General features: G+C 38.3%; 1 protein-coding gene and 1 pseudogene across 2 annotated transcripts; one reads left to right on the plus strand and one right to left on the minus strand.

The window, feature by feature from the left end:
* The first annotated feature begins 39650 nt into the window (after window positions 1-39650).
* CPNE8 (copine 8) lies at window positions 39651-232927 on the plus strand. Its single transcript, XM_081083691.1, has 20 exons — window positions 39651-40662; window positions 68994-69034; window positions 71922-71968; window positions 89010-89113; window positions 93497-93536; window positions 111593-111669; window positions 126067-126130; window positions 131763-131866; window positions 139053-139157; window positions 140598-140639; window positions 165347-165422; window positions 168463-168516; window positions 169857-169918; window positions 187778-187824; window positions 193914-194095; window positions 200644-200771; window positions 215040-215142; window positions 217500-217557; window positions 222967-223040; window positions 231051-232927. Exons 1-20 carry the CDS (start codon window positions 40565-40567, stop codon window positions 231237-231239), a joined length of 1695 nt encoding a protein of 564 aa, XP_080939817.1. The 5' UTR covers window positions 39651-40564; the 3' UTR covers window positions 231240-232927.
* A 25395-nt stretch (window positions 232928-258322) lies between these two features.
* On the minus strand, window positions 258323-269238 carry LOC308513948 (tumor susceptibility gene 101 protein-like; annotated as a pseudogene). Its single transcript has 2 exons — window positions 269235-269238; window positions 258323-259107 (listed from the first exon to the last, which is right to left on the minus strand). The product of its transcript is annotated as a tumor susceptibility gene 101 protein-like (transcript).
* Window positions 269239-288358: the final 19120 nt, after the last annotated feature.

Below are 288358 nucleotides of genomic sequence, written 5' to 3' on the forward strand. Positions count from 1 at the left end.
ATGCACTACATGGATCAGTCTGATTTTCTATAGTAGTGAACAGTGCATGTCCTAGGCCTGTGTAAAGATCCATATCTATATTGGAAGAAGTCGTGAGATCTTCAGGAGGAGGAAGATGAGGAAAGGGGATGAATAATGGCACTATTGGTACCAAACGGAGATGTAATTGAGATGATAGAGTGCCCAGGATTCAGCATGAACTGTCTATTACCAGCATTCTTTGATAGCATCACAAAACAAAAGACGGAAAAGCAGGTGTGGCCTCATGTCATAGCCCCTCTTCAGCACATCCAGTCCTGTCTTTCTGGCACTATAAATCCCCCCAGTAGCAAATCAGAGATGTTTTCTGGGCATCACTTGAACCAAATCCCCCTTAAAACTCAGCCTGAGAGCCAAAAACATCCGCACTAACACACCATTCACAGCACAAAATTCATAAAATGTGTACAATGGCAGAGAAACAGACTGTCCTTTAGGAGGACAAGTGAGAGCCTGACTCCCTCCAGTAAAAAAATCCAGGGAAGTGTTGGGGTTTGAGGGAGAAAGAAATGAGAGCGAGGCCAGTGGAATCATTCATTCTTTAGTGAAGAGTATCTTGTTGCAAGTTAGAGAATAGAAAAGGGATGAGAATGAGTAGAAACAAAGATTTATGTTTAAAGTGTTTTCAGATAGTGTGCCCTTTCTTTTACTATTGACTATGATTATTATTTTACTCATCTTTAAAATTCTTAGATGAACCAGTTTATCCAGCTGAACTATCTCATTTCATTGATTGATCTACTTCAGGGAATCTCTCTGTTAATAAATCTATTTACTGGCGTGTCTCCATGTTAGTAATATGTCAGTAAAAATTAGACTTTTTTTTGTGAGAACACTAACCAAGAGCCCCATGACCTCTATTTCAAAAGATGAAAATTACAGAATTAAACTAAAACCCAGTAAATATATATGAATAGCATACTAACATTTTAGGATCTACAGTGTTTTAAACACAGCTTCCTGATCACCAGTGATTTTGTAAAAAAAAAAAAAAAAAACACACACACACACATAACAACTGCTTTTTAAGCAGTAGCATATAGAATTTGCATGAAATGCCATGATAGCTACACAGAAAAAAGACCAACCCAGCAATAAATACATTTGTTATAAATAAGATATACAAAAATAATAATTATAAACAAGGAAATTTCTTGTAATACACTTTAGTTACTAAATAAAGTGGAGACTTAAAACTTGAAAATTGTGAATAAAGAGTTTAAATGTACTTTCACTTAGTATGGTTTTCAAAATGTCTAACACATGATTCTGGCAATCTACCCACTTGTACATGGAATGCAAATTTTTTTGCACATTCTTTTAAAAATATGTTGTATTGAGTTTAGAGGAAATTAATACTTTTCCATATAAACATGGCCCAATAAAACGTGAATTAATAAGTACTTGCATTCTATACATTTTGGTACTAAAAACTAAGAATCATGTAAAAACAGATGAAATATGGTTATGATATGTAGTTGAGTTAATAGTATTGTATCAGTATTAATTTCCTGGTTTGGAGTATGTATTATCCTAATATACAAAAACCCTGGCTCCCACTGAAGCTCCACCAGTCAGTCCTGCAGTCAGCTGCTTTTGCTGTAGGCCAGGTGCCCTGCTGACTGCCGAGGGGGCTGCGAATCAGGGCCAGAAAGAGGCCTAAAGAGAGAATCAGGGACTGATCTGTTGCCTCTGTGGCAGCTGTTGATCAGCACTTGCCTCTCTCATTCTCTCCCAGCCTGGCCAGCAGCCCCGCCTCCATTTCTCTCCAGGGCTCCACTGGGGCTGCTGATCAGCCCCACCTTTCTGACCAGGCCCCACTGATAGGCCCAGAGATGCTGACTGGCATAGGAACCAACCAATCAGAACCAAATGTTGTTGTGAAGAACCAATGGCTACCTAGGAGGCAGAACTTTTGACGCTGACTGGCATAGAAACCAACCAATCAGAACCAAATCTGGGTACTGTGGGGAGCCAATGGCTGCCTAGGAGGTGGAGCTTTTGACGTTGACTGGCATAGAAACCATCCAATCAGAACCAAATTGGCAAGCAGAGGAGGGCAGTTGGGGGTGAGATCAGGCCAGCAGGGGAGGATAGTTGGGGGCAACCAGGCTGGAGTGGTGGGCAGTTGGGGGTGATCAGGCCAGCAGGGGAGGGCAGTTAGGGGCGATCAGGCAGGCAGGCAGAGGCAGTTAGGGGTGATCAGGCAGGCAGGCAGGTGAGCAGTTAGGAGCCAGCAGTCCCAGATTGCGAGAGGAATGTCTGACTGCCGAAAGCAGTCGGACATCCCCCAAAGGGTCCCCAATTGGAGAGGGTGCAGGCTGGGCTAAGGGAACCCCCCTGCATGCACAAATAACCTCTAGTGGTTATATGTTTTCAGTGGGGAAGCAGGGTGAAGGATAGATAAGATATTTACTTGTTTTTCTTTTTGTTTTTTTATAACTTCTTGTGAATCTTAACTATCTATAATAATAAAAGTGTAATATGCTAAATCAGTGGTTCTCAACCTTGGCTGCACATTAGAATCACCTGGGAATCTTTTTAAAATCCTGATTTCTGGGCCTCGTCCTCTGGAAATTCTTTTTCTTTGTTTCTTTGTTATGGAGTGAGGCCACAACATTAGTAACAAAGAAACAGAATTTCCGGAGGATGAGGCCCAGAAATCAGGATTTTAAAAAGATTCCCAGGTGATTCTAATGTGCAGCCAAGGTTGAGAACCACTGTGCTAATTAGACCAGACAGCCAAATGACCTTTCAGACATCATTCCAAATGTCCTTCTGGACAAAGCCGTGGTGGCAGGGGCCAAGGCAAAGGTGGTTAGGGGGTGATCAGGCAGGCAGGCGAGCAATTAGGGACCATCAGGCAGGCTTGCAGAGTGGTTAGGGGCTATCAGGCAGGCTGTTAGAGTGGTTAGGGGTGATCAAACAAGCAGGCGAGTGGTTGTTGGGGGAGATCAGGCAGGCTGTTAGAGTGCTTAGGGGTGAACAGACAGGCAGGCAAGTGGTTGGGGGCGATCAGGCAGGCAGGCAAGAGGTTAGGGGTGATCAGGCAGGCAGGTGAGGGGTTGGGGCAATCAGGCAAGCAGGCAGAGTGTTTAGGGGTGATCAGGCAGCAGGCAGAGTGGTTAGGGGCAATTAGGCAGGCAGGCAAGCAGTTAAGGGTGATCAGGAAGTCAAGCAGAATGGTTAGAGGCAATCAGGCAGTCAGGCAGGCAGAGTGGTTAGGGGTGATCAGGCAGGTAGGCGAGCAGTTAGGGGTGATCAGGCAGGCAGGCAGGTGAGCTGTTAGGAGCCAGCAGTCCCGGATTGCGAGAGGGATGTCTGACTGCCTGTTTAGGCATTGGCTCGATCCCACAGGAATTCCTGTGGAATTGGGCCTAAACTGGCAGTCTGACATCTCCCGAGGGGTCCAGGATTGAGAGAGGGTGCCGGCCGGGCTGAAGGCCTCCCCCCGGCATGAATTTCATGCACCAGCCTCTAGTCTATAATAGTAAAAGCATAATAAGCTAATTAGACCAGATGTCCTTCCAGACAACATTCTGGATGAGCCAGGGCTGGGAGGGAGGCCCAGGTCCTGGGTGCCAGAGGGAAGCCAGTGCCAGCAGCCAGGGGAAGAAAGGCCGACTCTTGCAAGAATTTCGTGCATCAGGCCTCTAATTTCAAAATAAAAAAGTATCTTAAAAAGCACTATCAGGGAAGGCATTGTGTGGAGCACGCCTGGGTTTTCTTGGTGTTACTGACTTAATATTGGGCTTAAATTAGGTTCACAAAGTAAGTTACAACTCTTCTTAGAATATATTAAAGGTACTTTGCCTTCAAGTTGGTTAGAATGTATGGATTATCATGATCTGATCACATTACTGAGATTAGGAACTAAACTATTTGTGTAAAAAAAGGAATCTTCAATAGAATTGATATAACTTGTAGATCAATCTGAATTGGTACAGTGAATGTATTAACAATTTTTAGCTTTTCAGCTAAAATATTTTCATATTTCTGTGTTCTGTAAAATGTGGTGAATTCATTCTAGGTCTTTAAAGTCAAACCTCATACTGCAATAATTAGAATTTGTGTTTCTATAAAATGAATTATAGAATTATAGAAACATTTTATAAGAGCCTTACTATTGCTAACTACATGTCAAATTTAGACTGGCCTTCTAGTGAGCACAGGAGAATGAGGTAAAACAATTCATATTTATAGAACCCCTATTGTGCATCAAACACACAAGTCAGGCACTTCCATTTTCTTATTAAATCCATCTAATCACTGACTGCAAGTCAAGTATTATTATTCCCACTTGAAAGATGGGAAAATTGATGAAAAGAGACTAAGCAATTTTTCAAATGTTTCACAGCTAGTGACTATTTCAGATCATAATTTAAACTCAGACCTGCATCTCTCATTTAGCCCTCACTCTTCACTGATTTAGCATGGTGACTGACATTGATTTTGATGCTAGCTTAGTAATTGCATTTGCCAATAGTCAGTAAATCTTGACTGAACATGGCCAGTGTGGCTCAGTTGGTTGAGCATCATCCCATGCACCAAGAGATCAGTCCCAAAAGGGGTCTTGTAGGAGGCAGCCGATCTCTTCAATATTTCCATCTCTCTCCCCTACTCTCTCTCTAAAATCAACAAAAACATATTGAAATATATTTGATCTTTCCTAGTCTGGGAAAGTACTCTGTATTTTATTGATCATTTTGCCCTTCTAATCTTCCTGTACTTATGGGGGAATACTTGTAGAGATAAGGACTAATTTCCACTTTAAGTTTTCCTGGGCCACTTGTAGTATCCTACTGTGTTATATATAAGGGTTAACTCAGTGTTTTGTTTCCAAACACAATCTATTCCCACCACTTCCACAGAGAAAGGATCTATTTAAAAGATACTGGGTAGGTCACAGAATCTTCTAGTGAGTCAGAGAAGCAAAGCTGCCAGAAACAATGTCCAACCATATTGTAAAGGACTTTTCTAGCTAAACTATCACCACCGTTGCTGCTTGGTTTCTATGACACTCAGAACTGGACGTTAGAACCTCCAATATCGGTTCCTCTAACAAACCAATGCCTGCATCACACCAGCCAGAAGGTAAATTTTTCTGACTGTAATTGCATGTATGTAATGCACATTTCCACATGCAAGTCTTGTGCAGGTGTGTTTGATTTGTAAAGTCTAGAATTCAGTGTCGTCATCTTGCATAACTAGAAGGCCAGGTCCACTTGAGGAAGCAGCTTTCAACAAGTGGCAACAGCACACTTCTTCCTAGTCTTCACTGGAAACATTATAGTCACTCATCAGTGTGACTGTGCCTTGCAGAAGGAGAAACGCCAAGGAATTTCAACGATAACAGAGCCCTGGCCCTGAACTGACATGAACCTGGAATATCTGAAATGCCTTCGTGCTCCATCGGTGAGAGCAGGGACTGTGGAGGCCAGGAGGTAAATGGAGTTTTGGCTCAAGTTCCTGCTGAAGTGGACCCCTAGATCTATGACCCTAGAGTTATTTACCAGGTTTCTGAATTCATAATTGGAATAGGTAACTCAGCACTTGCTGAATAACATATTTGTTAGCAGCAAAGACCTGCACTGACTATCTGATATGGCACCTATTCCCACAGAATCATCTAATCATCTTTCTTTTCATTATGGAAAGGGCAGCGATTTGATTTCAGTGGAGCAGACACTAAAAGTATGGATTTGTTTTCTCTGCCCACAATGTTTTGGCCAGTATTATAATCTAAAGGCCTAGTAAATGTTTTATTCAACGTCATCATTTCCAATAACATTGATCTGATCAAAGAACTCCTTGGACAGCAAAATGATATCCATGAAGAAACACAAGTCTTATCACCTACGCTATCAACAGAAGGAGACATGATAGGACTGTGCAATGATATATTAAAGACTAACTTAGGTTGCATATTTAATAACCAACTACGAGGAATTGATATGCTTCTCCAAAAGATTTACCAGGATACGTTTATGATGCTTTTGTCTCCCATATTCAGAATATATGGATCAGATAACTAAAAGTAGAAAAGTGATTGACCCTAAGCAAAAAAATAAAATAAAATTGTTTTTTGCTTCTAATACCCTCAAGTCTGAACTCTATTAGTTTAGAAGTCTTATATCTGAAGAATGCAACAAAAGGAAGAGAGTCATTTTACTGGATAAAGTAACTGGTTCCAATTATCAATGAAAAAGAAAGCTTTTGTCACACAGTGGGGATCAGAGGAAGTGTAGAGCTCAGAGGATTCTCTGGAGCACCTATTTTTTTGTTTCTTTGTTTTGTTAATCCTCACGCAAGGATATTTTTTTTTCCATTGATTTTAAGAGGGTGGAAAGGGAGGGGAGGAAGGGGAGAAGTAGAGAGGAAGAGGAAAAGGTAGAGAAACATCCACATGAGAGGGACACATTGATTGGTTGCCTCCTGCAAGGCTAAGGTACACGCCCTTGACCAGGAATCAAACCTGTGACCCATAGGTCCACAAGCCAATGCTCTAATCACTGAGCTACCAGCCAGGGCTGGGGCACCTTTTAATATTTCCTTTTACAGTGATAGAAAAAATAGATGGCTACATCTACTCTTGCCGTTAAGAACACTAATGATTTAGATCTTTCAGAAATAGAGGTTTGGGTAAACAAACAAAACAAACTTACAACTAATTGAAGAACCATATAATAAGTATTAGAAAAAGAAAATGAAGAATATCAAAATGGCTTCATGACTGGTTACAGACATAAGGACCATATTATCTATGCATATTTTCTTCCTTGCTTTGTTATATATATGTTTGCATATGTTATTTTCCTCTCCACTCTCTCAATTTTATGTAGGATCTGTTAGTGACTTTTTAAAAAACCTTATTAATTCTTGGAAATGTGCACTTCCTTTGCTGTAGGACTGTGCTTAGATCACATGATGAGAGGCAATTATGAGAAATTCTTAAGGAGAGAAGGACAAACAATTATTCTCTAGCAGCAGCTGCAAGCATTCTCATGGACATCAACGGACAGCAGTATTGGGAGCTGTGGAAATGTAACCCTGCTTGCATCACTCTATCCAACCACCGTTTCATAAATACTGGCAGGAGACATGAGACCCCTGGGTCGGAGGAAAAGAACTGTATTACTCATGGCATCGCAGGCAGCACAAGCTTCATGTTCACACCAGCTCCCCTGGAATAAATAAAGAGAAATATAGAGCTCTTATGTGATAAAACTTCACGATTAAATATTTAAGTGCTTTCTGAATTATATTAAAATTTAAATACAATGTTTATAAAAATTCCAACAGCATGAACAATGGCTCAGAACAATGAAGAGGGAAACTATAGGTGAGGAGAAGTAAACCATCAAAGCATCCAGGAAGAGAGGAAACCTTGGTCTAGATGCACTAGAGAGGCATTAGAGCAGAGATGAAAAACAGATCTCATGATTCAAAGTGCTTTTAGTTCTTCCATTCAAAGTCCATTTATTCTATCATACTAAAAGTTTAAATTTGTATACATTTTTTATCACAGAAAAAGATTAAGGATTACTTTCTTTGACCAACAGAGTTTCTTCCATTTAATCCTGATATTTTAAATGTAAGGAATTCAAAGGTAGCATGTTAAATGTACTTTTTTTTATATACTAGAGGCCCAGCGCAAGAATTCGTGCACAGGTGGGGTCCCTCTGGGTCGCCTGCAAGGATCGGGCTGAAACCCGCAGTCCAATGCTGCCTGCAGCTCTTACCTGCCACTCCTGCTCATCTGGGCCTCACTGCGCCTGCCACAAGCTTGTGCTCAATCAGTCCCCATCAGGAGAGGCTCACGCCACCACCACAGCGCTCACCAGCCATGAACCGAGTGCTGCGTCTGGTGCCCTCCAGAGGGAAGTGGCCTGCAAGATCAGCCGAAACTGGCTCTCTAACATCCTCCAAGGGGCCCCAGGTTGCGGGAGGACACAGGCCAGGCCAAGGGACCCCCACCAGTGCACAATCAGGGCTGGGGAGGGACCGCGGGAGGGCCCCAGGGCGTGTCTGGCCCCATCTCGCTCAGTCCCGATCAGGGCCGATTGGGGCCAGCTGGCTGGGGAGGGACGTGGGAGGTTGGCCAGTGGGGAGGGACCACGGGAGGGCTCCAGGGCTGCCGATTGGCCGGACCGATCGGTCAGACCCCAGCAGCAAGCTAACCTACCAGTTGGAGCGTCTGCCCCTGGTGGTCAGTGCACATGATAGCGAGTGGTTGAGTGGCCTTAGCATATCATTAGCATATTACACTTTGATTGGTTGAACAGTCAACTGGTCACTGGACGACCAGACACTTAGCATATTAGGCTTTTATTATATAGGATGAATTTGATATCTGCGACTAAAATCATGTTTGGAAGCCTTTCTAATGGGCTGTAGTTTTTGTTACTTGGCATCCACTCTTGGTTTGGCTTCTGGTTACAGCGCTGCTATTTTCCTTCAGGGAGCTACCTCACCTCCATTCTCATTCCTTGTGTTTTGATGCATTGACTCTTCTCAGCCCCAGCAATGTGCCTTGTTGTGGGGAGTGGGGAGTGGGGTGTGGGGTTGGCTAACCAATCAGGGTATCACAGCTCCCCAGTCCTGTGACTGAATTGAGATTCTGCATGGGTTCCAACCAGACCTAATGAAATGTAATCAGTTAGCTTTTTACCAGTTATCACCAAGAGAAGCAAGTTTTCTTCTCCAGTGTGACTGTTGGCATTCTTAATGAGAGACTGGAGCTGACTGGGAGTATGATAATGAAGACAACCGAGGGGGAGGAGTGAACAATGTGAACTCCTGGGTCAAGCCCTGCTTCTAAAATGTTATTTAAAATATTATTACTAATATTTTTCAGTTTTTGATTTAATAAATTTTCCTTCTGTTTAAACCAACTGATCGAGTATTCTGTTACTGCAATCAAAAAAGAGTCCTGATTCAACCAACTATTTAAAGGTGAATAGAGTGAATACATTTTTTAGAAAGAAAGTGGAAAGATTGTATATGTTAATGTAATACACAAAATATGAATGTAATACCAGACAACTTCAGTGGCAGCAATGTTTAAAGGCTTTTAAATCCTATCTGCATTATACCCTATAGCTTTTTTTTTTTCAGACAAACAGTCCTTTCAAGAGACAGTTGCTTTTATATGCAAATTTCCTTAATAATTAAAAACTCATTTGAAGAACTCCATTTGAAGATGTATAATAACTCATACTCAAGATAAATATGTATTCACACTTATTAACTCTGAACAAAAGCCTGACTCATTTGTAAGAGGAATATACAAAGTGGATGAGAGTTGACACAATTTACTGAGCTACGAACCAATAACATATCCTATCTAATAATAGACAACCATGGTAATTAACCATACCTTTGCTACCATCGCCATTGGCTGATCAGCATGCTATGCAAATTAACTGCCAACAAAGATGGCGGCCAATTTGCATACTGCAGGCAGGGCAGGACACCGGGAGCTGCCATCCAGGCCCCTGTGTGCGACCCCAGGAGCTGCCGGAAAGCCAGGCCGCAGACAAGGTGGTCCCCCAGGAACCAGGAGCCACCTTGCCTGCAGCCCATCATCATGATCATGATCATGATCGGAAAGCCGGGCCACAAGCAAGGCGGCCCCCTGGGACTTAGGAGCCCATCAGCGAGGTCTGCAGGCGAAGCAGTGATCAAGCTATGAGGGGGACGGTGGGGGGCGGAAGGAGCTACAGGAGCAGCTCTGGCCGGAGACTGAAGACTCTGGCCGGAGCGAGGAGCAAAGACTGAAGGCTCCAGCCACAGCGAAGACTGTGTCCAGAGCGAAGATGGAAGGCGGTGGCCAGAGTGAAGGTCTTGGTCCCAGGTGCCAGAGGAAACTGGTGCTGGCAGCCAGGGGAAAGAAGGCCTATTGCACAAATCTTTGTGCAATGGGCCTCTAGTCCTATATAATAAAAGGCTAATATGCAAATAGACCAAACAGCAGAACAACTGGTTGCTATGACGTGCACTGACCACCAGGGGACGCGTGCAGAACATGGTGGGCGTCAGCAGTAGGTGGCAGAGTGTGGAGCATGGTGGGCGTTGGCCACAGCAGGATGGTGGAGCAGGTGAACGGGGACGCCAGACCAAGGCGGGTGTCAGTTGCTGTCATTGGGGCAAACCTCTGGTGGTTACTGAAAATTATTTGCTCCCGTGCCCCATGGTCCCACCCGGGTGCTCACACCCGCTGCCGGTACCAGCCCACTCACACCCGCTGCCGGCACTGGAGCCACCACTTGCACCTGTTGCCAGCACTGGAGCCACTGCTTACACTAACTGCCGGCACCGGTCCCGCTCGCATTTGCTGCCAGTGCCCAGTGCCAGTCCCGATCACTCAGTGCCATCAGCGGGTGTGAGCGATGGCTGCTGGCCCTGATCTCCCCTGAGGACTTCTCCACCTTCCCCTGCTCCTGAAGAGCAATGGGGGCAGCAGCTGCTGCTTGCACTCGCTGAGAGCGCTGGCCCCGCTTGCATCCACTGCTGGCGCCAGCCCTAATTGCTCCATGCCATCAGCAGGTGCAAAAAGGGCCGGCACCATCAGCACATGGGAGCAGCATCAGCGGGGGAGGGGCTTCTGGCAGACAGTGGACCTGGGGCCATGGCAGGAGGGGCCAAGTGGGAGCGTGGAGGATGGGCCAAGACCTGCCCCAGTGCCCACCTCAGCCTTGCGGCCCATAGTTCCTTTTAAGGTGCATGAATTCGTGCACTGGGCCCCTAGTGTAGATATAAAACTCTTCTTCCCTTCCCAATTGCTGTCTTTTTATACTAGTAGTTCCCTGTCACTATCCACATTTCTGATCATTTTTGTCCAGCATGGGGACCTCATCATCACTGTGATTACCCATTTGAAACCTGGCTGCTCACTTCCTGATCTGATTTCCTACTTATAATGATATACAATGAACATTTATCAAGATTCTGGGCTTCATTTGCAGTGACCTAGCTGCCCTCAAAGACTGAATGTTCCACTGGAAAAGGCTTGAAAATAATAAAAATAATAAATAACTTTATAATATGTTGTCAGGTAGTTAAGTGAGGTGAAATGAAATATAAAGATATAGGGAACACTTAGAGTGGTCAAGAGAGGACTCTGGGAACTGACATTTAAGTAAAGATGTCAATGGTCTAAGGCAGTGGTCGGCAAACTCATTAGTCAACAGACAAATATCAACAGTACAATGATTGAAATTTCTTTTGAGAGCCAAATTTTTTAAACTTAAACTATATAGGTAGGTACATTGTTATTAACTTAATTAGGGTACTCCTAAGGCTTAGGAAGTGCCACACTCAAGGGGCCAAAGAGCCGCATGTGGCTCGCGAGCCGCAGTTTGCTGACCATGGGTCTAAGGGATGGTCCATGCAATATTTTGGGAGGGAACTAATGGGACAGCAAGAGTGTAGGGAAGCATGGGACTTGGTTGGAATGTCTGTAAGGAGGATTTTCCAAAAGGTCGGGGGTCTCTGTGGGACCTTACTAAAGGTGGCAGCCCCCACCTTGACTTTTCCAAACAATTCCAATCCCCCGGGCGTTTTACTAAAATCTCTACATTTAGTCTTTAAAGACCCAACTGCCGGGGTCCAACCCCAGCAGGTCCAGGGGTTCCCAAAGGCGTAGACGGAGTCGGCGAAGAAGGAATGACACGGAGACAGCGTTCAGTTGATCAGCAGCCTAGCCAGGATCTCCAGCCAAGTTCTGGTCTCGATCTCCAGAGAGGTTCTGCTTAGGATCTCCAGCCAGGTTCTGTCCAGGTTCTCCAGCCAGGTTCAGTCACCAGGTTCTAGTCAGGTTCTCTTGCCAATTTCTGTAGTCAGGTTCAGTCCAGGATCTTTGGCCATGTTCTCTCGCTAGGTTCTGTCTCTAGGTTCTGAGGCCAGTTTCTGTCCAGGATCTTTTGCCATGTTCTCTCCAGCGAAGTTCTTCTGTCTCTAGAGAACGTTCTGTGTAGGTTCTGTGCCAATTTCTGTCTCTCTCTGTCTTGTTACAGCTGTATTTATACCAGTTGATTCCAATCCTATCAATCTCTATTACAAAGGTTAGGGCGTTTCTTATCTCCATTCCAGGGAGTAAAGATTATGTAGCTTAAGCATGATTGTTCATAGTTAAAGTGATTAATTACCCGCCTGGCACTTAGTTAAGAGGTTTTATTCCCTCCCTAACTTCAGGGGAAAATCCCTACCTGGGGAAACAATCTTTCTCAGAGAGGAGACCTTGGTTAAAACACATAGTGCCAAGAAGGTGAGCAAACATTTTAAGAACAGTATGCCATATATGCCAGGTCCTTTGAAACAGCAAGGATGGACCGGCTCCCGGCACCCAACCTTGTAGAAGTAGACACTTTCTCAAAGATACTTACCCTGCTGGTTGTATCTAGAGGTTAATTTTAGTTCAAGCTGTTGTAAAAGCCTAAGAAGGCAGGTGAACAGGACTGCTTTTTACTTCTAAAGTAAAAGAGTCCCTTAGCCCTCTCTTTCACAGAAAACTGTGTCGGAGCAATCTGTTCATCCATCCCTCAGGGTCTGCCGGTCAGCCCCGGCACAAGAGTATTGTATCAGGGGCAGAGCTTGGGTGCTATGTTGGAGACAGAAGCCTGCTTTTAGAGGAGAAGAAACGAGTGATGGAAAACGAATTTGGAGAGGTAGCCAGAAGCCAGATACACATGGCCTTATATGTGGAAACAATTTTGAATTTAATTCTAAAAGCCTTTGGAGGGTTTTGAACCAAGGGAGATATAAGATGGTTTACAATGAAAAAGGATTACTGTGGTTGAAGTGCAGAAAATACTAATAGGAGGAATAAAAATGATATGAGTGGAAGCAAGGGGCAGTCTTCGGGATTGCCTTAGGCAAGGAGAGAAATGGTGGAGTCTTAGATCAGAATGAAAAAGTGGCGGCATTTGTCACCTTGGTCACACACTCCTAAGGTTACACACAACCTTGTCATTAATCTACTTAAAAATTCTGCTCTACAACCAAAAGTTCATATCATTTCAGCTGGCTTCATCAATTTGTCCAAGGATGATCTTTCTTTGGCTTTACTAGGGCCTCCAGGCCATTGATCGCTGTGCTCATTCCTGATCCATCACTCTTCTCCCCATTTTGCTATCCACTTTATCCAGCTTAGATTGTATGGTTTCTTATTAGTTAACATTGCTGCTAGCATCTCTAACACCCTGTATTTTAGTTTTTCCATCTCACCAATCTGTTAAAAAAGGCCAACCTAAATTACCCCATTATTTGTTTTCTCTATTTTTTGTACCACAACTTTGTACCGCCACCCAACACACACCACAGAAAAACCTGGCTATCATCCTTAATATTCCTTCTCCTTTATCTCTGATACCCATATACAATATATCACCAAGTTCTTTCCATGTAGTATCCTCAATATCTTTACAATTGATTTACTCGTGATCTGCTCCTCTTCCATCTCCTCCTCCTCTTATTTCTACTTCTCCAATTTCTCTCTCTCTGCCTCTCTCACTTTATAATGAGGAAATGCACGCTAGAAGATTTTAAGTGACTCATCCAAGACATTAACTTTCAAACTAGCAATTTCTGGAATGGAGATTATTAAATTCATATACTTGCAAGAAATATCTGTGAGAGTGTGTGTGTGTGTGTGTCCTTGTGTATGTTTCTCCCAGGAAACAGATCCTTTCCTTTCTTTGCACTCTCAAAAGAATCTGATAAGGATGCAGATCTCTTTGAGAATAAATATGGATGCAGAATCTGATGAGAACATAGACTCAATGGCCTATTTTTTTAATTTTAATTTTCATTAAGTGGTTAATTTTGTACATTTAGATATTTTCATTTGATTAACTATAAACAATAAGGTATATACCTTCTTCTACCTTTAGACCTGGCTAAATTGCAGCTGTAAAATAATTAAAAGCTTTATTTCAGAGCATTTTATAATGAAGAATGGAAAGTTTTTCCCCTAATCACTCAAGAAATAGATGAATACTGATTGTAAACACACACACACACACACACACTCAGTAACTACAAATAGCTAAACAGGAAATCCTACTGCTCCACAAATTATTCTCCTTGGAAGCACCCACTCTTTACAGTTCAGTGTCTATCCCAGTGACGGCGAACCTTTTGAGCTCGGCGAGTCAGCATTTTGAAAAACCCTAACTTAACTCTGGTGCCGTGTCACATATAGAAATTTTTTGATATTAGCAACCATAGTAAAACAAAGATTTATATTTTTGATATTTATCTTATATATTAAATGCCATTTAACAAAGAAAAATCAGCCAAAAAAATGAGTTCGTGTGCCACCTCTGACATGCGTGTCATAGGTTCGCCATCACTGGTATATCCATTCAGACTTTTCTACGGATTTACATCTATATGTATGTTTAATAATATTTATTTTTTTAAATACATAAATGAAAGCATTCTATATATTTTTTTCTTGTGGCTTACTTTTTCTCCCTAAAAAAAAAAAAAATCATTAACATACAATTCTGTGCAAGTTTGTATTCTCTGTAACCACTTTATTTTAATAAATAGTATGAATGCACTATAATTTAACTCATCTCATGCTGATAAATAAGTAAATTGTTTCCAGTGTTTGTATTGCAAATAGTATTGTGGTGCACGTCTTGTACATGTAACATTGTAAGATAAATGCCTGTTTCTGCAGGATGAATTCCAAAAAGTGAAATTATTGGGTCAGTGGTTCTCCTTAAAATTGTATTCAGTACTACTAAATTACCCTTCCAAAGGCTATATAGATTACTCACCCACCAGCAGTGAGTTTCAGGGCCCATTTCCCCACACAGATGGTAGTAATAGTTATTATTAATCCAATTCAGTTTTATGTACAAAAGTATATTTTTCTGATTTCTAGTCAGTTTGAATGTCATTTACAGATCTATGGACCATTTCTACTTCTTTTTTGAAATTTTATCCCTATTCTGTCTATTAAAATAATTTTTTGTAGACATCCTTTATACAGATCTTATTTTTTTATCCTATTAGTTTCAGATATTCTCTTTCAGTTTTTTGCTTGTCTTTAATTTTGATTGTATCCTTTGATATAGAGAAGTTTTAATTTTGTGTATTTTTTATTTTTTCAATTATATTTATTGAGGTGACATTGGTTAATAAAATTATACAGGTTTCAAATATACAATTCTATGATACATCATATGTATATTGCATTATGTGTTATAGTGTTGTTTCTTGCTAAGAAACTTCTCCTGCTCATCAAAATTTAAGAAGTACATGTATATTTTGATATCTTGAATGTTTCCTTTTAATAGTATTATAAGCTTGTTTTATATATTTTTATTTATAATCTATTTAAAACATTTTTAATAGACTGTGAGGTAAGAATTAGTTTTTAACATCTTTGTTAAATTTTTAATAGCATTTATTAGATAAACTATCATTTTGCTATTGATCTGAATTGCCAATTTTGTCATAAACTATATTTCCATTAAACCAGGGCTTTTTAAAAATTTAACAATTCTTTTGACAACATAGTGGTATTTTTTGTTTGTTTTAATTAACATAACCTTTCATATATTTTAACATATATTATGGTATATGTCAAAGATATAATACAAATGTTATAATATAATAATTCTATATATTAAAGAGGTAATATGCAAATTGACCATCACTACAACACACAAGATGGCTGCCCCCATGTGGACACAAGATGGCCAGTAGGGGAGGGCAGTTGGGGGCAACCAGGCCAGCAGGGGAAGGCAGTTAGGGGTGCCAGGCTGGCAGGGGAGGGCAGTTGGGGGTGACCAGGTCTTCAGGGGAGGGCAGTTAGGGAGGACCAGGCCTGCAGGGTAGAGCAGTTAGGGGGGACCAGGCCTGCAAGGAAGGGCAGTTGGGGGCAACTGGGCTGGCAGGGGAGCAGTTAGGCGTCAATCAGGCTGGCAAAGGAGTGGTTTGGGGGTGATCAGATTGGCAGGCAGAAGCGGTTAGGGGCAATCAGGCAGACAGGCAGGCGAGCGGTTGGGAGCCAAGGGTCCTGGATTGTGAGAGGGATGTCCAACTGCCCATTTAGGCCCAATCCCTGTGGGCCTCTAGTATAATAATATAAATAATATAAATTATATAAATTTTTATGAACAATTTTCAAAGATTTGATTATTCATGCACATTTTTGATTCTTTTAAAATTTAGAACTCCCAAACCCTGATGGTATTTTACCATAATTGGATTTACTTTTTAGAATAATTTCAGCAAATGGGTTTTAATTTATTGGCAAAAGTAAAATATATCCAGGTAGTTGATATATTTGCCTTGCAATCCAATGTCATAGTTTTATTCCCAGGACTATTACATAGCTCTTATCATATGTATTCCAATTCTGGGACAAGAAAATATATAAGATGAACCTAAAACATCTTTTTATACCACAAAGCATGAAGCTCTCAAAGACTACTAGGGTCATAGCAAAAAAGACTCAGGAACCAACTTAAATGGATTCCCAGGGCAAAGATGAGAAAAAATGATAACCAATATAAGCAGTATCTGGAATGGCTTCTAACAAGAATATATTTTAATCCATATGCTCACAATGGCACTAAAAATGTTGTTTGTTAACTTGGGAAATTGCTAAGAAACTCATTATTTGGAAAACTGGAAAAATTGATTCCTATGCCTTTCCTATATAAACAGTGCTTTAAGGTAAAGTACCTGAGTAATTAGGGAGCTGTTTCTTTTATAGAAGAATTCCAGATAATAATCAAAGAGTAATTACCAGTCTGAAATATCTAATTAATTAAGTGCACAGCAATGATTATAATCAATGGTTGCTGACATTACATAAGAACATACCTTATGTATATTCTAGCCAAAGTCTACATCATCACTTATCAAGTATTCTTGTCCTGATTTAAAAGAAAACTGAATCTACAGTAGTCCCTCCATCAGTATTTTTATTTTCCATGGTTTTAGTTACCTGTGATCAGCCATGGTCTAAAGATATTACATGGAAAATTCTAGAAATTAGCAATTCATAAGTTATAAATTGCAAACTATTCTGAGTAACATGATGAAATCTCTCCAATCTTGCTCTGTCTTACCTAGGACATGACTCATCCCTTTGTCCAGAGTCTCCACACAATGACACTACCCACCTGTTAATTGCTTAGTAGCTGTTTCAGGTTATCAGATGACTGTCCTGGGATCACAGTGCTTGTGTTCAGGAAACTCCTATTATACTTAACAATGGCCCTAAATCACAAGAGTAGTGATGCTGGTAATTCAGATATGCCAGAAAAGAAGCCCATAAAGTGCCTTTTATACATGAAAGGTGAAAGTTCTTGACTTAATGAGAGAAAAAATATCATATGCTAAGGTTGCTAAGATACCCAGTAAGAACAAATTTTCTATTTGTGAAATTGTGAAGAAGAAAAAAAGAAACTAAAAGTAGTTTTGTTGTTGCACCTCAAACTGCAAAAATTATGGCCATAGTGCATGATTAATGCTTAGCCAAGATGGAAAATACATTAGATTTGTGCATGGAAGACACAACATCATCATGGCTCAATGAACTTCCTTCTGACTATTGTCATGTCAATGGAATTCTAATGCTACGTCACAATGTCTATGTCACTCAACTCACTTTTCTCATCATATAGGCATTGTACCACCTCACATTATCATAAAAAGATGGTTGACTATAGTACAATGAGATATTTTGAGAGAAAGCACATTCATATAACTTTTATTATAGTATCTTGTTATAATTGTTCTATTTTTATTATTGTTAAATTCTTACTGTGCCTAATTTATAAATTAAACTTTATCATGGCTATGTGTGTGTAGGAAAAAAGTAGTGCATATAGGGTTTGGTACTATCTGCAGTTTCAGGAATCCACTGGGGTCTTGGAACATATCCCCCATATATAAGAGGGACTAGTGTAATTAAGCCATTACATCTAACCTCCAATTTCTAAGACATACAGGGGGCAGAAGAACAGATTAATAGCTAAAGAAAAGGTGTAGCCAGAAAAACAAAGACTTTGACAAACTCCAGCCAATTCTTTAAAATATAACACCTCTAAAAAAATCACACGAAAAAATATGGTGGGAAAAATAGAGAATACAACATAACTAAAATGTATACATGTTTTGATTCCTGATCCAATAAACTAGAGAAAATACTAAAAGACAATGGTTACATGTGAACTAACCAGATATATTATGATATAAGGACATTATTATGTTTTAAATGATATAATGAAAATGCAGTTGTTTTCAACTACATTCTGGGAAATTGCTTCAATGTTCAGCTCAATAATATAATTTTTAGCCACATTTATATAGCAATTAAGCTTACTTGTTGAATTTTTTATATTTTAGTAATTGCTTTTTACATTTCCACAAACTCTTTCCTAAAAATTCATTAATGTTTTATTGAATGTAATGGCTTTTTTAGTTTCTTTTAAGACATTATTTTAATTTGAATGTGTTCTCATGTAGTATTCTGCTCACTCTATTCCCCCCTTTCAGATGTTGGTTGTTTTGTTGACTGAATTCAGTTGACTCTTTCACAATGTTGATTTTTCCTAAGTTTTTACAACTTTTTTTTATATCTTCACATTTATGAATAAGTGTGATGTCTAAGGTAAGACCTGGCATGTAGATGAGAATTAGCTAGAAAAGACAAGGAGTGTAGCAGAAAAAGTGATAAAAGTGGGAGAAAAAAACAGGGCTAGTATGAAAATGCACATTAATTAGTATGGCTGAAATAAACTTGCTGAAGGGGTGTGATTATGATAGCATGGATCAGAGAGGTTTTTTTTAAATAAAGAAATCACAAAAGGCTGTATTCTACTATCAATGAAGAGTAATAATTGTGGTTTATAAAAAGTACTTTAAGTGATTTTCAAGAAATATAAAGTATTCCTTTAAAAGATGAGCTTTGGTGATATAGGATTGGTTTGATAGTTGGTTTCACAACTTACATGCTTTGTGTGTTAGGTCAAGTTCTATCACCACCCCTCCTAAATGTCAGGGTCTTTCAAAAAGTTGCATCAAATAATACCCACCTCATGAGTTGTGTAAGAATTTAGTCTTGCACTGTACTTACCACAGTAATCTAGTAAATGCTCACGGAATAATAGCTCTCATGATTATTATCATGCTGGTAGATCTTCTTTTGGTCATAGTGAGTTGGAATTGCTGTAGGATATTATTAAAAGCCAAGCAATTGACATTTTAATTTGGGCTGAGAGTCTTAGTATATGCATAATATCCTATAGCTCCTCACCTCCCTTGCAGTTAAGTTTGGGGCCATATAATTAGTTCTAGCTACTGAAATCTGTGAAGTGATATATATGTTCATACCATAAAGAGATTGTAGGTCATATGTTTCATATGACATGGCTAAAATATAGAGATGGAATACCTGATTTGCACAGATATATGTTATCAAGAAAAAATAAAACTTAGATCATAAGGAACATATTGGAAGGGCAGAGTCCAAGGCTCCACCATGGATCTTCTGATTCAGAATTTGTGTGAGTAACAATGTGAATCTTTTACAATTGACTCAGGTGATACTTAATCCATGCTGTAAAGTTGGAGAACCCCTGATCTGGAAGAAGGCTTTAAGACATTATCCAAATAGCTAAAGTAGAAGACAGAAGGAATGATAATTATCATGTAAGATAGAAAAGTGAAGTGTTAGAGATCTGAGAGTATATTTCTACTCTGACTGAGAGTGTCTTTTGTCTAGGTCTGTAGTAGGGACTGGAGAAGACATGGATGAGGTTGCATTTGATATGGGACATAAAAGGATGATAAGATTTTGGCAGATGGGCATAAGCAATTCAGATGAAGGAAATAGTACAAAGGAAAGAGGAGGTAAATTTTAGAAATAATCATAATATTCAATTTAATTATAGGCCCTCTATAAATAGCTAATATTTATAGAGGGCCTATAAGCTTAGACACAGGATTCCTAAATATGGATCTCCAGTTTTAACCTCTCAGGATCCTGTCATAACAAATATTAGAATTTTTGGTTCTATGTAGATACTCCCACACTATAATATGTTAGAAATACATTTGAAAATGGCAATTGTATGATTAGAGATGTAACAATTTTATGCTAATATTGTAGACTGATTTTTGTCATAAATTTAGGATGCTCTGATGGCAAGACTTAAGTTTATTAGTTGCTTAGATTCCCCACCCCCCCCCACCCCCCCATAAATGGATGGATTACTAACCCTTCTTGCCATGACAATTGTTGGATTTTCCTAGCCTTTTCACCAAATAATAGTTTTTAGGTCTCTCCTTAGATTCTGAGTCATAAAAAGATCTCTAAGATGTGTTAATTAATGACTTCCAATGGAAACAAAGCAGGAGGTTGTGGGGGAGTGATTGATACTTACATCCTGTGGCACTTGAGTTCAATTATACCATTGAAATCTAGAACAATGCCATGCAGTAAAGACCAACTTCTCATAGGGTGGGTTGCTTACAGGCTGGGGAGGGGGAGGCCTTTTATGTTTTTTTGGTAGGTGAGAACTCAGCATTTTGAGTCTATTATTTGTGATGATACCTTGTCATCTACAGCTACCACTATGGTACTTACATAATATTTACCTAACCTCTGTTTAATGTGTTACTATAGAAACAAATGTTCATGTAAAAAATACCTCGTTTGGTTCAAAAATTAAATTTGGCTCAATTTCCTCTTCAATTTCCCCTTTGTTATGTTCTTTAAGTCAGTTGCATAGGGTCCTCTGGAGCAAGTGTCATAACATGGTACATAGTAGAAAATATATTTTTCCAAAGACATATTCTCCATGTAAACCCTTTCCGGCCTTTCAAAATAGAGATAATGACTGTGCTATTTCCTACAATTACTTGGTAGGAACTATATAAAAGGGTACAGTAAATAAAACTTGTCAAGTCACCATCTTTCAATAAAAGCAAATCTTGGAATAAGGCTCCTTATTTTCACCAACTTTTAGGCATGATTATGTAGTGGTACTAATGCCAAAAATCAAAGTTGGAAACAAGAAATTGCATTTAATCTTGTAAGGAAGATATGTAGAGGGTGTTCTCTGGATTCAGCGTCTTTAGGTCATTTGGCTACCATTTAAGAACACTGGACTTGTGATACTGCCTTTTTCTGCCAACTGGCCTGTATGGGTTACATTTTCTAGTCTAAATTCCAGACTTATTAACAATGAGTGACTTAGGAACTGGGGAGAAAGGGATTCTACTGATTTTTAGTTAAATTTTAAAAATAATCATAATATTCAATTTAATTTTCACTGAGAATAAATTTTCGTTATGTGTGTATGATAATGGGGTGGGTGGAACCGTTCATTACTGTTGATGTTATACAACTAACAGAATCATCCTGCTAATGTGTTACTTCCCTACTTTATTCATTCATTCATTAAACACTTTTGAGTATTTATTCTATGCTAAGAGTACTATCAAAGGTGCTGAGGGTAGATAAAGAAGTGGTTAAGACATGGTCCTCGATCTCCAGAAATTAATACAGTATAGTGAGTGTTAAATATTACCTTCAGTATAGGAGGAGACTTTCAATGGTTGTTTATTTAAATTTGGTGTTGTCACTGACTATGTATACCTGTTTGGGGGAATTTTGTCTGTTAAGAAGGTATCATACATTCAACTGCTTATATAGAGAAAGGAAATTCTTATTTTACAAAACTCAGTCTCCCAAAACAAATTTATTTTTTCTAAAACTGAACTTACTCTCAGTCTCAAGTCTCTATTCTAGCCTGTAATAGAAGCCTAATCCTGCAAATTTAGGCTAACCTCAATCACTGTATGGTATTCTCTTCCTGTCCTCTCTCCCTAGGTTAGCAATTAATTTCTAGAGTCTTATATAGCATCATGAAAGCATCTGTCCACGATCCAAAAGATTGAATGTCTCCGAGTAATATTAAAACTAAGAATCTATTCATGTCTGATTCCTATTCTTGTATCTCTGGCTTCTACTTCATTATTTATTTTCCTGTAACTTAAGTTCCTTGGACAGAAGCGTGTTACATGGTATTCCATGACAGTAATTAAGGTTTGGATGTATTAACACTCAAGGCAGGAATGCTTTCAACTTATCAACACAGTAATGGTTCTGCTGAATCAGAAGCTGTTACTCCCAGTTAGACAGATGCTTCTTGCCTGGCTTTTTGAGCCTATTCAGAAGATACAGATTTGTGGTACAAAGAGGGTTTACCATATACCCTAAGGCTGAGCAGCAGTTTGTCTTATAAAAGAGGAGAAGACTCAGTTACCGTGCCAGCTGGGAGACAAAGTCTTGTGAGGCTGTGCTGCTCTTCTACAGGATGGCTTATATGCTCTGAATTCATGAATGGCACATTTTCTCTCATAGTCATAGCATTCGTTTCTCATGTATACAACTCTGCATTCTTCTTGTACAGGTTTGCATATATCTAAAGAGGAATGTTTTCCCTGGAGCTACTATAACAGTTCTATTGAGTTGAAGCTGAGATAGCTGCCTGGCAATTTTAGGCTACTATTCCCACTACCTGAGAGGCAAAAACACTCAAGTGGCTTAGGTGATGTAGCCTAACTCTCCAAAGGAAACACATTTGCTACTGCATAGTGGGGACACAGAGAAGTATAGATAGAACCCAGGATGGGTTCTGGTCCGTCCATGTCCATTAAATGGAATAAAATGCAATATGATCGAGACAGGATTTCCAGAGTGTGGTTTCTATGAAATGAAGGTTTAGGCCAAAAGCTTAGGCAAAGAAATCAGGCCAGACAAAGTGTTGGCTGAAGGAAAAAAAGAATGCGGAAATGGGATAATTAATGAGATGTGAAGGTCATAAATACCAACTATTACCTTATAACCAGTTGTTGATTCAAAGAGGGATATACCCACATTTTTCTCCTTGCAGAGTCATGTATATAACACACATTACAAACTAATTTCCATTTTCTTTCCTCCTCCTCCCTTCTATGTTTCCCCCCTCTCTATATATTATTTTATTAGTTAGTCCATACTTTAAAAGTTATTGAAGCAGAATTATCTTGGAATAGGAAAAGAAATAGGCATACTCTAGAAATCTTGAAATGGGATGTGGTAACTAATAAATCTTTGTGGAAGGAATGAGTGAGTATTTTATGTGCAAAGCATACTTATGTTTTGTTATATGTAACCATACATGTAGATGTATGCATCCCAATACCTATTTAGAAATTATAATAGGATAAGAACCTCACTGGGTATTTTTTGGCTGTTCACTGCCATTATCCTGTTCTACATTTATATTATTCTCAGCTTGTGAATTTTAGTGGGAGATATAGGCGATTTCTCCCTAGCATCTGGAAAATGGGCTCTTCTTTGTCTTGGCCTAGTGTCTCTAAGGAAAAGAAACTGGAATATTCTTTCTTTGCTAGTGCTGGCAGTGGTATCAATGGTGTAGGTGGTGATGGCAATGGTGAAAATATGGCAGTAGACGTGGAAGACCTGTGAACAATGGTAGCAAGATAGCAGTTGGGGCTATCGTGTTTCATGCAGGTCAATTTTCCAGAGACAATAATCAAGTGGTTCTAGGGGCAGTATTTTATAGCCTATGTTATCATAGCAACAATACCAAGACAATATCTAATACTTGTTTAGAGAAGTTATGATGTGCTCATTAGACTCTTTTTAAGGTGTGATTTTTAGGCATTGTTTCTTTTTCTTTATTTTTTCTTTTTAACTCTTTATTGTTGAAAGCATTACATATCCCCCCCCCTTTATTTTCTTTTATTAACCTCTTCTAGTTATGGGCATTGCTTCTAACTTCATTGCCTTTGAGACTGATTCTCTTGAGTTCTTAGTGATTCTGGGAGCTATTCAATATCCAGTTAATTAATTGATTTTCTGCTTCAGTCAATCAGAGCGTTAGTTGCTTATAATTAAATAACTTGACCAATGAGACCTGTTGATTTAAAACCTTCCTCTGAGAGAGAAAGGTATGTGGAGTCAGAAGGAGAGGTTTTGCCAATTCTTCTGACAACAAGGATTTTTTCATTCTTCCCTGATTACATTCCTTTTCTGAATATGAGCCTTGGAATTTCCATCCCACATCTAGATTAAACTTATAAGAACCTGTCTCCTATAACATTTAAAAAATCATTTATGGGTATTCTAAGTTCTTTAAAATGAGATTGGCTTTTCCTATATTAATACATTTTTTTCTTATATATTATTTTGGGGGTTTCTTATAAGGGGAATACTCTCAATTTCTTTTTCTGTTCTAGTGGTTTACCAAATATTATTTTTATGAGACTGACGCGCTACCTACTGCGCTAACGAGGCACCTAAATATTATTTTTAATGAAGATTTTGGGTCAGTGTGAGAAAGCAAAAAAGCAAAAGACTAAGTACAACTGGCAGAGGACCTTTAATTAATTGCTTTGGGCTTGAAAATTCAGAGATGGCTAAATATAACACCAGTCAAATAAAGCTAAAACTGCTATATATTTGTTACAGGAAGTATTAATACCCAAGGTTAGAAAATATTGAATACTTTAGGGTTCTTGAAATTGACTTGGTGCTAAAATAAAATAATTTAGTGAAATATTTTTTTTTTTAAAAAAAGCCCAAAGATTTTAGAGGCACTAGACATGTACAAGAGAGAATAACAAAAATGTCCAAGTTATTTATATTGATATAAGAATTTACAGTAATTTAAAGAAATTAGGTCTACTAATAGCAGTGGGCAAAAGCAGGTTTACAGTTGTGAGTACAAAAACAGTATATTCTTGTATTATTATTTATTGAGTATTGTATTATTTATTTGTATTACAGCTGTAAACCTACTTTTAGCCATTCCTGTATATATAGTTTGTGTTCTCTGTGTCCCAGAGAGCTTACTAATAAAAGCTATATGTATCTCTTTAGGAAAAGCATTTCTCCAAGCAATATTTTATACATAATTTTATAATGTTTATTGACTCCTTAAAGCCTACCTATTAATTCTTTCTTAGAGTCTTTGGCTAGCATATTAAAAATCTTTGTTCTACTGTAAATAATCTACAAAAAGAAATCCAACCAACTTTTCTGCCAATTTATTTGTAAATTTACATTATTACATCATAAGTTTAATCAGTTCTTTAGAATTTAAAATTAACTTGATCCAAGCAACTTAACCTTATTATATGTAACTAGAGGCCCAATGCATGGATTCGTGCACCAGTGGGGTCTCTCAGCCTGGCCTGTGGAATCGAGCCAAAACCAGCTCTCCGACACTCCCTGAGGGGTCCTGGATTGTGAGAGGGTGGTTCTCGATGACACATCCCAGAATTGGGCTCCCTCCTCTCTGGTTCTGGATGCGTCGCCCGAGATCCACAGCAGCCAAGTCACTGCAGCTTGGCAGCTCCTGCGTTGAGTGTCTGCCCCCTAGTGGTCAGTGTGCATCATAGCTACTGGTGGACGGTTGGATGGTCCCTTAGGCTTTTATATATATAGATAGTTTATGTATAGAGTTTGAGGAAACATTATACATTAAAAATATCATTAATTATTTTAAAAACAGATTCTTATTTCTATTTGACTTAAGGGGAAAAGGAAAAAATCTTTAGGAAAACAATAGTAATTAAAAAATTGAAGTCTGATTAGTCACAACAGTCGCAGCTGCTCACAACAGCAGGAAGAAAGGACACTGGAAGATAATTTGGTTACTGATTATTTGTGCTCACTAGCAGGTAGGCATGTGCCACCTGCTGGTCAGACAGTGTGAGCTGTGAGTATTCTTATTATGCTACAAGCATGAGTCAGAGTCTGAAGAGTGGAGATCTATTTTCACAAAGCAAAACCTCTTGGGAGTAGCCTTTTTTTATTTTGTCCTGTTCTAAAAGGAGGTATTATATTGCAGCATAATCCTCAAATTAGACTTTCAATGTCTTGTTGATTGAATTTATGAAGCAATTCATAAATTGAAATAGAATTGAAATCCACTTTCTGCACAAATATAAACTCTACTTTGATGTTATTATTGTTTTTCCTATTTTACTGAATCTCCTTTCCTCTAAGGCAGTGGTTCTCAACCTTCCTAATGCCGTGACCTTTTAATACAGTTCCTCCTGTTGTGGTGACCCCCGACCATAAAATTATTTTCGTTGCTACTTCATAACTGAAATTTTGCTACTGTTATGAATCGTAATGTAAATATCTGATATGCAGGATGTATTTTCATTGTTACAAATTGAACATAATGAAAGCATAGTGATTGATCACAAAAACAATATGTAATTATATATGTGTTTTCTGATGGTCTTAGGCGACCCCTGTGAAAGGGTCGTTTGACCCCCAAAGGGGTCGCGACCCACAGGTTGAGAACCACTGCTCTAAGGCATATATAAGAGAATGTTCAACTGAATTATAGAAATAATCCCTGGGAGAAGACTCTTCTATCTTTCCATAATGGCCGGAGGTGGGATACATAATAGGTGGCTTGTCAAGTCTTCCCATGGTGATATTCAAAGATTTATGGACATTTCTCAAAATGATCATATACAAAGTCATAAATGAAGTCTTTGACAAATTCTAAACTGTTATCACATAATCCATATTATCTCACAATATTGCAACTAAATTATTAAGCAAAAATAAAAAGGTAAAAAAAACTCTTTGGAAAAAAGATAGATTCTTAAATAATCAATTGTTTATAGATGGATTCAAAATGAAATCTATATATATAAAAGGCTAATATGCTAAGTGTCTGACAATCTGACTGGTCGCTATGATGCACACTGACCACCACAGGGCAGACGCTCAACACAGGAGCTGCCATGACATGCACTGGCCATTTAAATAGAAATAGCACCACAAACCTGGCACCTACAAAGCAACACTTGGCTTCACCCAAGTGGGACACAGGTCCCACCACCACCTGGAGTGACAGTCCACCAAATCGCAGCCAACACTGCTGAGACCCCATGGTGCAAAATGAGGCCCACTGCCCAACCCAGCCTAAAAATGGTCGCTGTGGGCAAGGAGTAATGACAACACTCAGCTTCCTCTCCCTAGCGACTAGCCTCTTGCAGTTTCTTCATCCCAGGAACACAACTTGCTTTATAGCCAGATGCAAACATTTTACACTTTAACCATGCTCTAAAATGCCATTCAGTAGCCAATAACGCATATGTACTTGCTATTTGTATATCTGCTTTGGGGAACTTGTTAGCTTTCTTATTGAGTTTTGAGTGTTCTTCATATATTCTGAATACAAGTCCTTGATCAGATATATGTTTTATAAATTATTTCCACTTTGGTGCTTTGTCTTTTTATTTTCTTCACAATATCTTTCAAAGAATAGAAAATTTTACCTTTGATGAAGTCCAATGCATCAATTTGTTGTTTTATGCTTTTGGTGTCACATCTATGTAATATTTGCCTAACTCAAGATCATAAAAATTTCCTCCTAGTTTTATAATTTTAGGTTTTACATTGAGGTCTATGATGCATTTGGGGTACATTTTTGTATATGGTATAAGGTACATGTTAAAGTACATTCTTTTTTCAAATGAATATCCAATGCACTATTTTTAACTTTTACATTTCCACCAGCCATTTATGAGAATGTCTCTCACAGTTTCACAAACTCTTATTTACCTGGAAAAATAGTATCTTCATCTATTGTTAAATTTTCTCTTTTAAAATTATAAGTGAGTTGAGCAACATTTCATATATTTTAGAGCTATTTGCATTTCTTTTCTCTGTGTACTATTTCTGTCTTTTGCTCATTAATTTATTGGGACTTTGGTCATTTTCATTCTGTTTTAGTAAATTAATTAAAAAATTTTAAATCTATTTGAATGCTTTTTAAAAAAATAAACAAAGATCAGAGTGTAACACATGTATACTAAGTTTGGAAAAAGCATTTAAAGTTTAAAAACAAAAATGATGAAAACTATTGCTGAGTTAAATATGGCACTTTAAGAGTCAATTCTAATTCGCCAAGTTAATTTTCAATGGCATGGCTGACTAGACCAGCATTTGAAAAGTCCAGAGGCATAGTCAGGCCATGAGCATAGTTACTTTGACTTAAATAGACTAAATGTTTTACTTTCATTTACTTTCTGTATTTGCAAAACAAGATCAAATAATACAAAAACTTGGCTCCAGTCAACAAAATATGTGTGGGGCTTCAACAGAAGGATTTCTGACTGTCACTCCCCTTAACAGCATCATCAGTGTTTTTTAGCACAAGTATCATTTATGGAGATTTGGTCCCTCAACATCAACAGGCAAAAACCGGCAGATTTTATGATGTAAACTTAAAAATAATTGTTCTGTGGGTAGCTCTTCATAGATAAATTTTAAATAAAAAGATCTTAATAAATGCCATAAATTATCCTTTTGTTAAAGCAGAAACTAAACCTCAACATATTCTTTTAGAATAAGTAACTCAAGTCCTTCCTTTTAAAGCAGTTACCACTCCAGTGACTGCGAAAACTTTTCCTCAACATCTAAAAGACTAACAAAAACAATTTATTTCTATAAACCATACAATAAGGGACTCACCTTGGAAACACAATAACTAAATGATCTGAACTTGAATAGAAAACACGCCATCTACTGTGACAACTCATGGTAAATTTAACAGCAATTATCATGGTTATGAAAAACGCTTTTGTAAATTGTAAAGTTCTGGCCAAATCTCTTGGACAGCTAGAGAAAGGTCTTACAAAATGTTAGCATTTTTGCATTAAAATAACTATTTTCAAATAAAATGAAAGGCTGGGCTATCCTAGAAGAATGTTAATTTTACCAAGGTATTAAATAGATTCATATTTTTGTGTGTGTCTCTCTCTATTTCCAATAAAACTTTTGTTCTTTTGCATGGTTACACATTCTAATTGTCCAAGCTGGAAAGAAACCAGAGTAGACTCTGACCACACACTAGTTAACATGTATCTGCCCTGCTCTAGAAGGAATCTAAATCAGATTTGAAAATTAGGCATTCATTCCTCACACATCATGGCCATAAAATGCCAGAGGGGTTGTTCCTGTGTGAGTTCTTCAGCAAGCAATTTCTTTTTTTTTAAAAAAAAAAATCTTTATTGTTCAGATTATTACAGTTGTTCCTCTTTTTTCCCCCCAAAGCTCCCTTCCACCCGGTTCCCACTCCACTCTCTGCCCTTACCCCCCCACCCCCACTGTCCTCATCCATAGGTGTATGATTTTTGTCCAGTCTCTTCCCACACCCCACACCCCTTTCCCCCAAGAATTGTCAGTCCACTCGCTTTCTATGCCCCTGATTCTATTATATTCACTAGTTTATTCTGTTCATCAGATTTTTTATTCACTTGATTTCTAGATTTACTTGTTGATAGATATGTATTTGTTGTTCATAATTTTTATCTTTACCTTTTTCTTCTTCTTCCTCTTCTTAAAGAATACCTTTCAGCATTTCATATAATACTGGTTTGGTGGTGAACTCCTTTAGCTTTTTCTAATCTGTGAAGCTCTTTATATGACCTTCAATTCTGAATGATAGCTTTGCTGGGTAAAGTAATCTTGGTTGTAGGTTCTTGGCATTCATCACTTTGAATATTTCTTACCACTCCCTTCTGGCCTGCATAGTTTCTGTTGAGAAATCAGCTGACAATCATATGGGTACTCCCTTGTAGGTAACTAACTGTTTTTCTCTTGCTGCTTTTAAGATTCTCTCTTTGTCTTTTGCTCTTGGCATTTTAATGATGATGTGTCTTGGTGTGGTCCTCTTTGGATTCCTTTTGTTTGGGATTCTCTGTGCTTCCTGGACTTGTAAGTCTATTTCTTTCACCAGGTAGGGGAAGTTTTCTGTTATTATTTCTTCAAATAGGTTTTCAATATCTTACTCTCTCTCTTCTTCTGGCACCCCCATAATTTGGATGTTGGTTCACTTGAAGTTGTCCCAGAGGCTCCTTACACTATCTTCATATTTTTGGATTCTTTTTTCTTTTTGCTTTTCTGGTTGGGTGTTTTTTACTTCTTTGTACTTCAAATATTTGACTTGATTCTTGCGATCCTCTAGTCTGCAGTTGGATCTCTGTATATTATTCTTTATTTCAGTCAGTGTATGCTTAATTTCTAGTTGGTCCTTTTTCATATCCTCAAGGATCTCACTAGACTTATTAAGGGTCTTACTAAATTTATCGGCAGTTTCTAGAAAATTATTGAAAAACCTTATAACTGTGGTTTTGAACTCTATATCCATTAGTTTGTTTTCCTCCATTTCTGTCATTTGTGACCTGTTTCTTTGTCTCTGCATTTTTTATACTTCCCTGTGTTGATAGAGTGGCTTTCTGTGCTAGGTGTCCTATAGGGCCCAGTGGCTCAGCCTCCCCAGTTACCTGAGGTGGACACTCTTGGTGCACCCCTTTGTGGGCTGTATGCACAGTCTTGTTGTAGTTAAGCCTTGATTGTAGTTGGTATCACTGGGAGGAATTGACCTCCAGGCCAATTGGCTATGAGAATCAGCTGTGTCTACAGCAGAAGGACTTCTGTGCTAGAGACACCCTTATGGGGCAAGACTTGCTTCAGTGAGGCTTTGGTGCTCACTGAGTCTGCTCCCTGAGTGTGTCCCTTATGGATCTGAGGAGTTGTAGTCTGGATGGTCCCACACTGACCACTGGGTACACTGGCTCTTGGATCTCTAAGGAGGTGCTAATTTAGCCTCTGCCTGAGGCTACCCAGCAGGAGCTACGAAGAGATCTGCAGATTCCTCTTCTTTGTTTGGGTTTCGGAGGTGCCCAGATGAGGCCCAGCTGTGAAGCAATGCAAGCTGCTGTGGGGCCTTGGGCCTTCTTTTGGATGTTCTGGGTCACTCTGATTCAGCTACAGTTTGTTAGGTAATTTTAGATTGCAAAGGGCCAGGTCATTCATATGCAAAAGCCTCAGCACACAGTTTGGGTGGGGCGGGGTCTCAGGGAATCAACAGGGCGGAGCAAACAGCTATGGCTGATCCTCAGCCCTGCCCTAAGAGGCCCCAGGTCTCAGTGCCCCGTGGTAATCGTGGTAATCGCTGCAAGCACCTCTGAGAGAAAGCCGCCCTTGAGTTCCGCCCACTGCCAGACAGTCCAGTTTCTCCCATATGAGTCTGAGTCCCCAGAGACTTGCTCGGAACTGGAGTTCAGAGCAGTCAGGAGCTTGTGACTCCCTCCCAATTGAAAAAGACAACCATGTCCTCAGTTCCAGCCCTTTCCGCGAGCACCTCCGTACCTCTATACTTTACTCCCTCACCTCCTCTGACTCTCAGTGTGCTTTTCTCTTTCCTTCTAGTTGTAGAATTTCCACTCAGCCAGCTTTCCTGTGGTTCTGGATGATGTCCGTTTTTTCTTTTAGTTGTAGTTTTGAAGTGGTTGTTTGAGGCAGCAATTTCAGGTGTTTACCTATGCCGCCATCTTGGTTTCTCTCCTAGCGACCAGTTTAAGGTGGTATCTTCTTCAGGGTAAAGGATTGATAACATAAAGAGATTTTATCATTTATTTTCTGTCAACAGCTACAGCTGGCTTGGTGCATCCATTACATCAAGTTTCATTAACTTGACTATTTCTGCCATAGGCATTGAGTCAGCGCCGGGAGATGCTGGACACGGAGCTCTGGGTCCACACAGCCAGGGGAATGCATTTTCAGGCCCACACCACCCTCTACTTCAGCATGCAATTTCTTACTGGAGATCTATTTTCTGTACTGAAGACTTCTGGTATAGGGTGGGCTTCATGCTCAAGGAAGTGAAGCAGGGCTAGAGGTGAGCCAGGGGCATCTACACTAATAAAAGAGAAAAATGGTAATTGGCGTACGACGATACCCTTTTCATTGCTAATCAGGGCTATATGCAAATTAACTGCCAACTAAGATTGGCAGTTAACTGCCAACTAAGATTGGCCGTTTACTGCCAACAAGATGGCGGCTAATTTGCATATGTAGGCACAATGCAGGGAGGCGAAAGGGAAAGCAGGAAGAAGTCCCCTGCCACTGACAGTGATCGGAAACCCAGGGGGGAGCTAAGAGCTGGGGGGCAGGGCAAAGGTGGCCCTGGGGCCGCCTTTGCCCTGCCCCCCAGCCATGATCGGAGAATCAGGTGCCTTTTCGGCCCTGGCCAGTGACAGCAGGAAGTAGGGGTGGAGCCAGCGATGGGAGCTGGGCACGGTCGAAGCTGGAAGTCCCAGGAGCTAGGGGTCCCTTGCCTGGGCCTAAAGCGAAGCCCACGATCTCGGGGCCGCTGCAGCTGTGGGTCCCCACTGCCCGGGCCGGATGCCTCAGCCAGAGGCATCCTGCAGAGGCAGGGGTGGAGCCCACGCGATCGCGCCCCCCCCCCACACCCCCCCACAACTGCCACTGCAGGTCCCCGCTGCCCGGGCCGGACACCTAGGCCAGAGGCGTCAGGCCTGGGCAAGGGGCCGATCCTGTGATTGGAGGGTGATGGGGGTCAATGCCTGAGGGCTCCCAGTATGTGAGAGGGGGCAGGCTGGGCTGAGGGACACTCCCCCCCCCCCCCACACACACAGTGCACGAATTTCGTGCACCGGCCCCTAGTTTAAGTATAAGAATCTGAAAGACAGATCTGGAGTGATAACTGAAACATTTTAGAGGATTCTATAACACTGGAAACTTCCTGAGAGAGAATTTGGCAATCTGCAGTGGCAACGAAACAAGGCAATAATATGACTTCTGTAGCTTCTGCTGTCATGATCCTACTGGCCCCCTCTTAAAAGCATCTTCTTCCTTGTCCTTAGTGTCCCCGTCCTGGAGTTTTTCTCCCCTGTTTTTTCCAGTTCTTCTCCCCACCCATTTCTTCAGTGGGACCCTTGTTTGTCCTCCTCTCCCCAGGGAAGTTACTCATCAGATTTTATTTTTATTCCTCTTTCCTTTTCCCTGGAGTGTTCACCGAAATTCTTGGCTTCTACTACTAACTCTAAGTTATTTACTCCAATCTAGACAATCCTGTTCCCTCAGCCTAGCCCTAAATGCCTGTTGGACATTCCACTTGTGGGCTCAGCTCTCTCCTGAACTCAGTATATCAAAGCAACTTTCAATAGTTGCTAGCCACCCAACACCTGACTCATATCAGTCGATATGCTGGGCACAGGAGAGAGCCAGTGAAAAAGACACTGGTCCTGATGCTCTTGAAGCTCCACGTCTAGCAGGGGAAGTTGTCACACAATACTTATTCTAATAATATATTTAAAGGTAAAAGGTGCTTATTTGGGGCATTTAGGAAGGCCCCCGCAGGAACGAAATAATTTAGACTTCATATCCTACTCTAAGAATGTTTTCTTTCCTATATTCTTTTGATAAGTTTCAGAATTTTTTAGGCCTGCTCTTTCTGACTTAGTCTTACAGATGGATTTCTTCTGGCAGCCTTGAAAAAGCAAACTCTCTGAATTAGCAGTTTCTACTTGGAAGAAACTTTAGATAAGTTTGAAGGCTGAAAACATTCATCAAAAGTAAGAACTATTTTGTGTTTAGTAACCATGAAAATATATCCTTAAAATTCTTACAATAGGCCCCTTTTAAAGACACCTGGATTTCAAGACGTATACGGTTTATTCTAGGAAAGTTCTTAATGTTAACTGATTATCATTAGATAATCATAGTCAAATGAATGACTATACCTCTATAAGAAATGTAAACTGCCATTGTCCCTTAATAAATATAAGAATCTTAAAATTTAATCTCTATCTCTTCTCTGCATGTAAAGTAACTTATTCTGTTAGATTAGCTATGCGACTGAGTTATAGTATATGTCATATGAGCTTTGTAAGTCATTTTAAATGATTACTTGACAGATTGGTGGCACTTCTTAGGATGCAACTTTGGGTAGGTACATGAGAAAATAGAGCTAGAGAATTTAAACTATCATCACAAAATTATTATTCTCAACATAAGCGTTAACACTCCTCTCATTTTAAATGCTAAGCATTCACTGAGTTACATTCATTATCATTAATTTTCACCAACTGTGTATCATAGGTGATAGCATCATTTTAAAGATAAGAATAGTGAAGATCAGAGATATTTGAGAAGATTCTGTCAAGGAAGTGGCATCTAACTTGGGTCCTGAAGAATAAGTGTTAGTTAAGGAAAGAAGCACAGAAGAATATTCCTGGCAAAGAATGACATGAGTAATTTCAGCAGGAATTTGAGAAGACCAGATGAATGTTTTATAAAGTGCATTCTAGCTGCAGAACGGGGAGCAGATTGGAGAAAAGCATGACTGGAAACGGAGATAGGTAGGGGAGTGTTGCATAACCCAAGTGAAACTCATAAGTAAACTGAACTAAGGGGAGTGGCAGAGGGGAAGTGAAAGGTGAATAGATTTCAGAAATATTGGGAAGTAGAATAGATTGTCAGTACTGTCTAATAAACCTCTAGCGTGTGAAGGAAATATTCTGTAATATGTACTATCCAATGAAGTAGCCACTAGCCATATGGGGCTATTGAGCATTTGACATCTAACTAATGTAATGGAGGAACTTCATTTTTAATTTTATTTAATATTAATGTAAACTTAAATAGCCACTTGTGACCACTCTACTGGACAGAGAGATAACTTTAGCTTACCCTCCTTTTACATATTTTCTCTGAAATTACAAAGTCTTTTAAGATAACTTCTCTCTATCCAAATTTACAGCCTTCCTCTTTGGAGACTTTGCTCTTCTCACTACTGTACAAACATATGCAGTACTTATTTTTACCTCTATATTTGCTCATATTTCCTTACCTATGTTGTTCTGTCCTCTCCTTTTACTATTTAAAAATATTAAGTCCCATTTTCCAAGGAATGCTTTAACGATTATTCTCTCAATATGCCTTTCCTTGAGCATTAGTCACATTGGTCTATACCACATGATCTCATGACAAAACATAGCTTATTTATTGCTCTTTCTTAAGCTGATTTTAAGCACATTAAACTGATGCTTAAAAGCAGGGAACATAGTCTTCATGTTTTCTATTTATTCCTTCTTTGTTCACATGTAGATAGCAAAGCCATTCTTGAAGACAAATCCTTGCTTACTACTATGATCCTACTCATTACAATGTATGCTATAAGACTTCTGATTCCTTATATAGATTTTTTTTTCTTCAAATAGAACAAATTAAAAGTAGTGGAAAAATTAGATCAGTGTGTGTGGTTTTTTTTTTTTAAATGAGGGACATGTAATTATTTTAGCCTTAATTAAATTGACTATTTTTAGTGGGTAGTCCCCAAAGATGACTGCTATCAATTCCTTCCCTTACAATATGTGTATGCTGCTCTACCCTTTAAGTCACCTCAGCCACCACTCCTGCCCTGCATGTGGGCTGGCTAGCCTTATCATTTGCTTTGACAAATGGAAACAGTGGAAGTGACATTGAGCTGGTTCCAGGTCTAGCTTTTCAGAGGCTTGGCAGCCTCCACTTTGGCTGTAGGAAAGCCAGTCACCATGATGTGAAGTTCTGGCTAAACAACTGAATGAAGAGAAAAGAGGAAAGCCACATGGAAGAAGAGCATTGAGCTGCCAGACATGGTAAAGAAGATTTCTTAGATTTTCCAGGCCAACCAGCCTCTAGCTGAAGGCAACCATGTTCATGATGCCAACTGACACAACATAGAGCACAACTTCCTGTCCAAGCCCTCCCATAATTGCTCCCTCAAAGAATCATGAAAAGGAGTAAAACTATTGTTATTTGAGTGCTTAAGTTTTGGACTCGCTTATTACACACCAATAGATAACTGAAATACTATCATTAAACAACAACAACAAAGTTTCAGTCATAGTAAGACAGCTATCCTCAGTTTGATCACCTTCCTGATCTACCCCTTCCCCAATCCTCACAAGTTCATGGCGTCTCTTTATTGAATATTTAGTGGTTGAGCCAAATGACTCTGTGATAGTGGAAAACTAAATATTACCTAAACCAACCCAAGACTTTCAAAATGTAATTTGAAATATGTTCTTCTGTATGCTTATATATATATATATATGAAGTTCTGAAACTGAAAGCATTATGTATTCTAAATGGTCTCTTGAATATAAAATTTATTTATCAAACAAAAAAAAAAGTGCTTGAGACTAGGCCTACCTAAAGAACCACCCAAGATCCCTTAGAAAAGTGTCACTTGATTAAAATATTGGATTTAATGTTCCTGGACACTTATTCACAACATATCTTAATCTTGCTATTATTTGTATAACTTAAAAAGTGATATTATTATTCTGACTGCCTTAACCATTGGAAAGGTAGTATTCAAATACTGGTTAATACTTTATTTAGTCACAAAGGTAACTTCAAGCTATTTTATTGTCTGAAATTATTGAATTATGTGCAGACTTGATTCACTTGGGGTAAATCATCTCCAAATGGTTAGCAGGTCAGAAAAAAGGCAGGTGCTCAGCGAACATGTTTTGGACACTCATTCAAATGTCTTCTGTCAGCTGCAATTTTCCTCTAATTAAACAGCCAGTCCTTTGCTATTACAAACATTTATTTTATAAGCTGTGCCTACATAGAGCAGGTTATGTGGCTAAATTGATGTAGCCATCCATAGAGGTTAAGCAATGCTGCAGCTCCCTATTTTCTTCAATTTCCTGAGGACATTTTGAAGGTGAGCATATGGCAATGCTGGCACTTCTGACTTATCTTGGGGCGGAAGAGTTAGGCCCAACCGAGCGAATTTTCCACTGATGTAGCTACAGCCTGAAGAACTGCTCAGTGCAATTTGTTTGGGATTTCTGTGTGAGCTGATACAGCACCTGCGCGATGAGGTAAATGGACTTTGTCCTTATAAGGATATATGCTCTTTCAGACAAGCTGATTCTTTTTGACCATGCTATTTTGTAAATAAATGCTTTTGAAATAAAATGGACAATAACAATTTAACTTACAAACTGAGGTCTTCTTGAATCTTGTGGAATAATAAAATCTCAGAGATAAAAACTCAACGATTGCCCTGGCCGGTTTGGCTCACTGGATAGAGCGTCGGCCAGGGGACTGAAAGGTCCCAGGTTCGATTTCGGTCAAGGATATGTACCTTGGTTGCATTCCTAGTAGGGGTGTGCAGGAGGCAGCTGATCGATGCTTCTCTCTCCTCGATGTTGCTAGCTCTCCATCCCTCTCCCTTCCTCTCTGTAAAAAATCAATAAAATATATACATATATTTAAAAACACACACACACACACACAAAAAAAAAACCCCAAAAACTCAATGATTCATTCAGTATAATCTCTACCCAGTCATCCATCTCCTTGCCAGCAAAGAGCATTACCTCCCAGGTCTAGCACAGTGTCTAAGCACACAGTCAACATTCAAATAATTTTTACTGGATCACAGACTTGGTGAATAATGGCTGCTTATACACTTTAGTAAATGAATTTCATCTTTAATTTTTAACACATTCCAAAGTTATTTATATTATCTCAATACATTTTAATACATATAAATTTTTATTAAAAATTCTTTAAAATAAAAGCTTAAAGAAATAGACATGTCATGATGCATGGTATTTATTAAGCTATTAAAAGTTACTTTTAAACATTGCAATTCTTTATTGTGCTGACTACATTAACAGAGTTTGAATATACTTTAAAAGTTTTGTCACCTAAAGCTTACGTCAACATGATGAACTTATGAGTGCTGAATATATAGGGAACTCTCAAGACTCAAGAATAATAAAACAATTCAGTAAAAATTAGTAAAAGATTTGAACTGACACTTCATGAATGAAGATCTACAGATAGCAAATAAGCTCATGAAAATATGCTTTCCATTAGTTATTAACCCACAGTGGGACCCATATGACAACATCATTAGTCATTAACCTATTTTACACACCTATTAGATTGGCTAAAATTTATTTACCTATTTCCCCTTGTATTGAATTTATTGGGGTGATACTGATTAACAAAATTATACAGATTTCAGATGCACAATTGAACAGTACATCATCTGTACACTCTTTTGTGTGTTCACCAACCTAAGTCAGGTCTTTTCATCACCATTTATCCCCCCCCCCCCCCCAATCCTCCATTGGCTAAAATTTAAACAAGTAATATGATAAGTGTTAGTATGGATGTAAAACAACTAGAACTCATATAATGTTGTGGGAATGGAAAGTAGTACAACTATTTTGGTGCAATTTAGTAGTTTCTTAAAAAGTTAAATATTCATATTTCATATGACCCAGCTATTCCACTCCTAGATAGTTACCCAAAAGTAATGAAAGCATATGTCCACATAAAAAGTCTACATAAATGTTCATAGCTATTTTATTTGTAGTAGCCCACACCTGGAAAAAACTTAATGTCCAGCAATGCAGGAATGGATAAAAAATTCGTGACACATCTGTACAACGGAATACTAGCAGGCAATGAAAAGGAAATAACTACTGATGAACTCAACAGCATGGGAGAATCTCAAAAGAATTTTGCTCAGAAGAAGCTACAGAAAAAAATAGTACATGCTGTAGGATTCCATATGCAATATATATATATATATATATATATATATATATATATATATATATATATTAGAAATGCAAACTTATCTACAGTTATATAAAGAATATCAATGGTTGCCTGGAGGGATTTTTTAGTGGTAAAGGGAGGACAGATTACAGAAGGAACATGAGAAAACTTTTGGGCTGATGGAATGGGTTATTATCTTGATTGAGATAGCTCCACAGGAGAATATAGGCATCAAAATTTATCAAATGGTACAACTGAATTATGGGCAGATTATTATATATCAGTTACAAATGAATAAAGTGGAAAAACTTAAGTAAAGGTCTTATGGGTTGAATATTATTTTCAAGTCCTCAACTTTTATTTCTTCAGTAGGCTTCTATAAAATAAAAGTCTGGTGAGCTTAAGGAAATACAGTAGGTCTCTTCTCCCAATTTAATTTTGGGCAAAATAATAGAAATGTATGGAGTTTTAGGACATTCCCAAATAGTAATAAACTACAGTTTAATCTGTAATAGGGAAAGAGGAGGAGAAACAGAGAACTTCTGGACTTCAGGTGTGACAAGTGGTGGGTGGGAAGAGCAGGAAAGGAAACCAAGAATAAAATCTGAAAGGACACCTGGCCAGGGGTGATGACAAAACTGTGCCATCACATCTTGACCCACACGTCTATAGATTCGCTAAGGCAAGTGGCTCCAAGTGGGTTAAAATGTTACAACTTATGGCAGGTCCTCACTCAGGAAAATTGTTCCTCCCTGAGTTAGTCCTACCAGCTGCACACTCCGTGGTGGGCGCACTAAATGAAGGCGGACAGGGTACCTCCCTCTACTCCCCTAATTTGCAGTAGGGTGCATCCCTTCCCGTTCTCGGTCGCCCCTGGTGGCCAGCACCCGGGACCTGCGGGCGCACGGGCGAGGCTGGCGGAAAGGTGCGGGCAATAAAGGTCCCTGACATGGAGGTGAGCGGCTGGTACCTCCCGGTGCTTTCGCAGCTTCTGTGTCCTGGCACCAGCCTGGCAGCCCCGGAACCCGGTTACCCACACGCAGCGCTCACTCTGGCTCCTCCGCTTCTATCCGTCCTGTTCCGTTCAGGTGTTGCCGCCGGGATTCTGGGTGACCTCCGGATTTCAGGACAGAACTTACATGCATTTGGAAAGGAGGGGGCGCAGAAGAGCTCTGACTGGAGAAGAACTGTCACCATTAGACCTCCACGTTCCGAAGAAATGGGGGAAGAATTCGGAAACTAGGTGGGTCCCTTAAATCCCCACCACCCCCCACCCCTTAGAGTCCAACCGGCTCCCACCGTGTCCCACATATCGATCTGTCACTTTCCCACCTCTTCCAGAAGGTCGGAGATCGGCCTCACGTCCCATCGTCACCCAACCCTCAAGTGGCAGAGGGTGGGCAGTCCCGCCGCGGACCCGGTTCCTCTGCAGAGGGCAGCGTGGGAGGGACCTCGGAGGCTCGGGGAGACCTGAGGGCCAGCGCGGGGTGGGGAGGGGTGGACTTGTGATAGAGGCGTTCGGCACCCGCAGGGGCGCCCACACCTCCAGCTTCCATCCCAGGCGAGGAAACTGCGTGACATTCCCGTCCACACCTGATTGACAGGAGGGAGTCACGGCCCAGGAAGCGGGTGTGGGTGTGTAGAGGCGGAGACAAAACCTCCACCGCACGCGCAGCGGGCCGGGGCTGGCGCTCCTAGACGGTCTGGAGCCGGGGCCACTCTCCCCCCAGGTGCCCGGAGGCTTCGCGGAGCCAGAAGAGGCTGACGGAGTGTCCCCCCGCGGGGGCTGCTGCCTGAAAGAAGGGGGCAGGGACGCCGGCGGCCCCGGGCGTCACTTGCCGGGCAGCTTCGCCCTCCGCCGGGACTAACTCGCGGTTCCCTCGGGGCAGCGCGCGGAGATCGGCCAGCCTCCTCCCTCCTACTTGCAGCGAGCTGCCTCCGCCTCCCGCTGCCTCCACCCTCCACCTCTATCCCCGTCTGTCTGGAGCTGAGCTCGGAGACCTCAGTCGCCTCGAGCTCTGGAAGTGGGCGCCGGACAAGTCCACGGCGCCTCCCCGCAAGATGGACAGCCGCTACACCAGCACCGCGGGCATCGGGGACTTGAACCAGCTGAGCGCGGCCATCCCGGCGACGCGGGTGGAGGTGTCCGTCTCCTGCAGGTGAGCACGCAGCCTCTCCCCTCCCCCCTTCACCCCCTCCTCCTGCCCTCCCCGCGCCCGGCTGGGAGCGCTTGGCAAGCGCCCGGGATACTCCGAGGCTTGGAGCGGGTGAGAAGTTGTACGATGAGTGGCCAGCAGCCCAATTGTGGGTCTGGAGTCACCCCTGGGTCGAGCGGCCCCGGGCGGATAGCGGGAACTAGAAGCGAGCGGGGGGCTACGGGACGGAGACTTCTTGTTTTCTTCCTGGGGAAATGCTGTAAAAGTTGGCTGGGCTGTGACTCAGCGGGGAAAACTCCTGCCGCCGCCCACTTTGCAAGCCCTTTTTACGTCCCAAACCCGAGCGGTACGGCTGGGTGATGACGGGAATCGAAGGGGACAGCGTTGCCAAAAGCGCTCGTGACCGCGGCGCGCGGCGACCCGGGACTCCCCCAGCTAGGCGTCTGCAGCCCTGCTGTTGACCCGGCTGGCTCCAACCTCTGCGGCTTCCTCCCCACCCACTTCCTGGAGCCCTCGGGTTCGCCTGTCCCTCCTCCTCCCCTCCCCTTCCCTCAGCACACCCGCACACACACTTTTCCGGGCTCTGCGCCTGCCTCATGCCTGATAGGTAGAGATTTCGGCTCCAGCCCAGTGGTTGCAGAAGAATCTGTGCCTTACTTAAAAGCTGGGAAGTCACGATTTTCTACCAGCAAATAGACACATTGTGCTTATAACAATCGACACCCTTGCCCAAGGTTCTGTAAATTTCAAATTCCTTTGCCTTGTGTTCTTTGGGCCAGTTTCCCCGTAAACAAAGCAGCCCAGTGGCTCTATCGCCGATTTTGAGGAAATGGGCGGGGTAAGACTAAACTGATTTTAGCAAAAGGAGGGGGAGGATTTGCCAGTTATAATTCACTGTCTTGTTGGCACATTTTGATCTCGTTGGAAAACTCTCTTCTCACGTGTCCACCTGCCTCCCCAAGATTGTTTTTCATGCCTTGAAATCCTCCCCTTCCTTTCCTGGGTAAAACTCGCCTTAAAGAAATCTAATAAACCTGGGGGATCTCCCACGTAAATAAGACCTGGAGCTTAAAGTGCTGTCAACCTAGTGGTACTTGATTTTGCATTTTTACAAGACAAAGTCTAAAGCCAAAGGAATGATTTTTCTTGCGGATGGGGGTAGATTGGGGGTGGGGGGTGTGTGGAGGGGGAAAGGAATTTCAAGCACCAACCCAGGACTGAGTTGTTAATCAGCTATCTCTGAAACGATGTATAATCCTTGATTGCTTGATTCCTCTCACTGCTGACCTCAAACTGTGGAAACAATAATGCTGCTAATGATAGCTAAGCATTAGCCTCTTGTCTTATGGTGTGGCCACAGTTTTAAGTGCTTCCACACATTTCTTTCTGTCAATTGAACAGGTGAAACTTTATGGAAAACCCTTTTTAAATATTAATTTCTAAGCCTTTATTTTTCTCTCTGAAGTTGGTTTTGGATGCTAGAGGGAGGTTATTAATACATACAGATACTGCAGAGTCAAAAGTCCTACATTAACAGCATTTTCTAGAGCTCGTACCCTCTGCCGAACATCCTATAAAATCTGAATGCCATATGGCCTGTACATGGAATGGATATAAACATATTGTAAATTAAATCTGAATTTCCCATAAGCTCTTTAGGGTGATTATACCTGTAGAGAAATTATACCTTAACTGGTCTCTCTGCCAATAGGGTCCATGTTTAACCACTCTGGATTATTATTATTATTATTGTTGTGTTTTTCCCCGTGGATACTTCTTTGCTGTGAGTGTGCTGGGAATCCTGAAGTCTGTTAGCTTTAAGGCAGTTTGCTTCAGCTTGCTACCTCAGACCCGGAAATGCCCTTGTTCCAGCCTTTTTTCAGATCACTGATTTGGTGTCTTGTTTTTAATTTTTCAAACAGAAGAAAAAAAGTTCTGAACGAGACCCAAGTACTTACATTGTTAAGAATTGAATCTTGTAATCATAGATGGTGGTGTCCTTTGGGCTTCGGCATAAGAAACCTAGTTACACATTCTGGCTTTGTGACTTTCTTATGTTCTTAACTTGGAGCAAGATCTTACCTCATCTGCTAGTAAGCTTCCTCGTCTTTAAAATGAGGATAAATTATGGTATTTATCTTATATATTAGTAGACTGTTGTCAGGAGTTTTTAATAAGATGATGACTGAAAAGTGCTTACACATTATGGCACTAAGAAAGTGCTAAAATGTTAAGTTGTTATGATACTGGCAATAGTATTTATTGAGTAAGTGTATTATATGATTCACCTGTAATTAGTCCTCTTTCGAAGTTCAATAAATTGGTTAAAGAAGACAAGGATAGAAACAGCTTTGAGATACCTGTTCCTTCTTTTTCTTTGTTCTTTGGTGTGCATAAAAAGCATATATCCTAGAATGCTTGTGGGGATTTCAGGGCACAGTTGTAGGCCCCGAAGCCTTACCATGTGCAAGCAGAGCAAAACATTCCCTTACCCTTTTCATCAGAGCCCTCTGGTGACTTGCTGACACTTAAGCAACTCAATAAAACCCCTTTTGATAACCTCTTTTCACTGTCTCCAATCCAAGACTTTTAAAAACTTGATAATATTTTCATCTTCATTTTGGGGGAGGTGAGAAAATCAATTGAAGCTAAATATAATTCCTGGAAATCATTTTGTGTGTTCACTGTCCAAGTATTTGAGTGTCTTTTATGTGTCTGGCATTACGCCATGCTCCATGAGGTGTGCAAGAGAAGTTTTCTGAAAATGTAAAATCAAATCCAGTGATGAGGTTCATGCACAGGGAGGGGACAGGACATTGTGGAATGGAGTGTTTGGAATATACTACAAAGAGGAGATGGGACTTGAGGGGAGACAAGACAGATGGGCATCGTTTGCTTTAGAGAAGAGACTGTATCCATGGCGGTTTTGTAGGGCTACACAATTTGTGCGTTAGGATGACAAGCATACCTTTCTTGCTGGGTTTATGTAGAAATAAGCTCCTGCTCTTTTGACATTCTTTCTACCCATCATTTAGCTCTTGGATTCATTTTTCTTCATGATGTTAATTCATAGATTTTTATGTTAATTGGGTTACCTAATTAAAATGTCTGTAGCTGTAATGATACAACATCAGAAACAGAAAATAACGTCTATAATATTCCCATTTTATTCTGAAAACAGGTGAATTAGAATGAGATAAAGCAGAAGCAAAAAATGTCTACATATATATAAAAGCCTAAGCAACTGGTCGACCGATCCCCGCAGTGCCAAAACCAGCAGTCTGACATCTCCCAAGGGGTCCTGGATTGCGAGAGGGCGCAGACCAGGCTGAGGGACCCCACCAGTGCACGAATCCGGGCACCAGGCCTCTAGTACAGTAATGTTTTCCCTGGGACTTTTGTTTGTTGCACATTTCTAACACATCCTTTTGGTGATTTTTGTCACTTTCTCTGATTGAGAAGTTAGCAATTACAAAAGCATTGAGAGAATTCTGTATTTGTAGGCTTTGTAGGTTAGCTATCCTATGTAAATCCTTTCTCTGCAATAATCCTAGAACGGTGGTAAAATTAATTTTAAACATTAATGTCTAAGGAAGGGTATAAAGTGGGACTTTATTGAGCACTTACTTTGTGCTAGGCATTCTAAAAAGTCCTTCTTGACCTGGTCATAACTCTTTTGTCTAATCTCCCAGCACTCCGCTTATGTACTCTGACTGAACATAGTCTAACAAATATGTGTCAAAATGTGTTCCAGCCCTAGCCTGTTCGGCTCAGTGGATAGAGTGTAGGCCTGTGGACCTAAGGGTCCTGGATTTGATTCCAGGCAAGGGCACATACTGCGCAGTTGCAGGCTCCTGCCCAGCCGGGGTGCATGTAGGAGGCAACCAATCGATGCGTTTCTCTCACATCGATATTTCTCTGCCTTTCCCTCTCTCTTCCACTCTCTCTAAAAACCAATGAAAAAAATATCCTTGAGTGAGGATTAAAAAAAAAAAATGTGTTCCAGATAAATGTGGCTGCAAAACACAAATAAGAGGTACAGTCCCAAAGCATGTGCTGTTAACCTAGTGGACCAAATTCTTTTGCCTACCTGGCCATGGACATGCTGCTCTCTCAGCCCTGAATGTCCCTGACTCCCTTCCTATTCTTTTCTTGATTAGCTTGTCCTCTTTCAAGACTCAGGTCAAACATCATTTTCTCTTATGACTCCCAAGCTGGATTTTGCTGTCTTCCCACAGCAGCTGGTATGTAGCAATATCATAGTGTTGGTGGAGGAAAAATTTCCCTCTACCCTTCAAGGTTCTTCTGGCTGGTGTACATCGTTTTCAGAACTTTTCCCAAAGCTGCTGTTTCTTAAAATTAACCAGCCTAAAATCATCAATATCCCGAAAGAGGTATATTTTGGAGTGGCCAACTTATCTCCGCTTCAGTAGTTGCATCATAATTCTTAGCCTTTGTATTCTTCTTAAGGACAAGTTTTCTCTCTTTTGTGTCCATGTTGTTGAGGTAAGAACATCCAAACCTGTAAAGAATTTTTATAAGAATTTACTTGAGCCAAACAGAGGCTATGCCTGGAAGCAAGAACTCAACAGAATGAGAAAAATGTCTCTCAGAATGGCAGTCCGCAGTTTCTTTTATGCATTTGGAATTAAGGAAGGGACATAAGGAAGATTACATGAAAGTGGGGGAAAGCCAGGGGAGACTGGATGACAGGATAGCTAAGATTCTGTGCTCTCTCTTGAGGATGGTTATATTTCCTAGGGGTCCGAAAAAGGCATTTCGAAGGTGTGTCAAGCCAGATGCACAGAAACAATGGACAGGGCTTGTTTAAGGAAACGATAAACCTTTTAGTAGAGAATTTGTATTTATTCCTGGGGCGTGACTCTACACCGTGACCTACCTAGTTAGGAATCTATGATTGGATTACTCTGTAAGGTTACTTTCTATCACTGGACTTGTCAGTTTTATTACAGAACCTGTTTTTCATCCATAATATGTCTATTCTGAGTTTGGCACAGCATATTTAGTCAATGAGTGCTGAATTCTGTAATTCTTTGGATGAATCATCTGGCACGAGAAAGGCATTTTGCCTATTAAAATACAGACTCCAAGGCCCCCACACCAGCTTTACTGAATCAAAATCTCTAGGCTCACCATGTACTAGTTTTTCACATTAAAATTTTTAATCAACCAGTTTGATGAGCAAATGACTGTAGTCACTTGATGTAGATTAGCAATACCTACCCTACTAAGGTATTAGGATGATACTTTTCAATGGTGTGTTGGAGCTGGTTTAAATGGGATTCAGACAGGAATTTGTGTCAGTTGTTAAATAAAGAAATTATTAAATATGTAAACCTAAAATAAATAAATTCCATTTTAAAAGAAAGTTAAGACATACTCCAAACTTCCCACATCTAGTTATTTTACTATATGTTAGTATTATCTGTACTCCTTACTATCATCTATGCTCAATCTTTTTCATCTATGTGGTGAAAATATGCAGTTGTATGCTATTGTTCACCTCTTCTCAATCCGTGTTCAGTGACATCACATTAGTAGCTTGAAATTGGCCATAGTGGGAATATTTACACCATGGAAACTGGCAAACACTGCAAATTAGAGCTTGATTATTGTTCTGTTATTGTCTGCACTTAAGACATTCCATGAGAATCAATTAGTCCTATGAAATTTACAATTATAAATGTTCTAGATATATTACTGTTATTTGTAACTTGTGTGCTCAGCTACACATACTTTATATCAGTAAAATTTGTAATAAATTATCGAAACACACACATACATACACACATTTAGCTTTTTTTTTTGAGAGTCTCTTGTTAAACACCTACTTTCACATTACTGTTTATAGGCCTTTTGTCAAAGATAAAGCATTATACAAAGGAAGGAAATTGCTGCTCTTAGACTGTCACTATTAGAAATGATAGTGTCGGATTCAGCACTGTCTCTGATCTTGCTTCTCTACTGGAATAAGTGGGTTGTGTAATTTTTCTTTAAATTAATCTTTATTCTTCAAAGTATTTCAGATGTCCCCTACCTCCCCCCTGCACCACCCCAGAAGACCCCCTCCTCCCTTATCCCTTCCCCTCCTCAGGCCTTCCCAGCACTAGTATCTGTCCATGGCTTCTGCATATATGCATATACATTCATGGGGTAATCTCTTCCTGCTTCCCACCCCTTCTCTCTGAAATACATCAGTCTGTTGCATGATTTTATAATCCATGAAAGGTTGTGACAGCCTGCCAGTGTACTGTCACCGGAAGTACAATGCAACAGGAAGACTGAAATTGTGTGTGCTTTTTACTTTCTTCTCCTTTTCATGTCCTCTCCACATGTTCTTTATTCTCTTACTTCTAGGTCTTTTTTTGTTTGTTTGTTTCTCCACTCACTGTTGGCATATGCCATGCACGTTTATGTGTCACAGCTCCAGTTACACGGTGATTAACTGGCCACCTGGGAAAGCACATTCAGATTCCAAAGGGGAGAATCTGATGAGCCCAGTGGGAATCGGCCCATTTGGAAGCAGATGCCTCTACTGTTTTGATTATCTGTGGTGAATGAGAATCCGTGTTCAAATACAGTTGGGGGCTCCACCCCAATCCACATGGTTTTATCTCTTAGACACACTTTACCCTTCTTTAGTCAAAGAGTTTGAAGTTAGTGTGCAAGTAGGTTTCCAAGTGATGTTAGCTGATAAATTATGTTACTGTAAGCTAGGGAAATTAGAATTCTGTTAGCCCATTAATGAGGCATATGATAGGCAAATTGAGGGTCAAGCTGTGATAGGGAGTTCACATCTATTCTTATGGCTCTGCAGTTCCTGAGGTCTTGTTCAAAAACGTAGTCACAGTGCTTTTTGGGGGGCCATGCTGGGGTGTTCTTCTTTTTTAGCTTCCAAGTTTTAGGAAAATTGGTTGTAGTGATATTTCTGGGCAGTGGTTTTGAACTCTAAGTATGGGAGTTGCCCAGGTATATCTTAGGAGAGAAAAGTCTTACTCATGTTGTTTCACCAGTATTTTGGCCCACCCTGCATTTGTTAGCATTTGGGGCTTGGAGTGTTCCAAAAATGCCCTAGGATGTGGAGAATGGAGTCTAGAAGTAATTCACAAAGCAAGACCCCACAGAATAGGTTGGTTATTCACGGTTGTGCTGTCTTAGGTACATTATTTGTGGCCTGACAGGCAACAGCCTGCATTCGTTCCCTATTTGAGTTTATTCAAGGCAGGGAAGAAAACCAGTTCCTCTCACAGAAGTTTTATTCAGTTGTTAGCCTGGTTTATAATAGTAACACTTGCTTATTAGAGCCAGTTTTGTTTTGCCTTGAAGAGCATAGGTGTGAAACTAGACCAGCTTTACTAAAACTGGCTGTGAAATCGGGGAGAGTTACTTAATCTCTGTTCTTCAATTTGCTCATCTGTAAAGTGGGGATAATAGCAGCCTCTACCTCTTATATTTGTTTTGAAGGTTAAATAAGTTAATACCTGAGTTAAAGCACTACTTGTCACATGAGGTAAGTACTCAGTAATTAAATGGATATAAACACAAAACAAAAGCCACTCGCTATTCCATCATACTATGAGCATGTAGTTCACTTCTCTCATTTATAACATCACATTTATCGTCTCTCTCTTGTGTGTCCATGCTCACATACATTGTATAATGAAACCATACTATATTCTATACAATTTTTCTTCTCTACTTTTCTGTTAGTATTATATCATGTAAATGTTGCTGTCATTAGTTTTTGAAAACATAACCTTACATGACTGTGTAATAGTCTATTACATGGTTATACTATATTTATTTTCCAAAATGTATTCAAAAAGTTAACATTCAAAATGATGCTACAGATTACGGATGAGCATTGTTATTCACCAACAATTGACAACTCCTATGATTTCCCCCACCCCCACCCCAGGATAGTTTTTTAGAGCTAAAGAAATTCATAAGTATCTTTTGAAAGAGATTGAATACCTTGTTTTGGTTATTTCCTCCCTATTCCTCTTTAAGCAGAGTCAAGTCTAAACTACTGGCTGCACCTCTCTAAATACTTTTATTTCCCTGAGAAACTTGCATGTGAAGATTGATGAGAATGTGGGGCAGCAGAGTGTAGCAGCAAGAAAATGGAATTAGGAGCCAGACAGATGTCTTTAAATCCCTTTTTTATACCTTTTTGAAATGTTATTTTGGGTAACTTATCTCAGCTTTTGGAACTTCATATCCTAATCAGTAATATGGAAATGATTAAAAAAAATTGATAAGATTTTTGGAGAAGTGAGTGAAATCAAGTCTATAAAATGCCCCACACCATGCTTATCACAAGAAAAGCACCTAATAGCTGTTAGTCTTATCTCATTTTTGGGGGGGTATATTATTGTGTGGCACATAGCAACACAGAAGAGAGTTACCTATAGTTTGGACAGAAACATGAACTGCAGGGTGACAATTACTAGTATAAAGCTGCATGTTAAGGGTCATATGTCCTAGCCCAGGCTGTCTAAATGCAGAATCAAACAGTGGCCAGAAAGTATAGATTTGGAAATGCATGCACAATTTCTACAGATTCCCCTGCATGGCTCCCCACACCAAAACACACAGATATGTGGCCTTAATGAGATTTGATAGGTAGGAGGTAGAGCTTAACAACAAAGTTTGGAATGAAAGCACTTTCTAGCATATTCATACATGTGATCAATAAAAGCTATCGGCTGATATTTCGATTGCTCTTTCCTGTTGGACATATGATAAAACAGGTATCACAGTAGATGACAACACTGGCCAAGGGACAGCAAGAATATACTGCCGGTAATAAAATAAGTGTATTGCCGATAATAAAATAAAGTATTTAAAGGGTGTCTTGCAATGGTCAGTGTTCCCTGCCTGACATACAGTACCTTAATTTTTTTAAAAAAATATATTTTATTGATTTTTTTTACAGAGAGGAAGGTAGAGGGATAGAGAGTTAGAAACATCCGTGAGAGAGAAACATCGATCAGCTGCCTCCTGCACACCCCCTACTGGGGATGTGCCTGCAACCCAGGTACATGCCCCTGACCAGAATTGAACCCGGGACCCTTCAGTCCGCAAGCCGACGCTCTATCCACTGAGCCAAACCAGTTAGGGCAGTACCTTAATATTTTTAACCTTATGACAACCATCAATGTTAATGCCTCTCCAGCCAGGGATATTAGCTGTCAGACATTCTTTTTCAAATTGTGAGGTATTTTGTCAAGTTTATTTTATAAAGAATAATACTCCAAACATCCTGAGGAAGTTATCAGTTATCTTTTTGAAACTCTGAAGAAACAAAATATCATTGATGTTCGCCGAGGAATATTTGTATTTATCAGTCAGTGAAGCTATTCAAATATAAAAGCTGGCTTGGCCAGCATGGCTCAGTGGTTTAGCATTGACCTATGAACCAAAAGGGCACAAGTTTAATTCCATGTCAGGGCATATGCCTGGGTTGTGGGCTCGATCCCCAGTAGAGGGGCATGTAGGAAGCAATCTATCAATGATTCTCTCTCATCATTGTTTATATCTCTCTCTTTTTCTTCCTTCCTCTCTGAAATCGATAAAAATATATTTTTAAAAAAACTCTTTAAAAGTTGTTCTATGAGCCCAAGAAACATGAAACCTTTGGACATTTGCTATATATTTTATTTAAATTAATGCCAAAGTCTAAATCTATGAAGACAATGTGTAAAGCACTTATATGCCAATACACTCATCCTTCCAACAATTCTGTAACCCAGGTGATGTTATGGCCTGTTTTGCAGGTGAAAAGATTGGGATTCAGAGGGAGTGTAAGTCATTTGGCCTAAGTCTCACATCTAGGAAGAGAAAGGATTGAGATCCTAATCCATAAACAGTGTCTAGTTCTAAGATGTATGCTTCTGACAACTGGCCATCTTCTGTCACTCTTCTACAAGTTCTTTATTTTAGGCTTTAAGGGTAGGGCTCATTCCTATCTGTGTCTATGTGTTGGTGACTGAAGAAAAATTACAAAGCTGGGAGACACAGTTATAATAGATGATATTAATATTATTACTAAGGGGAATATGAAATTCATGTGTGTGTGTGTGTGTGTGTGTGTGTGTGTGTGTGTGAGGGGGGTTTCTGTCCCCAATTGGTAAGAGCTGTGAATAACACAGTTCAGATGAGTGGCATACATGTTAACCATTTGATGTCTAATTTCCAAGTATTGATTCTATTCTTTTTTCTGCTGCTGGGTTACCTAATGAAGCTGTGGGAAATTAAGTAATGAGGAGACTATTTCACTAGAAATCAGCAGGCAGGATAAGATGAAAGCTAAATGCTGGAGAAAGGTAATGGACCGGGCAAATGAAAAATAGAGGAAAATTAATTGAATTGACTCTGACATTCATATTTGTCGTTAAGATTTGAAAATTGGCCTCAAGTCCTATTATTTCAATCCACCGTTTTCTTAATAATGAGGAAGTCACCATTTAAACATGCTAGCTTGTTAATAATAAATTCCAAGGTTTCCTTTCAAGTATGTTCAAATACATTCCTATGACAAATGTGTTCTTCAGAATTCCATGTAAATAAAGTAGTTACTTTGGTAGTGAAATATCACTACAGTACTCTATGTGAATTGTGACATGAATTTGTTAAAGTCAATATTTTCTACTTTGCTAATTAGCTGCTCTCTTGATCTCTCTAAATGTAATAAATGACATTAATTTTATTAAAAATGATCACAAATGTCAGTGTAATGGACCAGATATGATTATAATCAACCATAACTAGTTGAAACCAACACATTTCTCAGCTTTACTTAGCACAGTAGTGCTTTTAAAATCATTTTGAGAAATTGGCTTCTCATTGCCCACAGATCCTTGTTAGTGCATCATCTCAATGTGCATAACTCTGTGTGCATTCTTACAAACCTTTTCTTAAAAAAACCTTAATGTATTCCTAAACGGAGCATCATATTCTTTGTGGTTCTCTCCATAATTAAAATCTCAATCATTCTTCTTTGATGTCTTCAATAGATTTTTATGTTTTCCAGCTATAAAGCAAAGACTTAGTGGAGTAAAAGCAAATGAGTGAGATTAAGTGATATCTGAGAACATACAGAATAATAACTTTATTTGCTAATCCCATTAAATTACATATTTTATTTTTCCTTTTAAAAATATTTATTGTTGAAAGTATTGCATATAACCCCTTTTTTTCTCTCATTGACCCTTTATAACCTGCTAAGTTACCTATTTTAGAGACAGCTCACTGTCTGGCTTATCTTGATATCTCAACTTTCAAATTAATTGCAGAAGCGGCAATATTAGAAGTTAGACTGCAGTTGATTTCCATGCCATTGGTTTCATCCAAAGCCTCTTTGTAGGCATTGGGAAAAGGAGACATATATTAGGTTGTTAGTGAATGTTGGTCTTAATTGATAATTTAAATTAGTGAATTTAGAGACTATTTTTGGAGAGAAGTTTAAAATATACTAGCTAAAAGATGATTGATTTTTTTTTAACTCAAAATTTGTCTCACAATTTAAATTAAATGGTTTTAAATTCTTTGTTTCACTTAAATCATTTTGTCCTTTGAATGGCATTTATTTGACTTCTTGCTTCCTTATGGAACATGCCAGCAAAGCACAGTGGAAACCCCACGGTTTCATTCTGTTTCTGACACTGGCTCTGTAACCATTGACGATCCCTCCACTTCTCTGAGCATGAGTTCTTATGAAAGGTTGAGTCCCTGGTCTAGAGGACCTGGGAGGTTACTTAGAGCTTATTAGAACCTTGAAATAAATTGAAAAGATGTTCTGATTTAAGGAAAATTTGTGATTGTCAATACATTGAAAACTTAGGCCCTAATTCTAATGTCTAGGTTTTTGTTTTTTTTAAAATTTTTTAAAATTTGTTTTTTTATTGATTTTTGGAGAGAGAGGAAGTGATAGGGAGAGAGAGATAGAAGCAACAATGAGAAAGAATCATCCATTGGCCACCTCCATGGGGATCAGCCTCTTGGTTCATGGGTGGATGCTCAACCACTGAGTCACACTGACCAGGCTGGTGTCTCAGTTTTTTAAAAAAATATGTTTTTATTGATTTCAGAGAGAGGAAGGGAGAGGGAGAGACGGATAGAAACATCAAGGGATATTAAGGTACATTATTCCTAATGTCAACCACTTCCTACTTCAAAGTTCTCATTTCACTTAATATTCTCCCAAAGGGATATCAGAGGTGTTCTGCTGTTGCTGCTCTAGTTTTTCCTCTCAATAGGGATCTATAGCTAGCTTTCTTCACCCTGTAAACAAACTTTTGATATTATTAGATATCTGTGTCTTACTTACAATTTACTCTTGTACTGTGTTTACTATGTTTTCACAATTTATATCTCTATGACATCCTATATAATAAAAGGCTAATATGCAAATCGCACAAGTGGTGGAACGACCAGTCGCTATGACGTGCACTGACCACCAGGGGGCAGACGCTTAATGCAGGAACTGCCCCAGGTGGTCAATGTGCTCCCACAGGGGGAGCGCCACTCAGCCAGAAGCCAGGCTCACGGCTGGCGAGCACAGCGGTGGTGGCAGGACCCTCTCCCACCTCTGCTGCAGGCGGGTGGTAAGGAACGAGGGGTCCCGGATTACAAGAGCCCCAGACTGTGAGTGGGATGTCTGACTGCCGGCAGGTGGACATCCCCCAAGGGGTCCCGGACTGTGAGAGGGTGCAGGCTGGGCTGAGGGACCCCGCAGTCCAGTGCAAGAATTTTGTGCACCGGGCCTCTAGTATAGTTTATAATAGAGATGGCAAATGGGCCCAATCTTGTGTTAAATGATTAGCTGTCACTAAATGCCGGCTCCTAAAGTAGTACCTGGAAGAATTCTTAGGAGACATTTGGCCTTTGTGGGAAAGAGTAGTATAGGTGACGTCTATGTTTATTTTTTATTTTTTTAAAGGTGCTATTTATTTATTTATGTATTTATTTAAATCCTCACCTGAGGATATTTTTCCATTGATTTTCAGAGAGAGTGGAAGAGAGAGAAAGACAGACAGAATATCAATGTGAGAGAAACACATCAATTGGTTGCCTCCTGCACACACCCTGGCCAGCACCTGGGCCTGGGAGGAGTCTGCAACCAAAGTACGTGCCCTTGACTGGAATAGAACCCGGGACCCTTTGGTCCGCAGGCCGGGGCTTTATACAGTGAGCCCAACCCGCGAGGGCCAGTGGACTTTTAAAATAAAGCAAACTAATACGATGTGGCATGTATGCTGTTATTTTAATAGTTGCAATCTTTAACTTACAGTGACTGATGAGGCCCTGAACCTTATACTCATGTCTCCAACGTGTTTGTTGCTTCCTTTCCATTCCTGCTGCCATCCTTCTTATTCAGGAAGTTGTTCCTTTCCCCTGGACTACTAGAATATTTTCCATGACTCCAGAATTCACTTCTTTGGTCTGTTTTTCACATATTGTGTAGTTATTTTCCTAGACAAAGGTTGAATTGTGTAATTTTTCCTTTTGCAGAAACTTTCAATGTTTCGCCTCACCAAGGTGTTCAGCAATATGATGTTCAGGGTCTTTCCTCTCCCGCCCACGCAGCCTCCTCCAGGCTCCTCTCGGACGTGGAGTACTTTGCTAATCTCCAAGTGTCTTGTGTGGACTCTCACTTTCTACTATTGTTGATGCTTTCTTGAAGTGGAATGGATTGTTCCTTTTTTTGAGTTCCTACACCACAATTCTTATCCTTTTATTTTATTCTGCTTATAATTATTTTGGTTTCTGCATTTCTGTCTCTCCCACCAACTCTAAGAATGCATACTTGCTTTATCATTGATTTTCACAAAAATTGTGTGCTTTGCACATAGAAGTTTTTGATAAATGTTTGCTGCCTGATGGACAGATTGGTAGAAAGAATCTAGACATCCATGAATCTGTGTATGTCTATAACCTTAAAAATATTAGTTTACATACACAGAGCATTAAAATGACTCACTTTCTAGTTCAATTTAGTAAAACATAATATTTTGATCTTCGTTTATAAACTAAGATTTATTAAACTACTTTATACAAAATTTTGTTTTAGATTTTTAGAAAGTGAAAAGGAGGAGGGAGGGAGGGAAGAGGAGAGAGAGAGAGAGAGAGAGAGAGAGAGAGAGAGAGAGAGAAGAGAGACATATCAGTTGGTTGTATCCATGCTCGCCCTGACCTGGGCAGGGGATCCAACCTGCAACCCTTGACCAGAAATTGAACCTATGACCCCCTTTGATGCTGGGGCCAATGCGCTAACCACTGAGAACACTGCCAGGGCTATATACATTTTTATTTGAAGAAATGAGAAACAAATAATTTCAAATTCACTTTGTCGTCAAGCATAGCAAAGACACTTAGAATTTTCTTATTACTGAAAATTTATTTAATTTTGGATGAATACTATGCAAAAAGAGAGAGAAGTAATAGAATTTATATGTATGATATCATAAATAACATTTCTAAGTAGGGAAATAAATGAATATATCTGTAACCGAATGAAGATTTTTGTCTTTGGGAAAGATGTTTGTAATAAATTAGTTGGTGGGCTGAACTCATATAGGGCAACAGGACATTATGCTTTCATTTGGGCATAATCTAGGATAAGAAGAGCTGTTTGGTGGCCTGGGCTCTTTAAGAAGTAATAGGTATTTATTTGCTAATGTGCTTTCCCTCTGTATTTGTTTCACCAATTTTAACTTGGAGCTACACAGTGTTAAATTTTAGAAAAGCTGAAATTCAACTAAAAAAAACACACACAAAACAAACAACAAAAAACAACTGTGGAGAAAGGGAAGATGGAAGAGGAAACTGCTTTCTGTAGAAAAAGGGGGGAGGGGGAGCCAGAACTTGTTTTCTGTGCACAAGTAACATATGAGCATGTTTATTTAAGTTAAGTCACTATCCATCACACATCATTTCTTACATTGGTCTGGTTATGCTAATTTGTTGGATTGCCGAAATAATTTCTCAAGTGCTTGAAAGACAGCGAAAGTACCTCCGTGCTCAGTTGATTATATTTAACCTAAAATGTCCCCCTGCCTGATTACATCAGATCTTTCAAGAGACTGACCTCAATAGTGGTTTAACAATAAAATGAGAAAAAAAACCAAAATTATAAAACCACTTCGTTTCAGTGAAGACAATGAATGGGTGAATTAGTGTAACACAGGCTGCTGCTAATGATGTTTGGTGAACATTTCCAGCACACATAGAATAGGCTGTAATTTAAAAAATGAAATGATTATGTGGTTGTGTCACGTTCATTTTAGGGTCACGGTCTAAACCAGCTATTCTAAACGCGGATTATCATCGTCTCAGAACTGCATCAGAGATTTTTCAAACCACATATGGGCACTCCTGAAATTCCAGTTTGCTTCCCGACCAGGGAATAAGTAAGCCCTCTCCACCATTTTCTCTACCCAAACAGACTTTCTGCCAGTTAAGTCTCAATCCCTGATCTCCCACTTTCACTTCTCCATCGTCTCTTTAACGTAGTGGACCACTCTGCTTCTGACTGGGTCCGGCCTGTCTGACTCCGGCAGAGACCATCGCACGTGATTATTGGACCTTTCAACCTCACACTTGCTCTGGGCAAACCTTCTTCCTGCCATGAATCCTATACAGTGGTCTATCTGTTCAAAAAAAGCAAATATTGGCATACTCTCTCTCTCTTTTTAATTTTTATTGATTTCAGAGAGAAAGGGAGCGGGAGAGAGAGATAGAAACATCAATGATGAGAGAGAATCATTGATCGGCTGCCTCCTGCACACCCCCTTCTGGGGATCGAGCCCACAACCCAGGCATGTGCCTTTGACTGGAGTTGAACCTGGGATCCTTCAGTCCGTAGGCAGATGCTCTATCCACTGAGCCAAACCGGCTAGGGCAAAAAAGGGTAAATGCTGTCATACTTTTACCTTCGTTACAAATCCTTTTATTGCCTCTGTAATAAGTCTGCGAGAATCTTCCAAACCCTGACCTGGCTTTTCAAGCCTGTTCTCTTTCATTCTGTCCATGTCATGCCACCCTCTCTCTCCCTACTGTCCTCTCCAAGCTGTGTCCTGAACACTAAGCCATTCCGTCCATCCGCATTTCCTGAGGGAACCATGATGCTCACGCCTTGGTTCCTGTGGGAATCATTTTGCTTTCCTTTGTTATCTGACTCGATAGACTTTACTGATAGTTCAAGCATCATTCTCACTGTGAAGACTTTGCCTGATTCTTCAGATGGAATTGCCTCTCCCTCCTTTCCTGTAATCTGTGATGAATTTATTATACACATTTCCTATTTTGCTGCACATATTTGTTTACAAATCTGTCCCGTTAACGGAATATAAATAATCTGGGGCCAGAGCCCATGTGTATATATCACAGTTTTCAACACCACTCCTTTTTTTCTGTCACTTAGTAGCTTAGTGCTTGTTGAATAAACATTTGAAAGAGTATTAGATAATTATTAAATGATAAATTCCCATAGGGCAGGACCTGGGTCTTGTTCACCTGTTTCAGCTTTGTACCTAATCCAATGTTTTGCATGTAGGAAGTGCTTAACAATTATTAATTCAATGTATAGTTGTAAAAAGGAAAGTCGAACATCTTAGAAAGTTGAACATGACTGAAGGCATAAATACAGGAAAGAGTGTAATATCAAATGTCTTGAAAAAATAAACAATTGTATAAAGGCAGGATGAAGGTGACATGGCTAAACAATGGCCTATGCCTATTTCACCCTGCTATTTTATTATTACTTTTTATTTTTGGACCTAGGTGAGTATTTTTGAGTCAGGGACAAATTCCTGGTCTAATCGTTTGTAACAAGGATAGCAGATGCATGTTAGAAAACTGTTTTCAATCTCTCCATCTCAGCTGGTTGGTCATTTGTGCTTGCCTTTTCAGATTAATTCCTTCTCTTTAAATTCTGTTGTTGATCCTGCAAAGCTCAGAGGGCTCTTACAGATATTTGAATTATTCAGTGGTTAGTGATCTAAAGAAATTACAGAAGGTATTACTTAAAACATGGAGGACAAAACCAAACCAAACCCTGCCAACCTAGCCAACCTAGCCTTATCTTTATAGGCATAGTGTTTTTCTCACTGGTATAGCCTGTGTATTGATTGATAAATCTTAAAGGAAGCTGATTCCAGACAACCCTGCATATAGATAAAGATTTTCTTTACAGATATTGAGCCTGGAGACCTATGACTTTTTCCCCATATTGAAGCAATATATTGCTCAACAGTTATAGGGTGTCCCAAAATTCACTCCAGAAGTAATTTTGATAGAAAACACAGGTTTATAATTAAAAATTATAAATTTTTTTATTGATTCGTAAAGTATACAGTATAGGGTTATGTATGGAATAGCACATTGGGTAAATGGCCTCCACGGCTTTGCTGGCACATACACAAAGCCGTGGTCTTCATTGGCCTTCATTGTCCCTGCTCCTGGGCCATAATTGGTATTTGGTAATGCTTATCACATTGAAGGGATTGAAATCAAAGGGCAACAGATATTAGAACCTGATTCAATAAACCAAGTAAAATTAGGCTTTTATTTTTGTTGTTGTTGTTAATGCTCACGCAAAATTCAAATCTTGTGTGAATTTTGGGATACCCTATAGTAGAGAAGCAGAAAACCTAGTCATATGATCAACATGTTTTGGGAGTGGTGCTTGGAAGACATCTGAGCTGATGTTGAGCAGAGTAGTCAGCCTTCAGTTTTTTACCTTGGGGTAGATCCATCACAGTCATCAACTCTTGGTTTTTGGTCAGTGATTGTCACCTACAAATATGCATTGACTCTGGGAGAAGTAATAAATTCTGAAAGACTGCTAATAGGGCTAATCGTTTGAAATAGGTGCAAGCTTATTGCCCACTTTGCTGTTAGCAAGTGAGCTAAAAGTGGTTACTTTTAGAGTAGGCAGGAGGAGGGACTGAGGAAAATAATGATTCACAATCTCAAGAATTGTAACTTAATTAGTGTAATGGTGTAATGTATTAAGGAGCAGAGCACAAATTCAGAGATGGAAACATCTGGATTTAAACTGCAGCTCCATATATTACCAACAGTGAGCATTCAGCTGAGAGTTAATCTCTCTGTGCTTTGGTTTATAAATGAAGATAGAAATTCCTTCTCATATAGTTGCTATGGGGATTGTATGCTATGATATCATAAAGTGTGAAGAAAGTTCCTATCACTTAGCAAGGAACTCTTTTTTTTTTTTAAAAAAATATATTTGATTGATTTTTTTTACGGAGAGGAAGGGAGAGGGATAGAGAGTTAGAAACATCGATGAGAGAGAAACATCGATCAGTTGCCTCCTGCACACTCCCCACTGGGGATGTGCCCGCAACTAAGGTACATGCCCTTGACTGGAATCGAACCCGGGACCCTTGAGTCCTCAGGCCGATGCTCTATCCACTGAGCCAAACCAGTTAGGGCAGGAACTCTTATTTTTATACTGGCATTCAACAGAAATAGTTGAAAAATAATGGATCCACATCCTGAAGATAGTGAAGGCTCTCTAATAAAAATCTTATAATAATTGTTACAAAAGTGCTACATGCTCATTGTAAAAACACACAAAGAAACAAGCCAAACAATGTTGAAAAGGAGAAAGGAGACCATTCAAATCATCCCAAATTCAACCCAGTGATGGATCATACCAATTAGATACCTCTCTGTGCATTTATGTAGGCATATATAAAAAGCAGGTATCGTTTATTCCCTTTTTATCCATTTATCCATTTGTATCATTTATATCCATGTTTTGATGACTAGAGAAGATGGGCACAGGTTTTTCCAGATAGTAATACTGGAACCTGGCTTCCTCTCTGCAAGTCTGGCGCCCCCTGCCTTGAGGGCAGGAACTGCAGTGCTCCTCTCTGAGCGAATGACCTCAGCTGCCATCCGGGAAATCCCTCCTCCTGTCTCTGCTGCACCCACAGAGCCCTCACTGCTGTTGTTCAAATGCCCGTGTTGAGTGCCACTGGGGAATTGCAGTAATGCCTTTTTGCTGCAGGGCCTGCCCCATGGACTAGCTGCCTGCTGTCCCTGCAGCCCTGCTCATTGCCTCACAGTGTGGTCTCTCGTTGATTTACTGGGTCTTTGTGGTTCTGTTCTTGTTTAGTTCTTCCCATAAGGTCATTTATGTTCCTGACTCTGGGCTCCATAAAACATCTCCATATTTTCATCATGAATTTCCTTCTTTGATGTCACCAGAATATTGTGGCATCTGCCTATAGGTGCTGTTTCTGAAAGCAAAGAGAGCTGGGGCTTGATTAAATTCGTAGAGCTTATTGCATGACTGTTTTGAGTTCCAGTTGGCAGAGTTTGGTCTGAGACTTGCTTTCATGGCATCATATAGGATTCGGGAGTGAGGTTGTTGTGAAAGAGAGCTGCGTAGCCCTCACATACTTCAGCAGTCGAAGGCAACAGAGAACTGCCCAGAAGTATGAATTGGATAGGACAGTTAGTAACTGTTGATACACCCCAGATTATAGACTCTTCTATTCATCATGCCACCAATCACTTTACTGAATTATCTTACTAATTTTGAAAGATTTTATTAGTTAAGTCTATTATTTTTTTCTACATACAAAATTAAATCTTCTGCAAGTAAAAATTTAATTTTTCTCTTTACAATGCTTTCATTTTTATTTTATATTTTAAATGATGCTGAAGGATGACATTATTTGCAGCTCATTTCATTTTGTTCTCAATAATGTAGTCAATATAACAGATACAAAAATAAAAATTAATAGTCAATGAAAAATTTACAAAAATGCACTGTGACCATTTACTATTCTTGTGTCTTTGGCCAATTTCTTTAACCCCTCTGAATTTTAATACCTCATCTGCAAAATGGATTCTGATAACAATTGCTACCTGCTAGGATTATGTGAGGGTTCCATGGAATGATTTGTTTAAAGTGCTCAGCCCAGCACCTGGCACCTGGCTCAGTACATGATTAGTAGGTGCAGAATTTGTGATAGGGGTTCCCGTTGGGCATGGAGGGAGTAATTAGTTCTACCTGTCTGGGATACAGCAGTGGGGAGACAGTGAAAAAGGTTCACATTTCCCAGCAGGAATGAGGTTGGCGAGCAAATTTCAGAGTGAGGGAATGCTATGGGTAAAATGCTATGGGTAAAATTGCCTCAGGACTGTGAGGCAATGTTAGTTTAAGGGACTGCAAAAACTCTGACATGTCTAGAGCAGAGTGTAGATGATATGGAATATGGATAGAGGTGCAGCTGGAGATAAAGCCAGGGTGAGAATATGGCAGGTATTTGGTGCTATATTAAAGAATTTGGAGTTTCTGAAGGTAATGGGTTTTTATTCAAGGGAGCCATTTGGTCAGGTTTTACTGTTGGAGGCATCTTGGTGAGACCAAGGGGAGACCAGTTAAGAGCTCTAAGGTCTGGGAAGTAGTTGGGACTTGGAATCAGAAGCCAAAGTGGGGAGACGCATTAGGGAAGAGGGAGAGAGAAAAAGGGAGGGTGACTCTGGGGTCTCCCTTGGGAGACAGGTGGGATGGACAGTGTTGCTGTGTTAGTTTCCTGTGGTTGTTGTAAGAAATTATCACGAATTGGTTGGCTTAAAACAACAGAACCTACTCTCTCACTATGCTGGAGGCCAGAAGTCTGAAATCTGTGCCACTTGGCAGAAACCACGGTGTTGGTAGGGCCATTCCCCCTTTGGAAGCTCTAGTGGAGAATTCATCCATTTCTTGCCTTTTACAGCTTCTGGTGCCTGCGGGCATACCTTGGCTTGTGGCCACATCACTTCAGTCTTCAGGGCAGAGACCTGAAATCTCATTCTGCTCTGCTCACACTGTCTTCTCCTCTGTCTGTGTCAAAGCTCCCTCTGTCTTTTTTTTTTTTTTTTAATGTATATTTTATTGATTTTTTACAGAGAGGAAGGGTGAGGAATAGAGAGTTAGAAACATCGATGAGAGGGAAACATCCATCAGCTGCCTCCTTCACACCCCCTACTGGGGATGTTCCCGCAACCAAGGTCCATTCCCTTGACCGGAATTGAACCTGGGACCTTTCAGTCCGTGTCGGGGTCCAATCCCAGCAGGTCTAGGGGTCCCCAAAGGTGTGGACGGAGTTGGCAAAGAAGGAATGACACGGAGACAGTGTTCAGTTGATCAGCAGCCTAGCCAGGATCTCTACCAGGATCTCCAGCCAAGTTCTGTCTTTTATTGTCTTGTTACATCTGTATTTATACCAGTTGATTTTAATCCTGTCAATTTCTATTCCAAAGGTTAAGGCATTTCTTATCTCCATTCCAGGGAGTAAAGATTATGTAGCTTAAGGGTGATTGTTCATAGTTAAAGTGATTACCCACCTGGCATTTAGTTAAGGGGTTTTATTCCCTCCCTCACTTCAGGGAAATCCCTACCTGGGGAAACAACCTTTCTCAGAGAGGTGACCTTGGTTAAAACGCATAGCGCCAAGCTAAGAGGGTGAGCAAACATATTAAGAACAGTATGCCATATATGCTAGGTCCCTTGAAACATATGCTGTGCAGATGTTTCTTCCCTGCAGCGACTGTGCCAAGCAGCAAGGATGGACCGGCTTCCAGCAAGTCCGCAGGCTGATGCTCTATCCACTGAGCCAAACCAGTTAGGGCATCCCTCTGTCTTTTTAAAAGGATATATATCATTGCATTTAAGGCCCACTCAGATAATCCTGGATAATCTAATTTCTCATCTGTGGGTTCGTTATTTAATCACATCTGCAGAGACTCCTCCTCCTCCAAATAAGGTCATATTTATAGGTTTGAGGGATTAGAACCTGATATGTTTGGGGTGTGGGGGTGTTATTCTGCCGGTCACAGTTGCCATTTCACTGAGCTAGGAATAGAGGGGCCACAACGTGGAGGAAAAGATAGTAAGGTTAGTTTTGTATGCGTGTTTCAGGTTTTTAAGGAGACCCATATTCTGTTCTCATTTTCTTTTTATCCTGCCCAGTTTTGTTAACATAAATGTTGTGTTTCTCCAGCAGAAATCAGGGACTGATTCGGTACCTTTTTTTAATCTAAAAATAATGAAACCAATGGGTTCTATTTATTTTAGCTCAGGCAAACCAGCACTCTGACATGTCAGATTTTGCAAAATACCTGGGTTTCCTTTGAAGCAATTTTCAAGAATATCAATCATAGGTGAAGACCGCAAGAAAATCATAAATATTTTATCTATTAATTATCTTCCCCTCAAATTTTCTTAGGATCTAAACCAAATTCAACCCACGCCAACGTTGAAACTGTTATTTTTATCACTGACCTTTTTAGCTCACTAGTACTAATTAAGAAATACTTTAAATATCCTATTTCAGCAAAATCTGAGAATATCTTAGTTTATTTCATCCTCAGTTTTTTGTGGGGTAATATGTATTATGTCTGGTAAAGTTCTGTTTGCATGTTCAGGCTATGAGAGGAAGCTGTTGAACTGAATTTTTAGTTTATTTGTACAATTTCACATCTGAAAGTCTATTATTTTCTTGAAAGCCAGATAATCTTGTTAAGTACTTTCCAATGACCCCATCCATCAGAATTACTTGGTATCTGAGATTCTAGCTGACTTTGACTTTGCAGTGAGCTTCAGTTTCAAAATACTTCATTTTTTTTTTTTTTTCATTTCTAAGGCTTGATTTTTTGCCTGTACACAATCTGTTTCCTCTTGTCATACAAATTGTAGTTTCAGCCGGAACCGGTTTGGCTCAGTGGATAGAGTGTCGGCCTGCGGACTGAAAGGTCCCGGGTTCTATTCCAGTCAAGGGCATGTACCTGGGTTGCGGGCACATCCCCAGTGGGAGATGTGCAGGAGGCAGCTGATCGATGTTTCTCTCTCATCGATGTTTCTAACTCTCTATCTCTTTCCCTTCCTCTCTGTAAAAAATCAATAAAATATATTAAAAAAAAATTGTAGTTTCAGGAAAAATATTTTTTCCTTAAATTTGTATGCTAAGTTTCCAGAGATAATGTTTATTTAATGAATAAGATCAAGAATAAATAAATGAGGGGATTAAGTTTTGCATTCAAATCACTTCCACATTTGGTCATTTTCCTTTCAGTTGGTTAAAAAAAAGTTTTGATTTCATTGTTTTTATTTAAAAAAACACACACATCCCTGAAAATCATTTTGTGTGTATGTGTATTTAAAAATGCGTATCCCTCCCCTCCCCCCAAGAACTCTCAGATTCCAATCCATGAAACAATATAATGCCCAAAGTAAGGGCCCTGGGCAGGGTGGCTCAGTGACACAGGGCTTGTTTCCAATCCCAGGAACGCGGCCACTCTCAGGTATTCTCAGTTAATGGGTTACTTATTAGGGCAAAGGCTCTAAATGCCACCTCCCTAATCATACACGTCACTATATTTCACGTGTAAAAAGCTGATGCTTTTGCTTGGATACTGAAACCCGTTCATTCATTCAGGAGGTGCTTGTTGAGCCCTTCTTGCTCATGTGCAAGCCTGTGCTAGGTTCCACGGTTGCCAAGTGAGACTTGGTCAACACCTTGCCCGTAGTCAGTGGTCCTGAGACTACACTGAATAACATGTAAACAAAAGGCCCCTAATCATTTCCTAAATTTTGATTTAACCCAGAATCATTTTGCTTGTAGATACAGAACCATTATCAGGGGAAATTGTATGATGCAGAGGTGTGGTTCTCTGTTCACATGTGGGAAGTTTATGCTGGACAATGTTTGTAAAGTGATTAAGCATATTTTGACTCTATTTATAGGCTATGTTTTTGCTCCTGTGGAATATTAAATAGAACAATTTTTGTTTGGCTCTATTTATAACCCATGTCTTTTTTCTTATTAAAAGAATAAATAGAACTATTCCACCCAGGTGCAGCCGTAGGCCCTTTACGTGTTCTCTCAGCTTGCTTTCTGGAACTCACATCATACCTTCAATTTGGGGACTTATTCCCTAAAACAAGTATAGTGTAGGTTTTGTTAAATTAGCACTTTAAAAGGTCACAAGTAATAGGGTTGCCTTTCATCTGAAATTATTCAGTTTAAGATTCATAATATATACCAAGTATATTTTCTTTTTCAAATTGCATCTGTTAGCATAATGATATTTGCTTTCTCTTTAAAGCATTTTTTTTATAATTATATTTATTTCCTTTTTTTATTTTATTTATTTATTTATTTATTTTTTAAATATATTTTATTGATTTTTTACAGAGAGGAAGGGAGAGATATAGAGAGTTAGAAACATCGATGAGAGAGAAACATCGATCAGCTGCCTCCTGCACATCCCCCACTGGGGAAGTGCCTGCAACCCAGGTACATGCCCTTGACCGGAATCGAACCTGGGACCCTTCAGTCCGCAGGCCGACGCTCTATCCGCTGAGCCAAACCGGCTTTGGCTCTTTAAAGCATTTTTAAAAACTTCTATATTTACCACATTATCAAAGAATGATATTTATTAGGTGATGTTATTTGCTAAGTAGGGAGGAGTAAGCAGCAGGCCTGCAACGTTAGTTTAACTGACAAATCACGTTTACCTTAATAGACCATGTTGTTATGCTCATTTTACGTAAGAATTAGACATTTTAATTTTCTACCAATAAAGCCTTGTTATATTTAAATATAGAAGAAAAGGATACTTGAGCTAGATCCCTGTTTAAATTATTTTAATCATATAGACATACCTATAAAATGTGTGATCTTGGTATATTTTTGAAAATGGTTGGAATAAGAGTTAACTATTGTACCTATTTTTTTTTTTTAAATTGTAGCTGAATCAATTTGCATTTGTTTTTAGGTTATTGTTCCTTCTTCCCATAATAAACTGTTTTCTTATATACGATCTGATATTGCTATTTAATTATTTCTGTGAGTTTGTCTTCCTAGTAAAATCTATGTTTCTTGAAATAAGGGGCCTTGTCTTTAATATTAATGGTGTCTTCGGAAGTGCTCAGTTAGATCTTAGGCCTAGACTATTTGCTTGAAAATCACTTGCAAAATTGCACTGAAGTTTAAAGAGAACGGCTAGCTTCCAGGTAGAGGAAGACAACCTGAGATATCATTTCAAGATCTAACTTGCTACTCCAGTGTGGGTCTTGGAATGCCAATTGAGAATAAAAATAGAATTGTCGAGACAACTCTGATATTCATTGTTGGCCACTTAGCGCAGTTCTGTGCTAAGAACTGTATGAGAAACTATTTTAAAATTGAAAGGTGATTTGAGCATAAAACCAGAGCAGGAAGGGTTATTGGATGCGCGAGCTGACTGTTGTGCTCAGAGAGGGTGCCTGGTGCATTGGTCTCTGTCATAAGGGACTAAATACCTGTGAGCATTGATAGGAAAGGTGGGAACTCGGGGAAGCCTTTCTATTGGATGGTCCTAGAGAGATGTTACTAAATTCTTGCTTCTCTACTCCTATTCCAGGCTTCATACAAGACACGCCGTGTCCGTTAACCGAGTATTTCCTCATGCAGGTTAGAGTTGAATTGATGGAGCCTTAGCTAGTTCAGTTGAACTTGTTTAAGTCCACCGTCCAGGCATTTTAATTGGCATTTGAGGGTAAGTGGTTACTAGAACAACCCAGGCAATTCACAGATCATAGTTTTCCAACTCATACACTGTAAATTTCTTCAGGTGAATTTTCTAACTTATACGCTGTATTTTTTTCATAATATCTTTTCGGGAATTTCTTCTCTTCTTTTTTTGGGCTGTATTTAGATTTACAGCCTAGAAAGACAGTTAGGATTTTTCACCTAGTGAAGTTTGACATGTTATAAAATTATAGGCATAAAGCTATAGGCATCCTAGCTCAATCAGATGACCCACTGGAGGGAAGTAGTCTCCCTACATAAAAGCTGATAGGGAATGTGTGTGTGTGTGCGCGCGCGCGCGCTATTGAGCGCTACTTTTTTAAAGTGCCTCAAATGGAAAACAACAATATTTTTCTATTGAAAACAGTTATGTTTGGCCAACCTAGTTCTTTCTCTTCATTCTGTAGGCAGCTTCTCTACTTCAGATCAGTCCATGAACTAGAATGTATTTTATTTTACACTCTGGTAGCTCATATTTTTGAGGCCTTCTGCATGTCTAACATTCACAGGAAAATAAGTTGTTTCTTCTGGACGTCTCCAGACTGTGTGGAATTTTGCAAAGAACAGGGCAATCAGATTCAGAAGGCGCTGGCTGCACTGGATTATCCCGTCCGGGGCTGTGTGCTCTTATTCATTTACTCAGTGTCTCTGAGCCTCAGCGTACTTTGTTTTCTGATGAAACGGCCTTTGCAACAATACCTATCTCGTTTTACTTCGTGTGAGTGTGCTTTGTTGCTAATAGAATTTGGGAAGGTAAAAATCTTGTATTCCTTTTATAAATCCAACCTGAATGACATATGTTGACAATCACTGGCGTTTTGCAGTAAATAAATATTATTTAAGAATACTTGCCTTTCCCAAACTTTTCAAATTGTATATGTTTGGGTAAGTAGTCTTTGGAAATTAAATATAGTCAGAGATCCTGTTACCTTCATATGACTAAAGAATAGATCACATTTATCATCAGACAGCAATGGGATATTTAAATTGTACATTTCAGGGACTACGTGATGAAGAGTTTTATTTCTCTTCATATAAAAGAGCTAAGATTTTTTGTTTCTTTGTTTTTGACTTTACCATTATGTTTTATGGATCATAATGACTGGAAGAAACAACGTGACCAGTAAAGTCTCCGATTAAGACTGTTTATCTTTTTGTTGCTAGAAGCCCATTATTTTGCATTTGTGGTTAAAATCAAATTGTTTTCTTTTAAATAAGCATGTAAGATGGTTTTTGAGTCCCAACCACTCTGCAATGTTTTCCTTTGTCATGCTCCTTGGTATTTATGAACTCTGAGAGAAAGCTGAATTACGTTTTCTGAGGACACTTAATTAGCAAACACTGGAAGCACAGGAAGGGCTGGAGAAGTTCTCCGTAAGTGGAGAGCTGGTTTCTGTAAATATGTCACAGTAATTTCTCAAATGGAAATGTTTTAATTTACTATTTACCAACTATTTCTGAGTCATGGTGTCTGCTTCTAGGGGACAGAAGTATTATTTTAATTTGATTTCTGACTAGTGATTTTTGAATCTGACTTAATTCCAAATATAGATATGGCAGACATTTTCTCTTCTTTCTAGGAATAGAAACAACTAAAAGGATATCAGATTGATATGAAAACAGGAGGCCTTTCAAATACCAAGGGCAGACAGATAAATGCACACAAGTAATAGTCCTTTTGGAGGAATAAGACAGCTTAAACATGGGATTCTTATAAGTATTAAGTATAGAAATATACTTTATGAATTATAAATTAGTACTAATTAGTGAAGGATGAGTATGGAGTACAAATTTAACTTCTGGAACCTTCAAGTCATCCTTTTGGACAGCCAAGTTTTTTAGACAAGGTTATAGCTTCAAATGATGACTTTTTAGAAAAAAAAAAAAAGTTTTAGATATTTTTTTCTAATAATTATCTGCCTTATTAATCAGAGCATAGTGAACTTAACTTTTTTATATTCCTCAGCGTTATTATGAGCATAAAGGGCTGCATTACTACTCATTGAGTTTAAGAGGATATTCCAGTACCAGAGAAATCCAGATAGCGACATTTTCTGAATACCCATTTTTATTGTAGAGGTGGAAATATCTGTAAAAAAAGAATAAGTGGGTTCTAGTAATGGCCTTGTCTACCTTTTTAAGCTTTTCCTCTACTGGGAAGAATCTTCAAGCAAGATCTGTGCATACCCATCTTAAATTTCCAAACTGTAATGGCGACATAAAGCTCATCAGGTTTGATGTCAGGCACGACAGTAGATGGTGCTTCACTGTTGCCTTCTAATGGCGGGGACTAATGTGATCACATGCTCTGAATCCCAAACACTTTTGCATTAGTAACAACTCACGATTCAATTCAGGAAACATTTTTGAGTATCTATGTACTCATTAGTGAAGGACGAAAAGGAAACCTAAAAGTTAATTCTCTCAAAGGATTTTAATCTTAGACTGTGGCAAGTCTTGTTATCAGCTAACTTCAGTGCAAAGGCTGAACAAATAAACCCCCCTGGCTTCCCAAACTCCAGTGATGTCTTTTGAATAAATACAGGCAGGTCTGTGGCGAGTTTTTATTTGGTTGTGTGTGTGTACTATATATACATATGCAATACATTATATGCAATATATATATATGTATATATATATGCATTAGGTGTATATGTATATATTTATATAAATATTTTGGCCTTATATTCATCTAACATTTTCTGTTTTATTCAACAGAAATCTTCTTGACAGAGACACATTTTCTAAATCTGATCCAAGTAAGTATCTGTTTACTTGCTTTTGATATTCTATTTATTTTACTTTCTGATTTTGCAACAATTGTATGGAACTCATAATTTTTGTTTAAATATTTGTTTTAAAGCCTGGAAAGAAAGAAGGGGGATGGACTCAAGCCCTGTGTGCTCATCTCCCTGGGCAGTACTTATCTAAAGAGGGAGTTGCTCAGCTTTTTGAAAGTAGGATGGAAGTGCAGATGACTCCAATGCAGGACAGTTCACCTTTGAACTACAGTCTCATGCTATGGCCATGTGGCAGAAATCATATTTGAAAAACAATCATATGTGTTTAAGTGTTTTAGTCACAGAGTAATACTCTTACTTTTTTTTTTTTTGTAAATAAAAGCAGTGTATGAGGCATATATAACTACATGAAATATATAACATCTTATATGAGCTGAATTTTTTGATGCCTAAATAGAGATTTTGAAAATCAGAGATAATTTGTAAAATAAAAAAAGATAGTTTGAATTAGAAAACAGCCAAATTAATGTATAAATCAGTTAGTACAAATTGTGCACTATTTAAAGTTGATAGCTAACTGCTCTCCATATCCACAAATGTATGAAAAAATGTGGATTAATTATAGGGGAAAGGTTTTGTCAGATGTTAGAATTCTTGAGGTACTCATTGGGAAATGGTATAATTTGTGGGTGTTAAAGTTTTTTATAGCTCATTTGATAAGTAAGTGGGACTTTTTTGTAATTCCTTAATCTTTACCCCAAATCCTTAATCTACCATTTGCATCTTCTCTTTATGGTTGACAGTCAGAAATCAAATTAAAATAATACTTCTGTCCCCTAAAAGCAGACACCATGACTCAGAAATAGTTGGTAAATAGTAAATTAAAACATTTAAGTAGGGGTAGATTCCATCTCAAGAAACCACTTTCTTTGCTCATCCATGAGAAGCAACTCCTCATCTGTTAAAGTTTTATGATGCGATCACAGCAATTCAGTCACATCTTCAGACTCTACTTCTAATGCTAGCCCTCTGGCTATTTCCACCCCATCTGCAGTTACTTCCTCCGCTGAAGTCACGCTCCTCAAAGTCATCCGTGAGGATTGGAGTCAACTTCTTCCAAACTCCTGTTAATGTTGATATTTTGCCCTTGCCCCATGAATCAAAGAAGTTCTTAATGGCATCTAGACGGTGAATCCTTTTCAGGAGGATTTCCATTTGTTTCACCCAGATACAACAGAGGAATCGCTCTCTATGGCAGCTATAGCCTTATGAACTATATTTCTTAAATAATAAGACCTGAAAGTTGAAATTACCCCTTAATATGTGGGCTGAAGAATGGCTGTTGTGTTAGCAGGCATGAAAACAACAACCTCATCGTATATCTCCAGCAGAGCTCTTGGATGACCACGTGTAGTGTGGATGAGCAGTAATATTTTGAAAGGAATGTTTTCTTGTCTGAGCAGTAGGTCTCAACAGTGGGCTTAAAATATTCAGTAAATCATATTGTAACCAGATGTACTGTCATCTAGGTTTTGTTGTAGACTTAGCATAGTTCCTAAGGGCCCTAGGATTTTCCGAATGGTAAATGAGCATTGGCTTGAACTTTAAATCACCCACTACTTTAGCCCCTAACAAGAGAATTAGCCTGTCTTTTGAAGCCTTAAAGCCAGGCGTTCATTTTCTTTCCTGAAACCTCATGAATCAAGCTCTGCTAGCTCAGACTTCTCTTCTGCAGCTTCCTCACCTCCCTCAGGCTTCAGAGAACTGAAGCGAGTTAGGGCCTTGCTCTGGATTAGGCTTTGGCTTAAGGGAATGCTGGGGTTGATTTGATCTGTCCAGACCACTAGAACTTTCTCCATGTCAGCAATAAGGCTGTTTTGCTTTCTTATCACTTGTGTGTTCACTGGAATAGCACTTTTAATTTCCTTCAGTAACTTTTCCTTTTGCATTTACAACTTGGCTAACTGGCAGAAGAGGCTTAGGGCCTGTCTTGGCTTTTGATAGACCTTCCTCACTCAGCTTTATCCTTTTTAGCTTTTGATTAAAGTGAGAGTCGTACAACTCTTTCTTTCACTTGAATATTTAGGGGCCATTGTATGGTATGGCTTAACTTCACTCTGGTTGTGTCTCAGGGAAGAGGGAGGCCCAAGGAGAGGAAGGAAGGCCCGGGAACGACTGGTCAGCGGAACAGTCAGAACACACACAACATTTATCAACTAAGTTTGCCATCTGATATTGGCACCCCAAAGCAATTATAATAGCATCATCCAAGATCACTGATCACAGATCACCAAAATCAAAATAACAATAATGAAAATATTTGCAGTATTGAGAGAATTACCTAAATGTGACACAGAGGCACGAAGTGAGCAAATGCTGTTAGAGAAATGGTACCGATTGTCTTGCTTAACACAGGGTTGTCACAAACCTTTTATTGTAAAAAAAAAATACAATATCTACAAAGTACAATAAAATGAGGTATGACTCTATTGAGGATGGCAGTATAATTTGTTCTAGGTTGTTCTTCCGGTGATGGCTTTGAATACAATAGGTATTTAGGAAAAACTTCTGACATGTCTAGTAGCATACTGAAATGTCTCAAACCATAGTTTTAAAAGTTATCTACATCTGTAGCATAATGTAGAGACATTAGTAAATTATCATTATATTTTTTTATGTGCCAAGCTCTTTATCTAATTAAGTTTTAAAGATCTGATATAGTTTGTTCTTTGTTTCTTTACACAAAAAATTCAGCCATTTAATGATTTACTAGCAATTTTCTGGCAAGAGGAGGGCCGGGAATTAGGAATTAATTTTGGTGTTGTTTTTGAACAGTAGAAAAATAAATGATTTATTCATATCTGATTTTTATAAATGACATATATATGTTTTTCATCTTTTGTAGTTTGTGTCTTATATATACAAGGAGTTGGAAATAAAGAATGGAGAGAGGTAAGAATTAAAATTTTTAAAAAATCACTGTGCTGGAAGGCAGGGTATAAGTTACAATTTGAGGATGATACTTTACTGGTTTTAGTTATTTTAAGTCTTTTTAAATCCAAAATGAATTTCTGCTTCATTTTGTGAAAGTAACCGTTGTGTTTTATTTTTAATAATCCTGAATATTTGGCTCATTGATGACTTTCCTGTGGAATATTCTAGTCTTGAAACTTGTATTTTCCTCAGTCAAAAGTAAATTTAATGTGTTTCAGTTCTTATGTAACTGAAGTCTTACTTTTGCAGGTCAACTGCTGATTTTCTAAAATACCATTTTAAAGGGGGTGGTTTTAAGTGTGCTGCGTGATATCAACTATCACCTGCTTATTGCCAACTTATTATTTGAAAATAAAGTAGAAACTTAGTTTCCTAATACAAATATACTTTGTTTAGTAAAGCAAAAGCAATGAGGCAGAATTTCTATTTTAGTCCATTTACTTTCTAATGCATGTCTAGGTTCCAATGCAAACATGGATCCTGGAGGGGAGGGGAGCATATTCAAATAAAAGGCCTTTCCATCTGCTTGTAGCTGCTGGTTACCCCAGGAATTTAGTGCATTGTTTTAATGAGGTTACAGTTTCTGGTGAGATTTCCCTGGTGAGATCTGTGCTCTCTGTCACCACAGATTGCTTCTCAGCCAGCCATTTTACCCATGTGTCTCAATCGTGAGAGAGAGGGCAAGAGCAGATCATTATAATTTATCCTCGAAACTGAGAGAGCAAACCAATTCAAAAAATGTCTCTACTGATAATGGGTAGGTGGTATACTGAGCACCAGTTTCTCTTACTTAATTGCTTCCGGTGATTCGATCTTTATGTCAAACTCTGCGTATACAAGTGTCAGCTCACCAGGCTTGCTTCTCCCCTCCAAAATGTAGCTGATGACATCACCAGCCAAAATACCCAACTGCAGTTTTTGCAGCCATCCTTGACTTTCTTCCTACACCTCCTTCATTTAATCGGTTATTGAGTGTTATGAATTCTTTTTCATAAAAAAAATCTCAGATAAGCTGTCTCCTTTATTCAGACCCATGTTATCTTTTGTTTTCTTATGAGTCTCTGTCCCTCTCTCTTGTTCCTCTAGTTATTCCTTTGATTATTTTCCTGAGGGATATGCTTTCCTTTTGTTATTTGCTCTACAGTTCATTTTCTCAAAGGCCTGGGACATTGCGGTGGAACTGCTAACTGACCATAGGTCAGGAGTGTTTAGAAAATAGCATTACTTTACCAGGGGTGTTTAGAAAATAGCATTACTTGAGGGGCCAATAAAGAACTGAGATAAGGTCCATAGGTACAGGAATAGGCATCTGGACCAAAGCAAATGCCTAACGCTGAGACTTTCCTGATGCTTAAGCAATGAGATCCTTAATTTACAAAGTCTTTTGTAATAATAATGGCTAATGTTGTAAGCCCTTTAGATATATTGACTAATTTAATTTGCACAACAGCCCTAAGGGGTAGATATTATTTTCGTCCTTATTTTACCCCCGAGGAAACGGAAGCGGGCAGGAAGCTTAGGTGATTTGACAAGAATTACCCAGTGGTAAAACACTGAGTAGAGATTTCAACCCAGACCATCAGGCTTCAGAGCCTCTGCTCTTAGACCACCTTGCTTTCCAGAACCCTTTTCTAATCCCAACTTATATGTTTTGGTTTTATTAATGGAAGGACATTCTATAAATTGGTCTTTGGAGCTTTATACTTACTCTTTAAGGTTTGACTCTGAAGGAAAGACAATACGAGAGGGAGGCCTACTATTTAAGGGAAAATTGTGTAATTAAAAACAATAGTGTGGTGACTGGTGTGAGGGGAGGTGGGTGGAGGTGGAAGAGAGTCTATGGGGGATACATGGTGATGGGATAAAATAAATAAATAAAAATAAAAACAGGAAACGATATTGCCTGTTTATTTTTTCTCTTTGAAGGAATAGAAAGTACTAGTAAGAGGCAATAACATTCAAATGGGGTTATACAAACAAAGTAGAAATTGAGAAAGTGACAAGAAATAGGACGCAGAATCATAGAGTGAGTGGAAGGCAGGTGGACAATATGGGGAAATGCCAGTTAAGAGACAATTTCAGTAGAATTGCAAAAGAAGTAAAAGTGTTAAGAACTAGAGAATGATCTGCAAGAATAGAAAGGAAATGCCAGATGCAAGAGACAAGCATTTTGTAGCTAAAATCTCTTGCGTTTAGCAGCTAATTGATCATGCTGGATAAAGGAAAGAGATGGAAAAATGAAATACGCTATGTATGTTATTCAATTATCCCAAACCACTTGAGAAAGACAGTTCCTTATTGTGAGCGCCGGTGTAATAGAGCGATTAAGAGAGTGCACCTGTCCTCTCAGTGTTTCTGTTTTTCCCTCTGTAACGTGGGGAATGAGATAATGATTCTAGCTCGTGTGGTTGCTCTGAGGATGAAATGTGAACCACCCATAATGACTACGTGTCTGGCATATAGTCAGCACTATATGATTTCGGATACATTGGAACTCTAAGAGATCAAAAAAATTTCATAAGCATAATAAAACTAGTAAGTGGCAGGTAAGTAAATTCCTGCATTATACATTCCGTAAAATTCATTGCACAAGTTGATGGGAAAATGACCTGAGGGATTTACTTGGCCTCAAACCTAATATAAAGCTGTGATGTTATACAGCTGCTAAAAAGCTAATGCAATCTGAGGATTCATTGATGGATGTGCAGTGCTTACATCAAGGAAGATAATGCTGTTAATGTCGAGCTATATGAAATTGTCATTTTTGTAGGTCAAAAATGGTTGTATTGGCAATTTCATGTCATTGAATCAAACACTATTGTATTTTGCTTTGGCGTAAGCAAACCTAGAATGTTATTTTTCAACCATTCAAATGCCAAGTGTGTATTTAAGGAGGGCTACCATCTTGAAGAAAGGTATGGAAGTTATGCCATTATCAATGAATGAATGTGTAATCTGAAAAATACAAAGATTCTGAATAGAATAGTCATAATTATTATCCTCAAACTCTTATTTTCATTTAGAAATGGGGCTATACTTGACATTCAAACAAACAAACAAAGAGGGAAACAAAAAATTTGGCCCAAAGGATGGAAGGACAAAGAGGCTTTATATAGGCCACTGTGAAGAAGACATTGGTAACATTTATTTATTTATTTTTATTTTTTAAAAAATATATTTCTTTATTGATTTCAGAGAGGAAGGGAGAGGAGGAGGAGAGAGAGAAACATCAATGATGAGAGAGAATCATTGATCGGCTGCCTCCTGCATGCCCCCCACTGGGGATCGAGCCCACAACCCAGGCATGTGCCCTTGGCCGGAATCGAACTTGGGACCCTTCAGTCCGCAGGCCGATGATCTATCCACTGAGCCAAGCCGGCTAGGGCAACATTGGTAACATTTAGAGTATCCCACAGTAGAACAGGTTTTTAGAACTGTACCCTGGACTCTAGTGGTTGTCCTGCATTCAAACAGGTGTTAGACTGATTCACCAGGTAAGAAGTTGCACTTGATCGGCTCTAATTTCCTCCCAAGTCTATGATTTTATGGTGGGTACTCATCAGTTCACCCAAGTATCTTTTAAGTATTGTACATTTTTTAAAAATATAATAGCAAAAATCAGTATAATAAAGTGTGTGTGTGTGTGGGGGGGGGGGGGCGGGCGCGAAGGAGGGGCGGGGAGCTTTCCTCCACCCTTCTAGCTTCTTCTGGTTGGTCTAATAATAAAATAGACAAGAGGCAAATTAACAAAAGAAAATGTCCAAATTTAATTACAAATGTGCATATGGGAGCCCCACATGCATGAGAGAGTTACAGACCCAACATACCCAAGGGGTTCAACTACACAAAGGTAAAATGAGGCATATATGGCATTCTGAGCTAAGGATGAGGTGAGGCACCTTGGTGCTTCAGAGGTGAGGAAGGTCATTGCAGGATGATAAGAAGCACACCTGGCCAATAATTAAAAGTTTGCCCTGTCCTGTAGACAGGTCATAAAAAGTTATTTCTGGTGATAATTCTTTTTATGGGCTGGGGCCGTTATTTAAATTCTTTAAAGGAGAGGGAAAAGGTTCTCTTGAGCCCTTAGGGTCTCGATTGCTTTCAGCTTAAAATAATTCATATGCCTAAGTGCCTCACCCTGAGGAGGACTGGTTTGAACAGCCTTGATAATTATTCTCAGGATATTTGGCATCAGACAAGTGAAAGGATATTATAGATGCTTGATTAATAATTTTAAATATATCCATCCACTTATCAATTTAACCTATATTTACTGGGTGGCTCTCAGCGGTAGTGATGTGTAAAAATGTAAATTAGACAATATTTCTACCTCAAGGAGCATGCAATATCATTGGAGAATTTTATCAGGAATGTCAGTATGTTTATGCAATCAAGTTACTGATTTAGGTGTCAGCACTGTGTCAGTAATATAGTGGTTGTGTTTGTGTTTGAATTTAGATGTGTTCTTGAAAAATATGTAGTAACTAGCCACATGATTTTATGTTCTGGGATGAACTTTTAGATATTAAAAAGGAATAAAAAAATAAAAAGGGGCCTCACATGTTGAAACAAATCCTCCAAATAAAGTGATAGAAAAATTATTTTAAGTTATTCTATAGCTGAAATCTGCAATTTTAAAATTGTGTCTGACACTTTTAGAATTACATGAATATCAGTAAATTCTATTTAATGATTGTGAATTATCAAAAGCTCTCAAAGTAATGGATCTTTTAAAACAAAAATTATATTTTAGTGCATAATAATTTTGGAGCTAGAAATGATACTTAAGTGCCATGAATTACGAAAATATGAAAACCTCTTAGTGGCAAGTGGAACTAGCAAAGTAACATCCCTAAGGATGCACACTTGACTTGAAAGCTTCTGAAAATGTTGCAATTAGCTCCTTTGCATTAAATTTTAGTTATCCATTAGTAATCTGTTTTGTGAATTACTTTTAAACATATAAAATTATAGAGTTGGTTCCAGACTTCCTAAGTTAGTATGCGATGAAAGTTGCTTGTAACCCACAGTGTTTGTAGTTTGGAGGCAAATCTACTGCCACGTGCTGATTGTAATAGTAGGCACTGTCTCTGCTTCATTCCATTGACATTGAGCTGTTTTCACATTTCCTCATCTCCATGCTGAATAATATCTGCCTGATATATAAACACGCATATAAACACGCAAAGATGAGAAAATTCTTCATAGCTCAGTTTACATGTTACTTTACCTATTGGTCTTTCCTGACCTTCACAACTAGAATTTTCTCCTTGCACCTTTGAAATGCCATAACTTCCGTATCTTTCTTCAGGTCCTTGTCACCTTCTACTTTATATCATTCAACAAACAACATTTTCTCCTATGTTTTATCTTCACTTTTTAACTCCGTGTTCCTGAAAGGTCAAGCTCCTGTGCTACCGCTTTTGGGATGGGGCTGTAATCTGAGAGGGTGCTCAGTTAATATTTGTTGAAAGGATACATTTGAGGATAGCCTCAGACATGGGCACACACTGCTCATGGCTTCAGAATTTATGAGTTGGAAGAGTCCCTTCAGAATCATTTTGGTACAAAGGTCACAGTTTTCATGTGAGGACATTTATGTGGGATGCTAATTACTTCTGAGAAACAAATGCTTATTGTACTGCTTTTTATCTTTAAAATATATATATATATATATATATATATATATTTATTATTTTTTTATTTTTTTATTTTTTTTAGAGAAGGAGAGGGAGAAAGAGAGAGAAATAGAAACATCGATGATGAGAGCGTATTATTGATCGGCTGCCTCCTGTACACCCCCTACTGGGGATCGAGCCCTCACCCAGGCATGTGCCCTGACCAGGAACTGAACCGTGATCTACTGGTTCATAGGTCAATGCTCAACCACTGAGCTGTGTCAGCTGGGCTGGGCTGCTTTTTATCTTAACGTTAAAGCGTATTTTAAAATTTGAATGATAGCATCTGTTGAGAACATTCTATTTACCTCTTAGAGCTGAGGGGGTATTCATTTTCTCCGTTTTGTTCTGTAGAAATATTGTAGTGAAACGTCTCAAGTTATTGATATAGGAGAGAGGAAACTCCCCACGGTCTTTGGGCAACACTGTGGCTAAAGCACTGAGGGCCCGGTTGCAGGACAAGGACGTATTTTTGCTTGGTTAGATTTTCTTTTCTTTTTTTTAAAACAACGTTTAAACTACACTATACTGCTGAGCATGTATTTTCTCCGCATGGGTCATATTACTTTAGACATTTGAAGGGTTCTCACTGTAGGTATCATGACTTCTCCACTGTGACTGATCGAGGGGATTGTAGCAGAAGACATTTGGTGTTCTCTTGCAAGCACAGTTGTGCAGCATGTGGTTGAAAAAACTTTGTAAAACCAATATATCCTATGGTGTGCATAGTCAGTCTTAAGGCATTGCTGGTTTAGCAGAAATAGATTTTGTGTCCCTAAGGAAAATACTATGTACATTCATTTGGATTTCCATGTCAGCCATACTAGTCTTGGAAAGAGTGCTGTAGATTTGTCTTGAATTTTTTTTTTTTTTTAGATTTTGCCCAATTTTCTCAAGGTATAATTGACAAATTTGTAGTAATCACTGAATACTGAATAAGACAAATTAGAGATAACTTGAGGCTTTGGTTGATTTTATATTTTTCCAGAGTGGGTTTACTTTTGCTTCTGGGGAGATAGCTAAGCTAGGAAAAGTTATAGGAATGATTAATTTGGAAGATTTCTGAGAAATTTATTAAATTTTAATTTTGAGTATTTTAAATACATGATTGCCTACATTTTAATGACTATCAGGCAACAACCTTTATTGTGTATGTGTGAAGAACTGTTTTTAAATATTCAAAAATAACAGGGTTGGTGTGACATTTTTAAAGTTTATTTTCAATTGAATTTAGATAACCATCTAAATAAAATAACCTAATTTAAAATAATTGGGCAATCTAATTTAATTTAAAATAATTAAAATAATAATCTGCCAAATTTATTTAAAAATATTTTGAATCACATAAATGATAAGCTAACAGGTCTGTGATAAAATTAACCCATAATCACCAGTAAGAACCTCATGGATAAATTGATTCCATTTTTTTCCTCCTTTTTCTGATGTTAAAACATGTCACTAATCATAGAATTAACAGCAAGCAATGACATGGTAAAAACAATTCCTTAATATATTATAAAGGTATAATTTAATGTTAAAATGTTTTAAATAAGGTTTTAACATTAAATCATCTAATTTTAAAAATGGATGGAGTTTAGTCCTTTCTATATTTTACGTGTAACAATTATAGTGAAATGATCAAGGTGTCTTTTTTTGATGGTTAATAAGTCAGGTTCATTCCTAAAAATAGAAGATCCTAAAAAAGGAAAATAATCCCTTATGTGAGATGTTCTTTCTTAACCAAGAATGTTAGAAGGAAGTCACTTCTCATTCTCTCTCTCCCCCCCCCCTCTGTGTATGTGTGTGTGTACATATATATCTACTTCTATAGCTACATCTACACTAATAAAAGAGAAACATGGTAATTAGTGTCACTCCGCTACCCTTCCCATTGGCTAATCCCCCTGTCACTCACAGAGTAGGGCTGAGATATGCAAATTAACTGGCAGCCAAGATGGCGGCCGGCAGCCAGGCAGCCAGGCAGCTGATGCCAACAGGAAGGCTTGCTTGCTTCAGTGACGGAGAACTCCAACCTTCCCCGCCTGACTTGCCGGCCTCTCAGCTGCAACTCTAAGCAACTATGTTGCGAATAAAGAAGCTAAAAAAACCCCAGAAACCTGCTTTACTCAGAGGAGCTTCAACCAGCCGGACCGCAACATTGTATCAAATATAGACGGTAAACAAAGGCCAGAAACCTGTTTTCAGCACCCGAAAAAAAAGAAAAAAGAAAAAAAGAAAAAAAGGAGCGGTTGGGAGCTTCAGTCCCAACCTGAAAACAGCCCTCAGCCCCTCACCCAGACTGGCCAGGCACCCCAGTGGGGACCCCCACCCTGAAGGGTGTGTGACCAGCTGCAAACTGCCATCATCCCCTCACCCAGACTGGCCAGGCACCCCAGTGGGGACCCCCACCCTGAAGGGTGTGTGACCAGCTGCAAACAGCCATCATCCCCTCATCCAGGCTGGCCAGTCACCCCAGTGGGTACCCCCACCCTGATCCAGGACACCCTTCAGGGCAAACCAGCCAGCCCCCACCCATGCACCAGGCCTCTATTCTATATAGTAAAAGGGTAATATGCCTCCCAGCACTGGGATCAGCGGAGCCGAGAGGCCTCCTGGCACCAGGATCAGCGTGACAGGGGGCAGCGCCCAAACCCCCTGATCGCCCTGCGGCTCTGTGAGTGACAGGGGGGGAGCTCCTCAACCCCCTGATCGGCCCTGCTCTGTGCATGACAGGGGGGAGCTCCCCAACCCCCTGATTGACCCTGCTCTGTGCATGACAGGGTATGGAGCCCCAACCCCCCTGATGGGCCCTGCTCTGTGCGTGATAGGGGGTGGCGCCGCAACCTCCTCATCGACCCTGCCTTGAGTGTGACAGGGGGCGGTGCCCCAACCCCCCAATCGGCCCTACCCTGAGCGTGACTGAGGGTGGCATCGCAACCTCCCAATCTGCCCTGCTCTGTGCATGACAGGGGAAGGCGCCCCAACTCCCCAATCAGCCCTGCCCTGAGCCCGACTAGGGGCTGCACCTAGGGACTGGGCCTGCCCTCTGCCACCCGGGAGCAGGCCTAAGCCAGCAGGTCGTTATCTCCCGAGGGATCCCAGACTGCAAGAGGGCACAGGCCGGTCTGAAGGACCCCCGTTCCCCCGAGTGCACATATTTTTGTGCACCGGGCCTCTAGTCTATACTAATAATAGAGGAATATGCAAATTGTCTGGGACACCGTCACAGTAACATTAACGATCAGCAGGCTGCAAGGGGTGACAAGGCTGGCAGGGGGGTAGGTGAAGGATGACCAAACGACTGAACAGCAAGCTGCGTGGGGCGACCAGGTCAGCAGGGGGGTTAATGAGGGATGACCAAATGACTGAACAGCAGGTTGTGTGGTGCGACCACACTGGTGGAGGAGGGGGGCTAGTAAGGGGCAACCAGGCCAGCGGTGGGGGGGACAGTTAGGGGCAACCAGGCTAGCAGGGGGCGGGGCAGTTAGGGGTGATCAGGTCGGCAGGCAGAGGCAGTTATGGGTGATCAGGCTGGCAGGGGGAAATTAGGGGTGACTACGAAAGCAGGTAGGTGAGCAGTTAGGAGCCAGCGGTCCCAGATTGTGAGAGTGATGTCCAATTGAGGTCCGGTTGGGTCTAAACTGGCAGTCGGACATCCACTGAGGAGTCTTGATTTGGAGAGGGTACAGGCTGGGCTAAGGAGACACCCTCCGACCATGCACAATTTTTTTGCACCAGGCCTCTAGTTGATCTATAATAATGTAAGATCTGGATAAAGCCTTCAGATTTTATTTTTGTGTTCCTTTTTTTTTAAATTTTCTTTATTGATTAAGGTGTTACTAGTACATATGTGTCCTTATCCCCCTTATGCCCCCCACCCCCCTGCTCATGCCCCCACCCCCCTGGTGTCTGTGTCCATTGGTTATGCTTATATGCATGCATATAAGTCCTTTGGTTGATCTCTCTCCCTTACCCCCACTCTCCCCTGCCTTTCCTCTGAGGTTTGACAGTCTGATCCATGCTTCTCTGTCTCTAGTTCTGTTTTTGTTCATCAGTTTATGTTGTTCATTATATTTTAAAAATGAGTGAGATCATGTGATATTTATCTTTATCCAACTGACTTATTTCACTTAGCATAATGCTCTCCAGGTTCATCCATGCTATTGCAAATGGTAGGAGTTCCTTCCTTTTTACAGCAACATAGTATTCCATTGTGTAGATGTACCACAGTTTTTTAATCCACTCACCTGCTGATGGGCACTTAGGCTGTTTCCAAATCTTAGCTATTATAAATTGTGCTGCTATGAATATAGGGATGCATATATCCTTTCTGATTGGTGTTTCTGGTATCTTGGGATATATTCCTAGAAGTGGGATCACTGGGTCAAATGGGAGTTCCATTTTTAGTTTTTTGAGGAAACTCCATACTATTCTCCACAGTGGCTGCATCAGTCTGCATTCCCATCAGCAGTACATGAGGGTTCCTTTTTCTTTGCATCCTTGCCAGCATTTGTCATTTGTTGATGATAGCCATTCTGACAGGTGTGAGATGGTACCTCACTGTCGTTTTGATTTGCATCTCAAGGATGATTAGTGACTTTGAGCATGTTTTTATATGTCTCTTGCCTTCTGTATGTCCTCTTTTGAAAAGTATTTAGGTCCATTGCCCATTTTTTGATTAGGTTGTTTATCTTCCTTTTGTTGAGTTGTATGAGTTCTCTGTAAATTTTGGAGATTAAACCCTTATCAGAGATAACATTGGCAAATATGTTCTCCCATGCAGTGGCCTTTCTTGTTGTTTTCTTGATGGTTTCTTTTGCTGTGCAGAAGCTTTTTATTTTGATTTAGTCCCATTTGTTTATTTTCTCTTTAGTTTCCATTTCTCTAGGAGCTATATCGGTTAAGATAGTGCTTCAACAGATGTCTGAGATTTTACTGTCTGTGGATTCCTCTAAGATTTTTATGGTTTCCCGTCTTACGTTTAAGTTCTTCATCCATTTTGAGTTTATTTTTGTGTATGTGGTAAGTTGGTGGTATAGTTTCATTTTTTTGCATGTATTTGTCCAGTTTTCCCAACACCATTTATTTAAGAGACTGTCTTGACTCCATTGTATGCTCTTGCTTCCTTTGTCAAATATTAATTGAGCATAGTGGTTTGGGTCGATTTATGGGTTCTCTATTCTATTCAGTTGGTCTATATGTCTGTTCTTGTGCCAGTACCAGACAGTTTTGAGAACAGTGGCTTTGTAATACAGCTTGATATCTGGTATTGAGATCCCTCCTACTTTGTTCTTTCTCAGGATTGCTGCATCTATTTGGGGTCTTTTTTTATTCCAGATGATTTTTTGGAGAGTTCATTCTAGATCTGTGAAATATGCCATTGGTATTTTAATGGGAAGTGCATTGAATCTATAGATTGCTTTGGGTAGTATGGACATTTTAATGATGTTGATTCTACCAATCCATAAACACGATATGTTCTTCCTTCTGTTTATGTCTTCCTCTATCTCTTTTTTCAGTATTCTATAGTTTTCCTAGTATAGGTCTTTTACATCCTTAGTTAAGTTTATTCCTAGGTATCTTAATTTTTTGGTGCAATGGTAAATGGGATTTTTTTTTTAATCTCTCTTTTTGTAAATTCACTATTGGTGTTTAAGAATGCCATAGATTTCTGGGCATTAATTTTGTATCCTGCTACATTGCTGAATTCATTTATTAAGTCTAATAATTTTTTGATGAAGTCTTTAGGGTTTTCTATGTACAGTATCATGTCATCTGTGAATAATGACAGTTTTACGGTTTCTTTTCCAATTTGGATACCTTTTATTTCTTCTTCTTGTCTAATTGCTATGGCTAGCACTTCTAGTGCTATGTCAAGCAGGAGTGATGCAAGTAGGCATCCCTGTCTTGTTCCTGTTCTTAGGGGAAATGATTTTAGTTTTTGACCATTGAGTATGATGTTGGCTGTGGGTTTGTTATATATGGCTTTTATTATGTTTAGATGTGATCCCTCTATTCCCACTTTGCTGAGGGTTTTTATCAAGAAAGGGTGTTGGATTTTGTCAAATGCTTTTTCTGTATCAATTTATGTGATTTTTTATCTCTCAGTTTGTTTATGTGATGCATCATGTTTATTGATTTGCGGATATTGTACCATCCTTGCATCCCTGGGATAAATCCTACTTGGTCGTGGTGTATCATCTTTCTGATATAATGCTGGATCCAATTTGCTAGAATTGTGTTGAGGATTTTGGCATCTATGTTCATGAGGGACATTGGTCTGTAATTCTCCTTCTTTTTTGTTGTCTTTATCTAGTTTTGGTATTAGGGTAATGCTGGCTTCATAAAATGAGGTTGGGAGTGTTCCTTCCTCTTAAATTCTTATAATTGAGTTTAAGATGATTAATTTATGCCAAAAAAAGGTCTTGGATAATGAGTTACATGACAAAACTATATTTCTTTCCCTTAGAAAAAAAGGTTCATGGATTCTCTGGTAATCCCGGTGTTTAACATTCAAGAGGAATTGTATAAGAATGTAAATCTTCAATTTCTGGTTTGTGTTCATACACTAGTACATGCACTTCCACTTGGTATCTTTTATGCAGGTTAAATATGTATAGTCCTAAACTGAGGTTCTTTTTCTTGAATTTATCTCAATAATATGTCTGCACTACTCAATTTATCTAATCCTCTAGTCTAATCTCTGGCGACTGTCCTCTCTATCACCACTACTAAGATTTAATTCTAATGTAACAACTGAATTAAAGATGTGTGCTGGTCCAGGTGACCTTTTAACTTCATCATTTTTACTTTAGTTGAAAAATGAATATGATATCGGGTGGTTGTTCTGGGCCTTCACAATATGTTAAACATTTCTGAACATTTTTCTCAAAACAAGAGTTCATCTGCTTTGTGCCATAAATAGATGAATGTTCTTTCCAGTACTGCTCCTCTGAAACAGTCTAACAATTAGTTCATTTAAAAATCAGGAATATTTCTATTCCATCATTTTCTACACGATTTGTTCCTAAATTGGAAAAGTACATATTTATCCAATTAGCTCAAGCACAAAACAAAGGAAAATTTTCAGTCTTGATTGTGAATTGTTTTTTAATTTTGCTTATAGTTTTACAAGAAACAGTGTTTTGTGTTCTCAAAAATAACAGTGTATATACTTTTTTTTTTTCAAATGACTGAAAACTTTCACTCTTGGTGACCAAAAGAACATTTCTCTAACAATTGTTTGAATTGTGAGATGATGAAACTTGCTACTGTACAATTATGTTAAAGTGCTTGACTGTCCACATATTTGGATAAGGTCATTGTGCCAGAGATTATTATAATCAGGCTTGCAGGTACCTCTGACAATCCAGTATTATTGATATTCAGAAAAAGACTTTTGAGGATATAACTTACAATTCTTTCAAGTGTAGCTGTTTTTAGAGGTGTGCCATCATAAATATTATTAATAATTGTCTTTCTGCAAAATTCTAACCCCCCTCGGAACTGCATAGCATTGTATGTAACTACATTTTTCTAGCAATTAGAAAAGTTTTATTTAGTAATATAAGGCATTAGCTAAGACAAATTTTATTTCAAGTCATAAGGATTAATCACTTGGTGGGTAGCTAATATAATTCCAGCCTCTGGGAAGGAACCAACATATTTCCCATGAGCTGAACTAATCATAATATATCTGAGGAACAGGAGCAGTGCTTAAAAGGTTTATGTTTCTGATTTTAAAAGTAAATCATACTCACTGTAAGACATTAGGAAAACCCAGAAATACATAATAAAAAATAATTCGAAGGTAATATCTACATTCTAGTATACCTTCTCTTTTTATCTGTATACATATAAACTTATATTTTTATAAAAATTGATATACTATACATTGATTTTTTTTCTCTGAACAATAGGTTGCATATTTCCTTTAGTTAAACATTTGTTCAATTTTGTACAGGTGTAAATCAGATATGTGCACGTTCTGTGTCTTCATGGAACTCAATTGTCTGGTGAGGGAAATATAAAACAAGCAAACAAATAAAACTATAATTCCAAAGTATAAGTTTTATGGAAGAAAAAAAACAGGTTCCATAGGAGAATAAGTTCAGAGGAAGGGACCAACTTTAAAGTGGGTGTCATATAGGGCCAGAATGCCGACATTTAAACAGAGGCTTACAGGATGAAAAAAAAGTCCGCAGTGCAAGAGTGGGGTTAAGAGAATCCTAGGAAGAAGACAGAGCAGGTGCAAAGGCCATAAGATGGAAAGGATTTGGTGTGCAAGGGGACCTAGAGGAAGACCAGCCGGCTGGGCAAAGAGACAAGAGGGGATACTGGCCCATGACGAAGGTCAAGAGGTAGATGGGCCCAGGCCCTGTAGACAAAAGAAAATATTTATGTCAAGTACCATGGGAAGCCAATAAAGACTTTTAGAGTGATGAAATTGCATTTCTGTGTTTTCATTTTTTAGAAGATTACTCTGGATGTTATACGGAGGATGAGTTGGAGAGAGAAAAAGAATAAATAGAGATGTGAGTTAGGAGGCCCTTGAAGTGATCATGAGAAAGATGAAAGCTTGAATTAATCTAATGACAGGAGCTATGGAGAGAAGTAAAGAGCTCGAAGATGTGTTTTAGAGTTGGAATTGACAATTTCTGAGATTGTGATGAAGAGGAGTTGAGGAGGATGACTCCCATTTGGCTGTGGAATCAAGTAGATAGTGGTGTCATTTATTGACAAAGGGTAGATTTGGTAAGCACCAGCATTGGAGTGGTGGTTGTGGTTTACAATAAAAGTTTAAGTTTAGATGATAATTCTGAAGGGCCTGTAAGACAGCTGAATGTGTAAGTTAAGAAGACAGTTGAATGCATAAGTCTACTACACTCAGGTTGAGTCTGGGCTAATGATACACATTTGGAAGTTATCATGTAGATGGGATTTAAAGTCAATGGAGCAGATAAAATAACCTAATTGAAGAGAGAAGAAAGAGAGATGAAGAGGTCCAAGAACTGTGCTTTGACAAGGAGAGATTGCACTGAGAATCTAAGAGGGGGAAAACAGGGTAGTGTGCTGTCAAAAAGCCGGAAAAGCTGGCTTCAGAAAGGAAGGAGTGGACAGCTGTGTCAAATGCTGCTGAGCCGTCTAGTGGGAGGAGGCCCCAAAAGTGACCACTGGATTTAGCAATATGAAGGTTATTGGTGATACCATCAAAAGCAATTTCAGAGCTATGTGTTAGAGGCTTATAGTAATAGATGTTAATAATTTATAGGAGATTAGCTAAAATTTTAATGGCTACATATTAATCTTCACTTGAGATAGTAGAATATGCTCAGTCACCCATATTGCTGACAAGCCAATGTTCCCTAAGAAACAGGCTGGTGGATGTTTTAATGGTTCAGTGGCCCTTGGGAATCGCTGGCTTGCAATTCAATGGGGTTTACCCTTTGGAACTGTACGTTATCTTCTTACCACTGAGTGCGGGTGTGGGTTGAAATCCACAAGAAGGATTTGGGCGCTGGGGAATATGAATACTGGCTGAGTGTCTCTTTGAGACTATTGTGTATTTGCCCATTTGATGCTCTGGCCTGGAATCCATTTTGCCCTCAGTCGGTAGGAAGGCTGGGAGGGCTCAGGCTGTCTCTGGTTCAGATTTGCACTCCTTGACCCCTGCACTGCCTGCCTGGGGCTATTAGGTACCCGTTCTTGTTCCCATTCCCTGAAAGTGGGGACCATGGATAAGCTCACTGTGGAAGCTTTTCAGGTAGCATGTTCTATGCTGAAATAGAGGAGAGACCTAGAGAGAATGTCGATTTAGTAGCCACAGTGACTTAGGTCTGGACCCTCTGCTTGAATTCTGTAATCTTTAAAGTGGGACAAACATTACTCACTATTCAGGGTTATGATAAAAATTTAAAGTAATGTGTGAAAAGTGCTTAGAACCAAGTAAGTACTCAGTAGTGGCTGTCATCATTATTATTGTTCAAAGTAAATGCTCAGTATTTTGGAAATGTTGAATTAGTTACCTTGGTTATGGTTTATATATATGATATTTATCCATGATTTAAAACATTGCCCAGTGCATAAGCCTCTGCAAACTAGTTCTTATTTGGATAATTAGCAATAGCCATGGTAAGTCCTTTGTCATTGGTATTTTGTACCATCGTTTCATTATCAAAATTTATGTTAGCTCATGACCTTCACTTTTTAGTGGATTAGCACAGTTCTTTTGTTCCTATTAAAAGGATAGTTTTTCCTTGAACTTGAATAAAAGTTGGTTCTCTGATAAGACAGCATGCATAATGCTGTTCAGAACCAGAGGTTCAAATTCCCTCATTAGAATTCCATGACAACAGGAGGGTAAGAATGTGAGCCTAATACAAAAAAGAGATAAAAAGTTTCTGCTTGATCTTAGGAGGCAGTGCCTGGTGGCCTTCCTTCACATTGAAAGGAAAGGAAGTCTAGATGTGGAGTTTTCTTTCTTGGTTTCACATCCCCTAAGTTGGGGAAACTTATTTTTTCTGAGTAAAAATGCAATGTACTAGCTTAAAATGTGTAAAGAATCATAGATTCAGTGTTGGCTGTCTAGGTACCATAAGAATGAAAACAAAACAAAAACCAAGTGATTAAAGTGTATAATAGAGTATAAAAAACTTCTGCCCAAAACATGGCTAATCACTGTATTGTGTAGAGCAGCGGTTGCCAACCGGCGGTCCGCGGACCACTAGTGCTCTCTGGGCCAGTCCTACATATCCTGGCTATACCCTCACCTCCTCTCTCACACCTACATCCCATTGGCTCTACCTCCAGGTATAAGAATCCAATCACTTCTCTCCCCCCACTCCTTCTCATCGGCTGGGGCTGAGCTGTTGTCACCTCTGTGAGGTCCGAAGGTTGGCGACCACTAGTGTAGAGGACTGCTTGATTATGAATACTTTGACTCCTCCAAGTGTAAGAATATGTGTTGCTTAGATGAGTTATGCACTAGGTTAGGCAAAATATATGTGGTGAATTTAAATTAAGATAGAAATAACTTTTTTTGATTAGAAAGGGATTTGGCGTTCAGATGGGGAGCAAAGGGGAAGCCTTTTATATGAATTTTCAGAAGCTGCTTTTCTAGTAATTTGAATGAACTCAGTGCTCATGTTCTGATTCCCATAAATAAGAGGGAATGATTTGATCTCTAAAAACTTTCTGCAGGACTTTATTTTATAAAATCACTTGGATATTTGTTGTTTATATTTTCAAGGAACTATGTTAATACTAAGTTGATCCTATAAAAGTAACGCAAGGCTTGATTTAACCTCTCTCTCCCTCAACAGTTTGGAAGGACTGAAGTAATTGATAATACACTCAACCCGGATTTTGTAAGAAAATTTATTCTGGACTACTTTTTTGAAGAAAGAGAGAATCTTCGTTTTGACTTGTAAGTTCTACTAAAACTTGCATTTGAAAGAATTAATATTTAAAGGCAATTTTAATAACCTAAGGCTGGGTCCTATGGTTGCACTGAATACTAGATTATATTGTCAGGAAACTAGATTAATTTTATTTAGCATGTGAGCTGAGCATTGCCATAGTACTGCTGTGCATTTTACAGGTTTTTGGTTGTATGTCTCTTGAAATAGTAAGTGAGCAATTTAACCATGCAGAAATGCTGAGCAGTATATATGGACATTCTTTCAAACTGTCCTATGCCTTAATCTTGCAAGTTCTGCCTGTACTCCACAATGATCTCATCTACCCATGGGGGATGTCTCTCAGATCTTTAAGTTTCTTTCAGCTGCCTCTTTATATAGTACATGCATCCCTGCCTAACTATGGTTTCTTTTTATCACATCATGCCTTATATTTCCAAGGCCCGGGATGCTTGATAATTTTGGCATTTTCAATATTCCTGTGATTTTTGATACTGTATCAGCCATATTAAAATACTATTGTTAACATCAACTCCCTGTTCACAGAGAATCTGGAGTCAGTCTGCTTGTAAGATAGTATCATTGAGTTTTTGTTCCACAGAGATAAACTGTGGTGATTGTTGAACTTCCTGGATTTTGTTAAAAGGAAATCTATTGAGAAGGAAAAGTATGTTATATTATAATATGTGCTTAAAATATTGAAATAATTAAAGAGAGTTTATGAACATCATGTGTATTTAAAGAGGCCAACCTTATTTTGAATAACTTAAAACAATGAAGTATACTTAGTGGAATGTCATGATTTCCTGACCATGTTTATCATGGAGATTGCATATAGTGTTGTTATTTAAAAAACATATAAATCAGGTTGAATGCAGTTTGATTTTCCCATTGTTCAGGGCCTTCAGAGTAATTTTAAAAATCTATTTTCCTTTTTTCTTACATCAGCATGGTACCCCCTTAATTTTCCCCTCTATTTTAGACTTAACTTTATCCAAAAACCAGCCACTATTTCATGATTCTTTGTTTCTTTTTATTTCCCTTTCTCTCTTTCTTCTTTCTCATTCATCTGTATTGTTTTCTCTCATTTAGAAGTTAAACATATTTATTATAAACTTTAAATAATATTGGCATTGAAAAAGTGAAAGTTTCTTGTTACACCAATACCAAAAAATTGTTTTAAGTTTTCCAATAACTGTCCCAAATCTGTCAATTCCAGTTTTCCCTATTGGTTAATGGGTCCTTTATTTAATATTCTAAATTCATGACTTTTGAGTGACTTTTTTTTATTAGAACCATCTTACTTTTAAAAAAAAAAATATATATTTTATTGATTTTTTACAGAGAGGAAGGGGGAGGGATAGAGAGTTAGAAACATTGATGAGAGAGAAACATCGATCAGCCACCTCCTGCACATCTCCTACTGGGGATGTGCCCACAGCCAAGGTACATGCCCTTGACCGGAATGGAACCTGGGACCCTTGAGCCAAATCGGTTAGGGCAAGAACCATCTTACTTTGAATCGTTATGCACTCTTTACTTTAAAACTTTCATCTCAAACTTAATTCACAACCTCTCTTCTCCATTGGAGCTACCCTCTCAGCTACTTGTAGGAGAAAAGGGAGGTGGACGAGCAGAAAGGTAGGGGAGTGGGAGGCAAAGATGTGGCTCTCCTACCTCCTGAAAAATCTCCAGGGGTGGGCAAACTTTTTGACTGGAGGGCCACAATGGGTTCTTAAACTAGACCGGAGGGCCGGAACAAAAGCATGGATGGAGTGTTTGTGTGAACTAATATAAATTCAAAGTAAACATCATTACATAAAAGGGTATGGTATTTTTTTTTTTAGTTTTATTCATTTCAAAAGGGCCGTAGTTTGCCCACGGCTGATTCTAGAGTAGACAGTAGAGGGTACCAACCTCCAGGGACCTGTGTTAAGCACTTGTCTTCCTCATCGTGGAGGAGGAACTAAATAGACCATTGTTCCTTGTTCCTCAGCTCTCAGCAGGCATTTCCTGGGGCTGAACTGACATTCTCTTCCCCTGGCAGCTGCAGGGTAGACCTGCAGGCAGGTTCAATCTCTAGCTGTCCAGGGATCCAGATGCTGTCCTCCCCTTCTGAGGAGCAGCCCAGGTTTTGGAGCGTCCCTTCCCTTGGCTTTGGGCAGTGAATGAAGCGCCTCCTGCCCTCCCTTTATGGGAATAGGCTGTCACTTTATGAGCAAGCTTCCTGGAGAAGGGTCTGACTCATCCAGTGGCAGCTCCGAGCTAACTATGATACTTGGCTTCTTTTGTTTTCAGCTTTGGACCTTAGTAGGAATTTTAGAATACAGGAATCATTCCAGTCCACATCTGCCACAGTGTAATAGAAAACAGCCCTTAGGATCCATCCAAAGCAGTTACTGCCAATCAGGTACTCTAATAATAGGATTTCGGTAGCTAGATGAAGTTGCTTACAAAATTCCCCTTAGTAAATTTAGGCACAGCGGGGTGCACAGTCCTCAGGGTAAACTACGGAGCTTCCTGCTTTGCAATGTATCCTCTCTTAAGCAGAGTATGGCATTCATAACCCCCTACCACCACCACCACGACCACACACACACTCTGTAACCATTAGGATGTAGTGTTATGTTCTGACTTGTGAGGGTGAGGACCACAGTTAGTCTTGATACTTTTAGAAATGTTAGAAGGAAAATTCCATTGATGGAAAAATCACTGTCATTTAGAATGCATTATAATTCAACATATCTGAAGCCTTTAGAGATATGCTATCAATTACCCATTTTGAGATAATAGCATTTAAAAAGCTTTGCTGAAGACAATGGGAGAGGGTTGTATTTGAAGGTAAATCTTTGTCATGAAAACCTAAACGCCTTTCTTTTTGCTTCCTGTAACAGATCACACCATGTAGTGTCTCCCCAGTCCACACTAAAGCCTTTATAGAAACCAGTTTCAAGGACTGAGTCTTGGGAAGGAGCCAGTGTAGTTATGTTTCACCTTTGATGTTACTACAGTTGCTAATTTCAGTCTTAGCCTTAAAAAAAAAAAAAAAAAGCCTTGAATAAGAACAATGTCTTGAGTAAGAAGTACTTTTTGTACTAACATCTGCTGGTCTTCAATAGATGCTGGCCATTTGCTGATATAAAATTCTAGGTTCCAGCTGTTGCGAGTGCCCAACACACCCTGTTTGGGAGGACAGTGATGTGTAATTCTTCTGAGGCTGGTATTTCCATCACGTCATTGTAAAGCCAGTCTGTGGTAACCGGTCTCGACTAGGGGTTAAGTGCACCTCTGTCCTGCATCAGTGCACTCGGTGAACTCCCATTCTTGGCCTTTCATTGATTGAGATGCTTTGTTTCTTTGTGAGAACATTCTTGCTTTGTGTGAGGGAAGACTTTAATTAACCTTAAAAAAAGGCAGTTAATTTTTTGTAGGAAGTTATGCATAAGGGATGTGCAAGGAATATGATTTGGGAGGAAGACTGGAACGAGTACAAATATTTTCCTATTCAAGAATTTGGCAAATTCTGGTTGTTTTGACTATCAGTGATTTTACCATTTCTACAAATTCTTTAAGAAGAGGAGCCAAAGTGGTAGTGAATGATGTCTTCCCGGTATCTCTTCAAGAAATCATTTATTTCAGTACAACTAGTCTAAACAGGACATATAGTAATCCTGTAGAAACACATTTTTCTTATTATAACATACATGTTTTCTCCAAGTTCTGTGATTGGGGAAAAATAATGTCTCCTTACTTTAGCCAACTTTCCAATTTAACAACAGCATTTAAGATATTAAATAAGAATTAAAATGCATGCAAATGACAGCCTGTGCCCTACCCGGTTTGGCTCAGTAGATAGAGCATTGGACTGTGGAGTGAAGGGTCCTGGGTTCGACTCCTGTCAAGGGCACATGCCTTGGTTGCGGGCTTGATCCCCAGTAGTGGGTGTGCAAGAGGCAGCCAGTCAATGATTCTCTCTGATCTTGATGTTTCTATCTCTCTCTCCCTGTCCAAATCTATAAAAATATATTTAAAAAAATAAAACAAAAAACAAACAAAACCCCCCAAAAACAAGTGGCACCCTGTTATCAGCCTCTCTGCTTCTTTTTTAATGATCCAGAGAAGAGGAATTGCAGTTTTGGGGGAATTTTGAAGAGTATTAGAACACTATTTGCTTTGCAGGAAAGAGAAGTTTTAAACTTGTATTTTCAAGCAGCAAAATTGATGACTGAAATATTAGGACTCCTACTTAGGTTGTAGAAGTAAAAATTTCTCTCCCCACTGATATAATTTTGAATGCTTTCTATATTATTTATGTTTTTAAAAAAATGCTGATATTTTTCTCTAGTTGTGTGTTATGGAAATAATTGGAGTTTCCCATTTTAATCTTTTAGGTACGATGTTGATTCAAAGAGCCCCAACTTGTCCAAACATGTAAGTTCATATTTTATGTTTTTTATGATGATTTAATAACATAAACCATAATATCATGATTTATGATGGATATTGATGTTGATTTATTAACATTAAACTGACATGCCTATAACCTTCCTGTAAGAATTGTCATAGAAAATAAATGACAATTTTAAAGAACCCTAGAATAACATTTAGAAGAGCTTTTTACAGAAAGATACCTCAGTATGTGAAATGGATTAGTCTCATCTACTTTTTATTTTTTAAAGAAATGATGTCAGTTTCCTGTAATGTTTGAAGCTGGGTGAGGTTTAGAGTGATGAAATAGCGAGTCTGTGTCCTTTTGGGAGGCTTCACTTCTGAGAGAATGGGAAGTACGTACTTGGGTGTAGGCAGAGTGACTACTATCCCGCCGTCCTTGTAGCTCATTTGTTCATCAGTATTTTCTAAGTACGTCCTCATGCTGTCTCCCAGCCCAGCTTCTGAGGGGACAGTATGAGCAACACAGACATAGAGTCTGTCCTCAAGTCACTTACAGTCTCTTTTTTCCTGTTCTTTCCATTCCTCTATTGTTAAGAGCTGCTCTGCTCACCTGGGGAATTTACAGGTTCAGGGCATCAGAGGGAGGCAGATAAAGAGGCAGAGATAGGAAGGGAGGGATGAGAGTGGGGCTCTCTGGCTAGTCATCGGTGGCCCAGATCAGCTTGTTTGTTGACCTGTGGGATTGGAATTAGGCCAGGCCTAGCAGGAAGGGCTGAAGAGGGTTGAAAAGAGCATCCTGAAAGGGACTTAACTGGGTGTCACATGAAATCTGAGTACAGAGAGAGAATTGGCAGCTGCACCAGGGCTGAGAGGCCAGCGGGACCACTGTCCAGGCCCGGAGGCTCAGGAGGGTCAGATTGTCCACCTTCCATGGTTGTAGGCTATTACCTAGGCTCGAATATATATGAGATATGATTACATGTGTTATCTGATATATCTGATTTCCAGTGCAGTTTGGAGAGGAGGAATGTTTTCTTTAGAGAATTGAGGTGACATAAGGGGTGAGCCCAAGCTCAGAGACTGATTTGGGGAAATTGGGAGGCTGGGTATGGTGGTAAAAATAATAATTGACTGATCCTTTCTTTCATGGAAGGAATATTTATTTTTGTTATGAAGCATAGAACAGAAGCATTTGAAGAAAAATTCAAAGAACCGTCTGTTTTAGTTACTTTTCCACAGATTGAAGAAAAGTACTGTAATAAGCTCATCCTTTTCCATAAGTAAAATTCAGTGCATTTGCCATGTCACCTTCCTTCTCCTCATGATAAGATTGATAGCATTGTAGCTGGACATTTAAATTATCCATAGCTTTGTATTGGAAGTTTTCTAAATTTCACTGGAAGGATCAGAAAAGGAGCCATGTTTTTTAGGCAAAATTACTTAGTTGCTAGGAAAGAAAATGCATTCACTTATCTCACATGCAGGTGGTTTATTAAAGGGATTTAGGAGCATTTCGTGTGGTGTGTAACTTGCCTTTATGGGAATAAACTGCAGTAGAAACAGGCACAGTGGATTGGGACTGAGGCAGCTATTCATTCTCTCTCTCTCTCTCTCTCTCTCTCTCTCTCTCTCTCTCTCTCTCTCTCTCTCTCTCTCTCTCTTCTTTCTCTCTCTCCCCTCTTTTTTTGATCCCTTTCAGGCCACATATTCTTTGCACTGACTTTTCTCTGAGCTTCTGTTTCTCTCTGAAGATCACAGTTCTCTGTTTATTATTGTGTATATAGGGAAAATGACCTCCTTAACCCTGAGCGGACCTACTCTCCCTGATGTGGTTTCTGCATTTCTTGTTCAAACTAATCTTCAGAGGGAATGATAGCTGGGCAGTGAAGGACACTCCCATGGGGATGGATATTTTGAGGGTGAGTGTGAAGGTGGTAACATGTGGTCCTAACCTGCTTAGTTGCCTTGAGTTCAGGGCAGGGAGTAGTAGTGGGATAGGAAGGTACCTCATATCTGATTAACTCTATCTTTCTTCAATAGTCAGTAATGTCTAAATATTATTATGCAAGAGATGTTTCTTTTTGAGTAGTCTCATTCTTTTATTTTTTTAAATTTATTTTTCAATTGCAATTGACATATAATAGTATATTAGTTTCAGGTGTACAACATAGTGATTAGACATTTATATTAATTTATAGTAATATAAATTACAGAGTGATCACCTTATGAAGTGATCACCCCAATAAATCTAGGATCCATCTGATACCATACAGAATTGTTACAGTCTTATTAACTATATTCCCTATGTTGTACATTACATCCCTGTGACTTTTTTTTTCTGTGACTATTTTTACAATTGGCAATTTGTACTTCTTTTTTGTTGTTGTTGTTATCTTCACCCAAGGATATTTTTCCATTGACTTTTAGGGAGTGTGGAAGAGAGAGGGAAAGACAGAGAGAAACATCGATGTGAGAGAAACACATCGATTGGATGCTTCCTGCATGGGCCCCTACCAGGACCAGGGCCGGGGAGCAGCCTGCAACCAAGGGACTTGCCCTTGACCGGAATCAAACCCGACACCCTTTGGTCCACAGGCCGATGCTCTATCCACTGAGCCATACTGGCTAGGGCCAATTTGAACTTCTTACTCCCTTTCACCTTTTCCACCAGTTCTCCTACCCCCAACCCCCATATCGTGATCATCAGCCTGTTCTCTGTATCTAGGAGTTTGTTTCTGTTTTGTTTGTTCATTTATGTTGTATTTCAGATTCCACGTATAAGTGATATAATAAGATATTTGTCTTTCTCTGATTCATTTCACTTATCATAATATTATATGAATCCATCTATGTTGCCACAAATGGCAAGATTATATTCTCTTTTTAGCTGAGTAATATGCCATTGTATGTATCCACCATAACTTCTTTATCGATTCATTTATCAATGGACACTTAGGTTGCTTTCATATCTTGGCTATTGTAAATAATGCTGCAGTGAACATAGAGGTACATATATCTTTTCAAATTAGTGTTTTGAATTTCTTTAGATAAATACCCAGAAGTTGAATTGCTGGGTCATATGGTAATTCTGTTTTTAATTTTTTGAGGAACCTCCATATAGTTTTCTATAGCACCAGTTTACAATCCCATTAATAGTGCATGCGAGTTTCCTTTTCTCTACATCCTCACCAACACTTGTTTTTTATTGCTTTATTGATGATAGGCATTTTAACAAGTGTGAGGTGATATCTCATTGTGTTTTTTATTTCCAGTTCTCTAATGATTAGTGATCTTGAGTATCTTTTCAAATGTCTGATGGTCATCTGTATGTCCTCTTGGGAGAAATGTCTATCCAGGTCCTCTGCCCATTTTTTAATTTGATTATTTGGGATTTTTTTTTTTTTTTTTTTGGTGTTAAGTTATATGAGTTCCTTATCTATAATAATAATAAAAGCATAATATCCTAATTAGACCAGACATCCAAACAACCTTCTGGACGTCCTCCCTGACGACCTTCCGGATAAGGCCAGGGGTGCAAAACCCAAGGCAAGCCCTGGCAGCTGTGAGGGCCGAGCCCCTTGTATGAATTTTGTGTATTGGGCCTCTAGTATATTTTGAATTTTAACCCATCATATGTATCATTGGGGAGTGTCTTCTACCATTCAGTAAGTTGTTTTTGTTTTGTTGATGGTGAGTTATGTCTTGTAGAAGTCATGAACGTACATATCTTTTCAAATATATATGTTTTGTAAAATAGCTTTTTTATTCCCATAAGAAAAGTTTTATGTCTTTCTCATGGTAATCATTCTTGACTGCTTTATCCACATGATATCGCCTTTACTATGTTCTCATCAGCATCCTTCTTTACAGAACAGCCTGGGTTTCTGTCAGAACTTCTTTTTCATTCTCCAACTTACTTTACTGCATTCTGGTTTCCATTTCTGCTTAAACTATCTGAATAGGTTACATTAAAATCTAGTGGCCTCTATTCATTCTTTATTTGAAATACTCCTTTGCCTTCCATGAAAATATCTCCCTTGCTTTTCCTATCTCTCTGCTTACTCGTTATCTACCATGGTTTAGTTTCTCCTTAATCTCCTATCTTTTACTATTACTGTTTCTTATGACTTTATTTTTAATTTTTATCTCATCTTCCTATACAAGCTCTTCTTTTGAGAACACAACCATTTCCATGATGTATCCTGATGACTCCCAAATGTCTAATCCCCCTGTAACCTCAGCAAAGCCAAGTTCCAACTGCTTGTTAAGTATTTCCTGTTAGATATTTTGTAGAAGATTAAAACCTATACATATATAAAATGTATAATCTTTTCCATCCCAAGTTTGTTTCTCTGCCTATATTATTTATCCAGCTTGAGAATTATCGCTAATATAGTAATACTTACTTGGTGGAATTACGCAGTGGAGTTCTCAAGTGCAGTTGTTTAACATTTCCCTCCCCTGTGTCTCAGGGTCTGTTTTCCTTAACCTTTCTCATTTAGAAAAAAAAGCTGTTAGGTTGAAATTTGGATGCATTGTCAACCCCTTATTTATTCATTTGATTGTTGGTTGGTTTGTTTATTCATTTATTCATTCATAGTAGTGAGGATGGATGCTATTGACCCACACAAGTCTTTATTATGACAAACACATTTCAAATTTCTGAAATGATTCCTTAAAAAATGATACATCTAGCTCTTGAACAACCAAGAATAAAAATAAATAATCAACAACACAGGCAATATTGGCTCATTGAACACCATAACACAGTGTTCTAGGATTCTTTCAAAAGGAACTGCGAACCAAATTGAGTTTGACTGAAAACACATTAAATCCACCTCTATCAAAGTCAGGGACTCCGGGATATTATGTCTGGGCCTTTCCACCCAAGGCTGGAGTGCTGCCTTTAGAGAACCGTGGTAGTCCCACCCCAGGGGAGATTTTGGAAATCTCTGGCAGCCCTGAGTCAATTGCAGAAAGTCATCTCTTTGGAAGTCATGTATGGAGGGGTCTCTCTTTTCCGCGTCCAACGGGGCTAGAGAGTGGTCCGGTTCTTTGAGTAGGGGCTGCTGGGGATTGAGAAAATGAAAGAAAGAGACAGAACACAAAGATGGAAGAAAAAAGCTGGTACCGGGTGGTACCGCTGTCCTCTTCTGATGGAGAGATGGAGACCCAGCACCAAACAGTGTTTATTTTATACCCCTAATACCAGGAAGTTGCACCAAAGGTCAAGACAAAGGAGATTATTTGCATTCTTGTAATGTCAGTTCTGGGTGGGCCTGAGTCCTATTCATTCCTGGTGATTGGCTGGATTTACATAATAAAATCCACTCCTCAGCACCTGAGCAAAAGTGAAGGTCAAGCTGAGAACACTTCTGCTTTTTTGGCAAAATGCGTATCCAGGACATGATTCTGCCCTGGATTCAGCTGACAATTTATTAAAGAAATGCCCATGTGCCTTCTCAGGGGCCCTCTACAGTCATGTTTCTCATTCAGTTATCTTTTTTTTTTTTATGAATCTTATTCCATTTCCTTGCCTGAATGGAAACTGAGCACTAACTCTTAACATCTTCCTTCCCCTGTATTTCAGGGTCAGTCTTCCTTAACTTCTTTTTGTCTCACACACAGTATCTAGTGAGGCAACAGGTTCTATTCATTCTAACAAAGACTTGTTTCTCTTCTGTCTTCTATACCTTCTGCTGTTACTGCTTTAGTTCAGATTCTCATCACCTTTGTCCTGGAATATTACATAGCCTCCTATGGTCCCTGTGGTTTATTTATCCTATATTTCAATGTTTTCTGTGCATTTTTCTCTGTTTTCTTAAATGTATTTAGTAAGCCATACAAATTAGTTGATAGGAACCTGAGTTTGTAAGTGGATGAATCATGTCAAAAGAGGAAAGAAAAGTGTTTTTGGGTTACTACAAGAATATTGTTAGAAATTAACATCAAAAGTCCTTCTTTATTTGAACACATCTGAGTACAGATTTTAGGCATAAGAGCACAGAACTCATTCAGCTCAAATGACTCAGGAAGCATTTGGAAGATCAGAGGAACCAATAAACAAGCTAAGTCTATTTCCTGAGAATACAGTTCTTTAAAAGCGCGGCTGTCTACCTGCCAATTTTGCAAAGTGAAATGAAAAGTGGAACCTTTTAGGAAATATTTCTAACTGCCTGGGCCTGCATGTGGAGCGCAGGCACTCAGCTTTTACAAAAGGAATTTAATAGCAAGAGAAACTCCTTAATAATAAAATAGTTTTCTTTTTCATTCTCATTTCTGATAATTTTGAAAGAAACCCCTCTGAGAGTGACTTTATTTGGTTTCTAGAACTTAAAGATCTTGGGTCTTAAATTTGGGGTACTATTAGGGAAAATGGAAATATAGGGCTGTACCTTAGATTTCTGACATTGTAAATGAACAGTTGGTAAGTTGATAAAGGATCAGTATAAATTTAATTGATACTATTGATGATGCAGAAGTTTTTAGTAGAGAAACAGTATGATCCAGGCTGACTTGTGAAATCTGGAACATATTCCTTTAGAGGATTTATCCATTTTATGATTCTCTGAGGAAATTACTTCACTAAAATATTATCCCCCCAAAGTGTTATATACTGTGAACAAAATCTGACATTTTGTTCAGCAGCTTTGTTCTCTAGTTGCTGTTCAACCCACTCATCTTAATGCCATTAGCAGAACTACATGGCATACTTTCATTTGCATAATTGCATCAGCCAAATTATTAATGAAAAGTTTAATAACAGGCCCATAATTGGTGTATCTAAGATTCTGCTTGGTGTTCTGAATCAGATGACAATGCAACTGTACTTGGTGCACTAAATTTTCATACCCATGAGGCAATCCAAAATGCATTTATCCATTTGGTTAACCTCTGAAGGTACCCACTAAAATTTTTGTTTTAAATGTGTTTATGGCTCACTGGATCATTGTGGCCACAAAACAACAACCTTCAGTTAAGGTGGGTATGGTCTTTACTATATTTTCTAAATGTTATCTATATAAACCCTCACATGCAGATCAGTTATATCTGAAAATTTTATTTGAAAGTTAATTGTTTGGGTCATGAACTGCATTTTCTCATAGGAGCAAGATTTTTTCATTAGAATAAAAGACCTCTTAAATAATAAATAATTGAACTGAATTCCAATGTATAATCATACAATCTGGCAAACAATCATATATTCTAGACAGCATTCTAGTGCTGAGGAATATAGCAATCAATAAGAAAAACATGTCCATGTTCTAAAATAGCTTACATTTTTGGAATTGGGTAGGTGGAGTGGGCAGATTTATTCAATAGAAATAAATGTAAATTAATGGTTAATATAACTTACTTTTTATAGCACTTATATTAATAAGATAGTGATACTGAGAGAGAATGACTGATGAAACCCATTAACTAGAAGCTTAGGTTTCTCTCAACCAGGCAGCATGATTCTGCATCAGTTCTCACCCTAGGACCATATAAAAGAGAAGTAGGAAACTATTGAAAGTCGAGGGGGAAAGTATTCCAGGCAGAAGAAGCAGCAGTGCAAAGACCTTGATTCAGGAAAAAGTTTGGAATATTGGAGTGACTGAAAGATAGCCACCGTCTATAGAGTATTGTGAGTGATGAGGAGAGCTGAATAAAGTAGTTTGGAAAGGTACACAGGATTCCGATGATGTGGAGATTTGTAGGCCATGGTTAAAAACAAGTTTGGTATTTTTTTCATGGATTTCACTGGAGGAGGATGAGATCTTATGGATACATTTAAATAATGACTGGAAGCTGAAGTGAGAATGGGGTAAGGAAGCCAGACTGGAGTTAAGGAGACTATTGGTGGAGGTCTGAGAAGATGTGATTGCTGATTGGCCCACAAGCTGGACCCAGGCAATCAGAGGCTCCCCTCCCACCCCCTCCCTGCCCCTGGCCTTCAAATGTTTGTTCTGCCCCATAGCTGGAGCCATTTCAAGAACACATTCTTGAGAGAGTAATGTGTTGTTAGACTGTTTGGACTGAATACATGACAGAACCCCATTAAGGCCTCTATATAAACTTTTGAGATTTTGGAGGGCGGAGGTAGTAACCAACTTGTTTTTCGGCTCCCCAAGATAAGTCTGGTGTGTAAGTTCCCTGGCTTATTAAAACTGTCACTACCAGTATGGAGTGGTCTGCCTCTTTCTTTGGTCTCGTCTTGCTTTTTGTGTTAGGGGGCAGTTTTCGATTTCACCCAGGGAACTCCCATAATTGGGAACCAACAGAGACCAGTTAAAGACTGTTGCAGGTTGGCTAGGTGCGCATGTGGTGGTTATAGCCCTTTTCGTGGTAAGAAGTGATCAGATATGCCCTGACCAGTTTGGCTCAGTGGCTAGAGCGTTGGCCTGCGGACTGAGGGGTCCCAGGTTCGATTCCGGTCAGGGGCATGTGCCTTGGTTCTGGGCACATCCCCAGTGGAGGGTGTGTGGGGGGCAGCTGATCGATGTTTCTCTCTCATCGATGCTTCTAGCTCTCTGTCCCTCTCCCTTCCTCTCTGCAAAAAAAATCAATAAAACAAAAAGTGATCAGATTTGGAATATATTTTGTTGTTGTGTTTTCTGATGAATTAGATAGCAGGTGTGAAGATAAGAGAAGTAAGAATGACTACTAGGTTAATGGTGAGAGCACCTGGATAAATGGTGATACAGTTTTTTTGCAGTGGGGTCCATTGGGAAGAGATTGAGAAGATGGAAGTGAGGATAGTGAAATCAGTGGTTAGGGCAGATTTATATTGTTTGAGACTCCAATAGAATCCAACTGGAGATACTGATGAGGCCATGACTGGAGACTAGAGATATAGACCTGGTAGCCATCAACCTATAAACTTGAACTCAATAAAGTTATTGAATAAAATTATAAATGGAGAAGAGGGGAGGATAGAGCCTAGACCCTAGGGGGAACTTCAGCACTTAGAACTTTGGTGGAAGATTACCAAAATTATCAACTTAAAAGGCGGGGGAGGACATGTCACTTTCCAGTTCAAACTCTCCAATGGTTTTCCTCCACACCTATGAGGGAATTCATGGTCTATCATGGGCCCTCAGTTCCCTCCTCTCCTTCCATTCTCTTTTTTGCTCATTCTCCGCTAGACCCACTGTCTCTCCTGCTTTTCCTTGAACACCCCAAGTATATTCTTATCTCTGGGCATTTGTTCTTGCTTTTTCTCCTACCTGGAATGATTTTATCCCCAATATTCACCTGGTTCTCTCCCTCCCATTGTTCAGATTTCTATTAAATTGTTAACCGAGAGCATTGTCTGACTGCCTAGTGTCCTCTGATGACTCTTCAATAGTAACTTTCTTTTTCTATGTAGCATGTTGTCTGGCCCTTATTAGATGATGAGAGCTAGCCTTATAAGCTATATTCAAGCTAAAGAATTGATGACTGGTACTCTATTAGTGGATTATGTTTCCATTTGCATTTTCAGTAGGGCCTTGTAGATCTCTCTTAGACTTTGAGACAGAGATAGGGACAATGCCTGAGGTATGTTTGATGATAGTATTTTCAGCACTTATTAAGTTATATTAGGTAGGATTGTTTATATGTAAAACTGGCCCTTACTCAGGACTTAGTATTTAATAATGATATTGTTCTATAGTTGTTATATTTAATATTATTATTTAATAATGATTTAATATGTTTCATAGTATTTAATAATAATATTTAGTAAGTTTTTCTAGTTGTTTGGCCTATTGATTTGTCTTGCCATGTTTATATAGTGAGAATATTTACTTATTTTCTGTTAGCATGTTACATTTCTCATTTATTTACTAATGAGTATCAGTATTCTACAAAAGTGATGTGCCTCCTTAAAGTAAATATTTTCTATAAATTTGTTATATTTTTGGATTATATAGTTTTATTTTAAAATCTATTCATATTATATAGTTAGCAAGTGTTAAATATATATGTTGTCGATAATTTTTAAAAAATTGCTTAATTTAGATCAATGACCACTTACTCATTGTTGAAAGCTTAAATTTCATTCAACTGCCTTACTTAACTGCCTTAATTTGGACTCTTAGCAAACAAAAAATATTTTGAAAATTAACAATTATCCTGGGGGAAAATAAATTAAGCTTTAGAAAATAATTTTGAAATTGTATTTATAATTTAACTACTGATGTCTGAGTGTAGAAATTTTTATGAATCTTGAATGTAGAGTTAGCATTTTGATTTGTAGACCAATCTATTCATTAAAAAGAAAATTCTTGCTGAAAACAAAAGCTTTTATAGTAATGCTAAAGTGTGACATCTTTTTTCTACTAAAATATTGAATCCAATTGTTTCATATTAAGGTTGCCTTATTCTCCCAACAATATATACATGTGCTAACAACCATTAAGTTAGTATGAGTCATTACTAAACCGAAGAAGCACTTTTTTTGATTATTAGGAGTTGCTGCTATATTAGTACATAGTGCATAATATAACAAAGTCACATCTTGATCTTTATAGTTGATATGATTTATATTAATTAATTAAATAACAAAGTAAGTCAGCAATATTAGCAGGGAGTGCCAATAATGAAATAGTAGTAGATAATAACAGTAAAATTTAAAAGGCAATAGAAACTTTCCTCACCAATGTTTTTTTTTTTCTTACTTGGTTAAAATATTGTAAAAGCAAGACATTTTGTATAACTTGTTCTCTCTTGCTCTTACTGGCATAGTGTGACTGTGTTTAGAATCAGTATAATGAACACAAGGTAGAAGGAATTAATGGAAGCAAATCATGACTCTATCTTATCAAGAAATTGATTAACTCCTGGATAGTTGACTGCACCCAATTACTGTGCTGCATTAAAACTAGCTATCAATAGTCTAGTCAATGCCTCTTAATTTAAATTATTTATTAATTAGAGATATTATATTTCAGGTGTTCATTGGACCACTTTATAAAACAAGAAAGCCATTTAAAGATTAGCATTGTAGACATTTTAGGAGAAAGATACCATGCTATTGAATACTTATGAAATTATTAATGATGATGCAAGTGATAAACTGCAGGCATTAGTTTGCTTTCTAATAGTATAGAAATCATAAATTTCACTTTCCATTATTGCCTCCTGGTTTATTATACCAGTGGTTTGATTTGAAAAACTGTTCTTTTTTCATATATATATATATATATATATATATATATATATATATATATATATATATATATTAGAGGTCTGGTGCACAAAATTTGTCCACGGGTTGCTAGGCCTGGCTGGCGATCAGGGCTGATCGGGGCCAGGCCAATCAAAATTTGTCCATGGGTCGCTAGGCCTGGCTGGCGATCAGGGCTGATCGGGGCCAGGCCAATCAGGGCCGGGCCAGAGAGGAGGCGACGGTCACTGGGCCGGGCGTTGAAGGAGCAGACAGCCAACGCCAACTCTGCCATTGTTGGCACCCCGCCACTGTGCAGTTCCCCCCTTCCCCCACTTCTCCTTCCCTTGTTGCCAGCAGCTGGGCAGCAAACCGATTGGGGCCTGCTGGCCGGGGGGAGGGATGGGGTACAGGAGGTTGGCCACCAGCCCCGAGGAGGGAGCGGCCCTTGGCCCCCCTGGGAAAGGAGCCGCATCTGCTGCCACCCACCCCTGGTTCCCTGTCCCAGCCCGGGGGCCAGGGGAGGGACTGGGAGGTTGGCTGGCTGGGGGAGGTTGGCTGTGGGAATTCACTGACCATCAGGGAGCAGTTCCTGCATTGAGCGTCTGCCCCCTGGTGGTCAGTGCATGTCATAGCGACTGATTGTTCTGGTCATTTAGGCTTTTATATATATAGACTAGTGGTCTGGTGCACGAAATTCCTGCATGGGGGTGGTTCCCTCAGCCCAGCCTGCACCCTCTCCAAGTGGGGACCCCTTGGGGGATGTCCGACTGCCTGCAGTTGGACATCCCTCTCGCAATCTGGGACCGCTGGCTCCTAACTGCCTCTGCCTGCCTGCCTGCCTGATCACCACTAACCTCTCTGTCTGCCTGCCTGATTGCCCCTACCTGCCTCTGCCTGCCTGCCTGATTGCCCCTAACTGCCCCTGCCTGCCTGCCTGATTGCCCCCAACTGCCCTCCCCTGCCAGCCTGGTTGCCCCCAACTTCCCTTCTCTGCTGGCCTGATCTCGCCCCCAACAGCCCTGCCCTGCTGGCCTGATCTTGCTCCCAACAACCCTCCCCTGCCAGCCTGGTCGCCCCTAACTGCCATGCTGCCAGCCTGGTCTCCCTTCACTGCCCCCCTGCCGCCCTGGTCACCCCCAACTGCCCTCCTGCCGGCCTGCTCGCCCCCAACTGCACCCCCTGCCAGCCTGATCACCCCACACAGCCTGCTGTTCAGTCGTTTTGTTGTCCCTCACTAACCACCCTGCTGGCCTGGTCACTCCACGCAGCCTGCAGTTTGGTCATCCGTCCAGTTGTTTTGGTCGTGATGGCCCCTGGCTTTTTATATAGTAGAATATTAGTTAAGATATTAGATAAAGTTGGTGTATAAGACACATTCGGATTTTATTATTTATTTATTTATTTATTTATATTTTTATTAATTTCAGAGAGGAAGGGCGAGGGAGAGAGAGTTAGAAACATCAATGATGAGAGAGAGAGAGAGAGAGAGAGAGAGAGAGAGAGAGAGAGAGAGAGAAAGAGAGAGAGTCATTGATCAGCTGCCTCCTGCAATGGGGGATCTGGCCGCAACCCAGGATGTGCCCTGACTGGAAATTGAACTGTGACATCTTGGCCCATAGGTCGATGCTCAACCACCGAGCTATGCCCCCCGGGCCGGGTTTTATAATTACACTCACTCCAAATAAGCATTTATATTGACCATGAATGTAAAGTAGTTTTAGAAAAGAAATATATTTTTTAATTCAGATAATTGTAGTGTATCTCGAGTACTGGCATCTAGTAGTGATACATTTTGAGTATATGGTAATATTCTTTTAACACCAGGGAAGTAGAGAGGAGAAGAGGGGAATATATTTCTTAGACACTTACCATGTTCCAAGTCTCTTTTCTAAGTGCTTTACATATATTATCTTATTAAGTCCTCTCAAGAATATAATATGTAGGTATTATTATCTTTTTAAAAATATATTTTATTGATTTTTTACAGTGAGGAAGGGAGAGGGATAGAGAGTTAGAAACATTGATGAGAGAGAAACATCGATCAGCTGCCTCCTGCACACTCCCTACTGGGGATGTGCCTGCAACCAAGGTACATGCCCTTGACCGAAATCGAACCTGGGACCCTTGAGTCCGCAGGCTGATGCTCTATCCACTGAGCCAAACCGGTTAGTCTAGGTATTATTTATTATGTCTATTTTATAGAGTAGGATACTGATGCATAGAGACATTAATAAATGGTCAGCCAGAATATAAACACAGGTAATACAGTATAGATCCTCATAATTTTCACTGTCAAGGAATATGTTATACTGCTTTGGTATGTAAAAAAATAAATGTATGTAAAAGATCTTTTTAAAAGAACATATAGGAGTCATTAAAACTGGTAACTAGCAAGTGAGCAAAGAGACCAATAAACAATACCAGTTTATTTAAAAGGCAAAGTGTATTACCTTTTAATATGTGCAGAATTATTAATAAATACAATACATTATTAATTATTAATAAATAAAATACATAGAATTAATGTAATTATTATGAACATAGAGAAGTAGCTACATTATATAAAATGTAAATGCATAGAATTGATCAGTAACTATTGGTACAAAGGAAATAATAAAGTAATAATTTTGAAGAAATTAGAATATTATGCTCCTTTATACAGTTATGCAGTTAAAGTAGATATTCCCCTGAATATTAACAGGGAAGAGAAAAGAAACATAAATCCTATACTAATAAAAGAGAAAAATGGTAATTGGCGTACGAACGATACCTTTTTCATTGGCTAATCAGTGAGATATGCAAATTAACTGCCAACTAAGATTGGCAGTTAACCGCCAAAAAAGATGGCGGCTAATTTGCATATTGCAGGCAGGATGGTACAGCGCCATCAGAGAGCGGGTAGGGGGTGTGAGTGCCAGCGGTTGCCCGGACCCGATCCGGCTGGCAGATCCGGATGCGGGCCGGCGGGGCGGCTGCGGTGTCTGCCCGCACTCACGCCGCCAACCCGCGTTTGGGGCGTGAGTGCTGGCGGTCCCCGGGGACCAGATCCTGCTGGCTGACCAGGACACAGGCCGGCGGGGCGGCTGCGGTGTCGCCCTACTCACGCCCCCAACCAGAGCGGGTTGGGGGCGTGAGTGCCAGCGGTTGCCCGGACCCGATCTGGCCGGCAGACCTGGACGCGAGCCGGCGGGGCGGCTGCGGTGTCCGCCCCACTCACGCCGCCAACCCTGGGCAAGGGGCTGATCAGGCGATCGGAGGGTGATGGGGGTCTACGCCTCTGGCCAAGGCATCAGGCCTGGGAAAGGGGCAGAGCCAGCAATCGGAGGGGTTTGGGGGTCCCCTGCCCAGGCCTGACGCCTGGGCCAGAGGCATCAGGCCTGGGCTGGGGGCAGAACCAGTGATGGGGGGAAATGAGGGTCCCCTGCCCGGGCCTGACGCCTCTGTCAGAGGCATCAGGCCTGGGCAAGGGGCCGATCCTGCGATTGGAGGGTGATGGGGGTCAACGCCTGAGGGCTCCCAGTATGTGAGGGGGGCAGGCTGGGCTGAGGGACACTCCCCCCCCCCCCACCCAGTGCACGAATTTCGTGCACCGGGCCCCTAGTGTATGTAATAATTAGCTGGAATCTGATGCTATAGCAATGCTTCCCTGGATTTTGAGCTGTGGTACCTATAATAATAAAAGCATATATGCTAATTAGACCAGACATCCTTCGGGACGACCTTCTGGATGAAGCCAGGGCTGCGAGGGAAGCCCGGGTCCCGGGTGCCAGAGGGAAGCTGGTGCCAGCAGCCGGGGGAAGGAAGGCCTACTATTGCACGAATTTCATGCATTGGGCCTCTAATAATAATAAAACTAGATTATATTGGTATTGGAATAATCCAAACACTCCCTCTGATTTGCTAATATTGTTAACTACCTGTGCAATGCACAGCTCATGTTATTGTTGTCATGCTTTGCATTGCTGTGCTGTATGCCTCTTGTCTCTGCTTCTCACAGCTGGGCCTTTCCGTTTTAACTAGCAGATGCGGTTCAGGGCAACATGTGGATGCTTTTCACAGAGTGATATAATGCATCCAATAGGTAATAGCAGTATGGTTTATGTACGTCTACACTAATTTCAGAATTAAGTTCTGTGTATTATTTAGATTATAACGTAAAAATTAACTCAGCAAATATTTATTGACCTCACGGTCAGTTTGGGAAAAGCCCAAGAGTTAATAGGATTAAATACTTTGAAGTTTTTCTCAACTGACAGCCACCCCAGACTACATTTGGTCTATGTGTGTGAGCTGGGGAAAGGTTCCTAGATTTATTACTGGAAATACTAATATGACTATAGTATAATGACTCATAAACTGGAAAAAAAACACCACAGTAAGAGATAATAAAGCAGTTCATGTTATATACCTAGATTTTATTTTTATATTTATCTAACTACAGACTGTCTAAGAATATCCATTATAGGACACTAATTATATTACTAATATTGTGTAAATGCATAGGACATGTGAGCCATTGAGATGACCAAAGAATGGGTTCAGTGTTGACAAATATTATATTCTGATCTTTGCATTTTGAGTAGTAAATCTGTTCCTTGATAGGGAATACGCTAGCAGAGACAGTGTAAAACAACTACAGAAATGCCATAAGTATTTAAGGACAAAGTGTGCAATAACTATGGAGATAATGTGTGTAGGTGCATTCTATATCTTTTTGTTGCACATTTTATTCATTTTATTATTTTAATTTCCGTTTTGTGTCCAGCAATGGTGATATTTGTCTGTTCATTGTTTGATAGTAGTATGTGAATCCTCGGATATTGATAATATGCTCAAGACTTTCGTTTTATTTTCTTTGATAACTACAGCACAGAATAACTTTTACTCAGACATGTTAGTCCATTGTCCAGAACCCTTTAATATGTAGCATGTGCAGCTTCCCATCAATATCAGTATCTCTGGAAAAGAATTCTGGATCCCTCATATATGATTTTTGCTGCTCATTCAGAAGAGCAATGATAGATTCCAAATCTTTAGTATTTAGCCCTAACTATATGCAGTGAGTCTTAGAAAAATTTAGGGTTGCTTAAAAAACCCAGAAACATTTTTGAAGTCTAGTTTGAAAATGGAAAAGACATAGAATTACTAAGAATATTTAATTTAAATATGTGACAGCTTTACCTTTAGTACTTTTTCCCTATTTGAAAGCAAAATTTTAGATGATTTGCAACTTTATGAAAGTATTGTCATTCCGTCAGCCATCACGTTCCAGGTCCAGATTATTTTCTGTCTCTCTCTCCCTCTCAATACTGTACCCCCTCCCCACAATGTGCAAGTACAGTTTACACCAAATCCCGTCACTTTTCTGTGCACTGTTCCCTACTATTTTCTGCAACTTCAGTTTGATCCTTAACACTATGCTTCTTCTTAATTGCTATCGCCTTCTGATTGATCTGGCTTCCAGAGTTTTCCTCCCTCCTCAGTCCATTCTGCAAGCTGGTACCTAAGTAATCTTCAGAATGCTTCTGATTTTCCTAAGGCAAACTTCTTTTTTTTTTTTTTTTTTTGCCTGGCCAAGGGACCCTCCACAGTCTTGCTCTTCATCTTCATTTCTGCCTTTTAATTTGGACCCAGTCTTTCCTCATTATGGATGTGCCTATAGCTCTGATCTGTTCTCTAGGACTAGAGTGGCCAGCTTTCTCCTCTCCATGATCTTATTCCTACCTGGCTCTCAAGTCTTACTTCCTTTGGGAAAATAGCTCCCTGACTAGCCTAGCCTACAGTGGTCTTTTTCTCTCTCATGGGCCTTAGAGCACCCTTCCTTCACTTCCCTACTTTTTTTTTTTTTAACTGAATTACATTGTTTTTACTTTTGTGGCTTTTTAGTCATTTCAAATTTTTAGTAAAACTTAAAACAACATTTTGTTCGCTGTCATTCTTTTTCCCTTCTTTCTGGAGCTTTGTCTGGCCCCATTCACTGCACAAATTTGGGGAGATCGCCCACTTTTTTCTTTAGGGCAGATCGCAGTTACATACGGGCTCAACTAGAAAGTGGCTCTGCCTAAACCATCTCCATATTTCTTGCCCGAAATATCCAGATGATGTTGGAGCCCTTATTTTGTTGGCATGTGAAGCTGCATTGCATTTATGATATTTAACTTCTTAGGCAGCATATCCACGTAGAATATGAGTTAGCTCTGACTTTGCTGCTTAGAGACTGCTTAAAACATGGGTACATCAGCCTCCTAGAAGTTTAGTTTCTTTTTATGTGAAATGAAGCATTAATAACGGATCTTGCATTTTGAAAGTTAAAATCATCGAGTGTACTCTAATGAACTTTATAGTGTTTTATACTTGACCCAGTTTCAGGCACTTACATATGTACTAACATCAACTCATGCAGTAAACTGATTGAACCCTCAAAACAAGTTTGTGAGGGGGGCTCATACAGGTTAGAGAAGAGGAACCTGGTGAGAAATCATGTGCACAGTCACAGGCAGTGGAAGTGGTACTGGAAAGACACGTGGCAGTGTGGCTCCGGGACCGGCTGTAGCCAGGACCTCTCTGTAAGTGGCGCTGGTACTGTTAGCCACGACTGTTCTGTGCTTTCCCACTTTGCCTCCTCAGCCAAAAGCTTAGCGGATTCAGAGACATCCAAAGGCAAGCCAGTGGTGACTTCAAATCTTGGAACTTTTCCCCATTTCCATTTTAATGTGAAAAATGAACGCAATGTCTAAATACAGTAACAAACCTGCCCGGGGATTAAAAGGACAAAATACTGTATAAACTTAGGAGAGAATCACATTGCTAAAATGAATGCATATTGAGCTTATTTTATTTAATATTAGAAGTTAGAGAAGTCAGCATTTCAGTAATGAAGGCAATGCAAGTGTGATTTACAAAATATATAGTATAAGACAGCCTGGGAACTCATAAACTTTAATTCTTTTGTCTATTTTAGGACTTTCTGGGACAAGTGTTTTGTACATTGGGGGAGATTGTTGGTTCACAGGGAAGTCGCCTGGAAAAGCCAATAGTGTAAGTATTTTTAAATTCAGACAATGAAATGTTAACTCTCATTTTTATTTTTGCAGTTTGGAATTGATAAATACATGCTTGTGCACAAAATGTGGGCTTTAAAATCTTATTTATGAGTTTTACTTCAAAAAATAATTTTGACATGTTCATAAAGGATAAGTTATATTTCAGCTGTCATATGCCTTGCTACAAAATGTTCACAAAATGAAATGAACACATTTAAACAAGGAGATATGTTGTTTTCCTTTTGGTGTACTATTGTCTTAGATTTCATACTTTTTCTTATTTAGAGAGTATTTTATTAGTTTCTGTTATCAAACACATGTAGATTAAAACCTTACATATTTAATACAATGGAAACATTGTTGAATGTTTCTAGACCGATATGGCTGTTAATTTCTGTACAATGCCAACCCAACTCAGTACAAATGGGAGAGTTTTTTTGAAGTTGACAGCACAGCTTCCAAAAATTCAAAAAAAATGTATTTTTATATATTTATATAAAAAGACCAATAGCAGTGTGGTATGCATCAATAGCAGCAAGATCTTTTCCAAGTTCTGCAGTCATGTGAGCAAAATTATAGAGATATCTAGCACAAACCATTGAAAAAAAAAAAAGATTAAAAGGTCCAGGAAACAGCAAAGTTCTGTTACTGTTGTAATACCTGGCACCATTTTTTTTTTTTTTCATTAGCTTCTTTGTCATCATCTGGAAAGAAAACATTCTAGAATAACAGCATCAAAACCAGCTCTGATAAAGCATGGTCACTACTATTGTATCATAAAGCAGGTAGAAGATATTTTACATTCACAGAGGTATGATATAGTACTGCCCTCCATCTATGATGCTAGTGATACAATTTTAAAGGCACTGTTTGAGACTTGATTCTGTTTCCCCAGCAGAGGGCCTCAAGAGAGGAATGACAACTTTTTGAAAGACATTTTACTCCTGGGGGCAGGACTATATGTAGCACCACCTTTTATACCATATGTTTAATAAATACATTTTTGGTGATTGAGGTGTTAATAACTTTTATTACAAAATTGGTTTGTAAAGGAGGAGATAGGTGTAAATGTTAGAGAAGGTGATTGCTGTGGGTTACATCTTCTACCTTCACCTTCAATTACTGGAATCATGCTTTATTTTTTTTATTAGTTGAATGGGATAATCCTATTTTCTCTAGTTCCAAAAATGCGGAAAACAAACTCCTGACATTTTTTCCTTATTCTTTCCTTCCCCTGTCCTCCTTCTTCTCCTCTTGCTAATTTCAATTATTTGGATGCACCTAATTGTTTATAAAAGATCAAAAGATCTGGGAAGAATACTAAGGCATATGCAGAGCTAAATGCAATGTCTAAAGGTTTGGGGAATTTTGAATCTATATCTTCACCAGTCTTTTAAGAATCTTAACCTTACAAAATAAATGTCAAAACTCCACATATCTATTCACCTTTGACATCAAACACTATGGCTGAGGCATCATTTTTACATTCCCTGCATAAAATTCAATACTTAATGTGTTCAGTGCTCTGCAAGAACTTCTTTTTTTTTTTTTTTTTTTAATATATTTTATTGATTTTTCACAGAGAAGAAGGGAGAGAGATAGAGAGAGTTAGAAACATCGATGAGAGAGAAACATCCATCAGCTGCCTCCTGCACATCTCCCACTGGGGACGTGCCCGCAACCCAGGTACATGCCCTTGACCGGAATCGAACCTGGGACCTTTCAGTCCGCAGGCCGACGCTCTATCCACTGAGCCAAACCGGTTTTGGCTGCAAGAACTTCTTAAGATAATAAGAGGTCTATGAATTCTAGCTTCCTTTATTTAATTTGATTTTCTTAGAAAATTACTATAAAATGTTGGTTTGGAAACATTTGGCTATGAACTACCTTTTAAACATTCTTTTCAAGTGTAACTTGTTTTCACATATAATTATAGGATGTGGAAGCTCATTTAAATATATTTTGTTCACTTTAATAGATAAGTAGTACGTTATTTATAAAGCAACTATACATAAATATTTTATTAAGTGCATATCATTATTTAATGAATATAATTATTATTGCATTTTTTAGTCTAGTGCTCAAGTCCATTGAGATTCCTGGAAAATCACAAAATCTATCTTTATTATTTTTTTTCAGGAAAAAAAAATCAATAATATAAACAATGACAAAGATAGTTAAAATATAATTTTTATTTCTGAGCAACAGAGTAGATATTTTTATGGAACTTGCACTCATATTTTGAAATTAATTTTATTAGAGATTTTTATCTGATTTTTTTCTCCATAAAAGGAAATCATAACTTTATTTCAGAAAGCTCTTAAATTACATAGCATTTTTTTCCCCAGTGAAAAATCATTGTTATATTAGTCCTGAAACATGTTAAAAAGTTTAATTATATTGGTTGCAGTATATGGTAAACAGAATATAGAGTTCGTAAAAATAGGTTTAACTTTGGGAGTATGTGAACATTGAGTTAATAAAGATATTGTAATAGTCATAACCTACATGTCTTTTTCCACCCACATATTGTGCAAGATGTGGTCCTTATTCAGCTAATTCAACAATTCCGACTAGATAAGACTAAGGAAAACAAATTCATGCTACTTAGATACCTAGAGTAGTGATTGGCAGAATATGCAAATGTGGGGAGTATTTGCTGGCATTTGAGTTGCCAGCATTTTACATAACTGGAAGAGATGAGATGTCCTTTAGATTTTTCCTAGCTCCTGTTGAGGACGGTGTAGCATAAATGAGGTAAAGCTTTAGAACCCTGTTCAGATAAAATGAAGGTATTGTAACTGCACACTTCATGTCATCTGAGGGTATTTTGTAATTTAGGAAAATGTTGATACTATATCTATCTTATTGAAAAAATTCTAATTAATTCAATTTTTTAAAACTATGTGCAACTAATCTTTTATTCAGCCGTTGACCTTATTGGGCAGTCTTCTCAGGCAAATAGACATTATGAAAGGATTTAAAGGTGGGCTTAATGTTTGAGCAGTGGGATATTTTAAAATTTTAGTAAGTATAGCTAGGCAAATATTGGCATTAAATGGGTGACAAAATGACAAAATGTAGGGCTTGCGAGTGGGAAAGAGATTGGCTACAAAAGAATGAAGCAAAGAACAAAACGATAAGAATGGTAGAATGGTGACCTGCTACCTGAGGAAATTACATTAACTGCTTGAGATAAAGAGAATGCGAGAGAAGGAATTCAAATGGAAGATTAACCAAAAATAGGATAGTAAAATTGAATGTCATTAGCCTCCTAACGGAAGGATATCTTGGATTTATTAATTAAAACATAGAGGAATATAGTCACATGCTCTCATCTGAGCAATTACTCCGACTCAGTGGATTGGGGGGAAGGGGAGTATTTTGTAGTCATTCACCCTCTTGCTTGAGAAAATAATGGCTTTTATAAAAAAATTCTAGCTAAGAGAGAAGCATGTGTCTCGAGTAAGGGGAACATGGGGATTGAAGAACCAGGTCCTCTGAACTGAGCATGCTTGCTGTCTTGGGTTCTTGCGAGTTCAAGTGCTTTAAGAGAAGATGTAGCTTCTATTCAAATGGGATTTGACCCCCTTCCTTCAATGTTACTGAAAAGCAATCAAAAGCATTCATACACTTTGTTTTAAAACGCATAGTTAGGGTGAGGAAGAGAGTGAAATGCTGTTTGCATGGAAATTTTCTCTTTCCGTAATGTCAGAGTAGCTCTTCAGAGCCGCTGGTCCACTCCACGGATGTGTGCAGATTCCACCCTCATCCCTGCTTCCCCTGCTCAGGGACATCCTTTCCCATGTGCTTGTTTTTTAAAATCAATCTAATGGGCAGATGGTGGGGAGAGATCGGCAGGGTGGACGATACGGAATATTTCAGTAGAAGAAAGAATACCTTTGGAAGAAAGGAGGGAGCCAGTGAGAAAACTGGAAATAATATAAGGTCAGGGAAGTGTTTTCTTTTCTGATAGGCAGCTTTAGGACAAACACAGTTTCTAAAGCCTTCATGATTTACCATATAGTATATGAAAATAGTGATAGTATATGAAAAAGCATGATAGAAATAGTGAAGTTCATATTAAGGAAATGATATGTATTTTACATGTATCTCTTACATCTCTAGCTCATAGTCCCTTTTGCCTCCCCCTGTTCCTCTCTTCCCCTGTGAACCTGCCCTGGCCAGGACTTAGCCATGTAAAGATAACATTGTAGGGTGGTCACTAAACATCCTACCAGTTTTTGTGGTCGGTTCCTCCTGGCTGGAGGTAGAAATAGAGTCTGTACACTCTCCCGTTGCAGCCGTGACTTTTGTCAGTCTTGTTAAGAGTTAGGGGATTGTCCCCTGTGGATGAGTATAGGCTTCTGAATGCAGCACCAGACACCTCCTGAGGCAGATAATCCACCTGCAGTTCACAAAATGGACTCATCTTGTGTCCCGGATGTTATTTTTCTTAAATGGCATCATCAAAGGAACTTAGTGCAAATTATTTACTAATTTGTTTTAGATTAGAGATTTATTTTCCAATTAGTTTCCCCTTTGTATTCTAAATTATTCATAATATTCCATTGTTTTTTTCCCTTTAAATGGCCCAGTTTAAATTATTTTCTGTTCAGGTATTCAGAATAATTTCTTCTAGCTTCCTAATTGCAATTGTCTTATAATATCTCTTCAGAAGTAGACTTCTTAAAATGATGATAACTAGAAAATTTGAAGATGCAAAGCAGGCGTAGTAGAGCTTTAAGTTATTTATTATTAATCAGGTCTTTGAGAACTAAGTTATGTTTATTACAAAGGAAAAATAGTTTCTTGTACATAGCCATATGCCCTATTAAATAATCCGCATTTGAATTTAAACTCATCTTTTTATTTTCTGTTTTTCAGTTATTGTTGTCATTTTAAAATATTTTTCTCATTTTTTATGACAATAAAAGTTATTTTTTAGCCCTTACCGGTTTGGCTCAGTGGATAGAGCATCGGCCTGAGGACTGAAGAGTCCCAGGTTCGAGTCCGGTCAAGGGCATGTACCTTGGTTGCAGGCACATCCCCAATAGGAGGTGTGTAGGAGGCAGCTGATCGATGTTTCTCTCTCATCGATGTTTCTAACTCTCTATCCCTCTCCCTTCCTCTCTGTAAAAAATCAATACAATATGTATTTTTAAAAAAGTTATTTTTTAGTATCTTGTAGAAACTTAGGTGAACTATTTTGAAATTGATGTTTAGCTATTTTTAATTTACTTTTTAATAGCAACTCAGGATTTTTACAATTTCCAACAGTCTGTTCCCTTGGATTCAAGTTTTTAGCAAACTCATTTCTCATATCTTAATTCTGTCCTACACTTTGTTTTCCCCTCCCCCTCCGAAAATGAGTCTTGTGCTACTTAATTTGTCTGCAACATTTACTGTGACTTCCTATGACTCATCAGCTCTTCTCTTTTAGATCATCCCATTATGATCTGGCATTATACCCACTCGGCAGTGGCAGTGTGTCTGTTCATGCTGTGAGATTGTATCTAATTTTCTGCGTGATGCTGTCAGTCATACGTCTTCTATCTTTAGGGACCTCAGTGGTGGATTCAGAAAGTCTTCCAGAATGCTAGGATCAGTACCAGTTTAAGAAAGATTGCCATTTTCTACTCTGGGAGGCAAGCATTTATTACATTCATCAAATAACAGACCTGTTTGTTCCTGTTACTCTGATCCAGGCTTGACTGACTGGTTCTGTATGAGAGCATGGGGCAAGGAGGCAGGGACTGGTGTGATGAGAAAGGCGATTCTTGCTCTGGGGAGGAGCTGGAACTCCAAGGGTGACTGAACTAGCAGAGGTTTTGGCATAGGGAGCAGGTTGTGTTCTTTGGAGGCTGGCTGTTGTAGCATTTGATCTTGGCGATTAGTGGAAGGTAGAAAATAAGAGAGGGATCCAAGAGGGATTAGTAAGTGTCCTGAAAAGTGTTGAAGACTACAGGGATAGGGACTTGGAGGCAGGTGATAATTGGAAGACCAGCTTGCAGTGGTCTAATGGACACAGAATCCCAGCTCTGACATAGGACTCAAGAATGAAGTCCTGTGGGTGCTGAAGTTCAATGAGAATTATGGGGAGGGGAAGAAAAACAGAAGGGAAGCTTGGGAATAAGGCAGAAGACATGACATTAAAGCACAAGAATAGGGCTTGAGGGCAACTTGAGCCTGAGCCTTAAAGGGTTGGTTTAAAAATCTGACTCAAATGTGGCCTTATTCTGAGAGCTGTGCTGTGGCCCTCGTGCTTGTAGAGATCAATAGTCAGTGTGAGAAGGAAGAGGAGGAGGAAGGACAGGAGAATGGTTAGTCTTGAAGGTGAGAAACAGACAAATTTACAATGAAGCAGTACATGTCTTTACTGTGCAATCTTTGTATGTGAACATACCGTGAACTTTGGGGGAATAGTTGACCTTCAAAGTCATCGTTATTAACTTCCCTGAAAATTAGACTGCTACTGATATTCTCTGGTTTATTTTACTGGGCAGAGAATATTGGGCTGTGAATGAGATAAGGTTTTTAGTCCTATTTGATATTTTTTCCATTGAGTTGTAGGGGTTCTTTATATATAGTAATTTATATCAGAAATCCTGAATATTAAGCCTTTATCAGGCATATGATTGCATATACATCCTCCCATTGTCTTTTCACTCTGTTTACGTGTTCTATGAGGTACAAATGTTTTAAAGTTTGATGTCCCAGTCATCTATTTTTCTGTTCTTTTGATGTCATATTCAAGAAATCAGTCAAGACCAATGTCATGAATATTCTCACTGTGTTTTCTTTTAAAAGTTTATAGTTTTAGGTCTTACGTTTAAGTTGATTTTTATATATAGTATAAAACAAAGGTCCACTTTTATTCTTTTTATGTAGATATGCAGTTTCCTCACACCAGTTGTTGAAGAGATGGTATTTTCCTCATTGAATGGTTTTGGAATTTTTGTTCATTTGACCATACATGTGAGGGTTTATTCCTGGGTACTCTATTTTATTTCATAGGTCTAGTTGACTGTCCTTATGCCAGCACCCACACTATTTTAATTACTGTAGCTCCTTTATAATATGTTTTGAAATCAGGGAGTATGAGTCCTTCAACTTGGTTCTTTTTCAAAATCGTTTTGTCAATTTGGAGTCCCTTGAGATTTCATAAAATTTCATGATGACTTTTTCTTATTTATTTATTTATTTATTTTGTCTAAAGTTTTATATACACTGAGTGGCCATTTTGCTTATAAATTTTTTACATACAAAATACTAAGGTAGTATAATGTTTCAGGTATTACTTTTATTATTTTTAAACAATGAGTTTTTAAAAATGTTTTAAAAATTGACATTTGTCATTAGTGTCTAACCAAAATTTCTTGACCAATAAATGTGATATATTTTAGTAAATTTTCTATGACATAATATTTGGTCCATTTTACAAATGTTCCATAAGTTAAAGCAAATTTGAATTATAGGTAGAAATCCCTGAGATGAAAAGATTCTTTGAGTGGTTGGTAGGCTGCCTATTTCAGGTGAGGTCAGGGAGAAATGAAACATTTGTGGTGGATTTAGGGAATGAAAAGTGTGGCTCTATTGAAAGTGTTGGGAAAGATGAAACCAGAAACTTAACAGTGGCTGGATTTTATGAAGGTGATTATGTCCTAATGAGTAAGTTTAAAATTACCTAGGATGTATGTAGAGCCACTGGAAGATGGAAGGCTTCATGATTAGCATTAATGAGCAGATCAATCTGGCATCATGGAGAGGATAAATTAAAGGAGTACCAGCCTGAGACCAGATAGGAGCAAGAAAAGTCCAGTAACCCAAGCAAAAGTGTAAAGGTATGAACTAAGAGTGGTAGCGGTAATGGAGAAGTAGTATGAGTTATCGAAAAATGTTACAGTTAGGAAAAAACCCAACTGTAACAATCAACAAAAAGCAAAACAAACCACATCAAACAAAAAACAAGCCACCCAGTCTCTCAAAAGGCCTTTTATTCTTCGTGCGCTTAATTTTGGAAAGAATTACTCATCTCTAATAATTCTCTTGAGATAAACCTTTAACTGTTTTGAGCTTGAGTTCTATTATTTTTCATATATGCCACAAAATATCACAGTAAAAACAAGTCTGGGAAACTTTTCAAAACATCGTTTTGGGATAACTTTCTACTTTGATATAATTTCAATTGTATAGAAAATTTACTAGAGTTGTACCAGAAACTTCTGTATGATCTTTACCCAGAATGTTTACTTTGAACAGATGTTAACTTTGTTTTATGGGCTTTATCATTTTCTCCCCCACCTCCATCCCTCACCTCTTCCTCTCTAATATTTTAGATTTTGTTGATTTTTCTGAACCATCTGAGAGTAAGTTGGAGACATTGTGCCCCATTTCCTCTAAATGCCCGAGTGTATATTTCCTATAAGGATGCTCTCTTACATAGCCATAAACATGATGATCAAAACAAGGGAACTTCGCAGTGATACAATTATATTATCTAATCCACACTCCATATTCAAATTTCAACAGTGGTTCCATTAATGTCCTAAAGCTATTCCCCCCCTCCCCCAATCTAAAGTTTAATCAAGAATCACACATTGAATTTAGTTGTCCTGATTTTAGTCTCTTTTAAACTGGAATACTTCTTGAGCCTGTCATTGTCTTTTCTTGCTTTACAATGTTTTAAATATAGACTTTATATTTTAGAATTGCTTTAGATTTACATAAAAGTTACAAAGATAGTGCAGGGAGTTCCTGTATATTCCTCATCCAGTTTCCACTAACATTAATATCTTACATTACTCTAGTACATTTGTCACAACTAGGAAACAAACATTGATACATTAGAATTAACTAAGCTCCAGACTTCATTTAAATTTCACTTGTATTTCCATGAATGTCCTTCTTCTGTTTCAGAATTCAGCTCAGGATATCACATTGCATTTAGTCATCTTGTCTCCCAGTATCTTCTGTTTTTTGACAATTTCTCCAACTTTCCTTGTTTTTGATGACCTTGCCAGGTTTAAGAAGTACTAGTCAGATATTCTGAGATTGTCCCCCAATTTGGGATTGTCAGGTGTTTTTCCCATGGTTAGATGGGGGTTATGGGTTTGGAGGGGAAGGAGACAAAGGTGAAGTGCCTTCTTATTGCATCGTATCGGGGTACATGACATAAACATGACTTACCACTGGTGGTAGTAGCCTGGATCACTGGCCAAGGTAGTTTGCCAGGTTACTAGTGAAATTGCTCCACATAATGGCATACTTTTTGTTGTGTAGTACAATCAGTTCTTTCTGTATATATTTTGGAGCTATAACTATAGATGCATTCAGTATTGATATCATATCTCCCTAATTAATTGAATCTTTGTTATGACACAGTAACTATTTCTAGAAATATTTAAATTTAAAATCTATAGGTTTGCTATTAATGTATATACACTGGTTTTCATTAAGGTTAGATTTCTCGCCCTGAGTATATCCATTCTTTCCTTTTGAATTTTCTGAAGCCTTAAATTTTGATATCTATTGTAAATTACTAATGGATAAATTTTATTATTATTTTTACATAGTGTGACAATTTTTGTTTCTATTTTTTATTAAAAAATTTTTTTTATTGATTTTAGAGAGGAAAGGAGAGGAAGAGAGAGAGAAACATCAGTGATGAGAGAAAATCATTGATCGGCTGCCTCCTGCACACCTCATAATAGGGGTTGAGCCCATAACCCTGGGCATGTGCCCTAACTGGAAATCAAGCTATGACCTCCTGCTTCATGGGTTGATGCTCAACCACTGAACCACACCAGCTGGGCTCTCCAAATATTCTTGATTATTTTTATTGGCTTTTGCTAGTTACCCAGCTTTCCATTTTTCTCTTTAAGTTTTAGTTATATCATACATATTTACATTTTATATACTGTGCATAATATTTCTGAAACTGGACACAATGTGTTGGAGGCCGCCTGTCACTACTTGAGCCAAATTAAGCAGAGACAGGGTTGAATCCTATCTGAGCATTTATTCCAATAATTCCGGCAGCATAGGGAGAGCAGTCGGTCACCTTGGAAAATTCTACTCTGACCCCCCACTTGCCAGTTGGATGATTGTATACACACGAGGGAAAAGTTAGCTATGAGCAACTGTGAGCTGCAAGTGTAACATGGAAAAGGGGAGGGTCGGGTCTCAGGAGCTCAAAGTTTGGGAACAAGGTGGCTAATCTTATATGATGTTACTAACAGCTCAGCCTGTTCCTGGGACCAGGGAATAGCCAGCATCCCTGAGAAAAACTCCTGGAGGGGGTCAGGGTCCGGGCACAGCAACCAAATCAAAGTGTGTCCTGTCCTTGGTCTGTTCTCAAAATGTATTTCTTTTCTGAGTAATTGACTCATCGAGACATCTTATCTTTTTACAGCCTTGTTTCATCCTGCAGTTTCCCAGGGTCTGTAAGAAAACCTCTTATCTATAATTAGTAAGGTGAATAATTATTAAACAACTGTGGCTCTACTCTTATTACATGCCCTTCCCCACTATCATTTCCACTATTCTATGTCCATGTTGGATTCTGCAGTCGGTTGTTTCTGGAGACTCTAACACATGGTACACTTTTCCTTCAGTGTTTTGTAAATATATATTTAATACTTAATGTGAGATTATTTTCAGATGTAGTTTCAAGGCAAACTCTTTCAGAGAGGTTTTGCATTTACCAGGCACTTATGATCACTTGCATTTGCTGAATTTTTGGTTAGAAGCTTTTATGACCACCCAGGTAGTAGAAATTAAGGCAGCAAGCCTGGGTAAGGTCTGAATTACTAAGAGACATATTTTTCTCTTTTATTCATCACCAAGTTTTCAGGCAGGGATTTATTTTGTACATACCTCCAAAGGGGATGTTTATATCTAATAAATGCTACAATCAACCAGAAATGTAGTCATTGTGAGTGAAGCTTTATGCTGTGAGCTGGCCATTTATTGAATTTCTCATCTTGTGAGTCTCCCTCCCCGCCCCCCCCCCTTTTTTTTGGTCTTTTATCTTTATGCCCTAAGCAGCCATTAAAAACAAGCCCAAGATCAAACTCACCAGGGTTTGCCTCTGCTTGTTTCTACTTCTGATTGGTTCTTACTTTCTTGCCTGGTTATCAGAGCCATGAGAAAAATTTTTGCAAATTGTAATCAGCATTTCAAAGTATTTTCAGGTGGTTGGTTGTTCAGTTAAGGTGTTTAGTTTGCCATAATGCCGAAAGTATACATTTTGTGATTTCCACACAGAAAGAAGAAAAAGAAGGTACAGTTGGATTAGAAAAATTAACTGAGAAATGCTGCTTGTAATATTGTAAGAAAAAAAACATACAAGGATAAATTAATTGATCTCTTAGTCATAAAGACCTGGAGAAAATGGAAGATCCTGACATTTACAATTTCCCGAATGGGGAGTAAAGAGATAGAGGAAACGAGATTTTGTGATAGGTAGTTTCCTGCACAATCTGGCATTTTTAGCTCAAGATGGAGTGGTGCTCTCCAGAAGAAATTTTAGAATAGAAAGATAGAAAGGGTAGAACAGTTTTAGAGTGAGTATAATTTCATTGATATATTCACAATTGAGAATACTTTAACTTTCCATTCTTCCACCTTGTCCCCAGTCGAGATATTAACACTCTAATCCCTGTATACGTGGAAATTAAGGGGCATGTATTTGTTGCATACCTGCTGGTACAAATAAAACTATCAGGGATGAATAATATATTTGAGAACAGAAACATCCATTGGGCTTTAATTTCACAATTTAGTTTCCAGGACAAACAGAAGAGTTGAACTATGATTTGTGAGAAAAGAAGCATGAAATATACTGTTAGAACAAACATTGCCCTTTGGAAAATTCTCCTTGACTTCTCCCTTGTGTAAAGCAGGAAACCATGCACACACCTTGCATTTTCCTATTGAACTTTTCTCATAGTGTCAGCCAGAAGCTATGTGAACATAAATATACCAGAGACACATCAAAGGAAAATTGAATGGCAGTTGCAATTTGCTTAATTCTGCTTATGTTACACATTTTTCTTATATGTATGACCAATTGCTATGTATAGATATTTAACTCTCTTGGTTTACAAGAGGTTTGTTCTCATGAGTTTTGCTCTTATACAGCTTATAATCAACTTGAGAAAACAAGGGGAAAGAATATATGATTCTAACAATTTAGGAAAGATTAAATGCTTAGCCTCTAAGTGCAGTGGGAGTGCAGAGAACGCCGAGCTTTGTGTGAAATTGACTGGGATAAGGTTTCATAGAACAACTGGAGTTTCATATAAAGATATGGAAAATTTGAGGCAGGGTAGGGAATAGTTAAACACCCTACGGTATATCAGGGCGTGGGAATGGCAGAAAGACATAAGTGCAAATAAGTTACCATGTTGATGAAAGGAGAAAGAAATATGAAACCAAGATTAGGATAGGTTTTAATTACATAATAGAAATATTAGTAACCACAGGAGAAAGTTTTGTTATAGATTTATACCATATACTAGAGGCCCGGTGCACAAAAATTTGTGCACTCGGGGGCAGGGGAGGGGGGTCCCTCAGCCCGGCCTGTGCCCTCTCGCAGTCTGGGACCCCTTGGACCTGCTGGCTTAGGCCTGCTCCCGGGTGGCAGAGGGCAGGCCCAATCCCTAGGTGCAGCCCCTGGTCGGGCTCAGAAAAGGGCCAATTGGGGAGTTGGGGCACCGCCCCCTGTCATGCACAGAGCAGGGCGATCGGGAGGTTGTGATGCCACCCTCAGTCACGCTCAGGGTAGGGCCGATTGGGGGGTTGGTGCACAGCCCCCTGTCACACTCAAGGCAGGGTCGATAGGGAGGTTGCGGCGCCACCCCCTGTCACGCACAGAGCAGGGCCAATCAGGGGGTTGGGGCACTGCCCCCTGTCACGCACAGAGCAGGGCCCATCAGGGGGGTGGGGCTCTGTACCCTGTCAAGCACAGAGCAGGGCCAATCAGGGGGTTGGGGCGCTGCCCCCTGTCATGCACAGAGCAGGGCCCATCAGGGGGTTGGGGCACCGCCCTCTATCACCCACAGAGCAGGGCTGATCAGGGCGTTGGGGCACCACCATTCTCACACTCAGGGCAGGGCCAATGGGGAGGTTATGGCTCTACCCCGTCACACACAGAGCAGGGTCCGTGGGGGGTGGGATTGGGGCACCGCACCCTGTCACACACAGAGCAGGGCCGATCAGGGGGTTGGGGTGCCACACCTGCCATACACAGAGCCGCAGGGCGATCAGGGGGTTGGGGAGTTCCCCCCTATCAGGCACAGAGCAGGGCTGATCAGGGGTTGGGGCACCTTCCCTTGTCACGAACAGAGCAGGGCCGATAGGGAGGTTGTGGCCCCACCCCCTGTCACACACAGAGCCACAGGGCGATCAGGAGGTTTGGGTGCTGCCCCCTGTCACGCTGATCCCGGTGCCGGGAGACCTTGCGGCTCCACTGATCCCGGTGCTGGGAGGCATATTACCCTTTTACTATATAGGGTAGAGGCCTGGAGCATGGGTGGGGCTGGCTGGTTTGCCCTGAAGGGTGTCCTGGATCAGGGTGGGGGTCCCCACTGGGGTGCCTGGCCAGCCTGGGTGAGGGGATGATGGCTGTTTGCAGCTGGTCACACTCCCTTCAGGGTGGGAGTCACCACTGGGGTGCCTGGCCAGGCTGGGTGAGGGGCTGAGGGCTGTTTTCAGGTTGGGGGTAACTAAAGCTCCCAACCGCTCCTTTTTGTCTTTTTATTCTGGACCAGCTTTAGCTTTGAGGCTTGGCTCCAGCTCTTAGGCCTCCGCTGCTGAAAGTAGGTTTCTGGCTTTTGCTTACAATGTTGTGATCCGGCTGGCTGAAGCCCGGTGACTAAAGCAGGTTTCTGGGGTTTTGTTTAGCTTCTATATTTGTTACATAGTTGCTTAGAGTTGCAGCTCAGAGGCCTGCAGCGGCAAGCGGGGAATGTTGGAGTCCTCCGTCACTGAAGCAAGCAAGCCTCACGTTAGTTTCAAGCTGCCTGGCTGCCGGCCACCATCTTGGCTGGCAGTTAATTTGCATATTGCCCTGATTAGCCAATGGGAAGGGTAGCGGTCATACGCCAATTACCATGTTTCTCTTTTATTAGATAGGATATGCTAGATAATATGAAGCTACTGAAGATTCTTGTGCAGAGAGCTGACATGTTGAATGTGATCAAAGTTTAGCTTCATCAGGGTGTGTGGAAATATAGGATAAACTCAATGCTGGAACTGGGAATATATTTTGTTAGGAAAGAGCCCACCTATTAGTAATACTATCTTTATTTGGTTGTACAAATATTAAATATATAGTATTGTAAATATAAAATATTAATGTATATACATATATTTTTTGCTGTTTTAGAGGAATTCCAGGGAAGAAATGTGGCACTATCATACTTACAGCAGAGGAACTAAACTGTTGCAGGGTAAGTCAATTTCTTTGGTTTAAATTGTGTTACCAACACTAACTTTAAATAATATTTCTGAAAATCTACACAAATGATTAACTTGAGTAATTGTAGCAAATTTAATTGAAAGTATGTGTTAAATTAATTTATAACTCATTAAATATCACTTTAGATACTTAGTACTTTAACCAGAGAGACTATATTCTGTAGTCCCAAGAGAATAATCAGTTAGTTTAATGATCTTTTTATAGAATAGAAAATTTCCAAATAAAACCTAATGTCATTATCATTTGGGAGAGGCATTAATATAAGGAGTTGTCAGTTGTACCAATCAGTTTAATTCTTGCAAAAATTTTGAAGATTTATGTGTGACTTTGAAGGAATATTTCTAGTCATTTGACCTTGTCCCTTTTGCATGACATACCCATGTTTCCCTATTTCTAATTGAATTAATTCAGAATATATACAGTCCCATCTTTTGTTAGCTTGGTAAGTCCACATTTGAAAGAAGGACCAACTACCACTGCAACTAGAAACAAGTGCATAGTCAGTATTTTTAGAAAGCTGCTATTTTTAGTCGTGATTTGCTGATACAGCCATTGACTCATGTTCAGTGAGTTCATTGTTGTCAAGATGAGCTGAGAGCTGGAAGTAATGAGGGTTCTGAATCAGAAGTCAGTGCTGTCTGTTCTGAGTGGCCCAAAGGGTCCCTGGGAATTGTTATTTTGGAGGAAAAGAAATTACGTTTCAGTACTCTTTATTTACAATGTTTGCTTCATGATTTTATGAACAGCTCCCCCAAAGTACCAAAACTTAATACTTTGACATTGGCTGTAGTTTTTATACAGAGAGTTATTAATTAGTACCTGAGTTTTTCACTTTAATTCCCAGAGGTTTTATTTATTTATTTATTTATTTATTTATTTATTTTTTTAAGATAATCACTATGGCTTTATATACATAAGTATGTATATATATATATAAAGGCAATATGGTCAGAAAAACATCATATTACTTGCTGCAACTGCTGAAACGAGCATTTCAATTAACTATGCACCTTTGTGACTCTGGGGGCTGGGATAGTGGAATAACAAAAGGAACATATGATAAGAGGCTTGTGGAGATAATTAAACAAGAATATTAGAATTTAAGCAGTTAGAAATGCATTCAAAGCGAAGGCCTTCCTATTCTTTTTCCTTATTCTTTGTCTTTATTCCCTGGGCAGGTCACAGCCACCTCAGTCTCAGTTCTCTCATGCGTAAAATGCCAGAAAACTACTTACAGTATAATGCTGTAAAAGACCATCTGACTGAACCGGGTTTGGTTTTGCTAGTAATTTGTACTTTGGCTTATTAAGTCACTTGATTGCTCTGAATTTCACTTTTCATATTTACAAGGGGTGATGGGGGCGGGGGAGGGAGCCAAATATTTGAACAGGTAACTAGAATATTTTTAAAAATTTTCCCATCTCTGAAAATTGACTACTATATCATTAAATCTGAAGATATAATGTATATGAAAGCATTTTATGTATACTAAAATACTTTACAAAAATACTGCAGTTATTTAAATACAGGAATAATACCCACCACCATCCTATTTTTCAGTTAAACTGGCACAATGATTTCTTTTAATGATATCATCTAATCATCTATTACACTTCTTGTTTCTGAATTTCTTTGTGTATGATGATAATGAGTTTTGTATAATGATGGAGGAAAGAGGAAAAAGAAGTTCCAAGTCAATAAGATACTTCTTCTTTACAGTGACATTAACATGCTGTTTTGTCAAAATCTGGTATTAAGGTGATTTTGTATAAATATGCTAGTGAACACATTATTATTCATCTATTTCAAAAGAAAATCAAGATACTGAGGCATATATTGCGTATGGCCAGGCTGCATCTTATGGCCAGGATGTCATGAGTGGTACAGTGGTTGATCGTTGACCTAGGAACCAGGAGGTCATGGTTCGATTCCCAGTCAGGGCACACACGTGCCTGGGTTGTGGGCTCGATCCCCAGAGTGGAACCTGCAGTAGGCAGCTGATCAGTGATTCTCTCTCATCATTGATGTTTCTATCTCTCTCTCCCTCTCCCTTCCTTTCTGAAATCAACCTGAGCCTGTGCCCTTGACTGGAATCAAACCCAGGACCCTTCAGTCCACAGGCCAACACTTTATCCACTGAGCCAAACCAGCTAGGGCAAACTGCTGATATTCTTAGGACCTCCCCCCAGATGGCTCCTCTGCAGGGAAAACAAAAGCATCATTTGAGTGATGTGTAAACCATAGCTTACAAGTAACTTGAAATTATCCGCAAAGAATATTTGTTATTCTGATTGAATGGTTCAGCAATATTGTACAAACGTGCTAGTCTCAGAAATGGAAGCTTGGAATACAATGGTGAGAAAAACACAACCAACCACCTTGGGCCTTGTTTTTAATGAACACGGCTTGTGGGAAATGCAGATGACTGTGCAGGTAAATATGTCATGATGTTTACTAAGTGATCAAATATATTATGGGAAAGACAGTGGAAAATCTAACGTATAAGAGGGAGGATGTCATGTGGGCCTCTGTGAACAAAGGACATGCAAGCTAAGCCCTGAGGAATGGTTTGCCTGCCGCAGGGCAGTAGGAATTCCTGCAGTGTGCACATCTCGTGTAAGGTCCTGAGGAGGAAGAGGAGTGTGTCCGGTGTTTGGTGACAAGGGCCTAGGAGTGGGGGACGATTGAGGTAACACTTTGTCAGATGAAGGTGGAAAAGGCAGCTCAGAGCCCATTTGGTGTTCAGCTTCATTCATTCATTCATTCAGTCATTCATTCAGTTAGTTAATTCTCACCTGAGGATATTTTTTCCATTGATTTTTAGAGAGCGGAAGGGAGGAGGAGAGACAGAGAAACATAGATGTGAGAGAGACACATAGATTGGTTGCCTCCTGCATGATCCCCAACCCGGGCTGGGGATGGGGCCTGCAACCAAGGTATGTGCCCTTGACCTGACTTGATCCCAAGACCCTTCAGTTGGCAGGCCTATAGTCCAACTACTGAGCCAAACTGCCTAGGGCTGGTGTTCAGCTTTGTAGACCATTTTAAGAGTCTGTTTATCTGAAATACAGGAGAAAGCCTTGGAGCATTTTTGTTATGTACAGAAGTATTTCTTTCACATTTTAAGAACATGTCTGCTAAATGGAGAATGGATTGGATAGGTACAAGAGAGGAAGAGGGAGAAAGGAATCAATGCCACACAGTACAAGTGCAGGTGAGAGAGGAGGTGGGCTTGGGCTAGAGTGGTGCCAGTAGCTGAAGTGAAAATTTGAGGAAAGTTTTAGACTCAGAACGTTACAACTTGGTGAAGAAATGTGTAAAGGGTAAGGAAAAGGGAGAAATTGAGAACAACTCTTTGATCACTTGAATGGATGATGAACCACTAATTGAGCTGGGAAAATTATAGGAGAAGCAAGTTAGATTTGAACTTGTTAGAAATGCCTGTGAAATATTCAAGTGGATTTCTTCAATAGGAAGTTTGTTGTACTGATGTGGAGCATTGAAGAAAAGTTTGAAAATTCTCTCAGGTGGTACTAAGCATAAGAGATTAAAAAAGAAACAAACACCTTTGCAATGATGCCTGTATATTTCTGAAAATAAGTAAATGCCTGGATTTTTCCCCTTATAAATTGGATACCTTTTGTGCTTGTTACAGATGAAATCCCCGCTATGTTATTAACCTGAATAATAGCAAAATATATTTTTTCCTAAATTTATATAATTTGATACATTGAAAGAAATCTTTATTTTGAATTGGTTATTCATGTTGTAAGCCTTAAGGAATATAATTTGAAAAATTATAGCTTGGTATTACATTCACCAATGATCATGTGAAAATTTATTTTTAAACAATACTTGATCTGTTTGAAGCTTAATTCACAACCAGTTTGAAAAATACACATTTTATTGATCTATTAATGCCTTTCAAGTATATCAGAATGTTTTTTGGGAGTTTGTGTTTTGATTCAGGTGCTTTGGGAAAATATCTTCAAGGGGCTATTTATTTTTCTGTGACAAGAACAATGTCCTCGTCCCCTGTTATTAGAAAACTACTCTCACCCAAGGGCATGTAATATTTAGGAAGATGCAAGGGCATTCGAAACAAATAACGCAAAACAAAACAAAACAGAAACCCCAGCCCTTTCTTTTCAATTTGACTTTATAGTTTGATCACCCAGGTGATTCTCTCACTACTTCCTTAATGGATAGTATATCCATTTTTAATCTTTAAACCTTAGATTTGAAAAGTGATCATGGCTGAGGAGCTTGAGTTATTAATGATATTCCTATTCTTGCTTGTGTTCCCGTTGTAATTTTCTTTGAAATGAGTATTGTAACTATACCTGCTTAGAAGCATAATGCCTTCTTCAATATGAGTATTCCTCTGGTAGAAGAGATCACATCTATATTCTAAATAACGAAGTAAAATGACACTCTTATCGATACTTTTGAAAATGAGAAATCTAGACCTATAAACTTCTCTGAGTATTGCTTGAGAAATGTTTATTAAGTATATCAATGAATGAATGAAAAACAGAGAGCATCATCTCTGGTATAGTGTTCTGGAATTACTGAAAGGAACTAAGGAGAATTTAGGTAGACGCTTAATCAGTATTGCTGGACTCTGCAAAGAAATGGTTGAATAAGAAAGTGCCTTTTTAGTCGTTGTTAATATTTTCATCAAATAGGATTTGAAACTATGACCTCTTGATTTAATCTGAATTACTTTGACCCTCTACGTCTTTCCAAAATTGTTAGCATTTTCTTTCAGTTAAAAAAGCAAGCAAACCAAAATAGTAATTTTATTCTCGAAATAGCTAGTATTTTCTACTTTATTAAAAGCTTACACTACCTAATTGAATAATAGTTCATATCTTTGATATATTATACCCCAGTTTGATTAACTTTAAGCTAAATTACGTAGATTATGGATGCTTGAGTATATAAACTGAAAAAAATGATTGGCTTGGCATAGTGATCAACATGTTACATGTTTAATTTAAATTACAAATGAAAATGAAGGTGCTTTGTTTTTCTTCAAGTCCAATGCAATGTAAATTATTTTAATATGTAGTTATGGAGATATTGTGGAGCACTCTGTATAATTAAGAAAAACACTTTTTTTCCCTCCAGATAGTAAACTATGTGGTCAAAGTCTGGATCAGTCTTGTTCCTCATCTAATCATCTAAAACATCTTGACATCTAATAAATGAGAGATACTTAGTAGATGTTTAGTAAATATTTCCACAGGAATTTAAAAAATTCTTATGTTCTAAAAATGTGCACTTGAATAACAGGAGAAATGAATGAAGACTTGTCTTATGATATTGGATACCTAGAGTTATCTAGCGTAATATCACTTTTCAGAGGAAAATTATTACAGATTTTAAAGTTATAATTTTGTGACTAGAACAAACACAAAGTCAAGTTTTCAGTCTCATGGTCCTTTAAAGCAATTTCATGTTGTCGGGGATTCTCACACACTTGGCCATTTGCAAGAAAATTTCACAAATTTGTTTTCTTCTCAAGTCTTATTTGTGATCTGTAGTTTCTGGTTATTTGTAATCCAAATTTTGAGCCATTATATTCATTTTGTTTTCAGGATGCTGTTCTGATGCAATTTTGTGCTAACAAGTTGGACAAGAAGGACTTCTTTGGAAAATCAGATCCTTTCCTTGTGTTTTACCGAAGTAATGAAGATGGCAGGTAGATTTATATTTTATGCATTTTAGTACTATAGTGAGGATGCTATTTGAATTATTTATCTCAGAGAAGCTCATTAAATTGATAAACAGTACAATATTTTTATTTTAAAAATTGCTATGATTTCCATCTCAATAGACTAACAGTGCATCACTTTCTAAGTGTTTCATATGTTCTGTTTGATATTTAAAACGAATGATTTTCAGCTTCATGGAAACATTTCCTCTTTACTTTTTATAAAATTATAATGTCTTAATAGAATGGAAGAATTATATTTTTGTAGACATATTATGTGTTTTGTTATAGACTTTATTTTCTTAGAAAATGAAATGGACTTTATGGGTTGATTTTTTTAATACTATAGGGTTGTTGTTGTTTTTCAATAACATCTAACATTCAGTAAAAATTTTTATTACATTCCAGTAATTTGAATATTTTTAGCAGTCATTATTAGACTGGTTTCTATTTGGTTTGAAAATGTATCCATGGGTTATAGAGTGTAATACATATGACTCTACCACTAAATACATTTTAATGTTTTCTTTGATTCATATTGTAATGTGAGTATTTGTGGGAAAGTTTAGCAGTTAAAATTATGGGCTAAGTTTTTGTTGCTGTGGTTTAAGTCATGATGCTACTACTTACTAGCTATGGGATCATAGGCAAGTTTTTCAATACATGTGAAACTCAGTTTTCCCATCTGTAAATGGACTAATAATTACATCTACCTCATAGGGTTGTTGAGATTATTACATAGGTTACTATGCAAAAAGCATTCAGAAGCTTGCCTATAACATAAGAATAGTTTAAATGTTAGCTGCTATTGTTATTATTTTATAGTAAGGTGTTTTTTATATTGTTTTTCTTAACTATGCATAATAAAATATGAGCTAAAGAGAAAACATCATTTAGAGATTAAAAACTAGGGGACTGGAATAAAAAAAAAACAATACCTGTTGATAGTGCTACACTTATATAGTTATATAATATGTTAATGTTATGTAATAAGTATGCAATATGTTACATAAAAATAAAAGTTTGTTATTTAAAATGAATACATTGGGCAGTAGAAAACAATGCTTTTCTTTGTGGGATTTTTTTTTTTTTTTAATGCAGATACTGGGCAATTCTTGGCTATTATGGCATCCTATTATTAAATTTTGCATAATTCTCTTCTGTTTTGGTGGTTAGGAGGTCAGAGTAATATTTGCATTTAAACAATGATTTTATCCATGTGAAAAATATTGGACAATAAAGAAAATAATCATATTTGCAAGTCATTTTAAAGATATAGAAAAATTAAAGAATGAGCTCAGAATTTCTTGAATCACAATGTTCTTTTGTTTCCTATTTTTCTGAACTACTTGTTTCTTGAATTTTCTATTTTTATTCTTCTAGTTTTCTTCATTGATAAAGATTAGTTACACATTTCAATCTATCACACATTTAATGCTACTGGTGAGAGTTACATTGCAGGAATTTATTATGCTTGTCTGAACGATAACTTAGTCATTAAATGAAATCTCAATATTAAGAACTTAAAGTACATACAAGTAATAAAAATATCTCAAATTATTTAAAAAAACAACTATTACTAAAATTTGATAAATCTCATTTCAGAAAATTTCCCACAAATATAGGGTGTCCAAAAATGTATACATATACTTCGAATAACTATAAAGGCAATGTTTACTAAAATGCATTTTATTTTCAAAATTGAGCTATCAGCTATTAAAGTGTATATACATGTTTTGGGGCACCCTGAATTTACACACATAAAACTAGTTCACAAGCTAGATGCAAGTATATATACTAAGACATATTTATTAGTACATTAATATATATGTTTTATTTTAAATGAGTAAAAATGCATTTACTTTTCACTATTTATAAGCCTCTATTTAAAAATACATATATATTTTTATTGATTTCAGAGAGGAGTGGAGAGGGGGAAAGAGAGATAGAAACATCAATGATGAGAGAAAATCATTGATTGTCACCTCTTGCATGCCCACAGCTGGAGATAGAACCAGCAACCCAGGCATGTGCCCCAGATAGAAATTGAATCTGGAACCCTTCAGTCTGCAGGCCAACACTCTATCCACTGAGCCAAACTGGCTGTCTCTATTTTTGACTGTAAAGATTTTAGTCTTATTTTTAGCATTTATTTGAATATGGAGCTATTTCAAAAACTGCCTGTTGCTGAATGTGTTTAAGGCTCATTTTATAGGGAAGAATAAAACTAATTTCCACCAGAAGCATTATTAAAAATCTTAATAATATGTGATTATAAATTTTTCTTTTCTGCTTTCCCATTAATTTGGTAACTTGACCTGTATTTACAATTAGGTAATATTTTTCCTTTAGAATAGCTATTTTTTTTGGTAAATGGCTTCATTTAAAGTACTTTAATATATATTATTTAGTATGTTTTTCTTATAATACTATTTATAATATATGCATACACTGTATATTTATAAAACAACTAGTGGCCCGGTGCATGAATTTGTGCACACTGAAAGGAAATTAATTAGAAGAAATATTTTAATATCGCTATTCGCCCTTTCTCTATAATAGAAGTGTCAACCAAATTCACTGTCGACAATGACAGATAGAAACACGTGCATGCAAATAGTGCCAGCAAGAGCTTGATATGTATCACACATGTGCGAGTCAACTTAGCCTTTTATATCTATAGATAAACTTGCTTAATTAAACCTGCTTTCTGATTTAGCTAAACTTTTCCAGCCCAGCGAAGTACCCCAACTTCTCTTTCCAGTAATTGTCAGCAACACAGCAGTAAATATCAACACGAAGCAGATTATTATTGTAGATCATGCAGCGAGAACAAAGGGTAAAATATTTAACTGCAGCAGTGTTTGACTATATTCTGTGCAGTGAGAAAACCTGAAGTCATTTTGAAGGTCCACCATTACTTCTTTTCAATCTGGTCAAGTTTCTAAGCTTTCTAAATGTCTGTTTTCCGGCTAATGAAAATAAAATAGGATTCCACCAAGTCTTCTGTCTACCTACTCCAGGGCTTCTGTGAGGATTGAATGAGATGAGGCTCGTGAAAACACTTCACAGACATTTGGTTACAGTGTGAAATGTTTCCACCCGGCTATAAAGCAAGTCATGTTCCTGGGCTGAAGAAACTGCAAGGAGGCTAGTTGCTAGGGAGAGGAAGCTGGGCGTTGCCACATGATGTCATTACATTGATGGTTGGACACTTAGCACTATATATATATATATACTAGAGGCCTGGTGCACAAAAATTTGTGCACTCTGGGGGGCAGGGGGGGCCCCTCAGCCCAGCCTGTGCCCTCTCGCAGTCTGGGACCCCTCGGGAGATAACGACCTGCTGGCTTAGGCCTGCTCCCAGGTGGCAGAGGGCAGGCCCAATCCCTAGGTGCAGCCCCTGGTCGGGCTCAGAGCAGGGCCGATTGGGGAGTTGGGGCGCCACCCCCTGTCATGCACAGAGCGGGGCAGATAGGGAGGTTGTGGCCCCGCCCCCTGTCACACACAGAGCCGCAGGGCGATCAGGGGGTTTGGGCGCTGCCCCCCTGTCATGCTGATCCCGGTGCTGGGAGGCATATTACCCTTTTACTATATAGAATAGAGGCCTGGTGCATGGGTGGGGGCTGGCTGGTTTGCCCTGAAGGGTGTCCTGGATCAGGGTGGGGGTCCCCACTGGGGTGCCTGGCCAGCCTGGATGAGGGGATGATGGCTGTTTGCAGCTGGTCACACACCCTTCAGGGTGGGCGTCCCCACTGGGGTGCCTGGCCAGTCTGGGTGAGGGGCTGAGGGCTGTTTTCAGGCCGACTGAAGCTCCCAACTGCTCCTTTTTTTCTTTTTTTTTTATTCTGGGCCAGCTTTAGCTCTGAGGCTCCAGCTCTGAGGCTTCTGCTCTTGAAAGCAGGTATCTGGTTTGTTTAGGCTCTATAATCAAAACTCTCTATCAACTCCAGCTCTGAGATCCCAGCCCGCTGAGAGCTGGTTTCTGGGGTTTTGTTTAGCTTCTATTTTTGTAACTATGTTTCAAACTGCAGGCTCAGAGGCTGGCAAGGCAGGCGGGGAACGTTGGAGTCCTCCATCACTGAAGCAAGCAAGCCTCATGTTAGTTTCAAGCTGCCTGACTGCCGGCCGCCATTTGGCTGGCAGTTAATTTGCATATTGCTCTGATTAGCCAATGGGAAGGGTAGCGGTCGTACGCCAATTATCATGTTTCTCTTTTATTAGATAGGACACACACACACACACACACAAACACACACACACTCTTGAATGTTTGAAAGAGCTACATCAGACTCCTGTCAGAATTTTCATTAGTGACAGTAGCACTGGAATTTCTGGTGAGATTTTGCTGTCTGTATCACATCTCATGTATTACAACTGAAAATGATTAGTCAAAGACAGATGACTACCTGGCTCATAAATACCTCACTAAGAAGATGATGCACTGTCTTAAAAGAAGTTTCAAGTGTCAAAGTATTTAATTACTATGGTTGGTGATATTAGGGCTATAACAGAAGTTTTGATTTAACCTTAAGCAAAGAGGCCAGAAAAAAGTCAGTAGATTTTTGAAAATGTGGATGTGAAATAGTTAGTTGCTCCTCATTCTTTCTATCTATCTATCTATCTATCTATCATCTATCTATCTATCTATCTATCTATCATCTATCTATCTACCTCATCTATCACCATACCGAAGACTTAATACATAGTAGAATATGATACGAGAGAAGAAGAGAAGGCAAGGCCCCTTTGTAGATCTTTAAGAATGTATTATATTAAGAAGGAAGGCAGGTATCTTTTTCTGAAACAAAACAATATATGTAATTTTGTCCCTAAGAATGTTTCTTAACCATTTTTTTGTGTACTTTTGCTTTTTCTCATTTGAGGGCCTGTTTTGTTTTTTTTTTCCTGCCTACCTCTCCCTGACCCCATCTGTTCTTCTTCCCTCTGCTTTAGATAGCTTGGCTGCACCTTTCTGAGTCTTCTCTTTTAATAGCTATTGTCCCCAGTGGTCCCTAAATTGCGTGAGTCCATTCTGACAGCGTTGACTATAGAGCGCTTTCAATTTAGTAAGAAGCATGTGTTTCTTTAGATGGGTGAGGATACTACCAGGAAAGGGACGGCACTATGCCATAATTCTTATAATGAATACTTGATCTCTTCAAATATTTCTATTTGACATCTTAATAGAAACAAACCTTCTTGCCGTAAAGGAAGAAGATAGACTCAAAGGCTTTACAAAAGAGATTATTTGCTTGTGGGGGTTAAGTGCACAATGTTCATTATGGCAATTCTCATGTTCATGACTGAGAGAGAATCCTGTCTTTAGAATACGTCACGACTAAGGATTGGTGAGGACCAGGTTTATGTACTGTTCTAACCAAGACTATTTTAAACATTTTTTAAAATTATATTTTATTGTTGTTTTTTTATAGAGAGGAAGGGAGAGGGATAGAGAGTTAGAAACATCGATGAGAGAGAAACATCCATCAGCTGCCTCCTGCACACCCACTACTGGGGTTGTGCCTGCAACCAAGGTACATGCCCTTGACCGGAATCGAACCTGGGACCCTTCAACCTGCAGGCTGATGCTCTATCCACTGAGCCAAACTGTTTAGGGCTATTTTAAACATTTTATAGCTCATGAACTGCTGCATAAGTCACACCAGGCAAGAACATTTACAGGACTCTATTAATGTCCAGAGATTGCATGGTTTGGTGGAAACAACACAGAAAACTGAGTTTGAGGCTCCATGGATTCCAGTTGTGTATTCTTATTGTGTATTCTTGAGTTATCTTCCCTCAAGGAATTATTCAGATATATAGAGCCAATAGTTTAGCTAAAGAAGGGACCATATATGGAGTGATCTTTCTAAAATTCATGATGTTAATTTAATTTTGTTTAATTAAAATATATTTCTATTGACTTCAGAGAAGAGGGGAGAGGGAGAGAGAAATAGAAACATCAATGATGAGAGAGGACCATTGATAGTCTGCCTCCTGCACACCCCTTACTAAGGATAGAGCCTGCAACCCAGGCATGTGCCCTCATCAGGAATAGATCAGGTTCCATAGGTTAAAGGGTGTGCAGGAGGCAGACAATCAATGATTTTTCTCTCATCATTGATGTTTCTGTCTCTCTCTCTCCCTCTCCCTTCCTCTCATAATAAATTCCTGCAGTGTTCCTCCCAAACACTGAGCCACGCCAGCTAGGTTCATGAAGTTAATTGTAAATAGGCCCTTGGGTTCTGCAGGAGCCCTACTCCTTTTCCTTAATCCATCAACTTTTCCTCTCTCCCGGACTCTTAGGCAGGCTGCCCTCTTCCTTCTTTGCTGATAATCATGCTTCTTGTATCATAAGAAAATGGCAGCAACTGGAGAACTTCCTCATGGTCTCACGACAGCATCGACCCTGTGCTGTGATACTGGAGCTCCTGAAAGTTCCTGGAGAATGACTGTCCATGCTCCCAAGGGCAACTCCTCCACTGAGGCCCTGGACCCACTCGCATTGCCCAAAGGACGTTGCTCCAGCCTTCCTCCCCTTTCCCTCACACTTCACAACTTGGTTCCTCTTGCGGATAGTTTCCTTTAGCTTGCGAGCTTTCTGTGGTTGCCTCCTTCTTGGAAAAAAGAAAATTAAAAAGCAACAAACCAACCAACCAACCAACAAAACCAAAAACAAAACCTTTCACTTGACTAATCTTTCCCCCAATTTCTCTTTAAAGCTGAACTCCTCAAAAATGTTTATACACTCTGCCTCAGTTTCTCTTCTCTTTCTCAAACCCATTCCAATCAGATTTTTATCCCCAATACTCCAACAAAACAGCTTTTCTCAGGGTTTGATAACTCATATTTTTAGTGGCCTGTGGATATTTTTCCCTGTATTAATGTGTCATCACAATATTTAGAGGTTGTTTACAAAGCAGCTTTAGAATGTATTGATTTTGCAGAACATCATTTGCAGTAAACTTAATTCAAAATCTTATTGCTTTATATTATAGTGAGCTAATCTTTAAAGTTTTAAAACCACAAACCCCTTCTTATTAAATGATATAGTAGCAAAAAATGGAATGGCAACATTTATTCTGCACCGAGAGAAAGAATGACTACTAAAATTGTATATCATAATTGAATCACAGAAATAACTGAAAATTCTTTTTTTTTTTTTTAACAGTTTTACAATTTGCCATAAAACAGAAGTTGTCAAAAATACTCTGAATCCTGTATGGCAAGCATTCAAGATCTCAGTCCGAGCATTATGTAATGGCGATTATGACAGGTAAAATAAATGACAGCTTTTCTGAGAGCTTTGATTATTTACTATAGATGTTGTATTCAATAATCCTAAGTTGCTTAAAAAATTAAAATAGCTTCTTTACTGATGTAAGTGTGTATGCACAAAAGAATGAATAATTTATTTATGTTTTGGGGAAGAGGGATAATTTGGTAAGTTAAAATTGGTTAAACTGGCTGTATTTCCAAGAAGAAAAATGTGGAAAGTGTTAAAAAGATATTGAATATTAGTTTAAGTTTTTTAACATATTACTATTCAAAAGTCATTCCACAATGTTCACTGCCTCAAGGCTTTCATTTGGTATTGTCTTTCTAGGCTGACATAAGTAAATATATGAAATATAAGACTATGACTAGATATATTATCAACCCTGAAAAACTCCTTAAAATTCTATTTGCAGCACTGCTTTCGTGGTTGCTGAATCTATAGATCTAGTAGGTGGGTGTGGTGGCCCTGAAGATCTTTCCATTATATACCTGAAAATTTCTTAATATCAAAGGTGTATTTTTTTAAAAATTAACATTGATGGGAAGCTTATAATATAAAAACCCCTATTCACCCAAAAAGAAAAGCAAATAAATAGAAAGTAAAAGCTCAGTCTCTTTATTTTATTTATCTCAGTACTTGTATATTAGGAAACTGGGAATTTATTCTGTTAACTAATATCATAGAAGGAACTATTGATTACCAATATGTCATTATTTTTATTCTAAACTGTATCATGCCATTTGACTGTCATTTTATTCCTTTAATTGGATTATAATTTAATTAACTGGTTATCCTTTTCTCTAAGAAGGTGCTTTTCATACTGTAGGTCAGTATCACCTGGTGAACCTTGTAGAAATTCAGGTTCTCAGGCCCCAACCCAGGTTACTGACCCAGGAACTCTGGGGATGAGGTCCAAGGATGCATTTTTTACAAGCCCTTCCTGGGATTCTGGTCTGTGCTGTGATGAGAAATCCTGTTCTGACACAATGTTTTCAAAAGGAGAGATGTAGCTGAATGTCTCCCTGTTGAGGAGGGAGCTCTGTCACACTACACGCCTCTCCCATATACTTTGCCTGCTCCCTTTACAGAATCAGTGCAGATTTTAGAAACTTCGGCTAAGACACAAATTGAATTTAGCAATAAAATGATCAAAGACAAGTTCAAATTACTGTGTCAAGCCTTCAGGCGTACACTATTTTGTCTCTAAAAACTACAATTCATTTATTTTGTTTTTGATGGATATTATTTTATTGTGGATAGTATTACAGATGTATCCTGTTTATCCTCCTTAACTCCCCGTCCTCTAAGCCCCTATTCCCCCCAGGTCTTCACTACCCTATGGCCCATGTCCATGGGCTATGACATATAAGTTCTTAGATTTATATATCCTTTTGATCTTCCTAAGTAACTTTATGTGTGCGTTTTTCTCATGGACAGAACAATCAAAGTACAGGTGTATGACTGGGATCGAGATGGGAGGTAAGACATTGTCTCTTATTCTTGCTCTTGGCACTTAATATGCTTTAATAAAATAAGTATACTGAAATGACCATGTTTTTGCATTTTAATTTTGTCCTCTTTTTCCAAATATTGCTGAAGTGTTTACATGAGATTTTAAGAATGAGTGTATTTTCTTTGAAGTGGAGATTAAAATAGAGAGGTCTTCCTCATTTCCAGTAACATAGTACATTTGGATCTGATGATTTCTCATGGTATCCAACTTACAGATGTTTTATTTCTGTATCTCACAATCTCTCCAAAGATTCCTATAATCTTTATGTCCTATATCATCCATGGGAACACACCTGAATCTTCACCCCTCCCCCTCCAAAACAGACATACCCCTCACAACAAACAACAAAATAAAATGCAAGGATTATGTCTGATGATTGCCAGTAAAAAGAGATGTTCCGAATTCCGCAATTATGGTCTCCCTCTGCACATCACAGCAGACGTTAAAGACTAAAAAAGAGGGAATGTACTACCTTTTTTCTTTCTTCTTAAGCATTGTCCCACTGTTTCTATTGTTTTAAATAGGGTTGATTTTGAGGTGTTTTTAGATGATGTTAAAGCCAAGGTACCCAGTAATGCTCAAATCTCGCCTTGGCCTAGAAAACAGCCTCTCCGGGTGGTTCCAGGAAGTGAACATAGGGAGGCCAAGGAGAATGACAAGTTGGAAAACAAAGGGCATTTAATTTTACTTGGCTGCATGCCCTAAATTCCAGCCCAGAGGTGACTGGTAAATGGAGCTAAAGCATGAGGTTAAAGCTCAAGATCTAAGGCTTTTCTCTCTGCATTGTATGCAAGTCAGCACCCAGGCTCTAAGGGTCTGGATACCTGAACACTCCTGTTAATATAGGAACAGGTTGGATCAAAAAGGTTGGCCTGTCCTGAGAGGCCACCTCCCCTCACCCTTCTGCTGCTTGGGTAGGAAAATGCCTAATTGGAGCACCTCATGCAAGCATGCATGTGCCATTTACACATACACTCACACACATGGTCCATTACGTGTCCTGGAATTTAGCCCAATTATCGTTTTCTCCTTTCTAAGGAGTGATAAGGGAGGATGGAGAGAAAGGTAGAGATTATACTCCACACAGCAGCAATTACCAAACAGTTATATAAGACTCAGTGATTTCAATCTTCAAACTGTAACCCAAACATGATTGTGCTAACGTGGCCTAACGTTTTTTGACTTAACGTTTATACCTAGAGATGATCAGTGCTGTATCACTGATCTTTGGATTCCTGTCAGATTACTCACTTAATTATTTGTTTATTTAGAGTTTCTTTACACAAATTCTGCATGCGTTCTGAAGAAATCTCACAAGATAACCTAATGTGTTTCCATAGGGACTGACGCCTGATTGCTTCACTAAACTTTATTCACTGAGAAAATGAGTTTTGCTCCTCAGAATAAATAGGAAAGAAACAATGCCAATCTGTGTAAAGTAGGCGTTCTGCCTTCTATCATATATCCAATGATATGCATCTAGGGTGTGTCATATAAAGTTTTATAATAGATCATATACATTTTAATTGAGAATGGGCAAAAGTTGTGGCCTTTTTCTAGTATTTTTAGGAAATTGTGGGAAATTTTAACTTAAAACTTATAAACTAAGGGTATAAATTCAAATTACATGTGTATCCATGACAATTCAATCCAAATTTGCAAACTGTAGATATTTTATTGTATTGCTTTGAAGGGTGAATTTTTATTACTCTCCTGTTGTATTCAGTCTACGTCTGAGCCACAAAATTTTTAAATAGCTTTGAAAGTTAGAATTACCTTGAAATTCAGTTATCTTTTCTTTTGATGTTGGAGTGTTGAGCATTTCTATACAGGATATGACACACTGACTGTTTCTAATGTGCCAGATTTCTTTGAGCATTTTTTATTTTATTTCCCACTTAATTTTCACAATAAGGGATAAATACTATAAAGGCTGGGTAAAAGTAGGTTTACAATAATTAATAAATAATAATACAGGTATAAACTCTCTTTCACTTACAACTGTAAAGCTACTTTTGCCCCACCCACCCCATATCGATACCATTTTATAGATGAAGAAACCAACGCAAAGCAGTAAAATGCCTAAATCACACAACTAGTAAATTGCCGGGGTCCAGCCCCAGCAGGTCCAGGGGTCCCCAAAGGTGTAGATGGAGTCGGCGAAGAAGGAATGACACGGAGACAGCGTTCAGTTGATCAGCAGCCTAGCCAGGATCTCCAGCCAAGTTCTGGTCTCTATCTCCAGAGAGGTTCTGCTGTTTATTGTTTTGTTACATCTGTATTTATACCAGTTGATTTTAATCCTGTCAATTTCTATTACAAAGGTTAGGGCGTTTCTTATCTCCATTCCAGGGAGTAAAGATTATGTAGCTTAAGCATGATTGTTTGTAGTTGAAGTGATTAACTACCCGCCTGGCACTTAGTTAAGGAGTTTCATCCCCTCCCTAACTTCAGGGAAAAATTCCTACCTGGGGAAACAACCTTTCTAGGAGAGGCATCCCCTCCCTGACTTCAGGGAAAAGTTCCTACCTGGGGAAACAACCTTTCTTGGAGAGGTGACCTTGGTTAAAACACACAGCGCTAAGGGGAGCAAACATATTAAGAACAGTATGCTATATACGCCAGGTCCCTTGAAACATATGCTGTGCAGATGTTTCTTTCCTGCAGCGACTGTGTCAAGCAGCAAGGATGGACCGGCTTCCGGCAGTAAATGGTGGAGCCAAGACCCAAACTCTCCAGTATGCTTCCAGTGGTGCATTCATAATTAATACACTATATATTTCTATAACATTATAATTAAAAATTCTGACACTTAAATAAAAGCCTTCAACCTGGACATTGGTCTTATCCTATGATTCTTTGGTAATTGACAATGTGGTGATTAGAGGAATTCAAGGGCTATTTAAGAAAGCTTTTAACATAAGTATGTTATCTGACATTTTATATTATCTGGAAGAATGGATGAAACATTCCCAGGAAGCAAGTCTTGTGTAACAGGCAGTTAGGTAGAGAGAAGTATTACATATTTTGAAAGAATCTTAATAGACATTGAATGGGTCAATTAAATGTATAAAACACCTGATTTAGATTATGAGAATGATAGCTAAAATGAGATCAAGAGCAAGTGAAAGAGAGATAGGGAAAACATAGAGATAGAGAAAGAGGTCATTTATGAAATGTACTGAAAAGAAGTGAAGGATTTGGATCTTTATATTGGGAAAAATTTTTTAACAAAAACGATGATTTACTTTTTGAGACATGGATTTAGAAACAACTTAAATATTTTGATTTATTTTGTAAGCTCATGTTGTCATTGTATCATCAACTCTTTGGGGAAAGATTGGCATTGGTGGATATGGTGTTGATTAATTTTTAAATTTCACTTCTACATACCACCCATAACAGCACATTCAAAAAAAATCTGGGGAATTAAAGACTTATCCTATATAATAAAAGCCTAATATGAAAATTGACCAAATGGTGGAATGACCAGTTGCTATGATGCACACTGACCACCAGGGGGCAGATACTCAATGCAGGAGCTGCCCCCAGCCCACAGGCCACAGGCCATCCAAGGCGGGTGCCAGTGGGGTCTCCTCCCTCCCCAACAGAGGGAGGCGACCAGTGGTGGGGGCGGGGCCAGCAAGCGGGCGGCGCCAGACCAGCCAAGGCAGGTGCCAGCGGGGCTCCCTGATCGCCCACCAGTTGCCCCACAGATCATCCCTGATTGCCAGCCAGTCCTAGGAACCCTACCTGTGCATGAATTTCATGCACTGGACCTCTAGTTGATAATAAAGGGAATGAAATTAGGAGGGAGAGGTTGTTAGGGGTACTTTAAACATTTCTTGGAAATGAATTATGATTAGTAGAATACTTAGAGGAAGGTTTTGTGATTTTACAAGTGGTATAATAGCTTCTTAATGTTGGGGTAAAATTATCTTTCTTTGATCCAAAATATAGCTTTACATTTTGTATGAAAAATTTCAGTGTAAAAAAATTTTTTTCAGTGTATAATTCTATATAATTCATGTACGCTAAAGCAGCACTTTTCAAAGTTAGCAAAATTATTAGAATGTGGGTGAAATATAAAAGGCAAAATTAAAATCATGATTAAATAATTATTGAAAACCCTTTCAACTAAATAATATGTAGGAAATTATAAAAGCATATTAATCTCCAATAAAAATGAAGTATAAAACTTGTAAAATCCATATATTAATTTTATAATACAGTAAAAATAGACACTGTATAGACTGTTATATAAGTTGATATTCCAGCTTGTGGTTCTGTGTGATATGATAACATAAGGTTATTATACCTTTCCCATGAATTTTTGTTTATCTGACATAATTTCCCAAGTTCTTCCCTTAAGTCAGAGTGAATATATGATACCCATTATATTTCATAATGAATGTAATTACCGGCAGAGATTGTTTTCTATTTTTTATGTTTTTTTCCCCATCATCTTTAACATTTGTCAAAAATCCTGTGCACTTACCACTCTTTTTAGAAAAGATTATTTGTTCAGTGGATTTTTTTTGACAGTATAAACCAGCATTTTCTAATAGAAATATAAGGTGAGTCACATAAGTAATTTTAAATTTTCTAGTGGCAACATTAAAAAGTAAAAATACACCAGTGAAATTAATGTAATGATATATTTTATTTAATCCTATATGTTTAAAATATTACTTTAATATAGGGTCAATATAAAAATTATTGATATATTTTACATTTTAAAAATATTTTATTTTATTGATTTGAGAGAGCGAGGAAGGGAGAAGGATAGAGAGATAGAAACACTGATTGGCCACCTCCTGCAGGCCCCTCACCAGGAACCTAGCCAGCAACCTGGGAATGTGCCCTGAACTGGAATCGATCCAACCCCTTGGTTCAGGGGTTGACACTCAATCACTGAGCCACACCAGCAGGGCAAGAATTTCTTACATTTTTTTTATACTAAATTTTGAAATCTGTTATGTATTTTATGCTTACAGCACATCCCAGTTCAGACTAACTACATTTCAAGTAACCAACCTATATCCACATATGGTTGGTGGCTACCATGTTGGACAACATCATGTAAACTTTAATGAAGTATACAGTCTACATCCTAAATAATTTCATATCAGATGAAATGCTTTCCCAGCATGTAACAGAAGTTTAGAATTATTCCCTTATGAAATGTGGAAAAACTGTTCAGATATCTATATTATTTTGTGTATAAATTTAACCATAAGAAACCAAGAAATAATGTGATCTTTCATCTAGAGAGAATATTTTGTTCAAAGATTCAAGTGGAAAATGCTTGACAGTGTTACTTGCTTACAATTACATTTTCTTTTACTAGCTAGGTACTTCAGATAGTTGAGATGATGATATTCACAGACTTTCAGAAGTGGTGTAGTCTTGAGTCACAATTCTGATGGTGTGTTTGACTCAATTCATCAACTTGAAATTATTTCTGAGGCAAACGTCTGTGTCTGTGAGGCCTACAAAAATGTGGTAATGCTGTTGAGCAAATAACCAGTTGACATGAAATGAGGTACCTTGCCTTGAGTTCCTCTAGAACAGAAGAAATCTAGTCATTTGTCCTTTTTTATTTCAACAATTAACAGTGGCTTAGCGTTCAGAGGCATTACTTGGCCTTGATATGAATAATCAGTTTAAATGGACTTAATTTTCCACAAGTTAAACCACTTTGCTTAAATCACCCCCATAGTCTCCACCATTTCTTCAAGGAATGTGCAAAATGAATGTTTAAATCTCATTTTAACAATTGAAAACCTGAAGTGCTGAGGAACTGACTAGCCTTGGTTACAAAGCAATCAGTGGAGGTATCCTTGAAAAGCTTCACTTGATGGAAGTTGCTTCGGCTGACTTTGTGTAGCTTAAATTAAAATTCAGGGAGCATTAGTGGAACGGCTCTGCATTAAATCCGTGTGGCTTTAATGTGGGACTGATTGTAAAAGGGCCACCAAGTGGGTGACTGTCTCCCATAAAATGATGATGTGAAGAAAGGGCTCAGCCAGTGAACTGCTTCTTATGTCTATTATCACTCTGTATTTTATCAAATCTAGTCATTTTAAATAGTGATACTTTTTTTAAAAAAATATATTTTATTGATATTTTACAGAGAGGAAGGGAGAGAGATAGAGAGTTAGAAACATCGATGAGAGAGAAACATCGATCAGCTGCCTCCTGCACATCTCCTACTGGGGATATGCCCGCAACCAAGGTACATGCCCTTGACCTGAATCAAACCTGGGACCTTTCAGTCCGCAGGCCGACGCTCTATCCACTGAGCCAAACCGGTTTCGGCAAATAGTGATACTTATTATCAGTGCAAACTTCATTTATCTGTGAAATGTGTATAGATGCTGTCAGCTTTTAGTTACCTTTGAAGATAATATTTGATAAATGCATTTGATGTTTTGTTCCTGTGATTATGCATCATCCTGGTATGAAGTAAATGTTACTTGAAAGGTGTCTAAGACATGATAACTCATTTAGGAGGAGCATGTGTAAATCTTTTATATTTTTTCATTTATTTTAAATATCTTCACATATTCTAATTAACGCTTTTCTAACAATAGCCCTCTATTTGCTTGCAGTTAACTCTGTGTCCTAAAAGCATATTCAATAGACAAAATTCAGCCGCTTTCCTTGTTCCACTACCTATCACTTCTTTGAGACTTAAAAAATATTGATAAATGGAATTGCATAATATACATATTGCTTACTGACATACTATTGTTTCTTCCACCTATTAAATTTTTAAGTAATTTTTTGTTTGTTTGTTTTTGTTAATCCTCACCCGAGCATATTTTTTCCATTGATTTTTAGGGAGAGTGGAAGAGAGAGGGAAAGATAGAGAAAAACATTGACGTGAGAGAAACATATCCATTGGTTGCCTCCTGCACAAGCCCTGACCAGGGCCTGAGCTGTGGAGGAGCCTGCAACCTAGGTATGTGCCCTTGACCAGAATTGAACCTGGGACCCTTTGGTCCACAGGTCAATGCTCTATCCACTGAGCAAAACCGGCTAGGGCTTAAGTAATTTTTTTAAATCACTTTTGGAAAAAAATTGTTATTGAGCATTTATTATGTACTAAAGTGTTTTCCAGGTGATACAACTAATGAAAAACTCCAATCTTCATATAATAATATTTTTAATTTTTCTTAATATGTTTTGTTATATTCTTCCACTCACCAGGAGTGATTTTGGATTCTATCAGATCTATATTTCACGGGGGGAAAAAAGCTTGTTCTAATTTTCAATAAAAAGAAAATTATATATACATTGACCCTTTACTATAAGATATTTGCAGGATAGATTTGGGGATATTTCAGGGTTGGCCATGTGCTTTTTTATCACCATAAACTTGCTTAGATAACCTCGACACTTTGAAAGCTGTTCTGTGTTCATTTTTGCCTGTTGGTTTTCTGTTCAGGCCCAATTTAATGCTATCAGTTGTCAGAAAGCTTTCCTTTATGCATCTAAATTCATTGAATTCCATTCTCCTGTGTGTTGTGCTTACCATTTAGGAATGGTTATTAGCATATCTAACACATTATGACTTAGGTTGAAGTGATTTGTTTCTGCTTTATCTCTCATATGAAATTATAAGCTGCTGAGGTTAAGGACCGTGTTTTGTTTTGATATTTCTCACAAAGCATATTGCAGTGCCTTTAATGCAGTAGCTTCTTGCTGTGTTATTTCAATTCTATAGGAGAGAGCATTTGAAATAACTGTCATCTCTCTAATGAACACTCAATCCTCCATCAGTGCTTTTAGATCTCCTCCTTTCCACCCTTTACTTGAAACTATGAAATTATCTTGAATAATATGAGAGCTTTTATTTCTCTAGTGAAATTTCAGGCAGTGAGGAATTAATTCAGCTGTCATTTTTGTCTCTTTTTTTCCCACCATTTGCAGACATCTTAGATTTTATATTAAGATCATATATCTGTCATACAGATTATATTTTCTGCTTTATTCCATATTTAAATACTGATGACTTTCACCAACTCAACAGTAGAACTATCTAATTCAAGTCAACAAATAAAATAAATTTTGATTTTCGATCACCTTACTATTTATTTGACTCCATTAAAATGTCATCAGTCAAACTGGAATATAAGTTAATTTCTAATTTTGCTATAACATTAGAGTCCTCAGTGATTGAAAGGACCTTTACAGTTAGCTTTTTATTTTATAAGAAGGAGGCTGGGTCTAATTATTTCCAATTTTGAGTTAATCATCAATTTCAGCACTAAATCTGCCTTTCCTTTTATAGATTTTATTTTATTGTGAGAAGATCAGGGTTGATGTTCAAAATTTTTATCAAGTAGATGGTGGGTTGGGTACTTGAAGCCCTTTTCTTTGCCAAGGTAACGTTTTAATTGCTAGGTTGTGGAGTGGCCTGGAGAGTTCAGAAAAGTGTCTTTAGAAGCTGGAGTAGTAGGAGGCACATAGAGATTCTCACCAGAGGCTAAACATCAATGTGAGAATAGACAGATGTTTCTAAATTTTTTAAAAAATATATTTTTATTGATTTTAGAGATGAAGGGAGAGAGAGATAGAAACATCAATGATGAGAGAGAATCATTGATTGGCTGCCTTTTGCATGCCCCATGCTGGAGATCGAGCCTACAACCTGGGCATGTGCTCTGACTGGGAATCAAACGGTGACCTCCTGGTTCATAGGTCAATGCTCAACCACTGAGCAACACTGGCGAGGCTGTTTCTAAATTTTTACATTGGCATTTAATCTACTGATTTACACAACTTGAATCCTAATCTCTAGGCATTACCATAATCCCAAACTTGCAGACTTGAAAAATTATAATCATATTGATCCCTCCCTTGCTTTCATCCACCATATCCTGTCAACTGCCGCCTCTTCCATCGGTAAGAAATAGACAGTGAAATGATGCTGATTTTCTTAAAGTTAATTTTAAATTATGTACAGTTTCCACTGGGTTAAAAGATGGACTAAATATGGGCATTTATAAAAAGAGTATAAATACTTATTACAAAGTTAAAATGAGTTTTTGCAATAGTATCATAATTTTTATAATATAATAGAAATAATAAGATAATCATAAGAAGATGATAGTAAGATACTGGAAGAATAGTAAAGAGAGCAACTAAGCCATAGAAAATAATTTTACAATGCAGCTTAAGGAAAGGGATTAGAAATCAAAATTAAAGAAAGTTTGAATCATAGAAATGGAAGAAAAAGAATTAAAGTCATAGAATTTAGCTATACTAATAAAAGGGTAACATGCAAATGGTCGGGACACCCTCACGCATAACAACTGATCAGCAGGCTATGTGTGCAGCAGGTGCAGGTGGGTGGGGATTTGCAGCGTTGGGGACTTGAATCACGCCATCACAATCCATCACCAGGAGGCCGATGGCCCAGTGGAGGCCTCCATACGGCGAGGCCTGGGGGTCCCTCGGTGCCATGCGGCATGGAGGCTGGGCTCCCAGCTCCAGCCTACCTCTTTGGGGCAGTCCATCGAGGAGCCTGGATGGGTGGGCAGGGCCTACCTCTTTGGGCCGATGGATTTGTGGGACTTCCATGCTGTGACAGGGCACTGGCCAGGCTGGGGGACTTCCCCCCACCCCGAGTGCATGAATCTTTGCACCAGGCCACTAGTTTAGTTATAAAAAAAGAAGGAAATATATGGTGAAGGACTGAAGAATAGAACAAAATATTCTAGTGAACTCTGAAATGGGGCAAAAGAGTGGAGCTGAGGTTTTATAAATTTGTGTGAGAAAAGATGGGGGTTATAAGTCCACCTTTGCAAAATAATTTTATATCTCTAGTGCTACCATTGCTGAATTAGGGTTAACTCTTTGGCATAAAAAATAACAAGATACCTGGAAATCTTAGTCTTTTATTTAGTCTGTAGACATAATTTAGTATTAAAACCTATAACTCTTGGAACCCAACATTCTACAGAAACTCAAGTGGAGGCCTGCTAGGGAGGTAGGCGATTTGTTTAAGGACAACCAAGATTCTACTTTTAATGAGAATAGACAGCATATATATGGGTCTTGTTTTCTTCTCAGTTGAGCTACTCTATGTCTTTTGGTTGAAACATTTAAGCCATTTACATTTAAATCGATTATTGAGAGGTCCATATTTAGAGCCATTTTATTCTTTATAACTATGTTTCTATTTTATTATTTGTTTTCTAATTCTTAAAGAAGTCCCAATAAAATTTCATGTAATACTTGTTTGGTGGTAATGAACCCATTTAGCTTTTTCTTGCCTGGGAAGCTCTTTATTTTTCCTTCAAATCTAAATGATAGCCTTGCTGGGTAAAATAATCTTGGTTGTAGGTCCTTGGTTTTAAATACTTTCAGTGTTTCATGCCAATCCCTTCTGGCCTGAAATGTTTCTTTTGAGAAATCAGCTGACTGTTTTATGGGGCTCCCTTATAGGTAACTGTCTTTTTCTTGTTGCTTTTTACATTCTATTTGCCATTTTTATTATGATGCGTCTTGGTGTCCACGTCTTTGGGTTCAACTTGTTTGGAATTCTTTGCATTTCCTGGAATTGTGTGTCTTTTTCTTTCACCAGCTTAGGGAATATTTTAGTCACTATTTCTTCAGGTAAATTCTTAATCCTTTGTCCTTTCTCTGTCTCTCTTTTTCTGGTACCCATATGATGTGGATGTGTTATGCTTGATATTGTTCCAAAGGTCTCTTAAACTCTCCTCATTTAATTTTTTTTTCCTTTTTGCTGCTATGATTGGGTCTTTTTACTGCCATGTTTTCCAAATCTCTGATTCATTCATCTGCTTCATGTAACCTACTGTTGATTCCTTCTGGTGTATCCTTCATTTTACATTTTCTATTCTTAATTTCTTACAGGTTCTTCTTTATGGTTTCTATATCCATTTTTAATGCTTACTATCTCTTTAAGTTCTCACTAAGTTTATCCATTCTTCTTCTAAGTTCCTTGAGGATTCTTATAACCATGGTTTTGAACTCTGTATCTGATAGATGGCTTGCTTTCGTTTCATTTAGTTCTTTTTCTGGGGATTTCTTCTGTTCTTTCATTTGTGGCATGTTTCTTTGTCTCCCCATTTTGGCTGCTTCTCTGTGTTTGTTTCTGAGTATTAGGTAAATCAGCTATGTCTTCCAGTATGGGTATGGTAGCCTTATGGAGTAGGTGTCTTATGGGGCTTGATGGTGCAGTCTCTCTGAGCACCTGCACTAGGTGCTCCAGGAATGTCTGTTGTGTGGGTTATGTGAGTTCTCCTGTTATAGTTGAATTTTGATTGCTGTTAGCCTATTCGTGGGTGGGGTTAACTCTCAGGCTGGCTATGAGGACTGACTCAGACCACAGTGTATGAGGTAGTGTGTGGGAGCTGAATTCATGAAGCGGAATTCGCCCAGCAGGGTCTGGTGCCTGCTGAGATCTCCCTTTGAGTGCACTGTTTGTGGAGCTAATTGGGTCATGCTCTGATGTGGTCTGAAGTCATCCACTGGGTCTGTTGTTCCTGGCCTCTTGGGAGGGATTCCAGTGCAGGTGGATGTCAGGCACTGCCTGTGATCAGCCCTGGGTTACCTGTTTCAGGCTATAAAGTGATTCACAGTTTGTGGTTGCCTCTGCTGGGTCTGGGTGCACATGGGAGTGGCTAAGCTGCATACCAAGTCTAGCTTTCACCAGCCCCGAGCCCAGAGACAGGCCAGCAAAAGGCCCAAGACAGCTCGAGATCTACCTCTGCTTGCCACCTGCCTGTTAGCCCAGTCACAGAAAGAGGCTCTGGCGGTACTCGATTAGGGGAGGTGGCTTCTTAGTGAGTCACCAGGTCAGCACCAGTGGTGTTCACCAGGTTGATACAGATTTAAACTCGGCACCAGTTCTGGGTTTGAGGTCACTCATCAAAAGTGTCAGGGTCCACCAACACCAGCCCCCACCTACCAGGGCCTTACATACCTTGGTGGTAGAGCGGGGTCTCAGGGAATTTTCAGGGTGAGGACAAAAGAGTTCATCAGGCTAACAAAGACCAAGATTTAGCCCTGTGGAAGGAGGGCTCTGTGTAGGAGTGGTGGTTCCAGTGTGCAAGGGAAAAATGGTCCTTGATTTAGAACTATACAACTCAGTCTTTGCCACCTCCTGAGACTGCCCGGACCTCTTCAAGAGCCTTTCATGAATGTCTGCCCCAGGAGTCCAGGCTGGTGGCAGCCAGCTGATCCTCCACAGGGCTAGAGCTTCTCAGGGCAGGGCCACAGGGAGTTTGGAGGGTCGCGCTAGCGCATTCCCTTAGCTGATGCCATATGCAGAGTAGTGCTTGAGCAGGAAGCTCAAGCTTCCTGTGGGCAGTGTGGGTGAGGGACTCCGCTCAGGGATCTTGGCAGCTGTACCTTTTGCCTTTTCCCCAAAGTCACACATCCTCCGAGCCACCCTCCCTCTGCTGTAGTGCAGGGTGAGTGGCTGCCAGTGGGATTTTGTGTGCTGCCCCTTTAAGAGGGTGCTAGGTTTGTATCAGACACCTATCTCTCCCTGAAGGTCAGAATCCGTGCTGATCATCACAGGCAGATGTTATGTGGGCTCCTCTTTTTGGCTCTGGTACACTGGGCTGGGGGTCCAGCAAGAGGTGGAGACCCCACGCTCCTCAGGGTGAACTCTGAGGCTGAGATAACCCTTTGGTTCTCAGCCACTGCACGTGCGTGGGAGGCCAGCCCTTTTGCATCTCTGCCCTGCCTTCCAGTCTCAATGTAAATTTTTCTCCAAATCCTTGGCTATAGGACTTCTGTTTAGTTAGTATTCAGTTGTTTATCCAGGTTGATTGTTCTATAATTTAGTGGTAATTCCAGTTTGGTCTTGAGAGGAGGGGAGTGTAACTTCCACTTACTCAGCCATGATATGGGATAGGTCAGATTCTTTTGTGTGGTCTGATGATAGTAACATTACTTATAAATACCACCACTACCACCAACACAAATCTATGTGTGTTTTGGGGATTGTTAAAAAGAACTCAATGAGTTGCCTCTACATGGTTGGGGAGAGCCTTTTGTGAGTAGCAGACATTATTAACACTCTTCGGCTCTCTTTAGAAAATGACGACACATATGTATATGTATGTGTGTGTATACGCACAGTTAGGTATATGCATGAATGTGTATATGTATATGTATTCTTCAGCAGCTGGGCTGCCTTTGGAGGTGAATTGGCAACGGTAGCCAAAGAGAGCCCAGTGTCAACTAAACATTCAATCAACCCTCTAGGAAATGACATCAAGATGATTTGTTCACCAAAGTTTGCAGTTTCTTGCAACTTTAGAAATAATTCACTTGGGTAACATTTATCCAGAACTGCACAATTGCCTCAAAAGTCTGAAAATCTAAATTTCCAAAAAGTCTTAATAGGAAAAAGTCATTATATCTTCATATTATCCTCCAGTCTGTGACCGTGCTTCAGTCTTTCCGAGCCTCCAAACTTTTGTAGAGTATCGGCCAGTAATTTTGGCTAATGCCTTTCAATTTTTGTTTGCCTTATTTTTCTTATGATTAGATTTGATTATGCATTATTGTGTTGTCCTCATCAGTGTTTTCATATCCAGGGGTAGTTGATGACAATATATGGTTTGAAAATGTCACCCAATGCTATTCGATTGTTTAGACCAGTGAAGAGACAAAAGGGGAAATGTATCTCTGAAGAGACAAAGTTGGATTAGGTCACAGGGGTTGGAAGTAGGAGATAATGAACTCTTCTCCCTGTGTCTTACTTATGCTGCACACTTCCAAGCTACCACAAGGTAGAGCAGGACAGGTTCCTCTGTGAAATCATTCATGGCGCCTGAGCTCCCTTCCTAACTCTGAAATTCACTCTGAAAGGTCTAAGGCTTCCAGGGTGGGCAAACTTTTTGACTCGAGGGCCACAATGGGTTCTTAAACTGGACCGGAGGGCCGGAACAAAAGCATGGATGGAGTGTTTGTGTGAACTAATATAAATTCAAAGTAAACATCATTACATAAAAGGGTACGGTCTTTTTTTTTTTTTTTTTTTTTTTTAGTTTTATTCATTTCAAACGGGCTAGATCCGGCCCGCGGGCCATGGCTGGTAAGCTTTTGTCTGAACCTGATTTTCTGCTTTAGTAGCCTGGGGATAGTGATAGTGGAAAGAAGAGCACTAAATGAGTAAAAAGCATTCCAAATAATTTGATTCCTCTCTGACCTTACTCATGTGCTCAAAACAAGCATTAAAAGACAGGGTTGGTTGAAAACCAACATACAACTTGCATATGATTAAAGTGGAAAGTTTATATTGAAGGTACTCATTATGTCTGGAATAACAGGATATTACTGTAGAATCACTCCTCATAAGAGCCTTTGAATTTTACACATGATGAGAAATTATAATCAGATCAATCAATTAAAGGCACAGCATTAATCTCTTCCTTAATCATTGACTTTGATGGATATTTTAATTTTATTCAGGAGGCAAATAAGGCTTGTGCTTGTGTGTAAATAAAAATGAAAGGATTGTGAGTATAAAGACTTTTGCTTGTGCTCCCTGTTGAATACAGTGATTTTCTGGTTACCTGATCTGAAATGAATTGTAAGTCAGTGGCATAAGAGAGCACAATACCATAATTCAAGGTGCCATGTTTTGCCTACGAAGCATAAATATTTAAATATTTGCATTACTATTTCTGAACGAGTGGATTAAGTAGCTGTGACATATTAACTCATGTTCTTTTGGGTATGATTGAAATATTACATTCAATCCATACACCCCTGTGGGAGGAAAAAACACACAAATCCCTGTGTTCTATGAAACGTTAAGAAGAAAATCTCATTTCAATGTCTTGCTTCCTTAACTGGTGCCAGCTTTGTGATATGATATGGCAGCCATGTTGCAGGTGAGAATTTAAGATTTCCATTCGGAGGAGCAGTACACAAGTGCACCCCAGTCTCCCTACTTTCTCTAAAAGTTGTTTATAAATTGAAATTTAGAAAATCAGAAGCAGAGCTGGAAACCTAAAGTGCTGCTTTTTTGTGTGTTTTATTTTTAAAGGGAAGGTTGTTTATGCAATGCATTTTATGTTTTGTAAGCTTGTTATTGTAAGTATTAAAGGGTATTAAGCAAGATTTGTTGCTTCCACTTCCAAGACCAGGACTTCCTTATATCTAGGACCATGTACTGACATTCTATTTTACAGAGGTCATATTAGTCTTATCTATAAAAAATATATAGGTCTTAGCAGGTAGTGTTTTTTAATGGAAAATGATAAGTATTTCACTGTAATAAAATTTATTATTATTATTATTATTATTATTATTATTATTGGGTAAATAACACAACCATAGATAATTGTATACCCTACCCCCTACCCCAGATAATGCATTTGCCAAATTCACAACTACTATATTGCTATTGTCAGATATTTTAATTCTACACGTATTTTAAATCTCACCAGACATTATAATAATTTTATAGCCAATATTGACACATTATTGGTACCAAAAGTCCATACTATATTCAGATTTCCTTAATTTTTACCTAGTGTCCTTTTACTGTTCTATGATTCCATCCAGGATACCATATTACATTTAGTTGTCTTATGGGCCTATAGGCACCTCTTGGCTGATGTGTGTGTTTTTTTATGGCTAGGCTATGGATGTGGACTTTTGAGAGGAAAACCAGAGGTAAAGTGCCATTTTTATCATGTCATGTCACACTATCAGCATGAGTTACCACTTTTGATGTTGACCTTGAGCATTTGACTGAGGTAGTGGCTGCCAGGTTTCTCCACTATCAGCTACTCTTTGATCCCCTTTCTACACTGTACTCGTTGGAAAGAAGTCACTATGCACAGCCTACACTAAAGGAGAGGGAGTTACACTCCTCTTTAAGGGCAGAATGGCTACATAAATTATTTGGCATTCTTCTGCCTTGGAGTTTTGTCTCTTCTTCCCATTTATTTTGTTATCCAATCATTTATTTATGTTGTGGACATTTATTTTATCCTTTGAGTTATAATACAAATAACTCCCTTTGATTTAAATACAACTTTCTCAGCCTGACTACTGGCAGTGTGAACTGGGAATAGAAGAAATCTCCCAAGGAATATGTTCCTTTAAAGATTATCTAATTTACATTGTCTGGGGGATGTGTAACTTTTGAAAATTAACATTAGTTCCAATGTGTTCACAAGCCACAACACTGTCCACACAGCATTAAGAGCAAGGTGCAGGATGGGGAGCCATGTCCACCTGGGATCAGGCGGAGCAGAACAGCGGAGGACCCACCACACACTGGCTCTTTCTGCAAATCTGCTTCCTGTCAATTTACCGACGGGCAAAAATAGTGCACATTTAAGTTTAACATAGGCAGTGCTTCCGGGCAGGGGAAGGGTGCTCCTCCCAGGGATTCAAGACTCGTCAAAAGGCTTGAAATTGACATTTTACTGTAGAATTCGTTGCCTTTACTTATATCACTTCCACCAACATTGTGCTAAAACTGTGTTTGTGTGTGTTAGGGGGTGGAGGGTGTTCAGAAATGCAAAAGTTAGCTTTCTTCAAGAAGTGTAAAGTTTACCAGGGAGATATAAAACTTACCCTCAAACCATTATAACACAAGTTAGAATTCGCAATAGATGAAGCCTAGAATATGTGGTTAACAGCGTGCTCCTTGGATTCAGACAGAGTTGGAGTTTGGATTGTGAGTCCACTGCTTAGGAGTTGAGTTGTTTTAGAGAAGATACTTCACTTCCCGAAGACCTAGTTTCCTCATCTGTAACATCAGGGTAACAACCTCTGTGTATTATTTATTACACGTAATTGTGCTCATGATATATTTATGTAAATGAATTAACACAGTTTTGAACACATAGTAATTGCTCAATAAATGTTAGCCTTATAATCCTATATAATAAAAGAGAAACATGCAAATTAGCCATCCCTCCACTACACTTAAGCCACACCCACCATCCACACCCTCCAGCCAATGAGGAGTGGGGGCGGGGCAGGTACTTCCCCCATGTTGCCATGGCGATGCTGGGGACGTTCCAGCCCCATGGCCACTTGTGCGTGCACAGGTGCAGGGAGACGGGGTCAGGACAGGTGCTTGCGCGCACACGGGTGCTGGGGAGCTGGAGGTGGGGTGGGGCGTGCAGATGCCCCCAGGGAGCCAGGGTCAGGGCGGGAGCTTGTGTGTGCATGGGCGCTAGGGAGCTGGGGATGGGACAGGGTGCATGGATGCCAGGGAGCCGCCATTGGGGTAGGAGCTGCCCCCATGTCGCCATGATGATGCGGGGGAAGTTTTCACCCCATTGGAGTGTGTGGGTGGGCGCTGGTGGAGGTTCTCGCTCTGCAGCTGCTTGCATGCGCTGGCACCAAAAGGCCTGTGTCCCCGGGATAGGCGTCCTCGGGAGCCAGGCAACCCCGAGCCTGTAGGCCCATGCCTAGGCCCGAAGTGGCCGGGGTCCCAGAATATGACAGAGAGTGCACGTCGGGCTAAGGGGACTCCTCCCCCCCTACCCCTGTGCATGAATCTTCGTGCACCGGGCCCCTAGTTATTATACATATTTAAATAGTTTCAGTTATCTTTCTGTTCTAATAGAGGCTACATTTTATATTGAAATATCATTAGTAAAATTGTGAAATGGAGAAAGTTCAGGATGTCTGGGAATGTGGCCCAGTCCCATTTTGTCCAGAGTCTGGTATGTGTGTGGAGAAGTCCTGAAATATGAGATAAATCTGGAAGGGTCAATCAAGTTGAAGCTTTAAGAGTTTGTTGAGAGAAAAATTGAGGAATCAGATGTAAATCAGATCAGGGAGTAAACTCTATTTTGTAAATGTAGTCAGAGAGGCTTCTAGTACAGGAAAGTTATTTTAGTTTCAATTAAGTTAATAGGAAATAGCGAAACAGTATTATTGAATCACAAGGAAATTGTGATTTATTATGAAAATCTTTTGTCATATTTCTCTGTATAGTGAAAGTTGTTTCAATGTTATACCATTGAAAATCATGAACAGATATAAATATATAGCACATTTAATTTTCCTCCCTTTAATCTTAATAAAATCTAGGAATAATTGATGATGGGGGAAAAGATAATTATAAGAATAAATCAGTGAAAACCATGTTTAATACTTTTTTAAAGTACTAATCTATAATTTAATATAGTTTTTTAAGTAGGACAGTTAACAAAGAAAACTATAAAAATGTCCAATATTTTGAGACATCTATAACAAAATTGACCTGAAAATCTCTCTACTTATCCATCTAAATTCTCTGATTTATTCTGGAGACAAGGCACCTTACTTCTAAGATTGACTATTTTATTGTGCTACTTACTGCCTTATGTTCATGAACTTTGAACACATTCTCACCTCTTGATCATCCATTTTTAATTTCACAGAAATGTCTCAGAGGCTGAAAAGCAATTTGTGACTCACTTAATTCATTTTCTCCTCTATAACACAAGAATAGCATTTCATTTGTTTGATATGCAAATTCATTTTTTTTATTCAAAATAGCCATCTTGAACAAGATTCAGAATGGGGGGCACGTTTTTACTCATTTTTAAATTTATGTATGTCCTCTTATTCTTAAAAGGATCCAAGGCAGCTTATAAGATATAATAAACATCTATCCTAATAAAAGGGTAATATGCTAATTAGACCTGACATCTTCCAGACTTCCTTCCTGACAAAGCCAGGAGTGTGGCTGGCCTGCAAACTCCCTGCAGCCCCTCGACCAGGCCACCCTGGCCCCCAGCGGGGACCCCCATCCTGATGGGGGGGCATGGCCATCCTGCAAACCCCTGGCAGCCCCTTGCCCAGGCTGTCCTGTCTCAGCAGGGACCCCCATCCTGATGGGGGCATGGCCAGCCTGAAAACAGCCCCAGACCCCTCGCTTAGGCTGGCCCTGCCCCCTAGCTGGGACCCCCGCCCTGATCGAGGGCAGGGCCGGCCTGAAAACCCTGTGGCCCCTGTCCTGGCGGCCCTGCCCCCCAGTGGGGATCTCCCACCCCGGGCCCCCATCACGGCAGGCCAGCTGGCCCCCACCCGTGCACCAGGCTTCTATCCTATATAATAAAAGGGTAATATGCAAACTGACTCTAATGGTAGAACAACCGCTGGACCAGTCACTATGAGACACACTGACCACCTCTTAGTCCCTTTTCCTGGCTGGCAGACTCTGATTGCTTGATGGCCACCCGAGACAGGGGCGGGGCCGGTGAGCGGGCGTGAACAGCTGACCTCTTGGTCCCTTCCCCTGGCCATCAGGCACCAATCATCCTATGGCGAATGGGGAACCGGGAGTGGGTGGTGGCAGGGGGCAGGGCCGGCTGCGGGCAGCTGGAGAAGATGGCCCTGATTGCAGGCCAGGCCTAGGGACCGTACCCATGTATGAATTTCATGAGCTGGGCCTCTGGTATTATATAAAGCACATAGTAGAACCTGGTGAACTACACAATGTGAGCAAGTTGAAGCCAGGAGAAAATATTGGAGAACTATCGGAAAAGGCTGTAGGGGACAGTGCAGAGAGTTGTACCCCAGGCTGAGAGTTGTACATCCTGGGACATGGAAGCTGATATGCAATGCAGCAGTCCATCCTCCTTTCCCGAGAACTGCCTATCATTATGGAAAGATTTACAAACCTCGTGGCTGAAACAATTTAGTCCTGGAGGCACCCACTCTTTACAACCCTGGCCCCTATTGCCTGTAATCTGGTCCTGGGGTGCCTGGAGGCACCTACCCTCTGTAACCGCGCACCCCCCCCCCCCCCGCCCCCAGCCTGCATGTTTTGTAATCTATAATGATTCTACCTTGCCTACTTTCCCATGGTTATAATTCCTACTTTCCCACATAATCTTTGTCCTACTACCCAATATAAGCAGCTGGCTTATGGGGAGAGGCAGAGCAGATTTTTGTGGATGACCTGCTGCTCTCCCACGCTGCCAGCAGTATTGGAATAAACACTCATGTATGATTCAACCCTGTCTCTGCTTTATTGGCTCAAGTAGTGACAGGCAGCCCGGACCCCTTGGTTGTCCAGTTACAACTGGACTGGCTTTATAGATGGATGTATTACTTGGGACTTGATTAATTACATTTACTTGAGGACAGTAAATATTGCTTATCTCTACCAAGTTTTTTATTAGTGTTAAGTGGCAGGAATTTAATGTTAACAATAAGAGTTGAATTTAAACAGTTAACCAAGTGGGATTAGGATTTGTAAAATCAGAAAATTACCTAATGGCTTAAATGATTCAGGCATTATTTTTAAGGCCTCTATAATAGATTCCTACCACTCATGTGGTGAGCTCTGGTTATATTAGGCTTGTCCATACTTATCAATATCAAAATGTTGTGGTGGAGTCCTATAAATAGAACCTTTATCTCAGTAATTATTACTTAAGATATCAGAAACATGCATAACAATGAAGGAGGATTGATTCAAAACAGAATCTCCCTAATTTAAGTTGTTAAGATCTGCAGAGAAAGATATCACAAGTATTAACTTGCACTTCTGAAGGTCAAAGAGAATTATTTATAAGAAATGTGTATCACTGCCCTAGCTGGTTTTGCTCAGTGGATAGAGCTTTGGCCTGCAGACTGGAGGGTCCTGGGTTCGATTCCAATCAAGGGCACATGCTCAGGCTGCAGGCTCAATCCCCAGTAAGGGGCGTGCAGAAGGCAGCCGATCAATGATTCTCTCTTATTGATGTTTCTGTCTCAATATCTTCCTCTCCCTACCTCTCTGAAATCAATAAAAATATATTAAAAAAAAAAAAGAAATGTGTAGCACCAAAGTACTGTTTTATAATTTTCCTTGTGTATCTTAAAAGAGTGAGAGTGCTAGGGGTTTGGGCTCATAAATGCAAATATATTTATCACAGCCTTCAATTAACTTTTTCCCCCCCACCATTTTCATGTGTATAGATCTACTTCTGAAAATTAAATCTTGAAGAGGTTAAGGTGATACTGGGGTAGAGGAGTGCCATGTATAGAATACTGTGATAAATGTAGAAGATCTTTGAGATAGAACTGGAGGCTAGATATCTAAGTAAGCTATATTTTAAATAATTCTTTTTTTTTAATATTTTTTATTGATTAAGATATTACATATGTGTACCCTCTACCCCCCCCCCCCCCCGCTCATCCCCTCACCCCCCCGTTGTCCGTGTCCATTGGTTAGGCCTATATGCTTGCATATAAGTCCTTTGGTTGATCTTTCCCCCTTGCCCCCACCCTCCCCTACCTTCCCTCCAAGGCCCGACAGTCCAATCAAAGCCTCTCCGTCTCTGGATCAGTCCTTGTTCATCAGTTTATGTTGTTCATTATATTCCACAAATAAGTGAGATCTTGTGGTATTTATCCGCTCTCCAGTTCCATCGATGCTGTGGCAAATGGTAAGAGTTCCTTTTTCTTCTTCCTCTTCTTAAAGAATACCTTTCAGCATTTCATATAATGCTGGTTTGGTGGTGATGAACTCCTTTAGCTTTTTCTTATCTGTGAAGCTCTTTATCTGACCTTCCATTCTGAATGATAGCTTTGCTGGATAAAGTAATCTTGGTTGTAGGTTCTTGCTATTCATCTCTTTGAATATTTCTTGCCACTCTCTTCTGGCCTGCATGGTTTCTGTTGAGAAATCAGCTGACAGTCGGATGGGTACTCCCTTGTAGGTAACTGACTGTCTTTCTCTTGCTGCTTTTAAGATTCTCTCTTTATCTTTTGCTCTTGGCATTTTAATTATGATGTGTCTTGGTGTGGTCCTCTTTGGATTCCTTTTGTTTGGGGTTCTCTGCGCTTCCTGGACTTGTAAGTCCATTTCTTTTACCAGGTGGGGGAAGTTTTCTGTCATTATTTCTTCAAAAAGGTTTTCAATATCTTGCCCTCTCTCTCATCTTCTGGCACCCCTATAATTCTGATGTTGGTACGCTTGAAGTTGTCCCAGAGGTTCCTTACACTATCTTCATATTTTTGGAATCTCTTTTCTTTTTTCTTTTTCGGTTGGGTATTTTTTGTTTCTTTGTATTTCAAATCTTTGACTTGATTCTTGGGATCCTCTTGTCTGCTGTTGGATCTCTGTAAATTATTCTTTATTTCAGTCAGTGTATGCTTAATTTCTAGTTGGTCCTTTTTCATGTCCTCCATGGTCTCACTATACTCCTTGAGGGATTCATTAAATTTATCGGTGGTTTCCATAAAATTCTTGACAAACCTTATAAACGTGGCCTTGAACTCTATATCCAGTCGTCTGCCCTCCTCCGTTTCTGCCAATTGTGACCTGTTTCTTTGTCTCCGCATTTTGGCTGCTTCCCTGTGTTGATAGAGTGGCCCTGCGCGCCAGGTGTCCTGTAGGGCCCAGTGGCTCAGCCTCCCCAGTTACCTGGGGTGGACACTCTTGATGCACTCTTGGTGCCTTGGTTGTTGTAGGATCACTGGGAGGAATTGACCTCCAGGCCAATTGGCTGTGGGAAGCAGCTGTGTCTGAAGTGGGAGAATGGTCCCCCTCTGACCACTGGGTACAGTGGCTCCTGGATCTCAGGAGGTGCTAATTCAGCCCCTGCCTGAGGCCACACAGCAGGAGCCATGAAGAGGCTCAGCTGTGAAGCAATGCAAGCCGCTGCGGGGCCTTGGGCCTTCTCTTGGACGTTCCGGGTCTGTCTGGCTGGGCTGTAGTTAGGTACATTCACATGCAAAAGCCTCTGCCGCAGCCTGGGTGGGGCGGGGTCTCAGGGAGTCAAAAGGGCGGAGAAAGAAGCTATGGCTGATTCTCCGCGCCCGGAGTCGCGCGTCTCAGTGTCCAGGTAACGGCTGCAAGCACCTCTGAGGGAAATCCGCCCTCAAGTTCGCCCGCTGCCGCCTGACAGAGCAGCCTCTCTCCGTATGAGTCCTGGGTCCCCAGAGACTTCCCGGAACCGGAGTTCAGAGCAGTCGGGAGCTTGTGATTCAAAAAGACAGCCGCGTCCTCAGGTGCCACCCCCTTTCCGCGCGTGCGAGCCTCCGCCGTACTTCTGCACTCAGCCTCCGCAGCTCCTCTGGCTCTCAGCGTGCTTTTCTTTTCTTCTAGTTGTAGATATTACACTCAGCCAGCCTTCCTGTTGTTCTGGACGATGTTTGCTCCGTCCTTTGGGATATTTTTCAATTGTTGTGTGAGGCGACTATTTCCCGGTGTTTATCTATGCCGCCATCTTAGTTTCTCCCTTAAATAATTCTTTAAAAAAAATTTTAAATATGTTTTTATTGGTTTCAATGAGAGGAAGGAAGAGGGAGAAAGCGATAGGAACAGTGTTGACCATTAATGATGAGAAAGAATCATGCATTAGCTGCCTCCTTCATGTCCCCTACTGGGGATGAGGCCGCAACCCAGGCATGTGCTCTAACCAGGAATAGAACCATGACCAGGGTTTCATAGGTCAGCGCTCAACCATTCAGCCACACCGGCTGGGCAATAATTCTTTTTAAAGAAACACTTCTTATTGCAGAAATTCTAATCAAATGAAATGACAGCTAGTGTTTTTCTTCCACATTCCATCTTTTAGAAATTGTATTTGCCTGGCTAGACACAACTTTTTGTGGCTTGTCATTGGTCATCAGGTCTGTGGGAGGTTTATAGATTTTAGTGACTCAGCTAAGCATTAAACCAAACCCGGGTGGCAGGGGGGCGGGGGGGGAAGAGGGGGTAGGCGGGGGGGGGGATGTTCATTTTTATGATAATGAACAGATTTCATTTGCAAAGCAAATGGACCAATCTTAATTTCTATGATAAGAATACCAGCAAAATCCCTTATGTTTGTTATAGGACTTTAGTTCCTACAGTCTTCATCTTCTTCCTCTGAGGCACTACATTTTACCATGGGACGGATACCAACATTTCACCCTTATTTCTTAGCAGTTTGTGTTCAACCTAGTGCTGACCATTAAATTAGCAAAGAGTAGTGGAATATAGTTCCCTCTAAACTGCTGAATGCAGAACATGTCTTAAAGTTGCATAGGTCAGTCTCAGTGATCATGCTGATACACATTTTATAGTTGGTGCTAACACATGCTTACTCAACCCTTCCCCCTCCCGCCGAAACTGAGAAGGCATCTGTAGAAGACCTGCTTTCTCAGTGGCTATTGCTTTTAAAAGGTGAAGAAACTCACAGTAACCATGTTGGATATTCACGGTATACTTTTAAATTGTCCTTATTGAAAATAAGGCTTGGTGACTATTATCCATGTTAACAAGGGATAACCTTTTAAAAAAGAGTGTCCTATTATATCCTGATCACAGGAAAGTTTGGTGATTTTTTATATTTGTGATTATTGACATGTGTAATAATAAATTTTTGAGTGTCTTAAACTTTCATCCCAATAAATAATTATTTGGATACACAGGAGTTGAAATGTTTTTGAAATCTCAGTTGTTAAGCTAATATTCCTGTTTAAAATATTAATATTGGTGGGATAAATTAAATATTATTTGAATGTTAACAAAATGCAGTTTTTGAGTACACAAAATTTGGGGTTAAACAACAATGAAATTACGTATCAGTCTCCTTTAAAGTATAAGCTAAGCTATGTTTATAACAATATCAAGCATTTTCTTCATGATTAAACTATACATTTCTTAAAAACTTTAAGCGTAATTGACAGATATATGAAAACTAATACTATATGTTTTTTTCTCCCTTAATTTTAGTCATGATTTCATTGGAGAGTTTACAACGAGCTACAGGGAACTTTCTCGAGGGCAGTCACAATTCAATGTGTATGAGGTAAGAGGAATTTTATTTTATTATTTCCTCTGGAATAAATACATTTATGCTTTAAAAGTATAGACTTTGCAAAGGATAGTTGTCAAAGGTTAACTTAGTACATATATATGTATATATGAATCTTTAAAATTATTGACAGACTTGCTTCTGAGATTAAGCGATATTATTTCTCTTCAAGTGACATGGTCTTTTAAACCTACTTTGAGACATTTAAAGTTTTTGCCTATGTAACTTTTTCTTATTTTTAAAAATTTCAATAGGATGCAAGTTTATTTTTTTCTTAAGCTTCACCCTTCATGTTTGCCTTCCCACCAACCTCCTCCTTAAGTCCTTTTAAATATAAAGAGTAAAATATGCATTTTAGTTGTGTCAGCATGGTGATGTAAAATGAACTGTACTTGGCTTAGTGTGTTTGTGCACATTCACTGTGGTTTAGATGAAGACTAAAGGGAATGGCAAGGCATGATTCAGTTGTTAAAGAAATCTAAATTATTAAAGCAAACACACTAGTGATTTCTGCCTTAACTGCCAGGTCTGTGTTGAGCATATGCTATGTTTTAGTACTGTTAATCCTTGAGCTATGTTGTCTGTACATTCTCTATATTTCTAAATTTAACATACATGGATAGCAGATGAGAATAGCTCAGTATTTAGTCAATAATGGTAACTATTTCCCTGCCAGATTGATGCTAAAATTGACCTCTTTTAAGTTGAGAGTGGAGGAATCACCTCCTTCTACCATCTTACTGGCCTAAAGCAGTTGTATTCCATGCATTCATTCATGCGTTAACTTATAAATGAAATATTTATTACACGGCTTCTATATTCTCACTCTGTATCCGGCCATGGGGACACAAAGATGAATAAAAATTTCAGTGTCTGATGGGTGAGACAAACGCAGGAAATATATTTAGTGTATTTTGAAAACTGCTATATATAGTAGTATATACTTAGTGGATATTGAGATATTTGGGTTGGGGGCAAACTCAACCCAAGAAAGCTTTGTAGACAAGGACAAAGATGGAGTAATGGATCAATTTTTATATCTAAGTCTTTCAAGGAAGGAATATTAAGGCTCTAAACAGGTAATGAAAGCAATATAAGATAGGCTGTACTTACATAGAAGCCTGTTTTCTCTGTCTACCCTCAAAGCTGAGGAGGAACGGCCTGTGTACCAGTGCTCCTGGTATTTTGGACTCATCTACTGCCAGTCACCACATAACCCTCCACAAACCAACCACTCTGCATGTGTTGGTGCACTCCTTATGTGCCCCAACAGTGTAAAACTCTGGCTTGGCCATCACCTGCCCTTTCAGCAGATTCGTGGTCAGCCAGTAATTAAGAATTAGAGCTTCCTCGGGTCTTTCCTGGCCATGCAGAGACCTGCTCATATACTTGACCTTCCAGATCCCAGCCACATGCCTGAGCTTTTAAAAATCTAGATTAGTTTAGCAGGTAAAGTTTGTCTGATTTGTGGGATTATAGCATTGTCTCCAGAATTGCAGTTATACTGGGTTGGAACTCATTTTGAGGCTATTGCTAGGTCTACAGTGGGGTCCTCGGTTGGTGTGCTTATTCCCAGGGGCTCGATTGGTCCCTAGGTGAAAGAGACTGACTTAGTGCCTTGCTCAGTAGGGTGGTACTGGGTCTTCAGTCAGCTGACCTGTTAGTAGGTGCACAGGTAGGTGTGGCTTCTGCCAGGTGCCTGGGAGGTCTCCCCGCTTAGTGGGCCGGATCTGGGCCATGCCTAAGAGGGCCTGGAACTCAGCCCCGTGGCTCTTTCAGGTTCCATAGCCAAGACTGAGATCCGTAGATCTGGCTCTGGAGGCACAGATGAGCATGTGTCCTGTTAGGCCCCTGGGTGGGCTGGACCCAAATATAAGGATATTTCAGGATCTCCTGAGGTGCACACGAGTGTTTTATAGTGGGTCTCTGTGTCAGCAAGATTGCTTACAACTGTGGCTGGGTGGGTCTGGAAGTGAGCGTTGGGCCCTTTAAAGATCTAAGGGGTTGCAGATAGGACCATTACCCTGGATCTGCAGGACTGTTGGTGGACTGCAGCTGTGAAGGGGCCGGGCCCAAGTAAAGGGCCCTTTTAGGATCTCCAAGAGTGCAGAAGGCGATGTGTCCTGCTGGATCCATATGCCAGCAAGCCATCAGACTTTTTTAATCTTTATGATTTTTTGCGCTCTGTTTCAGCCAACCTGGGCCAATTACTTTTTTCTCTTTCTAGACCATTGCATTTGTCTATCCCCTTTCATTGGAGCCCTAGTTTAAATGAATAAATTCTGGTTCAAATAATACTTACTTATAAATTCTTTCATTTCCCTATTAAAATGCGCCCTTTACATTTTGGATTGAGACATGCTGAAAGATCCTTTAAGGCACTTATCCTGTTAGATTGATTTATCCTATTAGATTAACAGGCTTTCCTTGTCTTCATGTTCTATCCTCCCATATAGAGAGAATATTACTGCACTGTAGGATGCAGTAATAGTTCTCATGGCACAAACAGCCCCAAATTCAGTCTTTTGTCCATAAATTTTACCTTTACCAATTATTGTGCAGCCTGAGTGTCTGGTTGACATTATTACCAGAATAAAGCAATATAGTCCATAGAGCCCTTATATATCTACATATTTGGGTGATCTGCTATGTTAGTGCATTTAACCTACTGAAAAATTAAGTCTTTTGACTATACTTTTCTGTCACAACGTATATATATTTTTTTCTACAAAGCACTTATTGTTATTTAGAACCTTCAGTATTAAAAGTCTTTCTCATATCAAGAGATGCAGATGGGTAAGAGTAATCAATGCATAACGTCTTGAGAACATTAATAAAATAAAGCTTTTTAAGATGAATGAATAACCCTAGTAACTATGGCAGAGGAATTTTGGCTAAATGACTGCAGGAGTCATAATCAAGGCATTGGTAAATGAAGAAAGGCATAAGAAGTAAAGGCAGCAGGTTGAGCTACACATTTTAAAATAATTTTAGTATCAAACCTAACACATTGTAATTGTTTCATCTTTTTAAGGTGGTGAATCCCAAAAAGAAAGTAAAAAAGAAAAAATACATTAATTCGGGAACAGTAAGTCAAGTATTATGTTATTCTTTAAGGATTCAAACAAATGAATAAAAATGTATATGTATAACAGTTTTCATCAGAATCGAAGCAACTCTTCACTTAGAATTTTAATATGACGGTATATAATAGAAAAATAAACTGCCATGGGAATGTTTCTAATGGAGAACACCTTGTAGGAGGTAGTGAGCCAGCTCTCTGCAGGTTGCTCTAGGTCAGTGGTTCTCAAACTGTGGGTCGCGACCCCTTTGGCAGTCGAACGACCCTTTCACAGGGGTCGCCTAAGACCATCCTGCATATCAGATATTTACATGACGATTCATAACAGTAGCAATATTATAGTTATGATGTAGCAAGGAAAATAATTTTAGGGTTGGGTCACAACATGAGGAACTGTATTTAAAGGGCCAGAAGGTTGAGAACCACTGCTCTAGGTCAAGGGGGTCATAATGCCTGTGAGGGAAGCTGAAGTTTTGTTAAGAATAATTCTTCTTTGGAACCACCCTAGAGAGAATCAAGCAGACATGAAAAAATGTAAGTGGTAGTGAAAAATACTATAGTCCTTATAGGCTAACCTTAATTATTATGACTCATTTTACAGCATGAGAAAGTACTTGTTTATAGTTCATTAACATTTACAACTCTGTAGGAATGCTTCACTAAATCAGTGCAGAAGGTGCAAAAATGAAAGTATCCTAAAATTGTGAAAAATCAAAATCATCCTATTTTGATAAAAAAAAAAGTATACTGAAGATTTTACCCTAAAACTAAGTCTCTTTGGAGAAGCAACTTCTGCATTCTCTCCAAGTTTCCTTTTAAACATTTCTATAAAGCAAGACACCTCAAATATTAGATGGCCTCATTACAGAACCATGGCAGAGACACACATTTTCTTTGACACAATGAAGCTTATTCATTTTGATTTTTTAGTTTTAACCATTTTTCAACTCCCTTTCATCTTTTCTTTTATCTAAAATGAGAAGTAACACAGTGTCCTTGAAAATAATTTTTATGCTATTCTTTAAAGGAACTAAACCGGTCATAGAAATTAGTTAGTTAAAAATTTTTGGCCCTTTTCCTTCTGATAATTTTAAATGTAAGAAAAATCAGTCCTGCAGATTTTAATAAAGAATATCTTTGATTTTCAAATGCTAGAAAATATGATTTTCTCCCTAATAGTTGGGGGGCGGGGGGTCCATTTGGGATTGCAGTTAGTACTAGCTGGTGATCCTGCCCTGTTTTTCTCTTTCATTCTTTACTTCTTTCCTTTCTTTCTTTCTTTCTTTCTTTCTTTCTTTCTTTCTTTCTTTCTTTCTTTCTTTCTTCTTCTTTTTTTTTTTTTTCAGGTAACCTTACTCTCTTTCTTGGTAGAAACAGAAGTTTCATTCCTTGACTATATTAAAGGAGGGTAAGTCATTTTCTGAAATTGTTTTATTGTCCAAGCATTCCTTTAAATATGTGTAGCAATTGCTACCACTAGGTAATAGACAACTGAAATAATCACTTTTATTATGTTTTGATGGCAGATGAATTGCACTTTTGTTTCAGACCTATGAGACAAATTTATATGCCAAGAGCTATTACTTTTAGAAAAAATTGTAACTTTTCTTTGACCAAGAGAAAATCTATTGTGTTAGTAATAGCTGTAAAGGTATATGTGCTTTCATAGAATGTTTTCATTTGTCTGACGCCTGGGACTTTTTAACTTCACTTTTTATTATTTTTAAAATTGAAGAAAAATTTTAGCTGAAGGCTTATTGCAAATGTTTATTCTAGCTCCAGATTATTAAAGAATGTATCTTGTCATGAAATCATAATGCAGATATGGATGGTGAATAATCATTTAGTTGCTCCCTAAGCTTCTATAAATATATATTAGAAAAAAAATTGGTGGTTGTAATCATTCTTAAAATTTGCCAGAATCCATACAGACCCTGTCTAGGTAATGTATTATGGATTTTGCTCCTATTTTTTTTTAAATCTAACCAAACATCCCCAGAGATTGCAAACAATCATCTATTACCATATGGTCTAAAATATCCACATTTTCTAATTTGTTTGCTGTCACCTTGTATTTACAACATATAAAAATGGTAAGAAGACAGATTTGAATTTTTCATAATTTCATGGCAAATAAGAGCAGACAGAGACAAAACTCATGTAAATCTCTTCCTAATTACGATTCAGCAAGTGTTTATTTTTATTTTCAATACTCATTCACTGATTAATTGTCATGAGGCAGAAGAAGAAGACAGGATGGAAGACTGAGGGGGCAAGAGGAGCAAGGATAGTTTCCCCCAAAAGAGAGAGCTTTTTCTATTTTGCTCTTATTTAAGGAAACAAAACAAACAAAAACAATGCTTGCCTAAGTGGAGAATCTTGGCTATATATAGACAACTTGCAACCCGCCACCTGGCTACACAGTCGTAGAAGCTATGGTGGTTCTTTCAATGAAGTTAAAGGAAAGCATCCTAAGTGGAAGAAAGGTTTGCCAGCTCTCCTTAGTATTCCCGGGTCTGCACATGTTCTTATCTCTATAAGATGGGATAATAAAACACTGTGTTTATAAAAAATAATAATAATAATCATAGACCCATTGCCAGTGTCCTTAGTGGTTAGAGTGTCGGCCTATACACCTAAGGGTTGCAAGTTCCATTCCAGGTCAAGGGCATGTATCTGGGTTGCAGGTTAATTACCACCTGTGCTCCCTGTCTCTCTTTTTCCCTCCCTCCTTCCCTCCCTTCCACTTTCTCAAAAAATCAATGGAAAAAATATCCTCAGGTGAGGTTTAAAAAAAAATAGATACCTGTATAAATAAACTTCTTAGTAGCTGTAGCAATAAAGAAAGGTGGTAAGACAATGGATATATCAGCATAGTCTTTTTTTTTTTCTTTTTTTTTGGCCATAAGGAGACTTTACTGAAAACAGAAAACCGGGCAAACCAAGTATTACAAACAGGAATGTAGACTCATAGCAAAACAAAACTGGGGGAGGCGAAAAAAAAGAAAAAAGAAAAAAGGGTGGGGAGGAAAGGTGGAAGGGTGTCGGTCGGAAGAACGGAGGGGGCTGGGGCAGAAAGCAAGGAAAGGGAGGAGTAGTTTCCTTCTTCCTATTTCTTTAAAAAAAAAACACACAAAAAAAACACACACGCACACAACTAATGCTTGTTCCTGAGTAGAAACATAAATAGGGCAGAATCGAACACTGTTCTCTCTTCCAAATGCAAAAAAGTAAAAGAAAAGGCAAGAAATGTTTAGAAATGCCAGCATAGTCTTTTTAAACTAAAAATAAAAAGTGTTTGCTCTATCTGGCTATTATTTTCCTGTTGAAATAATAATTTGAAGTTTTAAAATGTTAAAAATGTCTTTTGTTTTACTTTGTGGGCATGTTTTAGGTGTATGTATGTGTGTGTGTGTGTGTGTGTGTGTGTGTGTGTAAGAAATACCCAATATGTTTTGTCAGCAGGGAATATCTAATAACATTAAAGAAATCATTTTTATTGATTTTTCACATTTTCCTACTATACCTAGTGCAATGGCAGTCTTGACTATATCACACTGTCATATTTTTCTGCTGCTTCCAACCTCCAATTTTATTTTATTTTTTTGGCTTACACACACCCTATTTTTAGCCCTGTCTGTGCTAGAAGAAATGCTTGTGACCTTTTCCCGGCAGAAATCAGTATATAAATGGAGCCCCGACCTATGAGGTACACTTTGTTTCAATCCTAACTTCCCTTGAGTTGATAAGATTCCATTTTTGATTTACAAATGGGACCTAGGGAAATAGAGTTTGAATTTCACTACATAATTAATCTAGCTGGACTTATATTAACTTCTATATTATAACCATATTATCTAAAAACTAGAGGCCTGGTGCATGAAATTCGTGTAAGAGTAGGCCTTTGCAGCCGCTGGGGCTGCCTGGATCCCTGCCTCGCAGCCGCAGGGGCTGCCTCAATCCTGCAGCAGCAGCCCCAGCTTCGTCCGAAGGTCGTCCGGTCTAATTAGCATGTTATGCTTTTATTATTATAGATGACATAAAATATTATTTGCATAGAATACATTTTTATGTGAAGATGTACATAATATGTATTTTTTGCCAATCCGACAAAAAAAGATAGGTATAATTTTGATTCATTCACACCAGATGGCTATTGTGTTGACTGTTGTCATTTTTTTATTTGACAATCTAAGGGGAAAGAGGTCTGTGCCCCTGACTAAATAGTCAGCTATTGCATGTTTTAAAAATCCTTGTGGTACACCAGTATGTCTACTGCTGCACACCGGTTGAAAATTGATGATCTAAGTGTACAAATGCACTGCAGTGGTGGAAAATCATATTAAAAGCAAAAACATTATTACACAAAACTTCTGAATAATAGCAAGATAGAATATAATGAGCTATACTTATTTTACATTAAAATTAATTATAATAATTGATCATTAATTATGTATAGTTTCAAAAATGGATACTGAATCTCATCTGAACAACATCAAATCAGAATTACTAGTCTTTTGCAACTAAAATAAATTCTGAAAACTGTTAAACACCTCAGTAATATTTAGTATTCCTCATAGTAATTTTTCCCAAAACCACACAATACTTTCCTTTTATTAGTGTTTTATTTTCAGGTTTTGGGAAAGAAATATTATGTCTCCCAAATTTTAAACAAAAATATCTACATTTGTGTTTCACATTATAACATTAAATATGATATGGTACAAAGAAAAATTAGGTAAAATGAAAATAACTTAATACGAAGCTAGATCCCCTGTAATCATACTCTGTATAAATAATTACTGCTAGAAATTTATTCTCAAACACACATTGTTTTTATATCAGTGTGATCATACTGTGCACAATATTTTAGAATGTATATTTTTTTCATTCAATATATTGTATGTATATACATATTTCCATGTCAGTACCTTATTTTAACAGTTTTTAACTGTATGGATGCACACAATTTAGTTTAAAAATATCTTGTGCTACATATTTTAGTTGCAACTATTTTATTTTTCCATTATAAACAAGGCTTCAATATAAAAACAAACCCTGGTGTATGTTTTGTGCACTTCATTAAGCATGTCTACAAGGTTACTTTCTAGAAATAGTGTTGTTGGATGAAAATGGTATGTGTATTTCATAGTTTGTTAGATATATCTAAATGGTGTTCCTTGAAGGGCAATAATTTACACTTCTAACATTTGCATATGAAAGTACCATATCTTTATCCTTACTGAAGAGTGCCACTCCTTTTTCATTTTTGCTAATTTAATAGCTAAATATTATAAATCGTCAATGTTTGTCTGTGAAACCTCTGCTTATTAATTGTGAGGTCCTTGGTCAAGGCTGATTTTTAACTAGTGGTGTCTCTGGAAACAGATTTCAGAACTCTTTTTAAAAAATTGTTTTGCATTTTTTCTGTTGCTGCTTCTCTCAGTCCCACCAAAAAAAGGTTGAGTGTTTTCAACTGAGAACAGAAGGCAGAAAGCTGACTGGCAGCTATATACCTAGTGTTGTCAACACTTCAGCTAAACTTCCCCAATATTCACATTTTGGTCTTTTGGTCTCTACTCTTCTTCAGCACACATCTAAAAAGACTCTTCTTAATTTAGCCATCTGGCCTTGTTTCTTTTTGCCTTGTGATTGCATTGAAGAAGAACAATAAAATAAGCTAACACATTGGGCTATAATCAAGCAAGCAACCCCAAAATAGTATTTGGAGGTTGTATTAGCATATTTGAAGACTCGTTTTTCAACATTAGCTTTTTTTGAAGAAATGCTCCACCATTATATCAAAATATAATATTGCAGAAGCTATTGGAACTAAGTGTTGAATTCAGTTTTGTTTTTATAATAAATCATAGAAGCTAATCACTTTTAACTTAAATACCCAAATATCAGCATTTGTTACTGGCATTTGTAGATTGTTTTGTTGTTGGGTTAGCGTCATTATTGTTAATTGTCATGGCATCAATTCAGGAACCTACTCACCATAGCCTTTGTAGTCTAGGAGAAACTATTGTTGAGTTATGCTTATTTGTGCTGAATCTTAATTGGCAAGTAAAGCTAGAGGTCTTCAATAAAGGTGAAAAATCATCATATAAAATATGAGTAACAATAATTAAATTGGTAGTCTGGCTAGCTCTGGGTCACTTAAAATAAAGTTAGTTGAGCTTTTTCTGTATTTTTTTTCTCTACATGAATTTTCTAAACTATTTCCCTTACATGGGTTGTGTGGGAGAATGAAAATAAAGGGGGCAAAACCGTTGACTGATGTGGAATATGTAGGACTAGTAGATTGTGATTAAACTCTTTGAAATGCTCAAATTGCATTTTAAAATGTCAACTCTCTTCTTGTTTCATCTCACACAAATATAATATAATAGAAAGTTATAAAAACGTTGTTTCCTCATGAATCCAAGTAGAAATTTTGCAGAGTTAAGAATGGACACATTTAAATACTAAACAAAACTGTTTTCATAGACCTTTAATATCTTCCCTTTCAAATGAAAGTTTTTACAGCCCTAATTTTTAGTGTTGCATATTCCAGGAGTCCATTATTTTCATCATTATCGAAGTAGGCATTTACATGAAAATATAACCTTGATTGTGAAATCATTTGTTAGCTTGTTACTGTTCATTCACTGTCTGAGCTCCTAAAACACTGTGTTTGGCTGCAGTCTGTAGGTTTATGGATTCAGGTACCTGGTGAATAGAGGAGGCATGAGACAGATGCATTCAAAATCAGCCAAGATCCTATTTTTATGTAAATATCTTGTGAAATAAAAATCTGAATTTTGGAACTTTTTTATTTAAGCAGTACCATGATTTTCCTGTAGCGTAAGAAACATTTTATGACTTGAAGTAGTAAAGAGTTTTATTTTCTACATAGAAGAATAATATCCACAGAGGAGGTCTTACTGTAGGATAATAAAACCTGTTTGCCTCTTCTGGGTTGTTGACCTTAAGGTCATTATTTTTAATCACACTCTGTACAATTATTGCAGTGTTTTTTAATTTTTTTCTTATTAAGATATAATTTTATGAACATGGGGTACACATATTCTTTCTTATCGGTGTTTTGGGTTTCTTAGGATATATTCGGAGAAGTGGGATCAGTGGGGGGAGAAAACAAAGGGGACATCTGTAATACTTTTAACAATAAAGATACATTTTTTAAAAGAGAAATAATTTTAAATATTAAAAGTCTGATATAATTCGCAACTAAAGATGTTTATTCAGTAATTAATTTATGGTATTCAATATTCCAGTTACTATTTTGTTGTTGTTGGTAATCCTTACCTGAGGATATTTTTTCCCATTGATTTTTTTAGAGAGAGTGCAAGAGAGGGGGAGAGGCAGGGAGAGAGAAACATCGATGTGAGAGAGACAACATTGATTGGTTGCCTCCTGCAACTGAGGTATGTGCCCTTGTCTGGAATCAAACCTGGGACCCTTGGGTCCGCTCTATCCACTGAACAAACTGGCCAGGGAAATTCCAGTTATTACTGATAAGGGTCATGTCAGATTTATACAAAATTACAGAAATGTTTTGAAATCTGTGACTTCCTTTAGGGTAACACCATTGATTATCATTGGTGAAATGGCTTTATTGATCTCTACAGATTTATAAAATATATTCCCATATTCCCAATAGTCCACACTCTAGGTATCTAAAAGCAGAATAATAAATTTCAGTTTGGTTTTATCTACTCTTCCATCCTCTATGTGTCGTAAGTCTTCATGAAACTACCCCACCACTAACATGACCAAGAACAAATGTTTGTAAAGCTTTCTACATCTACTAGTATTTGACTGACAGATGAGGGGGGAAAACAAATTCTGATGCACACCAGTCCCTCTAAGCTCCCAGGATTTCACATCAACACAAACCCTAGTCTATGCTTTTATCAGACAATTGAGTGTATTAGAAACTTGCAGGTCTACAAATGGTCAATTTTCTTCCTGTGAAGAACACCCAAACTCTCATCCAACTGGTCCTGATATCCTACCACTTACATCCAGTGTTGGTTTCCCTGGGTGTTATTTTAATTGTCTGTTTGTATGATGTGTCTCTCAAGGAGACTGGCAATTTTTAAATATTTTATAGAGCTGAACACACAGTAGCCACTGACAAAACATAATTTAATTAACAAGCCATTTTAAGCTGGACTTTTGACTCTTTTCCCCAAATCTCTTAACATAATGAAACATAAATAAATAGGGCTTTTAAACAAAGAGTGTGACAATTCAATGATCTGGAAAACAAACCCCCATGTGTGTCTCTCTCAGAATTTCTCATCTTGTGACCTTTCTCTTTGCATGCCTCATGCCACAATTACCAAACAAAACAGATGGACCAGGCTTTCTGGGATAAGAAAAAATGCTGTGGTGTTGCCTCTGCCATAAATGTTCTCAACTTAACTCCATATCTGGGTTTGCAGTGACTGGGAGAAGGCAAGTCAAGATGAGAAGCATCAGGTGCTTATTCTCCTCACATGTTAGAAAGGAAACATGAGAGAAGGTAATAGGGAGCTGCTAAGTGGGCAAGTTCTGGGCAAGAATCAAAATAAGAGGTAAATGTTTGACAAGAGGTCAAGTATAGAGGTGGCTGCTGATAATTGAGGTAGTGCATAGCAGGGGCTAAGAAGCTGGGCTCTGGCATTAACTGTGTAGTTCAAATCCTAGATCTGTCTCTTGTTAGCATAGCCTGTTTCCATTTCTATGAACTAGGAATGAAAATAAACATGCCTGTCTCATAGAGAAGCTATGTGGATTAAATGGCATATAGTTAATCTTCAGTAAACGCTACTATCATTTTTCTGAATAATTTGAATTTCTTTGAAATTCCAATATATCTTACCTCATTTGATCATCATAATATCATTGGTGGTAGTTGTCCTATTTATCTGAGACATGGAGAGAAAAAAGATATATTCATATTTACAAAGTCACTAAAAGACATTTTTTGTAGTTCAATTCTCTTTGCAGGAATGCCAGGACATTCTTTTGGTTCTAGTCGATCTCAATGCAAACTGTGACCCTGAATCTAAAATTTGTCTGACATTATTGATAAAAGCTTTATCAATAATTGGGGGGGGGGGAGGGGAGGAAGAGCTACCTACTGTTGTAAACTAATTTTAAAGACTAAAGTGGGCTTCTTGATACTGTGTATTTTAAATGTGAGTTGAATATCAGTAAGTTCTGTTATCAGCAAGCTCCATAAGGATTCTTTTTTCCTTAAAAATACTTGAAGCCAGTACAATGATGCTGTTAAATGTTTGCCTTAGTTTTATAAAATTGGTGGCAGTATATTGGTTATGTTGCCTAAGGGAGAACATCTTGCCAGAACATGAAACACTATAAGGCTTTTGGTTTTTTTCAAATCCAATTTCTTATGGAAAACCGAATATACATGCTCAGGATTTTTTATAGTGCTTCTTGTGGTGGCACCCAAGTGTTTTGCTTTCATCAAGTCAGTGGAGAGCTAAACCCTGCAGCACTAAGTGGGGATAAATCTAATGAAAATAAAGCCATTCTGCCTCCTATAAGTACATTCACATAGAACATTACCCTACATAAACTAAGCTCATCTACCCTAAGATTTAGAAGAGAAACTTTTAAACATATTAAGGCTCATCAACATTGTTTTGGTTAATTTTTGACTCTATTTTTTTAAAATGCAAAATGCATGTTTTAGAAGTCTAGAGATGTCCAGTGATCTCTTTGGGGATTGCCAGTTTGTTCATTTTCAAATGATGTTTTCAGAGCTATCTATTTCAAAGTCAGAGGAAACTTATATAGTGTCATCATCATAACCATGGCTGGTTTAGCCAAAATATCAATAATCTATTTTGTATCAGGCTGCTTCTTAGTTATGTTTCATGACCAGAGTGTGCACTTTTAGACACGCTATCTCTAAAATAGTATCTCTTTGGTGGGCAATTAAAAAGTTGCAGGGGGGAAAAGAAAGATAAACAAGGGTAGCTTACTAAGGGCAGGTTTTGGTAGGATGGGTGAATTTATTACTAACTTTGCTCAGATTGTTGGTATATGGTGATATTGGAATGTGAATTGAACATTAGAAGATTACACTATTGCTTTTAAGTTACCTACAGACACTCCTTACCGCCTGTACTGGTTGGGGGTTCATTCCCCGTCATCGACACACCACTGACCAGCACTGTGAAGTAAAATTTCCCGGGGCCAAAACCAGAGAAAGAGGATGACAGTTCCATCTCTATATCAAGAGTTCATTAAGGGTCCCTACATAGGAGATGCTTCTTGGGTGCTCCTTGACATGAGTATCTTAGTGCCTTCCACCCCTCAGACTGTGTGCTTATGTCTCCTAAGCAGCAAGCCTTCATGCTGGGAAAGGAATGCTTGGGTGAGGAAAGGAACCAGGTGCTGGGAGGCTTGGGAACCAGGGCCTGTTAAGTCATGGATAGCATTGAGGGCATCTTGCTCTGGAGGCATGTGGGAGCCCTGATCAGAGTACACTGGATGTTCAAGACCAAGTTACCATACGCAGTTACAAAACCAAGGACACCACTATTGTACTGTATGCAATGTGCAGGCCTGTATTTCTGTAACCCAAGTATTGATGTCACTATTTGGCAAGAAGCCTCTTTAGTCTAAGTTGCTATAAAAATGTGTTACTGCCCTGACTGGTTTGACTCGGTGGATAGAGTGTCGGCCTGCGAACTGAAGGGTCCCAGGTTCGATTCCGGTCAATGGCATGTACCTCGGTTGTGGGCACATCCCCAGTGGCGGGTGTGCAGGAGGCAGCTGATCAATGTTTCTCTCTCATTGATGTTTCTAGCTCTCTATCCCTCCTCCTTCCTCTCTGTAAAAAATCAATAAAATATATTTTTTAAAAAAGATGTGTTACTGACCAGCCAAGGCGAGGCTGCTTTTTTTTTAAAAAAAAAAAATAAAAATGTATTTTTATTGATTTCAGAGAGGAAGGGAGAGAAGAGGGAGATAGAAACATCAGTTATGAGAGGGAACCATTGACTGGCTGCCTCCTGCACATTGGACGGAGCCTGCAACCCAGTCATGTGTCCCTGACCAGAATTGAACCCGGGACCCTTTGGTCCGCAGGCCAACGCTCTGCTTTTATGTGTACAATGGCCCCTATGTTTGCTGAGGCTGCTTTGCACAGCTACTGCTCTGTAAGGCTACTTTGAAGAACTGTTCTGTCTGATAGCTCCTTGTTGGCAATGAATACTTGGTCTGCAATAAAGACTCTCCTATAAGCCTACAACTACCCATATCTCTCTAATACCTGGCGTCCATGAAGGGCCAGTCCCTGGCAGAGGGGCTCGAACCCAACAAGGCAGAACTAATGGGAATTTGTTATTAGCCCAGAGCTCTCATGTACATTCCACAATCCATCCCACAGTCAAGGCTCAGGGTTCATTCAGGAGTCAAAATGTTGTATTAGTTGTGAGCCACCTTTGTTTCTCACAAACACAATGGGAAGAATTAATGAAACACACACACACACTCACACGCGCGCACACACACACACACGTTAATGTAAAGAAAGAACTGACTCCTCTGACCCTGGAGGAAAGAATTAATATGAACCAGGAGAGAATGGCGTGGATTGCTGAAGGTAGCTTTCCTACAGCCTGTAGAATATTTGTTATGTGCAGGTATTTTGGGTTTTATTTCTAACTAGGGGCCAGGTGCATGAATTTGTGCATGGGCGGGGTTTCTTGGCCTGGCTGGCAATCAGGGCCAATTGGGGCCATCTCGCCCAGTCCAGATCGTGGCCAGGGGGTGGGAACATGGGATGTTGGCCGATCGCAGGAGGTTGGCTGTGGGAGCACACTGACCACCAGGGGGCAGTTCCTGCATTGAGCATCTGCTTCCTGGTGGTCAGCGCGTGGCATAGCAACCGGTCGTTTGGTCATTTGGTTGCTTAGACTTTTATATATATGTATAGATAGATAATTAGAGGACTTCTTCAGAGTAGATATTACCTATTTATCATGAGATTATTGGGGCTCAGACACTTGGCAATTTTGCAAAGGATTCACAACAAGGGGACTAGTTGTGATTCTGGGTTTCAGACTCCTCTGTGATTCAGAAGTTCATAGTCTTTCTACTAGGCATTAGTGCCTCCTCAGTACCTACCTTAGTGAAAAAGGGATTCGGCTGGGTAGTCCTTATATTTTTTGTTTGGGGTTGATATTTTGATTATGCCATTCATGAGATAATCTCTAAACTAGTGATTTGAAAAAAAAGTTGGACATCTTGCATACCTTCCTTGATGAGTTCTTGAACTGTAAGACCTTGAGAAGTTGTACTTTGAAACACTCTTATTGTGTTAAAAACAAAAAACAAAACTGAAATCAGTCTTCAGTCTAGAGAAAGCAAAAAGGTTTGTTAATTTGTGAAAATTAGATTTAGTAAAGACCAAGATTATTAGCGTAAATAGTTGGAGAATCACATCACTTGTCTCCAGTTTTATTCTTCTTTTTGACATTTCACTGATCCCTCAGAAATCCAGAAAGCTTGGAGCGATAGAAAGGAAAATAAGGCAGGGCTCGAAGCTTATGATTACTTAATGCAGAGGGGTTTTGTTTGAGGAAGGACCCAAATAAGTTCTAAAGGTTAGATCACTCATGGTTCATTTTGAGGTGGGCACGTTGGGGACTTAGGGGCTGGTGAGAGGAAAGGAAATCTGGCATGGGAGGGTCAGGCGCTGAGGAATAACCTGCAGCTCTCTGGCAGTTCCAGAAATGTAATAAGCACGAATCCTCCAGTTCTCAAAGAAGTACGCAAAAGTCAAGTCCTGCAAAACTAGCATCAATAATGTGATAATAATCGTAACAACTACTTACTGAGGGTCGGCTAAAGGACAGATGCTTTTCTTGTCCTCAAAACAATCCAAGGAAGGGGTTTTATTTTATTTGTTTTTCTCCAATCAAGACCATATTTTATTTCCCCCTTATTATTATTCCATGTCATGGGAAGGTCCATGTAGATGCCTGTTCTAACATAGTCTGGTCTCTGTAGCTGCCTCTCCTGATAGTTCCTGGCTGGGTAGTTGCCTCTTACAATAGTGCCCGATAGTGTCCGGCCTGTAGCTGCCTGGTAGTGACAGCCTCTCATGGTAGTGTCTTCATCTTAATAATGTCTTCCTTTCACAATAATGCCTGGCTGGGAGGCTGCCTCTGGCAATAGTAGCTGCCTGTCTCGATAGTGTCCCATCGTATTGTTGTCCAGCCCCTTAGCTGCATGTCATGAGATTTAGGGGATTCTGAGAAAATCTGGGCTTTAAAATTTATTTTATTTTATTTTTAATAAAATTTATTGAGGTTACATTGGTTAATAAAATCATATACGTTTGAGGCACACAATTCTATAATACATCATCTGTATTTTGTATTGTGTGTTCACGACCCCAAGTCATATCTCTTTCCATCACCATTTATCCCCCGTTTACCCTCTCCTGCCACCCCACGACCCCCTTTCCCTCTGGTAATGACCATACTATTGTCAGTCTGTGAGGTTTTCTGGTGCTTTTTTTTCCTTTTTGTTGAATCCCTTTACCCTTTTCACCCAGCCCCCTCCTCTTCCCCTCTGACAGCTGTGAGTCTGTTTCTATTTGATAGTTTATTCTGTTCATTAAACTCCACATATAAGCAAAATCACATGGCTCCTATCCCTCTCTCACTGGCCCACTCCCCCCAGCACAATACTCTCCAGGCCTATCCACATCTCTGCAAAAGGCAGGATTTTCTTCCCCTCTGTGGCCAAGCAGCTTTCCATTGTGTAAATGACCATGCTTGTCTTACCCACTCATCTACTGATGGGCACTTGGGTTGCTCCCAAATCTTGGCTATCATAAATAATGCTGCAGTGAACATAGCGGTGCATATATTCTTTTGAGTTATCGTGTTTCAGGTTTCTTCAGATATATTCTCAGAAGTGGGATTGCTGAGTTATCATAAGGCAGTTACATTTTTTATTTTGGGGGGAACCGCTATGCTGTTTTCCACAGTGGCTGCACCAATCTGCATTCCCACCAACAAGCATGAGGGTTCCCTTTTCTCCACATCCTTACCAACACTTGTTTGTTGACTTGTTGATGATACCTATTCTGACAGGTGTGAAGTGACATCTCATTGTGGTTTTAATTAGCATCCCCCTGATGACTAAGTGACTTTGAGCAACTTTTCATATCTATTGGCCATTTGTATGTCCTCTTTGGAGAAGTGTCTGTTCAAGTGCTTTGCCCATTTAGTAATTGGATTGTTTGTGTAAGAGTGTGTGTGTGTGTGTGTGTGTGTGTTTGGTGTTGTGTTTTGAAAGTTCTTTATAAAATTTTAAGTATTAACCCTTTATCAGATGTATTGATTAATATATTCTCCCATTCAGTGGATTGTCTTTTCATTTTGATGGTGGTTTCCTTTGCTGTGCACAAACTTTTTAGTTTGATGTATTCCCATTTGTTTATTTTTTTTCTTCTGTTTCCCTTGCCTGAGGAGATTTATCAGAAAAAAATATGGCTATGAGAAATGTCCAAGATTTTACTGCCTATGTTTTCTTCTAAGATTTTTATGGTTTTGAGTCTAACATTTAAGTCTTTAATCCATTTTGAATTTATTCTTGTGTGCAGTGTAAGAAGGTGGTCTAGTTTCATTTGTTTACGTGTATCTTTCCTAACACCATTTATTGAACAGACTATCTTTATTGCATTTTATGTTATTGCCTTCTTTGTCAAATATTAATTGACCACAAAGGTGTAGTTTTATTTCTGGGCTCTCTGTTCTGTTCCATTGATCTATATGTCTATTTTTATGCCAGTACCAGGCTGTTTTGAGTACAGCGGTTTTGAAGTATAACTTGGTATCAAGTAGTATAATTCCTCCAACTTTGTTATTATTTCTCAAGATTTCTTTGGCTATTTAGGGTCTTTTTTTGGTTCCATATAAATTTTTGTGACACCTGTTATTGTTCTGTGGACTAAGCCATTGGTTTCTTGATAGGAATTGCATTGAATCTATAGATTGCTTTGGGTGGTATGGACATTTTAATGACGTTAATTCTTCCTATCCATGAACATGGTATATGCTTGCACTTATTTGTATCTTATTCAATTCCTTTCCTCAGTGTCTTATAATTTTCCAAGTACAGAACTTTTACATCTTGGTTAAATTTATTACAAGGTATTTTTATGCAATTGTGAATGAATTGTTTTCTTAGTTCACCTTTCTGATAGTTCATTGTTTGTGTATAGACGTGCAACTGATTTCTGGGTATTTTGTATCCTGGTATTTGACTAAATTCATTTATCAGTTCTAGTAGTTCCTTGGTGAAATCTTTAGGGTTCTCTGTATACAGTATCATGTCATCTACAAATAATGACAGTTTTATTTCTTTCTCTTCAATTTGGATGCCTTTTATTTTTTCTTCCTGTCTGATTGCTGTGGGTAGGACTTCCAGTATTATGTTGAATAAGAGTGGTATTAGCAGACATCCCTGTCTTGTTCTTGATCTTAGGAAAATGCTTTTAGTTTTTGCCCATTGAGTATGATGCTGGCTGTGGGTTTGTCATATATGGCCTTTATTACATTGAGGTATGTTCCCTCTCTTCCCACTTTACTATGAGTATTTATGATAAATAATCCAAGGGAGGTTTCATTATTCTTAATTTATTACAAATGAAGTGCAAAGAGATTGAATAGCTTTCCCAAGATCACATTGCAAGTAGGTGAAAGTATTTATATTTGAATTTGCATCTCAAAGCCTGTCCTCATTCTAGCAGATATCAGTTGTCAAGGGTAATGAATCCTCTAAAGTTTATGGGCATGGGAAGCAGGGATTGTGAAGATGCAGCGAAATTTAGAATCTGGCTGCTGTTTGTGTTGCCAATTAGGTAGTTGAACTACTTTTACGAAAGAGGCAAAAGGTAAGACAGAAAAGGATTCAAGTTTTAGCCCACAGTGAGCTGAGGTTATGCAGGATTAGGCTGATGATAATGCCAGAGGCAAGTGAACAGGTGTAGGGCAGGTTCTAGAACTGAAGTAGAAACCCGATTGCATAGCCAGTAAATCAAGGCAGAAGCAAAGTCTTGGTACCAGCATGGCAATAATGAGAGGGATATTAAGAGTGGGAAGACATCTCATCTGCACTTTTTGGTTCTAGAATCCAACAGCTTGTGGATCTGAATCTGCACTTGTCAAGATTCATTTAAAGGAGGAAAGTGGAAAGTTTATCTTTCATGTTAATAATGTTAAGTTTGTGCAACTAAACAGAACTTGAAATTGGGAAGAAGGTAATGCAATCCTTCTGTACACCCCCAGCACGGTGGTTAGTTCTCAAGAACTAATGTATAAAGACAGTTGTAGGAAAGTTATTTTAGATGGTATTATTCTGTGTGTGCATGTGGGTGGGCGTGCATACATATGTGCAGTTTTCTTCAATATGCACACCTGTACTTGTTTTCTATGGATCTTTGCTTTGCTAGTTACATTTCCCATCTTGACATCTGACTTGTCTGTCATTCACAGCTTTTGGAGAGGTGGCAGAGTTAAATAAGGACTTTTTCCAAGTATATATTTTAGCAGTAGTGGGATGTATGAATTGGGAAGTCTCATAAGATGTTACTACTAACTCATGAAATTTGGCAGGCATGCCTCCTTTTATACTCTAGAATATAATGTAACATAAATGTAGACTATAGTAAAACAAAATGACAGCTAAAGTGACACTTCCTGAACAGAATATTTTGAGACTTACATGTGATAGTTTTATGAATATTCTAAATATGAATATTCAATCATTGCCTGTAAATTCAGATTTCTTATTTTGACACATGATTGATTTTTTTTCTCTAACATTAGTCGTTAAGAAATATTGAAGAATGAAAAAGGGTAACAAGATTAATAATGAAGATGTTTTGTCTGGCTTGCTTTTATGACACAAATAATTTATCAGAGTCTTAAAGAAATCTGCCTTATAGTCTAAAGTTATGGTTTTGCTAGCAACTTAAAAAAAACTTTTATTATTTTTTTTCAAAATACACTTGGTATATAGTAAGTATACATTATACTATTAATGTCAAATTCTTAGAAATCATGGGAATGAACAAATTTTAAATGCACAGTTGAGATTTAGGTTATGTTATTAACTATGAATTGTTATAAACTCCTGTGCTGTTTTTTTCATTTTTTTGTTAGTAAGAAGCTGGAATTGTAAACTTTATGAGTTTTCAAGGATAGTGTTTGGTTTGCTACTGCTTTCTCTTTATCACTTAAACACAGGGCTTGACCATCAGAAAATGCTCAATAAATAATTGTTGAATTATAGTTTTTTAAATGAAAAATCCAAATGGTGTAATAACAGGCTAAGGGACTGTCACAACCATGAAGCACTTTGTGAATTGAGCTATCATATTTTTCTTCTGATTTGCATCCTGCTGATTCAAAACAGTAAAACAGTAAGATTCTTTCTGACATGCAGAATGAGGCAAAGAACCAATCAAATCTTGAAATCAATCAACCACCAGGTGGGCATTCAAATATGTGGAAAGCATTGTGCAAACACTGTTATAAAAGAGAATTGAGCCCTGGCCCTTATAGCAAAGTGGTTAGAGTATCGGCCCACACACCAAAAAATCATGCCTTGGATTCCAGTCCAAGGCACTTATCTGGGTTGCAGGTCGTCCCGCCCCCATCTGGGCCCCTGCAGGTGGCAACCAATCAATGTGCCTCTCTCACATTGATGTTTCTCTTTCTGTCTCTCCCTCCCTCTCCCCCTCCTTTTCCCTCCCTTCCTCTCTCTTTAAAATGCTAGCAATGGAAAAAGTATCCTCGGGTGAGGGGTGGGGATTAACAGAGAGAGAGAGAGAGAGAGAGAGAGAGAGAGAGAGAGAGAGAGTGTGTTATTGTGCCAGGCACCTTCCCTCTGAGAATTTTAAAACTTGACTAATCTCAGTAACTAGATTGTTGGAATTCAAACCCAGTTTTTTCAGACTCAAAAGCTGTACCCTTTCTAATACACCATAGTCCCTGTAGTACAGTCAGTTCAATCCCTTTCAGCAGAATGACAAGGTAATTCACCGATGGTGACAGTTCTTTCAAGTTCCTTAAAAAGATTTATTATCTCAAAATGTATCCCAAGTATGTCCCTATATTCTTTTTCTAAAAATTTTAAAACTCATTTTGGTTCATACTAGTTAGTGTATGTTCCAAATTAACCTATATTCTTAGCCTATAAACCTAATTTCTAATCTAAAAAGAAATTACCATGTAGCTATAAAGAGAATCTTTATTAGTTTTTTTTTTTTATTAAATGTAAAGCATAGAAGATACATTCCTTAGGAAATAATGATTGAGTTTGTTTCAATTCCTGAATAGTATTTAGGGCTCTTCAGGCTTAATTTTTAAAGACAGAAGAAAATGTTACTATAGTTAGTCATGTTTTCAAATGATTTGCTTTTTCAATTAAAATTATTTTTTAAATTAAATATGATGCAGATTATACCAGTAATCATATCATTGTCACATATTTGTGTTTTTATGCCTTACTTGGTAAAAAAGAGGCTAAATTACTTATAGAAAGACTCAGAGGTATATATTTCTATCAGAAAAAAAAGGAAGAATATAATCCCCAAAAAATCATTTTGGGTTAATTATCAATTGCTGAAAGTATACACAACCAATTTCATCCAAATAAACATCTATATCTACACACACACACACACACACACACACACACACACACACCAGAAGTCAGTAATCACGGAGAGATGGATCTCTGTCTGAAATACTTCATTTTTTTAGGAAAGCAGGAGAAAATCATGTTTGTTTGTTTTTTAATTTTAGAAAGAATGAGTTCAAGAAATGATATTACTAGAGTCCTAGAGATTATTTTAGCCACATCACACTTTTAAGGGCATAATAATTTAACATGGATTATAGAATAATTTTGAAAGCAAATTAAAAATGAATGTGGACATTGGAGACTGGCAAATAATTATTTGCAATTTGACTTCTTCATTTTTATTGCGGACACCTTATGTTTTATTTTACAGGTGTATAATTGTAAAGGTATTTTGCCAAGTTCTTACCATTGAAAACTGCCTATCTGATACTATCCAGTGTGTATGTACTGTAACATAGTTGCCAGTAATATTTAAGAAAATCAGATATGTTAGGTAATATGGTAACACAAATGGAAATCAAACTTTTTGTGAAATTATTTCATTATTAACGATTTTTATTTACTTATATTCTAGAACACAAATCAATTTCACGGTGGCTATTGATTTTACAGCATCAAATGGTGAGTTTTATGACTACCCCCTAATAAAAATGATCAGCAACTACGTGAAATATAAATATTTATTTTCATGATGTTTTGATATTTTATTTCTATATTTTCATACTTTTGAAGTGTTTCATATGAAATTCAGATATTCAGATAAATTTTCTTCTTTCTTTTTAACATTATGAATTAGTTCAGGTATAGAGAAGGCTACAAGAAATATAACAAAAGTATGTAATAGTCCCATTCAAATTTATTAAATATCAAAATATGGTCATTTTTTTGCATATTTTTAAAAAGATAATTCCAGATTTAGTTAAGCCCATTATGTACCCCACTCCATTTCTTCTATCCTCCCTCCTTCTCCATACTTAATTATAATCCTGATATTTGTTTATAGTCCTCATTTTTATAGTATTTCTATGAGTATTAATTTATATGAATGTAATTCAAGTACTTGTACCTTAGTTGACATGCTTTATTTTTACTTGAATATTTAAAAATTATTCATGTTAACACATTTATGTTTAATTAATTCAGAAGAGGTGTCATCTAATAGTCCATGTGCAGATATTTATAATTTGCATATCAAATATTTTAAAAAAGAAAAGTAGTGGACTTTAATTTTATTTTGAGGTAACTTTATTTCAATTGTCCTCTTATACAATGGGGGAAAATGATCCAGAATATCTTTTTAGTAATAAATACATCTTGGCTTATTAATTCCTGAGTTAGAAATAGAAACTAGGAAACCAAACTATAATTCAGGAACCTTAGACTACATATTAAATTTATTCTCCAGCATTATGACTTCAAGTTAATGATTTTTATTCATGTGTTTTATTCAGTAAAATGTAGAACATAGAAGTAAAACCTAAAGCCCCACTGGTTTAAAATACTAGCTTTTATTCACTGATGAACATTAGCAAGAAGAGCAAGAATCTATTCAATAGAAAGACACAAACTTTTGAAACTCTCTTAAAAAATAGGTAATCTGAACAGACCTTTAATAAAAAATTGAATTTTGTAATAAAATGTTAACACTACCCACAAAGTTTATCTGGACCTAGGTCCAGATAGCTTTACTGGTGAATCCTACCAAATACTTAAAGGAGAATTAATAAAAATTCTTCATACATTCTTCCAAAAAATAGAAGAGAAGGGAACACTTCCCAACTCATTCTATGTGGTCAGTATTAGCTTGATACCCAAACCAGACAAAGATATCACAAGAAAAGAAAAACTAAAGATCAATATATTTTATGGAAAATGGATATAAAAGTTCTCAATAAAATGTTAGCAAATTGAGTTCAGCAATACATAGAGAGAATTATATACTCTGACCAACTAAGATTTTTCACAGGAATGTACTACATTGTCTTAATATTAAAAAATCAAATAAGGTAAGTAGAAAATTATTTAAAAACCACACAGTCATCTCAATTGATGCAGAAAAAGCATTTGACAAAGTCCAACATACTTTCATGATAAAAACACTTAACAAACTAGGAATAGAAGTTGCCTTAATAAAGAAGGGACTAAATGAACAGCTCATAGCTAACATTATACTTAATAGTGAAAAGCTGGATGCTTTCCCCCTAAGATAAGGAAGAGGACAAAATGTCTACTATTACCACTTCTATTCAACATTGTACTGGAAGTTGTATCCAGAGCAACTAGGCAAGAAAAGGATATAAAATATATCCAGATTAGAAATAAAGAAGTTAAACTATTTTTATTTGCAGATGACATAATCTTGTATATAGAAAATCCTAATTAACCTCTTAAAAATCTATTAGAACCTATAAATGAATTCAGTAAGATTGAAGGATAAAATATCAATATATAAAATAATTTTTTTCCTACACATTTCCAATGAACAATCAGAAAATGAAATTATGACAACAATTATATTTACAATAGTATCAAAAGGAATCCAATACTTAGGAGTAAATTTAACAAAGTGAGTATAAAACTTATCTTCTAAAAACTATTCAGAAAAAAATTATTGAAAGATTAAAGGTCTAAATAAGTGTAAAAAACGCCATTTATTGATTAGAAAAGTCGATACTGTTAAGATGGTAATATTTCCCAACTTGATCTCCAGATTCAATTTAATCTCTATCAAAATTTGGGGAAATGGGAAACTGACCCAATTGAAAGCAGACTTGAGGGGGAAAAAAAGATTCACAATTCTCAGTTAGCCATAATCTACAAATCAGTTATCAAGTATTGGTGAGCAAGAAGAGAAATTGGAATCCTTATACTCTGCGGGTGATACTGTAAAATGGTGCAGCCACTTTGGGAAATACTTTCACAGTTTCTCAAGTTATTATAGTTACCATGTGACCCAGCAATTTCACTCCTGGATATAAACACAAGAGAGATGAACCCATGCCTCCATACAAAATCTTGTACATGAATATTTTTAGCAACATAGCCAAAATGTGAAAACAACCCAAATGTCCACAAGCTCATTAATTGGTAGAAAAATGTGGTATGTGGATATGAATACTATTCAGCAATAACAGAATGAAATATGAAGTGAAACATGCTACAACATAGATGAACCTTGAAATGACTGTGGACTGACAGAAGCTAGTCACAGAAGACCATATCATATGTAACTCAACTTATATGAAATGTACAGAATTCCCAAATTAATAGAGACAGAAAGTAGATTAGTTATTGTTTAGGGCTGAGATGGATGGACTGACAAGGAAATGATAGTGAATAGCTACAGAACTTCTTTTTTATTTTTTAAATATAAGCGAAAATTTATTTAGAAAGTACAGAGGTAGAAGAAGTGAGCCTTAGAAGAAGTAAGTCTTCTGGGCTGCGTAGGCTCAAGAAACAAATCCTGAGGTGATGAAAATGTTCTAAAATTGATTGTAGTGATGGTATATATATATATATATATATATATATATATATATATATATATAGTCTGTGAATATACTTAAAATTATTGAATTGTATAGTTTAAAAGGGTGAATTATAAGTTATATGAATTATATCTCGACAAAGCTTTTTTAAAGAGCTTTTTAAAAAATAATCATATCCAAGTAGGATTATATTTTACAAAAGCATGGTGTATCTCTAAAGCAAAATTAGATGTCAATTTGATAATATTCAGGGTTTAAAATATTACAAGAGCCCTAAGTAAGAGTTACAGCTAAGGGTAAGAACTATGAAACTCGATTGCCTAGATTCATATTCTAGTTTTACCAAGTATTGTTTTGTAATTTAGGGCAAGTTATTTAATCTGAAAATTATGTAATCTAAAACATAGGTATAATAAAAATACCCATACAACATTGAAAAGGAATTAGTGAGATATGAAGTAAGGAGTTCAATACATGTTAGAGTCCATGCTATTATAATTACTATTATTATTAATTGGGCTCCAATATTATCAACCTACTATTAATTCATTCTTCATAGACATTGTTGCAGATACAGAGGTGGTATAAACATGGCCTCGGATTCAGGAACTGACACTCAGTTTGGCAAATTGCTGTATTTTGTGGTGCAGAACACAAGAGCCATAAGAGTAAGAGAGGCCAGTAAGTGCCGGTAGAAACAAGGAGGACATAAGCTGGAGGAGAAGAAAGCAAATTTCAGGACAGGGTGGTAACCTGAGAGGTCATGATTGGAAGGAAGACATTTTTAGCGGTCCAGTGAAAAGACTGGTCTGGATGAAGTTGCTGGAAAGAGTTAAGCAACATCTTTGAATGGGTAGGAGCAAGCCCAGTTGTGCATGAGGCTAAGTTGTTTAGACGAGCTGGGTATATTAGTGGTATTTTTATTTTAGGTTGTGGTTTTCTAAGTGAAATTGAATTAGTTGCCATATTGCAACCATTGGGTAACAACTCTTATACTTGAGAATGTGGCTAAATAACCACTTAGTCAAGGAATGGTATTGCTTATCTGTGGCTCCAGTGGGCTTTTGACTAAGTGGCAAAATTCCTACTTTAGAAGAAATTTGTCAAAGAAGGATTGTACCAGACAAATTAAACAGGCTAGGAAGACTCTGTTCAGAACTATTACAATAGGGATCAAAGCTATTACAGTAGAAGGAAGATACTGACTTACCTCCTCCAAAACAAAAGAAGGGAAGGAATTTAAGTGCTGTGGTGAACTAGTAGGCAAGTACTGGGGGACATTATAGAGGAGGTGGTTTGTGTGATTTTGTCATCTCTATTTGCTAATTAATATTTCTTAAATTTAGGCTCCTACTGTCCCACAGAGACTATAGGTGACAGGGATGGTATCTTTCTTTTCTTTTTTCAAATTTAAATTCTTTATTGTTTAAAGTATTAAATATGTCTCCTTTTCTCCCTATTGACCTCTCCCTGGCTGCTTCCACCCCCTCCCCCCCTAGCATTTGCCCTCACCCCCTTACTGTCTGTGTCCATTGGTTATGCTTATATGCATGCATACAAGTCCTTTGGTTGATCTCTTACTGCCCCCCCCCCCCCCACCACTGCCTTCCCTCTGAGGTTTGATGGTCTGTTCGATGCTTCTATGTCTCTGGATCTGTTTTTGTTCATCAGTTTATGTTGTTCATTATATTCCACAAATGAGTGAGATCATATGATATTTCTTTCTTTCTCATGATGACATTTTAAAGGGCTGGCTCCCAGGTCCTTGAGAAAGATATTCCTGGGTTGTAGGAGATTTAGGCCTCAGAAGGTGGAGTTTTACAATTGCAAATTATCTAAAGTAAGTGCTCGGAGTAAAGGGAGCTCGGGCCTATAGTCAGGAGAAACCTGTCTAAAGTTTAGTCAAACTGAGGAGAATATTAAGGCCATCTTGGTCAGGAGACACTTTTTTTTAGAAATTATGTCATGTGGAACTAGCCCTTGAATGCTTGTAACCCTTTGGAAATAGAAACGCATTTACACAGTGAATTATTTTTAGACCAGAAATGCTCTTGATATAATTATATGAATTATAAACCAAGGGAAGATCTCTCCTTGATTTTGTGTCTCACTGGATCTCAAGTGCTTATTATTATTATTTTTCCTTAGCAGAGAAGAACTATGCCTCGAGGCTTTCCTTCCTCAGGCAATGTCTTAAAGTAGAATTGAGTTTTATGTGTTATTAAGAGTTCCATTTAACTTTTCCATTTTCACTTAGGAAACTTAATGGACTTTCAGGCTTCCTGGTGCTGGTAATTAGGGCAATTCAGTGTGAATCTCAATGTGTTTAAGTGGCAGCACATATATTACTTTCTCTCACATTCATCTCTCTTCACAGGCAGCATCCCACATAGTATAAGATATTGAAAATTCAGGACATTGTGGATGACCCAACATTAATAAAAGAAGCATTTAAACCTTACATTCCCAGGGTGCTTTATTGTTTTTAATCACTTCCACACACATAATCTCATCTTGTCCTCCCAGTAAACACTGTGGTAGGATTTATCACAAGCATTTTAAAAATATTGTCCTGCAAATGGCAATACTCAACCCTGGGCCTTCTGCCTCCTATTTTGTCTAGTTAGAAACTCTCAATCATTTTTCAGATATAGATATTGAAATTAGCTTGAATTTAAAAACCACTATGCTCTCCTTTTTTTAAAATGATAAATTGGAATACTTCTGAAATATTCAGTTTATTTTTGTGATACAACTTTGGGAAAAACCTCATAATTATTCAAGCTCATTAATTCAGTTGAGTCTTCTAATTATAGGCATAAGAATTCAAGCTAAAGGCACATATTTTTCTTAAAAAACTAAATATTATGATAAAATAAAATTAACGAAAGTACTTTTATACTACTCTGGAACTGAATTTTAATAATAGCCTTTGATATTGACAATGAAGAATAATTTCTGAAAAAATCTGCATATACTTTGGTAAATTGTCTACATATGTGATTGAATTTAATAAATATTTCTGTTTTAATGTCCATTCTCCCCACCACCACCACCACCACCAAAAAAACAACAACTATATTTGACATACCATGGGTATAGGCAGAAAAAACACAGTTTTTAAATATTTTATTCTGAAATAGATATCAAGAATAATGTTGTCCAAAATATTGTCTCTTTAGCCTGATCACTCATGTTTGAAATATTTTTTTTTGTCATCAGGCAACCCTGCCCAGCCCACTTCTCTCCACTACATGAATCCTTACCAACTGAATGCCTATGGGATGGCACTGAAAGCAGTGGGAGAAATCGTTCAAGATTATGACAGTGATAAAATGTTCCCAGCTCTAGGTTTTGGTGCAAAACTGCCTCCAGATGGAAGGATATCTCATGAGTTTGCTTTGGTAAGGATATGTCACAAGGATTGGATATTTGGAAAAAAAAAAAAATAACATGTTGAATTTTTAAATATCGGTTCACTGTTTCTTCTTTAGTCAGTCATGTAGCAGGCTTTTGTGACAGTAGACTCTGCTTAATTTGCTCAGTGACTGACTTAGGGATGTGGTATTAATGGAAACAAAGACAGTTAAATAGATTAGCAATAAATCTTTACCTAAAATGCATCTGGTTTATAAATAGGGGGTCTCTTATGGTTTTCTATCACTGCATAGCAACCTCCCCCCACCCCCAGACGTTTTAGGTGTAAACCAACACCATTCTGTTTTGTTCATGACTTGTAACGTTTGGGGTCTCCCCCAAGATGGCTTGATTGGCTAGAGACGGCTGGAATTGTTCAGACAGAACCATACTCTTGATTCTGGCTGACAGTTGGATTCCTCTGTTCTTCATGTCCTGTCTCCCGGGGCTAGCATGCTCCCTAAGATGGCTTCTTTGCTCGTGTCTGATGACTGAGCTGGGATAGCTGAGATAGCTGGGTGGCTTGGACATCTTCCCCTCTTTCTACATACAACCTCTGCACGTGGTCATCATGGGATCCTCAGTATGGTGGTCTCCTGGTAGTCGGATTTCTTACATGACAGCCGGTTTCCCCAGAGTGAATATTCTACAAGGCGTGGGTAGAGACTACAGGACTCTTTATACCACAGGATGGAAGTCCTGGAAAGCTCCTTGAGCCACATTCTCTTGCTCAAACAAGTCAATAAGGCCAGCCCAGTTTCAAGGTAGGAGAATTAACTTTTATCCCTCAGCGGAAGGCAGATCAAAGAATGTGTGACTGTATTTAATCTACCTAAAATGCATCTGATTTATAAATCTTCTAAATAGCTTCTTTTAAAATGGCATTTCAAATTTAAAGAACTAGTCATGGCTGGAATTAATTTTTTCCAAATATGAAGCAGCACTTATGGCTATAATTAATTAAGATTTAAGTATACTGGAGTAGATATGAGTGGAATAAAAACATTTCTCTAGTTAATGTTTAATTTACATAGATCTATTTTCATTTGTGTGACTGCAGGTAAGCAATGTGTTGCAGTCTACCTTCAAAATAGACTCCACATAGATAATGCTGATAGGCCCAGACAGCCTTACTCTTACATGCACTTTCTGATAAATAATGGGGAAATCAATATATGATGGTGAGCTATTATTTTGGGAAAAATTTAGATTTTTCCTAATAGAGGTACCTCCCTAGCCTTCACTACATGTTATAACAGGTAGATAATCTCTCCAGTCACTCGTATTTTTGTAGGTCTTTGTTGTTTTTATTCTTATTACAAAAGCAATGTATGCTCCTTATAGGATTTTTTAAGTTCTATAAGCAAAGTAGACAAACATTAACACATATGCTATCTTTACTAAGTAATTACTGAGTATCAATCTAAGTCCTTTATACTTGTTTTCTTATTCAATCTTCATAAAACTTCTGTGTGGTGGAGATATCATACCTCTCACATTATTCCACTGTAGCAAGTGCCATTCATATTGAATATGATACAAAGACTGCATCCAAAAGTTATATCACTCAGCTCAGAGGCTCAGAGGATTAACTAGGGTTTTAACAGACAGGACTTGAACCCAGATCATCCTATTTTAGAATCCATTCTCTTAACCACTATTAAGCCACATTTTATAAAATACCTGTATTACTACTGCTCAGAAATGTGTTTTATTAACACCATTATTGTAACATAAAATACTGTTTTAAGAACAGTATTTTAATATTATTACTGCTGTATTTATTCTTGCTTTCCTATTCTATCCCCCACACAATTTCAGAAAAAAAGGTTGCTATAGGGTTTAATTCTTTCTCCCATGAAATAGGCCACATGCCACACTCCCAATGTCATATAAAAATGAGTATCTGTTGGGATTTTGTTTCTGGAGAATTAACATTTCCCAGAATCTTATAAGACCATGAAAATCACTCATGTGATCCTAAGTCTTAAATGCCTCAGGAAAAAGGTCACGAGCTATTTTAAGCCTAAGAGAAGAAATAATTACGTTAAACTAAATGAGGTTTATTACTTTTCCTTCCGTGAATGTCCTCTCACCCTTGTGTATGCTTTTCTTCCTTACTCTCTCTCTCTCTCTCTCTCTCTCTCTCTCTCTCTCTCTCTAATCCCCTCCTCTTCTTCTTCTTCTTTATTTTTACCTCTACATTTATTCTTTGTATTCAAACCTATGCCAATAACTACTGCTAAGGAAGGCTTTTTTTTCTTATTTGCACCTTGAACTGTTCTTTCAATTCAATTCAAATACTTAAAGGATAGAGTCATACCCCTTTAACTTTATAAAAAATAATCTCCCAAATGACTATGAAAACAATGAGATGCTGCTGCTGATGATAATACTTCAGTTTTAATATTACTTAATTGTTGTATCACTTGAATTTTTTTCAAAGCACTTTTGTTTACTTAGAAAAGCCAGACGAAGGTTAAATAAGTCTTCAATGAGGGAGCATTTGTCTTGATTTGTAGGAAAATATTCGGAATTAAGCTCATCATAAATAACCGCAATATATATTCTATAAGTGCCCAAAATATCAAGTACAAAAACTTCAGTCCCATGTCAGTATGGCACTTCATGCTCATAAACTCTCAGGTTTCCCTGGTAAGAATTGTGATGTGTAGTCACAACCATTAATCTTTTTATCCACACCAAGTTCACGTAATCTTTCAAGTGGCAAGGGAGGCCTTTTAAAAAATTAAATACTCCCTGCTTGGTGAGCTTGGGGTTGTCTCAAAAGCTGAAATTGAGCTTTGCTGAATCAAAAAGGTCCCAGGTAAACCCAGGCTTCCCATGTGAAATATGTGTAAGAATGGATGTAGTCGCATAAGAAAAGGGGTGGGAAAAGAAAGGCAAGAAGTCCTGGCATCACCCGTGAAGCGCTCTGGGTCGTGAAAATGATGAGTCATTGCTCCCATCTCTTCATGATTCTCTGTGACTCCTTCTGGAGTTGTAACTGAACATACAATAGCGTGGGGCTTCAGAGGACGTATTTCTCATAGCCCTGTGGCCAGTGATCCTTACAAGAAGGATCCTTCTGCATCGATCAACAGAGAAATGCTACACCTGTCCGAGCACTTTCTCCTACTAACTATCTAAAAGAACTTGAATGCTTTTCACTTATTTGGGCATTTATAGGTATCTATGCAATTTAATATCTATGTGTATGCCTTTTCTTTAAAGTAGACATAACAATTTAACAGCCAAGGGTCTTTACCACTGTTTGCATTAAATAGCAGCTCCACAGATGTTTGTTTATTGAATAAAAGGGCGAATTCTCTCAGCTTTTCCCCACAGTCAGCAGTCTCTGGACAGCCACAGGTAACATTTCAAAGAATAAAGCCCGGGCTCCTGAGAGCATTTGGTCAGTGTGCTGGCCCTGCTGGAGAATATTATAGGCCGTAGGTAACAATGGACCATAGGCTTTTTGCCCAGAACTGAATCTAACTCCCCAATTACAATCCCTTAGGGAGCCAAATGGAGGGCAAGTGGGTGAGGGCTCGACACCCCTCCCCACTGAAGTCTGCACAGTAGGATTATTGCTCATTTAGAATTCTGTTCTGTATATTTCTATGTGTTCCACCTATTGACATCCATTATTTTATAAATGGAAAAGTTGTTAACCCCTTGAGGGCCGGGGAGCGCGGTCACGCTCCTCCTGTCTTTCACCAAAAGTGCTGGGAGCGCTATCGCACTCCTCCTGCAGTGTCCAGTCTAAGTCTGCTTTTATTAGTGATGATGATATTGCTAAATATGTCAATTCTTGCTGTGAAGATGACGATTTTTTGGAAGATATTGAATATGTAACTTCAATTACTTGCGATCCATAATTTTTTTCCTAAACTGCTGTAAAATCAGCAAAAATGCCTTGGCAGTTTGAGCATAGTTCCTAGATATTGGTTGGCACTCTGAAAAGGGAATATAAAATAGAGCATCCTTTGCCATCTTCATTAATGTAAGATGAAAATGAATCCTCTTATTTTTTAAAATGTCCTGTATTTTTGTGTGCCAGATCCTGATACAAGCTTATTTTAATTTGTTTTAACAAGCAAAAACTAATTTCCAACATAATTATTTTAAGAAATGAGTTTTTAAAAAGACTTAAAAATCATTTTATAACTCATTACAATGTTGTCATTAAGAAGAAAATCTTTCCACTAAGAAAATTAAATGGTGAGAAAAATGGTGACCTTGTAATTTCAATTCCAGAGAAATGGAGGAAATATATAGTTTTATAGAAATATAAACTCTCACTCAAATGTTAAAAAGACAAAAACTCAGAATTACCCTCGTTTGTAAACCTCAGAATTATTCTTCAAGGGAGATATATTATACATTTTAATGCCCAAAATGAATAATGAGCTTTAATTTTAATTGCTTCATACTTTATCAAGGGAAAAGAACACTGTAAAATTTTATCTAAATGAAGGTTAAATAGGTCAGCTCAGATTAACATCAAAACCACCCTTAACTGCTTTGTGCTAAATATTGAACTTTTATATTTTAATTTAATCAACTGCTGTAACCAATTTTATAATATAAAGAGGTCTTTATGAGTTTTATGCTTTTAAAATTTACATGAGGTTTAGTTAATAAAAAGTTTGAAGGAAAAAAAATAAAAGGAAAACGTGTATACATTCTTACCTCACAAAATGGCAACATTGAAGTGGTTGATAATAATCTGGCTTAGTTTCCTAAGATCCCCAGGCTTTTAATATGCTCAGGGTTTCATAACGTGATGGCATAGTGTGGTGAAGAGACTGGACTCTGGGGTTAGACTGCATGGGTTCAAATATTGGCTATTTCATTTGTGTTGTGTGGCTTTTGGGCACAGTATTTAAGTTCTCAGTGTCTTAGTCTATTTGTAAAGCAGAAAAAAATGACACTAGTTTATCTACTTTCTTAGGGTGGTTATAAAAACTAAATAATGTATGTAAACATTTTCATATAAAGCTCAGTATACAGAAGTCAACAAATTTTAGTTACACATTAGCAGTTCCTTGTGATTGTTCAAACACAGACATGCTAAAATTATTGCTGTTTAAACATTGTTACTGTTTAGTGTTTTAAAATATATCCACAACTTTTATTTATATCTCTTACCCCCTTCCAAAGGTGGAGCCTGATTCCCCTTCCTTTGAGTATGAACTATACTTAGTGTTTCATTTCTAGCAGACAAATTAAAGTAGAAGGAATAGTGTGCAGTGTATGAGACCAGCTTATAAAGGCATTGGGACTACCTTCTTGCTCCTTCTCTTGGATTGTTCATTCTGGGGACTTTAGCTGCCATGTTGTGAGAACTCTCAAGTAGCCCTCTGGAGGGCTCTTGTTGGACTCCTGCCAGCAGCTGTGGACGTGAGCCTTCTCAGAAGCACATCCTCCATCTCTGGTCAACCTTTCACAAGCCCAAGTCTGCATCTTGACTGCGAACTCATGAGAGATTTTTAGTGAGAACCTCCTGGCCAACGTGCTACCTGGATTCCTGCCACCCAAAAAGTGTGTGCGATAATAAATGCTTATTGTTTTGAGCCACTAGCTTTTGGGATAATTTGCTGCATAGAAATAGGTAACGAATGCACTGCCTTATGTGTGTTATCTGTGGAATCTGGATGAGAAGAATTAAACCTACTGATTGCAGAGCATGCAAGGTTTGAAAGGCTAGACCAGGTCTCCAGGTTTAAAGCTGCCCTTCTGGGTGCTGTCTTTCAGAATCACTCCTTGGTGGCAGCTCCATCTCCCTTGAACAGCATGGATATATTTCTTGGATTCTTTTTCTTTTACCTTGTTTTGATATTTCTGACACCAAATTACATTCCCTTTGACCCCTTCTCCAGTTGGAGGTGTCAAGTATGGCCTGAAGGTGTGCATGTAGCAGATGATTTACACTTTTCTTTCTATAAGGGAAAACTGCATAGATAGCATTTTTTTCTGATTTTAATACATAACTGCATGAAACTTGAAAATATAGATTTGTTTAAAGGGTGAAATAAAAGCCCCCCAATTATATAACCACTCAGAGTTAACTATCTAATATTTTGTTTACTTTTTTTCCAGGATTTTTACATATTCATCTCCACATGTACACAGGCCTGTGTAAAATTAAGACTGTTAATTATAGAATGTGATACTCAGCTTCTCAAGATTACTTAAAATCTTCTCCTTCCATTGCTTTTAACATGTTAAGCGCCCTATCAGTCACCGGTGACTGACACTCTGCTTTCCGTCCAGAAGACAAAACAGGCTGGGCGCTTAACATGTTAAATGTATCTACTTTTAACTGTTGTGCACATTATGTTATCATATCACAATCTAAAAAAGGCATTGTACTCTATTATTGACCACTTAATTTTTGCAATTATAAATATATAAATTAATATTCTTCCAAAAATTCTTTATGGGTATCAGTGTGTACTATTCTCTTTTTTCAATTGACCTTTATTGACCCTTAATTTTTTACTGTTTTTTTTACTGTGACGTTCTACAGAATGGGAACCCTCAAAACCCCTATTGTGATGGCATTGAGGGCGTCATGGAGGCTTATTATAGGAGTCTGAAGTCTGTGCAGCTGTATGGGCCAACCAACTTTGCTCCTGTCATTAACCACGTAGCAAGGTAAGTTGGAAGTACACAGGTATTTATTCTATTGTACTGAATCACAGTGAAATCATTACATTATTGTTAGAATGCCCTCGCAGATGAAAGGTTTTTTTCCTCCAAGAAATTGAGGTAAATTTTGACATAGAGTGGAAAGTCTCCAATGAGTTATCATGATACTTTCTTTGCTAAAACTTTTACATCAAAATCTCGAGTGAAGAAACATACACTGAGTTATGTTAGGACCTGCATTTGTTCAACCAAAGAAAATTTCTTGTCTTTGAAAAGGCCTTCATGGGAGCAATAACAAGATTAATCATGATCTCATCTGTGTAAATTATTCATATCTACTATCGCACTCTATAGTAGATAGAAGTAATAAGAAACTGAATTCCATGAAGACGACTTCCTTTCAGTGATATATAGGGCACATTATTTTCACTCTTCTGAAATTAATATACTTGTTAATATTCTAAATTCCCAGAGCTCTACCTGTATATAATACATAATATTGAGATCAGGATATAATTGGTATGATTCCAAATACATGTTCTGAAAAAAAAATTTTAATGTAAAAATCTATATACATTTCTTTATCGTTTTTTCATTAGTGCATAAAATAAATTAGATATCACTTTTGAAATACTTACAAGTTTGGCTTGGCCCAGTGCAAATCTTATGAAACCTTGCCAATTTTCAGATTGTCAAACAAGTATGGCTTTTGTATTCTTTCTAATATGTAGTCAACATTTGAATAAATGAATGCTTTCGGATCCGTTTATCAGTGTGCAAGAGCAACGTGAATCTTCAGTTCCTGTTTGAAGGTTCTGCTACTTTACCATGTTCCTTTTGCACATCATGAGCAACTTAAGTGTGTTCTACTTTTCATTATCTGGGACATAGAGAATATGCTAAAATAACCCCGTACCCAGGGCTGACCCCAGGGGCCTCTACTATGGAGCTCCATTTCAGTTTGGCAATGATACATCGATGACGATTCTCTAAGTGTGACCCTTTAACTCAGGTTTTCTGAACATTTTTATCCACCACCTGTACTAAGTTGTAAATTTTACATCACAACATACAACATAAAAAAGATTATGGAATAATACTTACCTTATATTTGCTTTTTATTTCCATGGTGTCTTTTTTGTTCTTAATACTTTTTTATGATGCAGATCTTGACCCACAAAACTGATTTCAAAATCCACTAATGGGTCATTACCTTTAATTTGAAAAACACAGCTTAGCTTATTGTATTAGCTTGTATAAGCAGTGTTATCTGTACACTATTTTCCTACTGTTTTTTTATGCCTGTCAAGTAAAGCAGAATCAAAATAATATTAACGCAAGATCAGTTATAGTTGACTCTCTCTTCCTGTCACAGACGACCATCCAGATCACTGTTTTATATACAAAGATAAGAGAAAAATGATTGGACTTAATTTTGTCTGAGCTCATGCTAGTTATAGATGTCCCCATCGGTGCTTACCAATTAATTTTACTTTTTTTGTTTTTGTCCTGGTATATCTCTACTACAAAAGTTAAGCTTTCAGATGTAAAGTTTCTAGGTGCATTTCGATGTGCCATTTATTTATTTTTTTTTTGCCATGTATTTTATTTTATTTATTTATTTTTTATTTTATTTTTAATCTTTAGTTTCTTTATTGGTTAAGGTATTACAAATGTGTCCTCATACCCCCATTAACACCCCCCCCCCCCCCGTCATGCTCTCATCCCCCTGTTGTCCGTGTCCATTGGTTTGGCTTATATGCATGCATACAAGTCCTTTGGTTGATCTCTTTCCCTTACCCCCACCCTCCCCTACTTTCCCTCCGGAGATTGACAGTCTGATCGCTATTTCTCCGCCTCTGGATCTGTCCCTTTTTATCAGTCTATGTTGTTCTCTATATTCCACAAGTGAGTGAGATCCTGTGGTATTTATCTTTCTCTGACTGGCTTATTTCACTTAGCATAATGCTCTCCAGTTCCATCCATGCTGTTGCAAATGGCAAGAATTCCTTCTTTTTTACCTCAGCGTAGTATTCCATTGTGTAGATGTACCACAGTTTTTTAATCCACCCATCTGATGGGCTTCACCCTGCTCTATTACCATTTTTTATGTTTGGTCCAGCACTTTTAACATTCTCAAACATAGGTGTAATTGCCAGCTAGCGGTTTCAGCCTCTTTAAAAATAATCCGTTATTTCCCTGGCTCATGGAGATCAGTTGGTTGGGCTTCATCCCATGCCCAGAAAGGTTGCTGGTTCAATTCCTGGTCAGGGCAGGTGCCCAGGTGGCAGGTTCTATCCCTGGTTGGGGGCATGCAGGAAGCAGCAGACTGATATTTGTTTGTTGTTCTTTTTCTCTCTCTCTAAAAATCAAAACAAACACTTTTTAAAGAAAGAAAAAAGTCTGTGATCTAATAGTTCAGTATTATTATTTTTTAATGAGAAAAAAAAGAGACACAAAGATAAGGCTTTTGGGGAATGATCTCTTCCAATACAATTAGAAGTCTCATGTATTGCTAGCTTGTTATGACTCTGAGTCAGTTTCTTATGTTTTTTCTTGCTCTCTCTATTCCTGAGAACTAGTTGTGAACTAAAAGAATATTCCACAAATCTGAGCCAACCATTTATGAGTCTACAAAAACAATCCCAGGAACTTACTTGACAAAGACTCCAAAGAAATGTGTTTGAATTCCAAAATCCTGACAAAGTGAACCTCTCCCTCAGATTTGTCATATAATATTAAAATATACATTGAAGATATTCTACACTTGAAAAAAGATAGCAGCTTTTTTCAATAATAAGAGGTTTTTCTAGCCGGTTTGACTCAGTGGATAGAGCGTGGCCCTGTGGACTGACGGGTCCCAGGTTCCATTTTGGTCAAGGGCACATGACGGGGTTGCGGGCTCAATCAGCCTCTGTTTTCTACTTTTCACATTTCTATAGCACTTAAATTATTTTTTCATAAACATAGAATACTTAGAGTACAAAGTATGATTTTGTTTAAAATTAAATTAACTTGTGAAATGCCACAATATGAGAATGTGTAGAACAAACACCATAAAAAACAATGCATACTTTAAAATAACTAACTTATGATGCTTATGGTAATAAATATAAAATTGGATTGAATAGTTCTTATGTTGAATTTAATTTAGCTTTAAAGCAGGATATCTAAGCAGAAGTGAGAACATGGTAATCTCGTATATCTTTCTATAGCATTAATTTTTCTCAAAGTTAAGAAATGTAATACAAGTCATATTTATTATAAAGTAAAATGCAAAATTGCAAAATTTCTATGAATTTTAAAATAAAATAACAAACTTTAGAGTAATTTCTAGTTTACTGTCTGCTTCAGGATCTAACCCTAACTCTCTTGGTAGTATCAAAATATTCTCCTGTTCTTTTTAGTATACTTTCTAATGATTAAAAAAACCCAAAATATAAGTGGATTAAACTCACCAATCTAAAGACAGAGTTAGTGAGTGGTTAAAAAAAAAGCAAGACCCAACTATATCCTCCTATATAATAAAAAGCTAATATGCAAATCAACCGAAAGTTGGAAGAACCGGTTGCTATGATGCGCACTGACCACCAGGGGGCAGGCGTTCAACTCAGGAGCTGCCCCCTGGTGGTCAGTACACTCCCACGAGGGAGTGCCACTCAGCCAGAAGCCGGGCTTATGGCTGGCGAGCCCAGCGGCAGTAGTGGGAGTCTCTCCTGCCTCAGCAGCAGTGCTAAGGATGTCAGACTGATGGCTTAGGCCAATCTCCCTAATCAGTGGTTTGCAAACTGCGGCTTGGGAGCCACATGCAGCTGTTTGGCCCCTTGAGTGTGGCTCTTCCACAAAATACCAACTTCTGCGCATGGGCTACGAAGTTTCAATCGCACTGTACATGCACGCCCACACGTGGTATTTTGTGGAAGAGCCACACTCAAGGGCCGAAGAGCCGCATGTGGCTCGCGAGCCGCAGTTTGCCGACCACTGCCCTAAGTCATCAGTTGGATGTGCCCTGAGGGCTCCTGGACTGCAAGATGGCACAGGCCGGGCTGAGGGACCCTCCCAAGTGCACGAATTTCATGCATCGGGTCTTTAGTTTTGTCTATAATAATCTAAACTTAGATTTAAGGACCTACATAAGCTGAAAATGAAAGGATGAAGAAAGATATCCTTTGCAAATGGTAACTAAAAGAGAGCAGGTAGGAGTGTCTATATTTATATCAGACAAAATAGACTTTAAGTTAATTACTTGCACAGGAGACAAAGAAGGTCATTACAAAATAAAAGCGTCAATTTATGTGGTAATACATATACACCCTTTTGTATATATACAAAATCAGCCTTAAAAAAAGGAGTACCTGCCATTTACAACAATATGGATCAATCTGAAGGACGGAAAGTATAAAGCTAGGTAAAATGAGCCAGATACAACAAGAAAAAAAAATAAACTTGCATGATCTCAATCATATGTGAGATTTTTAAAAGTTGAATACATAGAAACAGAGAGTAGAATGGTGGTTACCAAGAGTAGGGAGGTAGGGAAAATGGGGAGATATTGGTCAAAGGGTACAACTTTGGTTTATGTAGTATAAACATGTCTAGAAATCTAACATATTACATGATTACTATAGTTAATACTATATTGAGTACTAGAAATTTGCTAAGAGAGTAAATTTCAGGTACACTGATCACAAAAATATATGGGAACTATGTGAGGAGATAGCATGTTAATAAGCTTACTGTCATATTCATATCACTATACATATAAAAATGCTGTACACCTTAGATAAGTACAATTTTTATTAAAAAGAATACAAATTTTAAAAGGGTTAATTCACAGAGAGATATAATAATTACTAATATGTATGCCTGGGGTATCACAGCAGTTAAATATATAAGCAGAAATTGACATATCTAAAATGATAAATAGACAGCAATCTACACTAATAAAAGAGAAAAATGGTAATTGGCGTACGACGATACCCTTTTCATTGGCTAATCAGGGCTATATGCAAATTAACTGCCAACTAAGATTGGCAGTTAACTGCCAACAAGATGGCGGTTAATTTGCATATGTAGGCACAATGCAGGGAGGCGAAAGGGAAAGCAGGAAGAAGCCCCCTGCCACTGACAGTGATCGGAAACCCAGGGGGGAGCTAAGAGCTGGGGGGCAGGGCAAAGGCGGCCCCCCAGCCATGATCGGAGAATCAGGCGCCTTTGCCACCCTGGCCAGTGATAGCAGGAAGTAGGGGTGGAGCCAGCGATGGGAGCTGGGCACGGTCGAAGCTGGCAGTCCCAGGAGCTAGGGGTCCCTTGCCTGGGCCTAAAGCGGAGCCCACGATTGCGGGGCCGCTGCAGCTGCGGGTCCCCGCTGCCTGGGCCGGACGCCTAGGCCAGAGGCATTAGGCCTGGGCAGGGGCAGAGCCTGCAAACGCGGGCAGCTGGGGGTCCCCTGCCCAGGCCTGACACCTCTGCCGGAGGCCTCAGGCCTGGGCAAGGGGCCGATCCGGTGATTGGTGATCGGAGGGTGATGAGGGTCAACTCCTCTGGCCGAGGCATCAGGCCTGGGCGGGGGGTGGAGCCGGAGATTGGGGGGATATGATGGTCCCCTTGCTCAGGCCTGAAGCCTGGGTCAGAGGCGTCAGGCTTGGGCGGGGGGTGGAGCAAGTGATCAGAGGGAGATGGGGGTCCCCTGCCCAGGCATGATTCCTGGGCCAGAGGCCTCAGGCCTGGGCGGGGGCCAGAGCCAGTGATCGGGGGGAGATGGGGGTCCCCTGTCCAAGCCTGACACCTCTGGCGGAGGCGTCAGGCCTGGGCAAGGGGCCGATCAGGCGATCGGAGGGTGATGGGGGTCTACGCCTCTGGCCGAGGCATCAGGCCTGGGCTGGGGGCAGAACCAGTGATGGGGGGAAATGAGGGTCCCCTGCCCAGGCCTGACGCCTCTGTCAGAGGCGTCAGGCCTGGGCAAGGGGCCGATCCTGCAATTGGAGGGTGATGGGGGTCAATGCCTGAGGGCTCCCAGTATGTGAGAGGGGGCAGGCTGGGCTGAGGGACACTCCCCCCCCCCCCACATACACACCCAGTGCATGAATTTCGTGCACCGGGCCCTTAGTACAATAATATTAGACTTCACTGCCCCACTTTCAATGATGGATAGATCATCCAGACAGAAAATGATACGGAAACAGCTAACTTGAGCAAACACTCTAGACCAGTGGTTCTCAACCTTCCTAATGCCGCGACCCTTTAATACAGTTCCTCATGTTGTGGTGCCCCCCAATTTCATTGTTACAAATTGAACATAATTAAAGCATAGTGATTAATCACAAAAACAATATGTAATTATATATGTGTTTTCCGATGGTCTTAGGCGATCCCTGTGAAAGGGTCATTCGACCCCCAAAGGGGTCGCGACCCACAGGTTGAGAACCGCTGCTCTAGACCAAAATGGACTTAATAGAGATATCAGAATATTCTACACAACAGAAGCAGGATACACATTCTTTTCAAGCACACGGAATATTTTCTAGGATAGATCATATGCTGTCAAAAAATTTTTTTAACACATTTAAGAAGATTGAAATCATTCTAATCTATTGTTTTTTAGCACAATGGAAAAAAAACTATAAATCAATAACAAAACTACAAATCAATAACAAACCACAAGTCAATCAACCACAAATCAGGAATACTCACAAATAATTGGAATTATCATACCCTTGAATGAGCATTGGGTTAAAGAAGAAGTCAAAAGAAAAAGGAAATTAGAAAATATTTTTTGAAACTAATGAAAATGAAAATACAACTTACCAAAACTAATGGGATTCAGCAAACGCAGTATTAAGAGGGAAGTTTAAAGTGACAAGCACCACATTTTAGAAAAGAAAAAAAATCTTAACCTAAAATTTACCCCAAGGAACTAGAAAAAGAAGAACAAACTAAGCACAAGTTAGCAGAAAAAAAGAAATAATAATCATTAGGATAGAAATAAAAGAAATAGAGGATAGAAAAACAATAGAAAATGACAAAACTAAGCTGTTTTTTTTGTTTTTGTTTTTGGAAAGATAAATAAAATTGACAAACCCTTAGCTAGACTGAGAAAAAAAAAAAAGACTCAGGTAAAATCAGAAATGGAAGAAGAGACATTAAATTGAGGTCATAGAAATAAAAAATACCACAAGGTACTATTATGAACAATTAAATTCCAACAAATTGAACAATGTAAAAGAAATGGATAAATTCCTAGAAACATGCAACCTACCAAGAATAAATCAAGAAATGAAAAGCCTGTATAGACAAATAACAAGGAGATTGAATCAGCAATCAGAAACCTGCTAATAAAGTAAAGCTCAGAACCATATGGCTACATTTTTTAATTTTACTATATAAAGAAGTATTAATACCAATACTGCTTAAACTCTTTCAAAAGAATAGAAAAGGGAACACTTCCCAACTCATTTTATGAGGCCAGCATCACCCTCATACCAAAGACAGACAGAGAAAATATCCCTGATACCACAAATTGGTGGTCACCAGAGGGGAAGGGAAGTGAGGGGGAGAGCAAATTTGTAAAGGGGGTCAAAGATATGGTGATAGAAGGAAACTAATATTTGGGTAGTATACGGATATTGAATTACTGTGTTGTACACCTGAAATTGACATAATGTTGTTGAATAATATTATCTCAATAAATTTAATTTAAAAAGTTATTCCTGCTGAAGTATACTACAGAGCAATATTCCTGATAAACATGGATCGAAAAATCCTCAACATATTATTAGCAAACTAAATACAATAGCACATTAAAAGAATCATACACATAACCAAGGAGGATTCATATCTGGGATGCCATAGTTCTACATATTCAGATCAATAAATATGATACGCCACATTATCAAAATGAAGGACAAAATCCCTTGACCATATTAAGAGACAGAAAAAAGCATTTGACAAAATCCAACAACCTTTCACGGTAAAAAAAACAAATGAGGTACAGAAGGAACTTACCTTAACACAGTAAAGACCATCAATGAAAGTTCCATAATTAACATCATACTCAATGATTAAAAAAATGAAAGCTTTTCCTCTAAAATCTAGCACAAGGCAAGGATGCCCACTCTCTGCACTTTTATTCAGCATAGTATTGGAAGTCCTAGCCAAAGCAATTAGGCAAGAAAAAGAAAAGTCCTCTAGATTAGGGGTCCTCAAACTTTTTAAACAGGGGGCCAGTTCACTGTCCCTTGGACTGTTGGAGGGCCAGACTATAGTTTAAAAAAAAACTATGAACAAATTCCTATGCACATTACACATATCTTATTTTGAAGTAAAAAAACAAAACGGGAACAAATACAATATTTGTATTTGCATGTGGCCCGCGGGCTGTAGTTTGAGGACCCCTGCTCTAGATCATAGAAATAGAAGTAAAATGATCTCTGTTTACAGATAACATAGTCCTATATGTAGAAAGCCCTAAATATCCTTCCCCCAAAGAACAAAAAACCTACCTTGCCCTAACCAGTGTGGCTCAGTGGATAGAGCGCCGGCCTGCGGACTGAAGGGTCCTGGGTTCGATTCCAGTCAAGAGCATGTACCTTGGTTGCGGGCACATCCCCAGTCAGGGGTGTGCAGGAGGCAGCTGATCAATGTCTCTCTCTCATCGATGTTTCTCACTCTCTATCCCTGTCCCTTCCTCTCTGTAAAAAAAAATCAATAAAATATATGTTTTTTAAAAAAACCTACCTAAAGAACTAATAAATGAATTCAGTAAAGTTGCAGGATACATAAGCAATCTACAAGAATAATTTTTGTTTCTTTACACTAACAATAAGCTATAAGAAAAATGAATGCAATCGACATGACACCAAAAAAATAAATAAATAAAGTACTTAGAAATAAACTTAAGCAAGAAGGCAACATACTGTTACACTGAAACCTATAAAACATGGATGAACAGAGACACAAATAAATGGAAAAGCATCCAGTCTTCATGGGTCACGAGAATTAATTTTGTTAAAATATCCATACTACCCAAAGTTTTAATGCAATACCTATCAAAATCCCAATGGCATTTTTTTTTGCAGAAATAGAAGCAAAACAATAATTTATATGGAACCACAAAAGATCCCAAATAGCCAAGGCAATCTTGAGCAAAAACAAAGCTGGAGGTATGACACCACCTGATTTTAAAATAAACTACAAAACTAAAGCAATCAAAATAGCAAGGTACTGGCACAAAAATAGGCATATAGATGAGCAGAACAAAAAGGAACCCAGAAAAAAACCTGCACGTCAATGGCCAATTGGTCTTTGACAAGGGTGCCAAGAACATACAATGGGGAAAGGAAAATTTCTTCAATAAATGGTGTTGGGAAAACTAGATATCCACATAAAAAAGAACGAAATTGGATCCTTATCTTACACAGCTCACAGATATTAGCTTAAAATAGGTTAAAGACTTAAATGTAAGACCTGAAACTGTAAAACTTTCAAGAAAACATAGGGAAAAGCTTCTTGATTGGTCTTGGCAATTGGTCTTTCTTAGGTATGACACCAATATCACAAGCAACAAAAGCAAAAATAAATAGACAAGTGGGACTACATCAAACTAAAAAGCTTCTCAATAGCAAAAGAAAAAAAAAAGATGAAATGGCAGCCTCTGGTGTGTGATAAAATGTTTGTGAACTATATAGCTGATAAGGGGTTAAATTCTAAAACATAAAGAACTCCTACAACTTAATAGCTAAAGAAAAATAACCCAATTTTTAAAAAATGGGCAAAGGACCTGCACAGACATTTCTCCAAGAAGACATAGAAATGGCCAACAGGTATATGCAAAGATACTCAACATTACTTATCATCAGGAAAATGCAAATGAAAAAACACAGTGATCTGCTATCACTTCACACTTGTTAGGTTGGCTGTTATCCAAAGGTCAAAAGATAAGTGTTAGTGAGGATATGGAGGATGTAGGGAATGTAACCTGGTGCAGCTGCTATGAAGAACAATATCAAGATTCCAAAAAAAATAGTGCTATTGGCAACCTGCCTTCTGAGTATATATCCAAAGCAATCGACATCAGGATCTCAAAGAGATACATGCATCATTATTCACAACACCAAGATTTGGAAACACCCCATCAAAAAATAAATGAATAAGTAAAATGTGGTATCCTATATAATAAAAGTCTAATATGCTCAGTATCCAGTCGTCCAGTTGGCTGTTCGACCAACCAAAGCATAATATGCTAATGTTATGCTAAAGCCGCTTAACAGCTTGCTATGATGTGCACTGACCACCAGGGAGCATACCATCAACCAGTAGACCAGTTGCTATGACATGCGTTGACCACCAGGGGGCAGATGCTCTGACAGGTAGGTTGGCCTGCTGTTGTGGTCCGGCCGATTAGGACTGAGAGAGATGGGCTGGAAACAACCTGGAGCCCTCCCGCAGTCCCTCCTTGGCTGGCCAACCTCCTGCGTCCTTCCCCGGCCCCAATCGTGCACTGGTGGGGTCCCTCAGCCTGATCTGCAACTTCTTGTGATCCAGAACCCCTAGGGAGAGCTGGTTTCAGCCCAACAGCAGAACAACCAGTTGCTATGACGCACACTGACCACCAAGGGGCAGACACTCAACGCAGGAGCTGCCCCCGGTGGTCAGTGCACTCCCACAGTGGGGAGCACCACTCAGCCAGAAGCCAGGCTCATGGACATCCCCAGAAGGCTCCTGGACTGTGAGAGGGCACAGGCCAGGTTGAGGGACACCCCCTCCCCCCAGTGCACGAATTTTGTGCACCAGGCCTCTAGTCCTATATAATAAAAGGCTAATATGCAAATTTTCCCTTCGATCCGGAGTTCAGCTGGAGGTTCAACAAGGGACGGGGCTGGCTGGCCAACCGCCTGCAGCCCCTCCTCCCAGCCAGCCCGGCCCGATTGTCCCTGACGATCCCCACCCATGCATAAATTCGTGCACCGGGCCTCCGGTGTACATATAAGATATTCTACCTTTGAAATGAAAGAAATCCTACTGTTTGTGACAACATGGATGGGTCTGGAATGTATGTGAAATAAGATAGTCATAATATAAATACTGCATGATTCCTCTTAGATGAGTCCTCTAAAATAGTCAAATGAATAGAAATAGACATAGAATGGTGGTAACCAGGGGTTGGGAAAAAGGTTATGTGGAATAGATGTTCAATGGGAATAAAGGAGCATATATACAGGATGAGTAAATGCTGGAGCTCTACTGTATAGCACAGTACCTATCTATAATAATAAAAGCATAATATGCTAATTAAACCAGACATCCTTTCGGACGACCTTCTGGACGAAGCCGGGGCTGCGAGGGAAGCCCGGGTCCTGGGTGCCTGCTGGCACCTGGAGGAAGCCGGGGTCCCGGGTGCCAGAGGGAAGCCAGTGCCTGCAGCCGGGGGAAGGAAGCCCTACTCTTGCACAAATTTCATGCATCAGGCTTCTACTAGTTAATAATAAGATACTGTGCACTTAAAATTTTAAGAGGCTAGATTTTATTTTAAATGGTTTTAACACATACACACACAAAGGGACACAAACTTTCAGAGGTGAGGGATATATTTATTTACCTTGATTGTTTTGATGGTCACAAGTGTACATATATGTTCAAATTCATCAAATTATATACAGTACTTATTGCAATTTTCTGCATACCAATTATACCTCAAGCTGGGGGAGCTGTGGGGAGGAGGCATACTAACAACTGAGACTTTCTCCATGGTTAACCAGAAGCATTGAAAGAGAATAAAAAGTAAACACACACACAGAAAACAGACCATTAAACCACTTGAAGTGGTTTTTACAGGATTGCATAATACTCAACTTTTCATATTGTTTTTGAACCTGGTAGAAATTTGTTATTTTAAGAATATCACAGGGAAAGAAAAGTATAATAGCCTTACTGTTGTACTCATAGAAACTTTTCTCACTACTATTTATAGCCTTCCATCAATCACATGAAGTATAAAATCCTATGTTTCTGAAGCATAGTCAGTAAGAAATACTTTTTGAAGAATAATGGGTATGCCCTGGCCGGTTTGGCTCAGTGGATGGAGTGTTGGCCTGCGGATGAAGGGTCCTGGGTTTGATTTCCGGTCGGGGAACATGCCTGAGTTGCGGGCTCCTTCTCCTGTAGGGGGCATGCAGAAGGCAACCAGTCAATGATTCTCTCTCATCATTGATATTTCTATCTCTCTCTCCCTCTCCCTTCCTCTCTGAAATTAATAAAAATGTATTAAAAAATAAACTCCTGAGAGAGATTATCAACTTTTTTTATTAAGGAAAAAATTAAGGTAAAATAGAAGAGGCTCATATCTGCTTTGGAATGTTTTTCATTCATTGTGTTGCCATCAAATTAATACAAATATACAAATTTTTATTGTCCAAGATCAATGTTCAATATCATGGGAGTATTTTTGACCAGTTCAGCACTATCTTTACAGGGGGTGAACAGGCCACTCACTTACTGTCATCTCTTCATTAATCTGTAAAATTGTTTAATCAGTAGCATGAGCAACTATTAGTTTCTCTAGTCTATGGCAAAGTGGTAACTATTTTTTTTGTTTATATGGTAGTTAATTCTGCTCTCCAAGAAAGAAATTTTATCCTGAAATGTTATGCTACTGATCTGTCCCTGACCTGTTCAAACTTGCTTCCTTAGTATCCTTTAGGCTTGAAGGTATTTCATTGGTAATCCATGGAAGTTTTTTTGAACCTAGTCTTTCTATGACTCACTCAATGATTATTCCAGGAATCAACCAAAGTCTTCTTGTTTACTGTCTCCTAAACTTAGGCTTTTATATATGTGGATTGCATTCACTATGCCAAGTCACGTCTCCTTCCATCACCATTTATCCTCCCTTTACCCTCTTCTACTTCCTCCCACCTCACTTTCCCTCTGGTAATCACCATACTGTTGTCTATCCATGAGTTTTTTATTTTTTTGCTTATTCCCTTCACTGACAGCTGTCAATCTGTTCCCTGTAGCTATGAGTCTCTTTCTATTTTGTTAGTTCATTTTGTCCATTAGATTCCACATATGAGTGAAATCATATCGTACTAGTCTTTCTCTGACTGGTTTATATCACTTAGCAAAATATTCTCCAGGTCCATATATGCTGTCCCAAAATGTAAGATTTCCTTCTTTTAATAGCCTTATATGCCTAATTTTTGTCTTTTTGTCCCAGCTTTTATTAATTTAACATGTGTTAAGAACTTGAACTCTAGATGTTTCAAAAGCTTTTCTTCTGTTGCATTTTTTTTTTAATTCAGGTGAATTCACATAGTATAAAAGTAGCCATTTTAAAGTGTACAGTATAATGGCATCGAACACATTCTTGGTGTTGTGCAACCATCAACTCTGTCTACTTCCAAAACAAAAGGCATTTATGATTATTTCTCACTTACAGAACTGTACTATATATTGAGTACCATACATGTGGTTTCAATATCCTATATAATAAAAGGCTAATAGGCAAATTCAACAGGGGAACAACTGGTCGCTATGATGCGCACTGACCAACAGGGGCCAGACACTCAATGCAGGTGCTGCCCGCTGGTGATCAGTGCAGTCCCACAGGGGGAACGCCACTCAGCCAGAAGTCAGGCTCATGGCTGGCGAGCACAGCAGTGGTGGCAGGAGCCTCTCCTGCCTCAGCGGCAGTGCTAAGGATGTTCAACTGATGGCTTAGCCCCGCTCCCCATGGGTGGGCCTAAGCCATCAGTCAGACATCCCCCAAGGGGTCCCGGACTGCGAGAGGGTGTGGGCCAGGCTGAGGGGATCCCCCCTCCCCACGAGTGCACGAATTTCATGCACTGGGCCTCTAGTTAACAATATAAAGGTATATCTTAATTTTAAGACTAGTAAGATAAAGTTTAGATAAAGTAATTTACTGAAGATCATATATGTAATATGTTGCTTACCCACAATGTCTATTTCCAAAAGTTATATCCATTCCACTGTGCTAAACATACCTCATTCATCTTACCATTTGTTAGTGAATAAATTTCTAAGGCAGCCAGGAATTTCCAAGTGCCAGCATCCAGTAATGTTGCTATTATTCTAGTGTACTATTTCAGGGAAATATATATTTAAGAGTTTGCATGTTATAGGCTCCTAACATATATTTAAATACTCTCTTGAGATTAAAAGGTTTGTTGACTATTCCAATATGTATTTAGCAACCATCGCATAGAGAGGAACTGTTTTATTTTCTGTGGTGATTTTTACCTACTTCTTGCCTTTCAGATATGCTTCTTCTGTAAAGGATGGCTCCCAGTATTTTGTGCTCCTGATTGTGACAGATGGTGTTATCTCAGATATGGCTCAAACGAAGGAGTCTATAGTTAACGTAAGTAGGAGTCATTTAGTCTTGGGCTGGCTACCTAACAGCATGGTGCTACTCAGGTTGAGACTAGCGTCTAGTTGGCTTCACAGTGAAACAAAATGCCCGTGCCTTTGGGACCAATTGCATTTTAACTTTACCCAGACAACTCAGACCCATTTGTACCATTACTAGTAATCCATAAAGACTAAGCTACGAGTGTGGATAACATGAGTTGTAACAAAACTATTTCAAAAAAATTTTTTTTTAAATGTAATAGCACTACCTTCATGTGCATGAGGATGTTTATCTATATTAGTTTGATGTACATGTGCACAATTTTACAATTTTGCACAAACTATTTCTTAATATTCACATTTCAGTTATGGGAGAACTTTGCTAATTTCTATTTCTATAGAACTGGATGGGAACTGGACTTGATTCAAAACCATGTTTCTCATTATAATTCCTAATTGTGTTATAGTTAGCTAGAGGCCCGGTGCATGAAAATTCATGCACTGGAGGGGGGCTCTCTCAGCCCGGCCTGCCCCCTCTCACAGACTAGGAGCCTTCAGGAGGCGACCCAGCAATCGGGAAGGCGACTCCCCATCACACCTCTGCTGCTGCCACTGCCGGCAGCACAAGCCTCAGCCAGCCCTGGTTACCTGAGCCTCAGACAGCTTGGCAGCCGCCATCCAAGGCTTGCCTGAACCTTGGGCTGGCCCAGGGCGGCTAGGCAGCCAACATGAGTCTTGCCTGTGCCTTGGGCATCAGCTGGGCAGCCGCCATCAGAGGCTTTCCTGCACTTTGGGCCAGCCCTGGGCAGCTGGGGTGCTGAGGAGACTGGGGGACTCCAGAGGCAGGCATGCGTACCTGCCACCCCGGCAGGCCTGAAGGGACTGGATGCCACCATCTTGTGACTGTGGGCGCTGCCATCTTTGAGGGCAGAGCAGTCTATTAGCATATTCCCTTTTTATTAGATAGGAGGGTTTTTTATTGTCTTCATTATTAGTCTATAATCTATAAAGTTTACATTTACTAGATTATCTATGTATATAAAAGCCTAAGCGACCATTACGACAGGTTGACTGAACGACTGGTCAACTTGTTGCTATAACACACACTGACCACCAAGGGGCAGATGCTCAGCGCAGGAGCTGCCCCCTGGTGGTCAGTGCGCTCCCACAGCCAACCTCCCGCGCTGGCCAACCTCCAGCAGTCCCTCCCCCCGGCCAGTTGGCCTCGATTGGCCCCAATCAGGACTGGGAGAGATGGCCCTGATTGAGCCCAATTGTCAGCCAGGCTGAGTAACCCCACCCATGCACAAATTCATGCACCCCGCCTCTAGTAATTAATAAAATTATTTCTGATTTAATCCCCTTTCATATTCAGGTTTAGCAATGTTTGGCACACAGTAGACACTTAGTAAAAATGGGTTGCATGAATGTTTATCATATCTCATAATTATTAATAGCACGGAAAAAATACAATTAGGTATCTGTTGTGAGAAAATAGGTTCATATAGGGGCAAAAATCAAATACTTTATATACATGTGCTTAGAAAAACTAAATATGAAAAGGAAGAGGAGGAGTAAAAGTTCACATATTTATTTGTTTATTTTTAAATTTTGATTTTCCTAATATTCTGATCAGTGGCATTAGTGTGCACTTTAAAATATGGACTTACTAATTTAAATTTAAATTAACAGTCATGATGCACTGAGGAACAATTATTTTTAATTCAATAGCCTTCATAGATAAAGATGTGATTGCTATAGTATTGCATCTGTCTGTTGCTAGAGCTTACATTTTTACCATTAAAGTATTTAACGTGATGATGTCATTTAAGTGATACATATAATGAGAAAGCCTGCCATAATATATTCAGTATCCCTCACAATCTCATGGATATTTAATACATAATTTAATCATACTAAGAATAACTTTCTGTAAATGAAGTAGAATAGAATACTGCTGTTTCATAAATATGGTAACCCTTTCCCCTTTAGCAACTAAAAGATATTTTAGAAGAGAGAGAACATGAAAAAAGAGAGATCAAGGATACCCAATGTCATCTTATGTAGATTTTGGCTGATAGTAGCAAGTGATAGCTAAAGCTAAAGCTTTTATTTTTTTATATTATCCAAGGCTGGTCATTGCTGAGGACTGTCCCACTGAATCAGCATATGTACAGAGTTGGGAAAGCATAGACATGGAATTAAGTATATTATCTGGTAGTTATTTTAAATATCTTCAAAACTACTTTAATGAACATCTGTGAAAAATATAAACTAAAACAGGATATTAAATTTTTCTTAAATCTTAATTCTTTTCTTAAGAACTCAATTTCTTAATTGTGAACTAATTGTGTATTCTTTTCGAAGGCTTCAAGACTTCCAATGTCAATAATTATAGTTGGTGTTGGACCAGCAGAATTTGATGGTAAGTAATACAATTTCAATAGTATTCCTTGGGAGTTTATTTAATCTGAGTCATCATGCCTTTAAGTTTCTATCATTCTTTTTAAAAATTTTGAATGTGAGTGTGCATGTAGATTTGCATATAATGTCCGTGTACACTAGGCATAAATATAAATATCTCACCATGAAGTTTGTTTAGGTGAGCAAATTAAAATATTGTCTTTTGAGTAGAGCATTATCTTTCTAATATAGATTTGTGCAACATGTATTTTTTCATTTTAGTAGAGATGGTTTGTACCTAAAGATAATATTTTTTAAAGACTTACAGAGTGATAAATTGAGTTTTTGTTCCCAAGGCAAATTACTGTCTGAGTTTCCTAAAAACCTTTAGGAATAAAAACTAAATTAATAAATCATTAGGTTGTGAATAGAAATGTTAACACAGCACAGTATGCTTCGGGAATGGATTTTCAGACCCTGGCTAGTTGATAGACATTAGCTTTAAAAATACATAAGTTCTGTCATATGAAAACAGAATGAAAATGGAACTGACCATACAGTGGTTCTCAACCTGTGGGTCGCAACCCTTTCACAGGGGTCACCTAAGACCATCGGAAAACACATATATAATGACATATTGTTTTTGTGATTAATCACTATGCTTTAATTATGTTCAATTTGTAACAATGAAATTGGGGGTCACCACAGCATGAGGAACTGTATTAAAGGGTCAAGGCATTAGGAAGGTTGAGAATCACTGAAAGGAGACTTTATATAATTATGCTAAATTGATTTACTGGGAGTTTTGTTTGGGCTTAAGCCTTGTTCAGATGCTAATTAAGTGACAGGTGTTTGTGTAACTCGTAATCTGGGCAAACTTCGTTCAGGATAGTCTGTTACTAGTTATCTGGTGAATTTCTTCAAGAGAACTTTATACTGGACAGCACCGGTATGACTTCGTAACATTTACCTGGTTCAGGTGTTTTAGATTAACAATAACACTTTCTTTAGCTTGGCATTTTGGAAATGAAAATAATTTTAGACTATTTGGAAAAACCTCTGGTATGTTACAAGGCAATTTAGGCATACAGGTACTAATGTTAGTATGATTATCACTGGATTGATTCTCTGTTAACCACCAGTGCCTTCTCTGTAAAGGTAGTATGGATCTGTCCATCGCAGGTAAAGAACCACAGGGAACGTTATATTGGTGACTCTGAAAATTCCTTTCTTTCATTCTATGCTTGGCTAGTCATCCTTTTCATCATTATAATCTTCCATTTTCTAAAGCAAAAGTCATTTAGTCTGATGGCTGCTGCTTCTGCTAATATTTTCTTGTCTCTGGGTATTTGCATCTGTTTGCATCATCTTTCAGGCATCAATATGACACATTTCTCTGGAGTCAGGAAACCTAAAACACATCTTTCTTCTTAATGCTTTGTACACTTGATTGCTTGCATTAATTAGTGATAGACCAAGATCCACAAACTTCACCCATTGCTAGGTTATAATAACCCATGCTTTTTTCTTCAGTCACTAATTTGCTTTTGCCTCTCAAGGATACACCTCTGATAGGGCACATCTCAGGTCTCCCAGACTCCCATGGAAGTCCACCACTAGATGTATGACCTCAGGGATGGTGAACACTAGCACCTGTTCATCAACAACCCCCACACATAATGTTTGAATACAAAGCCACTGACCCTGCCTAGTCATATACCGTATTTCTACTTACTACACAAGACAGCTATTTGTTTTCTTCTTTTCTTTAGTTCCCAGTGAATTATTTATTAGGATTTGAGGTGTGATAATTCATCATTTTCCTCTCTGACTTCCTGAAGTAAAAAAAAATAAATAAAAATATGCAGGAAACAGAAACTAGAATATAAGTTTTATTACTAGCGCTGCAGAATTGGAGGATTTAGGTTAACCTGTGTACAGAGGCAGACTTCTCACTACCTTTTCCCCCCAAGATTAAATGACCTCACCCTTATCTCCAGGCCTACTCCATACCTGCCCCAGAGAGGAATTGCCTTCACTCTGAGGATAGGCAGCTCCAAAAAAGAGAGGCTCAAGGTCAGTTTCTTCTAACAGTAATCCTATGAATCCTTCCTCTTTCCATGTGGAAAGTGAGTGAAGATTGTAGCCAAAGAGGGAAGTTGCCTACCCCATAGAATTCTATCCTGGGAATTAGAGTGAAACTTTCCTCTGGGGAACATTTGAACAGGGAATTGGGGTCCTGCTCTCACCATGATGGAAGTTTAAATAGAGTGGAAAGTCTTCCAGGCCCAGTCCTAGAAAAGTAGGCTACTCCACCAGGAGACAGTAGATGCTTCTCTAAAGGATTTTTTTTTCTTTCCTCTCATGGCTATGAAGAAAAGGACAGGATACTCATGTTTAAGATAGAACATCTCCAGCTTGCATTCAAATTGCTGCTGTCTTTTAAATATATATATATATGTTGTATTGAGAGGGGGGAGAGAGAGAGAGGAGAGAGGAGAGAGAGAGAAACATCAATGATGAGAGAGAATCATTGATTGGCTGTCTCCTACATGCTCCCTACAGGGGATTGAGTCCGAAACCCAGGCATATGCCCCAACAGGGAATCAAACCTGGTTCATGGGTCAACGCTCAACCACTGAGCCACATTAACGAGGCAAATTGCAGCGGTCTTATCAGAAGAGCCTTTCTCCGGGCTCTTCCAAGTCTACCATAGAGTAACTTTGTATGCCACACGTATACACTGACATAGGAAAAAAGTGACATAAAACTTGCAGATTTTATCAGGTAACCACCTAAATCCAACATCTACACATTTTTAACCAGAAGGGCATTGTTTGCACGGGCAAGAAAGGTAATATTTTGCCATCCATTCTTTGAAGGTTGAGAAAATAGGAATAAACTATTAGATTAGTGAGTATTCAAATTTCTTATTTTTATATTTTAATTTTTTTATATTTTAATAAGAACAGTATACAACCATCTCTAAATCCCTCCCCCCCCCCCATGACTTTTCATTCCTTTATAAAAAGCACTGTCATTAAGAGAAGGATTTTTCAAGGTGGGATTTCTTTATCCTAAAAAGGCAAAAAGGCAAATTGAAGCAGCATCTGGCTACCTGCTTTGATCGTTAGGAGAAGGGGACACCTAAAAGGGTCTCGGACTTCGCCCCATCTCCCATGGCGAGAAAGTAGTGCTGGTCTGTCTCACATTGTTTTTCCAAGGGCAAGTCCTGGTGGGGACCTGGGGCTTACAACATCAGGCTGCTGAGGACCCGATGGCCTGGAAACCTGAAGGGAGAACGTTACCCTCCCACCACCTGCCCCCTATTTCTTTTCTCCTTGCTAGCAGAAGTGTAGTATTGCGACATACAGACTTTTAACCCAAAACACATACTGGAAAGTAAGAGATCCTTTATAGCAGTGGTTCTCAACCTTGGCTGCACATTAGAATCACCTGGGAATCTTTTCAAAATCCTGATTTCTGGGCCCCATCCTCTGGAAATTCTGTTTCTTTGTTATGGGGTGAGGCCACAACATTAGTAACAAAGAAACAATTTCCGGAGGATGAGGCCCAGAAATCAGGATTTTAAAAAGATTCCCAGGTGATTCTAATGTGCAGCCAAGGTTGAGAACCACTGCTTTCTAGGATCTCATTCTAGTTATTCAGTTATTGCCTGACTGACTGTCATTTTCTTTAATTAGTAAATTAGATAATAAAGGAGACGTTTTGGTGGCATGTCATCATCCATATACATTTATGTCTCAAAGTAATATGAAAATTTTGAAAACAAACCTAAACCAAAAAGAGGAATTAACTCTTAAAAATATTTGAGTATAATGAATTCTCTTATTAACATTCCTAATGAGTAGGAAAGAAACAAATAGGTTTTTTTAAAAAATAAGCTAATTACCTTATACATTTACTAAGTCAAGACATATATTGTATATTGTATATTAACTGAGTATTGGCTCGCTATCAGTTATGTTTGCTAGCAATGCTTTAGCCTAGACACTGATTCATGAACATGTATAGAAAAAGTAAAATGTAAAACAGGGTTTTTAATCCAAATGCATTATCCACGCACTAAAGAAAATAACAAAAGCCTGGCTGGTGTGGCTCAGTGGTTGAGTGTTGACCTCTGAATCAGGAGTCACAGTTTGATTCCTGGTTAGGGCACATGCCCAAGTTGCAGGTTCGATTTCAGGTAGAGGGGCATGCAGGAGGCCGCTGATCAATGATTCTTTGATGTTTCTATCTGTCTATCACCCTTCCTCTCTGAAATACATAAAAAATATTTTTAAAAAATCTTTAAAAAATGGTGAGGATTGTATTCTGATTGAACAATGTTTTTTGGAGGGTTAGGAGGCAAACATTATAATTGCAAGTGGCTCTCTGTAATCTAGTGAATGTCATGTATATACAAAATGAATTATCAGCAATAAAATGATACTTTAAGCACAAATTAGCATTCCTTATGTAATTAATTATTTAGAGAATCCTGGCTGAAAACCTCATAAACTCTGGGAAATGTTCTTAATTGCAGCATAACATTACTGTATCAGCAGATGAACCATTATATCACAGCATTCCCAAATACCCTCTGATCTTTGTGATGTTGAAATTCTCCTTTAACCAACAAAAAATCATGCCTCAGAAAAATCGTACTTTATCCAAGCAGTCCAAGGGCAGAGCAAATGTCTCTTTATTGTTCAATCTATGTTTAAAGTGGGAATTGGGCAATATGGATATATAGCTTTGTTATAGTTTTGATAAGAATGAAGTTCAGCCCAGCCTATGTGGCTTAGTGGTATTGTCCCATGAACCAGGTGGTCACGGGGTTCAATTCCTGGTCAGGGTCAGGGCACATGCCCAGGCTGTGGGTTCAATCCCCAGTAGGGTGCATGCAGGAACCAGCCAGTCAATGATTCTCTCTCATCATTAATGCTTCTATCTCTCTCTCCGTCTCCCTTCGTCTCTGAAATCAATAAAAATATACATTTTGAAAAAGAATAAAGTTCAAATTGTTATTGGGAATTCTATGACGACTAGCACCAAGCTTATTAGTTTAGAAAGAAAAACTAAAATTGAATGTTTTAGTATCAATTGCTCAGTCCTATAAGCACATGCCCCCGGTTTGAGAACCCCTGGGATGGAGAGATGCACCTAATGACTGCTCTCTACTGCACTGGCTCTTCTCATCTGTCAAAGGGTCACCTGAGGTGCTGGCCTGTTTTCTTCATTTGTGAAGTGTACCCTCAATCAAGTTCTGTGGGAGAAATGATTGAGAAGATGCAGGGGATCAACAGCTTTTTGACTTTACATAGGATGTTTTGCTACTTCATACATCTTGATTTCTGTATTGCCTACATTGTTTCAGTTAGTATATGGCTAAAATACACTGGATAAATCATTCTTTTCTATTTTCAAGCAATGATTGAGTTGGATGGAGATGATGTAAGAGTTTCCTCCAGAGGAAAATATGCCGAAAGGGACATTGTGCAGGTAAGAAATTTAATGAAAATTATTTATTTTGTTCATAGTGAACAGCTCTTGTTAAATAAACAAGTTGGAGTTGAAGTGATGAGTGTCAGGTTCTGTTTAATCTATGAGATGCCTATTAAGTATTAGGGCCTAGAAAAAGCACCCATGCTTTCCCCTGGACTTTCGGTTCACAATATGTAAATAAATTGTCAATAATTTATTTTTATTACTATTTTATTATTACCTTCTTTATTATTACCAGAAAATAGTGAGAGTTTTGGTAAAAATAGAATCTAGAAACATAATGAACTTTTTAATAATGCTTATATATTCATTTTTTAGTCTGCAACAAAGACTAAAAGTATTTTTAGACAACTGATATATATTTAGAGTAGATAAATTTAGTATAAATGAACCAAAAATGTAGATATTTTCATACTTTCTTTGTAGATTATGATTAGAAAGTGGAGAAATACATTTAAAATTATGTATAAATATATAAATTATATGTAAATAATATATAACCATAAATAAATCACAATATATAAAATAATAAAATATGATTCACAATTCTCTTAAAATTTTAAAAGAATACTTAACTAAAGCCTACTATTCAAGGAGTGGCTTGAAAGAAAATAATTAGTAACCAATATAATTAAAATTTATAGTTGGAAACAAGGAGTTAATTCAACTAAAGTTCTGCATATATTACAGCCTCCATATTTTTAGGGTGCCAGAAGAGAAAAAAGACTATGAAGTCTACCTTCTTAAATAGAAAAGGGAAGAAGGTGTCAGTACCATTGAAGCACATGACATGGAAGTTTGGGAGGAGCAAACAATGGACTTCAGCATTTTCTCTTAATTAATAAACTATATATTCACCCATAATACAGTCATTAAGAGAATCTAACTTGGAATTCGACAGAAATTGGTTCAAATCCTGGATTGTCCAACTATGAAAACTTGGACAAGCTTTCTAAATTCAGTGTACTGGCATTGTTATAACGATCACATGAGAAAACATATATGAAATGCATTCCTGAAATAGTAAAATACAACAAAAAATGATTAAAATAATTTCAGGGAGAATATAACATAAAGTAATTTGTAAAAATTAATTGGCTAAATTTTAAAAAGCATTGTTCTTAGTCTGTTAGCAAAATTTAATTTTCAATGAGAAACATTTTTTAAGATAATTAAATATGACATATTTTTTAACCTAATGTTCTTGCTAGAGTAAAAAGCACACGTGCCCGCACACACACACATGAATGATGAGGTTAAAAGCAGCTAAGAAAGGGAACATGGTAATGTGGTCATCTATTTAAGAATCCCATGGTGTTTTGTTTTCATAATTAGACACATGATTATTCACCTGAACCTCATTAGCATAATTATAGGTTTAAGTAATTACACCTTATCTGAAAGCTTTCCACAATATCTAGCTCACAGTTTCAAAAAATTAAATTACTAAAGTGAAGTATGAATTTGAAGTCCTTTAGAATGTGTTATGTTGCTGGTGTCATGCATTTTTACAAAGTTAGCAGAGGCAACCCTGTATCTCATACTATTATCTAAATGATGCTTATGAGAAACTTGGTATTTCTTAAGATTGTCCATATTGTTAAGGTTTTCTTTAAAAGGGCTAATATCTTATGTTGGTGACAACCAGCAGTTCTTATTATAAATATAAAAGAAAAATTCCCTTGAAAGTATTTAGTCTCTCAATGGATATCCTATATTGGACAGAATATTGCTATAGGACTCAAACCTATGAAATTATATCGTGGGTACTCTGACCTTGAACAAGTCAATAAATCTCTTTAAGCTTTTGTTTCATTACCTCTAAACTCTAAATTCTTTCATCTTTACCTTTCTTATGATGTTGTGATTCTCAGAGGAAGTAAAAATCATGAAATACTTTGTTACTTATTAGTATAAGCTATATAGTATATATATATGTGTATATATATATATGTATACACACACACACACACACACATACATATATATGCAAATAATTATGTTTCCTCTGTTTGACACTCAGAATCCTTAAGACCAGTCCACTACCATAAAATGATAGTGAGATCCCCAAAGGTTTTGAAGGGACCTGGGGAAATTAGCTAAACACTCAAGAGATTTTACCCCATAAAGTTGAACTGAAAGAACTGTGAGATATTACAGATTCTGAACATGAAATTAGAATGTTCCCAGACAATTAGTAGCCTCGTGAGTGATGGTGAGATCTTGGCTTACATGCCTATAGTTCAGGAGATTTGATGTGTTTTCTCAAATTTCATGCAGAAATTTCTAAATGGTGATTGGTCTTTTAAAAATAGTAAGCAAGGTACAAATTTATATATCTTATTGTATTTAAAAAGAATTAGCATCTTCTCTCTCTCCTTAAATAAGATTTTAAAAACATTCCAACAGTTGTACAGCCTCTACCATCCACTAAAATATTTTTAGATGACTTATATTCAAGACTAGAAATTTCCTTGAGCCTTGTCTGGTTAGATCTCAGTCCTTAGAGAGTCTGGGGTTTGATTCCTAGTCAAGGACACCTTGGTTGCAGGTTTGATCAGGGCGCAAGCAGTAGACAACCAATTTCTCTCTCTCTCTCTCTCTCTCTCTCTCTCTCTCTCTCTCTCTCTCTCTCTCTCCCTCCCTCCCCCCCTTCCCTTCCCTCCCTTCCACTCTCTCTAAGAAACAAATCAATAAAAAACATATCCGTGGGTGAGGATAAATAAGTAAATAAATAAATTTAAAAAAAAAGACATTTCCTTGAATAGTTGGGGATATAGGAGTTACAAGGGCAAACCAAGAATAACAAGAAAAACAATTCCAGTCCTCCCATCATCAGAAAATATCGAAGCCATCAAAATGCTATAAACTCTGCTGGCTAAAATACTATCAGAAAATAGGGTCCATTTAGTCTCTCTTACCTTTTCACTACTTTCAAGTTTTTTACATGTTGAGGCTAATTAAGTTAATGCACAGCAAACAAAAGCCCACATTTCTTAAATGGACAAAACTCTAAGGCTGCAAATAATAGTAGGCAGCTGAATTTCAATAGCTAATTAGGGGTAATAGATAGGGTTTTCATGATATTGTCACATCTTAAGTGGCACCCAACTTCGTTCTAATTAATCATTTATAACGTCCTTCATGTGCTCGGTAAGCTAAGAGCTGTAGCATCGCTTCACTCAGTCCTTCATTGGCTTTGTGAGACAGGTACTTTGATGACCATATTTTTAAAAGAAGAAATGAAGTTTAATTCCTCTTGTTCGTAGTCACAAAGCCAGTAAGAACTGGAGTCACGATTTAATCTTAAGGTGTTTAATTCTAAAATTTTTAACAAATATTCTGTATAACTTTGATTCTAAATCCTAAATCCTAAACAACATTTAAGAGTCTCCATGCCCTGACTCCAATCTTCCTCTTTAGCTAAACACATACACACACACACACACACACACACACACACACTTTGTCTAAACAAATAGGACTATTAACTATCTTTGCATCACACATTTCTATTCTTCTTTCTCTTATTTTTTATTGTCACTTTATTGGAATAATCTTCCTCCTCACTGGGCTGACTAAAATTCTACATTTTGAAATTTCTCAGTATACTGCCTTGTGTAATGTCCTGTCTCCACACACTTGAACTAATTTCCCCACCCTTTTCCCCTACTTTTTTCACCTATCACTTTATATCTTCATAAAAATACTGGACAGTTTTTGCCTTGTAATAATTTATAAATAAGGAAACTGAAGTCCAAGATGGGGTGTTAAACAACTTATACAAAGCTGTTTAGATCATAAATTGGTAGATCCAAATTTTCAACAAAGTTCTGATTCCAAAACCTGTGTTCTTTTTGTAATCAATACACCTACTCTGTAATGAAGATTATTAGGATCTGTTCTCCTTTTCATATTACCATCAGGGTTAATGTAAAAGAGTAAGATTAATTTGGGTTTAAATAATGACATATTTATAGCTTTCTGATGTTGGGTAAATTCATTAAACTGTCTAAGTTTCAGTTACCTCTTCTGTAAGTTCAAAATATGGATAGCATGCTTATAAAAATTAAATAGTGTAAGATCTCTTAGCAGAAGGCCTCCCAATGGCCAGTTGCTCAATAAATGCATTAATATCAGTATCAGTTTTTATTATTAGTTAGTATATTGGCATAATCCAGTCAGAAGCATTTTAGATCACTATTTCATAGTGGCTGGATCTTGACATATGACACTGTGGTCAGCCTATGTGTGATTATATTCATTGTCTTGGTATTCAATCTCATATGATTATGGTATAAATAGTAAGCAGGATAAGACCCTACGGTGTCTATCCTAAAACTTAAATGAGTTATTTTCTTAAATTCTATGTATTCATTTGCTTGTTGGGCTATGGATTGGCCATTGTGTATGAAGCAATGTCATTTCTCTTGGTTGCCTGCAGATGCTCGCCAGCCTATCATTTCCTTAAAAATTATATTTAAATCATATTTTCCATTAAATGGAGAATAATAACCTTGAAGACTTATACTTGAAAATCACTAATGGAGCTCTGCACAGTAGGAACAATCTAGTAAAATTGAGCAGAACAGCAACTAAAAGCCCATTTACCCAAACTAATTTAAACTTGTTTTCATAAATAGTCAAAGCTGGCCATTAGAGCAGCTGTGAAAAACATTTTCCTTAGAGTGGGTGGATGCTAAGAGAAAGATGTAGAGTATCAAGGACATAGTATATTTCTACAGAACAGAACGCATTTATTGGTATTCTTCTTATGAATGTGATAAATTAGTGCAAGTGAAAATTGATTTATTCCTCTAACCCAAGCATTTTAAGGGTCCAAGTTAATTTGTGATAATAGTCAACGATCTCCATTCACAAATGTGTGAGCATTATTCCAAAGAGGAGGTCCCCAAGTATGGTGATCAGAAATGAGTGATTAAAAGAGATTATAAACAGAGTGGTCTGAGATGTTAAGGGGAAAGTTGGGACTGTAGAAGGGTTTGAGCAATAGTTTAAGTAAGAGGGCATATATTTTTCATGAAAACTGTAAGATTGAACATTAGTACCAAGTAGAGGAAATGAAGAGTGACTTGTCATTTTTCATTTCTCAGGAGAGTACTTCCTGACATGACTGAGTTGATGAATGCCTCTTTGGAAAAGGATTAGATAATCTAGGTTATGAGTAGAAAGTTCTCAACATTTTTTTTCTACACCCAACACACATGAGACCCAGCTTGCTATTACAGTGATTTTCAACCCGGGGCAGTCCCTTAATACTCAGGGCATATCTGTGCCTCCACCTAACAAGCATGTGAAATGTGACATATGTGTATATATTATTATCTGTTATTTACAAAAGTATTTTTAGGTAAGTATAACTGTATACATTGTGAGAACAATGATCATGGTTCTTAGTTTTGATATTCCAGAATATTGGTAACATTCTTAAGAATACATTTTAATTTAATAAAAAATTTAACACATCTTATAGCATTTGCTGGAAAGGTGAAACAACAGGTGTTTGGGTGTGTGTGCATTTTTTCAAATTATACGAGAAAGTTTATTTAGAAAGTTACTGAGGTAGTAGAAGTAAGCCAGCTGCGTAGGCCCAGGAAACAAGTTATAAAAGCAAAGGAAGGGCCCCTGGAGCTTAGGAGAGGAAAAGGCAAGGTAATGCAGGGGGTATGGGGGAAGGTGAGGGGGAGAAGAAGGGAAGGGGAAGAGAAAGGCCCAAGTATGTTCCAGAGACAGAGAGTGCAAACTGGGTCCTTCATCTTGAGGGTTTTTTAAGAGGTATTTTAAAATTACAAAAAGACCATGAATTACTATTTTAGATTACAATACTGACATTGTACTTAAATCCGAAAGAGATCAAATTAATAAGAATGTAAATATAAAACTTTTTTACAAAACATATTTCTTTATTGATTTCAGAGAGGAAGGGAGAGAAAGATAGAAACATCAATGATGAGAGAGAATCATTGATCGGCTGCCTCCTGCATGCCCCGCACTGGGGATCAAGCCCCGCAACCCAGGCATGTGCCCTTGGCCAGAATCGAACCTGGGACCCCTCAGTCCGCAGGCCGACGCTCCATCCACTGAGCCAAACCAGCTAGGGCATAAATATAAAACTTTTAAGAAGATAGTTTTATATTTATATTGAACATGTAATTAAATATAAATTGATGAATAATGATAATAATAACTATTATATATAGTACATATTATGAGTTAAATATGGTTTTAAGCACTTTACATGCTAACTTACTTATATAATAACCTAATAAATAGGTATTATTATTATCCTCATTTTATAAAAGAGGAAACCAAGGCAAAGAGTGAAAAATAACTTGTCCAAGTTCATGCAGCTAATAAGTAGAAGAACCAGCCACTGAACCTAGGAAATCTAATTCCAGGGTTTGTGAGAATAGTGGTGAAAAGGTAAGTGAGTTTGATACCCCTGGCGTAGAAGAAAGGTAAAGAACTAAGTAAAAATACAAGGCAAACTCTAGGTAAAGGAAAGACAAGGAAGGCCAGATTTCCTTCTCCCTTAAGGCAGTATCAACTTTTTCCCTAAAATGCAGGTATTAGCTACATATTTTTTTTTGGGGGGGGGGGGGATGAATCCTTTAAGAAACAGCTTAAAAGATAATTAGATGTACACTAAACCTTACTAATATTACTAAATGTTAATTTTTAAAATACTATACCTTTTAAAATAAGGATGAAATAAATTATAGCTACAATTAGACATACTTTTTCATTAACCCTTAATTATGTTGATTCCTATTGCCTCACTTGTTTAATCATAGTTTCAGAGAGAAAATAGACCTTAGCTTTTTTTTTCACCTCTTTGATTTTTTTTTTTTATTAAAAACATCAAGTTTTATCCATATAGTTCGGTAATGCAACTTCACAAAAGTTCACATCCTCCACTTCTCAGCTGAAAATGATATTCTATTAGTTTTTTCTTACCCTTACTTAGCTACTTTCAGGGTAAGAGTAAGATATGTCACCTTTCTAGCACACTTTTCTAAAAAGTTGAGTTTTCTTCCTCAGACAGAGAGGGGGAAATTGTTGTCACATAGGTATGCTTCCGCCTACTTTTGCCCTATCCTGTATTTCAAGTTCCCACTAATGCGAACTGTGAATTTCACATTCATGTCCCTATGATTTGATGCTCTAGTTCTAATGAAAAATACTTTACATGTGTTTAGGAGTCTTTAACGATATACATTTTTTTTTACTCTGCATTGGGTAGTAGTTTTGCTTTGAAATCTGAATTAGACATGGATTAACTCCATTGGACAGAAAGTGAACCCTGAAGAGGATCAGTGCTCCATCCTATTGGGAGTCAGGCTAGGTAGAGAACTCAGAACTGAAAAACACATGTAGGTAGCAACATGATGGGCGTGTCAGGACAAGGAGATGAGTTATTGGGGAGCAGGGGACATAGAACACAAATACACAATTTTGTTGTTGTTGTTAATCTTCACTTGAGGATATTTCTTCCATTGATTTATAGAGAGTGAAAGGGTGGGAGGGAGGGAGGGAGGGAGGGAGGGAAGGAGAGAGAGAGAGAGAGAGAGAGAGAGAGAGAGAGAGAGAAATATTGATGGGAGAAAGAGGCATCAATTGGTTGTCTCCCACACGGCCCCAACCAGGATTGAACCAGAAACCTAGATACATGTCCTTGAGCAGGCATCAAATCCACAACCCTTTGGTAATGCACTGGCACTCTCACCACTGAGCCTAACCAACCAGGGCTACATCCCTTTATCCCTTTTTAGGTAAAGTTTATATTAGAAAGTTATGGTCACTGTTATAGTTGTTGGTAATGAACCAAATGTCTTTACCATGCATAGTAATTATTGTCCACCTCACCAGAACTCTGATCTTCTCTGATACTCCTACAACCAGATATTGACATGTGCTGATTTTTTGTGTCTATTAACTACCATGCTGGAGTCTGTGAACTAACTTTCTTTCACCTCTGCTTTCTAGTTTGTGCCTTTCAGGGATTATATCGACAGAAGCGGAAACCACATCCTGAGCATGGCTAGACTGGCTAAGGATGTCCTAGCTGAGATCCCTGAGCAGTTTCTCTCTTACATGAGGGCCCGAGGAATCAAGCCATCGCCGGCGCCTCCCCCGTACACCCCACCTACACACGTGTTACAGACTCAGATATGACTGTGCTCGAAACGTTCATGTTAACTACATGTCAGTTGGAACTGCTGAGTCAGGCTTGGTCCTGGTGCTCTGTAAGGAACCAGGGAATGGAACCGTTCTCCGCTTGGCTTCAGCAGTCCTGGTTAATAGGCTTTCTGGGATCCAAACTTATTCTCTTCCTAAACCAAAACTGTAAATATGGTTGTTGCATGAGCAACAGAAACATTGTTTGAATGCTTGAAGCAAAATATGGATGTCTTCTCTGAATCTTTACCTTTTTTTTTTTTTTTTTTTTTGGACAGAAACGGCTAATTTCCAATGTGTTGTTGGGAAAAAGCACAAACTCTGTTTTTAACTCAAATATTGTCCTCGACTGCTGTGTGTATTGGGAAGCAGTCTCTCTGTATCAATGTTTACATGTTCCTACTTTTTAAATTTCAATACTTTTATAACTGTTCTTAAGAATAAGAGTTTTGAATATTGAATCCTTTGTCTTCTAAATTGCAATAGCTATAATTACAAGAGCAATATCTCTTTGAATGACTGTCTGGACAAATACAGTCGCAAACAAAGGAAAGGGAAGATACTTTCATATTTCTTCCGTGAGTGAGTTGTTTTATGAAGCTGTATCTGCTCAGTAGTCAGTTCCTCTGCATTGGCCAAGGATGGGAGTTCAGCTTAGCAGGTGTGTATCCTATAAGAACATGCATTTTCCATGGAGTTTGGGTTCTAAATTTAGACTGCAGTCAGTTTATGTTTTGTGCTGCTAAATAGACATTTTTAAAAAGTCAAAACGTTGTGAACTGTAAATGCACAGAAAATACTGTGTGTTTGTGTAAAAAGTAGCATCTTTATATTATAATGCTATCTAGAAAGACTAAAACCCAAAATATTTAACTGTGAACCATGTAGCAGAAGTTTTAAAATTTTTTATTCCACTATATCTTGTCTAGATATTTTAATTCAAAGGGATACTGTCTCTCTTTCTGGTTTCCTATCACCTTTCCACGTTGCCACACAGGGTGCACAAGCTGGAAGTTCTTTTGTGAAATTCCCAGTGAAATATACACAACCATGTGACTTAGTGCACAACACATTTGTGAAATAACCTACTCCTATATACGAATCTGCCTGTCCACAATTAATTGTGAAGAGTTTTTGCACGTACAGTTTTTACAAGAATTACAGTTTTGTGATGTTGTGTCCAAATTAAAGCATTTCTTTAGAACAAATGGCCTTAAATTCTCACAGAATTCCTGGAAATGATTGTGAATTGCCTTCAAATAATAGAAAAGTGTATTTATTTATTTTTTTCTTTTGTGTCAACAATGTAACTGCTTTATAACATTTTTCCTTACTTATATATTTACTACTTGGTTTATTTTTACTGTATGTTGTTCTCTTTGTCCCAAGTTGACTTAGGGTGACTTTTATAAGCATGAAACTATTTTACTGAAAAGAAAAATATATACATCCACATATCTAACAGTATCAATATTATATAATTATGTAATATTAAAGTGTCCATTTTTAAGTATGTATTAAAATCTTTAAAAGGATAACTATTTGCTCTGTAAATTTTATTCATAATGACATGGAGTCTGATGACCTCCTTCACTGAGCTTACATATTTATGCCAGTATAGTTTATTAACCTACATATTTTTTATGTATCTTCATCAGTCCAAAATAACAAAAATAAATGAAATCAATATTATTTTTTTCTTTCTTTCTTGTCAAATATCAGTGATTTTTTCCTTTGAATTGATAAGCGAAAATGAAAGATGTGCCCTTTCTTACCTAAGTAAGTGTGCCCAAGCCTAGCAGGGGTAAATGGCTACGCATGGGGAAATCTCAGTTACAAATCTATCTTTTGTATGGCTGTCAATAATTATCAGAAGCCTAGATGATGTTAGTTCTGTGGGTTAGATTAGTAAATACCTAGTCTTATCTTGCCATTGCCTAGAAGATGAAACCAAGACTGAGGGGCTGAGAGATTTATCCAAGACTGCAGAACGAGAGCAGAGTTTGTTACTATTGTGAAAATACTGGTTATGACTCCCTAAATGTTGTGAAAGTTGCCGTTAGGGGCTGTGCAATGACAAATGCCACAGAAGATTACTTGCCGTTGCTGTGCACCTCACTCCACCTTCCCACCCAGTATTCCTTCATTGCCTGTGCTAATACCTGAAAGTTGTGTAAAAACCAGCAACAATAAAAAATATATTTAAAAATGAAAAAAAAACAGCAAAAACTTTCATTCCACAGAATATAGGGAGGTGCTGAGATGAAAGACTTGTGACTTTTAAAAATTAGACATTTTATAAACATACTCATGTAAGAGTTTGTACCAAGTTGTTGTTGCTGCTGTTTTTCTAAATGGCTTTTCTTCATTAGATCTTTTCTTAAACTCTCCCTTCCCTTTGATAAGGGAAGACTTGAGTACAAAACTGCTAGCAAGGGCTTCTTTGGAAGATGTGAAAGGGAAATTGAGAGAAACAGCAGTCCAAGCCTGGGCTACGCTGTCTACTCTTTTCATAGATGGTCATCCTGACAATGTTCATAACTCAGATTTCAGTCTCACAACCAGAGTAAGGGCCCGCCAAGTAGATGTGTTTTTCCAATGGAGAGTAGGGTAAATACCTATATTAAAATTATTTTTTTACATTGATGTGACTCCCAACAATTCTTTTCATACAGTAAAATGTTTTACTGTCTGAAAATGTTTGTATGTAGTTTAAGAAAAAAAATGCAAACATAAGAAGCAGAAGTCTCCAAACAGTGTTCTAATATATATCACAGAACTCTGAACAGTTTTAAAGGAAACATCTTCAAATCTCATAAGGAAGGATTGTTGCTTATTTCACACTTTATTAAACCACCCCTGATCCCATCACCTGGCATTGCTCTTACTTCCCGTGTCTTGGAGATGCTCCGACTACCAATCTCTGAGAGACATGGCCACTGAGGTCTTATCATGGAAAGAGCAAAAACAAACTGTTCTAAAGATTTGCTCATTTAGTTTCAAGCAAGAGTGGCCATGACCTCATGATTTTCTCATCACAAAGTTATTCACTAATTTAATTTCCATGAAACAGGCTGCTGAGCATTCCTAATGTATTTAGATAAGCTGATTTCATAGAGATAGGATTTGCTATTAGTCAAAGAGGTCGATATCATTGACCTTACAAATTAGGAGGAAGGATGAAGGAAGGAATATGCTCAGGGTTGGCTTAAAAATAGCTCCTCTTTCAGAGATCTTAATCTTACGAAATAAGTTAATGGAAATTATAACACAGGTTCAGTTATTTTGACAGAGAACAAGTTTGGTAACTCAACATTTCTACAAAAATAATTTTGACAAACGCTAAATAAAACACCTTTTATTTAGTTATCAATTTTATTATTAAAACATTAAAAAAAGCCCTACCGGTTTTGCTCAGTGGATAGAGCATCTCCCTGTGGACTGTAGGTTCCCGGGTTCAATTCCTGTCAAGGGCACAAGCCCGGGTTGCGGGCTCGAGCCTCAGTGTAGGGCCTGTAGGAGGCAGCCCATTCTCTCTGTCATCATTGCTGTTTCTATCTCTCTCTCTCTCCCTCTCCCTTCCTCTCTGAAATCAATAAAAATATATATTTTTTAAAAACTTAAAAAATATTAAAATCTGAATGTACTTAAAATTAACAAAATTGACTAGTCCATCATTTCAACAGTAGCAAAAGACGTATTCCATAATTTAGAGATGAGCAGATTTGACATGCACTTTGGAAAATAACTGCACCAGAAGATTTTTTAAAAGTCAGGAGCCCAGCCCTGGTTGGGCGTCGTCCAGTGCACCTAGAGGTTGCTTGCAGGGCACATTCCTGGGTTGTGAGCTCAATCCCCAGTAGGGGCTGTGTAGGAGGCAGTTGATTTATGTTAGGCTCTTACATCAATGTTTCTCTCTTCTTTCTCTTTCTAAAAAATCAATAAACTTATTTTTTTTAAAGTAGGGAGCTCTGATAAAACAGCAACAATTACTAAAAAACCCTTTGAATTCTTTAAGAACAAACTTTCAAATCCCTAAACATTACATGGAGCTACCAAGACTGTGATTGATGGATTAGGTCATCATACGACAGTATAGAGAGATGAAGAATTATAGGTACTTTTAATTTTTTATTTATTTTCTGAGAACATATAGTAGTTTTAAATTAATGATTTGAAATCTAAATCCAAAGGATTATATATGTGCTGGGCATTTTTAAATAGGCTGGTTATAAAACTTCTAGAAGCTTCACCAGTAGGAAGGAGCATAACTCACTTCACATGCCATAAAATGAGTCAAAAGACCTGAGCTTTCATCTTGACTAACTGATTTGGGCAAAATATCGCTTAAATACATAAACCTAATTTTCATCACCCATTTATTGGGGTGATAATTCTAAAACTCCTTACAGCACTATCCTGTGGTTCTCTCAATAAAATTTATTTTAATTAGGGCACACTCTGAAGCTTGATGGGAGGAGATTACTTAATGAACTTAATAGACTGAGCTATTCAAGGGCCTTCTGGGAGATTGGTCAGCAAGTGAAAAATCTTAGCTTCTTATTAAAAAGGCAGGTCATTAGCTCAGTAATAACTCCAAACCAGTCACATACTCTCAGCATTTTCTTGATCTGAGAACCAGGAGGGTAGGGGGAAATGGGAGAACAACCCAGAGTTCCATTGTTCTGTGAATGTCTGAGTTTCTTTGTTATGTGCCCTCATGCCTGTGTGTGTCCCTGCTCTTATCCTCCTGTCATCTATTACTTGTTTGTTGTCTCTATCAGCAGGTCATCAGTTGAGTTATTAAAAGTGAATTGAAGGAAAGATTGATCATTAAGAATGTTACATTAGTAACTTAATATTTCAAGATAAGCCTAAATTTCAGTGTATCTAGACTGAGAGACATCAGTAAAATCTTAAAACAGCAGCATACAATACTTTTCCCATATTTATTCATCCCTCCTGTAAACCAGAACTGTGAAGAGCATGAATAGAGATTAGCAACATCTTTTTCTGCACCTGCTCTCAGGCTAATTAGCAGTGAAATGGTCAAAAGGCAGGCAGGCAGCAGGGGAGAAGAGATTAATGAAGCTTTGAGGCATCTGATAGCTATAGGTCCTGACTCAGGATAGTCTGAGAAAAAGAATCCACAAATGACAGGATCTTACATTTGAAATTGTCTTTGACCAATTATAGTAAATAAAAACAAAACTAAATGAAATAAAACACTTTTGAAACAGGATTTTGCACTACATTCTACCTTAAAAATGAAAGCAATAAGAATTTATATTTTGGGTACTGGAAGAGCGTTCTGTATATTCACCTTTGAATTGTACCTGTGCATTGTGTATTTCGAAGTGGGTTGCGCATGCGTGTGTGTTGGAGGTGATTACATGCCTTCACGCATGCATGTACCTGCATAGATGTGTAGGCAACAGTAAATGTGGGGACAGTAAACAAGGACAGAAGAAATGATGATGCTTACAAGCATTTACTGTCTTTCCTAGTGCTGGTTATCTATCCTGGGGGAAGTACTCAGGCCTGCACAGAGTGTGGACAAGAGCACAGAAGGTTAGACCTTTGCAACTGCATTTGTAATAGGATGGGTTGACTTGCAAATTCTATGCTAATATTTACAGTTTTTAATGTATTCTTGCTTCTGCTTAGGAACAAGGGAAAAGGATTTGATTAATATGAATTTGGCTGTGGAGAAGAAATGTGGAGACATGTAGTTATTATATATTTGTGTTTTAGTTCAGAAATCCACCCACCAGTTGATGACTAAACTCCATTTAACTTTCTAAGAAGGAATACATAAATATTCAAAATTTTGCCTACATCTGATCATCTATTTCCTATAACTATTTTCTAAACCATAGTAATGACTTTGGTTTAGCATTTAATCATGTACAAAGCACTGTCTCTCATGAAACCTCTGTCCACACCTGTCAAAATTCTGCTCATCCACCAAGCCTCAACTCAAATGCTGCTTTCAGCAAAACTTTCCAGCACTCCCTGAATTACTTGGAATCAATGTCTCTTTTTCTCCAGCCTGTAGAAGATCCAAATAGCCATTCTTCCTCCCTACTGGTAGACCATGTTTGCAGTGGGGAGGTCTTACTGCTATAACATTCTATTCCCCTCTATAATGAAAATTCCCTAAAGACAAATAATATATTTTTGTGGGAAGAGGACGTAAGGAGACTGAAGTGTCAAGAAAAGAAATTGACTAACAGGTATCTGATTTGAGGAATAGTAGAGTCAAGGTTCAAAATTCATTTATCCATTCATTTAAATATTTATTGAGTTTCATGCTACTGAAATGGTGAAATATAGCACAGGAAAAACTAAGGCCTTACATAGGTCCACTATCACCTGACATCAAAAAATATGAACGAGAATTCATTTGCATTTTCTTCCTTCTTAGTTTATTAGCAAACATGGAACATTTCAAGATCTGCTCTCTGTTCATCTGTCTAGCCCTTATAATTTTATCTCTCTCAGCTTTGATACAGGCTTCAGCCACACTGAACTACTAGCTGTGTCTCAAGGGGTCATGGTATCTTTTTTTTGTAGGTTCATTCACATCCACCACTCTCCATCATTTCCTTGAGGATGTTTCCCTGAGCCTGTCAGACTGGTACAGATGTCCTTTGTGTATGCTCCTACAGGGCCCAATGCTCACACTCCTACTCACAACCGTGTTTGGACAGAATATTTCTCATTTACAGGCCTGCTTCCCTCTCCATAGTGAGCCTCCTGAGGTCAGAACCTACATCACCTACATCTCTGTGTTGATTTTCCATAGCCAGCACAGGGCCTGATACACATTCAGGACTCAATAAATACACATTAAACCAAATTAAAGTCCAGTGAGTTGACAATACAGAAATAGTCGAGAATCTTGAGCATACACTATAACTTGAAAGAAAATTTTTAATTCCACCCACTCTACTACCTTTTTTAGAAAAAGCATGAAGCTCAACAGAGTTTTCACACTGTTCGGATCCCTTTTTGATGGAATCTGTTTTGTAAATAGCTTCACAGACTGTGTCGTTTTCCTCTCTTAAAATGGAAATCATTCCTTGAATCTCAATGTCAAGCAGCAAGCCAATAGAAAGATACTATTTTCATATAGATTAAAAATAATAGCTCTGAAAGCCTTGGGCTGTTCACAGTGGTTGATGTTTCCTCACCCTTTGGTTCAAATAAACTTCAAAATGAAGCCTTGAGCCTCCCAGCCACCAGTCAAACCCAGTTTCTTAGAATTGCATCTGCTCTGTTCTGTGACTAAGCTCCCCCTCTCCCTCCACCCATTGTTAGGGCAGCAACATCAAAGACCAACCAAACATTTCAGTGTCTTCAGTACATTTTTGTTTGTTCGTCATCTGATAATGTCATTGCTTTGGTTACTGTTTCCTAACTATTTTAATAAACTCTCAAGAAACCACCTTCCCATAATATTACAATATTCTCATGCCCATTTAAGAATTGAATTTGCAATAACCCATATTCCATCGAATACTGGGAAAGACTAACATGTAAATATGGTATGTAGATGTACTTTATGTAATTTCAAAGGGGAAAAAAGCAGGATTAGTTATAAAGTTACAAGGAAACATATTCTGTATCAATATGCAAAATTTTTTAAAAGTTAGAATTCTTCAACTGAAGAATGGCTTGACCTAGAGATACAAATCTTCTCCTACTGGGCCTATTTAGCAATAGAGCTGGATGACCTCTTGGAGAAAGTTTTTAGCAATACATTTTTATAAGATGACCTTAAAGCTTTAAGCCAAGCAATGTTGCTTTGTTAGTATTTCCCTCAAGTCATGCTTCTTCTAAAAATGCTTATATATACACAAAATAGCCATTTTTGCATATATTTTAAATATACACTATGTATAAATTTATATATAAATATATCATATTTATAAGTACAACAGTGAGTCAAAAGTAGGTTTATAGTTGTTCATATGGAAAATAATAATATAATAATTAATAGTAATAATACAATAATAAATTGTACTTCACTTATTCACAACTGTAAACCTCTGTTTACCCCACTCTGTATATATAATATTGTATTCAAAGTACAATGAAGAAAATAAACTCAGTGATATAATTAAAAGTGTTTGGGTGCTTATTTTAGACTGAAATCTAAAAGCAAAGACTCACCTCCAAGATACAGGAGAAAACATTTCACAAAGAGGAAACAGCTAGCCAAAAGGCTCTGAGGAGGAAATTATTTGTCACGGAAGAAAACCAGAAAAAGGAGCCACTCTGGTGACAGCCTAGTGAGCAAGGGCAGGGATGGTCAGAATGAGGTGGGGGGGGAGGGCAGGGTCACTAACTCCCCACGGGTCTCAGATTGATCAAACACACTGAGATGTTCGGGTAATTCGATGACACACTCATCATAACGCCTCTTTGATCCTTCACCAAACCACATCTCTGAAGTTCAAGTTTATTCACAGGTACTGCTATCTCTCTGCAGGTAATGTGGTTTCCTACTGCAGCCAGTTAATGGAACTGTCATATGCCAAAGCTGCTCTGTGTCCTACTGCAGAGTGGATGGAAATGCCCCTTTCCCTTTCTGTGATGTAGTCTATTAAATTGTACTACATTCCCTATTGTCTCAAAACCTGCTCTTTGGTGGGTCCCTCGGTGTAAGTCAAATTATCTTATCGAAAAAATTTCATTCAACAAATACCTATTTAGTGCCTAAAACAGGGTAGGGCAAAAGTAGGTTTCTAGTTGTGGGTATACAAAACACAGTTTATTCTTTTATATTATTATTTATTAATTATTGTATTATTTTCCATAGGAACAACTACAAGCCTACTTTTGCCCTACCCTGTATGTACATGAAGAAAGCCACTGGGCGTGAATCAAATATGGGAGTGGAAGAAGCAGTGAATGCGTAGCAACATTCACCAGGTTGGAGTCAGAAGCATGGGTCCCTCTGCTAACATAGTTACTTGATACATCTGGTTATTTGGGCTCTTTAGTTCTTCAGAATGAATTTCCTCAAGAGGATGCCAGGTTAGTGGTTCAGTCCCTCCATTCGTCGGATAACCTCAGACTTTTTGAGCCCAGTGGTAGACCTTGCTTAGGTTTCATCTGATACTCTTACCTTATTCTATTCATTAAAGGTCTCAAAGGTTGATTTTGCCGGATAATACACAACAAAACATGACAATATTCTAAAACTGATTATAGTGGTACTAGTAGCTGTAAAACTCTAAGTTCACTAATATCAATGAATTTGTAATTATTTGTAAGTGGTGAAGTTTATGGTATGTAAACTATACTTCAACAAAACTTTTTTTTAAGTCTAGAAAAATACTATTGTCTCCTCGGATCTATAGAAGCCAACATTTTTTAACAATTGTATTTATTTATTGTTTTAGAGCAGGGGTCCTCAAACTTTTTAAACAGGGGGCCAGTTCACTGTCCCTCAGACTGTTGGAGGGCCGGACTATAGTTTAAAAAAAAACTATGAACAAATTCCTATGCACACTGGGGCAGCAAAAACACCCGGCGGGCCGGATAAATGTTTTCGGCGGGCCGCATGTGGCCCGTGGGCCGTAGTTTGAGGACCCCTGTTTTAGAGAGAGAAAGGGAGAGGGAGAGAGATGTGAGAGAGAAACATCAGTCCGTTGCCTCTTATACAACCCACAACCTGGGTATGTGCCCTGACCAGGAATCCAGCCGCCACCATTTGGTGTAGGAGACAATGCTCTAGTCTAACCAGTTAAGCCACACTGGCCAGGAGTAATAAATTTCTGAAAGTCATAGCGGCTCACCCAAACTCCCTCTTAAACCCACCACTTTTTTTTTTTAAATATATTTTATTGATTTTTTACAGAGAGGAAGGGAGAGAGATAGAGAGTTAGAAACATCGATGAGAGAGAAACATCGATCAGCTGCCTCCTGCACACCTCCTACTGAGGATGTGCCCGCAACCCAGGTACATGCCCTTGACCGGAATCGAACCTGGGACCTTTCAGTCTGCAGGCCGACGCTCTATCCACTGAGCCAAACCGGTTTCGGCAAACCCACCACTTTTTACCAGAAATGGGACAATTGTGGCATGAGTTTATTAGCCAACTGCAAAACAAAGCATTGGCATGGGTTTTTAGGCAGTTCCCTGGCAAAAGGAGCCACATGCTGACCTACGTTCAGAGGCAGAAGAAATTTGGGGACGAGATGAATTTATAAGGAGATTGGCAAACATTTATTAAACTCAAAAATATAGCAAATAGCAAGTGTATCAAGATAAAAAGTTGGCTGGATTGTTGCGTGGTCCACGGGAACATCTCTGAGGGCTGTTTTTCCTATATTGGAATATTAGCTACTCCATGGAATTTCGCAGTTCTCTGTAATTCTTTATTATCACTGGTTTCATAAACAACTTAGATATATCCCTATATTTTTAAATAAAAAGCAGTGAAATAAATAAAAATAAACTAATAAGAGAAAAAAAATACAGATTTACATTTTTTCATGTATTTCCCTATTTGTTCTAATTCACTTTCAGCCAGTTTTTCCTGCTACACTTGTTTAAAAATGTTTTCAAACATTTAACATGTTATAACTTACTTGAGTAAATGCATCGAATTATTAGAGAACATTGTATGCATATGCACATGGCCCATAAGGAAGGCCATTAGTATGATTTTGATCTATAAGTTCCTCCATGATTATTTAAAAAATTCATTATCTCTCAGCTAAATATTACATGAAACTAAGACCATGCTACTTTAGGTGTTTGTGTTGCAAGATAGTTAAAGCAGAAAAGAATTGTGCCTGGAAGTGTCCCACACGGGCAATTATATTTGAATGGCCCACTAAAACCCCAATACAACTTTAGTTATTTTTTCCTCAATGTCTGAGATTAACATTAAGACCACAGGGCATTTTTCTGGGGATTAAAATCTAAGAGCAGTTTCTTAGATTTGAAACATTTACTTCAGTTGCTTATTACACCCTAGGACAGGGGTGGGCAAACTTTTTGACTCAAGGGCCACAATGGGTTCTTAAACTGGACCAGAGGGCCGGAACAAAAGCATGGATGGAGTGTTTGTGTCAACTAATATAAATTCAAAGTAAAAATCATTACATAAAAGGGTATGGTCTTTTTTTTCAATAGTTTTATTCATTTCAAACGGGCCGGATCCGGACCACGGGCCGTAGTTTGCCCACGGCTGCCCTAGGATGTAGTCCAAACACTGTTTTCCATATATTTATATATATATTTACATTTATTTTTACAGTTTGCCTTTCCATTGCTAAGACTCTTCCTTTTTTAAAAAACAGATCTGCTCCAATGTCAGAATGATTACTACAGATGCTCAGCGTATTCCTCATTGTAGTTACGTGTTGTAATTCATGAAATGTAACCTGCACATCTTGTATTTGGTAGATTTTTGCAAGCACAATTCTCCATCTTCTCAAGACTGGCTATCACTTTGTGTCTGATTGCCAACTTTCCTAATATAATGTCAATTGGATTATGTCACATCTCTGCTTAAAATCCTTCAATAATTTCCCATAGCTTTCAGGATAAAATCAGAACCCTTTGCTTGCAGGCTCAACATGGCTGATTCCTGCCTGCTACTTCAGGCTCATTTCCCACCATTGTCCTCACATAACCTTTGATTTCATTATTTGGAACTTTTTGTAGTGCCCTTGAACATCAGACTTCTGAGTTAGTAGATTTCTCACTTAAAAATTTTTATTCTTCTCACTCGACCTTTCTCCCTTCTTCATCTAATTAAGTTTTATTATTAAAACATAGCCTCCCCCCCCCCCCTGCTATTCTGTACATTCTGGTTCATCCTCACCCAAGGATATTTTTCCATTGATTTTTAGAGAGAGTGGAAGGGAGGGAGAGACACACAGAGAGAAACATCTATGAGAGAGACACATCAATTGGTTGCCTCGTAGATGTGCTCCAACCAGGGCCAGGGATTGAGCGTGCAACCAAGGTACATGCCCTTGATCAAAATTAAACCTGAGACCCTTCAGTCCTTAGGCCGATGCTCTATCCACTGAACCAAACCAGCTAGGGCTATTCTGTACATTCTTGGTCACATTATTTATGACATAATGCTGTTATGGAGTTAATGGCTTCTAAAAACACTTCTGTTTTTTGAGAGAAAAATAACAATTATTTGTCTTTAAACTTGAGTATTCAATGAGTGTTTGTCAAATTAAAGAATGAAAGAATAAAGAATATTTGTGCTTTGCACAATTAATCAAACTAATAAATTTATCAGCTATCTTATGGGATAAATATCTTGATAGCCTTTTTAAAGTGTTAGAAAATAATTCTAATGACATTAATTAAATCTGATTTTTTTCATATGCCTTAAGCTATAGCCATAGTCTCCTTAATAAAAAAAAATATGATGCCAGGTGAGTACTTGAAATATCCGGGGGACCACTTTGTAAAGTATATGATTATCTAACTGTTAACAGGGAGCCACCTGAGTCTGAGGGAGCGCTCCCCTTCTTGGCTCTTGTCACACTCATGAGAAAAAATTCAGATGAGTGTCAGAAAGCAGTCTTGAAGCAAAGCAAGTGAATTTATTAAGGAAGCAAAGCAAATGAAATTATTAAGAATACAGTTGGCAAAAAGCACAAGCAGGCAATTCACTTAGTCTGAGCACACCACCTGGTAGGGGTTCAAGGGTTTTATACTTCCCCCCCCTTATAGGTTTCAAGAATAAATTTATATTAAATTTAAAATACAGAATAGACTTCAAGGTCCCCCTTTTATATTGCTGTGTCTTTTCCCAGAGTTTATGAGAACATCTGGTGATTTTATCTTGACAAGTCCCAAGACTGCTGAATTCTTTGTTCAGTGGGTGAGATAAATTCCCTCCCCTCTTCCTCTCCTCCTGCCCTAGCAGCTATCTTTCTTGCCTAACATTCTCCCTCAAGTGATACCATCTAAATGCTTTTTTGGGGGTTTCTTATTTATCCCCCAGACTTTATCTGTCCTTGGGTTTAGCCGGCACAAATGGCATTAATTGGGACTTTGTCCTGTATTTTTCAAGCCAGGGTGATTTAAGCTATGTGTTCTCTGGTTAGGAAGGAAAACTATAAACCATTTGTTTTCAAGTGTCCTTGGTTGGGGAAGATAAGGTCTTGTGATTCACAAGCTGTCTGCAAGCTTCCCAAACTATTTGGCCTTGTTTAATTTTCTTGCCTCAGTTTCCTCATTATACTTGCCCAGGAATTTTCCCAGCTTCTTATTATCCTGCCACGTAACCACTATACTGTATACACTACTGTGATTGGAAAATAAATTTTAAAAAAACCCTCCTTCCTTTTACCTCTTCCCTTTTCTTATCAGGCTATTGAAAACTTCTGGCTTCATTTTAAACCTAACATTCAAGTTGTAGAATCCTGGAATGAACTAGAAGTGGTTACGTAATCATGTGTTAAACAAATACTTCATTGAACTATGTATTGAAATACTAAGGTAGATGGAGTATTCTGAAATATCAGTAAATACAAAGTCAATTCATTTTTATCTGTGGTCCCATACCTGATTGGTACAAAATTTTAAGGGAATTCCCAAAAGTATCTTTAATGTCATATTTTATGAATAAATGGGAAGCTATTCATAAAAACTCACCAAATTCCTCCTTGTTCTTTTTGGATTTTTAATAGCCTCAGTCACCACCCCTTTTTCATATACCTCATACCTCAGGTTTATTCACTGAAAGTCCAGATTATATATTTGCCATGACCTAGCAATGTTCTGAATTGCTATCGACCCAGGAATCATCAATGACTTAATAAGAGAGGCAAGTGCACGTGCTGAAACTGCTCTGTTGGATAAGGCCCTATTGCGACTTTGGAGTTAGAACAATGTTGGTTCTTGCTTTTGCCAAAACAAGGAAATAAATACTAGCTCTGTCAACAGTAATACACGTGTTCAATCCAGATATCACTTTTAAATCCTTTTTTCATCTTCTCCCATGTCTCGTCACTCAGTCCCTCCTGTCTATCTATTCTACATCTTGAATACCTCTTAAATCCACCAACTCTCTCATTTTCCACTGCCACCACTCTGTATGAATGCACCATTATCTCCCACCTGAAGGACGACAACTGCCATCTAACTCATTTCCCTTTCTTCTCTGTCAATCACTGCCATCCTCTCTGCGTACTACAGCCTGGGAGCTTCATCGGTCTGATGATGTTGTTCTCCTAGTAAGTCCATCATGGTTTCTCCTGCCCTTGGAAAAAAGTGTAATTTGTTATCATGGCCTTTGGATTCCAATTTACATGTCTAGCGACATGTCTTATCCCTTCTCCCCTTTCCTTAATGTCTTTTCAAACACACACATACACACACACTCACACCAGTCAACCTTTCAATTCATTAAATGTGAAATGTTTTTGTCTCCTCTCCCTTTACCTGGCTGCTCTTTTTCAATTATTATTTACTCTTGTACACACTCCCTGGCCCCACATACCCTGATAGGTGCTCCTGAACTACCTTGTTACATTGTATTATAATATATTTTCTTCCCCCTTCCTTCCTTTCTTCCTTTCTTCCTTCCTTCCTTCCTTCCTTCCTTCCTTCCTTCCTTCCTTCCTTCCTTCCCTCCTTCCTTCCTTCCTTCCTTTTGTCCTTCCTTCCTTCCTTCCTTCCTTCCTTCCTTCCTTCCTTCCTTCCTTCCAACTTCCTTCCTGCCTCTCTCTTTCTTTACCACTGAGTTACAGAGCCCAGTCAGGATCTAATACTGGCTAGGTACTCAGTAAATCAATATCTTAACCAGATGATTCAGAATCCATATAGGATGAATGCCTTGTGATAATGAAGCATACTTTATATACTGTCCTGAATTTAATAGAGCAATTACTTTGATCTCCTTAGGAGTCACATGGCACTGATATTTTCATCTGCACACCCAGAGGATTTTATCATAAATTACTATGGAGACAGTGATCCACAAGAGCTTCTATTAACATTTGACATTCATCACCCCAAAAGAAGAATTCTGCTTTAAACCTTTTTAGTTTAAAATTCAATTTGCTATGAGATTTCTCCACATATATTATGCAGGCTATGCTGTAGAAGGGTTTCAAATATGATGATCTACATAAGTAATGTCATGATCACAGAAGTCAACAATGCATGAAATTCTGGAATGACTTCAGGAGGTCCTGCTTCATCTCAGTATGACAAAGTTAAATTTTAAAAAATGACATTTTCAACTTAAAGAAATAAAGATGATCGAACAAAGATGAACAAAAAGCCCCTTTAAAGGGACTGGTAGAGGATAATTTGAATGCTCTCCCCTGCACCACCCAGGACTCTGCCCTATGCATGATTTTACTGAGCAAAGACTTACTGAGTTGAAGGTGCTAGTACATTCAAAAGTGAATACTTTTCCTCAGAAACCATTGTCATAAAATATTCCTTGCTTCTGGTTAAACATGTTTACATATTAAACATATTTTCTCAGACAATTCTACTTAATACTCCTAGAAATATATTAACAAAATTTTACTCCTATAGGCTTGCCTGTTTGGCGCTGTATAGTCTAGCCTAAAATAAAATTACAACAGTGCAGATATTAGTGTGCACAGTTTTATACATGTTCTGTTTGCTCTATTACATGTACCCCCTGTTGGGGGAGTTGAATATGATAATAGGGTATTACCTCTTTAACTTTATTGGATGGGTTGTTTCCTGCCCTCCTAACTTCTATATCTTTTAGTTCAATGGTTACCAGTTATTTACTTAACAAATCCCATATAATAAAAAGGTAATATGCAAATTGACTCTAACAGCAAAACGACTGGGAATGACTGGTCACTATGACCCACACTGACCACCAGAGGGAAGACGCTCAATGCAGGAGCTGCCCCCTGGTGGTCAGTGTGCTCCCACAGGGGGAGCTCTACTCAGCCACAAGTGAGGCTGACTGCTGCCAGTACAGCGGGGGTGGTGGGAGCCTCTCCCGCCTCCTCAGCAGTACTAAGGATGTCCTACTGCAGCTTAGGCCTGCTCCCCGCTGGCAAGTGGACATCCCCAGAGGGCTCCTGGGCTGTCAGAGGGATGTCTGACTGCCAGTTTAGGCCCGACTGCCCGGGGAGCGAGCCTAAGCCAGCAGGTGGTCATCCCCTGAGGGGTCCCAGACTGCGACAGGGCACAAGCTGGGCTGAGGGACACCCCCGAGTGCACAAATTTTTGTGCACTGGGCCTCTAGTATTTAATAAGAACCCACCATTTTCATGAAGTTGCACAATGTAATGGTGATCCAACAGTGAACAGAAAAATAGAAACATGTTTCTGCTCTCATGGAACTTCCTTCTTAGTGAGAATGACAGAGAACCATAATTAGCATCATTACTCTTTGGGTAGACTGTAAAAAATTAAAAAAAAAATAAATAAACTAGATAATCAAGGTGGGAGGAGAGTAAATGTAACTAAATTTAAGTAATTTTAGTAAATTTAACCAAATATGCCTTACCATCTTTTATTTTGGAGCTATAGATTTTTTAAAAATATGTTTTTATTGATTTCAGAGAGGAAGGGAGAGGGAACGAGAGATAGAAACAATGATGAGAGAGAATCATTAATCAGCTGCCTCCTGGGCAGCTGCCTACCAAGGACTGAACCTGCAACCCAGCATTTGCTCCAACCCTAATCAAACCATAACCTCCTGATTCATAAATTAACATGCAACCACTGAGCAACACTGGCCAGGCTCAGAGCTACAGATTTTTAACATCGAAGGGCCTTATCTTTATCAGTGTTAAAGAGAACATTTATCTGCATTAGCATTTTAACAAGATTTCTACACAGATTCTTTTTCTTTTAAGTGATTAAAATCCATTAAAATGTTTATAAGTCATCCATTTCCCTGAGTATGAGAAGATTTATGTACATAAAGAGAAACAGTCCTTTTCAAACCGTCCTGATATCTCATAAAATCTTTGATGGGCTATTCGGTTGTGAGACATTTTTCTCCTTCACATAGGCCACTATCTGTGGCAAAGCAAGCCTCGGGTAATTGCTATAAAAGCACTCTTATCTTACTAAGCCTCTTCGGTGAATAAAAATAGGGCACATTTAACTAGGTGAATAAGAGAAAATTTAAACTTCTAGGTTTTGATATTTTTACATGTGGGAGGGGGTAGGTATTGACAGGGAACAAAATGACTCTCCAAGAACCAGTATTTTGTGGCTAAACAAATGCTATTTTCTTTCACTGTTGCAAAAGGAGATAGAGTCTGTCTTTAACTCGCAACTGCCTATGGGAATTATTGAAAATGCAGCAGCCCCCTGGGATACCCATGTAGCTATTTAGAATCCTCTGATTCCACGTGCTGTGAATAGTCTATATTATAACAGATTTAGAATTGCACCCTTCCTCTGAGATGTCCTTCTTGTTGAATCTGAAAATATGCTGCCAGGGAAGGGGCAGGGATATGGGAAAAGGTATGAAGCTTCCCCAGTAGAACTCCGTTCTTGTCATTCATTCATTCATGCATACATTCATTCAACATGTATTTCATGAGTGTCCATGTAAGTAAATAGGTGTCAGTATAAGGAAACTTCCTGGCTTCCTTAAAGTAACAGAGCCCAGGCTAAGTTCACAATGGAGGGGTGCCCGGGCTTCTCTTTCCTTGCAGAATTTGCTCCCTCACTCTTGCTGCCCTTGGGATTTCCCTACGCCAGGCACTGTGAAAGCATTAGAGCACAAAGATAAGTAATATGTGGTCTCTACTCTCAAGGAGCCACACGATAATTTTAGGAAAGTGTGGTATGTGTTATAAATGGGTATTCACAGGAGAATTAATGAAGCACAGACTATGTTTTAATTCAGGTGGGTCAATTAAGCTTCTTAGAAATGGAGGGACAATGACACTACTTTTTAAGATGTGTAGAAAGGAGTTAAGCAAATGAGGAAGGTAGCAGGAGGAAAAGGACACAGATATTCCAGATAAAATGATTAAGGATACAGAGGCATAAAGCATGAAGCAGCACAGCATTCAGAGAAATACAGTTGCTTAGGTATAGATGGAGTAAAGAATATATTTTGGATATAGAAGTAAGTTGAGTGAGGTAGATCAGAGAAAATTTATGAAAGATCTTACATCTTTGATTGAGGAGTTTTGATTTTGTCATAAAGCTTTATAAGGAGACTATCAGGATTTTGAGCCAGGGAGTAAACGGTTCAGATTTATATTTTAGATATTTGTATTTGGTAACTGTGGAGATGGTGGACTCAAGTGGGATAGAGGCAGGGAGATTTCTGAGGTCATTGCAATCATCCAGACAAGAAATGATGAGCACCTGAGGCATGATAAGGGTAATGATTGTTAGAAGGGAGAGAAGAGAACCGTTTTGAAAGCAATCAGGAAGGAATTTGTAAATGATTGACTTTTGAGGTGAGTGAGGAAGAACAAGTCCATCCCAGGTTTTGATGGGGGAACTGGATATAAGCTGATGCTTGGTATAGGGGCAGAGAATAAAAGAGGTGGAGCAAAATTTCACTGTCAAGTTTAAAATACCCGTGGTATCTCCTTGGGGAGATGTCCAGTGGCCATTCATATCCAACATCTGAGAAGACAGCTCTGGACTAGTTCTGGACCAATATTTAAGGATTTTCAGTGCTACCATTAGCCTCCTACTCTGTTGAAAAAGGTTATAAAATGCACAATATAACCAAACAAATGTAGTATCATCTTAGCATTATTGTGCAGTATCTTTAGACCTACTTAATCTAAATACAATGAATTAAGTTAAATTAAAAAGACAATATATATATATATATATATATATATATATATATATATATATTTTAACATATTTTATTGAGTTTTTACAGAGAGGAAGGGAGAGAGATAGAGAGAGTTAGAAACATCGATGAGAGAGAAACATCCATCAGCTGCCTCCTGCACATCTCCTATTGGGGATGTGCCCACAACCCAGGTACATGCCCTTGACCGGAATCGAACCTGGGACCTTTCAGTCCGGAGGCCGACGCTCTATCCACTGAGCCAAACCGGTTTTGGCAAAAAAAAAAAAAAGACAATATATTGCCCTAAGCAGTTGGCTCAGTGGATAGAGCGTTGGCCTGCAGACTGAAGGGTCCCAGGTTTGATTCTTGTCAAGGGCACATGCAGAAGGCAGCCAATCAATGATTCTCTCTCATCATTGATGTTTCTACCTCTCTCACCCACTCCCTTCCTCTCTGAAATCAATAAAAATATTTTTAAAAGATAACATATTAATAACTTATGAACCTAAATGTGAATATCTTTAATACTTTTACACAGGACCACACTTTAATGCCATTAGATAACATTATAAAAAAGGCTGTGCTATAAAATAAGAGATCAAGTGCAACAAGTTACCATTCTTCCTTCCTTATAATTTTATCATGCATGAGGTGGGGAGGGACCACTGTTTTACAATGCCTATTCTCTCTCTCAAAACACAAATGACCTTGGTTTTGCCAAGGAGTTTAGATTTTAACCAGGTGATAGAACACCATTGAATGGTTTTACAAGGACAATTACATTATCATACTTAACATTACATAAAGTTCATACCAATAACACTGGGAATAATGAGAAAGAATAAGAAAGATTGTGGTCAGGAGAGAAAGCTGGGAAATCATTCCAATAATCCAGATTAAAATTTGGATCATATACTCACAATAGGAGAATACGTAAAAATTCTAGGAATAGTATTAATAATAGTATTAGTGGTAGAAATAGCTAGTAGCTATTGAATTCTCTTCATATGCCAGGTATTTTTCTAATCCATACATGTGCTATTTTACTTAATTCTTATAACCACCCTATGATATTATCATTTTTCCCATTTTATATATGAGAAAACTGAGGTACGAAGAGATTTGGTACACCCAAAATTACACAGCCACAGAGTTATGGTGCAAGGATTCAAAATTAGACCCTGTGATTCTACAGTCCTTGCCTTTGACTATTGTGCCTCAAAGGAATCCTTGACAAAAAATGGAGATCTGTGGACATTTCTGATGGCATGGGGCTTGTGCAGTTATTATGAGCCATCATGTGAAAATTAAAATTTCATCAAAACCATTCAATTAGACTGTCAATAATGGCCAAGAGAAGGAAGAGGTAAAATGGTTAGCTGTCTACATTTTTGAAAATTACTGGATTTCTATCCACCATGTATCAAGTGTCAATGGCACTTGACTAAGAGTGAGGAAACATTAATTTAATGTCTGTCCTCATCACCTAGCTGAGTGACCAGAAAGACTATCACCGAGTCTTGGACTCCCAATATACAAGGTGAAAAAATAATAGACTGAATTATTTTCAAGGTCTTTTTCAGCTCTAAAATTTTGTAGTTCTCAATGTCAGCCAAGAGGGTGCTACAAAGCAGCTACTGGTTTGGCTCAAGGGCAGAAATTTTGAATAAGGCTATTATTGCATGCAAAGCCTTGGCAGTAGCAATATGCTTGGCAAATGTAGCTTGTACTGAACACTCGGGGTGAATGCCTATGTCCTTGCCAAAAACTAATTACCTTACTCTGTGGTTACCTTCATATCAGCTTGTTGGATTAGTTTGCCTGGGCAGCAGTTGTTAATGAAAAAATAAAATTTTAAAATTAGGGTCCATCTCTACAAAAACATGCTCCATTGATGTAACTTGTGAGCAGTCCTAAGGCCAAAGAGACCTGTCAGCCAGGAGTAAGGATGGAAGTAAAATATCTGGACATTAAGCATTGGGCCACAGTAGAAGAACCCAATGTGTTTGTCTGCTCCCCTTTGGAGTGTTTTCATTCCCTTTTTAAATTTGAGTGCAATAAAATAGTCCAGATAGATTTATAGTGAACCGCACATTGCTGCCTCCTATCACCAGTTCCTCAAGTGCCACTCCTTGGGGTAATCACTATTTGCAGTTTATTTCATATCGTTTCACAAAACCTATTCAAATACCTATGCTATTCTTTTCCCATACATACTCACATTTGATGATATTATACTTTTTTTTTCTGAAGCTTGTCTTTACTATTGAATATATTGGACATCTTATCTATACACAAAGATAAACACTATTTATTTATGACTGCTACTAAGCCATAATTTATTTTTCTGTTTCATATTTTTTTTTTAGCTGTTTGGCTATACCATAATGTAATAAATTGTCTCCTATTAATTGGTATTTAGATTTATCACAGATTTTTATTATTACAAATAATGTTTCAGTAAACTTAATTCACACATTTATGTTTGCATATCTAGGATAAATCCCTAGATGTGAAATTGTGGAGCTATTGTTAATTTGAAGAGTTCTTTATATATGAAGAGAAGTTGTGCTTTATCTATATATGTGCAGTTAATTTTTCTAGATTAAAAAAGTTTTTTATGGTATTTTGCTCTACATAACGTTAAAACTGTGCAGTAAAAAATTTTATTCCTTTATAGCTTCCATTTCTTTCTTTCTTGTAGAAGGGACTTTTTTACCTAAAGATTATTTTCTTTGCTCTCTCTAGTACTTATTTTTTAATATTTAAACATTTGAGCCATGGAAAAATTATTTTGATATAATAGATGACAAGGGGAACCAGATTTATTTACTATCTAGCTATTTGTCCCAATAATATTTATTGAATAGTTCATCATTCCCACTGACACTTATATGCTAAAGTCCACATACAGCATATTTAGTTCCATTTTTTAATTTAATCTCTCTGTGTTTCCCTACATCAGTGCAATCTTCTTTAATTCAAATGACATTTTAATATGCTCAGTGTCTTATATGGTTATACTCTCCCCTTATTCCATTTTCTATTTCCCTTTTTTAAATTAAAAAAAAAATCAGGTTAAAGATAGTACAGTTTGACACTGGGCCATTAGAAGAAGGACAAACTAGTTTTTGTTTTTTTTTTAAGTTTCAGACTCCTGAATGTCAAGTTGGATCTACAAGCAAATCCAAAAGTTTTATGAAACATATTTGCCAATTTTGTGGTACTTATAATTTGTGGTCCTAGGGCTTATTGTCAAAAAATTCTAGTTCATACACTTTTGGATGATTTCTGCAATAAAATACAGGATAAACTATATGTTGATATGAACTCAGATCATCCAGTGTGAACACCTATCTATACAGGATATGCTTCCATGGGCACAGCACATGCATGTGAAAGTTCAAATAGTTCATAGCTTTGTTTTTAAAATAATTTTTGGTATTCATCCCTTATAACTATGATTAATTTGCAAATGCTTGTTGTTTAAATTCTATGTCATAGTTTCTATACCTAATAGACTCTAGAATATTTTGCATTTGAAATGTGATTTTCCTTGTGTTTGGTAGTCCTATAAAATGTTCTATTTTCTAATTAAGTTTGCTTTAGTGACTATGTGTCTGGTGGCAAGTGAAAGGGAAGCAGCAAATCTGAGCATCTTAATCTTTAAAAAAATGTCATTGATAATTCTGTTTTGAATATTAATTTAGCGCTCAGTGCTGAGTTTTTTTTATTCTACAAAATTTAGGCATATCTGCAGAGAGAGAGTTACTTAGCTGCCAATACCAAAGGGTTAAACCTTTTATTAGCACAGTAAATGAACTTGAACCTAGCATAGACTAGCTGCACCTCTACAATTACCTGCTGCACTTTGGAAATAAAGAAGTGCGAATGCAATCAACATAATTATATGGCCAAGCTCTGGAGGAGAGATTTCAGAGTTAATGTACAGCACATTTGGAAAAGAGTCAGTATAAAATCACCTGAATCTACAAGAAAGGCAATTTTGAGAGAAAAAAAAAAAAACTACTTGAAATAAGCAGTTAACTAAATTCTAAGTACTTTTGGAAAATAGTAGATATTGTCATAGGGTCATTTTGAGCTTAAATCAGAGACTATCTAATAAAGAAAGGCTTCAAAGTGCCAACCAGAGACTAGAGGTTGTATCTATAGTGCTTCTCTACCAACTTTGGCATTTTCCCAATCAGCTCTAGCTGCACTGAACAACTTAACCGAGAATTTGGAGCTAATCTTTGGACAGTGTGGAGATAGGTAATCCAGATAAAAGTGAAATAATGTCTAAAGAAAATGGGTACCACAAGCTGGAAATAATAAATAATTTTTAAAAATATGTACATGAAATAAATTAGGCTAAAGGAGTTGGAGACCTATTAAGCTTTGCAGTGGTCGGCAAACTCATTAGTCAACAGAGCCAAATATCAACAGTACAATGATTGAAATTTCTTTTGAGAGCCAAATTTTTTAAACTTAAATTATATAGGTAGGTACATTGTTATTAACTTAATTAGGGTACTCCTAAGGCTTAGGAAGAGCCACACTCAAGGGGCCAAAGAGCCGCATGTGGCTCACGAGCCGCAGTTTGCCGACCACGGGCTAGGGCATTCCATTTCCCTGGATGCAGGGGGATGGTGGGTGGTGGTCGTAGTAGCATAGGAACTTAAGTTGGGTACAGAATTAAATAACATTTGGCTGGGATTGACTGTATACACATAATTGAAGTATGAGGAGGTGAGACAGATGCAGAGAGAAATCAAATAGAGGCCCTGATAACTGCTCCATGAAAGACCCTAAAAAAACAAGAATATGAATATAAATAATCAGAGGAAAGCAAGAAATCTAAACAAGATCAAAGATGGAAGTGGAATTGGTGATGGGATATGTATGCATAATTTTCCTAAATTTCTAAGTGACTGGCATGGCTTTTTATAAGGAAACTAGAGGCCCGGTGCGCAAAATTGGTGTACAGGGGTGTGAGGGTGGTGGGGTGGTGGTGGTGATGGTAGTGTCCCTCAGCCCGGCCTGCACCCTCTCCAATCTGGAACCCCTCTCATGATCCAGGACCGCTGGCTCCTAACTGCTCACCTGCCTGCCTGCCTGATCACCCCATAACCGCTCCCCCGTGGCCTGATCGCCCCAACTGCCCTACCCTGCAGGTCTGATCACCCACAACTGCTCTCTCCTGCCACGATCTACCTCCTCCAACAGGACCCGCCTCCTCCACGCGAGGGGCAGAGATGCCGGGACTGGCCTCCTCCGCAGGCCCCACAGCACAGAGCGGCCACTGGGCCCCGCCTCCACTGTGCATGCAGCCATCTTGTGGTGGCCATCTTGTGGTGACCATCTTGTGGCGACGTCACATGCAAGGGCCACCTAGGCTTTTATTAGTATCGATATTAAAAACATTGACACTTTCCTCATGCTGGCCTGAAATGTGTAATTTCTGCTCTGCTATTCTATCCACCAACCCAAACTCTATCCATCATTTCCGGGTGGATTTAGTTATGCCTCCCCAACAGTCTTCTGCTATGACAGAGTCAATGATTCTCCATGATGGCTGTGCAGTAGAATCAATGACAAGTTTTTTATTTTGATTTTGTATTCCAGTATCCATACCTGATCCCAGACAAATAATATCAGGCTCTTAGGAAATGTGTTCTGGATAACTCTATAGTAGATGCACTTTTAGAATTTCCCCAAGTGCAGTCAGGAGTAAAATTAGACCTCTCTGATCTCACACTTCTTCAAATCTTATGACTTAAGATATACTGATCTAGTAGAATCTGATCTTAAAGTTCATTTTCTTAAAGTTTCCTTTGATAATTATAATAATAAAAATATAAAATTTTATTTCTTCCTTTTAGAGTAGTCTGCTTTTCCTCTTTTTTTCACTTTTTTTTTTATTGCCTAAAGTTTTATATATGTCTCATTTTTCCCCAATTCCCCCCCTCCCCAAGCCATTCCCACCTGGGCAAGCTCCCACCGCCCCAGTGTCTGTGTCCATTGGTTATTATGATATGCTTTTCCTTTTAAAGTGCATGTTTCTAGTATATCAAAATTGGTCAAGATTTATCTCCCATATGAGGGCGGCTTTCCTGAATAACTGGGAGGACAGTGTGACAGTCTGGCAAGTCACTTAACCCATCTGAACTCTATTGACCAGATAAAAATTATAAGACTCAGTCCTGCTTGGTTCAATTATATGTGTACCATGGTTTAAGGAGTGCTCTATTTCACATAACACTATTTGGGACCTAATTAAACTTGAAAGTAAGCACGAATATTTTGTGGGACTAAAAGACAATCAAATCAGTTAACCAACTGATAGCTGAAGGCAGTTTAGCTTTCCATTATCTGTGGGAATAAAACTAGGACCTTCAAATAGAAAAAAGGTACATTACCTTCAGCTTAAAGTATCTTAGATCTGCTCTTCATAAACACCACAGTGAGCAGGAAAAAAAATGCTATTAAGTACTTGGATTTACTATTGGTTTATAAAGAAACCTTAATTGTAAAGAGGATGGAGTTGGTTTCCAATGAATATCATTAATTTTTCCTCCCAGGAAAATTAGCATTAGAAAACTAATTGTTCCTCTCATTTATTTTAGCAATTTTGTCTTGAATATTGTATATTATTCTTGGTTTATGTGTTGTTTTTCCTTGCAGTTAGTCTGTTGCTTGTTTTATTTTTTAGAAAATATTTTATTTTGCTTCTTCTGGAAGTTTTTAGCTATAGTTCTATGTCTACTCAGTTTAATGGGAATAGATTGCTTCTGAGATGAAAGAGAGTTCTGGAAGATGTACAGAGTGCTAGACTGCCCCAGCTTTAATAAGCAACTCTAGTTTTTATGGTGTGATGAACAGTTGGGGGAACTAGTTCCAAGTTTACCATAATTTCAGCCAAGGTGCCCTAATCATTACTGCTACATGTTTCCAAGACTGAGAAAGTGATGTTTCTCAGGATGCAGTAAGTTTCCATCCACTGGGCATCTCAAAGCAGAAAGAAGGCAGCAAGAAATAGAGAAAGTGATGTATGGTTCAATCACATTAATGTTTTTCTGAGAGCATAGCAGTCACATTTCAAGATACAGTGCCAGCAAAAAAATTTGGTCCTGGTTTATTACAAGATTCTTTCATTTTTCTGGGCCATTCATAGCTGTCACAAACAAACCAACAAACCTTTCTAAAAAAGCAAAGAAACCCTTTCGATGTAGCTAAAACATTGTCACCGAGAAAAGAACACTTTGGTACCCCCTCACATTTATTAACCCTTTCCTTACTGCTGTTATTTATTTTCTAGAAATTTCTTTTTTTACTTTGTTATTATTTTATGTATATTCTTTGTTTTTCTTCTTATAGAATGTATGAAAAATCATATAATGCAATTTTTATGAGAAAAAAAAAATCATGGGAGAGAAACACTGAAAACAACCAAAACAAGAATTTAGCTGGATAAGTTAGGACACATAAGTATAATAAATAGTTTTAAGCCAGTGAAAATGATACAATAGAATTTCAATGACTTGCAAATATACCTATATGTATTACTAGTTGGGTAAAGGAGGTTATATCTAGCAAATTTCCATTGACACTATTCTCCTGCTCTGTACTGCCAGAAAACTCCTACAAATGACACACTTCTACAGGAAAAATAATAAATTCCAAGAGAAAAATACATTAGGAAAACACACAGCCAAACTCACCATGAAGAGACAAATGGGATTTTCTCAAGGAGAAACATTACCACAGAACTTTAGGCCATTATTAAAGAAGCTCAGAGGTATGGGACCTGGGGTAAAGCTGACAGACTGGAGTATTGTTGCTTATGTTAGAACGGAGCTGTGGTTTTGGCTTTGCATAAGGTGTTGAGCTGGAATGGAACCCTCTGCAAAGAAAAAAGGAATTGGATGGCTGTGGAAACTGGCTTAGAGAAACCACAGATCGAGGGAAGCATCAGGAAACATGCCAATTACCAGATCTGTAATGAAAAAAAAAATGTAACCCGGGTAAAAGAAAAATCCCAATTACAAATCAGATGCTCTTAGTTCTGAATGTTTACTACTCAAGAGGTAATTTGCTTGAAATTCATAAATTACCATTGGTCCCAACAGAATTTACAGCCCACAGTACATGAGACTCCCACAAAGAAAATCCATCCTTTAATTAAAAATATTTCATGCTTAAATGCTAAACAGCAATAAGTTATTCTGGGCACCTACTGATCAGGGAAAGGAAGAGAAGGCAAGGCTGCTTTAAGAAGAGCTCAGTCTCCAGCTGCTGTCAGAGAAGGCAGTGGAGGTCACTGAGACCCACATTCTTTCTTGCTTTTTGCATTAGTGCTCTCAGACTGAAAACATGCTTTAAGAAGACATCCAGGTCTATTACTCTCTGCCTCAAGACTCCTCCCAGGTAAAAGGGAGAGTCTTCAATAGCATTTTCCTCTATGTACAGATTTAGGATCTGCTTATATAGTGGAGCTGTGGGAATGATAACTTCATCAATATCGTTGTTTTCAGACTGATTGTCCGTTTTCTCCAGGGCAGAGCTGAGTTCATCCTTCTTTCTCAAAAGTTCTATGTTTTTATCATCCTCAGCTGCTTCTTGATCTAAACAGATAACCATCTCTTCGAGTTTCTGATGACGCTGTTTCAGGTCCTCCTCTGTCCGTTTCAAGGCATTGAGCTCTGCCTGGGCGCTGTCCATTTCCTCCTTCTGCCATCTCAGCTTTCACTGACCACTGAGATGAGAAACGCCTGGAAGGTGTTCTCGCTGATTAGCCATCCCCACTGGGACCAGCAGTGCTCACAGGAGGCTGGGAAAGGTACTGGGAACTTTTTGTGCCAGATACGGACCACCAGGTGGGTAAGAACAGCCGAGGTAATCATTAGTATCAGCGAGGTCTCAGGATGGGTATGGAAAGATTCCACTGGGCATGCCTGGCATGTAGGAAGTATTTGGCGGCCCTGTTCTGTTTCCTCTTGATAAAGACTGGCTTTTATTAATGTACTTTCTATCCTCTGTAAACTTTTTGTGCTGGATGTCGGGGCTGACTATGCTAAATAAATCTGTTGTATGTTAAAAAAAAAAGAAAAGAAAAATACACCCTTCCTGGAGATGACATTACAATTTTTAAGAAGGTCGAACTATACATAAAATGTAATTACAGTGCAAAACGAGTCAACAAATGAAGCAAATGTGAAAATTAACATTTAAAAAACTAGGGATAAAAATGGTCTAAATATGACTAATTGGTATTAGTATTTAAAATTATTTTTAAAAATAGAAGAAGTACAAAACCCACAATGGAAGCAGTATGACAATAAACAAAAAAACACAACTAAATGCGGAACAGAGCCAAATGAAATATTTCAGAATGACAAACATAATTATCAAAATTAAGAACACAAGAACATATTATATGGAACATTAAACTCAACTGAATAGGGATAATAAATTAGAAAATAGATTTAATTGTTTATACAGAATAAAGTAGGATGAGATAAAGAGATGAAAATGCCTATAGATATGAAAGATAGTGAGTGGAAATCTAACAGATAGTAATTGAAATTCCAGAGAAGGTTAGAAAGATAATAGTCCAAAAGAAGTTAATGGCTAATAATTTTCTAATATTAAATGACATTATTAGTTTTTAGATTGAAGAAGTTCAAAAATAGGTAAGTGAACTTAGATGCATTCTATGTATCTCCTAGTGAAGGCTAAAAATCACATGATCATCTCAATTGATACAGAAGTGCATTTGATAAAATTCAATGCCCTTTAATAATAAAAAACTTAACAAATTAGGGATAGATAGAATTAACCTTAAAATAATAAAATCTACTTATGAAAAACCCATGGAGAGCACCAGACTCAATGGTAAAATACTTTTTCTCTAAGTCAGAAGCAAGGCAATAATCCCTGCTTTCACCACTTAATCTCCTTATTAGTTATAGTTCTAATCAGAGTTTCTGTTTCTTCATGATTCAGTCTTGATATGTATTGTGTTTCTAGGAATTTGTCCTTTTCATCTAGGTTACCCAAGGTGTTGATGTACTCTTTTGTAACCCTTTTTATTTCTGTAGAATTAGTAACAATGTCCCACATTCATTTCTGACTTTTGTAATTGGGGTTTTTATCTTTTTCTTAGTCTATCTAGCTAAAGGTTTGTCAATGTTGTCAATCTTTATACAGAGCTAATTATTGGTTTTGTTGATTTTCACAATTTTTAAAAATTTTCTATATGATTTATCTCTTCTCAAATCTTTATTATTTCCTTTATTTTGCTATCTTTAGGTGTAGTTTGTTCTTCTCTTTTTAGATTCCTGAGTTATAAATTTAGGTTGTTGATTAATATCTTTTTAATGTAAATACTTATAGCTATAAAATTTTTTAGCATTACTTTTATTGTGTTCCCTAAGTCTTGGTAGTTGTATTTTTATTTTCATTCATCTCTAAGTATTTTTAAATTTCCTTTGTAATTTCTTCTTTATCCATTAGTTGTCAATTTTCCTGTTTTCCTTTTGTTATTGATTTCTAATTTCATTCTTTTGTGTTTTGAGAACTCATTTTGTATGATCTATCTTTTTAAATCTATTGAGACTTAATTTATGTCTTAACATAAAGTCTATACTGGAAACTATCCCATGGGCACTTGAGAAGATGATGTCTTCTGTTGTTTTAGGGTAGAACGATTTGTATATATCTGTTAAGTCTACTTGTTTTATTGTGTTAGGTCTTTTTATTTCCTTTTAGTCTTCTATCTATTTGTCTACCCGATATTGACAGTAATGGATTGAAGCCTCCAACTATCATTATAGAGCTTTCTCCCTTCAATTCTGTCCATTTTTGCTTCTTATATTTTGATGGTCTGTTATTAGGTGTGCAAATATTTATAATTGCTATATCTTCTTAATGTATTGAATAGTATATAATGTGGGTCTTGTTCTCTTGTAAACTTTTTTGATTTTTTTTTTATTGATTAAGATATTACATATGTGTACCCTCTACCCCCCCCCCCCCGCTCATCCCCTCACCCCCCCGTTGTCCGTGTCCATTGGTTAGTCCTATATGCTTGCATATAAGTCCTTTGGTTGATCCTTCCCCCTTGCCCCCACCCTCCCCTACCTTCCCTCCAAGGCCTGACAGTCCAATCAAAGCCTCTCCGTCTCTGGATCAGTCCTTGTTCATCAGTTTATGTTGTTCATTATATTCCACAAATAAGTGAGATCTTGTGGTATTTATCCGCTCTCCAGTTCCATCGATGCTGTGGCAAATGGTAAGAGTTCCTTTTTCTTCTTCCTCTTCTTAAAGAATACCTTTCAGCATTTCATATAATGCTGGTTTGGTGGTGATGAACTCCTTTAGCTTTTCCTTATCTGTGAAGCTCTTTATCTGACCTTCAATTCTGAATGATAACTTTGCTGGATAAAGTAATCTTGGTTGTAGGTTCTTGGTATTCATCACTTTGAATATTTCTTGCCACTCTCTTCTGGCCTGCATGGTTTCTGTTGAGAAATCAGCTGACAGTCGGATGGGTACTCCCTTGTAGGTAACTGACTGTCTTTCTCTTGCTGCTTTTAAGATTCTCTCCTTATCTTTTGCTCTTGGCATTTTAATTATGATGTGTCTTGGTGTGGTCCTCTTTGGATTCCTTTTGTTTGGGGTTCTCTGCGCTTCTTGGACTTGTAGGTCCATTTCTTTCACCAGGTGGGGGAAGTTTTCTGTCATTATTTCTTCAAATAGGTTTTCAATATCTTGCCCTCTCTCTCCTTCTGGTACCCCTATAATTCTGATGTTGGTACGCTTGAAGTTGCCCCAGAGGTTCCTTACACTATCTTCATACTTTTTGAATCTCTTTTCTTTTTTCTTTTTCGGTTGGGTATTTTTTGTTTCTTTGTGTTTCAAATCTTTGACTTGATTCTTGGGATCCTCTTGTCTGCTGTTGGATCTCTGTAAAATATTCTTTATTTCAGTCAGTGTATGCTTAATTTCTAGTTGGTCCTTTTTCATGTCCTCCATGGTCTCACTATACTCCTTGAGGGATTCATTAAATTTATCGGCGGTTTCCATAAAATTCTTGAAAACCTTATAAACGTGGCCTTGAACTCTATATCCAGTCGTCTGTCCTCCTCCGTTTCTGACAATTGTGACCTGTTTCTCTGTCTCCGCATTTTGGCTGCTTCCCTGTGTTGATAGAGTGTCCCTGCATGCCAGGTGTCCTGTAGGGCCCAGTAGCTCAACCTCCCCAGTTACCTGGGGTGGACACTCTTGGTGCACTCTTAGTGCCTTGGTTGATGTAGGATCACTGGGAGGAATTGACCTCCAGGCCAATTGGCTGTGGGAAGCAGCTGTGTCTGAAGTGGGAGAATGGTCCCCCTCTGACCGCTGGGTACAGTGGCTCCTGGATCTAAGGAGAGGTGCTAATTCAGCCCCTGCCTGAGGCCTCACAGCCGGGCCACGAAGAGGCTCAGCTGTGAAGCAATGCAAGCCGCTGCGGGGCCTTGGGCCTTCTCTTGGAAGTTCCGGGTCTGGCTGGCCCGCTGCAGTTAGGTAATTATCAGGTTGCAAAAGGCCGGGGCATTCACATGCAAAAGCCTCTGCCGCAGCCTGGGTGGGGCGGGGTCTCAGGGAGTCAAAAGGGCGGAGAAAGAAGCTATGGCTGATTCTCCGCACCCGGAGTCACGCGTCTCAGTGTCCCGGTAATGGCTGCAAGCACCTCTGAGGGAAATCCGCCCTCAAGTTCGCCCGCTGCCGCCTGACAGAGCAGCCTCTCTCCGTATGAGTCTTGTGTCCCCAGAGACTTCCCGGAACGGGAGTTCAGAGCAGTCGGGAGCTTGTGATTCAAAAAGACAGCCGTGTCCTCTTGTGCCACCCCCTTTCCGCGTGCGCGAGCCGCCGCCGTACCTCTGCACTCAGCCTCCGCAGGTCCTCTGGCTCTCAGCGTGCTTTTCTTTTCTTCTAGTTGTAGAAATTACACTCAGCCAGCCTTCCTGTTTTTCTGGATGATGTTTGCTCTGTCCTTTGGGATAATTTTCAATTGCTGTGGGAGGCGACTATTTCCCGGTGTTTATCTATGCCGCCATCTTAGTTTCTCCAACTTTTTTGATTTAATGTCTAGTTTGTTAGTATATTCTTCCCTGATCTCTTTTGACTACTATTTGCATGAAATATCTATTTCTATCCTTTCACTTTCAACATATTTTTTTCTTTGGTTGAAAGTGAGTCTCATGTGGACAGCACATAGTTGGATCATGCTTTATTAATTTATTCTGCCAATCTCTATCTTTTGATTAATAGTTTAATTCATTTAAATTTAAAGTAATTATTGATGAGAAGGGACTTACCTTTGTCATTTTGCTATTTATTTTCTCAATGTCTTGTACTATTTTAGTTTCTCAATCCCTGCATTTCTCTCTTCTATTGTGTTTATTTCATTTTTTATACTGAAATGTTTTAATTCCCTTCTTATTTCCTTTTGTGTATATTTTATAACAATTTTATTTGTGGTTATCATGGGGCTTACATTTAACATGCTAAACTAGAATACTCTAATTTGAATTTAAACCAGCTTAACCTCTATAGCATGCAAAACTTTGTACCTATACCTCTCTAGCCTCAACCACATCCAGTTATTGATGTCACAAATTTACAATGTTATACATTTGTGTCCAAAATATAGACTATAAAAAAATTTAATAGTTTGGTTTCAAAAGGAAAATTTTTGGTAAAAGACAAAAAGTGAAGTTACAAAGCAAATTTATAGTATTACTAGCTTTTAAACTAATGATTTAAAAATGTATTTGTCTCTTAGATACTGAAGAAAATCAAAAGTAGAATTACAAGCTAAAGTTACAATAATGCTAGTAGTTATAATCCCCTATGTATTTACCTTTATTGAGACCATGGTTTCTTTTTTAAAATATATTTTATTGATTTCAGAGAGGAAGGGAGAGGGAGAGAGAGAGAGAAACGTCAATGATGAGAGAGAATCATTGATCAGCTGCCTCTTGCAACCCGAGCATGTGCCCCTGACTGGAATTGAACCCGGGACCCTTCAGTCTACAGGCCAACCCTGTATCCACTGAGCCAAACTAGCCAGGGTGAGACCATACTTTCTTCATACAGCTTTGAGTTTCTGCTCAATGTTCTTTCTTGGCAACCTGCAGGACTCCTTTCGACATTTTTTGCAGGACAGGTAACAAACTCCCTTATCTTTTGTTTATCTAACAATGTCTTAATTTTTCTCTGACTTTTAAAGTAAAATTTTGGTGCATATAAAATTCTGTTTACTATTGACTCTCTGGCAGGTTCTGTAAATTGCTGGGGTGTGTAAAGTCATAGCTACATCTGCAGATCGTGACTTCTGGACCCTGCTAGGCCTCATCAGTAATGTGTTCCAACCAAAGAGCTGAGCCCCAGATTCTTACTGATCCTCAAATAAGTCAGAATTGTCAGTTGGACCGGATGATTGCAGAAGTTCAAGAATCCATAGTTTTCAGAGAGAATAAGAGCAGAGAAAGAAAACCCCCTGAAATGAGGACTTTCAACATATTTACAAGTAAATTTGTGAAACCCCTCATGGTTTGTTTATAAAGGTGGCATCCTTTTGTAAACCAAGGGAGACCTGGAATTAGTCACAGTTCCTCCCATCCCAAACATTCCTCTACCCTTTTACCCTGGCTTGGTGGGATACCCAACAAATCAACCGCTCAGAGCCAGAGTAGGCACAATAAAAAGGCAAACACTGGTTTTAAAACCCGAGGTGTTTATGTTGGTGATTATTTCCACCTGGCAGCACACAAACCTCTGAACAATACGTCCTGCTGATGCCCAGGCCATTCTGCTGTGATACCTGTCAAAGGTCACCAGGAGCCAGTGGAGACTTTTCTTTTTTTCTTACTTTAGGGCAGAGGAATGCAGACCTCACTCCCTCAGAAATCTTATTTTAAAGATTAAGAAGCTGCACTTTTCAATTTCAGATTTTACCATATTGCAGGAGAATATATTTAGGAAATCTCTTTGTTTATGGAATCCAACCCACACATATACACACATGTACAATCAAAGCATAAATTCAATGACATTTGCCTCTAATGTGACAAATCTATGTTGCATAAATCACCAGAGGGAAAATTCCAAATCTATAAATAGCATAAAAGGCTTTCATCTCCTTTTTCACTCAGTCAGAATCTTCTTATGAACAAAGAAGTGCTGAATGGTCATCCCTATAAAAATCAGAAATCTTATCATCTCTCCAATCTGATTTATAATTGAAAAGATTACACGCTAGGTAGAGGGACAGGAAATTATCACACAAACTTCAAAGAGAATATCTTAATATACTCCAGGGAACCATAGCTTTGTTTAATTATAATGTGTGGAAATGACCATAATACAAAAATGATAATCATCTGTAGCATTCTTCTTGATCTAGCAATATAGCAGCATTTATGAAGTGGTCATGTACTTTATACTCAAAGAAAAATGTATTACTAATGAGGGTTGGTGAAAACAGCAATTCTTTATTGAGAATTTATTGGAGCTCAGCACTTTGCATACTTTCTCTCTAATTCTGAAAGGACCTCATAATATATCATAATCAGCACTTCACAGTGAGGAGACTGGGGTTTCCTCAGGGTCCTATAGCTAGTGTTATACTATATCAAGAAATGTTACAGGCAGGAAATAGAAAGCATGTTAGATATCTCTAGCAGAGATTCAATAGAGAGAATAAAAGTCTTTACAAAGTTGCTGGAAAGGTAGAAGAGATGCGAGCCTGGGGCTTTCAAGGACAATTTGTTTCCAGGTCACAATACTAGTTGTGATCTGAGGTGAGAACTAGGATTGGAGCTTCTGCCATGACTGCCAACATCATAACGACCTTATATCCCATCACACACTGTCATTGTCAGACCATTGTTAGCTGCCACAGCCATGTAAGATGGTCCCCATCTCATTTCCACTTTCCAAACCTTCTCTGAGTAAATCTCGTGGGGAAAACCAAAGCACATCCAGAATTCTAGCTGTCAAGGAAAAGTGCTTTCTCCTACCATCCCTTGTTACACCAGGGGAACATTGGAGACAATGAAATGGGTGTGCTCCTACCTTAGAATACAGTCAACCCCTTTGTTTGCTCAGCATTTATGCACATGCTTCTATCAATAAAGTTCCCAATGCCAACAATGAGAAAAATAAATAAAACTTTTTAACTCTCCCACATAGCTTATACTACCTCCAATCAGAAGGAATAAATATTCCATCTGTCACTGGGCTTATCTTACAAGTATGTTCATTCTTATTCTATCTCTATTACCATTAGATCTTGAGATTCTATCACTTTGGGATTAAATTAAAATTTGACCGTTACTGACTTGCTCTGTATAAATTGGTAAGAAAAATGGGGAGTGTTTGTGATTGTGTACATGAAACAAGAAATAAATTATGAGTAGCTCCTAATAGCCTTGATTCTGCAGCTGAGCACTAAAGATCAAACTACTGAAAATAAGAGTACCTAGTGGGATTTAGTTATGGAGTCCCATGAGGCTTCTTTGCAACAGCAATTCTATGTCTTGGGGGCACCAAGGGTAGCTGTCTTTTAACCATATAGACCAGATAGTAGAGATAGAGAGGAAGATAGACTTCCTCAGACCTATTTTCTAGAAGACATTCCTGGATCCTGATCTCAGTATACTCAACACATAGCAGCAGGACTTGAGCCAAATGTATCCTCTGTGCATGCTGGCAGGCCCAAAAGAAAAGAAAAATGATGGGCAGAATTCTATGTGCTCAGTTCTCCAACTCCAAAGGATTTTTCTTTAGGGAGGAATGAATTGGAAAGGATAATGGCAAGTTTCTTTCTATTTAGTTCAAAGAAATTGAGGTTCCTACTTTGGAATACAAAATTAGGAATAAGTGCAGATGAGGAGAGGATGATTTTTGTACATCCACTGTAAAAGCCAAATGTCACATGAACATCTTTAAGACAAATTATTTGTTAATATCAGTAGTGCCTTTAGTAATCAGCTAAGGGAGAACGTGGAGACTATGAATTGGTAACTCTCCTGTATAATAAAGAACATCCAAATAGTCAGGCGGTTTAAGACCACAGAATGAAATGGCATGAACTAATTAGCAAGGAAGATTGATAATTGTAATCCATATGAAATAACAGGAAACTTTTAAGAATCTACATCACCATAAGATTTGTTTTACAAATAAGTTTGGAATAGGTCTCTTTTTCTTAACATTTCTGTGGGGCTTAGATTCTTTATGTATCTGATGCAGTGTTTTAAAATCAGTATCAGTCCAGTTTATCTAAACATGTCTTTTTAAAATATATTTTTATTGATTTCAGAGAGGAAGGGAAATAGAGAGAGAGATAGAAACATCAATGATGAGAGAAAATCATTGATTGGCTGCCTCCTGCATACCCCACACTGGGGATAAAGCCCACAACCAGGGCATGTGCCCTGACTAGGAATCAAACTGGTTCATAGGTAGAAGCTCAACCACTGAGCCACGCCAGCCAGGCTATCTAAACATTTCTAAACTAGTACATGAGTTGAAATTCTGCCTTTCGCCATATGTGGGTAAATAAACTCTGATCTTGAAAAAGGTTTCTTCCTACTTTCTTCCCCAGAGTGTAGGCTGACAGACTCTTGGATACTCTACTTTTTCACTTACTACTTGAGACATCCTTCCCATCAGCTTCAATACCTTTAACACCGACATTGATAATATCTATAACACCCTGGCTGCAGACAAGAATTAGGCATTTCCATTCTCTGTCACTCAGATAGATGTGTTGTGGTCTGGGATTATGACATCTGGGTGTAACAGTGTACTTAGTTTTCTTTTAAATGAATGATATATGAGCAGAGGAATGATGGGGAAAGAGGCTTTCAGCTCTTGCTTGCTAATTAAAATAAATAAATAAATAAATAAATAAATAAATAAATAAATAAATAGAGTCACACTCTGAAGCCATGATCTCTACCTCCAATTACCTACATTTGCTTGCAAATAAAAAGAGATATGAAATTTATGGATTATAATGGAGATCAATCAATTTCTTCACACAGCTCAAAATAGGAAATATTGTAAATTTATGCCTCTCATCACAGAACTGTTCTGGTACTGATGAGATATTCTTGTATGTCCTCATCAGAATCACATGCACTGCTTTAGCTTCATCAAAAGTATTTATATGACTAGTTCCAAACACATTATACAGCAGCAGAGAGGCTATGGCTGTCACCACATGATTTCAAAACTTCGATGATTAATCCCATGTGCTAGTAATGACAATACCCCTCATCTAATTCCAATGTTTCTATAGCCCCTATCTTCATTCTAAGCAACCTTCTTAGCTGTTGATAACAACAACAGAACATCTTAGAATTGGACTGCCAAGAGAAAGTTGGAAACAGTGATGTAGTTTTTAAAAATTGATAGTTATGTCTGACCAGTGTGGCTCAGTGGCTGAGTGTCAACCTATGACCCAGGAGGTCACAATTAGATTCCTGGTTAGGGCACATGCCCTGGTTGTGGGCTCAATTCCCAGTGTGGGGTGTGCAGGAGGCAGCCTATCAATGACTCTCCCTCATCATTGATGTTTCTCTCTCTCTCCCTCTCCCTTCCTCTCTGAAATAAAAATATGTTTAAAACTTTTAAAAAAAATTGATAGTTGGTTAATTTTATAATTAGATGGATGTATAGGTAAATAGATAAATTAATTTGATACATAAATAGATTATAGATAAATTGATAGGTAGATAGAAACTAAATAAATACAGACATACATATAGATATGCCTATATATATACTTACATACACATATATCCATAAGTTAGATATACCAGAGAAAATACACTCACCAAAATTTAATGGAGGATGTTATTATTTTTTCAGAGAAAAAGATTAATAAACTACTTTGGGTGGATAGTGACATGACCAGAGTGAGTTAATTTCCCCCAAATATCCATTTCCTCTTCTTTCTTGATAAATAGAACTTTTAGGTTTTAACTGGGCTCATTGTTGCCCAGAATAATTTTCCAGGTTTGCTTAAAGTTATTGTGTGACCATATGACAAATACTGGCAAATGGAACTAAGCAGAAGTGTTATGTGCAATTTTGGGGGGAAAGTTTCTTAAAGATAGGTGGAAAAGGTCATTCCTTTCTTTTGTTGACTCACCCATTGTGCTGATTGGAATACAGATGTCTGGAGTTGGGGAGCCACCTTGAAAGAGATTGGGAGACACACACTGAGGATGGCAGAGAAATCAGGATTGGGAATTTCAGTTCCTGTTACCTTGGCACATCATACCAGCCTGGGACTGAGATAAGACTGCTCTTATGAGTGAGGGAAATAAACTTATATCTTATTTAATATCCAGCTATTGTGGATTCTCTGTTATAGGCAGCATAATAAAAGCCTAATAAGTATTGTGGGTTACTAAAAACATTAAAATAACAAAATATGATCAATAAACTGTCTACTATAGGTATGGGTTTCTGATGGAATATCATTTTCTAAAAGTGCATAGTGATGAGTATGGGTATGTAAGTTTCGAGGAGAAGATGAAAAGGCTTAGATTATTTGCATAATAGAAAAAGACCTAAAAGACATTTGTGTGCCAGAACAAAGTGAAGCAAATGTTTTAGAGGAAAAGTGGTCAATGAGAGGAAATGTTGCTGATTAGGCAAATGAGATGAAAACTGGACTTGACCCCATGATTTGACAAGTCAGAGGTCATTGGAGACTTTCACAAGCTTAGTTTCAGCGAACTGGTAAATAGCTGAACTGGACAGCAAGAAAGAATGAGAAAAGAGGAATGAGAGGAAATAAACATGGACCATCTTTTGGAGAAATTTTACTATAATTGGTCTGTATCTGGAAGGGTGTGGGATCAAGAGAACATTTGTTTTTTAAAATGTGAAAAACAATAGCATCTTTTAATGCTAATGTGAATATCAAATGGAGAGGAAGAAAGTGATGAATTGGAAGAGAAAAGGTCTTGAAGGCTTAGTACTAGAAGGAGCATGGGTCATTGATACACAGAAACAGGAGAGAAGGCAGGGTATGAAGATACAGAAATAGACAGTTTGGACAAGTTTGATAATGGCAGCATGTGAAAATAGCACTTATTATATTTGAAATAATTATTTTTATTTCATGGTAAAGGGGTGTCTCTTCCATTAGATTTCAAGCTATCTTTGAGCTTGGAAAATCCCAAATCAGTGTGTCTAATGCATCACTGTGTCCTCATCATAAAGAATAGTTGCCACCATTCAATAAATGCCCAATAATGGATGAGTGAATGAATAATGCCTACACACACACACACACACACACACACACACACACCAGCAGCAGCAGCAGCAGCACCACCACCACCATCACCACCGCCACCGTCACCACCACCTCAATTGTATCATGCTTCTACCTGGTTAGTATGTGAATATTAAGTTTTAGAGGTTATCATTCTAGAAATTCTAAATTTCTAGGCTATTACAATTCCCAAATATTCCATAGAATATTTCTTACATATGAACAAGATAAATATTTCTAATTTCCTGCTATATCTACAACCTTCCGTAAGGAAAAAAAGAAAGCTGCAGGTGCTTTCTTCTACATTTGTGCCACACAAATCCACTCCCTAGTCACAGTGAATTGGACCTAAAGACAAACAGCAGAGGCTCTTGAAATGAGCCACGATGAGAAAGGACTCTGCAAAAGTGTTCATCTATATTGATGAGGAAAGGGTATTTATATTGGATGTAACTACCAAGTATTGAGATTCTCTTCTTCTTGGGGTGCATGAATGAAAGGTACAGAAAGAGTAAGGCAAAAGCAGACAGAAGGCACTGAGAAGACTGATGTAGATAGTAGATAAAGAGTACTTGAGGCACTATAAGGGTTGTGGCACTGGAATAGGGAGCAGGGTCTTCTGGGCAGCTTCCTGGGTTTGGAGGGTTGCTACAGTCACCACAGTAATCTGAATGATGTTTCAGTGTTTTATGACACCTGGTTATGCAGCTCGAAAGGCTGTTTCTTGTTCTACCTTCCTGCAATAGCACCCTTTAAATTAAGTTAGTAAAAGCAAGACTCTCTGCAATCTCAAATGTACTGGTACATATTATTTATACTGAATTGTGTTCTTCATAGTACATTATCTCTGGTACTCTAAGCTTTATTTTTTTTTATTAATATCCACATGGGGGGGGGAACATATATAAAGCTTTAAACAATAAAGAATTTTTAAAAATATCCATATGAATGTTTAATCAACTATAAAGTTTGTGAAGATAGAGCCAATATCTGGTTAATTTGAAACATGGGGTATAATGGCATAGCTATAAAGTTATATATTTACTAAATACTCTGGGTATTTTTATTCTTTAAAATAATTGTTTTTCTTCTGGATAGCTATTATTAAATGGACAGATTAGTATGAATAATACATTTCAACTCAAAATAACTATTCTTTTAGTTAAATAGAAAATAACTTTTAATAAAACTTATTTACCTATAAATTAATATTTCTAACTTCTGACTGCTTATCAGAGCACAGAAATTAATTGCTATAATATCTTTCCTTTTTCTTTGGAACATTCTGCTTTGGTATGTCTATCTAGTTTAACTTCATCCAAACAAGATCAAATATACCTGCTGTTTGGAGCTTTTAGTCCTTGTCCATGAACTATATCATGACTTTTACAAAGTACTCCTTTTATGTTGGCATTGTGACTTGCTTTTAATATTCTTTCTCAAATACGGGATTTTATTTTAATTTAATTAGGAAGGCCTCATTAATCTTCTGTGGTTTCTTTCTACACACAAGGACTCTCTTTTTTCTCCTTTGAGTTTTTCAAACACAATTGAATATAACAGAGTAAATTTTTTAATGAAAATCTGTAATAGTTAAACATAATTTTTGATTTGATAATGATCTTAGTTTCACTCCTCTGTCAAGAGGATGGCAAATAGAATCGTGATTGCTTGTGCCCTACTTAGCACTAGAAGCATCTTGCAGGTCTATTTCTAGATCAGTTAAGTCAACAGTGAAAATCTTCCTACAATATTTTGTAGAGTTTATTTAAAAGCATACCATGAAAATTCTGAAGAGTATTATTTGGGAGTATATATTTTAAAAGGATGTGGCCAAGGTAAGGGTTTCATAGGGACTTTTGCAGCAAATAGAAATAAAGGAATATGACAACTTTTAACTTATACTTAAGTCTGCAGATCCTGGCTATAAATACACTTTTTTAACATCATTGGCTACCTCAACTCCTAACCTCTTTTAAGCCATATGTTGTTTATGAGGGGGGCTAAACATGCTTCCATGTACAGGTATGTGAGGCAGAATAAAGGCCTTCCAAAGAAGTCCACATCCTAAACCCTGAGACCTATGAATAGGTTCCATTATGTGTCAAAAGGGAATCAAAATTGCAGAGGAATAAAGGTTTCTAATATGAAACCTTAAAACAGGGAGCTATCCTGGGTTTTTCAGAGTGGACCCAATATAACACAAGAGTCCTTGAAAGTGGAGGAAGGAGGCTGAAGAGACAGAGAGAGATGTGACAATGGAAGTGGTGTCAGAGTTGCTGTGTTGTTGGCCTTGAACATGGAGGAAAGGGAGTAGGAACCAAGGAATGGGGGTGGCCTCTAGAAGATAGAGTGAAGCAGGGAAATGGATTTTCCCTTAGAGCTTCCAGAAGGAACGCAACTCTATTAAACTTTTACTTTAACCAGTGAGGCCTGTGTTGGCCTTCTAACCTACAGTACCGTAAGATACTAAATTGGTGTTGTTTTAAGCCATTGAGTTCACGGTAATTTGCAATGGCAAGAAATAGGAAACTAATACACCGGATATAGCAGTAAAAGTAATTCTTTGTTTTTAGAGTATTTCTGCAGTGTGTTGATTGGCTATAGTCCTCTTAATGGCAGAAAAATGTGTGTACTGGGTCACAAACATCAAAGTTTAAAAAATTCAAGATTAGCACCAACAAAGGAAGGTTTTCGCTGCAAATGCAAAAGCACAAGAAATAACACTGAAGTTTGGGAAGCACATACTCCCATGAGCAGTTACCCTGTGAATTTCCAACTTTCCAATTGCACCAGCTTATCTGATTGATGCCAGCTTCAGCTTCCTTTTGAATGCACAGATGTTTTCTATTTTTTTTCCCCACATTGTTTTGAGATTTGAAGATTTGCAACAGCTACAAAGCTATCTTCTCTTTGAATCTCAGGGTCTTGAACTGACCTCAAGTTGATCCTAATTTGGCTGTAGCTCTGCCTCCCCAAACTAGTCAAAGTCTCTCCTCTCAGTGCTTTCGTCAATACAAGGCCCCCTTTGTTCATTAGCTCCTGGGTTTTGTGTCATAGTGATCCTAGTTAAAATGGAAAATAAAGCTATTTTAAACTGTTAAATATCAAACATTTGTTGACTACCAACTGCGAAGCATAGCGCTAAGTCATGAAAACAAAACAAATAAATATGGCATAATAGATTATGCCAGAAAGCTCAAAATTGAATGATAGGGTATGCAACATATTTTAAAAATTGTAGAAGTTGATTAATTGGGGCTTGCATAAAGTGTGCAAGAAGAGAAAATGAAATAGGAAGATTGAGTGAGGGTTCATCAATTGTACCAAGGGAAAGGGCATTCAAGTCTGAGGAAAGCACACATACAATGGTACAGAGGCTTGTGAGAGCATGGAAGATTTGAGGAATTGTACATGGTAGAAAGTATACAATGGAGGTGGGAAGAGAAAACACCAAAAAGAACTCTGAGTATCTTCATCTCTTTGTTAGCTGTGAGGTAAATCTCCCTATGAAATTATCTTGACCACAAATGTTCCAAACCTATGTTCCAAACCTGGGCTGAATGGAGAGGTCTAAATGGCTCATGCAAATTTCCAAAAGGAACAAAGTGTGTCAGCATGCTGAGACCATTTTATTTGTGATTCTGACTTAGCAATTGACAACTTTTCCAAAGAAATCACCCTGCAAACTAATCTAGATTATTTAAAATGCAGATACTCATTGAATTCCTGGCTTTTAAAATCCTGCATAATCTACCCTCAGTCTCTTCAGCCTCATGTGTCTTTATTTTCAGCATCTTCACTTTATCATACTCCAAAATCAAGTCCTCATCATTTTTACTCTATTCACTATGGAATATGCGTTTTTTAATTAGAATATTGACTACACAAGGCAAACAGTGCTGAACATATATTAGGATCTTCATAAATGATTGCTTAGTCTAATAGCATCTACCTTCTCAGAATCATTCATATCACCTCCTAAAGAATGTATCAGTTTTTAAATTCATATATATGTATATTCATATATACTAAATATGGCTAGATTTCAAATTTAGAGAAAGTTTTGTAGAATTAATGTTCTAAAATAATGGAATGTATTTTGGCCTAAACTCATATTTTATGCAAGGACTGGGTCATCATTGCAACCATAGCGTTACTTTTGACCCATTTATCTTCCTGTTGGAGGAGGTCATTGAAGAGATGTGACCAGTTGGCTCATGAGCTGGACCCGGGCAATTGGAGGCTCCACCCCTTCCTCTTCCTTAGACTGTGTCTTTCACTTTCCTTGTCTGTATCTCTCTTTATAACATAAGTCATTGGTCAAGGCAATAACAGGATGATTCTACTAGAAGCATTTCGGATAAACAAGAGCAGAGAAAGACTTGAATCAGAAACTACAGCTAGGAGACTTATAATCTCTAGGTCCTGGTCCTCTGTGCTCTGGACAGCCTCCTTACAAATAAAGTTCTAAACCTTTGGTCTTAGAAATCCATATTACTTATTTATTTTCTTGTTTTTAAAATATGGCTAAAATATCCAATTTAATCCTTTAATTTGACTTTGTATTTTAACAACATTTGGGGAAATTATAAAAGTCACATATATGTATATATTTAAATAGCAATCAAATTGAGCAGTTTACAGTGTATTTCACATTTATTTTCTAACTTGAGGTAGACAGAGAAGGTATCCTCATGCCCATTTTAAACCTAAGGTAAATGAGACACTAAGATGTTAAAGGGTCATTCAAGATAAGGAGCCAGTCTTCTGCCTTTTCATCTATTAGCTGACCATATTTTCATGATAACAATCACTTTGGGTTGAAAATAAATCAGCCACACCTCTTCTTGGCTGGAATGTGAGCTCCCTGCTTTCGGTAAACTATCTGGCTGTAGTACTTAAAATCTCAGATGCATTTTTATCAAGTGTAACAATAAATTTTGTTTGGTATTGAAAAGTCTACTTGCCCTTCTATTACTTGCATTCTGATAGTGGTGGGATTTCTAATTTTTTTAAATTAGAGTTTAACTGTTGTCCATGAGGCATCCTTAGGAAATCTGAGTTCCTTCTATTTTCCTCATATGAACTGAAGACACAAAACAAAAGCCAGCCTGACTGTGAGCTAGTACGTAGATGGTTTCCTTGGCAACAACGTATGTGAAAGACTGCAAAATTTCCCCAATTTCCATTCCTGCTTTCACAGGGGCTGTTCAGACTGCTAATATGGGTGTGCCTGAGTGGCAGCAAGCCATTTTATGTGAGAGTGATCTCTTATAAAATAAGGGTGAAGGTGAGGGCAAATAATGGTTAGCCAAAAGCACGTATACAAGAGAAATCAACTTTCAACACTGAGTATGAAAGGAGGAAGAACATGAGGCCAAGAGATCACATTTTGAGTTCTTGTAAATGTAATGAAAGGTACATTTAAATGACTGTAACAATACATTTTAAAAATATTATGTTCTTTCTAAAATGAAGGTCACAACTTAAATTCATTTATTTGTGTTCTATTACTTGTCATATAAGAGTGGCTATGTTCTGGGATTTACCCAGCAGTGAAACTGCACTTCAGAAGATCATGAACATCCCCTGCACCAACTATGCATTCAAGTTCATACAACACTAATAACAGCCAATGTTTCTTCACCCTCACTATGTATCAGGTATGTGCCCAGGGTTTTATGTGCATTATTTCAATGAATATCACAGTAGATGTCACAATAATCTTAAGGGGAAGATGAATCTTTTTTTTTTTTTTTAAAAAAAGACAGAATAATTGAGGATTAGAGAGAGTAAGGAATTAGGTTAAGATCACCCAGCCAGGATATTCTGAGGTCAGGATTTGAATCCAGATGTCTGACTCCACACCAGACTCTTTTTTAAAAAATATTTTTATTGATTTCTGAGGGGAAGGGAGAAGGAGAGAGAGATAGAAACATCAGTGAGGAGAGAGAATCATCGATCAGCTGCCTCCTGCACTCCATACACTGGGGATTGAGCCTGCAACCAGGGCATGTGCCCTGACCAAGAATCAAACTGTGACCTCCTGGTTCACAGGTCAATGCTCAACCACTGAGCCACACCAGCTAGGCTTCACATCACACTATTAACTGGGAAGTAACATTATTGACCCAAAGGTGTGACTACGGTGATGCCAACCACAGAGGTAAACAGTGTGTCCCTGAAATCTGCCCGTGAGACCTTTATGTGGCTCATTTTTTCCTGGGTATTCTCTATGATCTTATTAAATATTTGTATAAAACCAAACCTGATTTGTTATGATTGTGGAGTTAGAACATCATAATTAAGCATGCTCTTGGTAAGGTAAAGAAGATAGCAGACAAATGCAGGAAGAGTGTGAAATAAATCATTGAGGTATTTGAAAAGACAGAAGGATAAGACAGAGTTCATTATTTTGAACAAGAAAAAGATTCAGAGAGTTAGGTGTATTGCAAGCTGGAGTGACTCTAGATATTAACAAGAAAGATGTTATTTTGTTCTGATTTTTGGGAGCAAAAAGTAGAGCTAGACACCAATCTTATTAGTTTTCCTTTCTAATTGTGTATATAGGCATTTCTCAAATATCCTAATGTGAGTGTTTCTGGAAAAACATACAAATGCATTCTATAAAAATCACATGTTAAAAATAATAAAACTTTGGAAAAATAGAGTTTATTAGACCACTCAAAACTTATAAAATTATAACCACTGAGCTAGCCAAAACAATAACTCCCAATGAAAATATTAGAAGTTAAGAGGACATTAATCAATAAGGACTCTTTCAAATTATGAATAAATACAAAAACACTATAGTAAATATAGCAGTTTATTTGAAAAATTAGATAAATAAGAAAATAGGTGAAGGAAGCTTGGTGGCATATGAGATAGGATTATTGAGTTATAGAAATAAATGCAAAAAGCACAATGATTTTTTTGTTTCACTTTTCTGTGTTTGGAATATTTTGTAAATCTTTAAAAGCAAATATAAAGTAAAAAAGTAAATATAAGTGTCCCTGTCCTGGTGGCTTGGTTGGTTGGAGTGTTGCCCAATACACCAAAAGTTTGCAGGTTTAATTTCTGGTCAGGGCACATACCTAGGTCGTGGGTTTAATATCCTGTCAGGTGCTTATGGGAGGCAACTGATTGATGTTTCTCACATCAATGTTTCTCTCTCTCTCTCACTCTCTCTCTCTAAAATAAATAAAAACATATTCTCAGTGAGGATTTTAAAAAAAGAAGTAAATATAAATAGAAACAGTTTTATTGAAAAAATATAGGAAAATAAATATATACTCCTTACCACAGATTTAATCAGAACAACTCTGTTATCATCTTTTTAGCAATGTTGCAAATTTATTCAAACCATACTCCATATTACATTTTTTAAAAGCATCTCCTTTGTTTCTCTAGAACTTCTCTGATGTTTCTCAAGAGACACTTCCACCTATTGGGTAGAAGTAAAGGCACACACACACACACACACACACACACAAACTGAGTCAAATCAGGTTCAGAATTCAGTCGAATCTAATAGTTTAAATAGACTCTCTGGTTTAACACTGCTGCTCTAGAATAATTGTTCAATCTGACAGAGAAATCCCTCGTTCCCCCACTCCTCTTATACATGGCATTGGGCTGTGGAGCGGAGAGAAATATATGATATCAAGGTATTCAGAGGAGCTTTGGTCCTTTGCTAATACTTAATTGAACTCTTGCTAGCATCTTCTGTGCTACACTTGGCTTAATTAAATACATGGGTATTCTCTTTGCATGGCGACTTTAGTTCATGGTTGAGAAAATTGTGGGGCTACTTTTTGGTTCAGCCAGGGCTCAGGAGCCTCACCCTCCCGACTCTCCCGACTCTCCCTTCCTGTTGTCTTGGAGATGCCTCTGGGTGTCTGCCATATACTTTCCCCCGTCCAGAAAGACTCTTAAGGCCTTATGTCCAGGATCTTGGTGTGTTAGAGATCGGATGACAGTGAGAGGTGTAGTAAAGAGAATAAATGACAAAGACTGTGTAATTAAAGGTCTATGGTAAGAATGTTGTGAAATAAATTTCCTCATCTGTATACTTTGAAATTTTATGTTAATTCTATCATTCATTAATAATGAACACTTAGGTAGGGTAGCCAAAATGTATATTTCATTTCCTTTTGTGAGTGCTTAGAGAACAATACAAGAATGTTAAAAAAAAAATAGAAGAAGACAGATTTTTCTTTTATAATCAGGTTTCTTTGCCTCTTCACAGACGGGGATAGTATGCTGCATAAGGAAGATAACACTGTTAATAGATGACAGTGAGAAAGCAGGGCCTTTCTTTTCTTGTTTTGCTTCTGCTTTTCTTTCCTCACAAAGAAATTAAAGTAAAAAATAGAATTTTTAAAAGAGAGCCAATACAATAAAACAGAAATTGAAATAAAAGTTAGCCAAGAAATTGAAAGGAAACCTACTTGCAAAGAATTCAAATATCTGGTTCCAACATGTAACAAGCTAATTTGCTGAATGAATTTGCAAAAATGATTGTTCAGAGTCACAGCAGCAAATTAGGAAATGACAACGAATGAAAAGGGCACCAGAAAACTGTAAACAAAGAGGCAAACTCATTGCTAAAGCAAGAAAAAGCTTGATATCATTGTAACAAACCATTACAGGATGGATTATTAAAGCAACAGTTTAGACCTCAGTTACAATATGGTGACAGAATGTCAGCATTTTAGTCTTCTCTTCTGGGAAATTATTCCTACACAACAAAGAGATCTGAAACAAAAAAAAAATCTATTTTTTTTGCAAAACTAGGAGTCAACTAAAACTCCAGATTGACAAATAGCTGGAATGATGCACAGCAGAATAGCAATGGAGCAGGTGAGCACATAAAGCAAGTGGAGGAAAACAGAGACCACATTGGGAAGGTTGGCAGTGACTACAGATTTCAGGAAAAACCAATGAGACTGAGGAGCATTCACTGAGAGTAAAACCAAAACCCATAGTTTACAGCATCAAGACAAGGGTGAGAGAGAGGAGTCTCTATACTGGGGGGGGGGGGTGGGGTGGAGTTCATGGTTACACTTCTCCTCGTTGGCTGTGAGTATAGCCAAACAATTCTTACGAAAAACATGGTCAGAGTATGGGGTCCATTCCCCACATGAAACTTCTGAAAACAGCTACCAAGAGAGAGAGAGAAAAACCTCCTTAAATAAAGAATAATAAGTGAATTTGGGGTGGTGAAGGGGGTGGGGACAAAACAGTAAAAGAAGCTGGCAGATAAAGGATATTGTGGCAGCAGGTAGAGGTACTCCCAAATTTTGCTAGTAGAAGAACTTAAAAAATCAAGTGCACTAAGAATTATAGAATTAAAACATCCCTTGATTATGTGAACAGGTCACAGACATATGCTACTGGTGAAATATTAGTTGTCTTTGTGTTTAAAAGCATTTTTTTCTGGAAGATATTTTTTGAATTTTATTTTTCCATTACAGTTTGCATTCAATATTATTTTGTATTAGTTTCAACTGTGCAGCATAGTGGTTAGACAATTGTATATTTTACAAAGTGTTCCCCCGATATTTTAGGTACCCATCGGGCACCATAGATAGTAATTACAATACTATTGACTATTATTTTGTCACTACCAATCTGTACTTCTCAATCACTTCACCTTCTTCACGCAGTGCCCCAATCCCCCTCTCCTCTAGCAACTATCAGTCTGTTCTCTGTACCTATGAGTCTGTTTCATTTGTTTGTTTATATTGTTGTTTAGATTCCACATATAAGTGAAATCATATAATATTTGTCTTTCTCTCACTTAAATATTTCACTTCACATAATACCCTCCAGGTTCATCTATGCCAGTGATGGTGAACCTATGACACGCGTGTCAGAGATGACACACGAACTCATTTTTTGGTTGATTTTTCTTTGTTAAATGGCATTTAAATATATAAAATAAATATCAAAAATATAAATCTTTGTTTTACTATGGTTGTAAATATCAAAAAATTTCTATATGTGACACGGCACCAGAGTTAAGTTAGGGTTTTTCAAAATGCTGACACACTGAGCTCAAAAGGTTCGCCATCACTGATCTATGCTGTCACAAATGGTAAGAGTTCATTCTTTTTATGACCAAATTATATATATATATATATCTCCATGTTTTTATCCACTTGTCTACTGATGGGCACTTGGGTGGCTTCCATAGCTTGGCTATTGTAAATAATGCTGCAATGAACATAGCAGTGTATCTTCTATTCTTTCAAGTTAGTGTTTTGGGTCCCTTTGGATATATACCCAGAAGTGAAATCTCGGGGTGATGAGGCAGATCCATTTTTAATTTTTTGAAGTTTTCCATAGTGGCTGCACCAACCTGCGTTCCCAGCAACAGTGCATTAGGGTTCCTTTCTCTCCATACCCTTGCCACCCTGTTTTCCACAATGTGGAAAGTGTAGGGGAGAGAACTGTGCAGCACCATGTATTTAAAATGAGGAAGAAGTGCAGAGAGAAGTCAAGACCACATATGAAGAAAAGTCCTCAGCACTCAGGGCCCCGGTTCCCATTGCTCCAGAGAATGCGTTACAACAGGTCTCCGCTCCTCCCTCAGTTTGCTTCTTCACTTATTCCTTGGCTCCTGTGAAATACTCTCACCTCCCTGTTCTTCCAATAAAGTGTCCTCTCTTCTAAAACTACCTCTGGTGGGGTTTCTAAAATTCACAAGAGGCAGAGTCCTAACTAACATGAAATATATATGGAAAAAGCAAAGCTGGCCCTATACATGTCACATACACAAGTGAAGACAGTGTACGGTAGTGGAAAGATTGCTGATGGGAAGTGAAAAGGTCGACATACCTCGTGGTCTTAGCTCTGCACTGACAAGGCGAACTTTGACCCCTCAATCACCTTCCCAGTTGCCTCATCCATAAAGTTAGAGGGTTGGATGAAGCTTTTAAATTCTTCTTATTGGAAAACTCTCTTCACATGAAATCATAAGAATAAACCAATATATTACACCGATGGGGGCGAGGGGAAGCCGGCAGGGATGCAGGTCCTGTAGTTGCCTCAAAGGGTCCCATGGAGCAATGAGAACAAAGCACTAGACAATGTCAGTCCTACGTCGTCTCTAATATTCTGTGATGTACAGGACAAAACACATCAAAGAGGTTTTCGTTAAAGAAGTTAAAACGACTGGTTATATTCAAAGAACAAAAAGCAGAAGAAAAATTAGCAGGGGGGGGTGGGGGGGAGCGGGAGGCGTGGGGAGTCGGGGACCAGTAGCTAATTATACTTAAAAGCGCTCTGAGAGGTGAGCGTTCCTAGGCAGATCCTCACGCAGCCTTCACTGGGGAGTCAGCAGCTTTCCTCTGATGGCCTGTGAGTCTGCCCTTTATAGCTCAGCTGCAGGTTTTCCCCATCCACTTCCGGCGAATAAAAACTTGCTGACAGAGTGGAAATGGGATCGACTCTATGAAAATCAAGTGATAATTATAAAGCCAATTCCCAGATCAAAACTGGGAAGGCTTTCTGAGGATGAACACGGTTAAAGGGATACAGAGTATAATCCATAGTGAAATGAAACCCTTGGATCGTGGAAGAAAAACCAATTGGTATTTTCCTGCTGATATCCACTAATTGAATTTTCCTGACCATAAGTGCACATTGATTTTCTCCTGCTGGCATGAAGAGCACCACGTATGTTATTTGGGAAATGATATGCTGAAAAGTAGTTTTAGTTGTCAATTTGTAAAAGCAAACATCCTTTAGAGTAAATAGGTCTGCAAGGCTCTCGTCCGGACAGATTAATTGTTCCACATGAGAGATGTCATATCTAATTTTATTCTGTGCGAAAGTAATCTGATTCCTTCTTTTCAGTCAGTTCTACGAGTGCCTGAGCATATTTGGTTCTATTCAGGTAGCCTGAAAACCTCCATAGAATAGTCTCTTTCGTGAGCTTTTAAGCCATCTGTATCTCCTTGTTGAACTGGACTAGTAATACCTTGAGTTTTCAATTTGTCCAACATGTTTTCTAACCACTGTTGCCAGTGTGTAGGTTTCTTGTCAGGTATCCTGGAGGTAGGGGAAAGTTTTCATGTGCTTTTCTAAAGCAATGCCTAAGGCAGCCTGTCCTTCCATAACAGATGGTAAAAACTGCAGCAACAGGAAATTGAGGACAATGCCTAAGGTTGAGCAGCAAAATCTGAGCAGGGTTTGGGCCTTTAATTTATGCTTTTGAATTCCCATTTGATCATATATTTGAAGTTTCAGTTAATTTTCAGAAAAGTAATAATACCTAGTCCTCAAACCTCATGGAAAATAGCGTGCATCTCACAAAGCAGAGAGGTGGGGAAAGGCATGACTCATAGAGCCTTGGTAGACCACAGTGGAGAGTCTTTCCTAAATGATAATTAAACCTATTATGAGCACTCCTCCAAACAGTGCCCAAACAAATCTTATAACAAGCCCCCAAAGATAAAAATTTTCCAGGTAGCTTATCTTCATCCCAGAACAAAGCAAATGCATATTTATATTAAAAAATATTCAGCAAGGTTAAATGAAATGTATGCCATAAATATTTACCAGGCATAATGGTTAATTTTATGTGTTAACTTGACTGGGTCACAGGGTGCCTAGATATTTGGTCAAATTTTATTCTGGGTGTGTCTTTGAGGGTTGTGTTTTGTTGTTGTTGTTGTTGGGGGGGGGGGAGGTGAGTATAACATTTAAATTGATGGATTGAATGCTAGTAAAGCAGGTTGCCCTTCTTAATGTGGGTGGGCCTTATCGAATCAGTTGAAGGCCTGAGGGGAATAAAAAGGTTGGTCCTTCCTCTGAATAAGAGGGGATTAATTCTGTTGGACTGTCTTCAAAGGGGGTTATTGGTTGGGTGTTTTTTTCTGCCTTCAGATTTGTACTAAAACATTGGCTTTTCCTGGGTCTTGAGCTGCCAGCTGTTGTAATATATAGATAGATAGATAGATAGATAGATAGATAGATAGATAGATAGATAGATAATAGATAGATAGATAGATATAGATATAGATATAGATATAGATATAGATATAGATATATATTCTGTTTCCTTGGAGAACCCAAACTAATATATATTTTGGTACCAGAGTAGCTCTAGAGAACAGAATTTTAAGGATAAATTTTCTGAATTAGCCCTGAGTTTCTGGAGTTGCCTTTCTAATCTGAGTAAAGATGCAAATGCCTACCTTTCCAGTCATAAAGAGAGCACTGATCCATGGCCTTATTTGGCAATAGAGGTACACAAGATATCATGATTGGATACTCCTTCTCAACCCGTTATAAAGCAAGGATCTGGGTGATTGTGTATATGATACTTCCAAATATTTTTGGCAACCTAATGAATAAAATGAGATTGGCTGATTGCTCCTAATGTTGCTGAACAAAGTGGGTAAAGAAAAGAATGAGCTCAGTGGTTTCAATTCCAGCTGAATGCTCTGAAAAGGTCTGTGAGCTCGGTCTGGTCCCCAAAGGATTGCTGGAAACACACACAATCTTATCCTGCTGACGAGCTGAATAACGAAGTCGAACTCCCAACCTTACAGGGTGTCCACTGCTGAAGAGAGGCCACTGATGGGGAACAAATGAAATCCTGAAAGTTGGAATGGGGAGGTGTGGAAAGACCATGATGAAGCTGGAGATACTGAATCCCTGAATTCTGACCAGTCCTTTTATCCAGTGGCCGAGGCCTCACCATGTCCTCATCTGGGATGCCCCCCAAATGGAACAGATAAGATTACCTCATGTCTTCTATTTTATTGAGTCATGAATGGACAGCTAAGGATTACTAGACATGTGAGAGAAGTCCAGAAATACAGACACTAAAAGGAAAAATTGGGAAAAACAAATCCCAGAAAAAGAATGCATCCATGAAACCAGACAATTTTATTTCTTTAAGAAAATAGCAAAAAGAAGGGCAAAGGTTAAGACAAGGTTCTTAAAAAATAAAAAGAGGAGAACTAAAATGTTTTAAAAGTCAAAAGAAGGATTTGGTGAAACTGCTAAAGAATTTTCACAGACAGTAGACAAAAAAGACTAAGGTATCCTATATAATAAAAGCCTAATATGCAAATTGACTGAATGGCAGAATGACCAGTAGAATGACCAGTCACTATGATGTGCACTGACCACCAGGGGGCAGATGCTCAACACAAGAGCTTCCCCCAGCCCGCAGGCCCCAGGCCAGCCAAGGCGGGTGCTAGCAGGAGCCCCCGATCGCCCTGCCGGTCGCCCCACAGATTGGCCCTGATTGCCGGCCAGGCCTAGGGACCCTACCCGTGCATGAATTTCATGCACCGGGCTTCTAGTTTACTATAAAAAAAATAACTAGGAGATAATTCCAAAAAATCCCAAATCAGAATAATAAAGGTAAGAAAAATCATCAAACAATAACATTAGAAAAATTTCTATAACCAACACAATGAATAAAACATACACATAATAGTTCTCAGAACTCTGGAGGAAAGAGAGAAGCTCCTTAAAAAGATTCCAGAGAGAATAACAAAACAAAATTTAAAAACAACAACAACAAAAATACAGGCTACCCTGGCCATGTGACTCAGTTGGTTGAGCATTGTCCCATGAACTGAAAGGGTACCGGTTACATGCCCGGTCAGGGCATGTGTCTAGGGTGGCGGGGTCAGTGCCTGTGGTTCATGAGGGAGGCAACCGATCAATGTTTCTCTCTCACATCAATGTTTCTCCCCCTCCCTTCCTCTGTCTCTCTAAAATGTCAAGAAAAATATATTTTAATAAAAGAGGCCAAAAAAATTAAAACCAACAAAGCAGGAATTAGAATGAGCTCAGACTTTTCAATAGACTATTGCAAACCCACTGGGTTAGCTGTGAATAATACACACACACACACACACATTCATATACATTCAGTGATAAGAGTTATCTATGTTAGAGATAAGTATTATATGATTATAAATACTGTGCCTACACAATTGGGTCATCTGTGGAAAATATTTACATTATAATGATTTGTACACTGGATATTAAAATAATAAAATACTTGGGTAATAACAGTTTGGAAGATGAAGATGGGGAAAAGTATGGATAGGAGAGAACAATGCTGAATTTTTCTCTTCTCTAGTAAACTACCAAGAGATTGTGTCTAAAATTTTTAAAAAGCCAAAGAACAAATATGCATAACCCATAGACACAGACAACACTATGGTGATGGCCAGAGGAAGGGGGTGGGGGCTGAGTAGAGGAAGACAAAAGAAGGAAAATGGGTACATCTGCAATACTATCACAATAAAAATAAAGAAAAAAAATTAAAAATTAAATTATAGGTTATTTTGGAAAGTGAATGTAAATATCAGAAGAAAAAGCTAAAAGTTAAAAATAGTTTCCTCTGGAAAGGGGTTCAAGTATAAAGGTGTTTATTAGCAGCTTTGTAGTAATATTAATAAAGAAAATTAAATTTATTTGAAAATAAGTATAATATGCATTATTTAATTACTTATTTTCTATTTTTATTGATTTCAGAGAGGAAGGGAGAGGGAGAGAGAGAGAGAAACACCAATGATGAGAAAGAATCATTGATTGGCTGCCTTCTGCACACCCCACACTGAGGATTGAGCCCACATCCCAGGCATGTGCCCTTGACTGGAATCAAACCCAGGACCTTTCAGTCCGCAGGCCAATGCTCTATCCACTAAGCCAAACTGGCTATGGCTGCATCATTTATAATAACACCCAAATCAGAATAACCCACATATTCATTTACTAATGAATAAACAAAATGTAGCTTATTCATACAGTGGATATTGTTCAGCTACAAAAGGAATGAAATACTGACACATACTACAACATGGGTGAAAACATTAGACTAAGGGAAAGAAGCTAGACACAAAGGATGACATATTGTATAATTCCATTTATATAAAATGTTGAGAACAGGCAAATCCTTGGAGATAGAAATAGATTAGTAGTTGCCAGTGATTGAGTATAGGGGAAAATGGAGAATGACTACTAATGGGTATGAGGTTCTCTGGGGAGACGGGAGAAATGATAAAAGTGTTCTGGAATGAGGTAGTGGTGATGGCTACACAAGCTTTATGAATATACTAAAAGCCACTGAAGTATACACATTAAAATTGTGAATTTTAAAGTAAGTTAGTTGTATCTCGAGAAATAATGAGTGCAATGCAAAAAGATAAAGAGTAATGATAGCCCAAGTTAAAAAATAAATAATGGATCATGAAAGTAAAGAAAACTACTAGAACGTTGGCAGGAAGAGAGCACTGCATATAGAAGTAACATGTACAAAGGCAAGGAGTCATGAAAACAACATACCATTCAGGAATAATGAGAACTGTGGCCAGGTGTGGATGATGGAAAAGAAAAGTGAGCAGATGAAGTTTTCAGACTCAAAGTCTGAAAAATGTTTAGGGTCTGATTAGCGAAGGTCTTAGATCATGAGAAAAGGTTAGGATTTTCATTTGGTAGGCAAAGAGCACAATGGGAAGTTCACCGTGATGGGTATGGCTGTGGGTAAGACAACCAGTTGGGCTTGGCCGGTGTTGGTTAAGTGGTTGAGCATCGACCTATGAGCCAGATCATGGGTTGATTTCTGGTCAGGGCTTATGTCCAGGTTTCAGGCTCGATCTCCAGTAGGGGGCATTCAGGAGGTAGTTGATAAATGATTCTCTCTCATCATTTATATTTTTCTCTCTCTCTTTCTCTCCTTGAAATTAATAAAAAAAAATATCCTTTTTTTAAAAGGAAGACTAGTTGGAACCCCTTAAAGGCTCATTGATGAAATAAATAAATCTTGGACAGCTGCGGAGGTAAAGGCATGACAGAGGACGTGAATAAAGAGAAAAATGCACTTATGAGAAAGAGTAGTTACAGCTGAATTCATGCAATAAAAGTAGTACAGTTTGACTTGGGAAGTAGAGAGAGGAGAAATAAAAGATGATGATGTTTCTTACTTAGAATCTTAGAAAAACATTTTTAAAGAAATTATAGTTGGGAGAGAAGGCTTAAACAAACATCAAGATAAAGTTATTTTGGAGGATGTTAAGTTTGAGATTCTGTGAATTTTCCAGTGATTTCTCTCTCACATCTTCAGTATATTTTGATTAACAAATTTCTACTAAAATGAGAGATGCTTTTGTTCAGAATAAGAGTGAATGGGTGTAAATGAAGAAGAAACAAGTGATCTTTCATTCCTGTGGAGTCTCATGTACTTTCTCACGCAGAGTAGAACTCTCTATATCTGTGTTATAGTGATGCATTGAGGATAACAGGAAATTACATTGCAGTTTTGAACATTTAAAGTTCTTTTTGCACCAAATCACCACTTTAAAATGATCAGATCTCATGTAGTACTTTGTCACAATAGGAATTCTACTAACGCAAGGAAGCTGAAGTCCTGAAAATTCGAAAGACTTTCTCAAGGTTATCCATTTAGTCAGGTAGAGAACCTAGCCTCAGTACAAGGTGTTTTTTGGTGGTTTTTTTTTTTTTTTTTTTTTTTTTTAGTCTCCTAAACTAGTAATTTCCAACTATGCTATTCTGGCTCTTTCAAAGGCAAAATAATTGAGTAAAGACCCATGACTGAGGTGGTACAAAATATGCACTTAATTCTCCGTTCTCATAATGTCTGACTCTTGGAAGCTGCCTCAAACACTCTGAACATCAGTTTTATTCCAATAAAATGAAAACATTTACTCAATCAATATTGACAAGAAACTTTGAGATTCTTCTTCAAAGAGCCTTTTCATTAGATATCCCTCTTTTTTCCTAGTGGGTCTCTAGCAAAACAGCAAGAACAAACAACATGAAACAAAATAAAAATTGTTAATTCATTTCAGCATTTGCCAGGTGTTGTTCTTCCCCCCCCAGAAAAATGACCATTATTATTTGAAAGCACATAGGTATGTGTATGAATATGTTGGGCACAGTCAAATCTCATCTCTCCCCCTCATTTTTCACCATCTTTATTATTTAAA

The sequence above is a fragment of the Myotis nattereri genome, assembly GCF_964212035.1.
Source record: "Myotis nattereri genome assembly, chromosome: 2".
NCBI classification, from domain to species: Eukaryota; Metazoa; Chordata; class Mammalia; order Chiroptera; family Vespertilionidae; genus Myotis; species Myotis nattereri.

Coding starts and splice junctions, on each gene's coding strand:
- CPNE8 (XM_081083691.1), top strand. CDS start 40,565: ATGGACAGCCGCTACACCAGCACCGCGGGCATCGGGGACTTGAACCAG. Junction 131,867..139,052: donor CGAAGTAATGAAGATGGCAG/GTAGATTTATAT, acceptor TTTTTTTAACAG/TTTTACAATTTGCCATAAAA. Junction 223,041..231,050: donor CCGAAAGGGACATTGTGCAG/GTAAGAAATTTA, acceptor TCTGCTTTCTAG/TTTGTGCCTTTCAGGGATTA.